The sequence below is a fragment of the Danio rerio genome, chromosome 11, assembly GCF_049306965.1.
Source record: "Danio rerio strain Tuebingen ecotype United States chromosome 11, GRCz12tu, whole genome shotgun sequence".
NCBI classification, from domain to species: domain Eukaryota; kingdom Metazoa; phylum Chordata; class Actinopteri; order Cypriniformes; family Danionidae; genus Danio; species Danio rerio.
The window spans coordinates 7,074,360-7,362,717 of record NC_133186.1 but is presented as its reverse complement, the minus strand read 5'-3'; the positions used below and the strand labels follow the sequence as shown (position 1 = coordinate 7,362,717).

The following is a 288,358-nucleotide window of genomic DNA, read 5'->3' as shown; positions in this document are numbered from 1 at the left end:
AATTTGCAACCATTTCAAAAACTCTTTTTTCACATTGTCATTATGGGGTATTGTGTGTAGAATTATGAGGAAATAAAAGAATTTAATCAATTTTGGAATAAGGCTGTAACATAAAAAAAATGTGGAAAAAGTGAAGCGCTATGAACACGTTTCGGATGCACTGTACATATTAACCGTTGAACTCCAGAACTCCACCTTTGACAAAACACTACGTCTAAAATAGTGCAGATGAAGGTGAATTACCATTCACTCAGTGAGGTCTTTGCAATGAGACTATATAATACTTCTGTTGTCAAAGTTTTGTTTAGGTTTTCACCAATCTCTTGCATGTCGTGTTGTATTCTGTCTTCTTAGATCACTTTGGCCGCCTGTACATCTGTGTGAAAAAAAATAATTGAATAAATGAACAAACTAGCAGGGGATAATGTACATCCAGCAGGTTTACTTTGCAGAATAAAGCAGACAGGTTTATCTGTTGTATAAGACTAAAGGGATTCATTCTGAGAAAACAACCAGCTCAGTGTACATTATCCTGCTTTCATCCCAATTTACTGATTACTTACTACAAAACAAACAATTTTACACAAAACGTTGATCTGAACTGGAAAATTTTACTTATCCCTTCCTTATACAAAGCTTGCAAACGGCTAGCTAAACACAGGCTTCAATGTCCTACTATACTCTGATTTTAATTTTCAGTCACCAGATGGCGCCAAACAGTCATGTCGGCTGAGTGAATGAACGGTCAAGATGATTCGTAGTAGGCTACTTGGATGAACCTGTGTTATTGAAACTGGTGGTGGCTATCGGAGAATACTAGCATAACTCTGAATGTTAGGATTAACAATCATACTCAAAAGTATTCCACAGAACTGTGTAATAATAATAATGAGTAAAACATTCCCACCTCACACACACATACTGAAAACTTACTGTTTAATCAACAGTGGGTTCAGTCTATAGTCAGAGACATGCAGAAATAGAGAGTAATAAGACAAAGGTTAATGTAGATAAATCACAAAAAAAGTGAGGGAAAAAAGTCTTGTCATTGTGTTAAATGTGTGTTTTGTGTGATACATACATGAGCAGAACTGGGCAGGCTTCTGGGTTCAGACTCAGCTGGGCCAACAGTCCGGTTTCTTACCAGAGTGTGAAGGACTGCAAAACACAATGATGGATAAAACAAGCCCAAACTTAAATGATGTTATTCACAACTTGTGAAAACTTACTAAAGGCACAGTATGAAATTTCTGACACTAGAGGGTGCATATTCACAACAAACAAACACATATTTTTTATTAATCTTTTTTGATCAGAAAGAGCTTTATTGCTAGGTATGTTCACGCATTCGAGGAATTTGTTTTAGAGACAGAACATCTACAGTGCAACAGAATTACAGAGACAGGACAAAAACAGATAATGAATATATTTTAAAAATAGAAGTAAGTAGTGATTGCAAATATACAAATTGACAAGGGTATGTACAGGTATATTACTGTATACAACCTTATATGTGCAGATGTCAAGTCCAAACCTACATGTAAAGTGTGTAGTTAAATAAGTGTATTCTTTCTTTGGCTCTTGGCGAAGGCGGTTGCACTGTTTTCCACTCCGTCCAATATCTCTCCTTGCCAACTGAATCACACTAGAGTTCGTTTCCCCTTTTGGTACGGTTCGTTTGGGCAGGTGAGAATGCAACAATCGTACTCGAGTGCGCACCAAAAGCGGACCAAATAAGCTTACCGAGACCTGCTTGAAGAGGTGGTCTCGGTACGCTTTCAAACGAACCCTGGAGCGGTTCGTTTGTGGTGAGAATATGATCCGTACTAAAACAGGTCCAACCGCAAAAAGTACTGCGCGTTTTGGACTAATTCAGCTGCCGTAGACCGATGCGCTGTGCATTATGGCATATGGAGGAAAAATATTTGTTGACAGCGCTTTACCAACAGAGAGAGAGAGGAAAACATTACCTGATGGATCGTTGGAAATATTTCCGCAAGATGACCATGTTGCAGTTTAGCTAAATTAATTCACGTCTCCTCCTGAAGTGACGAGTGATGCATTAAACACTGTTTTCCAGCCGCGGCCGCGCTTCATTTTCTTAACGTATAGTTTGTCTAAAGCAGGGATACAATCAGCCAGCGCAGTCGTTCCTCCAGAGTAAAAGGTTTTGTTTACCTGCAGGAGTTCACTGGCATTTTCACGCACGTGAATTCTGACCAATCAATAAGCAGTTTAGGAAATATGTTCAACAACATCTGGCCAATGAGAGATGTGGATTTTGTCAGATGACTGCATTTTGGTTCATTTCAACTGGTTCGGACCAAAGCCAGCAGTGTGGTGTGAAAACGACCCAAAGACGGCAGAAGATGCAACAATGTATCATTTTTTACCCTTGGTCCAGACCAAATGAAGCGAACTACAGATGTGAAAGCACCCTTATTCTACCTCTGAGGCTCTCCGTGCCCTGCTATCCAAACGAATAAGAAATTATGGATTTGATCAACTGGTCTCTGAATGCGATTGACAACATCTTCTCGACGAGAAGTTTGGGCTCGGGAGAGCCTACTTGTCCTGCAGGCACGTTTAAAGCTGGATACGTGATGGACGGGTGGAAGAAATGGCGCGTCGTGTGCCTGGCTGCTCTGTCTCTGGAAGTTATTGAAGATATTTACCTATTCGGAACTTTGACAACAGGGTTTCTGCTGATGGGCTTATGCAGGACCCTGGGGTATCGACGATTGATGAAAAAGGTTAGTGCTGCTCAAAAGCGACTGAATCGCTGATGGGTAGGCTCGCTAATACTCAGACTATGGTCCTAGACCGCAAATTGGAAAACTTTGGGGTGAAACTAGCGGCTTTGCAACAACATTTGGCCAGATCCGGAGACGAGTGACGAACATTAAATGTGGAATTGGCAGATATTGACCTAAAGTTGAAGTACGTTTCTACTCTTTCGGCTCCCCTGTTTTTTTTTCCTGCTAGACAGCCTCAGCTGGAGAAAAACAACTTCTCCCAGATAGCAAGATAAGGAGACGCTCTGAAATTCCTGCTCCCTGTCAAGGACACCTGTTGAACTCTACAAGCACATACACAGCTACAGATAGACAATCATCACCTATCCCCCATCTCACGCCTTCGTGTGCTTTCACCCACTGGAGGGGGTAGGCAGGTCTGTGACTAGCGCCCCCTGGCCCAGGACATGTCATTCCTTGTCTGTTCATGTGCTTGACTGCTGGGGATTTTTTTCTCCCTGTTCTCACCCTGCCCTAATTCAAGAGCAAGGCGAGAGGGAGATTTTTGTTTGCCTCCCTCTCCTGAAATGTATCTCACTTCCTTTTTCTAAATGCTACCTCCTGTGTCTTCCCCTGAAAATTGTGATGTTTGTGTATGGTCAGGGGGGCTTCTATTTCACTAAACAAAAGTGTATGTGACAAATAAAGGCCTGATTTGATTTAATTTGGTTAATGTGTATAAAAGTGTATAGAAAATAGTGATGTTGGTTCCACAATTATTATTATCAAGTGTTCATGAGATGGATTGCCTGAGGGAAGAAACTGTTTCGGTGTCGGGCTGTTTTGGTGCGCAGTGCTCTGCAACGTCCACCAGAAGGTAAAAGTTCAAAGAGGCAGTGTGCTGGGTGTGAGGGGTCCAGAGTGATTTTTATAACTTTGTGACTGAGGCCGTACTCACACTATGTACAGTTGCCTCAAACCGGGCCAAAGCACGCTTGTCCCCCCTCCCGTTTCCCCCGACGGCCCGCACTCACACCACAATCGGGCCTCAGCACGCTTACATCATCGCTGCTGCGCTGTTTAGTGAGAAGCGCTCTCACTCAGCACAGTGGAGATTTATCTAGTTATATCGTTTCAGTCGTTTGATATGCCGTGACATGCAGACAAATATTTTGCCAAACAGTCCTTAGGGATGCGGTGACAGGCAGTCAGATATTTCGCCGAACAGATCCGCCACTTTTGGCGCTCATAAACAATCATAAAGCCCTCATGCTGCAGGAATGAGGAGGTTTGCTGAAGGTGCGCAGCTGTCGTGCAGTGAGGGGTTTGCGTCTTTAATAAACTACGGCAGTTTGCGTTCATTGAACAGTAAGATTGATTAATAAATCCATATGAAACAGTCCCTTAAAAGTCACGTCTCGCTTTCAGTTTCGGGCTTTGGCGCGTTTTGCACTCCACTACAAACGTGAGCCCAAGTGAACCGCGCTCAGGCCCACCTCTTCCAACCGGGCCAGGGCCGGCCAAGTGAACCGTGCCTGAGCCCGATTCAGCGCACTCACACTTGTCAAACGATCCGGGAAACGGGCCTGGGCACGGTTCGGATAGCATAGTGTGAGTAGGCCCTGAGTGTGGAATCAGGAGATTTAAGAGTTGTCTTCATTAAATCCTATGGGTCTCCTCCTTCCTCGTTCCTAAAGAAGCTGAAGTATTTAAAATTTATTTTAACTGCAGTATCATGTTTTTTGGCCATGTTCAAGCTGAGCATACATAAGTATTATAACAAGGCTGCCTCATTCCCACATAAACAAATAATTAAATTAAGTATTAATATTAGTGGCGCAGTAGGTAGTGCTGTCGCCTCACAGCAAGAAGGTCGCTGGTTCGAGCCTCAGCTGGGTCAGTTGGCGTTTCAGTGTGGAGTTTGCATGATCTCCCCGCGTTCGCGTGGGTTTCCTCCAGGTGCTCCGTTCTCCCCCACAGTTCAAAGAAATGCGGTACAGGGCTAAATTGTCCATAGTATACGAGTGTGAATGAGTGTGTGTGGATGTTTCCCAGAGATGGGTGGCAGCTGGAAGGGCATCTGTTGCATAAAACATATGCTGGATACGTTGGCGGTTCAATCCACTGTAGCGACCCCAGATTATTAAAGAGACTAAGCCGAAAAGAAAATTAATGAATGAATGAATTAATATTAGTTTGTAGCAAATCCAGACAGTTCGATATGGGAGGAACATAGCAAAAAATGTAATCTTGTTGATGTGTAACAAAGAGCTCATGCAGGCTTACAGAGTTGTTTAATGTGTTACACATGAAAAGTTTAAACATGAGACTGCAGGTAAAGCAAGTAGATGCTCAACAATATGAAAGTCCTTTTTCAGGGTGCTTTCACACCTACACTTTTGTTTCGGAACGTGTCTCGTTTGCCCAGTTAGCGCGGTTCGATTGGCATATGTGAACAGGGCAATCGCGCTCTGTTCCGCGCCAAAGTAATCGCTCCGAGATCGCTTGAATGAGGTGGTCTCGGCTCGATTGAAACGAACCCTGGAGCGGTTCGATTGCAGTGAGAAAGCAATCCGATCCGAGCGCGGTTATATCACTGTGTTTTATGGATATGTAATAGGCTTACGGCTATATGAAGAGAGAATTATGAGTAGGGCGGGAAGTTTCGCGAGTCTCCGGATGCCCGCAAACGAGTGATGATCTCCCGGTAATCTCGCGTCTCTCTCCCAGTCCTCAAATAGGCATCGTCGCGCACCCTTCTCACCTCTCCCCACCGTGTCTCTCCTCAGACACGTCACGCGCGCGCACCCTGTCAATCACCACCAAACCACCACCTCTCCTGACAGCTGAGCGGGACGCTGCAAAATAAACCCTGACACACAACAATGTAACAATTTTAATCTCTGTTTCGGAACAACTGAATCGATTCACAGGTGTGAAAGCACCCTAAAATATTTTACAAGTGACCAGTGATTGCTGAATGGTGTTAAAGACTTCACAGTGTGCACTTTTTTATTTTGATCTATTTATTAATTCGTTCTTCTGTTCATTTATTCATTATTTTTATTTTATTTTTTATTTGTTGACATGGGGTGGGTTTTGAACGTGTTCTCTAAATTATAAAAAGCATTTAAAAAAAATGTAAATGTTAATCTAAATATTGCCCTAGCTCACTAAACACAAACCTCCTACAAATAATATCTTTGCTGTCAAGCTGCAAGTTCAGTCTGATAACACTTCTTACATGGACAACTGACCAATCGGATTGTAGTTTGACCAAAAGCCATTTAATAAAAAGAATATCAAGTACCTGTGTAATGCTGCTTACCTTCTCTCGTGACGTTCTCAGCTGCTGACATGGCCTTCACGCTTATATTGCTGACCATCCCGTCTACTGCGGCTTCGTGTTTCAGGAAAAATGGACGAACCACATGCCTATACAGAACCTGAGAACCATTCCAGGAGACCGGAGCCATACACCACAACAGGAACAGGCACTAACACCAGAAAAGACACAAGAAATTGTGAAAAAGAAAAAGGAATGGGGTTAAATATACACTCACTGGTCACTTTATTAGGTACACCTGTCCAACTGCTTGTTTACGCAAATTTCTAATCAGCCAATCACATGGCAGCAACTCAATGCAAAGACATGGTCAAGACGATCTGCTGCAGTTCAAACCGAGCAACAGAATGGGGAAGAAAGGAGATTTAAGTCGCTTTAAACGTTGCATGATTGTTGGTGCCAGATGGGCTGGTCTGAGTATTTCAGAAACTGCTGATATACTGGGATTTTCACACCACAACCATCTATAGGTTTACAGAGAAAGGTCCGAAAAGGAGAAAATATGCAGTTCTGTGAGCGCAAACGCCTTGTTGATGCCAGAGGTCAGAGGAGAATGGTCAGACTGGTTTAAGCTGATAGAAAGGCAACAGTCACTCAAATAAGCACTCGTTACAACCAAGGTAAGCAGAAGAGCATCTCTGAACGCACAACACATCCAACCTTGAGGCGGATGGGCTACAGCAGCAGAAGACCACACCGGGTGCAGCAGCAGAAGATCAGTCACCAGATCTCAATCCAATAGAGCTTCTTTGGGATGTGCAGCTGACAAATCTGCAGCAACTGCGTCATGCTATTATGTCAATATGGACCAAAATCTATATCCGTATCTGAGGAATACGGATAAATCCAATCCGAGGAATATTTCCAGTTCCCTGTTGAATCTATGCCCTGAAGGATTAAGACAGCTCTGAAGGCAAAAGGGGGTCCAACCCGGTACTAGTAAGGTGTACCTAATAAAGTGGCCAGTAAAAAAGATAAATCTAATTAAAAGAAATGAAAAACGGTAATAATATTTGAACCTCCTATATTGTAATTACACTGCGTATAATTTATTTGTTGTAATATAATAGTAATTTATAATTTAATATAAGATTTAGCTTTTGTTACTTATTTTAGTAGGGCCAGACGGAATATTGTTAATATATATTTTGATATTTCTGCACAGAATTTTGAAAAAAAAAAATTTGCAGATTTATATGGAATGATTTTGGGAGTTTAGTAAATAAAAACTAAATAACTTTTACTAAAGGTTTGCAATGTCAATCCAACTAGATCCACCTGTTTGATAAACAAAGCAGGTCTTTTATATACTATATCTACTAAAAAACAATAAAAATATTACTTTGCAGACTTTGAATTGTAAATAAATAATATAAACATTTGCATACTAGTTAAAAATATTACTGAATTGAATATAAAGCTGAATATATATATATATATATATATATATATATATATATATATATATATATATATATATATATATATATATATATATATATTTGCACACATTTAAATAAAATAAATAAATAAATAAATAAATAAATAAATAAATAAATAAGCAGATTCAGTGATGGGCTATAAGTTTGTAATAAACTAAATAGTGATTATAAAAAATTATAAAAACAATGACCAAAATAGTAAAAAATAAATAAATGTCATACTAATTTTGGTTGTAGACAGTTCTTTACTTAAATAAAGAAAAAAGTGTTTAGTTGGTATCTGCATAGATTGGCTGATATCAATATTTGCTGTGCTATACCATACTTATGCTCTGATCTTGACTATTAATATGCACAAACCAGCAGATAACAACCAAACACAAAGCCGTCTTTAGTTAAACAGCTTTCCAAACAACCATTTAACCTCTCATCTTACTTGGGTCATGATGAGTGACAAAGAATGACAGAAGTCTTTGTGCCAATTAGCAGAAAAAAAGCTGGTAATAATTAATCCTCTAATAGCAGATATTACTTCTAATAAGCATCTGGCATTGCTGAACTTACCTTGCATACATAGTAGAATGGAAACCAGTGAAGAAAGATATCCGAGAAGAATTCACCCACGCTGAAGAAGCCGTAGATTACCCAGTACGTGAGCCACTGCGTGTCATCCTCTTTACCAGGACTTTCTATGGCTTTGATACTAAAAAATGTAAATATCTTGTAAATGATATGGCAGTTAAGACAAGTTACAGCAATCAAACTCAACATAATAAAGAACTCACGAGAAATATGCAGGATAAACAAAGCCAATCAGATTACAGATCAGAGAAGCGCCGTATCCTAATAATAAAAATGCTCCAGTCACACCTGCAGCACCTGTTGGGAGTAAAGAAGCAACAAGAACATCCTTCTAAATACAACTAAACAATGTATTAATAGTGTAATCAGGAGAAAAGTAATTAGGCCTACTATATAACTTTGTAATCATAGGGATACTTTTTTAAAACAGTTATGAAACCACAGTAATACATCTGTCTAAAATAGTAGCTACTGTGTGCAATATTCTACGTTCTATTACAAAATTATACTCTTACATGCAGTAAACAGTAGTCAACATTTGAGGTGGATCAAAACCTTTCATCAAAGTCGTTCTGAAACTATTCCATTTTAAAATTGTCCTAAGCAGGGGCGGATTTAACCAATAATCAAGGTAAGTGACTGCTATGCCTGAAATGCCTAAAAGTATAAATTATACCTATAAATTATAAATTATATAAAGCATAGTTTTCTATCATATTTTGTATGGCGAGGGTCTAACAAATACAATTTTATTGTTAATAATTACCTCTATGCAAATGTGTCCCCCATCCCCAATCATAGAGCAATTTAGCATTCAAATCAGGTAGAGATTTAGTTTTAAAAATAACAACATAGAGAGTGCATTAAGATAAAATGTAGAAAAGGAGAGAGAAAAAAACACAAATAGAAATAAATAGAAAAAAAAGTACAAATGGAGCATGTGAAAGTGTATGGGTGTTTCCCTGCACTGGGTTGCAGCTGAAAGGGCATCTGCTGTCTAAAACACATACTGGATAAGTTGGCAGTTCATTCCGCTGTGGTGAACCCGGATGAATAAAGGGACTATAAGCCAGAAAAAAAGGAATGAATGAATGAATGAATGAATGAATGAATGAATGAATGAATGAATTAATTAATTAATTAATTAATTAATTAATTAATGAATGAATGAATGAATGAATGAATGAATGAATGAATGAATGAATGAATGAATTAATTAATTAATTAATTAATTAATTAATTAATTAATTAAACGGTGCAGTTTAGGACTGCTCGAATTGCTTAAGACCCCCAAATCAATAAATCTGTCCCTGGTCCTATAAAAAGGATGAGTGTTGTTGAATAGTTTTTGGACACCTTGGAAGAAATGTTTTGATCCTCTTGAAATGTTGACTACTGTATATATGAAACTTCTAAAAGCAATCTGAATTTTTCTTTCTTTCTCATTTTTTCCTATGTTTTGCTATTTCACTTTCAGGGCAAAGAAAACAATTTATTTATTTTCAATATTCATGTGTACATTTATTTATTTTAAAAACAAATGTCATCAACAAATTTGATCCAAATATTTTTAGCTATGTTGTCCCTGCTTTAGCCGTTTTCATTTATGATTTTTAAAAGAGTGTTTTAACAATACAATCACATTAATAACCATAACACTCAATCAAGTACAATAATAAACAAGGAAAAAAGAAATTAAAGAAAATAAAACATAGTAAAATAAAATATAAAAACAGAGTACAGAAACAATTCAAGTCACAAGGAAAATTCTGCAAATTAGGTAAGGATTAAGAAAATTTGTGAATAAAATATTTACCCAATAAAATAAATAATTTGTCTAAAGTTCATGTTTTATCAATTTATTTAATATTTTCACATCAATTTACAGATCATTTCGCTATACATGTAAACATTCTTTTCTAACCACCCTCCACCACAATCCCACCCTCACAGTCACAAGACAGAACAGCTGATGTATAAAATAAGGGAAATAAACAATTAACAAACAATGAGGACAAATAAAAGATTAAAGCAATGAAGTCATACTTTTCTATAAGTATTTTCAGTCAATGTAACATCCAAGTTATTCATGTATTCAATAAATTTACCTCAAGTCTTTTCAAACATTGATGTTTTTCTTTAAAATATTAATTTTTTTTCAACAGGAACATACGATGAAAGGTAAGTATATATATATTCTGTTATGTTTGTCATGAGAATAGTAAAAAATTATATCACACATGGAAAAAATCAATGTTAAACTTACATTTTGATGTAAACAATTATGATTTTATAAGAATCTGAATTTACATTGCAATGGCGTAACATGGAAACAGAGCCTCGGCTGACCCGTCCACCTGTTGCTTAAAGATACGTTAACTATTGTTTATGACAATGGGTAGACTACCCTACTCTATCACATTTTCTACAAGATATGAACAAGTTTTTACAATAAATTAAGACTTACCGTACGCTAAGTAACGTTTCTTGATACCAGTTTTTTCTTCAATTTTATTGAGACAGTCGGTGACAATATTCTTCTCGTTTAAAAAAGCCTCGACGCGGTCCTTAATCTTTGTAAATATGGCAAACATGATGACTTAAAAGAAACTCGTGTCGTTATACGAAGAACATGAATGGGGTTTAATTAGTTGTCTAGGATAGTTTCGCTGACTGAAGAGACTCAATCCGCTTACTGTCAGACTACAGTGACGTGTCTGTGGGGAGGATCAAGACTCATGACTGACAGCAGAAATACTGTGATTATTCAAGTTGGAAAACCGTATCATCTCTTCTTTAACGCGTAAAAATAATTCAAATAAAACAGCAAATGCTTAAGAAATCGCTTATATATGGTTTTAAGGCTGCAAATGACATTGATACGTTTGAGTAATAAACAGTTGCTACCATTAGGGGTCGCTGCTCAACTTGTATTAACATAGACACACAGGTATGTGAATACCTGGAGCAGACAAGCAATTACACGTCGTTATGGCGAAACTTAGGCGATAACTGCAAAAAACTGCTAACATTAGCTGTGAATTATTTAAAGCTGCTTTTTAGTTTTTAATTTAAGGACAAAGAAATGAAAACCAAAAGGAATAAGAAATCTTTCAGAGCCGTGAAGTACACGTTATTTGTGTGCTGCTACGTATTCTGGGTAAGTTCATTTCTTGTGATCGTTGTAATGAAGAGATTTTATTAATATATTTTATTTAAATGTGAAATATATTCATATGCTAGGACTTTATGTTATGTATGATTTAACGTTGTGCCTTGTGTTGCTAGCAAAAGTCCAAATCCTGAGTCTTTCTGTTTCATACTTCTGGAATGTATCCTGTATGTGTTTGTTTTGAGCAGATTGTTGTTGCTGTTGTGTTTAAGGTGTTCAGTGCTGGTCTAATTGCTGTTGGGATCTATGCAAAAATTGCCAAAGAGTCAGGTATTTCATTATCATATTCATTCATTCAGTTGCTTTAATGAAATTTGAAACAAACACATAGTGAAATCACATTAGCCTACATTATGATTACAATATCAGAAATGATATACACAACAGGTCAAAATTTTGGGGTCAGTGTGATTTTTAAATGTTTTAAAATAAGCTTCTCCTGCTCGCCAAGACTGCATTTATTTAATCACAATACAGTACAAATTGTAAAATGCTTTTGTACTGTTAAATAACTGTTTAAAAGTAGTTTATAATTTAATTTAATCATTTATTCAAGTGCTTTTTAAGATTAATTTTCAGCTTCATTACTCCACTCTTCAGAGTCACATGATCCTTCAGAAATCACTCTAATATGATTTATTATTGTTATTATTATCATTAATATTATTATTATTAATGGTAATTGTAAAAAACAATAATGACTAGAGTAATAATTTAATTTGAAACTATATACAATAAGCAAACAGTTATTTAACATTTTAATCAATGTTTAACTATTTAACTTTATAAATAAATAAATAATTAATTAAATAAGCAGATTCAGTGATGGGCTATAAATTTGTAATAAAACAAATAGTGATTATAAAAACAATGACCAAAATAGTAAAAAATAAATAAATGTCATACTAAATTTGGTTGTAGACAGTTCTTTACTTAAATAAAGAAAAAAGCATTTAGTTGGTATCTGCATAGATTGGCTGATATCAATATTTGCTGTGCTATACCATACTTATGCTCTGATCTTGACTATTAATATGCACAAACCAGCAGATAACAACCAAACACAAAGCCGTCTTTAGTTAAACAGCTTTCCAAACAACCATTTAACCTCTCATCTTACTTGGGTCATGATGAGTGACAAAAAATGTCTTTGTGCCAATTAGCAGAAAAAAAGCTGGTAATAATTGATCCTCTAATAACAGATATTACTTCTAATAAGCATCTGGCATTGCTGAACTTACCTTACATACATAGTAGAATGGAAACCAGTGAAGAAAGATATCCGAGAAGAATTCACCCACGCTGAAGAAGCCGTAGATTACCCAGTACGTGAGCCACTGCGTGTCATCCTCCTTACCAGGACTTTCTATGGCTTTGATACTAAAAAATGTAAATATCATGTAAATGATATGGCAGTTAAGACAACTTACAGCAATCAAACTCAACATAATAAAGAACTCACGAGAAATATGCAGGATAAACAAAGCCAATCAGACTGCATTTATTTAATCAAAATACAGTACAAATTGTAAAATGCTTTTGTACTGTTAAATAACTGTTTAAAAGTAGTTTATAATTTAATTTCATCATTTATTCAAGTGCTTTTTAAGATGAATTTTCAGCTTCATTACTCCACTCTTCAGAGTCACATGATCCTTCAGAAATCACTCTAATATGAATTATTATTGTTATTATTATCATTAATATTATTATTATTATTAATGGTAATAGTAAAAAAACAATAATGACTAGAGTAATAGTTTTAATTTGAAACTATATACAATAAGCAAACAGTTATTTAACATTTTAATCAATGTTTAACAATTGAACTTTTTTATTTAAACAAATGCTGCCTTGATAAACATAATAAATTTCCTAAAAAAACATGAAAAAATAAATAAAACTGACCCCAAACTTTTGACCATTAGTGTGTATTAAAACAAGATTTGATTCACAATTAATTCACTTATACTGTAGTTATTAGGGCTGAACAATATATCATTTGAGCATTGATGTGGCATTGTAGTCACATCAAAGGATTAGATTATTCATTCATTCATTTATTTTTTTCAGCTTTTAGGGTTTGGGTGATCTGCCACTTCAATAATCAAAAATCATGGTTAATTCATTCACTTATTTTCCTTCCAGCTTAGTCCCTTTAATAATCAGGGGTTGCCACAGTGGAATGAACCGCCAACCTATCCAGCATATGTTTTATGCAGCAGATGCCCTTTCAGCTGCAACCCATCACTGGGATAAACCCAAACACTCTCACTCACACACATACACAGACATTTTAGCTTACCCAATTCACCTGTACCGCTTGTCTTGCGTAGGAAACCGGAGCACCCGGAGGAAACCCACATTAACACTGGGAAAACATGCAAACATCACACAGTAATGCCAACAGACCCAGTCGAGGCTCGAACCAGCAACCTTCTTGCTGTGAGGCGACAGCGCTACCCACTGCGCAACCAGTCATAGTTAATGATTTAATAATAGCAAGAATTGTATCTTAAAATAAAGATAGAGAAAGTTACCTTTTCATTAAGACTTGGTAAATGGATGCTTGCTAAATGTAAACATTCACAGTTGGTGTTAACATCTTTATCAATGCTTCACAGATGTAGTGGATACGCTGATGGCAGATCCAGCACTGCTGTTGATTGTTGTGGGTTCTCTCATGTTCACCATCACTTTCCTCGGCTGTTTTGGAGCGCTGCGTAACGCCTCCTTGCTGCTCAACATGGTCTGTTTTGTTGCAATATGTACAGTTGAAGTCAGAATTATTAGCCCACCTGAATTATTAGCCCCCCTGTTTATTTTTTTCCCAATTTCTGTTTAACGGAGAGCAGATTTTGTCAACACTTTTTTCAACGAAATTGATTAATAAATCATTTCTAATTACTGTTTTATTTTATCTATGATGGCACTAAATAATATTTTACTAGATATTTTTCAAGTGACATTTAAAGGCTTAACTAGGTTAATTAAGTTAACTAGGCAGGCTAGGGCAAGTTATTGTACAACGATGGTTTGTTCTGTAGATTATCGAGAAAAAATAAAGCTTAAAGGAGCTAATAATTTTGTCCCTAAAATGGTGTTCAAAAAATTAAAAACTGCTTTTATTCTAGCCTAAATAAGACAAATAAGACTTTCTCCAGTAGAAAAAATATTATCAGAGATACTGTGAAAATTTCCTTGCTCTATTAAACATCATTTGGGAAATATTTAAAAATGAAGAAAATAATTTGAAGGGGGCTAAAAATTCTGACTTCAACTGTAGATCAGTTGTAATATATATGAAAAGATGACCTTATGTGCAATGATTCTTTATAATTCTACACTGTTAGATTTGAACAACTATAGATATATATTTGCAATTAAATAATTCCTGTGCAGTTTGTAGCAATTTTGTTGGTGGTTCTGCTGCTGCAAGTAACAGCTGCTGTGCTGGGTCTTCTGTTTTCTGAAAAGGTAAATATTTTACACGGGTACAAGCACAACTGTATGACGCAAATCCAATTTGGTTAAATTACACCGCACATTATCAACTGACTTAAAAACTTCTTTGTAGGTTCAAGAGAGGACGGAGCAGCTGATGATGAAGGCGATTGTGCGCTATCGTGATGATCAGGACTTGGAAAATGTTATTGATTTTGTACAGAAAAAGGTAAAATAATCATTATTTCTACTCAAATGTTATGCAAAAATCACTTTTTAAAGGGCTTTTAACAGTTGTGTGGCACAGTTATTTTCAGTTTTTCACAGAGATAACGTAAGTCCTGTTTCTAATCTGCAACTATGCTGACACAGCCATTTGTAGCTCCGCCCTCCTCTAAAAAGAGCACAATCTCATTTGAATTTAAAGCGACAGTCACTAAAACAGCACAATTTCAATCAAAGTCTAGATCAAAGAGGCAGTTTAAAAGGGTGTAACACATTGGGCCCTGTCATACCCCCGACGCAATGTGGCGCAAGGCGCAACGCAATTGTTTCAGTTTCAGCTAGGCACAAGAGTCATTTTGACGTTTTGCGCCACCCTGTTTAAATAGCAAATGCATTGCGCTCATATGTGCGCCCATAGGCGTTCTGGTCTAAAAAAGGAGGCGTATTGCTGATACGTTGCTATTTTGAAAAACTATAATAGACTGTTCTATAGACCAGAACAAAGCCGGTCTAAAGTCCAGCGCAGAGCGCGTTAGTTGTGCACCTGGCTTAAACATTACTTAATACAGAAAGGATGTACAGCAATACGCAATTATCTTTACATATGAAAAAGTATTAAAATATTAAGGATATAATAAGGATGTATATAGGATATAAATATAAAGGATTAAAATAATACAAAATATAAATTTTTTTTTAGCCAACATAAATATAAAAACCAAACTTTCATGCCTTCTTCATCTCGGGAGGCTTTTTCAGTTCATTAATGACAATTTGCTTTTGTAGATGTTATTATTATTATTAGCAGTAATATTTATTATATGCATATTTATATTAGTTTTATTAAAAACAAGCTTAGATTTGCCCACCTGTCATGTTTTAACCCATATGGGGCACAGCATGTGTATTAGGATATAACTTTTTTTTTTACACACTTCATATTATTGTTCATTTATTCGTTTGCTGGAAATTAGAACTGAATTTAGAAATAGTTTTGAAACAAATATTTGCGCTTAACATACAAAATTAGTTATTTATAGGCTAATGGATATCTGTACGTACAAGTTTCCCTATCTACGAGAGTGAAAGTGAAAGTAGATTATAAGGAGGCTCATCTCTCATTCTCACGCTGCAGATGCTCTGTTTAACTGTTTTCTTGCTAGTGAAACGCTCAGTTTTTCCACTTACAAAGTCGTCATGTAAATAGCAAATGCGGTATGGCACGACGCAGCTGACTCTTAAAGGGAATGGGAGATGAGACTGTGATTGTTTTATTCTCAAAACACACCTATAACTCATTAAGAAAATAAGCTCAACCCTATTAGACCATGCGCCACGGCGCTAAGCGGATTTTCCCATCCTTAAATTAGCAAAAGTTGATTCTGACACGCCCTAAATGCTTTTGCGCCCTGCGCTTTGCGCTTTGCACTTTGCGTATGGGTCGTCAAAATAGAGCCCATTATTTATGGGGTATATTGAGCTGAAATGTCACACACTCCAGGGACATCAGAGACTTATTTTACATCTTGTGAAAGGGGCATAATAGAGAATGTCCCTTTAAAAGTTAGTATACTGTAAAAAGCTGACATTACTTATAAAAGTGAGTAAACCTTTGCCTTAAAATTATAAATTAATTTGATGTGCACAATTATAAAAAATTGAGTGAATTTAACTGTTCCAAGCTACCATGAGTTTACCAACTTTTTTAAAGTAACTAATTGCTTTTACAGTTTAAGATTATTTTGTCCACAAAGTCTGCATTTATTTGATGAAAAATACAGTGAAACCTGGAATGTTGTGGATTGTTTTATTTATTTTTTGAAAAAGTATCTGATGAGTTTGCTTGCTGGTTTGCCTGTTTGTATACTGACAACAAAATATGATACTGTACATTTTTTAAGTTCCTCTTAACGTTTAATCAACATTTATATTTGAAATAGATAGCCTTTGTAACAGTGTCTTCACTTTCATATTCAAACATATCTGCTGAATAAATATATTCCTTTGTGTAAAAAAAAAAATCACACTGTTGGTGATCTCATCATGTCCTGTAGTTCAAGTGCTGTGGGGTGGATTCCTACTTGGACTGGTCTAAAAACATGTACTTTAACTCGTCTGAGCACAATCCCAGTCTGGAGGCCTATGGAGTGCCTTTCTCCTGCTGTATACGCCAAAAGAATGAGGTAAGTGCTGTCGAATCAAATACTAGGAATTATTATTGTATTATTATTTTTTTAATTATTACTTGGGAGAATTCTAATACTTATTTATTTATTTATTATTTATGAAGCTGCATTTATAAGGTGTTATATGAACATTTTGAGTTGATGACTGTCCAAATGTTTGGTGTTTAAAGTAACACACTTCAGTGCAAAAAGTACTACATTTATTTTGTCTATACAGTACCATGCAAAAGTCCTAAACACTATACCGGCTTTGTATCCTGAGACTTTTGCACAATATATAATCAATCTGTCTCTTTATTAAAAACAAACTGAAAATGTAGGAAATATGTACAAAACAACAACATCACAACATTTCCTCTTCAAGCAAAAGTCTGTTTAATGGGGCTTCCCTTGGCACTAAGCACAGCTTGAACAGTTTTGCTCTAATTCTCCTGACATTATCTGAAATAATGTGCTGTGTTAAATCAGCCTTCTTTTAGCACTTTCCAGAGTTCTCCTTTAGATTTAAAGCTAGGGTCTTAAACAAATAAACCAAAACAAATCAAACTCTAACCAAATTAAACCATACATCATTTGATAAAGATAATTTATTCAATATATGATTCACTTTTTACTATAAAATGCTGTTTATTTGTTTTGATTAGATTTTTTAAATTCATGTGCAGACTGTGTTCAACTCTATGTGTGGCTACGAGACCCAAAAGATGAAGAAAAGTCTGGCCGGTCGCCTCATCTACACCTCTGGTTGTCTAGATGAGATGGTCTGGTGGGGACAACAGAACCTTCTGCTGGTGGGTGGGATGACCCTTGTCCTACTTTGCCTTGAGGTGAGATTTTTTTCACCCGCCAAAAGTCCTTTAAACTTTAAGTCTTGTCTTTTAGTAAATTTGTAATTCCATGCATTAAATAGTATAATAATAAATAATACATTTTTTCTTCTTTATCTTGTTTAGTACAGGCAATCAAATCTAGGCCACCACAATAAACTATTATTAGTAAACAAATACTCTGTGTTAGTTTACCCAAAAATTGTGCTATTACTTATTCAACCACATTTCGTTCCAAACCCCTGAGATCTTCGTTCGTATTCAGAACACAAATGAAGTTATTTTAGATGAATTCAGAGAGCTCCCTCATCTTCCATAAACAGCAAGGTTCCCGAAGTCCTGAAAAAAAATCCCTATAAAAGTATAGGGTGTGCGTTTATACGGTATATCGCTCTTGGCCTCATATTAGCGCAAACAGAGGAAGCTACATGCATATTTAAGTGAACAATGTTGTTCATAAATGTGCGCAATATACTGACACTGAGGGGAAATAACTGTTGAATAAAGTCATTGTTTTTGTTTTATGTGCACACTTTATAATAATCCCAATGGGTGACGCGGTGGCGCAATGGGTAGCACGATCGCCTCACTGCAAGAAGGTCACTGGTTTGAGCCTCGGCTGGGTCAGTTGGCATTTCATTCGCATTGCTTTCCTCTGGGTTTTCCCCGCAGTACAAAGACATGTGGTATAGATAAATTGGGTATGCTAAAATTGTCCGTAGTGTATGTGTGTGAATGAGTGTGTATGGATGTTTCCCAGTGGTTGGTTGCAGCTGGAAGGGCATCCGCTGCGTAAAACATATGCTGGATAAATTGGCAGTTCATTCCTCTGTGGCGACCCCAGATTAATAAAGGGACTAAGCCGAAACGAAAATGAATAAATAAATAATCCCATTGAAGCACTGAAGGCATGTGGTCTGTTTAGAGCAGGGCTTCCCAAATTTTCAGCCCGCGACCCCTAAAATTACAAAGTCTGTGACTCGCGACCCCCATTTTTCAAGGTGGTCTTACTTTAAATATACAAATGTTGCACTCACAACTATAGGCATATATAATATATATAGGCGATGCAGTGGCGCAGTAGGTAGTGCTGTCGCCTCACAGCAAGAAGGTCGCTGGTTCGAACCTCGGCTCAGTTGGCGTTTCTGTGTGGAGTTTTCTCCCTGTTTGTGTGGGTTTCCTCCGGGTGCTTCGATTTCCCCCACAGTCCAAAGACATAAGGTACAGGTGAATTGGGTAGGCTAAATTGTCTGTAGTGTATGAGTGTGAGTGTAGATGTTTCCCAGAGATGGGTTGCGGCTGGAAGGCATAAAAAACGTGCTGGATAAGTTGGCTGTTCATTCCACTGTGGCGACCCCAGATTAATATGTACCTAATAAATTGGCCGGTGAGTGTATATAGGATGGATTTAAACATTAATTAAAATATTTGGTATAATGTAAATACATAAGTCAGCAAACATTCTGGTTCATTCTGCTCTTGTGACCCCTGACAAAAGCAGGGAAAAAGCCGAAAGAAAGTAAGATAATGAGTGACAAATTTCAACAAACCACATGGATAATCTAAATTATTTATTTTTGTACAGCGTGACAAGGGGAAAAATCAATAATCATTATTGGAAATTACATTTAATTAACTGCTATTTTACAACCTTTAATTCCTTCGTACTAAGACATTAAAAAGGAACACACAACTATGCTATTTTCACCTGAGGTATTACTGTACATGTAATGTAAAATTAGATTAAAAAATCCTGTATTTATTGTAAAAATATCTACAAATTTGTCTTTTCAACTAAACAATGCCACTCAATGTACAAACATCACACCGAGCCACAACAGAAGAACATCAGAAACATGATCTCTGACTTCATCAGTCTAGACTACACTTCATGATCTTCATCTGACTTCATGATCTCTGAGCTCATGTGTGGTATTAGATTACTTCATGTGCAAAAAGACAAAACAAATAAGATGCTGATTAATGATTGGTCTGTTCTTCAGATATGTATGATGTCACTGGCTTCAGTTCAGCTCTGTCAAATCAGAAACGTTCAACGGAGGAAGAAGAGGAACCAAAACTGAAGGTCTTGAGAGGTTTTCATACATTCACTTTTCACCACTGAGCTTTTGAAATAATTGAAATAAGCACTGCAGTTACAACAAGTTAAAACATGTTAGACGTGTAAATCCTAAGAATGTGACAGAACTCTTATTAAACTGTGAGTTACTAAACCATAGAGCTGATCTGATTCAGTATGAACATAAAAAACTATAGATTTTCCAGCGCCTGTCTTTGTATTTTCTATATTGTAAATAAAATCTATATATACAACATGCTGACCTTTAGACGCAGTTTTACTCCTTACACAACACTTGAGATATTAATTACATGACTGGATTAATTAGTGAGTTATTTAATTATTGTTAAAGAAGAGGTTTTGTCATTTTACAGTAAACATGGGTCAAGACTAAGGTGTTAATAGGGCTGGGTGATACAAAAAAATATCACGATATCATGTTTCATATCATTCGTTATCAATATATATGTTTTACAATACATTTAAGAATTTTAGATTTTTATTTTAGATTTTAGATTTTTTATTTAATTAACCACTTTATTTAACCACTTTTTAAATTTGACAACATTACTAAGGCAGATTTATTAGATAATAACAAATAAACAAATATATCTGGGGTCCGTGGATTACTCAGTCAGCTGGATTTGGATATTGACGATTTGACACGATCCAGGATCGTTTCGTTCTTCAAAGCTGATCCAAGAGTTGTTGTCATAGCAACAGTTCTGCTAGCTCAAACCTGATCGGGAGCAGGTTCAATTCATATAAACAGGATTAGATCGGCTCAGTTCAAGCAAAGATAATACAGAAAGTATGTACCGAATTCAGATATTTTCTTACAGTAGTAGTTATATACACTTGGGAAATGAGTAAAAAAAAATTTAACTATATATATAAAGTTATAGTTATTAATAAAATAAATAAAGTTACATATTAATAAAACTTATGCTAACTGCACCCTCGAAATGAAAGCACAAAGACTGCCACCTGGTGGTGCAAAGAGAAAACTTATTGATATGAACTTTTTAGATCGCTTTAGTACAAATTGTGTATAATAAACATGCACAATGTGACTTTTTTTTAAGCAATAATACATTTATGTAGTCATGAACATGTTTTGATAGTTATGCCAGTGATTTGATGCTTCACAAAAGTTGCAGACGCCTTTACCAATATCAAAATGCTTTTGTAAACAACCAGTTATTCTTTACACCGATTAAAAAAACGGCTACTATAATAAAGAAAATCTTTTCTAAATGTAGAACTAAATACATTGATATGCATTGAAATACATGATGAATACTCTTGACACATGAAAGTGTAAAGCCTGCAGCTCACAACAAATGTTAAAGGTTATTGCGTGTCATATTTAACAAGCCGTTTGCTGCTAATTTGATGTAATTTTGCTCACATGGATAATTGAATATTAATCAGATGATGTCATTACGGTGCTGTGCCGTCAGCCAATCGTTGCATTGCTGATCATGATTTCGAGGATCGATAGATCTGTCCTTCACAACACACGCAGCGATCTCAGATCAGTTTATCCAGACACAGCAGCGTAATGACATCATCTAATCAATATTCAATTATCAATGATTCAATTCAAATTAAATGACTGCATAAATTATAAACCTCTTTAAAAAAGTTGAATATTGTGCATGCCATGTACACGTTTCTATCTAAACAGTTCATATGAATAAGTTTTCTCTTTGAACCACCAGGTGGCAGTCTTTGTACTTTATATCGGATTGCAGATTGCTTTTTTATATATATATATATATATATATATATATATATATATATATATATATATATATATATATATATATATATATATGTATATGTATATATATATATGTATATATATATATATATGTGTATATATATATATATATATATATATATATATATATATATATATATATATATATGTATATATATATATATATATATATATATATATATATATATATATATATATATATATATATATATGTATATATATATATATATATATATATATATATATATATATATATATATATATATATATATATGTATATATATGTGTGTGTGTGTGTGTGTGTGTATATATATATATATATATATATATATATATATGCTTAAAATATAAATATATATATATATATATATATATATATATATATATATATTTATATTTTAAACATATATATATATATATATATATATATATATATATATATATATGTTTAAAATATAAATATATATATATATATATATATATATATATATATATATATATATATATATATATATATATATATATATATATATATATAGTTTAAAATATAAATTTACTCTTTTCCCAAGTGTATATAACTACTGTAAGAAAATATAAGCATTTGGTACATACTTTCAGTATTATCTTTGCTTGATATATCCTGATCAAATCCTGTTTATATGAATTGAACCTGCTCCCGACCAGGTTTGAGCTACCAGAACTGTTGCTATGACAACAACTCTTAGATGTGTTTTGAAAAACTAAACGATCCTGGATCGTGTCAAATCGTCAATATCCAAATCCAGCTAACCGAGTAATCCACCTACGAAGAACAGACCCCTGTTCTCTTATGTCTTATTATAAAATTAACAAAAGTGTTAAGGCCCAATCTCAATTCTATTTTTGTATCTCTTCCCCTTGGCCCTTGAAATAGAGTGTGAAGAGTTAGGGCTTCAAATTTTACCCCTAAAAAATAGGACATCACTACAACACCCGCACACGACTTTATATGTCGTCGCAATCTCTTGCTTCATATGAGATCAGACGATCGCGACTGCTAGTTATTCCAGTTGTGTTATTTTTTGGTGTTTATCTTCAAGAAAATGACTGAAGGCAACGATATCATGTTATCAAAACGTTTTGATGTGGCAATAAGCTCGTAATTGTACTGTGCATTTACACTGTGGCCATATTCATCTAAGTAAACACACGAAAACAACATTAACATCATAGCTAACACTGTAAAAACATAGACTATTCTAACAGGGTATTTGAGTGTCATCGAGTGACAGAATGTTGTGGGACTGCTATACGGGAGCTATTATATTGGATCATGGATAGCAGAATTTAGCGGTTTTGTTTTTATTTTTTAACCATAATGGTAAAACACGATTGCGGTTATGAATGTATTAAAACGTCTGCTTGTTTGTCATAAAAATTCATAATAATGACAAAAAAAAAAGAGTAATTTGTGCATCTCCTGACTCTCGGGCATCTCCTGACTTGCCATGGCAATGTGGATGGTGTATTCTGGAAAATTTTCTTAGCCCTCGTTTCAAATGTGGTCCTGAAAAATCTTAGGCCCCGTTTACACTAGTGCATTTTAGTTTTAAAACGGCGTTTTAGAATGAAAACGATCCGCGTCCACACTTGCGTTTTACCCAGCGTTTCTGAACTGCTCTCCGTCCACACCAAAATGCTGAAAACGCACATCACGTGACCAAACACACACTCTCGGGCAAGCGCTGCAGCCCATCTACCCAGATGAGAGCTCTGCTAGTCGGACTGCTCATCAAGCATCTCCCGCTGGATCTAATTTCGCTATATTTATTAAACATGACATTTTATTCATCTTTTTGTCTTTATCTAATGACATATTCCCTGACTTTGGTCATTGGAATCTATTACTTGTTCTCAGGTAACGTGTTTTGGCTGAGCGCAAAGATAAGTTAATGATTAATGTAACCACGTAGCCTATTCTGTATATTGACTGATCGCTTGCCTTTATTTCCTATAATGTAAAAACTTATTGTATGTTATACTTTTATAATGGCCATTATCAATGATTAAAACTGATATTCAGCAAAAGAGAGGGTGTGTTTCGTATTTTCACTGAAATTGAAATGAGGCAGTTGTTATCGGCTCCGTTTTGTTATAAATATCCACACAGTGAAGATGACGCTCATATATGCAGCACAACGCCTCAACATTTCTGCTGTCTGTTAAGTTGCTAATATTAAAATGAAAATAGGCAGTTCCTTAAATCATGTTTTAATTTTATTGTTGAGAAAGTGAAATAACGTAGCCAGGGTGATGTGAATGAAGTTATAAAGTACACTGTTCCCTTTGAAGATTTACCCGTGTCCTCGGTAGTCTGTTATCCATATCAAACTGAGGAGGGGGAGACTGCAGCCTTGATCAAACTTGCGAAGTCTAAACTTACAAGGAGAGGATGCAGGACTGAACTGTGTGTGTGGGCTACTTAATATTGAGGAAAAGCCCCAATCAGATAGGCGAATGACGGCAGCCCCGCCTCCGTTTTCAGATGTCTCCGTTTTTGAGACGGAGCTGCAGCAATTTAGAATGAAAACGGCCTCTCCAGCGTTTCCAAAACGCTCCGTTTTCGGCGCTCAAGAACTCCGGGGTAGTGTGGACGGATGGCGTAAACGTAGCAAAACTTATGTGTTTTCAAACTAAAACGCATTAGTGTAAACGGGGCCTTAGTTTCAAGGGGTATCTTCCCCTTAGTTTTACGCCGTCAAGCTTCAAGAGAATTGGGACACCCCTACCTCTTCACGTGAACGTGCAAAACACAGGGTGTAGCTAAGGATTAGAAATGAGATTGGGCCTTAAACTTGATTAATAAAATGTAACAAAGTATGTGCAATGGTAAAGTGTAAACAACCAAAGCAAACTTTAAGGTAGATCAACATCTCTAAGATGTCTAGAATAATTATACAGTAAACCTCAAACTCTGTCAACAAAACTAATTCTAATCAAATCTGAGCTTTTAAGTAAAGGAACCAGCCATCATTATTCAAATACATACTGCAACATTACAAATTGTGAAGTTGAATGACTACATTACCTCTATGCTTAAAAACTCTATCAGATGGGGTGCTAGTGGCTGGGATGCACAAGAAAAGAAACCAAAAAGCCACTCTGGTGACATTCGTACCTCCTTTTTTATTTAAAATCTCGTCACTGCTGCTTGTGACAACACTCATTTTCCTGTGTGTCAGTATTCTGACTTGAGGTGGTGATGGCGGAAAACAACCGTCTAAAAGCATGTGAAAAGCTGCATAGATTCTTCACCATTTTCTATGCGATTTGCGCTCCCGCACTTCTGGCGTCTCTCGTTACTAGGCGAACATTTTCAGAGGATGACAAACGGACAAACCATTGCTTCAGAGCTCCAATACAACCTTTTATTCATGAAGAGAATTAAAAAGCATTGCTGTGTTTAGGTGCTCTGTGTTTGTCTGAGGTAATTAGTCTGCCATTATTACCAAAATGTGTACATTCCATTCAAACTGTGAAGCAGATTGGTTCGTTCTAGTTACATAAAAAGCAGAGCGCTGAAAAGTTCTGAAAAGTTTAGAAGTTTATCAACTAGGTGCGCCTGGAAAATGCAAGCATGTGCAAGTCGCTGCCTATTTAAGCTTGCAAACCATGCGCTTTGATTGGAAATAACCCTAAGCTTATTGGTATTCCTTCCAAGGCACGAGCTCACAGCCACATTTTAGTAAAACTATAGTACCAAACTTTTTTATAATCGTTATTGACAATGGTACACGGTCAATAAATATCTTAACAGCCCAGCCCTAGGTGTTAAAACTAATTTAGCAGCACTTTATTTTACAATTTCTTTCCACATGTACATATAACATCATAATGCATATTCTTGCCCATTACAAGGACACACACTTTAAAATCAAGTACAGTGCACAGGTTGGGTGCTGTATCATAAGCAGGGCCTGACAGACTCTGTGCAGTATTTTGCCAAAAAATAAATAAATAAACAACTAAATAAACAAATATATAAATAAGTAAATAAATAAAATCTGCGGATTTATGCAGAATGAGAGTATTTTAACTATAAACCTAAAACATTTAAGGTTTATAATGCTAATCTAATTAGATCCACTTGTTTGTTTAACAAAGCAAGTCTCGTATGATCTATTAAAAGGCAGAAAATATTACTTTACAAACTGTATTGTAAATAAATCCTATAACATTTGCTTATTACTCAGTAATATCACTTCATAAAAATCAATAAATATATATTTACACACAATTACATACATTTAAAAATGACTTTTGCTACTTATTCAAACTACTGTTTATATTTAGAATGAGTTAAAACAAGATAACAATTTTATTTTTGAGCGGAAAACTTAATTGTTTCATGTTCAATCTACTTCAATTTATTAAACTGATTAAGTTAACTTGATTTGTTGATTTGTGTTAGAATTGTATGGAACTCAGCATTTTTTTTTTTACAGTAAATTGACTCGATGATGGGCGAAAAAGCCTTTAGCTGCGTCTCATATGGCACACTATACACTCATGCACTATGCACTTACACACTCAACAGCATAGTAAATGTATGTAGTGTTGTCCCAAATGGCAAACTCATGTTTCTTATACTAAGCGGAAACTCAAACCATTTCCCCGATAACGTTTGACGGTTGCCAAATCAGTGAAATAAATGATAAAACTATCAAATAATATCTGCTATGAGTATAACCGCATTCACCATCAGGAGGCGCTATAATCACTGTCGTAGAAGAATTTTGCTTTTACAATCCAAAATAAATAAAGTTATCCAATATGTGAGTCTGATAGCTCCGCCCCTTCCGCTATGTGAGTAAAACCTGCGGTCGTTGAGTGTGTGAAGTTTCCATCATAACACACTTCGTCTGTTATTATTTTTAGAGTTTTCAGTGTAAACACACTACTTACACTATTTATACTACAAAATGGCGTAGAATAGTGCATAAGTATGCAATTTGGGACGCAGCTTTAGTAAATCTGCACGCAGATTCAGTGTGGGCTTAGTTATAAGAGGTTTGCGATGTAGAATGTACTTAGAGGAGAACGCACGTATTGGATGGTTTGGATTTGATCAGACCGATGCCAATGAAGTTGAACTGAGCAGGGTTGTAATCTGGCAGCTCATTGATCACGCTGTGTGGAACGTTCAGACTTTTGTCTCGTGAAGTGACTTTGTAATGTACTTGGAAGTTCCGGAGGGGGTTATATCCAGGCTTGAGGCTGTCTGGACAGCGAAAACCTTCCTTGATGAATGAGCCATGCTGGGATACAGCTACAAATCCATCCTTGTGTGGCATCATCCTTATGACCGGAGAGTAGACGTACTGGATATACAGCAAACAACCTGTAATGAAATGACTAAAGTCAAGCAGATGAATCAGAGAAAATGTATTATAAGGAAGGCATATGTTTTTTAAGGGGGGTATCATGATTTTTTTTGCGCATTTTCATATTAATCTTGACTGTCTAAATCAGTGGTCACCAAACTTGTTCCTGTAGGGCCAGTGTCCTGCAGGTTTTAGCTCAAACCCTAATCAAACACACCTGAACAAGCCAATCAAGCTCTTACTAGGTATACTTGAAACACCCAGGCAGGTGTGTTGAGGCAAGTTGGAGCTAAACCCTGCAGGGACACCAGCCCTCCAGGACCGTGATTGGTGACCCCTGGTCTAAAGAGTAGTAGTGCATCTAAGTCAACTTCCCTTTGCAGCCAAAAACACACTTTGGAGTCACTTCCAAAGAGTCATTCTACCGTGAGAAGTGGCCGTATGGTGAGTTCCACTCTTTATGACGTCAGCTAGAGCCATGATAAAACAATGTATGAACCGAGCTCCAACCTGCAAATGCGATTTTTGACAAAAGAAATAAGAAGTCATATGTGCAAATAGTTTATAAGCACTTGGTCTATGATTTGTGGAACAATCCAACTCTTTAACACTTTAAATAACTCTGAATGCAGAAATGTCATGATACCCCACCTTTAAAACCATTTTGTCTTAAACATTTAGCTTTATGCACAAAACTAAACAGTCCTCACCACTCGAAACATCCCAGACTTTGACGGTTTTGTCCAAGGATCCAGTGAACACGTATTTATCATTTATTGAGAAGACAGCACATAGAACTCCTTCAAAATAAAAGCCCTTGAAAATGAAAGAGAAAGCAAATGAAAATGATTGTTGACAAACGTGCGCACGCACACACACACACACATAATATATATATATATATATATATATATATATATATATATATATATATATATATATATATATATACACTCACTGGCCACTTTATTAGGTACACCTAATAAACGCAAATTTCTAATCAGCCAATCACATGTCAGCAACTCGATGCATTTAGGCATGTAGACATGGTCAAGATGATCTGCAGCGGTTCAAACTGAGCATCAGAATGGGAAAGAAAGGTAATTTAAGTGACTTTGAACATGGCATGGTTGTTTGTGCCAGACGGGCTGGTTTAAGTGGAGTGCATGTGCACAGTCGAGAACTGTGAAGGTTTTTTACTTGACGTTCTCGCCGTTGTATTATTGGGCAAAAACACAAGAGGCAACCTCTCGCTGTGCCTCATGAAGCAAATACGAAAGTAACTGAAACTGCAATTCATCGAAATTCTGCTAGTCCTGGCTCAATAATAGAGCAAATTTTTATTGACACCACTGTTAAAATGGCCAACTTTACAGCAGAAAAAAAGTTGTTTATAGCCTGGTACAAAGAATGATTTTGGTTTATATAGCTAATTTTACTCTTCATGACAACTGTGAGGGGGTGGATTTTTTTTTATAACCCATCTGTTTCCTTGTCACTCAAGGGTGTGGCCACTTGAGTGACAGCTAGGTCTCGCTGCTCGCTGTCCCTTCACCTCAGCTGATTCTGGCTGATTAGTCGCTAAACTCAACATATACATTGTATTTTGGTTTTGGTTAATGTTTCTTTACACAGTCAGTTGCCTTTTGGAATTTTTTTCTTACAATTATCAGATGATTTCATGCTGTGTGCACTTTATTGTGCTCACAAACCATTCACGTGGCCTCCATTTCCCAGGCGAGTGAAATTAAATACTCGTATAACATACTTATGCCTGGATTTCATAAACAGCCCTGCATTTACTAACAAAGACTATAATTTAAGTGTTTAGAAGAAATTTGTGTTTTCCTGTAGAAAAACTTCATAAGAGCAATAGTGGCCTAAATGTATAACAACAGTGTTTTGAAAAGTCTAAACATTTTATTGATATCAGGGCTCAACAATAAGGACTGCCCAATGGCCCAGGGCCAGCGTGTGAGATGCTCGGGACAGTTCATAGGATCGTTACTAAACCGATTGGGCCACTGATGCCCTGTCACTACAGTTTAATTTGCCTGTGACTATTTGTCAATTGTGTGCAAAAACAGTCAGAATCGAGAAACCGTTTGTGTTTTTAAGTCTTCAAATGCTACCTTCTCGGTTCCTCTTATTGGATGTTGTGAGCACGTTATTTTTTTTGTAACAACCAGTACAGCCAAGAGACATCAACATGGCGGCAACATCAAGTGATGATGCTAAAGGAAAACATTTGTTTTTAACTTCTTGGAAGCAAACATTTATGAGGGTACGCCACGACTAAAAAAATTAAGTGATGTGTTGTACAGTTTGCCGTCAGTTTTTGGCAGGTCAGCCAACTTTTGTTTTGCTACTTTTGTTTGCAAAACACTTTGAATTTTGCTCATTACACATTTATTAACATTTTTAAATAATTAAATTCTAGATTTACAAACATTTTGACACATTTCTTTTTTAAATTTGTGGCTAAGGAATAACTATTAACTTTTTTTTGGGAGGGCCAGTGAAAATATTGGCAGGGCAAGTAAAAATCTGAACCACTGGTCCGATCGGGCCAGTAGAAAAAAATCCTTAGCGTTGAACCCTGGATATAGTGAACAACCAATCACATGTGGTCAGAACACAAACGAGTCGCAGGTAAGTATTAAGCGTTTCTCCCAAATAAAAGCCTGTCTAAGCAAAATGCTTGCAGGCGGTCTGTAGCTCCGCCTCTTTGACCTTGTTTGGTATCCCCCAGTCGGTGCGAAGACACGCAAACAAAATGGCGACGGTAGGCCACGCCTACTTGTAGCATCTTTTGCATTCTTCAGAAACCTATGAATGACATCACTGATACTCCATCCATATCTTTTACAGTCTGTGCAAAAACACTGGCATTTCTCATTTGTGATTGCCAACTGTGCAGACGAATATTAAATATAGCAAATTAGAAAAGGTTGGTCAGTTAAATTATGCTACTGTAACTAATGTTTACTCAGCAACAACTATCCAGCACTGACAGCAGAACCGTTAATGTCAGAGCTAATCGATACTTCGGTCTTTTATAATTTAGCAACGATACCGATAAAGTACAGAGTTTCGGTACCCATCCCTTGTCTTGCTGCGGACAGTTACAACTCTTTTCACATCCTTGTTGGAACTCACACTGCTAGCGATCGAAGATTTATGTTAATTTGGCAAGCTGAACGCATTCTGTACTGTACAGGGGACACGAAGGAGATTGATTGACAATAGTCTACAGCCAATTAGGGGGCAGCACACAATGTGCTGTCAAAAAAAAGCATGTCAAATTGCACAAAAAAAATTTAGACAGTCCAAGCTGCAGCCCGCAGCTTGATGACGATGTTGACCAGGTCCACTACGTAGTTGGCGATTGGCTACACCTTTCTCAACCATCACAGTACCATGGGCATTACCTTAAGCCTGATTTATACTTCTGCGTCAAGTGACCGGCGTAGGCAACGCGCGCAGCTGTGCATTTATACTTCTGCGCGCTGTCTCTTTTGGTCTGCATTAACACTTCCGAAACGCTAGTTGGCAGTGAGGTGTAAATGTTCCTCTGTGTCGAGTTTCTTCGCTTCTGTTTTGCGTTTCCTGAACACTTCCTGGTTGTACAAGTGACTCAAACTCGCTCATTTTGAGGCAGGAACCGGCGGACGTGCAACCACTTTAACTATGAGGTAAACACAAAACAAAACTTTCCATTCGGAGCTCCTTCACGGGACTCCACACTTGTAAACAATCGCTCGCGCCATTCGCGCTGCTCTCGGTCCCGCCCAGACTCATCAGCGCTACCAAGCCGACCAATCACAGAGCTTGCGCTACGCGTCGTTGCGACGTGTAGTTACAATTTTTGAGAGGTGCACGTCAGCCACGCCGACGGCCACGGCGAAGGGCTATGCGTCAGCGCCGTAGCATACGCCGGCGTTTGACGCAGAAGTATAAATCAGCCTTTAGTGAGCGGTACAAGGTTCACTACGTAGTTGACGATAGCCTCGCCTCCCCCCAACCTCAATCAAACCATCACAGTAGCATATGCGTTACCTTGGTGGGCGGTACAAGGTCCACTACGTAGTTGACGATCGCCTACACCTCCCACTACCCTAAACCCAACCATCACAGTAGCTTGAGCGCTACCTTAGTGGGCGGTACAAAGTCCACTACGTAGTTGATGATAGCCTACGCCTCCCGCTACCCTTAACATGGGCGCTAACTTAGTGGGTGGTACAAGGTCCACTATGTAGTTGACGATCGCCTACACCTCCCCTACCCTAAACCCAACCATCACAGAAGCATGAGCGCTACCTTAGTGGGCGCGGTACAAAGTCCACTACGAAGTTGACGAAAGCCTACACCTCCCCCTACCTTAAAGCCCATGCTACTGTGACGATTGGGGTTACCTTAGTGGTTGGTACAAGGTCCACTATGCAGTTGACGATCGCCTTTGTCATCAAGCTGCAGGCAGCAGTGAGGACATCTTGAAAAAAATCTGCAAAACTGGAGGCCACGAAAGGTGAACGTGTTATAGCAAGGGACCACTGTATACCAACAACAGTCAAATGAAGGTTTGTGTATCACATTACATTGATATTTTGGCCATTGTGTATAACATTTCATACACTGTAAAAAAATTAAGTTTGTGTTGTCCCAAACCAAAGATTTGTGTTTTCTTTAATCGATTAAGTTGAGTAGATTGAACATAAAACTATTAAGTTCTCCTAAAAAATGAAGAATTGCACTGTTTCCAACTCATTTTAAATAAGTAGATTGAACAAGCAGCAGAATGTATTTTGTGCATGTTCACACTTTAAAGCAAAAAAAGTGCTTTGTTTTTCATTTAAAAGGCTTAAGAAATGAAAGCAAACGGTGAACCCTCACCTTGTACTCCATGGTGTGATTCAGTAAGACGGGACTCAAATTCCACAGCTTCTGAACACAGTCCTGAGAGCCAATCAGTGCCTGCGCATCCCAGTTGCTCATGGTGATGCAGGTTATGGCTGCACCGTGGTGATCCAGCTCTGCTGCTGTGGCGCTTTTAAAGTCGTAGATCACCACTTCGCCGCCAAACGTCCCATACAGCAGCCTGCAGTCGGACAACAAAGCCATGGCGGAGATTGAGGAATGTAACAGGTCAAGCGAGTACCTTTCAAATGGTCCATCGACGCAAGGGAAGCTGTCCCTCGCTGTAATCTCAAACAGACAGACGGCATCCTCATATGCGACGGCCATTTTGTCCTCTCGTGGGCTGATGGCCATGCTGCGTACCATTGGTAGGCTTTCCGGAGGCGGTAGGCACAAGGTTTCTGGGATAAAGTCAAGCGGGTAAATAAAGATGGTTCCAGTGTGCAGACCGCAGAAGAGGAGTCGTTTCTGCTGGGCTAATTCCATACAGCACACCTCTGAGGAAACGTCCATGCTGTCTAACTGCAGACCTGGAAGACACGTGGACAATTTAGGCAAGAGGACTTCATAATTTAGACATTTTGCATATGAATCAGGGTTCCCACTCTAAAAAGCTGAATTTCCATTACCTATTATGAACGAAATACAAGCCATTGTTGTGTTTTGCACAATATTTAAATAGATTTAGAGTGACGAAGCGGACAGGTAAGAAGGTCACGTGACATACATTTCGCAACACATAGGACTACTCTGCTGTCTAGTTCACTAGGTTAGGGCAAGTGGTGCTCGCTGCAGAGCCATTTGAGGAGAGCTGAGCTCCAGCGAGGGGGAGCTTAAGCTTGAGCTCCACCTTTTTTGCACTTCTTCTACGAGTGATGTCACTGGGGGTAGGGTTAGGGGTGGGGTTGGTGTACGCATTAAAACAGCTTACAGGAAGAGGAGCGACAGCTCATGCTCCCCCTCGCTGGAGCTCAGCTCTCCTCAAATGGCTCTGCAGCGAGCACCCTCTCGGTTAGGGGCGAGCGCCACTCCTTGTACTTTTTGGATAGATAGAGTAGATAGTTAGGACTCGGAAGATCTTTGTGTGTTAATTATACTGTTTTTCACATAGTTAGTTAGCTAGATGCTTCTGGGAAGTTAGATTTAGTTTTGGTTTTGTTCTTCACATTTCGTTAGCGCCGCCTGCGTCCCTTCTGCCAGCTCTCTTGTTTTTCCCGTCTTTATTTGTTTCAGTGTTGTACATATTGTAAATAGTATATTTTTGCCTTACTTACTTTTTCTTTATTTTTGATTAATTCGTTGTTGTTGTTCACTTTGGGATTGTAAATAAAAGCACACATGTTTTGGCATTACTTTGGTTGTCTTTCCACTCATTCACTCTTTATATAAATATATTTTAATTAAATAAATGTCAAACCCCACAACCCTAGACTAACATCAGGGGTTTGTAACAGTATCATTTCACAGGACTTCAATAGCGACTATGAAAACAGTCATTCATTTTCCTTCGGATTAGTTTACACAGTGGATGCCCTTTCAGCTACAACCCATGACTGGGAAACATTCATTCACACACATACACTATGACCAATTTAGTTTATTCAATTCACCTATGGCGTATGTCTTTAGACTGTGGGGGAAACCGGAGCACTCGGAGACCAGCAAACAATTTTGTGTTTAATAGACGTCTAATAGACATCTAAACGTAGACAGCTTTGCTAAAACAAGTCTAAACCTGTCTGTAAACTAGTCGTCAAATAAACAGATAAGACAGACTTTATGTGTAGTCTTTCAGATGACTAGTCTAGCTTTGGCCAATTCTTAGACGTCTATTAGATTTTCAATGCCAGCCCAAATTTAGCTTTGATTAAGCCAAGATGTTTAGACCATACCTGTCAACCCTCCCATTTTTCCCGTGATTCTCCGGTATTTTACAGTTCTTTCCTGATATCATTCTGTAAAATGTGATTAGTTGACTTAACTTAGAAAAGAGAGTAAACTTGTTGCCTTATAATTATAAAGTATAAAAACTACACTGTAAAAATGTTGGGTTCCACACAAATCAATTAAGTTAACTTAATAGTTTGTATATTGTGTCCAAGCAGCTTAACAGAAGTTCTAGTAAATTGAAACTGTGTCAGTCCAGTTTTCATAGTTCAGTTCAGTGTGGTTTAATTTTCCCTGCTGAAAGTCCAAACACTGAACGACCATTTCTCTTTTGGCCAAACTTCTTATGCAAAGTTGAAGTCTAGGTGCCGCAGGCTGGAGAAGACTGGACGTCCATCGTGGAGAAGCGCAGATGTGAGTAGGTCACCGGTTGGTGATCAGGCTGGCTCACTGGATCAATGGGAAGACTTTTATAAACTTTAAAGTTTTAAAAAACTTTACATTTAGTTTTTCTGTTGTCTGCTTTTTAAACACCATTTGAAGCAAGGGTGTAAGTTTGCTCTTAACATTGGCCAATTTATTTTATTCACCCGTCCCCACCAAAGTGTATGGGTGTTTCAGATTGTTGGGTTTCGGATTGTTGATGGGCATCCACTGCAAAAAAACATGCTGGATAAGTTGGCGGTTCATTCCACTGAGGCGACCCTTGATTAATAAATGGACTAAGCCGAAATGAATGAATGACTACCAGTTGATAGACATCAAATGAAGCTAATAATAGTCTAACCATAAGAACAGCGATACAAAATATTTGATAAATGCAAACTAAAATTGAAAACAACAAACAAAAGCTCCATGAATTGGACAAACAAATATAAAATTCCCCTACTTTCAATGTCTGGAATAGAACTTTTAAAATATCATGTCATTCCATAACCTGTGGGAACCCTGATGAATACTAAAAAGGAAAATAATATCCTTTTATTACATGTTTCACCTTCCGAACAGCTCCAGGTGAAAACCTCGGTTTTATTTCCCTCCTTGACATAGAATACAGTATCACCATCTTTCGACAGGACTGCCAAGGGGCAGTATGCGGGGATGAAACTCTTGTTCCTGTGCGTGGTGTTGTGGTCAAGCTGCCATACTTTAAGCTGGTTGACAATAACAGAGGCGGAAATAATAAAGCGCTGATGTACAGCCAATGAGGACACAGAGGAATCCATCACACCGATCCAGTCCAGCAGGGCTCCTGTGGTTACGCTCCATACCTTCAACAGTACAACAAGGTCAAGTTCCATTCCATAAAATGAGAGGACACTGTACCTTTCTGGGAAGAAGGGGATTAAACTGACCCGTATTATACGATCCTGGGCACTCGTGATGATTTCGCTACCTTCGCTGTTTGACACGGCGCACAGGATAGATGCATCATGTTGAAGATCCAGAACCTTGTGCATTGAAGTCAATGTCACGAGGAACACGCACAATGTTCTGTCACATCCTTCAATGTAAAAAAAATACAGGTACATCAGTGAAGTGTACAAATTAAAAGGCAATGTTTTATTTAAAGGGTTAGTTCACTCAAGATGAAAAAATTCTGCGACATTGTTCGAATCCCCTAAAACCTTATCTAAACCTTACCGGTCATCTTCAGAACACAAATAGGGATATTTTAGATGATATCTGAGAGCTCTCTTATCATACCATAGACAGTAAGGGTGTCACAATTTCGATTTAAAATCGAAATCGATCAAAGTTCATGCTCAATTTCGATTATCGAATCAAAAAAATGGAATCGTCGATGCTGTCACGCTCCCATGTCATGTCAGCTTAACTTGCCAAGCAGAAAAAACCACGCTTGTTAAAGTGCTTGTTGAACTGCAGATGCAGAAGACCCGTCGACAGAACTTAAACCCTCTCCTCTTTCAATGAAGTCGCCGGTGTGGAAGTATTTTGGATTTCCAATGAGTTATGTTGATAACGTTCGTGTTGTCGACAAAACCCCCCCCCAAAAAACACAGTTTGCAAGCTCTGCTATGTACGTATTAGAGTTGGGCCGATAGACGAATGCAGGCATCGCGATCCTTCGCCCCACCCCCGTTGCAAATCCGCTCGCAAAAATTACACACTCAGGCCCTGTTTACAACAATAGGTCGTAGTTTTTAAATGTCATTTTATAACGACTAAGATCCACTGAGCACTGAGCATTACTGAGCAGCCCTCCTTCCTTACTACCGCTGAAGACGCACACACACTGTCATGCGCTCGAGACACAACCTTGTCTGTTTAATAATATATTAATATATATATATATAATTACAGTAAAATATATACAGTTTCAGAGTCGCCTATATTGGGCTAAATAATTTTCTGTTAATGAAAATCCTCATGCGCCCGTCAGTTTCACTTTCATTAATTTAATCCGGTGTGTGAATGAAGCTCTTGATGCATCATTAAGACACAGCACGCAGCCCTCCGGTATCTGCGGACTATTGCAAAACTTACCAGCACAAAGAGAAGAAATCTGCGCGTTGAGGATCTGTCCAATGTATTATTGAGCCTTTTCTAATTTATAATTTCAGGTAGGCCTACTTTGTGTGTGAAGAGCAATATCCCTCTCTACTTCAGAGTTGCGAATTCATTATATTATAATTAATTATATTATAATTAATATAATTGCAGAATTGTAATTAATTATTCAAATATATGCTAATCCAAAATAAAACAGCGAATACACACTGCAAAAAATGGTTTTCTTACTTCTTTTTTTTTCAAGTCCAAACAACAAAGCTGGAAACTTCAGCCTCCATCTTGCCCAGTTTTCATGATCAGCCTTTATATCAAATCCTACCATCTAATCATTTTCTTGTTGGCTTAGTCCCTTTATTAATCCGGGGTCGCCACAGCGGAATGAACCGCCAACTTATCCAGCAAGTTTTTACACAGTGGATGCCCTTCCAGCCGCAACCCATCTCTGGGAATCATCCACACACACACACAATTTACGGACAATTTAGCCAACCCAATTCACCTGTACCGCATGTCTTTGGACTGTGGGGGAAGCCGGAGCACCCGGAGGAAACCCACGCGAACGCAGGGCGAACATGCAAACTCCACACAGAAACGCCAACTGAGCACTACCTACTGCGCCACTGCCTCGCCTACCATCTAATCAATGCTGGCTCAACCAGTAACAAACAGTAATAGATAATTATTGTAAGAATGAGAGATCAAAATTGTGGTGTTATTAGAGCACGCATAAAGGATAATTAATAAATGAGAGAAAAGATCAATGAAATGAGAAAAACTATATCCAGACAATGAGATGAAAATGCACCTGCAAGCAGCAGTTTTTCATCCTCAGATGTTCTGAGAAAGAGAGCTGGAGATGGAAGATCAATCACAGACTCCATTTCATGGCTCCACACCTGCACACACACAAACACAAATCCTTTGAATAACACTGAAATAATACATTTTGCCTGGACTTTTCTGAAAAAAGGTAGCGTACAAACCGAATGTAGACGGCTTTCGCCAAAAGCAATGAGTATTTTGGAGTGTTTGGTGAGTGTGAGACAGCAGGTGATGTTATGGTGTCCGGCAGAGTAGGGCAGGAGGGTCTGGGAAGTCTGAGTGCCGGTGGATATGTCATAAAAGCAGAGTATCGCCTCACTGCATATGCACGCTATTTCATCTTCCACAATGCCAAGAACAGAACCAATCACTGCGGTCAGCTCAAACAGAGGCTCTGCAGTGTCCAAATCCCAAGCTTTAACCTACACATGAAAGGATGGAGAAGGAAATCCCAACATATAAATTGACAACATTCGGGATGTTATCATAGTGAAAAGTCTGCCTGTATTTATTTGATCAAAAGTACTGTAAAACCTAGAATGTTGTGGGCTAGTATTAGTTTTATTTAGTTATTTTTGCTGTGCATGCTACCAAATCGATAACACTTTTCTTAAATAGGTGATATTAAACATTTATAATCGTGACTTGACATGTCATGAATGTGAATGAGATTTTCTGCATGTTTATACCAACTGTCATATTGGGCCCTATCATACACCCGGTGCAATAAGGCACAATTTATTGCTATTTTTAGACTAGTTCAACAGTAATGTTCATGTTTTGCACCACGTTGTTTAAATAGCAAATCCATTTGTGTCACTTTGGACTCGTGAGTGTTCTGGTCTAAAAAAGAGGTGAGTTAAGGTGCGTTGTTGGCATTTTGCTATTTTAAAAATATATTTAGTAATTTCAAAATATATTTCAAAAATGATTATTTTACCACTACCTCCATGCCTTCTCCTCCTCCCGAAATGAAATGATGTACGCATATCGCGGTCATTCTGATTTTACTAAACCTTTTGGTATTAGACATACAGAAAGCGACTCGCGTCTGTCTGCAGAAAAAAAAATGTATTATAAGCGTTCAGAACATCACGCGACGTCTGCAGAAGCTGTTTTTGGAGGAGACAAGCCGACATCATCACTGTGATTGCCCTGGCTCAGTCCCGCTTAACACCAAGGTACAGTACTTGACACACACACACACACAGGAATGAACATTATGTAAATGATAGTTTGTTGTACAGTGTATCTGTGAGCAAAACAAAGGAAAGGGAGGAGCAGCTCAACTAGTGTATTCAGCTTTGATCTCTAATGTGTTATGAATGGAATGTTTATGTTTTTACTGTAATAAGATTATTATAAAATGTTAAAAATGATACTGTGTTAGATGATATAATTTAAACTTTTTCTTGTTTTTTTTTTTTAATGTTACCAAATAAATTGAGAAATTCCCCTAGGCAAATGTATTGTAAAACGTTTGGTATGTATTCGGCCCGCAGCCCTCAATCAAGTTTGGTTTTTGGCCCTTTATAGAAAAATAGTTAGGCCACCCCTGCTTTAAGGAGGAAAAAGTATTGACTTTATTTGTCTCACTTGGCTGCTTGGGTTGGTTATGATGATCTTCCTTTCTTCATTCATATGGATGTGTGTAGGGCTGTGTGTTTGGACAGAAACGGCATCAGTGATGCAGAAAAGCTGCAGTCCACTTATCAGACACCATTTTCTCAGAGTCCCATCGAGCCCAGTAGACAAACAGTTATTGGTTTTGTCCGTCAGCTTCAGGGACAGCACCCCGGCTACAAACAGAACAAGTAATTACAGATCAAGCAAAAAGATAGATGTTCACATACTTGAATAGTGAGCATCCTAGAGCATTTTAGAGAAGTGAAAAGTCCCAATATTGTGACATGCGTTAATGGTGACTGGAATCAACTGCTTTGCATTGTATATAGAATACTTAATTTAATCGATAATTGAATTTAAAATATTGGTTTATTTGAAAAAAAAAAGTTTCCCATAGATTTTGTTTAGAATTTAGATTCAAAAAAGGGCTGTGTCACCCTTAGTTTCTACAGTACCTTTATGTCCAGAAAGAGTGTGAAGAGGCTGCAGATTGTTTAGACTCCAGACTATGATCAGTCCATCCTCTGAACCTGCTAACAGCAGCTTCCTCTTTGAGCACAGAACAACAGCCTTCACCCCTACAAACAGCAAGAAAAAATACATATTGCTATGAAATGACACTAGGCAGATTAGCAAAAGCATGTTTGAAGAGCTTTTTTTTAAAGTAATAACAATAAAATAATTAATACATACAGCTGAAGCCAGAATTATTAGCCCCCCTGAATTATTGGAATTATTATTTTTTTCTGGAGAGATTTTTTTCAACACATTTCTGAACATAATAGTTTTAATAACTCATTTCTAATAACTGAATTATTTTGTCTATGCCATGATGACAGTAAATAATATTTGACTCGATATTTTTCAAGACACTTCTATACAGCTTAAAGTGACATTTAAAGGCTTAACTAGGTTAACTAGGCAGGTTAGGGTAATTAGGCAAGTTATTGTATAATGATGGTTTGTTCTGTAGACTATCGAAAAAAATATAGCTTAAAGGGGCTAATAATTTTGTCTTTAAAATGGTGTTTAAAAAATTATAAACTGCTTTAATTCTAGCCGAAATAAAACAAATGAAACTTTCTCCAGAGGAAAAAATATTATCAGATATACTGTGAAAATTTCCTTGCTTTGTTAAACATTACTTAGGGAATATATAATCTACATACATCATTTGGGAAATATATTTTAAAAAATCCAAAGGGGGCTAATAATTCTGACTTTAGCTGTATATAATGTTATTAATTATTATAATATTATTTTTTATTATAATTACACAAAACAACAGTCCTCACCCCTACAAACAGCAAAAAAAAAAAAAAAACGTATTGCTATGAAATTTCTTTTCACAAATTACCTTAAGATGGTGTTTAAAAAACTAAAAAACTGCTTTTAATCTAACCGAAATAAAACAAACAACACTTTTTCCAGAAGAAAATATATTGTGAAAATTTCCTTGCTCTGTTAAACATTACTTAGGGAATATATAATCTACATACATCATTTGGGAAAGGGGGCTAATAATTCTGACTTTAACTGTATATAATGTTATTAATTATTAAAATATTATTATTTTATTATAATTACACAAAACAACAGTCCTCACCCCAACAAATAGCAATATATATATATATATATATATATATATATATATATATATATATATATATATATATATATATATATATATATATATATATATATATATATATATATATATATATATATATATATATATATATATAATATTCAATGATGATAATAATAATTATATATTATTATTATTATATTATTATTTCATGACACTGAGCTAATTTACAAAAACATGTTTAAACAGTTTCTTTTAACAAAATCAAAATAATATCAATAATAATGAATATATTATAAATAAACACAAATATAAAATGTTCAAAACCAAGATTGAACTCTTTTTAGGGGGTCACCTTTAGTGAATCCTCTGAGGGTGCTCTTTAGTGGGCCACCAGGGGCTTCAAAGAAGCTGCATTTGGGCACAAGTAATGGGTCAGAATAGGATTCAAACCAGTCCATACATTGAGAACACAGTTGACCAATCATGGAGGGGTAATGATCAGCAAGACCCTGTAGCCTGGCAAAGATCTCTGTCACTAACAGCGAGGGATCTATCAGAAAACAGAGGAAGAATTAGTCAAGGGGAAACAAACCTGTAACGTTGTGGCAGATTTGACATGTTTTTATGTTAAATGGCAATAATGTTTGAAGTGGAAGATTTGTTTTTCTGTCAAAAATAGAGAGAAAATATCTGTAAAAAGGTAATATGTAAATCCTTAAAGTATTTAGGAAGAATTTGAAAAGAGAAAGAAAAGGGAGAAATGTTTAAAAATACTATATAAATAACCTGACAAATAAATTGTTTATGATTTATATTTTTATATTTAACTAACAATAAAAAAGTATTTAAATTACAGTAATAATAGCATTTGAGTTGCAGCTGGAAGGGCATCCACTGCGTTAAAAACATATGCAGGATAAGTTGGTGGTTCATTCCGCTGTGGTGACCCCAGATTAATAAAGGGACTAAAGCCAAAAAGAAAATAAATGAATGAATGAATGAATGGATGAATAGCATTTGTTAAACTGGCTTTTTTTCTGAAATGCATTTCGCAGTAGATCACACAGAAACAACCAATCAACATCTGAAGACATTTTAAGATGAAGTGTGAAGTCAGTAAATTTACACACAAATTATGCAGCTAATAGTAGCCCCGGTGGTCAATGCTTACCCACGCGGCCGTCGCTAAAATCCAGCGAGGGTTTAAGAAGCAAAAACGTCTCCTTCAGCAACTGTATCTCAGGGCAGTCAGTGAGGTCAGTGCAAAGGGTCAGGTCCTGAATAACACAGCTCACGCCACACTGCAGAGTCTTACAGCACAACCAGTCCAGACTCCCTGTGAGAACACATGCACACGTTTGTTTCATATATTTCCTTGTAAACTCATTAAGCACTAAACAGAATACAGACAGTTGTCAGCGTGTTATTATAGTAAGTGGGGATGAGATTACCAAGGGTTGCCATATTGTTATGCGGGAGATACATACAGACATGGGTTGAATGTGTTCAACCCAGGCTCACTCTGAAAATGTAGCCTTATATACATTCCTGGAGAGCGCCAAATATATCCCAGGAGATACGTTTCTTTGCAGTTTAAGTTTTCGCGAGTCCACTAGAGGCCGCTGTATACGCTTTTTGAGATCTCAAATTTCTCTTGCGAGTCCCATTCGTGCCTGCTGTTCTCACTTAAATCTACCAGAGGCCACAGTTGACTGAATGACCAAACCCTCTACCCCTCACGTCCTCACCCTCGCCCTCATCCTCCTCGGATTTTAGTCGCACAGAGTGAGTCGGGCTTTAGACATTCATTACTTTAAAGGGTTTACTTTTGTTTATTTGCAAGAATACATTTAAAGGTGCAGTTTGTAAGATTGACAACCAGTGGTGGAACTAGGTATTGCAATCCAAAATCAAAACACTTTTTCACCCGGCCCCAGATTGACAACACCAACACGAGCGAGCATGCCTGACTATTGAACCTACACCATGTCCCAACTACACACGACAAAAGGAATATTTTCCATGTTAAGAGGAGTTTTTGTAAGACCCATCACCAGAAATTGCTATTTTAGGGTGCTTTCACACCTGTGAATCGATTCAGTTGTTCCGAAACAGAGATTACAAATGTTACATTGTTGCTCTTTGCTCTTGGAGCGGTTCACTTTCACATTGCAAAGTTTCTAATCGGACCAAAAGAGCTAAAACAAGTCACGTGCGAGTAAACTGTCCTCACATTGGTCAGAGTGTCAGGGTTTATTTTGCAGCGTCCCGCTCAGCTGTCAGGAGAGGTGGGGGTTTGATGGTGATTGACAAGGTGCGCGCGCGCGATGTGTCTAACGCCTGTTTCACACCGCAAGCGTCAGCGGCGCGTGAGCAGAGCGTGAGCAGCGCGTGTGTTTTCGGCGTCCATGTTAACAGATTAGAGCTTTCATACCGCACGCAGCAGCAGCGCGTCAGAGCGAGGCGTGAGCGTCGCCGAAGCAGCAGTGCAGCGATAGTTTCGGCGCTGGGTCTATTTTTGACGCGCTGCTCACGCTCAATTAAAGTGACAGTGCATTGAGAATGACCAAAACACATTGAATGACAGTAAAAACTAACAATTTTACCCAATAAATAAAATGTCAAATGGTTTATATATAGTCATTCAAATGAACTTACAACGGTTAAAAACGGCAACAAACATTTATTTAGGCCCGAACTACAAAACCAAATGTAAAACTATTTTACTATCAGTTTTGCTTAAGTTGCACACTAGTGTTGTAGGAGAGGGGAAATGGAATATTTACGGGATTTGTAGTCCATAGCGAAGTGTATTGTGGGTAGTGTAGTTCGACACGCATGCTGGATTATGTGAGCTCGCTGTGTTCTGTGCAGCTAGCAGAGCAAGAAAGTTTTAATCGGCTTTGTTTTATATTCACTCGAATTATTCCTACCGGGAGCTGTTTGCACTGTGAATCTGACAACACGAAAATAAGGAAAAGAATGGCATGCATTAATTACTTTTGTCCGTCTCATCATCTGCACGAGCATGAATTAACGAGCTGTTATTCTGCCGCTGGACATCACTGAAGCGGAGAAATTAACACTAGTTTGATCATGTATAAACATCATTATAACTATATTGTATAAATATGATTATAACTAGGTCTACAGCAACCTGATAATCAAAAAACAAATGACATGATATCACAGGCGATTGTCTTCTGACTGTAGACACTTCTCATATAAGTTAGCTTTAGAAGCATACAGTACTATTTGATCTATAAAATTTGTAAAATAAACATTTGCAGGTTAATGAAACAGCATAGGAGGGGCCTTGGTACAGATGAAAAGTTTAAAAAGTGTATTTGTATATAGAGGGGTAACTAGATAGAATAGACAGAGATAGGATGATCTCAGCAGCAGCTGCCGAAGCGCTGTGCGCTGCAAACGCAGCTGGTGTGAAAGGCAAACGCCTGCGTGCTGCTACTGCTCGACATACGCGCTGCTCACGCTCTGCTCACGCGCCGCTGACGCTTGCGGTGTGAAACAGGCGTAAGGAGAGATGCGGTGGGGAGGGGTGAGAAGGGTGCGCGACGTAGCCTATTTGATGACCGGGAGGGAGACGCGAGATTACCGGGAGATCATCACTCGTTTGCGGGCATCCGGAGACTCGCGAAACTTCCCGCCCTACTTATAATTCTCTCTTCATATAGCCGTAAGCCTATTACATATCCATAAAACACTGTGATATAACCGCGCTCAGATCGGATCGCTTTCTCACTGCAATCAAACCGCTCCAGGGTTCGTTTCAATCGAGCCGAGACCACCTCACTCAAGCGATCTCGGAGCGATTACTTTGGCGTGGAACAGAGCGCGATTGCCCTGTTCACATATGCCAATCGAACCGCGCTAACTGGGCAAACGAGATACGTTCCGAAACAAAAGTGTAGGTGTGAAAGCACCCTTAGAAACCAGGGCCCGGAGCCAGCATGAGATATGCTTGAAACAGTAGACAAGATTGTTACTGGCCCGATTGGGCCAGTGTTGCCTTGTCCCTAAAGTTAAATTTACCTACGACTGTTTATCAATTGCATGCAAATATTAAAATTATAAAAATAATAAATATATAAAATATATTAAAATAATGTCTTAAAATCAAGAAACCGTTTGTTTTTAAACCTTTATATGCTACCTTCTCTGTGATGTAACATGATGTAACACGATATTGCTTTTTTGGTTCCTCTTATCTAATTAGATGTTGTCGGCACATTGTTTTTTTTATATATATTATGAGTCTAAAAGAAAACATCTGTTTCTAACGTCTTGGAAGCAGACATTTATGTGGGTACAACATGACCAAAAAATGAAGTGATGTTTTGCACAGTCTACCACCTTTTCTTAAATAATTTAGAACTGCAATATAATATCTACACATTTTCATACTGCTCATTTTGTTTGCATGACACTTTGAATTTAGCTCAGCATACTTATTTCTTAACATTTTTTAAATATTTAAATTATAGATTTAGATTAGATTCAACTTTATTGTCATTACACATGTACAAGTACAATGCAACGAAATGCAGTTTAGGTCTAACCAGCAGTGCAATAGCAGCAAGTGCAGGATACAGGAATAAGTTATAAAGTGCAGTTATAGAAAACTATGGTGATATTTACAGATGGATGTATTATGAACATTATATACAGGTTGGATAAGCTATGAACAGATTTACAATATATGAATATATGTGCAGGTTGCTATTAATAAACAGTAGTGTGCAGATAGATAAACATGATAACAAGTGTATATGTTACAATATATGAATATATGTACAGGGATAGATGAACATGATTACAAGTGTATATGTTACAATATATGAATATATGTACAGGTTGCTATTAATAGTCAGTAGTATGCAGATTTATAAGCATGATTACAAGTGTATATGTATAGTGGGTGTGTACATAATTACAAATGCCCATATGCAGTGGGTACGTACAGTTCAATAAGTAAACAGTTCAATGTGGTGCAGTGAATGTGCAAATTTTAAATGTGCAAATGTTAAACAGTGCAGTTATTGCGAGGAGTTTAAGTTAGAGGAGAGTGGGGGGTGTATTGGGGGGGCAAAAGAGTCAATGTGGGGCAGAGTTCAGGAGGGAGACAGCTCTGGGGAAAAAGCTGTTCCTCAGTCTGCTGGTTTTTGTCCGGGGGAGCCTGAAGCGCCTGCCGGAGGGCAGGAGAGAAAACTGTCTGTGAGCAGGGTGAAAGGTGTCCTTTTACAGACATTATTTCTGACACAATTTAAAATATGAGGCTAAGAAATTTTTGAACAGGGTTTTATTTTTGGTGGGGCCAGTCAATTTTTTTTTTCAGGGAAAGTAAAAATCTGAACCAGTAGAAAAAAATCTGTTGAACTCTGGAAACTATCTACTATGACAATGATCACCTCAGGTACTGATTATGTGCTTTATTCAATGTTAATGCTACCAATGTAAGTTTGAATACCGTTTTAAGTGACACTTATTGCCATACTGAAAGCTGCAGCAGATAGTTTAACTCAGATCTTGAAAGTAAATTAAGCATATTCGAATTGTGACTAAGTCACAACAAATATGGTTTTCGGCCGTGTCACATACATTGATTTAGCATTCCTGACTGAAAAGAAATATGCTGTGTTTTCCACCAAGGCAGCTCGGGTGATGAAATACAACTGGGTAAACTGGCAGTGGGCAGATTATAGAGACCAAAAACAAAGACAGACATAACGACAGGGAATGCACATTTTCAAAAGAAAATATCTAACTTTAGCATTGTTTTTAAGATAAACATGTTCACTTAGCATTTTTCTTCAATTTCTACAAACATATTATGGTATTTCTATGATTTATAGGAGTCAACAACTCAAACAGTACCTACAAGATGTGCGTTCTGATGTCTCAGATTGAACTTCATTGAATTCAGTGCATTACAGAAATAAAAGCGTGCACTACTTCTTGACAGTTATTTGGTTTTGTTATTGTGTTTATTATTTACAGCAGTGGACCTACACTGTCCTCCTTATGACCATGGTGGGATTCGGAGGATTCTGATAAGGAAAACTGCTCACACGGCCGCCATTTTTAAAGCGAAGTCGAGGCTGCAGTGGGAAGAAACCCTGAAGTATCGTTGAGAGTTGCATCAGAACATTGTGTACTTGGCTGTATATCTTATCAGCCAAGATAAAGTGAAACATATGTATTATTCCACCACCTTCCGAGTGACCCAAAGGTCCGATCTGAATATTAGAGCTCAATTTCAGCTAATTTAAGGGAAATGGCACTAGTTAGCTAACGTTTTCTTTCCCAAACATACGTTTTAGATGCCATTTATCAAACTCGAGTTAATGAACTGATTCTTTCACTATATAAGACTTGTCACGATACTGAATTAAAAGAAAAACCATTGATGGCTTTCCTAAAACAGCGCTGATTTGCCATTGTGTTTACGTGCTCCATAGAAATGCTTGTGATTGGCCGAGAAGGTCATCAGTTCACCCACTGCTGTTTACTGAGCACAAACACAGACGAGGCGAGCGACCTGCTTGATGACCCGACATCTTCATACATGTGACTACTGGAACATGTTAATGCGTGCAGCTGTCAATCAATTCGGTGGGCGGGGGGATCACACTCCTACGTAAAGTTGCGGTCGGTCTGAAAACCGCTCTAATTGGTCCACTGTTTTTATGTTGTTAAATTGTAAAAAAAAAGAACTGGGTGTGTTTGTATCACCCCAGTATGATGGTCTATACACTATATATACACATATTTCTGTCCAAATGGCTTGAAAAGTTGATTTTTCAACATAGGCGCCCTTCAAAGCTTAGTACCGGGACAACACTATTACAGACAACACGAGGATGTGCTACAAAGGACTGCAGTGTTTTTTCACTCCCCGGGTTACACAGGCTGAAGCAGGAAAGCATCCCCACAGTGTTTAACTGGTGCCATGAACTGAAGCCTTGGAGTACACCTGAGCATATTACTACCCTGCTGAAAAATCCAGCTTAAACCAGCCTAGGCTGGTTGGCTGGTTTTAGCTGGTCAACCAGGCAGGTTTTAGATGGGTTTTGGCAACTTCCAGGCTGGTTTCCAGCCATTTCCAGCCTGGTCTTAGCTGGTTAGGCTGGGAGATGACCAGCTAAAACCAGCTTGACCAGCCTAGCCAGGCTGGGAGCCCAGTCAAAACCAGCTATGTCCAGCTTAAACCAGGCTGGTCAAGGTGGTTTTAGCTGGTCATTTTCCAGCCTGACCAGTTAAGACCACGCTGGAAATGGCTGGAAACCAGCCTGGAAATGGCCAAAACCCCTCTAAAACCAGCCTGGTCGACCAGCTAAAACCAGCCAAACAGCCTAGGCTGGTTTAAGCTGGATTTTTTAGCAGGGTACTACAGAGATTGTGATGTTGTTTGATGCCTAATTTGCTTTTAACTGTTTAAATTTAACTGAACTGATTGATATTAAAGTGATGGTTACACCATTTCTGCATTTTAAAATCTCTGCAACAGCTGGAGGTTTGTAGTCCACAGCATGTTGCTGCAATGTTTACAGTGTTGGTCCTACACTTCCGGGTTTCTTCCCACCGCAGCCTCGCTTTGGTTCTTTAAAATGGCGGCCGCGTAAAATAAGCGTACAGCTCTTCATTTACTTGAATGTGTGCTTGCATTGGCGGTGTGCAAATTAGCTGTAATCATGTGTGTAATGAAACTCCCGTTTTATGTAATCCTTCCCTCTAAAAATATCCCTTTTACTAGCCTTTTTCAAATCTGGGGTGTGAAAAAACACTGAAAACAGGGTTTATAACACTTTAGGTATGTTAAATGGGATTTGTTTTCCTCCACCACCCTGACAAATGTAACTGTTACTTTCCAAAACTCACCAAGCACTGATTGTCGTAGCTCGTCCCATTTTCCTGCGTGAGCAAGGTGATAAGGAAGTTCATGAATCTTACGCAAATTGGCAAGTTCTTCAGAAAACCACAAGGGCTGGGGTGATACCTTGATTTTATTCAAGAAAAAAGTAAACATGTAAGTTACTTTGCAAGTAAACATATTGGACATAATGCTAATTTAGTGACCGAGTAAACCTTTCTGTCAGCATTGAGAAATGCGCTCAGTGAGGGGAGAAGGATGGGTCTGAGCTGCCCCTTACTCCACTGTCCGGAGAAATACTCGGCGAGGATCGTGTGCATGTCAGCTTTCACATCACGTGACAAATATCTCCTCCTTACCAGTTCTGCAAACTGCCTAGGAGAAGTAAAGACGAGATAGGAACCATGATGAGATGGTGAAGTTGTCATTTCATTGTCATATCCAAGCTACAGACGGGTAGTTACAAATCGGCAGTAAAATGAATTAGCATGTTAGCATGTCTCTAACATAGCATGTTGTCAGTGTGATTCCAATATGATTTTAGCATGTTGTTAGCATGTTTGCAACATGAATTAGCATGATTCCAACATGAATTAGCACTTAGGACATGTATCTTTATTCAGTGCTATTTATTTTGTTTGCAAAATTATGAATATTACTTTTTTCTCCATGATTTGTCAAAACAACAAAACCTAACAATTTTTTAGCTGTACAAAAAGCTAAATATGTCAAAAATGTTAGCATTTAATGAAAAAAATGAGACTAAATGTAACAGGTGGGCTTCAGTCACATGATCTTAAATGAGGCCCTTCAACTGATAAAGGTTTTCTGTGGAATTGCAGATTTAAAGTGTCACTCCAGAGGACAAGGTTTTCAGTGATAAAATGTATCAAATTCCTCTGTTTTTGGAAATATATGTATGAAAATGGTTGCCATTTACTAAAATAGCCACTTGTAAAATTAGGCCTGAGGTATTTATTAATGATTTTATATATATTTTTTTTATTTATAGTTGTAATTTATTGAACCATGCTTGAGACAGTCACACCAAAAGACCAACCCAGGCTCATTCTGAAAACGTACCGCTATATACATTTCTGGAGAGAGCCAAATACGTCCCAGGACTGTTTTATTGCAGTTTTTGTTTTCGTGAATCCACCAAAGGCCGTTGTGTGCACTTTTTCAGATCTCATATTCCTCTGGCAAATGCCATTCGTGCCTGACGTTCTCGTGTAAATCCACCAGAGGCCGCTGTTGACTGACTGAATGGCTGACTGACTGACTGACAGATCAATTGACCCACCCTCCTCCTTCCCTTAACCCAACCAATAGTGTTTTCAAAAGCACCACTTGGCCCGCTCACCCACTTCCCTAAACCCAACCAAGTTTTCAAAAGCAATCCAGAAAAGAAAAGCCCTCGCCTGATTTTTACCACGTTTTCAGATTGTACCACATTCTCACCCTTTTATTTACTTGTTTATGTTTTTTTTACATTTTGTTTTTGTCTTACCCGTTTTCTTACCTGTACATGGCGAGCTAATGGACAAACTGGTAACAGCGGGGAAACCCATCCATATGGAGGCTTATTTTAAAAACGTAGCCTTATATACATTTCTGGAGATGGCGAATTATGTAGTCAGAAGTACGTTTGGCTGCATTTAATTGTTAAAGCAAACGCTACAGGGTGGTATGACGCTGCTCCTTTTCACACTTACCAGCTGACCACTTACCTCCGTATGGATGGCTTTCCCGCTGTTACCAGTTTGTCTAGTTAGCTTGCTATGTACGTCGGTGGACTTGAGGCACGGAGAGGAGTAGACCACGACAACAGGGTTCAAGTCTAGTGAAGAATGGTTCCAGAAAGCAGGTAAGACAAAAACAAAAGCCAAAAAATAAAATAATCAAGTAAATAAGAGGTTGAGAATGTGGTAAAAATCTGAAAACGTGGTAAAAATCAGGCAAGGGCTTTTCTTTTTCTGGATTGCTTTTTAAAACTGACGGTTGGGTTTAGGGAAGTGGGTGGGCGGGTCAATCTGTGCTTTTGAAAACACTATTGGCTGAGTTTAGAGGAGGAGGAGGGTGGGTAATTCGATCAGTCAGATATTCAGTCATTCAAACAGTCAGTCAACAGCGGCCTCTGTGGGATTTACATTGTAACAGCAGGCGCGAATAGCACTAGCGAGAGAAATTTGAGATCTCAAAAAGCATACACAGCGGCTTCTGGTGGAAATCTGCAAAAAAATGTAGCTCCTTAGATCTAGCTCCTTGGTATTTGGCGCTCTACAGAAATGTATATAGAGGTACGTTTTAAGAATGTTTCTGTCTTAATTTTCAGCATTCATGGTCAAGAAAATGTTTCTTCTGGCAAACAGAAAGGTGGAAGCAAACTTTACCTGTAAGTGAAACCCAGCAGAAGAACGCCGCCTTCCCATCTCTCCGTCAGATGAGCACTCAGGTCATGCCTGAGTCTTGACCAATGAAAACGTGGGAAGCGCATGAGCGTATGGCTCGGAGGAAGCCAGCATTTATAGATCTCAGCTAGAACATCATTATCTAATGATAGGACATCCTGTAACTCTGCCTCTGAAAGTCCATATCTGTTTCAAATGTGAAAAGTAAACGATTACATTTAAAGATTCATTTTTTGCCATTATTAACAGGACAGTAGCTAGTAGCAAGTGAAGTGAGAGAGAGAAGTGGACAGGATTGGGAAAGGTCCACACCCTGGGATTCAAACTTGGGATGCATGAAGTGCATTGGCTCTATATGTCAGCACACTAACCACTAGGCTACTGGCCCAGACATTCATTCATTTTATTCATCAGGGGTTGCCACAGTGGAATTCTGCCAACTTATCCAGCATATGTTTTACACATTGAATGCCCTTCCAGATGAAACCCAGAACTGGGCAACATCCATACACACTCATTCACTATAGCCAATTTAGTTTATTCAATTCACCTATAGTGCATGTCTTTGGACTGTGGGGGAAATTGGAGCACCCGGAGGTGCCAACTAATCTACCAATCGCTATCTTCTTGCTGTGAGGCGACAGTGCAATCCACTAAGCGATCATGTTGCCCTTGGCCCAGAAAGTGAATGATTAAAATAACATGACTGACCTTGATAACAGGATGAAGCTCAGAGCATGACTGACTAGCTTCTTCCCATGATTCACCTCAAGTGACTCGACAAAATATGTCATCACTTCCTCCGCCGACTTATCCAGGTGAACACTAGACATGGGGGTGTAGGAGGACCACAGTTTGGCAGCGTCTAGCATGAGTTTCAGATGCAAAGGGTTTCCACTTTGCTCAAAGTAGCGTAAGATTGCGTCTTGCTGTTCTGCCGTCAGCTTGCGTTCAGCTGCACTCATATATGCATCAATGACGTCTCTCCCTTGATCTTTCGTGAGAAGTTCCAATTTAAAGATGTTTTCTTCCGCTGAAACCAAAGATTTACATTTGTCCAAGCACTCATTAGAAGTTGAGAATACGATTTGCACATTGGGTGGAATTATTTTAGGTATCCAGTCTAGTTTATGAAGTTTGTTTGTCTCTAAAAGCTGCTCCAATGAGTCTAGAATGAGTAGAAGAGTGTCTCCTTGTTTTGACACGTCTTCCAGCATGGAATGGAAAAATCGAACTAGCCCTTCATGCGTGTACGCTATATGCGAGTATGGGGACTGCAACCCTAGAGCTCCACACACTTGAAGACAAACACCTCTAAGAACAGAATCGACATCTGAACTGAGCAGAGATGTTCCCAGCAACCTCAGCAGAACAACTCCCCGATTGTCAACAACTGCTCGCATTTCCTTGGCCAGTTTGCAAAGCAGAGCTGTTTTACCAACTCCTGGAGGTCCATGGACTAGAAGAGGTCCATGAGAAACATCATTGGATTCCCACAGGGTGATGGAGATCTTTCCCAGAATGTCGTCTCTCCCTTTAAACACAGCACACTTCTCCTCACTCAGCTTGGCATGATGAAAGATCTCCTGTTTTAGCCAGGACCATACTGGATCTACCGAAGTTCCTGAGGTTTGCAGGGCATTTCTGCTGATCAGTTCCTTCAATTGAGATGTTACCTGTTCACACAGCTTACCCAGGTATTCCTTGTGTTCTTTGCGGCTTGGGTCCATGGCTCCTTTGCTGAGCTCCATACAGAGTGGTTGGAGGCGACCGGTGTTGCAGATGCGTTGCTTCAGGTCAGTCAAGAGCTCCCGGGCTTGTGTGTCCAGCAAGCCGTCGGCTGTGACGTCCAGCAGAAACTTTGCAAAGTTTTTCTTGCAGTCTCTTTTACTAAGTCGAGGCAGTTCGCGGAAAAACAGCACAGCCGATGCATCCCTTTGAGTCTTGAGAAAGCCATGCTCCATCTCATATTCTAAAACTGTAAAACACAAAAAAAAAACAAGGAAGTAAAAAATTTTAAACAAACTATTGTGAAAAAACAATTAGTAATACATTCATTCATTTATTCATTCATTCATTTTCATCTGCTTTTCCAGGACCGGGTCACGGGGGCTGCTGTCTTGGGAGAGAACTACAGACTTTCCCACCAAAGACATAGGCTGTTTCTCAATTCCAAGAACGCAGAGAACGGACTTGCATTCTTGTGGAGACCGGTCTAGCCAGGTGTCCTCGGAAGACCACGAGGGCAGAGAATGCGTCCTTTGAGAAATGGGATGCTGCGTTCTTCCTGATGGTCATGTGACCTTCACGTGTTTTAAATAGAAATTATTTAAACATTACAGCACTTACCTCTTCAATATATATACTTTGCATAAAAACATTTTAAATATACTCTGCACAATATAAATTAAAAAAATTTTAATACGAATTTCAACAAACAAACAACCCTTAATGTGTTTATTCCTTTATTAAGATATTCATGTTAATGTTTACTTTCACCATTTCATTTAGGGAAACTCCTGAGGTAAATAAGTGATATCTCAGCACTTTAATAATAAATCTAAATAAAATGCTCCGCTTCCCACCTCCAGTCGCAATGACTTCTGGGACTTCCAGAGCGAGTTCGGTGCTCAAGTCTGCATCAGTGCGTCCTTGATATCAAGATCACATCCGGGAAGTTTTACGCATCCTCCGTACTTGCAGTCTTGAGTATTGGAACTGAACTTAGGCAGCTGATGATGACGTTGCACGAGAACACGAGGATGCAAGACCGCTGAAGAACGCATATTGAGAAACAGCCATTGTCCCTGGGTCATGCCTGGAACACCTCCCTAGGTAAGCGTTCTGGAGGCATCCGAAACAGATGCCTGAGCCACCTCAACTGATTTCTCTCGATGTGGGGGAGCAGCAGCTGTACTCTGAGCTATATCTATCTGTAAGGGTGCGCCCTGCTCCTTACGACATCTTTTTTGGTCATGCCCAAACCTTTTAGAGCTTTGAAGTGAAATTTTATTCTAAGGCTTCTACTCTAAGGCATATTATTGGGACCTCGCCCCTAATCCAGCAATCGCTGTTTTTGGTTGGTCCCAAGTGTGCCGCAAGCCTGCATTTGAGTGAAGGTCTCGGCCGTTAGATCGCCCCCTGGGGGCTGGCTGCAGTACAAGTCATAAAGCCCGCCTCCTCCGTGTTAATGAAGGAGACTTGAGCCCAAATAAAAAAATTTATTACACTTGCAATAAAATGTCCCGAAAGATGGTTCTGGTCGAATAAGGCACTGGTTATTGTGCTGAAATAGGTGCAGATCTTCATTTTTGTAAACAGTTTGTTTTTTAGCAGTAATTTAATGCTGGGCGTGTCATCGTGATTGACAGTTGTGATTGACAGTTTCTCAAAGCAGCGTGTCTGAGCTTCGGCAGAAGACTGAAGTGTTATTATTCGATTTCTGTGTTATTTTACCATGACAAAATGAGTTCAGCAGTAAACTACAGTTTCTGACATACATGATCCTGGTGGAACACTGTTTATTCACTAAGGTCAGGGCTTTTTTCGGGCTTTATTAGTTTGCTGATACACGCATAACCACCCAGATAGCAAAATACACTCGGGCCAGTTCCGGCTAGATTCTCGCATGCCGGAGACTTACTCCTCAGAGCTCAGACTGACTACCTCTGCTGGACCTACTCCGGATGCCTGGACTCACTGCCCGATTCCAGCCCGAGTCAATCGAGCCAGATGCGGCGGCCGAGCGAGCTGGCGCTGCCGCATGCGAGCCGGAATCAGCCCGCGACTCCGCGAGTAGGTTATGTGCTGCGGCCCGGAGCTGGCGCGATTGAATATATAAAACCCTCATATTTGTTAACGTTATTACATCCATTTGTGTTGATATGACAGCAAACGCATGCTGAGAAGTTCGGGGGCGTGGTTGATTTTACATAAAGCGTTTGGTTGGAAGCTCGACTCCGCTCATTTTTGCGGCTCCTCCTCTGTCTCCATCAGACAGTCCTTCTGCGCATGTCAAGGCTCCAATTTCAGCAGTCTTTTGCAACAGTTTTTGCCCGTCAAGCAGGCGTTTTGCCCTCAAGGCGTTCAATGGGAAAAGGGGCTGTCGCGTCATCCATATTTTTTACAGTCATTGGTTGGTCCCAATTCGTGGAAGTAGTCATCAAATTAAAAAAGCTGTCCAATATGGATTGGTGATAGAAATAATATATAAAAAATATATTCTTTGTCTAAGGTAAAAGGCATTAGTACCACATTTTATATCATGGCTTTCAAAATTTTCTAGCACTTTACATTTAGAGAGACTTAGACACAATCTATCTGATAGCATTGCTGGCTTCGAAGCCACCGAAAACCTGTCAAACGCAAGGATAACAGTTTAAAGGTATAACCCTGTCATCGTCTGCAAGATCACCATATTGCCTGTGCCCATTGGCCTAGATATATATGTGTAACATTGTTGAACCATGTATAGTACTGGAGGAACTGATGTAATAATAGTTTTAAAATCTTTCCTTTTTTTTGTTTATTTTGTTTGCATTTCTTTTCTGTCTTTATAATTGTTGTTGCTTTTTGTATTGTATTGTATTGTATTGTATATATTCAAATAAAGTTGTCCCATTGTAACCTTTGATTTGGCCCAATATGCCAACTGTGAAGAGAAGTGAGTATGAGTTGGGATGAACGCCTTAAACACAGAGATTGTCATTTCTAATTCTGACATAACCTTTTTTGTTTGTTGTATTGCTGAGCTACAGAAAAAGCTAATTGAAGTGAAAGGTTTCAATTAAATGTTGTAAATTATTCAGATTTTTTTTAATACTCTCACTTGACAAATAGAGGATTATGTAAAAGACATTGGCGAGCAAATCAAGGCAAAAACTAATGTAATTCTGTTATACATGAAATTGTTTTGATTTTTTTGTAATAAGTTTATTATTAAATGTAAAAAATCTGTATTAGCTAATATAAAGCAATATTTTCTAGTCATTTCTAAACATTATTAAATAAACTAGGAAATTACCTATGGCAACTATATTTACCTTCAGCCCACTAGCCTCAATCAAGTTTGGTTTTTCAAAAGAAAAAGTTTGGGCACCCCTGATCTAATTGGAACGGAATTCTTCCAAAAATTTACCAGGTTGGAAATAAGAATTTAGGCCCTATTCTGCATATTTATGAAAAATTTAAAAAATGTCTTACCAGATTTGAAAAACTTGTGCTTGCTGTCAGCAGTGAAATCCCCGTCTCTCTCAGCCTGTAGAGCTGCGCTGCGGAGAACCTGCAGCAGCCGTGACTCTGTTAGATTCCAGGATATGACATCATTATCCCGCAACTGTCCATTCTCAGAATCTCTCTCATTGTAATGTGGGTAGTGCACCGTGATTGGCAGGAGGTTATATGTGGGTGGGATTGAGTTACTGTCCTTGTAAAACCATTGGTTAAGGAGCTTTAAACTCTCTGGATCTTTGGAAAGTTTTGATAGTAGCAATTGAAACTCTGCCTCTGGTATGAGGCGCGGGACAAGGCGATGGCCATACTGATTACCGATCAAAGCCTGAAAAAGCAAAAAAAAAAAAAAAAAAAAAACAGAGATACTGTATTCCATTTATGTTTACAGATTGGAAACAAACCTGATGACCTAAATATCACAAATTTAATAAGGCTGCTGGTGACACTTACTATAAAAGTTGGCCCATCTGATATCCTCTGGCAGGTTTCGATTTCTTTAATGCACAGTTCTGTTATTAAATGATCAGATGCAGTGATGTCGCGCATTCCACATTTGAAATCCACTACCTGCGGGCAAAGAAAATGTAAAATAGTTATAAATCAATGGTCTCAAACTCAATTCCAGGAGGGCCACAGCTCTGCACAGTTTAACAACCTTCAACCACATCCAACTCACACCCGTTAATGGCCCATTTCCACTGAGTGGTACGGTACACTTTTATGGCCAAAAAAGCGAACCATACCACACCACTTTTTTGGTACCCTTTGCAAAGGGTACCTAGCACGACAAAACAAGATGTCCTTGCTGCAGACCGCAGCTTGATGACATAGGCATTCATCAACTACATAGCGGACCTTGTACTGCCCACTAATGTAACGCCCACGCTACTGTGACAGTTGGGTTTAGGGTAGGGGGAGGTGTAGGCGATCGTCAACTATGTAGCGGACCTTGTACCGCCCACTAAAGTAATGCCAATGCTACTGTGATGGTTGGGTTTAGGGTAGGGGGAGGTGTAGGTGATTGTCAACTACGTGATGGACCTTGTACCGCCCACTAAGGTACCGCCTATGCTCCTATGACAGTTGGGTTTAGGATAGGGAGAGGTGTAGGCGATCGTCAACTACATAGCGGACTTAGTCAACTACGTCATCAAGCTGCAGGCTGCAGCGAGGACTGTGTCCAAGATTTCCTCGCAGCCTGCAGCTTGAGGTAGGTGATCATCAAATACATAGGGACCTTGTACCCCCCATTAAGGTAAGGCCCATGCGGTTTAGGTTGTAGGCAATTGTCAACTACGTAGCAGACCTTGTATCGCTAACTAAGGTAATGCCCATGCTACTGTGATGGTTGGGTTTAGGGTAGGGGGAGGTGTAGGCACTTTTCAATTACATAGCAGACCTTGTACCACCCACTAAGGTAACTCTCATGCTACTGTGATGGTTGGGTTTAGGGTAAGGGGAGGTGTAGGCAATCGTCAACTACGTAGCAGATCTGGTCAACAATGTCATCAGGCTGCAGTGAGAACTGTCTCTCTAAGATGTCCTCGCTGCAGCCCCCAGCTGGATGACGTAGACTATCGTCAACTACATAGTGGACCTTGTACCACTAAGGTAACACCCATGCTACTGCAATGGTTGGGTTTAGGGTAGGGGGAGGGGAGGTGTAGGTGATCGTCAACTACATAGCAGACCTTGTACCGCCCACTAAGGTAACATATATGCTACTGTGACGGTTGGGTTTGGGTTAGAGGGAGGTGTAGGCGATCATAAACTACGAGCTGTTTCACTTTCTCCAGAGAGCTTGTGATCGTGTTTATATTTGAAATAACGAACTTCTTGAGCTGATAATAATAACGTGAGCATGATTATTGAAGTGCTTCTATCATCCGATCCTTTCAGAAACAGAAAAACGCAAAAGTGAAGCGCAAAAAAACAAAGGAGAAGCCATAAAAAACAAAGGAGGAAATTCTTTTTTTCAGCAATCTAAACCATGAACAAACTGCTGTGTTTAACTATTATCATCACCTTTTGGACTATTACGAATTTGGAATGACTGAATTACGTTCTAACAAAGGTTACATGCACTGGTGAAGATTAAAGACACAGATCAGAGGTTTTCACTGACTGTGGGCTTTATTTTGTGTTGTTTTTGAACCCAAATAAGGACTAAATGTCTGCTGTGTGTAGTTTTTCTTTAATTGGTAACATTTCGGAGACTGTAAGGGTCTGTATGTGTTCATATTTGTTGCATTTATTTATTTTATATAATTGCAGACGTTACAGTAGGCTATTTCACACTGTCATTGATCTGAAGTTACAGTATAATCAAATCATGTTCATAGAAAGGTTAGTAATGAACATACACGATTTATACGTATGATTTATACACGAGTATATATGTGCATAAAGCATCTGCTTTGTGAGAAGTGCTTTTTATGTGATATGTGAATGACCCGTAAAGCTTTACTTTGAGTGAGATTTCCAAGAGCAAGCCATTGGTACATTTTTGGCAGTGGAAATGCAAGCCTGATAAAGTTGACCCGTACCGTACCGCACTGTACCAGTCAGTGGAAACAGTGCATAATAGTCTCTAGTAATCTTGAACGCCTTGATTAGTTGAATCAGCTGTGTTTGATAAGAGTTGGAGCAAAACTGTGCAGAGCTGCGGCCCTTCAGGAATCGAGTTTGAGATCTTTGTTATAAAGTGTTTTCCAGCAAAACTAAATTAGACTGCAACTGTAATTTCAGCACAAACCTCAAAAACAAGACCCAAACTTTGGCAGTGGGTCTGTAGCTCCGAATAGGCCTTCTCCCAGAATGCATTTCTCTCATTTTTCATGTCTGTCAACAATACAATGTCGTTTGTTATCTTGCATTTTACACAGTTGATACAATATTGATATGACTATCATGAAATCAGTAATATATGACAATTCGGCAAACCTGAAAATGTGGAAACATTGCATTTGCATTACTATTATGCATAGATTTTACACACTTTTGTTTAATATTTTCTGTGATTCAAGCATCTAAACAGCTTCTACCCCTCCTCTCAGATGGGATGGCGGGCCAAATCTAAATCGGGCCAAGGTTAGCATGAGTCATCTTTGGCCTGCAGGCCCTACTTTGGACATCTCTGGATTAGAAAATATTTGGGAGAGATAAAACTATTTAAAAAATATGGATTCTGGGGATTTAAAAAATTATAATTTTGATAAATTCACCCTTAAAAGTCTATGAATCCCATTTTTAGCAATGCACATTGATAATCAATAAATTTACTTGTATATATTAACAGAAGGAAATTTAGCATTTTAAGTTTTATTTTTAGCGATTAAGTTTTTTTTTACTTTAACATTTCTATTTTTTTATTTTATTTTTTATTTTATATGTATTTTTATTTTACTTTTATTGTATTTTTAACAGTCTTCGTGGAGCGTGATCTTTACTTGATTTTTGGCATAAAATGTAACTGATCATTGTGACTTAAACAATGTATTTTTGTCAATTCCAACCAATTTTTTTTTTTTTTTACTTAAGACCAAGGTCACAAATATATTTCACACTTTCAGACGATTGCTTTATCTGAAAAATAAACATTTAGGGATTAGCACTGCAAAAAGGTCGCTGGTTTGAACCCTGGCTGGGTCACTTGGCATTACTGTATGGAGTTTGCATGTTCTCCCTGTGTTTGCGTGGGTTTTCTCCGGGTGCTCCCGTTTTCCCAACAGTCCAAATACATCTGGTACAGGTGAATTGAATAAACTAAATTGGCTGTAGTGTATGTTTGTGAATGTGAGAGTGTATGGGTGTTTTCCTGTCCTGGATTCCTGCTGTAAGGACATCTGCTGTGTAAAACATATACTGGATAAGTTGGCGGTTCATTCCGCTGTCGTAACCGCTGATTATTAAAGGGACTAAGCCAAAGGAAAATGAATGAATAAACATTTGTGTTGCATTTTGAAGAGATTGTATTTACCCATAAAAAAGACCACAAACAAAAACAGAAACCATTTAAATTAAAAATTACAAAATAGTTCTAATATAGCTAATGTTTTTCATTAGATGGATCATGGAGCAAAAAAAAAAAGTTTAATAAATAAATTGAGCTAAAATTATCTAAAACAAGAAGTGCAAGTCTTACTTACCTGAGTGAGTGGAGCTGATGAACACCCGCACCATTCTGGAAGTAGGCTGCAGAGAATCAGCGCTCTGTCCCCGCAGAACCTCCAACCCAAGTGCCTCTCTCATCTCCACCACATCCATCCTGACCAACACCTCAGTTAATCCAGAATATTCCAGTCCTATTAAACCACCGACATCCGGGTAGTTCTACGGTGCCACTGTGAGCATCACTGCTAGTTTGAAAAATGAAATTATAATTAAAAAGTAAATTTAAATCAAGCCATTTGACAAATTGTTTAAAGACTTTTGAGCTGTATCCTATTATACAAAACAGCACAAAGCTCTCTGTTGCAGGGCGCTCCAGCTCGGTTGTTTGTTCTCCTCAGCGCCGTCATTTTATCCACTGAGATCAGGAAGGCCGAGGGAGACCCGGTGTTTACGAGCCACCGCCTGCCACAGAGATCAGTCCCTGGAGAGCACGAGCAGCTGCTCTATGTTTAATTAACCTGACGTGTATAAAAGTATAAACTGTTGCTTTAAAGATGAGTCGGACTCGGAGGTCTTTGAACTATTTTGTCTAATCACCCTTAAAAACCTGCGTCTATATGAGACCGATAATACCGAGCGTGTTCCCACAGGAGCAGGTGATCTTATTGCGCTGTTGACAAACCTCGTTGCTTGTTAATTGTTACTCTGTTGTTTGTTTCAAGCCTCTCTAATGTGCTCAGAAGTCTGCGGTCCTGAGAGGGAATAAGCAAAGTCTATTCGCACACTAAGGAACAGGGTGTCATGTTGGTCCTTTGAATCATAATAAAAACTTACCTCACCTCAGGAAAGATTGTGCAACCTTTGTGTAATATTATTTTAAAAGAGATCTAGCAAGATATCCCATCTAGAATCCTATTATACTTGGTCTGTAATAATGGTAAAATTATGATTTTTAGATCTCTGAAGTTTGACAGCAAGAAGGTCACTGGTTCGAGCCCCGGCTGGGTCAGTTGGTATTTCTGTGTGGAGTTTGCATGTTCTCCTCCTGTTGGTGTGGGTTTCCTCTGGGTGCTCCGGTTTCCCCCACAGTCCAAAGGCATGCGCTATAGGTGAATTGAATAAACTAAATTGGCTGTATGTGAGTGAAAGAGTGTGGATGGATGTTTCACAGTATTGTTGCAGCTGAAAGGTTAAAACACATGCTGGATAAGTTGGCGGGTCATTACACTGTGGTGACACCTGGTGAATAAAGGGACTAATCCGAAGGAAAAAAATGAATGAATGAAAGTCTCTATCCATCCATTATCTATACACACACACACACTCACGTTGGTTTTGGTGGTTTATGGCTTATCTCCATAGGCGTATAACCTTGTACTTATACTTATAATGCCGCTCTCCACCACTACCCCTATAAACAACCTTCACATGAGACCTGTGGCAGATTTTGAATGTTAAATGACCCAGTCGAGTATGATTTTTAACAGTTTTGAATTACATGAACACAAGGCATGTCCTCCTAAACCACCACAACATTGTACTTTGATCATTCCAACATCATTATACAAATTTGCATCCTCAAAATTTTCCCCCAATTTCAGTTTTTTTTCCAACACATTTCTGAACATAATAGTTTAAATAACTCATTTCTAAAAACTGATTTATTTTATCTTTGCCATGATAACAGTACATTATATTTGACTAGACATTTTTCAAGTCTCTTGAAAAGCACAACACTCTATACAACTTAAAGTGAAATTAAAGGCTTAACTAGGTTAATTAGGTTAACTAGGCAGGTTAGGGTAATTAGGCAAGTTGTTGTATAACAATAGTTTGTTCTGTAGACTATCGGAAAAATATACAGCCTAAAAGGGGTAATAATTTGGACCTTAAAATGGTGTTTAAAAAATTAAAAACGGCTTTTAATCTAGCCGAAATAAAACAAATAAGACTTTCTCCAGAAGAAAAAATATTATCAGACATACTGTGAAAATGTCCTTGCTCTTTTAAACATAATTTGGGAAATATTTAAAAAGAATTCAAAGGGGGACTAATAATTCAACTGCAACTATGTGTGTGTGTGTATATATATATATATATATATATATATATATATGGTAAATAATAATAAAAAACAATGCACGTTTAAATGTTTTATAAAAAATAAAAACGCACAACAATCTATTTCGTTTGAAGTAATTTTTTATATCTATTGTTTGTAAGACTTTAAACAATGCTTACACATGGCAGCTCTTTCCCACTGTGCCACCTCTAAAATTGAGACTAAGCCGAAGGAAAACGAATAAATGAATGCTTACACAGCATTCATAATATGAGACCATGTTTTTAGCCAAAGACAGAAAAGAAGACAACTAACCTATATTTCAGTTTACAGATATTTGTTAAACAAATTTCCATGACTTTTCCAAAACATTATGGGTTTTTCAGTTTTTCCAAAACTTTTCCAGGCCTGGAAAATATCATGTCAAAATTGAATGACTTTTGCAGGTTTTCCATGACCGTATGAACCCTGTATTTTTTATCTTGGCGTGGAATATGGGCTGCATATTTAATATAATGAAATAAAATTAATTATAAACAAAACACTGTGTCAATGCTTTCCTAATGACCTGTTGTGTACCCCAGATGTGACATCAGCAAATGATGTGTTATGAGTGCAATGAAGCAGTTACTTTTCTAAAGGGAATTCATTATGCTGCATGGAAAACAGTTAAAAAAATGAAACAAATGCATGTTTTGAAGATTCTTTTTCATTTTGGAGACAGATTTCAATACAATTTTCAATTCTAAAACAAGGTTTCATACATCCATAGTGAAAGCTCTTTGCAGAAGTGCGATTCGGGAGAGGTGGTGATGAGTGAATGAGCTTTTTAGGGTTTTTGAGAGGTATCAGTCTGAGGTTTTATCAACTTGGCCTAGCGCTCAGGCGGTCAGCAGGCGCAGGGGGTGCCAGACTCCACATCAGCCGTGAGCCCTTTGCTTAGGAGGAAAGCATCCTGCTTGGGTTCTCTTCCCAGGAACTTCTTCAGCATGTCAGCAGCATCCTCAGAGCCTCCTGGCTTCAGAATGCAATTCCTGTAGTCCAGACCCACCTGTTTAACAAAAAAACAATACGAGTAAACAAATAACTTAAGGTTTACTCAAGCACAAGATTTTTAAAGGATCACGAAACACCAAAACACATGTTGTCGTATATGTGTCCCACACTGCTAAAAACACTATTAGGACACATATTTCACTAAAAAGTGAAAATTGGCTGTTTTTGCGTTATTTCGAGCAAATTCGTACTTCCGGTTTGAAACTAATTTTTGAAGCTGCGTCACAGCCATGAGATCTTAGCGTGTATTCCAGCGTGTAGATTGGACGTCTGTACCTGGGAGTGCCTTATTACGTCCCTGAGTGTGCTGCATTCATTAATGAGAAAGACTTGGTTCAAACCAATTAGCGCGCTCTATTGTGCAACTTCATTAATATGCATGAGAGCTTCAAAGACAAAGTTTTTACCTGTTACAGTGTTCAGACGGCAGAGAGACTCCACGTCATGTTGCCAACACAAGCGTGCAGTGTTGCTTTTATAATTTGCTGCAGTGAAGGTTTTGTTTTTATTTTCCCTCTATGAGAGCGCAGCTGGACTCACGTGTGGATTACAGTGCATGCGATGTTCGACAAAAATACGTCTAAAGAACTTTTTTTTTTTTACCCGAGAGCTTTTCTCATCTTGAAACGGTGAGATCCGGATTTGCCGCTCGTCTCCTTTTGATAAAGACGCGGCTCTAGTTGGTGTTATTTGTCCTGTCTCTACAGATTTGGTAAGTGAGCGTTTAGGGGTCTTTGTTTATTCAGAGGCAAAGTTAGTTCGTATGGTCAGCAGCACTCTTTCAGTGTTTACAGACGGACAGTCAAATGATTTCTAAGTTAATAAAGTGTACAGTATGTTAATATCACTACAATAAATGCTGCTCTCAGAGTGTAAACATGTAAGCACCACAATCAAACCCGTGGAGGATTTTGCCGCATTTTGTGACAGGAATAACAAACGGCTTTTAGACGCTACCTAGTGAGTACATCCAAGTTTTCGAGAAATGCAGAGTTTTTTTTTTCTCATTCGCCGTGCGGTAACAAACATTGCATGAAAAATACACACTTAGAGCAAATCCTCGAATCAAATATCTCAGGGAGTCATGAATGAAATTCCTGAATGAAAGTGATAAACTGCAGTTAAAGTCCACCATTTAATAATTTGGCAAATAATTCCATTACTGATGTCCATGTAAACACAGTTACTGTATTTCTCCTCTGTGTTTGTTTTTCCTCTGTGAAAATCAGCGCGTGCCCAAATCGACACTCCCATTTTTATGCAAATTTTTACAGACCTTCCCTCTTTTGCTCTGCTGACACTCCCCCCTAAACAGAGCTGGACAAACCCACTTTCCTGACTTTTTCCAAAGTAGAGGTGTGAAAACACCCTGCTGAAACAGGGGGGTTCATGGCCCTTTAAAAACAGTAGGGTAAGCTAACCTTAGGGTCCATTACGCCTTCTTGTTTGAAGCGGGCGTAGAACATGTCCATGGAGAACACCTCACTCCACAAGTAGCCATAGTACTGAGCATCATACCCTCCAGCTAGGTGACCAAATGTGGCAGGCATGTTTGTCCCTGTAAGAGCATAAGAGTGAAAAAAAAACAAATAAATTCATTAAAAAAAATAAAAGTTCTTGATGAATGTTAATAATCACAAAAGGCAAATAAAAAAAAAGTAATATTTTTAAACTGGACAATAAAATGAATGCATCAAACATGTTTGTGTTCATTTGAATTACACATCATCTGAAAGCTAAATAAGTGCGTTTTCCACTGATGTACAGTTTGTTAGGAAAATTTGCAACCTAGTGGTTTATAAAAGGGCCACACGGTGGCGCAATGTGTAGCACTGTTGTATAACAGCAAGAAGATAACTGGTTCGAGCCCTGACTGGTCCAGTTCGCATTTCTGTATGTCTCCCTGTGTTTGCGTGGGTTTCCAAACAGCCCAAAGACATGTGCGGTAGCTAAATTGTCTGTAGTGTATGCGTGTATGTCCTGGTTCTCCAGGTTGGGGGTTGAGCGTTGGGCTAAAAACCCACCACATAAAAACTAGATGTTACGAAACAACAATAAGGTGCGGCTAAATATAAACTTTGATATAAATGACCCTGGGAGCAGGTAAGGGTTTATAAAAAAAAACAAAATATTGTGAAAACCACCTTTAAAGGGCACGTATCATGCAAAATCAACTTTTGCAACCTGTTAGGATAGAAATGTGTGTAGTTACAGTGTGTCCACAGTAAAACTGGAGTGATATATACACATCAAGTTTCTATTTAATAATTCCCTGATGTTAAAATAAGATGCGAATCCCAGTGATTTTGAGGGCAAACTGTATTGTGATATAACAGTGTTAACCGCTCAGCGATGTTGATTGACAGGCATGTATTAACATATGCCAGTTTTAATGCATATAAACAAGTCCACAAGACAGGATTTGCAGAGAAACTGGCACTAAAAGATCTATTTGATTTTTCTTTAAGCATTTTGAAATATTTTGAGCCAGATATTTTATAACCACTGGAATAAGCAGTTGCATAGCGTACACAATTATAACAAGGATGCTTCAATCAAATAACAGCAGTCCTGGTTAAATCAGTTTTTATTTTTACAGTAAAGTAGCTATAATAGATCTCTAAAGCAGCATATTAACCCTTCCTCTTTGGTAGAAGTCGTGTCGCATTTGCCGCAAGTAGATGAGCAAAAACAGCACAACGTGTTAACACACAGGTGTGTTTGTATGGGTGTCTGTGCGAGCGCACACTCAGTGAACATTGTAATGGCATTAACTTGTGGCTCATTCATCTTACTGTGATATTTGTGACAGTGGGTCTTGCTTTTTATTGTGTCTGAGTTTCTGTCTCTGATTTTGCTGCGTTTATCGTGACATTAGACCCTGAGCTCACAAGAGTAGGTGGAGAGAACAAGCTTATTTTCATTTAAAGGCACAAAAACATCTACAATCTCCTTTGACGCATTCATCTTCAACAGGAAGTAATAATTGATCTGATAGCTATTTTGACCTGAAACTTCTTGGACACATTCTAGAGACACAATAGACTTATTCTATGTTTAAAGGTGCACTAGGTGATTGTCTTCAGAAACATTTTTTGTTGTGCTGGTTGAAAGTCTCTTCACAGTCCAATAGTAATGATTACAGTAAATTATCTAAATGTGTTTATATGTATTTTTATATTCAGGGTAAAGCATAAAACTAAAAAAATGTTCATCCAATTAAATAGAGTCGGACCGACATCTCCCATAATTCCGATAAGCAGGTCAGACTGTCTGTCAGCAAATGTAAATTCGGACTTCTGCGCATCTGTTCACGCAGATTCGCCATTAGCGCGTGCCCGTCTGCATAAGCGGCCGCGCGGTCACGAGACGGAACGGGAGAAATCAAATGCTGAATTAAAACTTTTAAAAACCTGAATCAATATTGGAGTTACTTTAGCACGCTGGAGGAAGGACGACACCATGGCTGAAGTATTACTGTTAGACAGGTAATGTTCTGTTTTAAAACTATTTTAGTCAGGCTAAGCTTATGTTAGATTGTTTTCTGTTATGAATGACTTATATTTGTTGTTCAGCCACTGAAATACCCGGTGAAAGATTGATGTGATTATTTTCAGTTTCATAAGGTCCTTTTACAGCATCGATAATGATTTATAGATAGATTTATATTTAGTTTAACAACAAGTAAATAGCTCTATTCCGCCTAACCTGCTTTATTGAGCTGAAGTTGCTTTTATATTCACATTGGGTCATTTTTGAACAATGACAGCCTTCCTATACTGTGTACCATGCTACTCTGAACATTCGCTCTGAAATAGCATGCAAGTGTGGCTAAGTAATAAATGTAATTCCTGCACGTCGCTGGCACTAACTGGCGAATGACATGAACTAGTGGGTTTTCTGTCTGCTGTTGTGACGCGGTGCGCGCGTTCGCGATTTCAGGGAGTGTGGCTTTGAATCACAGCATATTATCTTTGGACAGCGGGGAGGGACTAAGCGATTAGCATTTTGGCAGATCACCTACTGCACCTTTAAAGGAAAAAAAATTAAGCTTTTTAAAGTTGCTCAAACTAAGCTCTTAGCAATGCATGCTATCAATCACAACGTTTTGGTATATTTATTGTAAGAAATTTACTAAATGTCTTCATGGAAGATACATTTTTGTAATATTTTAATAATTTTTGGCATAAAAAAATATATATAATTTGAAGTGGATCATCACCTTTCATGAAAGTTGTCAAATTTGATGACAATTCTCAGCTTAGGACAATTTTAAAAACCTTTTTTTGACCCACTTTAAATTTTGACTACTATATAATTTACTCACACACTATATCTGCACAACATAAAAGATTTGTGGTCCAGGGTCACAAATCTCATTTTACCTGGTGAAGAAGGAATTCCCAGGATGTCCAAGCAGAGTCTGGCATATTCTTCAGCTGGGTCAAGTCCAGTCTTTGTGTGCAATGCCTGATCCACCTTAGCCAGAACAATCTGCCTCAAGTTAAACAACCCTGAACAACAGGAAGAAAACTTAAATAGAGTATTTTATATTAAAAAGGACATTATAACAAGGCAGAACATGGCAGCTTTTTCCCTGTAAAGCTACTGAAACTGTACATATTGAACGTATGATAAAAAGTTATATAAAATGAGTGAAAGGGCATGGATATACACATTCAAGGGTACCATGTGACCTAAAATGTATGTTTTTCTCTTTCTTTTTTAATGTTTTTTTTTTTTAAATGACATTTAATACTTGTAATACGTCACAACACTATATAAAGAGATTTTAGAAAGCATCCTTCTCGATTTCTCTGTGATTGTATGAATTAGTAATTGTATTTTGCAGATCAATATAGCGAGCCCTAATTTACAACAGAAAAGATCTTTATTAACATTGTCAGAAGTACAACAAAATTAAAATAAATTGTTAACTAACTTCATTTCTGATTGATTGTGAGAATTAGAAATGATGTTTTGTCAATAAATATTGCATGCATTTAGGAAGTATTAAGCTCTCAATGCATGTTTGTATGGTGTGTTTCAATGATTACCAGTGTTGGCGAGTCTGGACTTAATGAGCTTATCCAGAAGCTCCTCTGGAATTGGGTTTCCTGTTTTGTAGTGCTTGGACATGCGCTGAATGGGCTCCTTCTCCCAGACCCAGTTCTCCAACATCTGAGATGGAGCTTCAACAAAATCCCTTTCTACGTGAGTCCCGCTGAACATTGCAAAATCAGACTGAAAAAAAACACACACACAAGTACACCCATATTTAATCTACACACACTGCAAAACAGTTGCATCCTAAGTGACTTTTGGAATATGTAATTCAGACCTGAGCGCAAAGCTGATGCATCACATGTCCAAACTCATGGAAGTACGTTTCCACTTCATCATGCTGCAGCAGGGATGGTGCATCTGCGGTGGGCTTGCTGAAATTAGCCACCATGGCAGCCACGGCCATCTGCCGGGTCCCATTTGGGAGCAAGCAGCCAGGCTGCAAGCCAAAGCATGCGGCATGGCCGTACTTGCCCTCCCTATAGGGATAATGGAGAATTAGCCATTAATCTAGCTGAGCGGCCAATGAAGCTCTACTTTCAGGGTATAAATGGTTTCTAGGCTTCACCCGAAATACACAGTGGCCTGATTCCAGAGCAGTGGCAAAAAAAAATGTTTTGAGAAATCGATTCTGTGATTTTCAAAATGCATCGATGTTCTCTTGAATCAACCCTGAGCCTTGTTTTTAGCAGCAGAAAGCACTCTAGGCTAGTTTAACCACACATTGAAATGTTCATGAGGAGAAGCACTTGTGTGACGATGTCTATTAAGTCACAAGATTAATATAAACAGTTCACTATGAACACTATTGTAATTCGCTTAAACATTTCCTAACTTTATTATTAATTATTTTAGGTACAAAAGATATTTGTAAAGTAGTGGATGCAAGCAGAGTGTGGCCCTGATCACACCGCACACTTTTTGCTTTGAGGCGCATATTTTGAACGGTTTACTAATGGACATGAACGTTTTGCACACTGCTTATGTGCCCTGCAGGCCTTGCATTAACCGTCTGCTGTGCATCATGTTTATGCCATTGAGTGCTGTCCGCACAGTTTAGAAGAAAAAAATCAACGGAGCAAACAAAGCACGATATGTCTGTCGCGTTATATTCATTCTCCGAAAAAAAAAAAAAAAAAAAAGAGCAGAAGTGGGGTCTCCGTTGAGTTGACAGCAGTGTTGTCAAGACAACCATGGAGATTTTTAAAGATGGATAAGAGACTAGTCACTATTTTGAGTTATCCGGAGCTGTATGACTTTACAAATCTTAAATAATCAGAACATTATTAAATATTACAATTACAATGACAATATAACTAGTACACTCGCGCACAATACGCAGCTGATTCAGCCGTTGCCTAGCAACATAAAGCACAGCACTTTTTTTACTTTTTTAACAGTGCGGTGTACCTAACATTCAGTGCAGTGGGATCGGCCCCTACATCTGTTTGTAAAGCATACAGCAGCCGACTAAGCTCAGAACTGAATCTGGTGTTTCACTACAGCTCTACTCGATTCACAAATCTTAGTTCCCCCAAAATGTTATCAATTACTGACCCTCATGTTTTTCCAAATACAAATGGAATACAAATGGAGATATATTAGGTGAAATCATAGAGCATCCTCCATAGAGAGCTAGGTTCTAGACTAATTTAAAGTCCAGAAAGGTACTAAATCACACCTTGCACAACATACTGACATTGAGGAAAAGAAACTGTTGAATGAAGCTGTTATTTTTGTTTTATGTGTGCACACTTATCTGCAACAAATCTGAACCTTGCTGTCTATGGAGGATGAGGGAGCTCTCGGATTTCGCCTAAAACATCTTCATTTGTGTTCCAAAGACAAACAAAGATATAGTTGTTTAATTTAATGAAGAAATTAATCTTTAAAAATACAACTTGTCTAATAATTCTAATGTACAAAGGATTTTTTTGTATGTGCTTAATGTGGCTGAAAACTAAAAAGAGTATTAGGTTTCTATTTGTCTTGTTTGTTGTTGTTAAAGGATTAACTTGCACCTAAAAATAAAATATGTTATTAATTACTCACCTGTGTAGAGTTGCTTAAGTTTGTCCTGCGCGCTTGCATTTTTTTTTTTAGTTACTTCTTTGGTTTGGTGCGTTAATCTTATCGTTGCTATTATTTGAAAAAAAGGCAATGATTCGCACTCAATTGCTTCGTACGGTTTTTAAGACACGTTTCGGCACAAAGCCTTCCTTAGTTCCTTTGTGCCGAAACGTCTGTCTTTTATCACCCGTAAAATGTAAGAAAAATAAAAAATAAAAACCGTACGAAGCAATTGAGTGCGAATCATTGCCTTTTCCTGATTAATTACTCTCTCACAATCCCCTGAGACCATCTTTGGAACACAATTTAAGATTTCAGATGAGTTTGGCAACTTCTTTTGGCAGCTTTCTTGGACCTTTGTATGATCACAGTTGAACCACTGACATTCAGTGTTATGCAATCAACAAATGTTGTTATAATAGAAGTCAATGGGGTAAAAACAGCCACAAACATAACAAAAGGGGAGTAAATTTGCCCACAGTGTATTTTTGAGTTTCTGAAAAATTCCAAAGCATTTTCCCAAAATATGTTAATAAATATGAGTTGTCAACAAAAACCATTCAATTTGCAGAAACGGAGAAAGTTGTGACAAAATTAAGACTCAAAATAACCCCAGAGTGGATGAAAACAGCCTTGGTCCTCTAGAGTCCAAGCTGAAAAACACTTTCAGATCCCTGAGACTGACATCACTGCTGTCTAAACAGATACGAGTGCTCACCTGGGGAATAGATCCAGATAAAACTGGCCCACCACCAGGCCAGATGAACGGTCTTTAACGCAGTACAGCGACACATCGTCATGCCAGACTGGAGCGCCTTCTACTTGCTCAAAGGTGAGGTTTAGCAGCTCCTGATAGATGTCCAGCAGGCCCTTGGTAACCACCTCCATTGGAAAATACTCCTTCAGCTGGTTCTGATCCACTGCATACTGGGTTTCCTCCACCTGGGTCATGTAGTAGCGCGTGTCCCATGCGTAAAGTTCTCCAGTGAAGGGCAGATTCCTCTTCTGGCACTCCTGTTCCTTCAGCTTCAGGATTACGGCCCTTTCCTTCTCACCTAGGGGCTTTAGCTTATGCGAAAGGTCCTCTAATATGTGAAGAAACATTAGAGAGAGAGATAGAGTTTAGGTCATGAAAAAAAAAAAAAAAACATACATTTTATTAATATCATTTAATATTAGTGATGGGAAGTTCAGATCATTTTACTAACTCTGATCTTTGAGTCTCATTCATAGAGATGAACGAATCTTGGAGTTATTTCGTTCATTTGCCAAAATATTATTAAAATTTTACGAATTGCTTCCAAACACATCTACAACTAGCCTAAAAGGTTGATCACACGACAAATAAGTCTTAAATAGAATACTATAAGAAGGAGAAAATAATTATTTAATGTTTACAAACTCTTTTGTCTATGAAGGTATTGTTGTCTCTTTGCTCAGCTTACCTCTTCAAATGTCAGTGGTTCGTTCATGTTACACTGACAGTCACATATAATCTTAACCAAAGTACACAGTCTGAGCCTATAGGAGCCATGATAATTAGTTCACATTGAGTCTCTGGTACCTTAAGTCGTTCGTTCATCACGTGACAAAATGACTCAAACCCGAGGACTCGAGAGATGAACGGATCAATTCTTTTTCTGGCTCGCAACGCATATGATTGGCTTCTGCCTTTCCGCGATAAACGACTCAGACTTTGAAATGAACGATACCACCAGCACAAATGTGCGCACGCACGGATGAACGAATCACTCCCTGAGAGGACTCGTAGTTCCGGAGTCATATTGAAGATTTGTTCAAAATGAACGAATCGTTTAAGAACGACCCATCACTACTTAATATACTTAATTATAATAAATATATTTAATTATGCTATAAAAAAATTATAATAAGACATTAAGCGCAATACATACAATAATCTAAGATTTACTTGATTAAAATTCTACCATTTTTTGAACACTAACATTTAATTAATAAAATTTACGTTAAAATCTCTCCAGATAAAAATTGTTGTCTGATGACATAAAAAATAGGGCATTTCAAAATTATTAGTCTTACATGTGTCCAAAAAAAGTATTTAGAAGTGTTAAGCACTGATGCCAATCTGCTTGTCATTTGTTTAGAATAAAGCTTTTTACAAAAGTGTGGAAACACATCAGAAAAAAAGGCAACAACTATATTACGCACAAAAACTACATTAATACGTCTAGATATGTACATAAACAAATACATTTTGTTTAAAGAGTATGTTCACCCAAAATTAAATTACTCATGTCGTCATAAGAACAAAAATAAAGGTATTTTAAATTAATTTGGAGAGCTCCCTCATCCTCTATAGACAGCAAATGCCCTGACTTGTTCAAGTCCAGTAAAACAGCGATTCCCAACAGAGGGGTCCCAGCCCACAAGGGGGCCTCAGCAAATTCATGTCATATTTTAAATAAATTTTAGCATTGTACAATTAGGAAAATGATCATGTTGCCTTAGTTAATTTTTTGGCTGACCAAAAAATATACAAATTTGTTTTTCGTCCTCCACAAAAAAGACAAAATCTCACTGATTCGCCTTCAGCAGCTAATACTAATGATCCAAGCATACTGGACCCAGGTGAGGAAGCTCCAAACATTTCGAGTTGCATCACTAGCAATACTGGAAACACAAAATACCAAGATAATTTGCTTCTATATTTTACATTAGGCTATTATTTGTGAATAAACATATCTAGATGTAGTGAAAAAACACACCATTTGTTTGAAAACATCATTTTTTGTCGTCATTACGGCAAACTTAAAGCGATAATATTATTAAATGTTGAGGGGGCCCTTACAATATTTTCAGGGGGAAAAGGGGGTCTCAGGCAAATAAAGGTTGGGAATCAATGCAGTAAAATACACCATATGCCTTCAGCAGTTCAATCGAAATTATTTGTGCGCACAAAACAAAAATAATGATTTTATTCAAGTCAACTTCTTCCTTAGTGTTAATATAGGGTGCATTCACTAGGGCTCTAAATGCGTTCCACACTGCAAGCATATATATCTCAGATCCTACAGCATAGGTGTCAAAGCCAATTCCTGGAGAGCCGCAGCTATACAGTTTTGCTCCAACCCTAATTAAACACAGCTGATCCAAATAATTGAGGTGTTCAAAAGAATCTTGAACATCGATGACTTATTTTTGTATTAAAGTTACAAACTGTAAAAATGTCTATTTAAAACACATGCAAATGATAAACTTTGGCTCTATTAAAGTAAAAATCTTAAGACTCCACAAATCTCGTGTTCTGAACTGTGGCCCCTGGGGTCCGTTCTTCGTACCTCGCTTAAATGATCTAAGATGATTTGACAGATCCTGGATCTTTTAATCTTGATAACTGATCTCTCGCTAATTTGGTTCTTCAAACAAGTTTGCGAATCAGATTAGAATGTCTGGATGAACTGATCTGAGATCGCTGCGTGTGTTGTGAAGGACAGATCTATCGATCCTCGAAATTATGATCAGCATTGCAACGATTGGCTGACGGCACAGCAGCGTAATGACATCATCTGATTAATATTCAATCATCCATGTGAGCAAAATTACATCAAATTAGCAGCAAACGGTTTGTTAAATATGACACGCAATAACCTACCACATTTGTTGTGAGCTGCACGCTTTACACTTTTATGTGTCAAGAGTATTCATCATGTATTTCAATGCTTATTAATGTATTTAGCTCTACATTTAGAAAAGATTTTCTTTATTATAGTAGCCGTTTTTAAATCGGTGTAAAGAATAACTGGTTGTTTACAAAAGCATTTTGATATTGGTAAAGGCGTCTGGAACTTTTGTGAAGCATCAAATCACTGGCATAACTATCAAAACATGTTCATGACTACATAAATGTATTATTGCTTTTAAAAAAAGTCACAAATTGTGCACGTTTATTATACACAGTTTGTACTAAAGCGATCTAAAAAGTTCATATCAATAAGTTTTCTCTTTGCACCACCAGGTGGCAGTCTTTGTACTTTCATTTCGAGGGTGCAGATTGTATACGTTTAATTAATATGTATAACTATTTATTTTATTAATGACTATAACTTATATATATATATATATATATATATATATATATATATATATATATATATATATATATATATATATATATATATATATAGTGTTAAAAAATATGTACCATTTTCTCAAGTGTATATAACTACGATCTAATCCTGTTTATATGAATTGAACCTTCTCCCCATCAGGTTTGAGCTAGCAGAACTGTTGCTATGACAACAACTCTCGGATCAGCTTTGAAGAACGAAACGATCCTGGATCGTCTCAAATCGTCAATATCCAAATCCAGCTAATTGAGTAATCCACGTACGAAGAACGGACCCCAGGTAAAACATAATCCCAATTCAACATGGTAGATCCATAGCAGATGAACACATTGCAATATCGATTCTAAAGCGATGTACTGTGCAGCCCTAAAGTTCAGAATGTTCTTAGTGCTAATATTTTTCACATCTCAGCTCAATTATTGCTTAAGTGAAATTCTTGCATTTTTACATATGCATATTAAGATATCAGTCATTACCGAGAAAAGTGGAAACTTTCTTGGATGACTTGGCCATGTTCATCTCAAGAACAAAGTCAGAATGCGTGCTGAAGCCCAGCAGGCTGCTCTTCTGAGCGCGCAAATTCACAAGCTCCTTCAGGATAGCGGAGTTCTCCTGTCAGGGGAAATTACAACAACATCCAAATGAATACTTTTGGTGCATCAACCAAACAAGTGCTAATGGCTAAGCATTCTTGTGTTTCTGCAATGTCTGACCTCTTTGCAGCGCGAGTTGAAGGCCTCCTCTAATTTCTTCCGTGTCTCGGGGACGAAGCATTTTTTCATGGTGGGGAAATAATGAGGATACTTCAGAGTGAGCTTCAGTTTTCCAGACTCATCCTTCTCCAGAGAGTTAAGGAAATCCTCAGGGAGCCCCCCTATAAAAATCATTAACAAATATGAATCTAAATTACAGGTAAACTAAAAAAAATGGTTTACATGAGCACTGTGTGATGACGAAAAAGAAAACCAGCAATGCTAGTAACTGAGATAATACTGTAGCACCTATAAAATCAGTTTTTCCTGCAACTAACTCTCAACATTGTGACAAAACAATACAATTTATATTTATTAATACAATATATATATATTAGGGGTTGCACCGACTAGTTTTCATCGATTATTTAAAGTAATTTTAATTACTTTAAATAATCAATAAAATAATAATTACCCTTATGTATGTATGTATGTATGTATGTGTATATATATATATATATATATATATATATATATATATATATATATATATATATATATATATATATATATATATATAAAATATATAAAATATATATAAAATATATATATATATATATATATATATATATATATATATATATATATATATATATATATAATATTTATTTTATATATTTTATGTCAGCGTCAAATCTTTGAAGAGATGCCAGTCTCCATGCAAACACCCAACAGCAGTTGCTAGCCAATCACATGTATGCAACCCTGGAAAAGTAATGTGATTGGCTGTTGTCCTCTGTCAAGCATAGACTCTGACATATTTTGTAAATGAACCGTGAAGTACGCAGCCACGGGAGATGTAACAAACTTCACACCATGTGTAAATACCATCTCAGGTGAATGCGGTAAAGATGTGCATTAAGGAGACGTCTAATAACCAAGATGAGCCGTAACTGTAAATAATACCTGACCCGAGCAGGTTTTTGAGCAGCTTTCTAGCGCACACTATCATAGCACTAATATATACATATGAGCAAGTCTCTGGCAGTGTAATAATCCTTAACGTTATAGCCTTTGTCTTTTGTGCGTTATATTGTAAGAAATAACTTCACATGAATATGTGTGCAGATAACATATGCATTTCTTTCGCACTAAAATATATATGTTATTACATTCTTTAGTAGTAGCTGCAGTGATCAATTTATTCACTGCATTTAGCAGAAAAATTTGCCAAAGTGGTAATGTCGCATTAATAACAAAATGAATGACGATGCATTTGTTTTGCACTAAAATTAGTCATTGTTACCGTCGCATTGTTTTTGCAAGGTGTTGTGAGCGGTCAAACAGCATGTGAATATATTTTACATATTGTGGCATGTTGCAAAACATTTGCATCTTGTGTTATATTGATAACGCCACCAAGGACCAATCAACGTTGACTCGACTTTGATAACATAAAAATACATACATAAATTTTATTTTTTTTGTCTATGGATTGCACGGTTTACAAGCTGACCAAGTTGTGACAGATCATATAAAAATGTTTTTTGTTTTCATATGGCATTGGACAAGTTCTCTCAAGACATCAAGAATAAATAAATAGTCAATAAAAGTAAATAATTTCTCTCTATTCTCATGTTATATATTTTTAATGTTTGCTAAGCAAGTAACTGCACCTTATTGATACCATACCCAATTTGTTTACACTCACAGAGCAAGTACAAAGTGACTATATAACTCTTCGTTATATAGAAATGAGTATAATCGTTCTGAGACGCTAAATCAGATCCTCAATGTGAAACCCACCAAGCTCCTCTCGAGAGAAATGCAGGCAAGTTGTATCTTCATTCAGGTGTTTGTTGAAATCGATACACAGGGTGCTCAGTTTCTTCTTGATCTTTTTGATCTCCTGTTACAGGGGGAGGCAAAACTGTTACACTCTAAAAATGAAAGGTTGTGCTACTGTTACACAGCCAACTGAAAGAAACATCTTAATATCTGACCTCCTGTGTCACTTTGGGAAGATGGAGGCCGTTTCTCTTGCCAAGCTTTATAAGTCTTTCCATGTAACGCTTGGCCTCCGGCGACAAACTGCCTTCTGGCAGCTTCTCCTGAATCAAAAATAAAGATATAACAATTAAAAAAACAATTCAATCTATTCCTTCAAAAAAAAAAAAAAAAAAAAAAATTATATATATATATATATATATATATATATATATATATATATATATATATATATATATATATATATATATATATATCAGTATTTAACACACAAAAAAAAAAAAACACAAAGGCAGACATTTTGACCTTTTTAAATTTTGCAATGTAATAACTGTTGAAATAAAACTCGTATACCGCAGTACCCTGACTTTATATAAAGGGATAGTTCACAAGAAAATCATTTACTCAACCTTCACTTGTCCCAAACCTGTTGGAGTTTCTTTCTTATGCTGAACACGAAGGAAGATGTTTTGGAATTTATTTATTTATTTATTTTTAAAGTAGCAGCCATTGGCTTATTTTTTTTGTTCATATTATGGATACCAAGGGTTGCTGGTTCCCAACACTCCTTGTAATACCTTGTTTTGTGCTCAACTAAAGAAAAAAAAAATCATTAAAAGCTTAGAACCATATGAGAGCGAGTAAATGGTGAGGAAATGCACGTTTTTGTGTGAACTGTTCCTTTAAATGTGTGCCTAATTTATTCCAGCATTATTTTATGAAACATTACAAAACACAGACTTCATGTCTTGGCAGCTTACACAAATATCACAAGAAAAGTTTGTGTAATTTATTGACAGACATTCAAAGCTACAATACAAAAAGGATAGTTGCGGTCCTTGATTCTGACTGGATTAGCCATGTTCAAAGCGGTTGTAAATTGCTCTACAAACATACAACTGGTGTTTGCAAATTGCTCTACTATCTGTACCGAGCCAAAGAAATGGTTTAACTTTAACACATATCATAAAAGCAATAAACCCTGTGAAGCTGTGGTTTACAGTAAATTTAACACAGCTAGCAGCAGAGTCTAAAATCCCTTTAGCTGTTATATTTCATTTATTATAAAGCTTCTAAAACCACGACAGAAGCATGTAAATATGACCTGACAAAAGTGACATCAACTACAGTAGGCACTGGTGTTCTAGTATCTTAACTACATATTTAAAGGCTGTATTACCAAAAAGATAATACGGTAATGGTGTCATAAAATATGAAGATTAATTTTTATATCTCAATAGAAGTTTTGAATGTAAATATGACATGACAGGCGATGCAGTGGCGCAGTAGGTAGTGCTGTCACCTCACAGCAAGAAGGTCGTTGGGTCGAACCTCGGCTCGGTGTTTCTGTGTGGAGTTTGCATGTTCTCCCTGCATTCGCGTGGGTTTCCTCCGGGTGCTCCGGTTTCCCCCACAGTCCAAAGACATGCAGTACATGTGAATTGGATAGGCTTAACTGTCCGTAGTGTGAGTGTGTGGATGTTTCCCAGAGATGGGTTGCGGCTGGAAGGGCATCTGCTGCTTAAAAACGTGCTGGATAAGTTGGCGATTCATTCCGCTGTGGCGACCCCGGATTAATAAAGGGACTAAGCCGACAAGAAAATGAATGAATGACGTGACAATATGACGTCTTATACGAGAAAGATCAGAATGACCAGTATGGTAATTCTAATAGTTACAGAATCGTAGTTCCACTGTTATACAGCCTAGTCTTGTGTCTGTGTAAATATACAGAGTGATCGATGCCCATTCTGGCCAATCACAGACATTTCTGTTGAGCTCCTGAGCATGCTGATATTCTCTCATTGGCTGCAGCTCGTCACTACATCTGACCACACGTGGGGTCGAGTCGGCCGACTGCTCTGGATTATTCAGCATGCTAGATATTGAATTTCCGTTAGTGAGGTGTTGGCATTGCGTCAACGAGCTGATGTGTTGTTCAGTAGTTCACACATAAAGACTGCTAAGAGCTGAGTACCCGCAGATTTTTTCTGATCTGTCGCCGAGCCCGTTAACTTCTAAATCGGGCTCAAATCAGGCTTAAAATCTAGTAGTGTCTGATCCAAGTATTGTCAGGCATGGTATGCTTTTTGACTAATCTAAGCATGCACACGCACAAAAGTGAGAAGTAAGAGCAAACACACCCATAGCAAGCATACACCCGGAGCAGTGGGCAGCTATTGCTTCTAGTGCCCGGGGAGCAATTAGGGGTTAGGTGCCTTGCTCAGGGGCACCTCAGCTGGGAATCGAAGATGGAGAGAGTGCGGTTCATTCACTTTCCCCACCTTTAAACTCCTGCGGGGACCGTGAATCGAACCTGCAACCAGTTCAACTCCCTAACCATTCGACCAACACCCCCTAAATGGCTGAAGACAGTCCCTTACGCCCAACTACCCTGGTCTTTTTAGAGATGGTCTGAAATGAAACCAAAGGGAATAGTGTTCCTGTGTGACGCTGTTGTCATGACATCCAATCAGAATATGATATTTGCTGTGATTGGATGACAATCTTCACCCCAGTGAGCAGTTGAATGGGTGAGAATGTGTTGATGAGGAGGTCTTTTCCAACTCCAGACGAGTTGAAGAAGAATTTTATTTTTTAAAGATATTTGGACAAAGAGTTGTGTTCATTTTGCCCCAATCCAGCACGAAATGGTTCTTTTTGATAAGTAATGAGCAGGGCCAGACAGAATCTGCAGACATTTTTTGCCATTTCTGCTCAGAATTTTGTAAAAAAAAAAAAATAATAATAATAATAATAATAATAAAATAAAATAAAAAAATCTGCAGATTTATGCAAAATGATTTTGGGAGTATATATGAAATAAAAACTTATATGTTTTAACTTATTTTATTAAATAAACAGGTTATTGTTTACAATGCAAATTCAATTAGATCCACTTATTTGGTAAACTAAGCAAGTCTTTCATATAAAATCTCTAGTGAAAGACAGAACATAGTACTTTACAGACTCTACTGTAAATAAATCACAACATATTTCATATTAGTTAATAATATTACTGAAATTAATTAAACAACTGAATAAATATGAGTTTACAAAAGTAAAGACTAAATTATTGGCAAAAAATCTGCGGATTTCTGCGCACACAGGTTCCTTGTGGGCATAGTAATGAGCTAGTTTGAGTTGTGAGGAGTGGAAATGTAAAACACCACTATCAAACAAAAGTTTAGGGAGCTGCTGGAATACAGTGCCATTTCTCACATTAAATCGCTCTGTATTTGACCATGTTACTTCTGGTTGTGTTATTCAAAAAATAAATAAAATATACATAAAAATAAAAACACCAAAATGAAAATTCTTGCCTGAAACCGAAAAGAGGAAACTAAGGGTGAAACCGAAATACTGAAATAAATGATGCCAATTATTACACTGCAAAAAAATGCTTCTCTTACTTAGATTTTTTTTGTCTAGTTGAGTCCAAATATCTCACAGTTCTTAAATCAAGAAGAATTTTCTAGACAAGCAAAACATATTTCCTTGTTTTCAGCAATAATATGCCAAAATTAAGTGAGTTTTACTGAAAACAAGCTAAAGAATCTGCCAATGGGGTAAGCAAAACAATCTTGTTTTTCCTTTTGACATGAGATTATTTTGCTAACCCCATTGGCAGATTATTTTGCTTGTTTTAGGTAAAAACTTACTTAATTTTGGCACATTGTTGCTGAAACAAGACAATATGTTTTGCTTGTCTAGAAAATTCTTCTTGATTTAAGAACTGTGAGATATTTGGACTAGAAACAAGACAAAAAATCTAAGTAAGAAAAGCATTTTTTGCAGTGTAGTACTATTGCATTTATGGCTCTGACTGTATATCTTACTAAAACCAAGGCATTACAATAAATTAATATTCAAGTGTCAAAGAATAAATAAATATTTTCATAATTTGTAACTGATTTAGCACATTGCAACAATGGCTTATCACATCTGTGGATGGGGTATTATTACAGTAAAAAGCAGCAATTTTATTTTATTTCAAATTATTTTCAGCTTAAATTTATGATGGAACAATACACTGTGTGACTTATTAGGTAAAGTCAGTTAACAGGTCTCCTCAGCTGTCTCAGAGCACAGTTGGGTCCCTGAGAGATGCTAGTGTTTGGTTCCTGAGAGAGATGTGCTAGTGCTCGCTCCCTGCTCACCTCTAGAGCCACGATTCGCTGATAAACATCTTCTCTCATGCTCATCTCCACATCAAACTCTGACAGCTTCTTATCAGCCTCGGTGCTTGCTGAACGGACGTCCTTACTGGAGGACACGTGTTGAGGAAAATCCAACATGTTCCGCTGGACTGAAAAATAAATAAATAAATCAGTCAGTTTTATTATGTTCTGGGTAGATTTGCAGCGATTACCGATTTGAATTTAACATCTTTAACATGTCAGCTTTAATTATTGCTTTGCTGGAATTAAAATCCAGCTAATTCAACAACTGAACAATGGTGAAGCAGAGCACACGGTCAGTCAGCGTTATGCAGAAAGTGCTGAATGCATGCATACTGATGTTCTGCAAACTCAGACCTTTGTCTTCTTTTGTGAACACCATCAAATAAAAGGACAAAGAAACCCGTCTAATGTCTAATTTCAACACCTCAGCCATTTCGGTGATGTACAGTAGAATTGTGTCAGTGAATTATTACATTAGTTATTTCAGCAAATACTATGTAAAATAAGTCTTACGTCAAATTTAAATAATCATATACAATAGTTTTCACAGCATTAAAAATGTAGCTGTTTAGACTTCAAGTATGCAGATTCAACATTTCTGAGACATGAGCTCAAGGGCTTTAAAGGATATTCAGTGCTCAAGTGCATCACCGATAGGAGCCTTACATTAGGCAATTCTTCTGGAGTTTACCACTGACTCTGATCATGTCTGTACAGTGTTTAAACATAACATGCGATTGATTTTCTAATTTGTTTTTGGTTCTGATGTGATTCAATGCTGTATCAATCACTTTGGCTAAACTTTTAACAACTTAAGCCTGGTTTATACTTCTTTGTCAAGTGATCGGCGTCAATTCATACTTCTTTGCGCTGTTTCTGTTGGTCTGCATTAACACTTCTGAAACGCTAGTTGGCAGTGAGGCGTTTATGTTCCTCTGTGTCGAGTTACTTCGCTAGTGTTTTGCTTTTTCTGAACGCTTAATTAAATGTACAAGTGGTTCAAACTTGCTTATTTTGAGGCAGGAATAGGCGGACGTGCAACAACTTTAACCATGAGATAAACACAAAACAAAACTTTCCATCCGGAGCCCCTTCACGGGACTTTACACTTGTAAACAATCGCTCCATCGGGCTCACGCGACTCTTGGTCCCGCCCACACTCGTCATCGATACCAAGCCGACCAACCACAGAGCTTGCGCTACGAGTCGTTGCGACGTGTAATTACATTTTTTGAGAGGTGCACATCAGCGACGCCCACGGCAAGGGCTATGCATCCACACGTAGGCCGCGCTATAGCATATGCATGCGCTTAACGCAGAAGTACAAATCAGCCTTCATCTGATACCCGTTGCTTGATGCATTAAGAGTTGGTGGAGGAAAACTTTTAAACGGGATTTCTTTCCAAATTTTTCCTTCTTATTTCTTGGAAACAACGGAAGAAACTTGCATATTTCCCTTAAGACAAATCAAGTACAATATAAATTGATATCCAAATTTAAAATCTGCAGAGAGGTCTATTTATTTACTTATGTAAATGTGTCTAAATATACATTTAAGTTTTTATATTTATTTCGGTAAGATTATTGGCTAATATGCAAATGTTTATTTAATTTAAGAACAACACAGTTGGTAAAATAATATTTGCTGTTTTTTAGTAGATATATTATGCAGTGTATGCAACCCATCGAGATTTAGTGTACGTTTCACTCTTCAGCCATTTGCATTCCCCGCGGTCACAAAATCTCCCTCCCTGTCATCTGACAGCGGAAAGTCTTAAGTGATTGACAGCTAATATGAACCAATATAATGGCAGGGAAGACCGATTTTTTAAAAAAAAGCTATATATATATATATATATATATATATATATATATATATATATATATATATATATATATATATATATATATATATATATATATATGACTATAAACTAAACTATAATGAAACTATATACATAAACTATATACATTTTTATGCAGTCGCACAAATGCTCCCAATATATTATGAGGTCGCATAGCTTAAATTTCAAGCGATGTTTAACAGAGCGAGGGAATAATCACAGTGTGTCTGGTAATATTTTTTTCTTATGGAAAAAGTCTTACTTGTTTTATTTCGGCTAGAAAATTTAGCAAAGTTATTAGCCCCCTTTAGCTATATTTTTTTCAATAGTCTACAAAACAAACCATCGTTATACAATAACTTGACTAATTACCCTAACCTGCCTGGTTAACCTAATTAACCTAGTTAAGCATTTAAATGTGATAAAATAAATCAGTTATTAGAAATGAGTTGTTAAAACTATTATGATTAGAAATGTGTTGAAAAATCTGCTCTCCGTTAAACAGAAATTGGGGGAAAAAATAACAGGGGGCTAATAACTCTTTCTAGGGCTAGGCGATAATTCGATATCGATAATTATCACAATATAACATTTTTCGATAAAATGATAATGACAGTTCGATAATTGCTCGATAATATTTATGCACTATGCGTAACGTTGCGGAAGCATTTTTCACCCTGCCCTTCCGACTCCTGCACGCCATACAAGCAGAGTCTCATGTCTCAAACTACAGCCTGAATCATTTAAGGGTATTTGTTAAGACAATAATAAGATCTTTTGATGTCAAGCTTATGTTTTTTTCCACGGAGCGAAGCAGGCGGACACGAACTAAATAAACATATTTTTTTATATATAATTTATATATATATATATATATATATATATATATATATATATATATATATATATATATATATATATATATATATATATATATATATATATATAGAAATATTAGACTCTAATTTAGATGGCTATTTATTATTGCACATTTTATAACACACAATATAATTTCAATTGATTTCTACCTGTGTACTCCACTTCCACATCAGCGAGGGCCTTTAGGGTGTTCTCATAGTTGACACTGTCCAAGTCCAGAGCACCAACGGTGTCATACACCTTTTTAGTCTTAGCAATAAGCTCTTCGGTAAGTTGGTTGATCTGCTCTGGGGTGAGGTCCCAGCGCAAACGGTTGTCGTCACAAACTCGATCCCCAGAGCCAAACACAACTTCACCTGAAAAGTGAAAAGATAGCACTGCTTAGATTGAAGAACACAACAGTATACTACGTTCCACACTGAACCTAAATGTAGATATAGATACATGTCCTATTAGTACTTGTTATGAAAGTAGGGTAAACTAAATTTGAGGTTTATCTCATCAAGCGGCAAATGAAAGTGTATATCTGAACCTCCTTGTATTTACAAAATATTTCCTCTTAGCACTAAAAGTTGATCCAAATAACAGTAAAAGTTTTTCTAATAAATATCTCTTAAATCCCATTCAAAGCCAATGAGATAAACTTTACTAAAGAATGGAGAGAAGTTTTAAAGAGGTTGGTCATCATTTACACACCTATCACTTGATTTGATGAAGATGATTTGAAGCTGGAAACGTTTAACCACTGACTTCTATATTACTTGTTTTTCCTACTATGGAAGTTAAATGGTTTTAGGTTTTCAGCTTTCCTCAAAGTATCTACTTTAGTGTTTTCAACGTACATTTTCATTTTTGGGTGAACTGTCCTTTCAAGCTAAGAGTAAGGGCAGGGTTGACTTTGTTGCTATGGATGATGTCATCACGCTTACTAAATGTGCGCACAGTGATTGGCTGATGGGGAGGAAAGGAGTCTCTGCCAGAGATTTATGTGGAGCGCAATGTTATGTTGCCATATAAAAAAAAAAAAGTTTAAAAATAAAAATTCAAATAAATACATTTATTACTTAAAAGCAGGCTAAAGCAGGTCGCACACCAGAAGCGCCGCTCGGCGCCGCGACACGGCGCGCACATGACAGTTTAAAGTATCACACACCAGACGCGCACATTCGAGGGATATTTAACATGAAACTAATCAGATGGCGCTCTGTGGCGCGTCTGAAAAATGAACTGCGTCCTGAGCCATCGCCGGGCGCCGCCGACAGCTGCCGACTTGCGGTGCCGGTGTGTGTATCCTGATTGAAACCTATGTTTAGAATTCTAAAATACATGGCGCTGCGTGGCGCTGCGCGCCGCTGAGCGGCGCTTCTGGTGTGCGACCTGCTTAATGATCTGGATCTCATGAACCGATCACAAGCTAATTACCCTCACCTGCCTAGTTAACCTGATTAACCTAGTTAAGCCTTAAATTTCACTTAGGGCTGTATAGAAGCGTATTGAAAAATATCTAGTCAAATATTATTGACTGTCCTCAAGGCAAATATAAAGTAAATCAGTTATTATTAGAGATGAGTTTTTAAAACTTATGTTTAGAAATGTGTTGAAATAATCTTCTCTTCGTTAAACAGAAATTGGCGAAAAAAACAAACAGGGCTAATAATTCTGACTTCAACTGTTTAAAAAAAAAAAACCAAAAAAAAAACCACTTTTCTTTTTTAGTTTATTTTATTATACATTTAATATAAACCTCAAACCAAATTCTTATGAAAAAGAATTTCAGGGTCAAGAAAACAGATTGTAAGCGTATGTTATTAAAATATAAAAATATTTCTTTAAAAAAATGCATTTTATCAAAGTTTACAGTAACAGAAACATCTCCAAAACAGCTCTTTTGAAATATTTAGCTTGTTTTAGACATCTCAGACTTCAAGTAAAGATTTTCTTCCAATGTTACGTTATAGTAATTTCTTACAACATAATTAGGACATTTATTTTAATGGATTTAAATACACTAATTAAAAATAAAAGTGCATTGTTTGCCATTTTTCCTAGCAATTTTGTTTTATGTTTTATCTATTTTCTGTAAAGCTGCTTCTGAGCATGATATACTCACACCTAAATAACTATAAGATACATGTTTAAGGGATTATATGCAACATCCTTAATATTATACTATGCATATCCATATGGTAAAATTAAACTATTTTATTTTCTAGTTTATTTTAAATATATGCTGAAATTAAAGATATTTCATTCAAGCCTCAAACCAAACGGTGTCAAAAAAAGTATTTTAGGGTCAAGAAAACAGTGCGTGTATGTTATTTAAAATAAAAAATATGCAATAAAAGAATTGCATTTTAAACCATTCAAAGAAACTTCCATAAACATTTTTATTAGTCAGCTTGCTATAGACATATCATAGATCAAGTAAAGTGTTTCTTTCAATTTTACTTTATTGTATTATCTTACAAAATAAGTAGGCAATTTATTTTAATGGATTTAAATACCTTATTTAAATGAATGAAAAATAAATTTATAAATGTTTTAATTTGTTTTAAAAATATCAAAAATGTCCATAAAGGCATTAATTTATAAAATATGAATTTTAAAATATATACTTCTATAGACATTTACATTTATATACAAAATTTTGCACGTGTGTGTGTGTGTGCGTTTTATATAACAGCAGAACATTCATACCTGAGAGTATGCATAAGCAAAAGAAAACCAAATTAAAAGCATGATCAGCTGTTACTTCTTGCCCTGAGGATGAATGAAAACAAGCATATATTCAAAGAAAAAAATGGATGTGGTAGTTTAAAAGCTAGTTTAACGAACATAAAACGAATGAAATAACTGTTAAATTGACTTACATTCCCGTTTTTCTTTAAATTTGATAAGTTACGTTTTATAGCGAGTTATTAAATCCTGGTCAACGAGCTCGATTCAACGCGACGTCTAAATATGTTGACGCTAAAGCAGATTCATAAATAATAAAAAGCGTCACAATATCAAGACAATGGTTTTCTAAATGCGGACACCGTAATGATTAACGAATCTTTAGCATCATAAAACTTTAGGCCTGGTCGGTGTGAAGACAAACTTAATGGCAAATCTCGTGTTTTCAATGTCAGATTCTGAGTGCGGATGCAGAGCTGAGCTGAGCGGCACCAGCTGACCCGAACATCACAGCTGACCCGCCGTATATTAGCTCAGCACGCTAACGAGACAAAAATACAATGTTAAGAATTTCTCTCAAAAACAAGACTGTTAGGTTTACGTTTTTATATCCTCACGACATAATACAAGCGCTGGAATTAGGTATTTCTTACCTGTAGGTGCCATTTCTCGACTCAATCAGAACACCGCGTGTACCAACGATTCAAAGCACCTATAATAACCGCTCACTCATTCTTCCTGCTCCGGTCACATGACCACCTGGGGAGCTCATTGATTGGTTGGAGGCTTCAGTGAATTTATGAAATGTATAATATAATATAACTTGTGGTTTTACGGTAAGCTCTGCAACCTAAACACATGTATTTCACTAAAGAAAGAGAAGTAAACACGAATTTTAATATATAGGTGAAATATATTAATTTAGCTTATGTAACAACTCTCATTCCAGTAACGTTAGATGACAGCTGTGCAAGCGGGACTTTAGCCTTTTGTAGTTGTACTGTAACCGTATACGGCAGAGTATTGTGGTTTTTATGGTATTAAAGTCTTATTTTACTGTACTCTCTATTAGGGGTGCAATAAAACATTCTTCTCACGGTTTGGTTTTAGGGCACGGTTTCTGTACGGTTCGGTACATTCAGTAAAAAGCACTCTTAAATAAGACTAAAACGGAAGTAAACTCTACAAGCAAAATACAATACAAAAACAGTAGAATATATTTTAAATAACATTTGACTAGATATTTTTCAAGACACTTCTATACTGCTTAAAGTGACATTTAAAGGCTTAACTAGGTTAAGTTAACTTGGCAGGTTAGGATAATTAGGCAAGTTATTGTATAACAATGGTTTATAGACTATCCAAAAAATATAGCTTAAAGGGGCTAACAATTTTGACCTTAAATGGTGTTTAAAATATATTTTATTTAAAAAATTGCTTTTATTCTAGTCAAAATGAATCAATTAAGACTTTCTCCAGAAGAAAAAAAAAATCGACCCAGCGACCTTCTTGCCGAGGCGACAGCACTACCTACTGCGCCACTGCTTTGACCTGTTTAAATTCCGCTCATACAAATTGAATGCAACCACTTATTTTATGATGTTTGATTAAAGATGAAATACATTTTTACAAATTAATGAAGTGCGCAGATACATTTAAAGTAACAAAGTTATTAAGAAAGTTCATTTGTAACACCTAAAAGAGGGTGTACTTGAAAAAAACTGACTTCCATAAATTGCCTCTGACTAGAGTAAAGTATAAACCAATTGAAGACTTATCTACTCCTTAGTCTAAACCAGGGCTGCCCAAACTCAGTCTTGGAGGGCTGGTGTCATGCAGATTTTAGTTCCAAGTTGCCTCAACACACCTGCATCAATTATGATAAGGAGTTTAGTGTTAAAGCTAAACCTGTGCAAAGCTTCGGCCCTCCAGAAACTGAGTTTGACTCCTGTGGTCTAAACAGTCACTGCGTCGTTGAGAAATCTCTTGAAGTCGGGCGCCATCTGCTGGCAGTGTGTGGAAATACAGTATCTGTTTTAGTAAGTTGTGTTATAGTTAGGCCAGAATGCAGGACAAATCGTTCTCCTACAACATTGGCCTGACTTGTATTAACAAATAGATGTCAGTAACTCAAACTGTTTTGTTTTTGTGCTCCGGTTCCCCCCACAGTCCAAAGACATGTACTATAGAGGAATTGAATAAGCTAAATTGGCCATAGTGTATGTGTGTGAATAAGTGTGTATGGATGTTTCCCAGTGATAGGTTGCAGCTGGAAAGGCATCTGCTGCGTAAAACATATGCTGGATAAGTTGCCAGTTCATTTTGCTGTGGCGACCCCTGATGAATAAAGGGATTAAGCCGAAAAGAAAATGAATGAACAAATCTATTAATGTTGTCAGAAAACAAAGAAAACAGAAAATAGTAGGATGGTTGGTTTACGACAACAGGGAGCCTGGATGGCGTGGGTGAAATTAAATGAGTGCAAAGATACTTGGGCTGAAAGGAAGGCTTGAAGGAACGCTTCACACACACACACACACACACACACATATATATACATACATACACACACACACACACACATATATAGTCATGGCCACTTTATTAGGTATACTTCACTAGTACTGGGTTGGACCCGCTTTTGCCTTCAGAACTGCCTTAATCCTTTGTGGCATAGATTCAACAAGGTACTGGACATATTCCTCAGAGATTTTGCTCCATATTGACATGATAGCATCACATGGTCAGCAACAATACTCAGGTAGCAGATGCTATTGCAGGTAGGCTGTGGCGTTGACACAATGCGCGTACTATATAGGCCAAAAGTGTGCCAAGAAAATATCCCCGACACCATTACATGTAGTGTTGTGCGTTCAGAGATGCCTTTTTGTATACCTCGGTTGTAACGAGTGGTTACTTGAGTTACTGTTGCCTTTCTAACAGCTCAAACCAGTCTGGCCATTCTCCTCCGACCTCTGGCTTTAACAAGGCATTTGCGCACACAGAACTGCCGCTCACTGGATATTTAAAAAGAATTTACTTTAAAAGAAAGCCGCATTGATTTGATAAAAATGTAAGTAAAAATTATATTGTATATTTATTCTCAGCATTCAGTGTCCGCAGTTTATTTCACCATATTTAACTGTTTTTGCTGAAAACATTGCTCCAACCAAAAATGAGAAAAATGTGTATATGATTGAGCATAGCGTCAACTTATCTGATATGAAATGAAAACTGCAGAGTCGAGCATTTCTAATTAGGTCGTCACTCCATTCAGCTCCCTTTCAGCCAAAGACGTCTGCAGTTGGCATTAAAAGCAGTGTGGTGTATGGTAAAATTGAGTTTCTATTTTTTTATTTTTGGAAATTCTACTGCACAACTCAATATGTTTGCTATTGCAACTGGTCTTTTTTGCAAACGGGAACAAGTGTGACGTAGGTTGGTAATTCCTCCATACTAATAAATTCTTTAATATGTACCATTAGGAAACACATAAGTACACATTAGGGGTATATAAGGTGCTAAGGCATAGTTTAAAAAGGCACATCAGGCCCGGATTGGCCAATCAGGAGGACCGGGAGAGTTCTCGGTGGGCCGGTCCGTTTTTTTTGGCCGCGAGGGCCGGTGTTTCTAGCTGCTTGCACTCTCAGCCGTCGCACTTTTTTTCGATTATTTATTTATTTGACCATAGCCTCACTCTTTTTATTTATTATTTTGCCGCAGATCCGCCCCATGAACAAAATACAGCCTACAAAGTAATGATGATGTAAAAATCAATCAGGCCACATAAGTGTAACACCACCATTGTGGTCCAGTGGTCAGCACGTTGCGTTACGACGTGTTCGATCCTCACCTGAGTAATTCTTTTTTTTTTTCTTTTTTATTGTTAAGACACATAAAACTGTAAGGTTGTTGAACATTTGAAGTTCTAAAGCAGCTGTTTTCTTCAAAAAGACATGAGTGTAATTAGAAACTGAATTGGAAATGACCTTATTTTAATATAGTCAGTCGTGAACTGAGGTGGGCTGGTCAAATGCTTGAAACTCCAAGGCTGAAAAGGAGTCCCACTCCAGCCCTGAGGCACATTGACGGCTTTGGTGCAGGTGCAACGTATGTTTTTCACACCAACATAGTATATTGTTATGTAATTGGCTTCCCTGTGAGGATTAAATCAAACATTATATTATTAGGTGAACATTTTTAAAACAAATATGCAACGTCAGAACAGTTGGAAGAATTTGCAACAACTTCAGCATTTGGTTGAAAAATTATTTAATTCAGTTTTGGAAAATATATTGTTTTGTTCAATGCAACTAGATGTAAAAAGCAGCAGTGTGCTGTGGAATTTAGGGTCAACCAGCAGTGGACAATTAAGTCTTATTTCTACGGACCCCTTCTTGATTTGTGAACTCAAAAGGATGGAAGCAGATTCTCATCTCGCTGCTTTTCGATCATTCATCTGTTCGTGACGTGTCTGCACATCATCAGATAAACAGGACTTTTGCTGATGGGAAACATTATGAAAAATAAATAAAGACACAGACGCTGGCAAAGAGGGGGAAGCTATTTACAGAGTCCCTACGTGGCATGTCTGTCGTTAAAAAGCACCATTGAAAGAGAAGCTCATTGGTTTAACATCAAATTCCATCCTTTCTGAAGCAGAACTGAGGCGCTCTGCTGTATGACAGATTGGGTTGATGACTGTGTTGTGAATCTACTCTGCTTTCTTTGACTTCCTCTTGCGGGTTCCTTCGCTCAGTTCCTCCTTGTTTTTGGCAGGAGAGAGGGGTGCAGGGGCAGCAGCTGGAGCAGCATGGTGGTGATCATGGGCGTCTTCGGTACCCAGGGGGGAACCGAATAGCACGTGGCACACCCAAGACTCGATGAGGGCGAAGGGCGATCCATGAGAGTGACGAGCTGTCATGAACACCTGTGTAGTGAATAAAACAAAAAGGTTTTAAAGGGCACCTATGATGGAAAATCAACTTGTGGAAGATGTTTGGACAGTACTGTGTGTTGGTATAATGTGTCCACAACAAGGTTGTAATAGTTTCTGATTTTTCAATAGTTTTAAGTTTTATTTTGTTTTGACTTTTTGTTTTCAGATTCAGTCAGTTTTAATTAGTTTTAGAGGTTGATTTACTAGTTTTTATTAGTTTCTATATTTTGAAATTTTTTATTAGTTTCAGTATTTTTTTTGTAAACTAGGATATTAAGTGGAAGAATCAAAATCATTACAATTATTATTGTATAATAAAAACTCAACCAAAGATTAACATTTTTTGACACAAGAACACTACCATCTAAGGGCGTAGATTCGCTCTAGACATTGGTGAGGACATACATCCCTAGAACAGCACAAATTCTGTTTCGCGTTTTAAAAAACATAAACAACGTACATAATAGCTTCAGCCAATCAGATCGCTGTATGCAAATACACCAGATAGACAGTGGCCTATAGCTGACTGAATTTCATTGGCTAACGCTTCTATGACGATCGCTTCAGCCTCAACTTCAGACACGCCTTTAGTCAAGCGTTGACGCTGAAGCCCCGTGTGAATGGGCCGTTAGTAATCAATACAACTGTCAATGAAGCATATGAGGGATAATAGTTCAGTTCACTTATTTACTGTAAATAATATGCTGTACTAAACAGAAACACATATACAACAGCTAAAACAAAAAATTCACATTACACATTCACGAGGAATCTTGCTTCAGAAATAACTCCTCTCCCTCAGTCATTTTTCATCAAGCAAGATTCGCTTGGCCAACCAGAGGCGGCAGTAACGCACCAAAAACTTTGTTGTCGAACCCAGTAAAACAGGAAGAAGAAGAAATCGTCATTCTCGCCATCATATTGGCTACGTCCGAAACCGCATACATCCATACTATATAGTACGCTAAAATCAGTATGCGAGCCGAGTAGTATGTCCGAATCATAGAATTCGAAAATCAGTATGCGAGAAGTACCCGGATGACTTACTACTTCTGGCGAGATTATAATAATGCCCCACGAGAGAATTCATGAATGGAAGTGATGCGACGCAACTGACGCAGGTAGGTCACATGACCATGACAAAATGGCGGATGTAGTAGGTCCGAATTTCATTCATACTTTTCACATTCATACTGTATAGACAGGGGCGCAACTACACATTTACTGAGGGGTATGCGGGTTCAAATTTTGTGTGATCCCTCTTATTTTATATTAATTAATTAATAATAAATTAAGACAAATTTTCAGATTATCTTATAACTTTTGACATTATGTATGATTTGACAGTTTATTTTGATAAAAATAAAAACAAATCTAAACAGTTACATCTACATGACCACTTTCGGCTGTGGGACTGCATGTTATTGTGTTAAATGATTTTGAATTAAACAATAACAATATTATATTCGTTTAAAATGCAAAATAATGTTTTTTAATAAAACATATTTATTTATTTTTATTATTTGAAACTTTTAATAAGGATAATTTTAAAAATAGTTTTGGCACAACGGCGCCCCCCTATGTGTGGCGCCCCTATGCGCCGCATATACTGCATACCCCCTTGTTGCGCCACTGTGTATAGAACGTACTTTTCTAACAGCCGAGCAGTACCTTTAAATTCAATTGCAGTACCTACTGAGTAGTAGGCGGTTTCGGAAGCAGCCATGGATTTACTTTCATTGGCTAGACACCGGGCTCTGAGCTCCGTGAATATTGGTGCCGTCACTTATTGATCCGCTATCAGTTAAAAGTAGCTTGTGTGGACGCTACTGCGCTACTTGACTATTAAAATAGCTTCACCACTGAAGGCTATTTAATTTAGAAAGTAGCGACACTACCGCCACACTACTGACAAATGTAGTGAAGATAGTAGCGTCACTACATGAAGCGACGCTACTGCCCAACACTGATAACCAGGCACGTGCACAAATAAGGCTTAACCTGTGCAGTGCACATGCCCTTTTTAGTCTTGGACAGAAAGTGCCCTTCCAAAATGATCTAAAGTGCCCCCGTGCCCAATCCAATTATGTTAAGCGCATTTAAGCATCACATATTATTTGCACATTTATTGAATGGAAATGTTTCTGATTCACGTATGTAATCTCGTCTTCAGATGGTGCCTTTATAGCAATGTACTTGCAGTCGATCGATAAGATTACATTGGGAAAATAGGCGATCGCTGCAAATTTCGATTTAAAGTTTGGCTGGTAACTGCATGGTATGGAAACCTTACAAACCTGCTAGATATGAGGATGATCCCCCCATACAGCTGCCATTGCACGGCTCAAAAGTACTTTGTAGTGTGCAACTTAACACAATTGCCTCTAGGAGTCGCCAATAGAAACAAAACAAACACACACTAGAAATGCACGAACGCCAGACATGAATTTGGCGTGGACTAACGCACACTCTGACGTCCATTTCATTGTTAGTAAATCCAAACGTGAGCGTGAAACCTGGCGTACCCAAAGTTTTTGTGCATACGCAGCGTTGCTACATGAGGCCCCTGGTGTCCTGCAGAATTTAGCTCCAACTATAACCTGCCTATAGGTTTTCTACTGATCTTGAAAATTCTGATTAGAAGCAAAATTTGCACACAGCCCTCCAGGAACGAGATTGCCCATCCCTGCTCTAAACATTACTGGGTTGTCAAAAAATTAACCCAATGTTGAGTTTTGCCATATATGACCCAATTTTGGGTTACAACAGTCAATAATTTTTTAGAGTGCTGTTGCCTTTGGTTACTTTTCTGCATCACATGTAGGGGTGTCAAAAATAATCGTTTTTTCGGTGCACTGCGATGCAGACATGGACAATTCGATATCGGTTCTGTAATAATCATAACCGGTTATTACTGACGTCATTTACCTCATATGCGCTCTGTCACGAGGGAGGCGATCGCGAGTATTTACAGCGCTTTAACTAGGCTACTTAAAACTCATAAACTGTGCACAATTTCACTGTGTGTGTTTGCTGGATCAGTCTTTCACTGACATTTACAACAATAGCCCTATTTCACTGAGATCCAGAGAATGAAAGTAGCCTACTCCATTTCTCTCTCTCTCTCTCTCTCTCTCTCTCTCTCGCGTGCGCGCTCTGTCTCTGTCTCTCTCTCTCTCTCTCTCTCTCTTTCTCACAAGTGGGCCCATTTGACCTGCTGGCGTGGCCTGCCGCTTATCAGCATCACTCATCTATGAAGAACGCAGCGCGCAAGAGCCAATCGCAACCGTTTTTTTTTTTTTTTTTGAGGGTGTGACCAATCAAAGAGGTGTAAGAGAACTAGACAAGGATCAGAAATTGAGCTGGATATTTATATTTGTTTATATTATTTGCTAAATGCTCGTTTTGTTTAAAGTTACAGTTTATATATCTGACTGTTTGTATTAAATTACAAAATTATATTACAAATAGTATTTAAATATAAATATATTCATACATTTTAATACAAGAAATGCTGCTGTGAAGAAAATATAAAACTGTGTATGGAAAGCACCGTCAATGCACCGTGATGCATCAATTGAACCGAATCGATGGCATGATAATCGTTACCGAACCGAACCGTGAGACTAGTGTAGGTTCACACCTCTAATCACATGCCTTAATAATACATGCAGATTATAAACTTTCATTAATTTGGTCATCTATCCCATCTCAACATTGCAGATCCTGTTATGTGACTATTGCGGACACACCCATTGCAATATCGATGCCGAAACAATATATTGTGCAGCCCTAATTCCCTTCATGATGGAAACCCCACTATATTAAGGTATGAATGGCCAGTTTTCTGTTTTTACATGCCACTGTTACGCTGAGTATTACCTTGGATGAGACCATGAAAAGTGTGAAGAGGCAGATGAGTGTGCTCTTCGACACAGGGAGCACGTGAGCCTCCTGGAGAGTGAATAAAATTGCTCCATACAGACTGGCCTTGGTAGGGCTAAAAAAAAAAGAAGAATCACAGTCTTATTGTTTACAGAAATCATTCATATAAAATATAACAGCTCTTTCATGAAATGCGACTTTAAAAAAAAGAAATGTCATGTGGACTATACCTTTATGCTACTTTTTAATGGAATTTTCTTCTATTTATGAAATTTAACCAGACATAGTCACTATGAGGTGTGACTTTCACACACCTCTCCTAAGAGAAACACTCCACTTCTTTGGAAATAGGTACATTTAACAGGTCATCTACAGTTATACCATTTTTGAATCCATTTAGTCGATCCCTAGGAGCAATTTTAGCTTAGCTTAGCATAAGTCAATTAAATGCATTAGACCATTAGCATCTCGCTCAAAAATGACCAAAGAGTTTAGATCATTTTCCTATTTAACCCTTGTGTGGTGTTCATATTTATGTTACTCTCCTATAATCTCTCTAATAATTTCTGCAGCCCGCTCCATTGCTGGGTTTTTAATTCAACATAATAAAAACATTCATGTTAACATACTCAATAGATGTTTACTTCATCCCAATTTCAAGCAATATAAACATTGTTAATGGTTATTATTTTCCATTTACCTTTGTTAGATCACATATATGAGTTAAAGTGCTACTTGTTTTTGCCCTGTCTTTCCCTTGAACACATTGGCTTTTCATGCCAGCCTGTGCAACACATGAGGAGGAGATTTACTGTGGAACATGTTTACTTTTTGCATTTGATGCATGTATAACCTATTGTGTATAGAGTTCCACTTAGAACCACAGAGTTAAGGTACCCATGACCTACCGTTTTAACACCTTCTTTAGCCACAAGGACCCAAACAGTAATGTAAATGTGTAGGGGGGTCATTGAAAATGTATTCTGATTTCTGTTCTTCATAGAAAATGAGCCAAAGCCAATGAGTCTGAGACTAAAACATAATGACTTGTAATAATTTTATTTTGATAAAAAGTAAAAACCGGTTTCACAGACCCGAACACCATACAAAGGTTAAAGCTTGACTCTTCTGTAGTTACAGTAGCCACATTTCCACTGTCAGGCCAGTGTGAGCAAGAGCTTTTATCAGGCTGACCAGTAGCTTTGTTTTTTCACTTATTTATTTATTAATTAATTTTTTGGCATATGTACTCATGCTTGATTAGAAAACTAGTGTAATGGCGACACACCATCTTTATCAGACTTGGGCAAACTCTGCCTTCTCTTTCATTCCAACCCGAACCCCCAGTTGACCCTCTTTGGCCCTTGCCATACGGCTTGTACAGGCCAGTGGCGCCCCTGAACGCGACTATTGTGCACTTATGCTGCGTTCACACCAGAGGCGGAAGAAGCGTCAATAGCGAGTGATTTACATATTAAGTCAATGCAAAGACGTGAATAGACATCCTGTGGCGCGATACACGCAAATAAGGTGCTGCAAATGACGCGACGCGACGCATTTTGTCCGATTGACGTGGTTGACATGCTTAATGCAAGTTTCTTGCGCATCGCTCAAGTTGGAGAATCTGAACTTTAGTGGACATTCGCGCTGCATTAACAAATCAGGTGCTTGCTCTTGTAGGGGCTTGATTATGATGTAGCACCTGTTGTTGGTGTCCTGGGGAAAAATCCTCCTGCCGACACCGACAACAGTTCATCAAACTGGGCTCAGCTCAACCGGAAACACCGGTGAAAGCCTCCATCATCCAGCTTAAGATTCTGGAGGAGTTTACGAACTGAGAGATGGGGGTGCACCACTGAATGGATCGAGTGGCCATTTAGCAATGAAGCTACAGTCACCAGGCAGACAGAAGCTCTGCCCATGATCTGCATAGAAAAAGACTTTTAGACTTTTACAATAAATAAAATAAATAATAATAATAATAATAATACAAATGAATATTATTAAGTAGAATTTTTTTTTTAAACTTCTTAATAAATTGCCTACTGTGTGTACTTATTCATTCATTCATTCATTCATTTTCTTTTCGGCTTAGTCCCTTTATTATTCTGGGGTCGCCACAGGGGAATGAACCGCCAACCTATCCAGCATATGTTTTACACAGCGGATGTCCTTCCAGCCGCAAGCATGTTTCTAGGGAAACATCCACACACTCTCATTCACACACATACACTACAGACAATTTTATCGTACGCAACGTACTGCATGTCTTTGGACTTGTGGGGGAAGCACCCGGAGGAAACCCACGCGAACACGGGGAGAACATGCAAACTCCACACAAAAAAAGCCAACTTACCCAGCCGAGGCTTGAACCAGCGATCTTTCTGCTGTGAGGTGACAGCACTACCTACTGCGCCACCGCGCCGCCCCATTAGCGATTTATATGATTTATATAAGAGATTAAAATACGTGTTAGCTAGTTTATGTTTTAGAATAGAATATGTAATATTCTAAATATTTTTTGTAAAAGCAGCATAGGCCCTTTATGTGTCGTTTACATATATTTAAATTAATATGCAAAACGAATGTTGGATTGCTTGTGTAAAACAATATAATTTGCTTGAAAAATTATGGGGTTTTTCTCTAAAGAAGTTCCTACTCCACCCTGTTTAGAGCATCAATATGGAAGTTTACATTATAACTAAAGTGGTTCAAACGATTGATCTGTGACAGAGCAACTACAGTTTTGGGAAGCACTCGTCACTACATCGTCCTTTTCCCAAACGATGCATCGTACTATGATAGTTCAGCTGTGTCATGCCATTGTTTAGGAAATGTACTCCAGACCTGGAGATCACATGAATGGATTTAAAAATGGTAAAACTCAACTCCTTAACTCTGGGGCAAATGTAAAATGACCCTATTTCCAAAAAAGGCAAGACTCCCATTAAAGGTTTTCACAGATGAACAGACCACTCACAATGACATGTTCAGGACTTCATTGGTCTCCGGCTTCCAGACTCCTCGCAGCAGCTGCTCGAAATTGGACATGAGAGCAACCCCTGACCCTGTGAATATTAACAGAGACAGCAGAGCACAGATCTCCTGAACAAGGGTTTTTAAAGGGTGTTATCAAAGTGTTACATGACCACCAAAAATAAATCCCTCTGGAGATATAAGATACTTACCCTTGACATAACCAGTGATGACCATGATCAGCCAGCCGTGGTGATACGCATGGTGAGCGTGATGGACTCCGGCTGCGATTTTACGAGTACGGACTACTTCTTTCAAAGCCACCAGCACGAGTTTCACAGGCATGAACGCCACACATTTGTAGAACAGGTTAAGAGGGCAGAAGAAAATCAAGTACCTGAAAAGGAGGGAGGGAGAAAATCGCATTCTAAGAAAACTTAATACACAAAGAGCCCTGTTGTTTACAGTCACATGTTGGTGAAATAAGGTTTAAAAAAGTTTTAAATACAACTGGGCAGTTTGATACCTTGTCAAAGAAGAAATGTGTTAACTGCTTAATGTTCTGCAGAAATGCTTTACATTATTTGCACATGCAGTGTGCAAAACACCATGTAGTGCAGTAAGTGGTGGAAAGAGGACAGAAAAACCATAATCAAGTAAAAGTACAATTGCTTGCTCCAAAAATATAGTGCAAGTAGAATAAAAACATTTGTATGAGTAGTATGGTGTGTATCTTCATGAGTAGTATAGAGTAAAGAGTCTTTCCAAAAGTATTCAAAAGTAATAAGTATTACACTGTGAAACTTATTCCACATTATACCCTTAAAAATGTAGCTTACATCAGTGGCAATTTCTTTTATGTAAGTTAAATTACAGTGCATCTGGAAAGTATTCATGGCGCTTCACTGTTTGCACATTGTTTATGTTACAGCCTTATTCCAAAATGGATTAAATTCATTTATTTTCTCAACAATCTGCACACAATACCCCATTATGACAATGTGAAAAAATTGTCTGTAGAATTGTCTGTAGACCTCAGAGACAGGATTGTCTTGAGGCACAAGGCTGGGGAAGGTTACAGAAAAATTTCTGCTGCTCTGAAAGTTCCAAATGAGCACAGTGGCCCACATCATCTGTAAGTGGAAGATGATTGGAATCACCAGGGGCCTCATGTATCAACGCTGCGTACGAACAAAAACTTTGCGTACGCCAGGTTTCACGCTCAGAATCGCTCACGTTTGGATTTACTAACAATGAACTGAACGTAGGGATGTGCGCAGCTTCACGGCAGCTTTCTGGCAGGCGTACGCACATTTTTTGTGCGTGTCTGTTTTATTTAAATTGTTGACTCCTAGAGGTAGTTGTGTTAAATTGCTCTCTACAAAGTGTCTGAGCCTTGCAATGGCAGCTGTATGAGACAGGTTCATCTAGCATGTATATAAGGTTTCCATACCATACAGTTGACCAGCTAAACATTAAAGCGCAAATTGCAGCGGTCGCCTGTTTTCCCAATGTAATCTGAGCGATCTACTGCACGCACATTGCTATAAAGACACTATCTGAAGATGAATTTGCATGCGTGAATCAGAAACATTTCCATTTAATAAATGTGCAAATAAAATATGATGCACAAACTTATTAATGATTCCTACTTGTCTTTCTCGTGATAAATAGTTGGCAAAATCTGATATGTAGCGGGGAAATATAGAAAAAAGAGTTCATTGGACGCTGGATTCGAACCGAGATCATGCTCGAACGTGTCAAAGCATGTAGACATGCGACTTTTGAGCTGCGCCACCGAAACTAATGTGTGTACTGCAACATTTTACACCTATAAATCACACTCTTTCGGTTTAATTCACTCAGTGCGATGTTCAGACCCAACTGTGTTAACCGCATCAGCTAAACTCTCTATTTTTTCTTTTGTTGTTAATTCCGGAGAACAAACTTGCAAATAACACCGCTTTTCTCTGGTCTACCTCCGAAAGCAGTACCTCCAATTCACATTCTGTTCAAAGTTTCTCTTTTTGCTTGCTTTTGCCATTGCTTTTTCGTTGGGTTTTGCCCGGTTTTGCCATAAGTAGAGTCATTAGCATATTCATACGGGGGAGGAGGCAGGGAGGAGTTTTGTGCTCGTGCATGTTGCGCTCAGTTTCACGTTCATTCGGATGTACAAAAGAATATGCCTGAGATTCGGCGTACGCAGTGTTTCATACATCTGAATTTTTTTCTGCGTACGCACATTTACAGCTTTGTGCGTACGCAATGTTTTAGTATGATTTCCAAGCAAGTCTTCGTACATGAGGCCCCAGGACTCTTCCTAGAGCTGGCCGGCCATCTAAGCTGAGTGATCAGCGAGAAGGGCCTTAGTCAGAGAGGTGATCAATAATCCGATGGTCACTCTGAGCTCCAACATTCTTCTGTGGAGAGAGGAGAACTTTACAAAAGGACAACCATCTGTGCAGCAATCCACCAATCAGGCCTGTATGGTAGAGTGGCCAGACGGAAGACACTCCCTGCCTGGAATTTGCCAAAAGGCATCTAAAGGACTCTCAGACCATAAGAAACTAAATTCTCTGATCTTATGAGACTAAAATTGAACTCTTTGGAGTGAATGCTAGGCGTTTATGTTTGGAGAAAACCAGGCTCCGCTCATCACCAGGCTAATACCATCTCTTCAGTGAAGCATGGTGGTGGCAGCATCATACTGTGGGGATGTTTTTCAGCAGTAGGAACTGGAAGACTAGTCAGGATAGAGGGAAAGATGAATGCAGCAATGTACAGAGACATCCTGAATGAAAACCTGCTTCAGAGTGCTCTTGACCTCAGACTGGGGCAACGGTTTATCTTCCAGCAGGACAATGACCCAAAGCACACCGCCAAAAGATCAATGGAGAGGCATTCACTGATTGCTTACTTCAAACTCGGCTCAAAAACGGCCTCATGATCATGTCTGAAACTAGTAAACGTAGATCTGTTCATTCAAACACTATGCGTGAAGTGAAAGTGAAGGTCTCTCTTTGTGTATTTTTGTGGAGGATCTAGCGAGGCTCAATGGTGTTTCTGCCATTGAATGTAAAATAAACTTGCATATGAGCGTCAGACGTGCTCTGGCGGAGTTCACTGTTTCTGTCAGCGATCTCTCAATAATACCCAGCTGCAAACTCAACCGCCATCAGATTAATGCATTTCAACAGATTTAGGGTGTTTACTGTATATTACATTTGTCTGTATATTTTTGAATAGTAGATATTTAATATTAGATATTCAGTCAGTCCAGCTTGAAGCAGAAGCTGCTCTTTTACAATCTCCCTGTTGACCTGTGGTTCTCTCACATATCTGTAAATAAATAAAGATTTTAATTGAGCCTTTCATATAAACATGTTAGAGAAAATGTCAGACAGGTTTGCCTTCAAAAATTGATCGGAGAAAGAAGTGAGCCCTGAAGTGAAAAAGGTAAAGAACCCCTGCTTTAGATGGTGATTTGCAGGGTAGGACAGGTTTTCAGCGCTATCAGGCTAACGTTAGCATCTGTAACAGATCTCTTTTGCACATTTCATTAAAAAAAAAAAAAAACATTTAAAAGATTCTTACCACACAGCTGAGGCCAGGAGGATGTGACTATTGTTATGGAAATAGTCGATGGGACACACGCCAAGCATGATGTCTGCTAGTATATAGCTCCCGAAGCAGTATAGCATTGCACAGAGCCATGAGGCCACTGGACTCCTGCGGGACACTTCCACAGCACCTGATCAACACAGATCATTACATATAAGAGGAACTCTTTTGATCTTTATAGCTTAATATAATTTCACGTGCACATTTAAACACAGTAAACAAAATGAGATCCCATTCCCCACTAGACATATGGCGATATTCAGTAATTGACTATATCATGACAATGAACATGCATGATACTGATGTTGTGGGCACTTAAAAATACTGTGAATAATTCTATAATCTTTTAGGGCGCTTTACAAGAATATCCACATTAGATTCGCAGTGGTGTTCATACCAGAGCCAAATACTTGAAGACTCAATTGGCTAGCTTAATAGTTCCAACAAGAACATTTTCCCATGTTAATCTGACCTACTACATGCTGAAATATTCTGTGACTATTTACAGTGCTGGGGTGGCACGATGGCCCAGTGGTTAGCACTGTCCCCTCACAGCAGGAAGGTCGCTGGTTCGAGTCCTGACCAGGTCAGTTGGCATTTCTGTGTGGAGTTTACATGTTCTCCCCGTGTTCGCGTGGGTTTTGGACCCACAGTTCAAAGACATGTGGTACATGTGATTTGAATAAACTAGATTGGCTGTAGAGTATGTGAATGAAAGAGTGTATGGGTGTTTCCCAGTACTGGGTTGCAGCTGGAAGGGCATCCGCTGTGTAAAACATATGCTAGATAAGTTGGCGGTTCATTCCGCAGTGGATGAATAAAGGGACTAAGCTGAAGGCAAATGAATGGATAAAGCTAATGTATGTTAACACTGTGCAATAATTAAGGCTCCAAAAGTTTAACGGAAGACATTATTTAACAGAATTAAACTCCCAATGAAAATTACAAAAGGTTTAATTCATCTTAGGTGATGTTCATTTCTCAGCTAAAGCCTAAAAACACATTAGTTCTGTTCTTGCAACACAAAAAGAGAAACTTTTTTATTTTTGTGAACAGACTCAAGCTACATTGCTGGTTATCGATAGTGCTCGAATTGAGGGGGAAGCAGGGGAATGGCATCCCCTTTATGGAAAAAAAATGACAAAAAAAATCCCCTTTGTAAAACCGCCATTCCCCTTACCATGCCTTTTAGATTAATAACAGTGTGTGTAATGTAATACTTGTCATGCAAATAAATAGTAAAATTTTCCATTTATGGTAATTTATGACTTATAAACAACAACGATTGACCAATCAGAAGTCAGTATTGTAATAAGGCGTCACGCACAAGCGCAATACAGTTCATTGCGTCATTTCGTGCGATTTTCAAAACGTCTAGAGAGCAGTTCAGGCGCAACTTTAAAAAGAAGAGAACTGAAGGTATGAGATTGAGTTGTTTAATATTATATACACTCTAAAAGACGGGTTATTTATTTAACCCAATAGTTGAGTTAAAAATATTTGGTGCGTTGTTGGTTTATTTTGAACCTTTATTGGGTTATTTATTAATAACTCAATCAGTTGGGTTAAATGTTTGGTGCTTTGTTTGGTTATCTTTGTTAGGTTATTTATTGGGTTAAAATGTTTGAATTTCAACTGATTTAACTGACAGAACAGCTGTATTAATATGCATACGTAATGTTGTTTTTGCATTATAAAGTTTATTTGAGCTTTAACGCAACATGTTGTTTCTTTTTTATCACATTACCTCGCCGTGTTACGTTTTTTATATCCGTTTTACCAGAACTCTTAATTTGATGATACAAACGCACGCTTCATAGCCTTTAAAGTGCTTTTCTCTACCTTCGTGTTCATTTGTACAGTTTTTTTTTTTTTTTGGAGAAAATTATACACACATTTGAGATATTAGTGGTTAACCCAACAATATTGTTATTTTGTAACCCAAATTGTAGGTTTAACCTTAACAACTCAATGGATTGGGTTAAAATAACCCAACAGCAGGTCGGTGCCAAAACAACTCATCATTGAGTTACCTTTTATTGGGTTATTATTTAACCCACAACTGTTTTAAGTGAGTATGTATGCTGTACCTGCCGTGTATAACTCCATTTCAGAACAGTTTAGGTGGCTTGATGTGGGTGTAAAATAAGCTTTTCTATATTCACTGTAAAACACAGTTAACAGGGTTTGATTTACTTTAGCGATGCAAGTTTCGCCATTATAATCTAAGGTACCGCAGATTCTGGGTTCCCTGTTTCTAAATTGAACCGTTATTTTTATGCCTCAAATCAGAACTCAAGTGATGTGATGAATCACTGTTGTCCAAATGTTGCTCCGTTTTCTCGAAAGTGCTTCCAAACAGCTCAGCTGATGTACATCTCCATACTGCATTTTGTTTATGAATGAATCTTGAGCTATGATTTGAGACAATGGTTCAGTCGTCCATTCAGACAGACATTTGTGAATGAATCAGCTGTTCTTAACACTTTATTAAATAAATCATTCAGTGACAAAAACGCACACATAACTCCATCTTATGACAATTTTAATTTCAAATCTCATGACATTTTTATTATTATTTCATTGCATTCATGCCACCTCCTACGTCTTGTCAATTTATAAATAAACAGTAAATGTATCTAAATGCTAACTTGGCTTTTTTTCTTTGCCATCTTTGTTGTGTCGGGAGGATTTTTGTTGATTTAATCTGATTGTAAAAAAACAGAAATGTGCGCACATCTAGAAAATCTTGAAGGCAGGTGCACGATCAAAAAACAAACATTAGTAGCAAAAGATTCAAAGTAAATCGGCACACTGCCACTTTAGCTCTCAAAAATTGTTTTAATGTCAATATCACAAAATCACAACGTTTCGACTGACATGGTCTTCATCGGTCGAAACGTTGTGATTTTGTGTTATTGACATTAAAAAAAATTTTGAGAGCTAAAGTGGCAGTGTGCCGATTTACTTTGAATCTTTTGCTCTTAATCTGATTGTAAGACATTCTTTCTGATATTATTTCAGTTTATATAAAAAAGCTTATGTAATAAAGTAATTTTATATTAAGTCAATCAAACAGTTGTCAAAGACTTACATTGTCAATTAATTAATTGTCCCTCTTAATTTCATAATTTTCTTTAAAATGACATGCATTTTTTCATCCAGTGACTGGTGTGACTGAATCACCTGACTCAGCCTTCACAGTCACTGAGAAGATTTGTGAATTTTATTATTTTCGTATTATATTTCGCTTTCCAGAGATCGCTGGTTCTCACACGAACACTAAAGACTACACTTCCGCCTTCCCCTGGACTACATATTCATACATGCTCTCCGGTTACACTCAAACATGCTCACTCATCAAGATTGATTACATTCTCACCAGCTGAGCCTTGTCAGAGACTGATTACACACCCTACATAAACCACTCATTTAGTTTGCCGAGTCTTGTTAACTATAAGTGACATTACAACGTGTGTCTCCCTGTCTTGTTTATCCGTGTTTAGATCCTAGCCTTGTATTCCCTGTTATCCTGTTTAGCCGCCTGCCTTACGACCTGTTGCCTGTTATACTGACTACGATTCTGGACTGCCTGAAAATACCTGTTTGCACCTGTTTGATCTTTGCTTGCCTTACGCTGAATAAACCTGCATTGTGGATCTTACCTCCAGTTGTCTCTGTCACTCCCCCCGTAGTTACACTTATTTTGTAGAATATTAATGATTTTAACCTTAGTATCTGTAGTGTTTTACCCTTAAAATGATTTCTAATTGGCATGTCACAACCCAAAATTGAAACTTTGTTTCTAAAAGCTGTACTCAAATATAAAGTTTCATAAAATCTCCTAATAGATCTATTTTAAAAGCTAAACCATTGCAACTAGCAATTAGCATGCACTGTAAAAGAATTTTTGCTGCCTTCATTATTTTAGTTGAATCAAATGAGCTTTGCTTGTCATGTCAACTTACATCAATCACAACGACTAAAATATTAAGTTGATCTTAAAAAGTTCTCCATTTATTTACTGCTGAGGATACTGACTTGACCTTTTATTAATAAATGATCATTTTTTTAGACTTGAAATAGTGGAAATATAGCTATGTTTTGTTCTATGCTTGGATAGAGTTGTAGAGTTTGTGGATGGATATATTTGAAAATAAATCAAATAAATTTTATTCAATCATTTTAATCAGTTTTTGAAAGAGCTAGTAAAAATATTTTACAACTGGGATATTTAAAAAAAATCCTTAGCATTTAGCCTTGTATAAATCTAAAATTTCATTCATAATGGTCTTAAAAAGTCTTGCATTTAACTTGGTGAATCCTGCGGAAACTAGGGGTGTCACGATTTTGATTTTTAATTGAAATCGATCGAAATTTATGCTCAATTTCGAGTATCGAATCAAAAAATAGAATCGTCGATGCTGCCACGCCCCCATGTCACGTCAGCTTGGCTTGCCGAGCGGGAAAAAACAGGCTTGTTGAAGTGCTTGTTAAACTGCAGAAGCAGGAGACCCGTCGATAGAACTTAAACCCTCTCCTCTTTCAATGAAGTCGCCGGTGTTTAAGCATTTTGGATTTCCAGTGAGTTATGTTGACAACATTCGTGTTGTCGACAAAAAAAACACAGTTTTGCAAGCTCTGCTATGTACGTATTACGTATGGTTCGTCTGATAGACAACGATCCTCCGCCCGCCCCCGTTGCAAATCCGCTCGTGAAAAGTACACACTCAGGCCCTGTTTACACTGTCTTTGTTTTAAAATGGCATTTTAGAACGACAACGATTTGACATCCACAGTGGCGTGTAGCATTTCTGAGCAGCTTTCCTTCCTCACTTCCTCTAAAAATACACATCACGTGACCACAAACACAGACGCACTCACAGCCATGCGCTCGAGACAGCAGGTCCAGGCAGTCAGAGGACTGCTTCAATCTTTCACTCACTTGTACTTAGTCATTTTTAGCGAACACCTCAGATACTGTTGGCTGGTTCCTGTTGGTTGTGCGTCTTTTTTACCGACGCCATTATAACGACACAGATCACTGCCTATTCACGAGTCCCGCAGGAAAAGTGATTGACAGGTGGTAATTATGAGTGTATCTTGCCTTTATTCATTTACTGTATGATTTGTTTATGGGTAAAACAAAGACCATGTAGGTCAGGTAGTTTAAACGGTAGGCTGCAAATAATTAATTGGTCATTAATTAATTAATTATTCATAATCGAAAATCGAATCGAATTGTGCCTTCAGAATCGAAAATGTAATCGAATCGAGAATTTGGAGGATCGTGACACCCTTAGCGGAAACCCTGGGTTTAGCTTTTTTACATTATTGTTTACCCTTAAAATGGCCATCATTTCAAAATCCTTTTCGGTTTTCCACACGATTTTGACACCACTATGAGATGTTGTATATATCAAGATCTGGAGATCCACACTACCCCTCTGAAATCTCCTGGGATGAACACATCTTACAAAACAGGTGTAGCTCGGGTAGATACGCACCCAACAGGCATTCTGAATGAAATCGGATCCTCTCAAATGTGGCCTAAAAATAAATAGAAGCTTGAAGCTTTTCATTCGTCTCAGACTGCAGGCCTGTTTTACACCACAACCTCCAAACAGCTGACAGGATGAGTTCACACAACAACTGGCTAATGTTTAGACAAACCAGTGCCAGTATGCTTGATCACTAAATATACTGTCGAATATATATGTATTATATCTAAAGATCTGATGCCATTTAAGAAATAACAATAAAACAGCCTCATCAGAAATATTAATCACACCTAAAAGTATAATGCTGTAAGGCGACATCCCAAACTAAATGAATAAATTAAAGTAATAGTTCACTCAAAACTATAATTATGTCATCATTTACTCTCACGTCACTTGTCACAAACCTGCTTGAGTTTCTTTTTTCTGTTGAACACATAAGAAGTTATTTTGAAGAATTTTTTACTTCTATAGTATTTGTTTTACCAACTACTCACTTAAAGGTTAAAAGTGCCCCAACATGTAACCCAACTATAGTTTATTATAGCACCTTCCCAACCATGGGTTATATTTACACAATGCATTGTTTTGTTTTTTTTATTAAATCAGTGATTCTCAAACCTTTTTTATCAAGTACCATCTCAGAAAATAATAGTCTCTCCAATTACCACCATAATGAGCAGTATTGAAGTACTGTAGCGTAGTAGGCCCAATAAAGCAGCTACAGCTCTGCACAGTTAAAAAATATGGCAGATTAATTCTTATTATTAAGAATATTTATTATTGTCAGCCACTTTAAACATTATAAATAGTCGGAACATTAACACTGCACTGTGTTTATATGTAAAAAATATGTATATAAAAACGTCAACATTTAAATTAAATTGTGCTTTTAAATGTTAAAAATGGTAGGTTACTGTTCTTATAAACTAAAAAAAAAAACTGCTGTACTTAAACACCTGCAAATATTGCCTGGACCTTAGAAATACACGCTATATGTCATCATATTCATATATAAATCATTCATTCATTTATTTTCTTATCGGCTTAGTCCCTTTATTAATCTGGGGTCACCACAGCGGAATGAACCGCCAACTTATCCATCATGTTTTTACGCAGCGGATGCCCTTCCAGCCGCAACCTATCTCTGGGAAAATATATAAATAATTTTTGATAAATTTAGAAATACATGTAGCATGTACATACATGTATGACATAATTGATTCCTCCTGTGCACCACTAGTGGTACACGTACCACTGTTTGAGAACCACTGGAATAAATTTTATTTTTTACAATTATGGTATTACTATTGCTACTATTACTAGTACTACTATTAATTTTGTAATTATGGCTGTGTAAATAAATAACATGCAGTTTTCAGAAATATTGAAAATACTTTATTTTTATTACATTTTAAGTTCCAGGGTTTTTATCGGTTTAATATAGATTGGCTGCGTGCACTCTGTTAAAATAGTAAGGTTAAAAATACCCCAACATAAAACCCAACTATATATATTATATATTATAGCACCTTCTCAACTATGGGTTATTTCAACCCAGTGCATTGAGTTATATAATTTAATTCAATACATTGGGTTATTTTGATTAAATGTTATTTTTTCCATTCTGGTATTACTATCGCTAATAGTAGCTACGACTACTTTTATAATTACGGCTGTGTAAATAAGTAACATACAGTTTTCAAAAATTATTGAAAATGCTTCATTTCTATTACATTTCAGTTAAAATACACTTTTGCTAAAATAAATTAAGAATCACAAACTATGAAGAAACAAAACACAGTAGATAGTTATGTAAGATGGTCCTGGATGGTGAAACGGATGAAAAAACATGACCGGAGAGGTAATTTGATAAAAAAAACAACATATTATTGCGCTATAGCTTAAATAAACTTTATAATCCAAAAATAACATTCAGCGCGCATATTAATACAACTTTTTCTGTCAGTTTAATCAGGTGACTGTTGAAATTCCAATTTTTAACCCAACTGGTTGAGTTATTAAATAAATAAACAAATAAAGGTTACAAATAACCCAACAAAGCACCAAATATGTTTAACTCAACCATTGTCAACCAAGTTTTCAGAGTGCATTTGTATCATCAGTAATTAAGAGTGCTGGTGAAACTAATATAAAACACGACACAGAGAGGTTATTTGCTAAAAAGATATAACAACAACATTATTGCGTTATAGCTAGGGTCAGATGGAATCTGCGGATGTTTTTTTGCAATTTCTGCAGAGAATTTTGGTAAAAATCTACAGATTTTGTGGAATTATTTTAGTAGTATCATAAAACCTTAATATGTAAAATAAAAAATAATATGTTTTTATTATTTAATGTTTAAAATGCAAATCCAATTAGACTCACTGTATTTGGTAAACAAAGCAAGTCTCTCATAGAATATATCTATTAAAAGACAGAAAATATTACAGTACAAACTGCCTTTTACATAAATCAGATGAACATTTTCATATTAGTCAATAATATTACTGTTATTAATTAAAAAACTTACTCAAGTAAATAAACTCAAGTAAATAAACAGAATAAATGTTTGGCTAAAAATCTGCGGAATTCTGCGGAAAATCTGCAGAATTCTGCATGCGCAGATTCCGTATGGGCCTAGTTATAGCTTAAATAAACTTTACACCCCAAAAACAATTACGTACGCATATTAATTCTGATTTTCTGTGTCAGTTAAATCAGTTGACTGTTGAAATTAAAACATTTTTACCCAATAGGCTGAGTTATTAAAAAAATAACCTAATAATAGTTGAAAATAACCCAACAAAGCACCAAATATTTACCCAACTGGTTGGGTTTTTAATAAACAACCCAATAAAGGTTAAAAACAACCAAACAAAGAGCCACATATTTTTTTTTTTACATTTTTAGAGTGTATGAAAGCCAATGGTTACAGGTTTTAAACATTCTTCAAAATGTCTTTTGAGTTTAATAGAAAAGAGAAACACATAAGGGTTTGGAACCACTTGAGGATGAGAAAATAGTGTGTAAATTTTTATTTTTCGTTGAGCTACAGCTTTAAGTAGCTTAAATAAAATACATAGCCTAAAATGATGACTATGTTTTGTTGTTTTGTAATAACATTTCTATAACACATTTACTCTTCCACAAAACCCCAAAACAAGTATCGTTAATGTAATTTAAAAGAACAAACAAACAAACAAAAGGATCAATAAAAGGAAGTCCAGAGTAAAACGTCAAATTCGTTACAGTAATAACAACTTCTGAGAGATTGAGATATATGGTTTGGACATGTTTTGAGGCAAATGAGCTAAACGCTTTGCTTAACAAATTTTACTGTGCTGCATTTCGTCCTGTCCTCTGTCGCTGTCTATTTAGGGCGCTTCTATTTATTGCAGTGAGACTTGCAGGGGAATGTGCACGGACTCTATCGTGTTTCGAAGAGGCTCTTCGAGTGGGACAACTCAATCCCATCCACACACACAAGGGGAAAACCCGCGTGCAAAAACACAAACGTAAAAAAACATAGAATACCCACGAATATGACTGTCCAGTGGTTGGACACACAGTGTTGGAGTAAACAAAACATGAATACAAACTGCACAGCACTTGTTGAAAATGCATGAGAAAAATATTCTTATTTGACGCCGTTTATTAAATGATGCCATAATCAAGTGCATTTTTAACAAATCGCCATTTTCATTTGACCCAAATTATGCTCAAGTACAAAGATCCTGTAAAAACAATTCCACTTACCTGGTTCATATTTGAGGTAGAGTATTGACACGATATAATAAGCAACATCAAAAACTGGAAACATCGCCATTTTCGAGAAATACTGGGCGATTTCGCCCAGATTTAGGACATCTAACACCTCCATGATGTTCTGACCTTACCGCATGAACAGATCTTAAAGAGACTCGCCGTGTGCACGAGTGAAAAAGGCTCCGCTTACACACAGATGCCTATTAATACACAGCTGAGGCTCAGGCGCGCTGCTGAGGAGAGCCACACACGGACGCTTCAGCTGCTGCTCACTGCATGGCCACAACGAGCGCTTGACTAATCGATTGTCAAGCCAGGCTCGATTTGGTAAAGCCTTATTGCCATACCTATTCCGAATTTCATTTTCTGCTAAACTTGAATAAATAGGCTACTATACTAAATAAATACTACATTTGTAAACCATAGCTATAAGCGTATTATACAATACAACACCTTCTTAGGGAACGCTACAGCCTTGGCTGGATTGGGCGTAGCGGTCGTAATGGCTTTTATAGCGGCCGTATTAGCTTTTATATTGTACAAAAACTGTATTTCTATCACACTACACCTAAACCTACCCCTCACAGGAAACTACTGGCTTCTTTGCATTCTTAAAAATGATTCAGTATGATTTATAAACTTGTTTGCCCACCAGGACCTCAATTTAATAAGTAGCCTACTGAGGAAAGGGTCCGAATCATTGGAAATTAAGGACTATATGATAATTTATTTTTTATTTTTTAATACATTTGCAAAACGTGTCAAAGAAGGCTGTGTTTTGTCAATATTGAGTGCTGTGTGTTCATCAATGAGCAAGAAAAAATAAAAAACTTAATTGATTTTTCATAGAAAATGGCTGCAACACTGATTGTTATCTGAACACTTTTAACAAATTTATGTGGATTGAACATAAAAAATTAAGTTGTTCCAAGGAAATCCCAAGGATTTTGTTGTTTCAGCTCATTTTAAATAGTTTGAACAAGTTAAAACATATTTTTTAAGTGTATAGCAAAGTATACATACAGTTGAAGTCAGAATTATTAGCCCCCCGAATTATTAGCCCCCCGTTTATTTTTTCCCTCCAATTTCTGTTTAACGGAGAGCAGATTTTTAAAACACATTTCTAAACATAATAGTTTTAATAACTCATCTCTAATAACTGATTTATTTTATCTTTGCCATGATGACAGTAAATAATATTTGACTAGATATTTTTCCAGACACTTCTATACCGCTTAAAGTGACAGTTAAAGGCTTAACTGGTTTAATTAGGTTGTTTAGGCAGGTTAGGGTAATTAGGCAAGTTATTGTATAACGATGGTTTATTCTGTAGACTATCGAAACAAATATAGCTTAAAGGGGCTAATAATTTTGACCTTAAAACAATTTTTTAAAAATCTAAAACTGCTTTTATTCAAGCCAAAATAAATCAAAGACTTTCTCCAGAAGAAAAAATATTATCAGACATATTGTGGAAATTTCCTTGCTCTATTAAATATCATTCAGGAAATATTAAAAAAGAAAAAAAATCAAAGGGGGGCTAATAATTCTGACACAAACTCGCCATTCTGAGTTCTAGAGTCGTGGACCTGCGTATAACTGGTTTTCTTGTTTTCAAAATGAAAAAACAAAGAAACGGTTTGTTTATACCAAATTTAATCCTTCTCACAAACACTAAAATTTCTCGTTTTCAAGTATTTACGTTTCTTTTCATCACAATTTGTTTTAACTGCCCCAGATTTCTGAATACCCTTTGTTTGACAATCCTCTCAAGGCTGTGATCATCCCTGTCACTTGTGCACATTTTCCGGCCACATTTTCCCTATCTTAACACTCTATTACTTAAATTCTGAACGGCATTTTGTAATTTCCTTTTGGGACTTTTCCTACTTATGTAAAGGCAAGGCATTTTATTCACAGTGGCAATTCAAAGTGCTTTAATGGTCTTAAAAAGTCTTAAATTTGATGATATCTTCACTATGTGTCCTTAAAGGAAGACGACGAACCGAGGGGAAAACAATAAAAATATATCTGTTAAAATATCTGGCTTCAGTTTTTGACAGAATCTGTTTTACTTGGAAGGATTTGGAATTTAATTGTTAGAATTTGTTGTTGGAGGTATGTTTTGGCTCCAAACCGGCTGGTGGCGGTAATGCAGCAAAAGGCGCTGGTCAACCACCAAACAAACTCAACAACTAAGAGGAAGAAGAGGAACTGAGGCGGATATAATCAACCAAAATGATTGGAGATCTTTTAATTTTTGGGTAAATCGAAACGTTTTTATAAAAGCCTAATATATTTTGAGTCTGTAATAAATAATACGTTATTTGTGTTGGTCGTGTGTGTAGTAAAATATTGTTACAGTGTAAATACTGTGTGTTTTCTTTTCCACGTCACAACTTTCAGCACCCTGCTAATGAACGCTGGTGCTGTGCTCAACTTTAAACTGTGAGTATCGGTAAAGATAACTAAATGTTACCTGACAGTTTTAGTTTTAATGATAGCTTGTTTAAACGGTGCTGTTCGCTGTCTTTTGCAGAAAGAAGAGAGAAACACAGTCTCAAGGATTTGGCGATGACTCTGGATCATCCAGCACTGGTAAACAATAACTTTACATCAGCGATTTTTATAATGAATATTGTTTGTAAATGTTTTCACATCGACGTAAAACGCGTTAATAAATGGTAAAATACTTCTTCCAAGCTCAGTATGCAATTTAAATTATTGTATACTGATTCTACAACTCATAATAGAGGTAAAGTTGGTTTTATATTCCTTTGTCTAGAAGTGTCTATATTGTTTACCATGTTACTTTAAATATTCGATCGTAATTAGCATGCAAGTATGACTTCTAAACAACATTAACACTATCTAATTGACTGTAAACAATGCTGTACTTTGATAATCATTCATTCATTTTCTTGTCGGCTTAGTCCCTTTAGTAACGTTAATCCGGGGTCGCCACAGCGGAATGAGCCGCCAACTTATCCAGCAAGTTTTTACGCAGTGGATGCTCTTCCAGCTGCTACCCATCTCTGGGAAAACTTTGATAATCATTGGCTGCTAATATGATTTCCCAATCTAGAATTTGCAAATAATACTTTTCAAATTTTATTATTAAGGGGAAAGTCTGAGTATGCGAATATAAAACCAACTTTACCTCTATCAACTCATACCTGCTCTCTAATTTTCTATATTTGTCACTGTATTAATATTATTATATAATCACTGCTTCCCAAACTCATACCTGCCCTCTAATTTTTTATATAATTTTTGCTTGCTGTTTTATCGCACACTAAAAATACAAATCAGATAGCTATTGTTTAAAACAAGGTTCAAAATGAGTAAACGCTCTTTCAAACCGCTACACTTAATTGATTCGTTTGCCAAAAGGCCCAAAACTATTGAGAAAAATATTGCTCATGAGACCTCTCATCTGTGTCTGTGCCAGGGGAACTCCAGGCCCAGCTCGTGGCTTCGCAGCCTCCTCGTATGATACTGCTACCATTCAAGGTGTTTTAAACAATGGGATCTGACAGACTGGCACAAATAAACAAGAATAATGAATAACATCTGAGGTGAAATGCTTCAAAACCAGTCTCAAACTCTTTTGAAAGGGTGAGAGAACTCAGACACTCATAAGAATGAAGATGTCTGCTTATCTAGTAGAGCCCAACATAAAATATATTCAAACTAAGATACAATGATGTGCTTTCATTTTCTCTGTCTCAGTTGCCCTTCAGTAATGTAGTCTTTGACAGCAAGCATCAGTGTTTTTGAGATGGAAATAAAAACAAGGGATGATGGATAGGGTGGTGCTGGATATGTGCATTTTTTTGAACAAAATCCTGCAGCCGCCCCGGACGGATTCCCCAACCCATACTAATTTTTTATATGTGGCACTGTATTAATATTATTATATACTGACTGATTCTCCTACCCGTACTAATTTTCTATATGAGATACTGTATTAATAATATTATATACTGATTCCCCAACCCATACCTGCCCTTTAAATTTATATATGTGTGTATATATATATATATATATATATATATATATATATTATATATATATTATTATTATTATTATTATCTAATCACTGATTCCCCAACCCATACCTGCCATCTCATTTTCTGTATGTTGCACTGTATTAATATTATATACTGGTTCCCCAACTCATACCTGCCCTTTAATGTTCTATCTGTGGCACTATGTTAGTATTATATTCAGTCTTACGCTGCCTTATTTGTCTTTAGGTGAAAACATCAGGGAGTTTTTGCTGAGTCTGCGGTACTTTCGCATATTCATTGCCCTTTGGAATATTTTCATGATGTTTTGCATGATCGTGTAAGTACTGGCAATAAACCAATATTTTGTTTACTGTTATTGCGGAGAGTAGTTCCAAATATAACGGTGGTATTAAGTATTGTTTTCTTTCTTTTTTAGGTTATTTGGATCATAATATGTGGCTGTTACTTTGAGGTTCTCTGCAGATGCAAACTGTGGTCATACAGCATCATGCAGATTTCTTCTAACAATGCTGTGCAATATACATGTTTTTATCTAAGGTCTTTCTAGACATCTGTATATTTTGTACAAAAACGTGTGAATATTACTTTATGGGGATTAAACGAGGGTGGAACAAATTAAAGTAACTTCAAATAATAAAAAAAGTTTAGCTGTATACAGTTATGAGCTTGAATAGGCTTCTTAATAAGTGATGTGATGTTGTGCATCGAGGCTTTGAAGCATGTATCAAATCTCAATGATCGCAGTGAGCGGGGTACTGGAGCTTGATTCATTTTGCCATAATCACAAGATCAGTGACGTCCGAAGCTTCATTTTCGCCTATACCCACTTGACTTCTTTGAATTTTGATTCAAAAGTTTAAACACCTTTTGGTTAGTAAAGTGTATAGCGAGAGATTAGGTGTTGATTACATACATTTCTGCTGTTTCGAAGTACTGCACCAGTCCCACACACCAGTAATTCAACTGAAATACAATAATAATTCGTAGTAAAAAGCTTTTGGACCATACTAAAGTCTATTATTCTTTAACTTATTTTAAAGAAGGCCACTGCATATTGTAGTAAGTGTAACGGAGGCCAGCTGAGCTGCCGAGTGCAGCCCATAAGCCTCACTCTGATAGCCTCCCATACAGGAACCATCAGTTCACTCCCTATTCAGAACAAGTGGATAGGAGTATGACAGACTGAAATATGAAAAACAAACACTTTTGAATATCTGGGATTTTACTAGTCAACAGTAGTGTTATATAAAGCATGTTATATGTAACAAAACAAAAAAACCTACAATAATTGAGTAATTTGTTTATATTACTGTTGTATGACTACATGAATGAGTTGGTCAGTTGTGAACATTTGACATTTTTGCAACACAGTGCTTTCCCACACTTTAGACAACATGGATCCTTATCGAGCTCTGATTTAAAAAGCTTCAAGAAACAAATCATTTTCCAATACACTTGAATTGGAAAGTTCAGAAAGCTTAATTTCACCATTACCACTACGTAGCACACACACACACACACACACAAAAAAAAAAAAAGATTTTCTACCCTGAATTATTAAGGTGAACCTGATGGGCAATGTTTTCTGCAACTATTGTATAGGTGGTGTAAACTACTTGCCATTTGTGAAATAAAAAAAAAATTCCTTCGGTAATGTGACGTAGGGTGGCTGTTTTTTTTTTTTTGACAATCCAAAAAGGTAATTTATTCAAATAAGTGGCATGTTTTTATGTTCTTTTAAGTGTATTCAAATATTTACTTTGAGTTTAGGACAAATTAAAGTATAATGTGGATATGAGGCAATAATGGGTATTGTTGACTTAAAGAGGGTAGAAAAAAAAAAAGTGTGATTAAACTAACAAACCTTTGTGCAATTACATTAAACTTACTGTAATTGTACCTATTTAGTCCAATGTGACTATTTGATTACAAACTTAATTTGTAGATCACAAAAAAAAAAAAAAAAAAAAGACAGGTTAAAGCTTCAATTGTTTATTGAAAATAAAAATTCCAGCTTGATTATGAACCATTTATAAAAAAATAATAATAATTAAACACACACTTAAGTTCCAGGGTTTATTAATAGAACTAATCTGCAACACCAAGCAGAATTTGTAACATTCCACCCAAATTCTCTTCTCCAGACACTGGACCACCTGCTTCTCTCTGAAGGTGTGGCATTAACATGTTGGGTGGCATGTAAAACTCCCGATCATCTTGAATTGGGTCTTGGCCTTTAGAAGGAGAGAAAAAAAAAGCGTTACAAACTAGAGCACATCTACTTTTTAGGTCCATCAGCTCTGATGGTGCTTCAGATAAATTGGCTTAAATTGATTAAAGGGGTCAACACTATCGATCTGCTGGGGAAAAAAGGTCAGTCATCATGTGCACCAAGTAAATAGCCCCCCCAGAAAAATAAATGTATCCACACCTGCTTCAGAGTATGATGGGGTTATTGAATCCTTCTAAATTCAGGACCATCCATTTGATTGAAGCATGATCTCTGAGGAGAGGAATTGTAACAAGTTAATTGAAACTGAAATTTATACAACCACAGTTTTAGTGCAGCCATCTGGTTGCTCAGATAATTTGGCTTATTTTTCGTGTTACAAGTCAACAGAGTCGATCTGCTGGGGAAAAAAGGTTAGTCATCACGTGCACCAGATAAAATGGCACAAAAGGTCTAAAGAACAGATCCATCTTTACCTGCTTTACAGTATGATGGGGTTCTCAAATCCTTTCAAATGCAGGAATATCCATTTGGTTGGGGAGGGATCTGTGAAGGGAATGGTAAACAATGGTTAGTTGCATTGAAATACTTAAAACCATAGCTCTATTGTAGCGGTCTGGTTGTTCAGATAATTTGGCTTATTTTCGTTTCAAAGGTCAACAGAGTCGATCTGCTGGGGAAAAAAAGGTTAGTCATCACGTGCACCAGATAAAAATGGCACAAAAGGTCTTAAAAAATAGAGCCATCTTTACCTGCTTCAGAGTATGATGGGGTTATTATTACACCATTTTAAACGTGGGGGTCATCTGTTTGGTTGGAGTATGACCTGTGAAGGAAATGTTAACAAATGGTCAATTGCACTGAAATATTTAAAACAATGGCTTTATAATAGCCATTAGGTTGCTCAGATAATTTGGCTTATTTTCGTTTTATAAGTCAACAGAGTCGATCTGCTGGGGAAAAAAGATTAAGTCATCATTGCTACCAGAAGTTAAGCAGAATACGGTGTTAATGATACACTCACCGAGATCTGAGAATGTGCAAGGGCAAAACTCCATGATTTCGAAGTCAACATCCTACATAAAAAGAAAGAAAAAGCTAATTAATACTAATAATAATGGCGTTTAAAAATATTGCCTATAGTGCAGCATTTGTGTAGCAGACCAACGTTTATGTAACGATTACGGTTTAGCCAGATTCATCAAGTAAATGCAACACTTTAACAAAAGTATATATTGTTGCACATTTCCCGCGTGCGCCGAACTTAGCCACGTGTCCAGCGCATATAGTTACATCAAAATTCTGATTTGTTGTTTCATACTTCCGATTTGACCGTAAACACTTCTACAATGCAATTATTCAACGCGTACTTACAATTAAATGTTATGAATAATTACAATATACACACAGCTTACCTCAAAAGCGAGTAGGAAGTGGGAAGGAAGAATGAGCGAACTTAGGTTATATAGTCCCTACGCATGCGCAGTTATTCAAGCCATTACGTCAGCGAGAGCGTTGTTCCAGCATTATAAACTTCAATCATCCACTCTTTTTCTAAAGGATGAATCACAGATTCCTCATGCTATTAAATATATTAAAATGTTTTCAAAAGCTTCAGGCTTGACTCTAAATTTAGATAAATGTGAGCTGCTTGCTATAAAGTCCTGCTCGGCCTCTATTCTTTATAATATCCCTGTCAAATCTCAAGTATGCTACTTAGGTTTAACTATTTGCAAAGATGATAATATTAGAGGTAAATTAAATTTTGACCCAGTAATTGCCAAAACAAAAAAAAAATTTAATTCTTGGCTTCAAAGGGACTTGTCTTTAAGAGGGAGGGCACTCCTTGCCAAAGCTGAGGGTATTTCAAGAGTAACATATCCTGCTCTCTCAGTTTGTGAACAAGTTTTTCTGTGCTGAGGTTGATAGAATGCTTTTTGACTTTCTTTGGAAAAACAAAAGACACTATATCAAAAAATCTGTTATTATAAACAGTTATGATTAAAAAAATGAAAAATAAAATAAAAAATAAACTTCAATCATTAAAAGAAAAAAAAAAACTTCATTCATTCCTTTTCTTTTCTTTTTGCTTAGTCCCTTTAGTAATCTGGAGTCGCCACAGAATGAACCGCCAACTTATTCAGCATATGTTTTACGCAGCGGATGCCCTTCCAGCTGCAACCCATTTCTGGGAAAGCATTATAAACTTAGAAAAGATCAATTTAATTTATTTTCTTTGTCAATTCCATTCCAATTGCAAATTTACTAATACCAAACCATATTTTCCTGTTTTTTTTGTTGCAAGAATTTAGTCATTATTTACATTTAATTTAATTATCTAAAAATAAGAAAGCAAACAGAAGACTTTTATTTTGTAATGACTTTAACTTATGTACTGTAACTGATTCTTAAATATCTTACCCTCAAGTTTATTTCATGTTCTTTATTTTCTTTCTTTCTTTCTTTCTTTCTTTCTTTCTTTCTTTCTTTCTTTCTTTCTTTCTTTCTCTTGTATCTTTTTTCATTGACAATGAAATATTCTGTATTGTAAACAAATATTGCAACAAACTTGTCAACTGTTTTTTTTTTTTTTTGCAATAAATAAATAAATAAATAAATAAATAAAATAAAACAAAATAAAATAAAATAAAATAAAAATTTCATTTTGTAAGTAACAACCCGATTCCCTAGTTCACTTATTTTGGCAATGCAGTTATTCTAGTTTGCTTTAAAGATTTTTCTCTTTTTGTGATTGAGAATGTTGATTAAGACTTTTCTTACCATGGGAAAATGTTTTGTTTGGTTTTGTTAATTATAAAACAGAAGTTTTACATAAAAAGAAAATATATTTTCTTCATTTTCTTATCTTATTAACACGATTGTATATACATAAATGTACATTTTCAAACCAAAAACCTTTTTTAAATATATATATATATATATATATATATATATATATATATATATATATATATATATATATATATATATATATATATATATATATATATATATATTGCTTACTGAAATGCAGTATTACTTTGAAACAATTTCTAACTCGTTTACAAAAAAGGCTTTGAAAACATCTAAGTTTGTAAATTATGCAATCTTCTTCTTTAATGTGTGATGTATATACCCATTCTGTTTGTTTTTGTTTTGTGTTGTTTTTTTCCTAAATATTTTCTTTCCATTTTTTATAATGTACTGTGATTGTATATTCTTACTTTTTTCGCATAATAAATAATAATAATAATAATAATATGATTAATAAATAATCAGTGTTTTCTGAAGCCAACATAACTTTAAAATAGCTTTTATTTAAACTACCATAATTATTTGAAATTATTTTTTTAATAATGAGAGGACAGCTTGTTCCGTTGCTGGTGTACCCGTTACACCGGAATTTCTCCGCTAGGTGGAAGTATAGGCTAAATATTGGGGTAACGTTTATATTTACACATTCGCACTCCCTCCTTAGTAATTTTATCCCAGAAAAGTCTTATTTGAAATTTCTAAATGGTAAAATCATATTAGCAGCCAATGACTATCAAAGTACAACATGACTATCAAAATACACATGTTTATAGTCAAATATATAGTGCTAATATTGTTTTCAAGTCATACTTGCATGTGATTTTAGACTAAATATTCAAAGTACCATGGTAAACAATAGGGAGCTAGCTGTCACGTTGTCACTGAATGTGCGAATATAAAACCAACTTAACCTCAAAAGGCTAAAATATGTTGCTTTATAGCCTAAATTTATCTTTTAATACAAATTGATAGTTTATAAATAAGAATTATGTTGTGGTTGTTGTTTATGCACAATATTTGAGTCATCTCGCCGTGAATGTGTAGACGTAGCTCGCGCGGTCACAATTGGAGACGTACAAATTTGCACGTTTGATGGAAGGCAATTAGCACCTATTTGTGTGATTAAATTAGCACATATCTTTGCTTTTGTAAATAGAATATATAATCTTCTGAATATCTTGTCAGCGAATAAAGGCGGCTCCCCGACCATTGTTTTAACACAAAGAGAGTCAAATCTTGAATTAGCAGGCCTGGGATAATCTCCCATCTACATTGATATTAGCAAGAGCCCTTCCCCCAGGAAAAGGTAAGCCTATGTGGTGCAAAACATCCCCAGTTGCTTTTAGTCTTGCTAGACCACTTCATTTAAACAAAACCTAAAATGAAATAACATGGAAGATTGTTTGAAACCTTTTTTGAATTGAACTATTTATAATATATTTGCAGCTATGTAAGCTAAAGCAATCAAAACATAACGCTAACCTCTGCTCTTTGATGGATACATACTGTCATGGTTGTGATGCACACATTTATGCTGTAAACAATTATATTTTAATTCGTTTACTTTTTAAAGTGGACGCTTACTAGACTGACACAACTCATTTTAACTTAACTGTATGTACTTTTTTATTTTTATCATGCTAACATACAAGTATGAGCTTTTCTGAACATTTATTGTAGATTTCTTGATCATCATTGCATTATTCCATTACATATTTTGCCCTCTGTATTATATAAAGCTTTTGTAATATTTATATTATGCATTTACATATTGCAATATTCAGATATCTTATTAGGAGATACAAGAGCTGAAGCTTAAATGCATAGTTTAATCTTATTAATTTGCATTACAAACTATTAGAATTTGGGCTATTACAATACATACATGTTTCTTTAAATGGATAGTACACCCTAAAATGATAATGTATTCACTATTTGCTCTCCCTCAAGTGGTTTCAAATCTTTATGAGAGACATTTTGAAGAAAGCTGTAACCATTGATCAAATGCAATGGAAGTCAATGGTAACAGGTTTCCAGCTTTCTTCAAAAGATCTTCTTTTGGTCAAATTAACAGTAATAAATGTCAAATTAACTGTATTACCAATTTAGGATTATGGGGATTTCATTTACAGACTAGATATGTGACCATAACCGTTTTTAAGGTATAAAAAAAGTTTTAAAACTGCCAATTTTTTTGCTATACTGTTTCTAAGGTATGTGTAAGATTTATATATATATATATATATATATATATATATATATATATATATATATATATATATATATATATATATATATATATATATATATTTTTTTTTTTTAGGACAACGGTATTCCCAGCAGAAAAGATCTCAAAATATCTGTTTTAAATTGTTCAGAAATCTGTTTTTGAAACAAATGAAGACAGCAGAAGGATTGATTCAATGATTTATTTTAGTTATTTAGCCTGACATCCCAACAGGAACACATCATAAGATGTTAGTATTAGTTTAGATCAGCGGTTCTCAAACTTTTCTCATCACATACCACCTCAGAAAAAAATTGACTCTCCAAGTACCACCAAAATGAGCAGTATTGAAATACAGTCGCGTAGTAAGCCCAGTAAAGCAGCTAGAACTCAGCACAGTTAAAAAACGTGGCAGATTACCTCAGAAATATAGGCTATATGTCATATATGACATATTATATACATCATTTTTGATACATTTTTAAATGTGTGTAGCATGTACATGACATATTTAATTTCTCCGCGTACCACTAGAAGGAAGCCTGCGTACCACTAGTGGTACACGTACCATAGTTTGAGAACCACTGGTTTAGATGAAGGTTGTAACTTCAGGTGACCAAAATTCAATGTCTAGCCAGCGTTTAGGGACAACACTAATTTGACGTCCAATAATGACGTTGATTTTAGGTTGTGTTAGAAAGTGACCAAAGTCCAACGTCGAGGCAACATCGTAAACCGATGTCATATGGATGTCAAATACTGACATTTATTCATCCACCAAAATACAATGTCTGATAGACATCATGGTAATGTCCGCACATTGTCAAGCTGTAACCTCATTAGACGTTGATATTTGGTTGATTTTAGGTTGGACGTTGAGTTCTGACGGCAACCCGATTTTCAATTCCAAACAAATTGCAATGTCCCCCATTTGGATACAACATCAACCTGACGTCATGTTGATGTTCTGTGCCTGCTGGGATGTTTACTGTTAAAAAATATTTTAAAAGTTTCTAAAATAAAATATATTATGTTCAGAGGGGAAAACGTTAGTTTTTTACCCAGACATTTTAAAAGAATATATTTCAGAGCAGTAATAAAAATACTGTGAAACCGTGATATTTTTATTCAAGGTTATCAAACCGTCAGAATCTTAAACCGTCCCCTGCCTATAACAGACCAGCTTCATTAAACTCTCCCTTACAAACTGAATGTTATTTACCATGTAGCAATAGGTGTTGTTGGTGCGCCATTTAATACTCATCACCGTCAACTGTATTCTTTAACGAATTGGCCTTCTCTTCAATCAGGTCGACAAATCGATTGGTTTCTGTTCATTTACAAAACTCTTATTGGGAAAACTCTAATATATTTGCATTTTTATGTTTAGTTTTCAGGCATGTGACGATAACCAGTTTTAAGTTTACCTCAGTTTGGAAAAGTCAATGTTTTAAAATTGCTAAAATGATCTGCTATACCGTTCCCAAGGTTTATGTAAGGTTTGTTTCTGTGTTGTAAAAAATCTGTGGTTTTAATGCTAATGCTAGACAGCAGAAATCATTGATTTATTTTAATTATTTAGCCTGACATGTTTACAGTTCCAAAATATTATAAATCTTTCCTAAAATAAAACATATAGTGTTCAAGTTTTTTTTTTTTTTTTGCTCAGACATTTAAAAAGAATTTATCTTAGTGCAGTAATCACAATACCGTGATATGTTTATCCAGGGTTATCATACCGGCCCATACCTAGTAGTTTTATTAACCTTTGTATATCCAAAGTTTACACTACATTTGGTCACTGCTCCTTTTCAGGTGTCTGCTGCTGATGTTTGTAATCCTCTCCAGCAGACCTGAAAGCTCAACACTTCTATTTGACTATCATCATTCTTTTAAACGTGTCGACAAATTCATTGGTTTCTGTTCATTTACAAACATCTTATTGGGAAAACTCCACTATATTTACATTAATTTCTTAACATTCAGAAAACATGTCGAAGTCTGCACTCTAGTAGATTTTAGGCATGGGATGAAAACTGGTTTCAAGGATTACCGCGGTTTGTAAAAGTCAAGGTTTTAAAACGGCTAAAATGATCTGCTATACAGTTCCTAAGGTATATGTAAGGTTTTTTGTGTTGTAAAGAAGTCTGTGATTTTGAAATGAAGAGAGCAGAAGTCAATGATTTATTTAATTATTTAGTCTGGCACATTGACTGTTCCAAAATATTATAAATCTTTCCTAAAATAAAACATATAGGGCTCTATTTTGACGGTCCATACGCAGAGCGCAAAACGCAGGGCACAAACGCTTTCAGGGCGTGTCAGAACACATTTTTGATAATTTACGGACGGGAAAACCTGCTTTGCGCCAAGGTGCATGGTCTAAAAGGGTTGAGTTTATTTTCTTAATGAGTTATAGGTGTGTTTTGAGAATAAACCAATCAGAGTCTCATTTCTCATTCCCTTTAAGAGTCAGCTGCGTTGCACCAAGAGCGCATTCGCTATTTACAGGACGCAAAGTAAGTCTAAGTGGAAAAAATTAACATTTCACAAGCAAACAGTTAACAGTCAACAGTTTTTTAACAGAAAACTGTTAAATAGAGCATCTACTGCGTGAGAATGAGAGATAATGGATCTACTCTCACATTCGCTCTTGCATAGGGAAACCTTTACGCACAGACATCAATTAGTCTATAAATAAATAATTTTGTTTGTTAAGCGCAAAGATTTGTTTCAAAACTATTTCTAAATTCAGTTCTAATTTCCAGCAAACGAATAAATGAACAATAATGATCAAGTGTGGTCAAAATACTGAGTTATTTCCAAATACACCTGCCATGCCCCATATGGTCTAAAACCTGACAGGTGGACAAATCTAAGCTTGTTTTTAATAAAACAAATATAAATATGGATATAATAAATAATACTGCTAATAATAATAACATTATACAAAAGCAAATTGTTATGAATGAACTGAAAAAAAGCCTCCCGAGATGAAGAAGACATAAAAGCAGTGATTTTTCATATTTATGTAGGCTAGAAAATAATATGTTTTGTAATATTTTAATCCTTTAAATTTATATCCTAAATCTATTCTTATTATATCCTATATATATATATATATATATATATATATATATATATATATATATATATATATATATATACTTAATATTTACATTTTTTTCATATGTAAAGATATTTGCCTATTGCTCTCTTGTGCGTATTAAGCAGTGCGTAAGCGAGGCGAAACTCTGCACCGGAGTTTAGACCGGGTTTGTTTTGGTCTAATGAAAAATCTATTATAGATTCTCAAAATAGCAACGCGTCAGCGGTCGCCTCGAAACGCCTTCCTTTTTAGACCAGAACGCCTATGGGCGCACAAATGAGCACTAATGCATTTGCTATTTGAACAGTGTAGCACAACGCCTCAAAACGACTCTTGCGCCAAGCTGAAACTACCAAAAGACTATTGCGCCGCGCCTTGCACCAAACTGCGCCGGGTGTATGATAGGGCCCCTAGTGTTCAAGTTGTTGTTTTTTGCTCAGACATTTAAAAAGAATTCATCTTAGTGCAATTATCATAATACCGTGATTTGTTTATCCAGGGTTATCATACCGGCCCATACCTAGTAGTTTTATTAACCTTTGTATATCTAAAGTTTACACTACATTTGGTCACTGCTCCTTTTCAGTTTTCTGCTGCTGTTTGTAATTGTCTTCAGCAGACATAAAAGCTCAACACTTCTATTCGACTATCATCATACTTCATATGCGTCAATCAATTCATTGGTTTTTGTTCATTTACAAAACTCTTTACCCTAACCTGCCTAGTTAACCTAATTAACCTAGTTAAGCCTTTAAATGTCACTTTAAGCTGTATAGAAGTGTCTTGAAAAATATCCAGTCAAATATTATTTACTGTCATCATGGCAAAGATAAAATAAATCAGTTATTAGAGATGAGTTATTATGATTAGAAATAAGTTGAAAAAAATAATCTCTCCATTAAACAGAAATGGGGGGGGGGGGTGGGGGGGGGAATGGGGGCTAATAATTCAGGGGGGCTAATAATTCTGACTCTAACATTATATGTACAAATATAATATTTTTAAGCATCTTAAATGAGAGATTTGTGGGGATGTACTCATATATACACTGAGCTGAATGTCTGCCTTAAAATTGGGTGTGTCTTTTTGTTTAAATGGGACTCATGAGTATAGGCTGGCCTTATTGGGCCACTCATCATAGGGGTGTAAGAATTGTTTGGACTACCCCCCTACACCCAACTATCAACCCCCACCCAATGGCAGACCAGATTTACAGGGGAAAAAGTTGTCTGGGAAAGACTAATCGCAGGCCAAAGAAAGTGGCTGGTGAGATCACTGGTGCCTTTCAGCATGGGCAGTATGTATGAGCTAACCAGGGTGTGGGACTAGTTTGACCTTTTGGCTCAGGCTGGCGTGTACACACACATATACACACGCACACTGGAAGCACAGGGTGGTGCTGGCTGCCAGACCTGTCTCCAGGCTGCACTCAAGCCTATGGCGTAGGGTTGAAGGGCCACTATCCACAGCAGGTGGCGAGCAACACGGCAGTTCAGCATGCTGAAGCTGTCATTCTATTGTGTTTTACAGACCTTAACAGGCTCCTGTCATGACTTGTCTGATGTTTGCTCTCTGATCGGACTGAGGCCCCGTTTACACTAATGCGTTTTAGTTTGAAAACGCATAAGTTTTGCTACGGTTACGCCATCCGTCCACACTACGCCGGAGTTCTCGAGCGCCGAAAACGGAGCGTTTCGAAAACGCTGGAGAGGCCGTTTTCATTCTAAAACGCTGCAGCTCCGTCTCAGTGTGGATGGGGAAAGACGGAGACATCTAAAAACGGAGGCGGGGCTGCAGACATTCGCCTCTCTGATTGGGGCTTTTCCTCAATATTAAGTAGCCTAACACACAGTTCAGTCCTGAATCTTCTCCATGTAAGTTCAGACTTCGCAAGTTTGATCAAGGCTGCATCTCTTCTTCTCAGTTTGATATGGAAAACATACCGAGGACACGCGTCAATCTTCACAGGGAACAGTGTACTTTATAACTTCATTCACATCACCTTGGCTACGTTGTTTCACTTTCTCAACAATAAAATGTAAACTTGATATAAGGAACTGCCTATTTTTATTTTAATATTAACAACTAAACAGACAGCAGAAATGTTGAGGCGTCGTGCTGCATGAGCGTCATCTTCACTGTGTGCATATTTATAACAAAACGGAGCCGATAACAACTGCCTCCTTTCAATTTCAGTGAAAATACGAAACACACCCTCTCTTTTGCTGAATATCAGTTTTAATAATCGATAATGGCCATTATAAAAGTATAACATACAATAAGTTTATACATTATAGGAAATAAAGGCAAGCGATCAGTCAATATACAGAATGTAGGCTACGTGCTTACATTAATCATTAACTTATCTTTGCGCTCAGCCAAAACACGTTACCTGAGAACAAGTAATAGATTCCAGTGACCAAAGTCAGGAAATATGTCGTTAGATAAAGACAACAAGATGAATGAAATATCACGTTTAATAAATATAGTGAGATTAGATCCAGCGGGAGATGCTTGATGAGAAGTCCGACTAGCAGAGCTCTCATCTGGGTAGATGGGCTCCAGCGATTGCCAAAGTGTGTGTGTGTGGTCACGTGATGTGCGTTTTCAGCGTTTTGGTGTGGACGGAGAGCAGTTCAGAAACGCTGGGTAAAACGCGAGTGTGGACGCGGATCGTTTTCATTCTAAAACGCCGTTTTAAAACTAATACGCACTAGTGTAAACGGGGCCTGAGATTAAGGCAGATAACGGAGTGCAACATGGTAACGTCAAGGATGTTCTGCCTGTTGGGTGTTTTCATTGATAAGGGTACATTTATTAATGGTATATTTCCCCCAAAAATTAAAATTACCCTATAGTTTTCTCTCCTTCATGTGGTTTTAAACCTTTTCGAGTTTCTTTTTTCCATTAATTACAAATGGGGATATTTTGAGAAATGCTGGTTAATGGTACCCATTGACTTCCATAGCAGGGAATAAGTACTAAGGAGGTCAATGGGTACCATCAAGCAGCATTTTTCATTATTGTAATCAACAGAAGAAATAAACTCAGCTTTTAAACAAGTGAAAGGTCGTGGCATCACATATGTCAATGGAAAAGGTCACGTACATTGTCAAAAAGAAACAAAATGTGCTTGAAGATATCTGGAGACCTTTTAATAACTTCCTGAAGTACAATGTAAATGTTGACAGTCTACTACAACAAGAACAAGCTTAGGAATATGGGAAGTATCATGGTCTAAACAGACTCAGGAAACACTCTCTACCTGATTTAAACGTACCCCTTTTTAATTTTTTTTATGTATTTATTGTTATTATATTTATTCATTTGTTTATTTCTTTTTATTTATATATTTATTTAATTTTTTTTAAGAGAATGGGTTGTTGGGAGGGAGAATGGGGGTAAAAAGTTTGCTGTGAATTCATGATTCTTGTTCTGTAATTGTGTAATTTGTTGTGATATGCAAATTGAAAAAGTAGTAAATATATTGTACAAAAAAAATAAAAAAAATGAGATGAACTGTGGCTTTAACCTCAATGGTATAAAGGGAAATTCGGTTTTGGCACTATACGTATTTGGTTTACTTAACTGTCAAATAAATTTGCAAAATTTGATCGTGATGATTTAACTAAAATAGGCCTAGTTGTCATCTCATCTCATGTCTTAGGGTGCACTCACACTATGCTATCCGAACCGTGCCCAGGTCCGTTTCCAGATCGTTTGAGAAGTGTGAGTGCTCTGAATCGGGCTCAGGCATGGTTCAGTTGGCCAGCCCTGGCTTGGGTTGGATGAGGTGTGCCAGAGCGCGGTTTAATTGGGGTTGAGTTCAAAGCGTGCCTGAGCCCGAAACTGAAGACGAAACGTGACTTTTAAGGGACTGTTTCATATGTGTTTATTAATCGTTCTTATTGTTCAATCAACACAAACTGTCGTAGATCATTAAAGACGCAAACCCCTGACTGCATGACAGCTGCACCTTTAGCAAACCTCCTAATTCCTGCAGCACGAGGACTTTATATTTGTTTATGAGATTCAAAAGTGGCTGATCTGTTTGGTGAAATATTTAACTGCGTGTCACTGCATATTAAACGACTAAACCGATATAACTAAAGACATCTCTGCTATGCTGAGCCAGAGTTCTTAAACTGAACAGCGCATCATCGATGACATAAGCGTGCTCAGGCGCGAATGCAATGTGAGTGCGTGCCGTCAGGGGAGACAGAAGGGGGGACAATCGTGCTTCGGCCCGGTTTAAAGCAATTGACCCTTGGCTAAGCCACACCCAAAAACCGCCACCCACCAATCGTGGCTTAGCAACTGTAGCTACGCGCAGGGGCTCTGTCAAGCTTTCGAGCGAGTGCATATGGATTGTGCAAATCTGTTATGCGGTATCCTTAAAGTTTGGACAGGATGGTGGAATTTTTTTTCCTTTTCAAAACCAAAAACCCAAGAGGAGAAATGCCAGCGTGGATCAAGCTGTGTGAGGGGCGCTAAAGGAGCGGAGCTAAGTTGGTTTTGTTTTGATATTCCTGACACATTCAGTGATAGACCGACAGCTCCCAGACCACTTACCCTAAACAGATCTAAACTGTGTTTCCTACAAAAATACATAGCAGGTTCCTTTGTGTTCAGCAGAAGAAAGAAAAACATAAAGGTTTTTAACCATCCCTGCTGAAAAATCTAGCTTAAACAAGCCTATGATGGTTGGCTGGTTTTAGCTGGTCAACCAGGCTGGTTTTAGGGGGGGTTTGGCCACTTCCAGGCAGGTTTTCAGCCATTTCCATTTCCAGCTTTACCAGCCTAGCCAGGCTGAGAGCCCAGCAAAAACAGCTATGTCCAGCTTAAACCAGGATGGTCAAGCTGGTTTTAAATAGTTTTAATCTGGTCACTTTCCAGCCTGACCAGCTAAGACCAGGCTGGAAATGGCTGGAAACCAGCCTGGACGTGGGCAAACCCCTCTAAAACTAGCCTGGCCAACCAGCTAAAACCAGCCAACCATCCTAGGCTGGTTTAAGCTGGATTTTTCAGCAGCGATTTGAGTTAATTGTGAGTAAATGTAACTTTTTGGCTGAACTATATCTTTACTGTATTTACAAATGAAAATAGGTATCAATCCTAAACGTATAATGTCAAATGATAAGGAATAAAACGTTCCAATTATCAAGCTACCTAACTAATTTCTGCAGTTGTGTATTAAGAGACAGCCCATGTGCGCGCGCGCTCCACCCACGAACTACAGCGGGCTATTTAAAGCGTTTAGACAGTAGAAGCCGAGACCGTCAGTTCAACCTCAGATCATGCTGGATGTTGCTCTGGATTGGATTAATCAACACGTGTATGGCATTTAATACAGACTCAACTTCATGTTATGCTCAAACGAAATAATAACAATACTTCACTAATCGATTGTGGACTTCTGCATAACTCTTGTTATTTTTTTAAAGAATATATGACTCTAAAAATGTTTCCAGTGCATCTTATTTCCACTTTGATAGTGGCTTGTGGTTGCAGTGTGCTCGCAGACGCAATGCAAGCAAACTTCACCATGGATAATGACATTCAGTCTAGCTTCATCCAGCGGCGCCTGAAGAGCCAGGAGCGCAGAGAGATGCAGCGGGAAATCCTCTCTATCCTCGGGCTGCCGCAACGGCCACGTCCGCTCCTGCACGAGAGACACACCGCGGCTCCCATGTACATGCTGGATCTGTATAACGCCATCCTGGAGGACGGAGACAGGCGCGGTGGGCTTGTGTACTCTTATGAACCCGCGTACACGACCCCGGGACCCCCGCTGGTGACCCAGCAGGACAGTCGCTTTCTCAGTGATGCCGACATGGTGATGAGCTTTGCGAATACAGGTGAGCGTCTTATGAAATTCACCGCAAATCATAATTGTTGTAAGGATGAATCAACAGATTGTTTTTGCTCCATTTTTAATAGTTAATAATAATATATAGTGCTCAGATTTGGGCGCATTTGAACAGTTCTATTCATTAAAATAAGAGTGCTGACACCACATCTTTAGGCGAAGACAGATGAAGAGTTCAGATGCAAAAACTCTAAATGCCATCTTTAATATTTGTTTGAATCAACAAGCATCCTCCTGTTTTTGTCAGTTATTTCACACCAACCCTTATGTACTATTTGGGATGTTTTCATCCACTCGGGTGATTTTTGTTTCAGCTATAGCAGAAAGGGCAAATTTACTACCCTTTTGTTATGTTCGGGATGAAAACATCCACTTAATTAAACTGTAGTAAAAATGCATCAGATAAATATTTTTTTCAATTTCTTTTTACATATGTTAATCAACCTCAGTCCTGATTAAAATTTATCAAAAGTTACAGGAAAATTACAGGATTTTAACTATTTAATTGCAAAATTTATAAATGATGTCACTGATTTGGTGAAAAAACACAGTCAAAATGACTTATTTTCAATATTAAAAATAATTGTGGACTGGATTTTTTTTTACCGGTTTTCAAAGTCTTGGACATGTGAACGATTACAACATTGGCTTGGATGCATTTTTGTGCAGATTTTCTTTTCTTTTTTTCTCCCTAATTTGCTGTTGGTGGCCCTATTGACTTTCATTAACCACATGTTTTGATGACAAAAGAATGACACCATATAATCATGCAGTTTTTATTGTTGGTTTTCTCTGTTGGGAAGAGGTAACATTTGTCATTTTTACTGTTGATCATTATTCGGCATCAATAACCCTTTATATAGACCTGTGCAAAAAAAAAAAAAAAAAAATGGTCCCACTTTATATTAAGTGGCTTTAACTAATATGTACTTACACAGGAATTAAGAGTTTGTTACAATGTACTTATTGTGTAAATACATGTATTTACTATGTACTTATGCTTGATTAAATACTTGTATGTAATTACATCTGTAATTAACTTTTGTAATTACATTTGTAAATACACTGTTGACCATCCCTTACACCAGGGGTTCCCAAACTTTTCAGCCCGCGACCCCTAAAATAACAATGCCAGTGGCTCGCGACCCCCAATATCCTCTGAGATGGTTATAAGTACAGAAACTTTGCATGCAATGGCGCACACACACCAATAGACCAAAGTCTATTCTTCGTAGATGTTTTTTTATGTATGTTAGGGCTGTAAATGAGCCAGAAAACTTAACCTGGTCATCAATCTGTTGCATCTTAAGCTATTGCTGTGTATTTAATATAATGTAAATACCCCAGCGATCGCAATCCAATAGAACTACACTGTAAACGATTTCTGTTGTTTTCACAGTATTATACTGCATTTCTCAACAGCTTTTTACTGTATAAGCTGTGCACAGTGTGTTACTGTATATATTGTTGTTTTCACAGTATAATAATGTATTTTCAACTTTTCTATACTGTGAACATGGTTAACAGTATGTTACTGTAGATTTTACAATGAATTTTGGGGAGAAATCAGTTACTGTGCATCTAAATACAGTACTGCAAATGACCAAGAACAACTGCACACACCCTATATATTATGATTATTACGTTTATTTATTTTTAGACAAATTATTTTGTGAAGTAAATAACCTAACCAGTTTCTTCAGACTGTTCAGTGCATTAAACTGTCCCCTGGTTTTTCATTCTTGGGTGCACTGCACCCTCATTTTATAAGGTAACATGGAAATATTAAATAATATTTAATAAACATAACTGTGCTGAACCAAATCGTAAATTGGAACAAAAATAATTGATTCACGTAATCAAAGACTGTTAAACACACAAAATGATTTCAAAGTCAGCTTAAATGTCAGAGTGACCAACCTGCTTTAGACGGATTTAAGAATATTGGCCACCCATATGGCCACCGTAGAGGTCACATATCTCCGCATTTTCAAAACAACATTTTAAAATACGCACTATCTTAATAAATAAACCACAGACTTGAGTTTAAAACAACTACATTCTCGCATGAAAAACGGTTAAAACTTTATTTCATAACACATTTATTATCTAGTCATCGAAGACAGGGGCATGTGTCAATAATGACTAGGCCGATAAAAGCATGAGGTTTGCCGGATACATGAGTGATGGAGCGCCGTCAACCCCTGGAGGTAAGAATCTCCACAATCGGCAAAGCACACTTAAAATTAGACATGATATCTATAAACAAATCACAGATTTGAGTTTGGAAGAACTACATTCTCGCATGAAAAACTGTTAAAACTTCATTTCGTGACATATTAAACGTAATATTTATGATAAGATCTGGCTTCATCCGCTATTATATTTCCTTGTTGGTGTGAAATGAACTCTGGGAGAAAAAAATATTAATTCTCATAACACTTCAAGCGAACCTTATTCTTATTGTTAAAGTCAGATATATGTAATGTTTTTGCTGGTAAAGTGAAAAAAAATATTAACGTTACTATTTTATCAATATCACGTTTGCACTGGTTCGGTTCAGAATTCAAACGACACCGAATCGGATTGAACCGTTTGCTCGGGAATTATTTTATCACACGTGTTCACAAGCACATTCAGCAATATGTGTATAAATGTGTGTGGTCGAGCAGTTTAACGAAATAGTAATGATTCATTGTTGTGTCTTACAATAATATACAAAAAGGAATCGGTTTTAGGCGGATTCGACTCTTTACTGTTCTAAGGAGCCGATTCATAGAACCGAGCCGACTCGATTCGACCTTCACCAGGCAAGCAACGGCTCTTCTAATTTGAAATCAACCTGTCGCCTTTTCTTCCAGTGAATTCATCCTCGGTAAGTGTTTAAAAGTCAAATTCTGTTCGTTAAAGGATTGTTTTGTGTATATTTCCGTGTAGTGTGTGTGTTTAATTTAAAATAATTAACCAAGTTACTTTAGTTGTAGGTAAAGTTACTCATGTCACGTTATTCGACGCCAGACCGTGTTTGTAGTGTTTGCGAGGTATTAGATAACGTACAGTGAGTTTATCTTGAGTGAGTTTTTGACCATAGTAACGTTAACGTTAACGTTACCTGAAAAAAACTTAACTTTTACTTGGGGTTAACTGCATTCATGAATTCTCTATTTCAGCACAACACTGAGATGAAGGCAAAGTCACCATGAAAAGTTAAACGTTAAGGTAAGCTCTGGTCTTCACGTGGTCATTATGACTAAGTTATCATTATGGTTAAATTTGTTAACTGTAAGTTACCTTAGTTATTCAAACTAAACTCACAATGAAACAAGTCTAAACTGTTTTATTAAATTGAGCTGATAATAAAATTCAGTTGATGTATTTTAAGCTAACGTTAATATTAACATAATTCATATTAATTGTCTATTTCTCACTGGTTAATGAGCTTATTGTATAACGTTAGTGTGTCATTAATTGTACATTTTCTTTATGGTGTTCAGGTGCAGGGAATGATTTGTATAACGTTACAAATTTATTTGAACCCCATACAGATTGGTATGGTTGTACCATAGATTTAGATTATTTAATGTTAAGTGTTATTTTACTCTTATTATATTTATCTTTTTTGCAGCTACAGCAATTGATGTTGAAAAACTGATGGTACCAATCTCTCCTCACTTGATTATTCAAGGTAATGTTGATGTCTTCATCATTTTGATTAGATTTTGAAATGTCAAGTTGTTCACAGATTTGTTGTGAGGAGTTTCATGTACAACCTCTTTTTCTTCTTCCAGTAGCAACGCAGTGGCACAGTAGGTAGTGCTGTCGCCTCACAGCAAGAAGGTCGCTGGTTCGAGCCTTGGCTGGGTCAGTTGGCTGAATACAATGGCATAATGATTCTGCTTGCTCACAGGAGGTACTTGATTTAGTTTTCCTCAAGCAATACATCAGTTTTTATGAGTAATGTGTGACACTTCAATTGAAGGGACAGTTCACCCAAAAATGAAAATAATGGCATCTTTGGCATCCTCCACTTGTTTCAAAATAGTTAGATTTTTTTTTTTGTTCTATTGAACACAAACTCGTATATTTTTTTAAAGAAATTTGGTTCAAATATGGATGTCAATAGTTACTGGTTTCTAACATTCTTCAAAATATCTGCTTTAGTGTTCAACAGAAATTTAAATGGATTTAAAACACATGGAGTAATGGTGGCAAAAAAGTAAACTATCCTTTTAAATATTTTATTCTGAGACTTATTTATAGGTGTCTTGTCTTTTGCCATATTGTTTTTCTAGCTCAGATTGTGATGGACCTGGAATGTGACACCAGTTACACTTAAGTCAAGAACCAAATAAAGCACAGATGTGGAGGGATCTACAACTAAACTAACTGGAGGAAAGGAACCTTTAGGTAAAAACACCTGCTTTATGCCAAATAAAAGACTTCAGATCTAAATAGAGTATTATTTTTTTTATTCTTATTCTAATTTTATGTTATGTATATACTGAATATAAGTCATTTAAATTTCACAAATGATTGAATATAAAATATCATCTAGATGTCTTATTTTTCATTGTATTAAATAGGGGTGCTCAACCCTGTTCCTGGAGATCGACCTTTCTGCAGAGTTTAGCTCCAACCCTGATCAAACGCAACTAAACAAACTAAATAGTATCTGAAGGACCACTTGGTAAATAAAGACAGGTGTTCTTGATCAAGGTTGCAGGTGAGCTCTGCGGAAAGGTAGATCTCCAGGAACAGGGTTGAGCACCCCTGATCTAAATGCTCAAAAATGCTGTTTCCGAGGCGAGGTTGGATGTAGTTCAGAAATAGATTCATTAGGGTCAATTCTTAAAGTAAATGTTTACTTCTCTCTGTAGACCAAACATGCTTTATATCTCTCACATTTAAATAAATTATTTATTTTGGTTACTTTTACATCTATATATGGGTAAGCAAGTATTTAATAAATAATATTATTTTAAACCACTTGACTTAACCAAATAACTCTTTTACCCTAGCTGCTGGGAAAAAAACATGTAAAATAACAGATTTTTTTTTTTTTTTAACAGTGTGGGTGAACATACTACCTGGATGTCCAACAAAGACTGCACAAGAGCTCATTTGATGGCACATATTCTGTCCTGTCTACATCTCTGACAACCTGGAAGTGCTTCGACATCAGTGAGTAATAAATCTTCATATCATCATGCAGTCAGGATTTCTGTAAGCCTATCTTTATTGTTAGTTTGTAATCAGCAGTGACTGTTTTAAAAAATTTGGTATTTAAATTATTCTTAAGGTTTTACTGATGCTGTGCACAGTAACGTCATGATGATTTAATTTGAGGAAATGTCACTGGTGAGGTGTATTAATATTTATTTGTCTCACTGACATGCCATCACTGCAAATTGAAATACAGTAATACGAATTGACCGCAGAATATTATCACAAACATTTCATGAAGTAGACTGCTTGACTACTCTTCAGTTGTCTGCTCAACTTTAACACATTTCGTCGTGTCGCTGCGCCTCTCTGCAGATTTTGCCAAAAATGAATGCTTGGTTATTACTTTGTTTTATGCGAACCAAATGTCAGTAACTTATCATTAGCATTATTTTAAAAAAAAAATCACCCATGGCTTTCATGTTCTCTAATGTAATCTTGTCTGTAAGTTAGAAGTAGATTTTCACATGTTAAAAGCTTAAAAGTGCTTGATTAACATTTGTCACGTTAAATTAGATTATTTTTTTCTTTTTTAATATGTAGCCTCTTAAGGTCAGAATTAACTGTGTTCACCCCTCCTAAATTCGTGGAAGCGCTAGTGTGGTCATGGAATCAGATATTCAAGCTATACAAAGTCAGACATTAAGTTAAGGTAAGACTTTATTTTTTACATACCTGTGTGGACACTTGACTAGTGTTGACTTGACTGATCTTTTCCCCATTACCGTTAGTGTAATTGTAAATAGACAACAATCTGTATTTTGCCAACAAAAACGATAAAAAACAGTGTTTTATATATATATATAAAACAGCAGTGCGGTGTTTGGTTTCTGAATGAATGAAATAATTTGAGGCATGATTAGTTTTTACTCCAGTGATTGATTTTGCTTGTCATTTTTGCAGGATCATCAGAAGTGCTGCTGCCCTTTTTCACTATACCTTTTCCGCAACATAATTTGGCCTTCATCATTTCCTGTCTTGTAACAGTATTTTCACCTGCTTTTAAAATTGTAATACTTTTTGATGCATTAATTGTTGACTGGTTTTAATGATCAATTGTTCATTAGTGTTCTGTTGCTTTGTTATATTGAATAATTGCTACTGTTTCAGTAGGGTTTACACAATAAACTTTTATTGTGAAGTTAAAGTTTCAGTTTCTTTATTTTTTCCTGTATTTCTTGAACAGTTAAAATAACATTTGTGCAATTTTTGAACATTTTTGCTCATTATAAAGTAGCACTATTAAATACAATAAAATAACATTTAATAACTGTAAAATACTATACAGTAATAATGAAAGTAACGTTAAAATACCGTAGTTCTGCATGGTAAAAATGTACAGTAAAATACTGTTTTCAGTTTTGCAGTATGTGTATCACTACTGTAATTGGTGTTACAGTAAAAAAAGAAAACAGTAAAATGATGTATTACATTTTACAGTAAATCCAATACTAAAGTTATTAGTATTACAGTAATGTTACTGTTTTATGAAATACAGCAGCTACCGGATAATTGTTGCCAGTAACTTACTGTTAATTTAACAAGAAATCGTTTACAGTGTAGTAACTATAAGCTAATATAGTAACTATATACAGTAGTATATAGTGACTATAAATGACTATTTTTTTCTTTTCAGTAAGTTATGGATAAAATATGGTAATTCTTATGGTTTAATAAAAATAGATAGATTTTTGGAAATCACCAGGCGACCCCCCCTTCATTGTCCCACGACCCCTCGGGGGGTCCTGACCCCCACTTTGAGAACCACTGCCTTACACCTTAACCCACCCTTAAACCTACCCATGCCACCAAACCTGTCCATAACCCAACCTCTATCCCAACTCAAATGCACCACAAGCGTTTTCAAATACATTATAAACACAGTAAGTACATTGTATTTATTTTCTGATGTAAGTACATAGTAGTTAAGGACACTTAATATAAAGTGGGAGCAAAAAACTTGTCCAAGAATGTGATAAAAGGTAAAAAATCCTGTTCACAATTACTTTATAACAAACAGTATTATTTTATTATAACTTTAAAAATATGTCATTTTTTGTGTTTTTTTCACCAAATCAGTGACATCGTTTGTGAACTTGGCAACTAAAGAGGTAAAATCCTGTAATTTTCTAAAAAGTTTTGTAGTTTTGATCAGGACTGAGGTTGATTAACAGATCTATGCAAAATCAAAAAGAAAAAAATACTTAAATGATGCATTTTTTACAGCAGTTTAATTTAGTGTTACTACAAAAGGGGGTAGAAAATTTGAACAGTTCACAAGAATTAAAGACAATGAATATAACCTCTTCATTGCCATATAAATGAAATTACTCAACCTACTCACAAGAGCCTGAGAAAAATGTTCATTTAAGACAAAAATTTTAGACAAAATTTAGAGGATTTTATTTTTTTTTTGCATCTGAACTCTTCAGATAATACATTTAAATTCAGATGAGGTCTTTAAAAAAACAAGCTACAGTTAAATAAATTGAACTTACATGTATTTTTTGCATTTCTCTTGATTTTTCCTCTTTATTAAAATTGTACTTAATATATTATTTTTGGCGGGTGTACAAATGTTTGTATTGTGATCGGAGTTCCAGTTTTGCCTTTGGTACTGACTAATCCAACACTGTAAATTCTAACACTGAAAATCACTAAATGAAATAAGTTATAATTTAAAAAAAAGTTACTTTACATAATGAAAAAGAGTCATGGTAACTCCTAGACTGATTATATTAAGCAGAACTCAAACCTAATGAGTTATAAATTAATTAATTATATATTTTTTGTGTTAACTCTAATGTTAGAAGTAATACCAAACCATTTGAGTAGCTATATAGTTGTTTGGACTTCTAACTGAACTCATACCGATTTGATAACTGAACTTAAGATGTTTAAATCACTACTACTCTAAATATTTAATGATATCAACACAAATAATATAAGTGAATATGTTTCAAGATATATGTAGTTTACACTACTCAAACCATTTTGTGTCAGAATCTAAATGCTTTGCCGTAATCGGTTTCCTCAAACAATTTGAGTTAACTTATCGGGTTTTACAATTAATGTATATAGTTATATTCTTGTAAACTGATTTAAAAGAGAGATCTGTAAGGGGTGTACTATTATAATTATTAAAAAATATATAAATATATTGCTATTTTTTGTATAATATTTATATGTTTCCAAAAAAAAAATGTAAAAAAAAAAAAGTTCCACACAATCGATTTGTGTTGAGATAACACGAAGGAATTAAGTTAACTTGATACTTTGCATTTTAAAAGACTCATTTACGAATGTAAGTGAACTGAACAAGAAACAATTAAGTTGAAGAAAAAAAACCTCAAAAATTGTGTTGTTTCAGCTCATTTTAAATAAGTATGAACAAACATATTTTAATGAAAAAGCGTTATGGTAAGTCATAAACTGATTATATTAAGCAGAACTCAAACCTAACAGGTTAATGAATTAATTAATTTTATTTTTGTTAACCCCATTGCAATACCAAACCATTAGCTATATAGTTGTTTGGACTTTTTGTTCGATTAACTGAACTCGTACCGATTTGATAACTGAACCTAAAATGTTTAAATCACTACTATAAATATTTGAATATTTAATATTGACACAAATAATACGGCCATCAATGGCCATCCCATTGATTATTAATAGCAATCTGCACATATATTCATATATTGTAAATCTAATTTTGATAGTACATCCATCTGTAAATATCACCATAGTTTTCTATAACTGCACTTTATAACTAATTCCTGTATCCTGCACTTGCTGCTATTGCACTGCTGGTTAAACCTAAACTGCATTTCATTGCATTGTACTTGTACATGTGTAATGACAATAAAGTTGAATCTAATCTAATCTAAAAAAATAATAATAATAATATAAGTGTATATGACTCAATATATATGTAGTTTACTGTATTCAAACCATTTTGTGTCAACTCAAATGGTTTGCCGCAATCGTTTTCCTTAACTTATTAGGTTTTACAGTAAATGTATAAAAACACTTGTATAGTAATTCAAAATAAAGCTCTGTTGGGGTGTACTGTTATAAGAACTAAAACATAAATAAATATATATATATATATATATATATATATATATATATATATATATATATATATATATATATATATATATATATATATATATATATAATAAACATTTATATTGCTGTTTTCATTCATTTAAAAAAAAAAAATTTTTAAGAAAACAAATATGTGTTCCATACAATCGATTTGTGTTGAGACAACATGAAAAAATTAAGTTCACTTGATACTTTGCATTTTAATAGACTCATTTGCAAATGTAAGTGGACTGAACAAGAAACAATTAAGTTAAAGAAAAAAACCCTCAAAAATGTTGTTGTTTCAGCTCATTTTAAATAAGTATGAACAAACAGCAAACATAACTTTTAATGAAAAAGAGTTATAGCAACTCAAACTGACTTTGTTAAGCAGAACTCAAACCTAATGAGTTATAAATTGATTAATTATATTTTTGTGTTAACTCTAATGCTAGAAGTAATACCAAACCATTTGAGTAGCTACATAGTTGTTTGGGCACACACACACACACACACACACACACACACACACACATACACGTTTACAGTACTCAAACCATTTTGTGTCAACTTAAATGGTTTGGTGCAAATGTTTTCTTTAATTAGCTTGAAATATCTTTACTTATCGAGTTTTACAATTAATAATTATACATATAATCTTGTATAGTAATTTAAAATAAATCTGTAAGAGGAGTTCTGTTATAAGTGCTCAATAAATAAATATAATGTAATATATAAACATATTGCTATTTTTCTTCAATATATGTGTTTTCTAAAAAAATCCTAAGTTCCACACAATCAATTTGTGTTGGGACAACATGAAGAAATTAAGTTAACTTAACAGTTTGCATTTTAATAGACTCATTTGCAAATGTAAGAGGACTGAACAAGAAACAATTGTCGCCAAAAAAGCACAAAAATCGTGTTGTTTCAGCTCATTTTACCTGACCTTATTTTATTTTGAACAAACAACAAACATGTATTTTTTAAGAGTTTAATAAGCCTTTGAACTTTTTTTAGAAGCGTTTAACCAAAATATAGAAGCATTTTAAGTTTATTTTGTTTTAATTTAAATTAGCTATTCTAGCAAGATTTAGCTTGGAAAATAAAGGGGGCTTGAGAAAAATGTTTTTAATTATCTAATTGGGTTAACTCCATTGCCAGCGACCGTATTTGCACAGAATCCCCGCAAAGGTCTGAGACACAGGGTTTTAATGGGTTTTGTTTCGCATGACTAGGATTTAGGGAAGGATTTTTGAAGAGTGCTGAGGGCAGGATAGACATGGAGGGACATATTCATCACTCAAACACTCTTACTTTCAAGAGTGGGCCTTTTAGCATGCGTGAAGTGTTTATGTGTTTGGATTGAAAAGGACTTTGCTTGTATGCTGAGGTGTGTATGTAATTCCATTTGTGTTTAGCTAATGATAGAAACATTTTGAAAGTGTGTGTGTAAGTGTTTATTGAGCACAGAAGGATTTATGATCCAGTCAGTATACCTTTCTTGAAGTCTTGTCTCTTGGACAAAGGAAAACGTTATTTCAATACACTGGAAATCTCCACACAGCATAAGAGCTTCAGTGCAAATGTCAATGTTTACACTGTAAAAAATGCTGGGTTCCACATAATCGATTTGCGATGGGCCAATATGAGGAGTTAAGTTAACTTATTAGTTTACAAATTTAAATGGATTAAAACTTAAGGGATTAAGTTGTCATCATGAAGTTGTCATTTTAAATAAGTAGTTTGAATACGCAGTAGAAATAGCATGGGAGTGGAAAATAATGCCGGCTGACCTCTTGGGAATTTTGTTCAATGTGTTATATTGCGCATTTTATGAGAGGGCAGGCTTATGATGTGTTTGAGTCATTCAGACTTGGTGACTGGTGTGCCTATTTGAGTGTTTTCTCACTACTACTCAACAACCACATTAGAACCTCAACAATTACCTACTGTAGATACAGCCCTGTAAACACCCTGCAAACACTGAAGTAACCGACTTGCAAACATCCAAGGAAGACTTGAAGTGTTTCTTTAAACCACTGTTAAGTGCCAAGTATATGTAACTTCCAACTCTGCAACCAGCATTTCTTCAATTTTTTTAAAATAACTATGTTTATTTAACCGTTTAACTGTTTATGAGAGAAAAAAACCCTCCGCATTTCTCGGTAACTTAGATGATAGGTAGCGCCGGAAAGCCGTTTGTGTTATTGCTGTCACAAAATGCGGCGAAAATTCTTCAAGACGGTAAGTTTGATTGTGGTGCTTACATTTTTACACTCGGAGAGCAGCATTTATAGCAGATTTTTCAGTCCATGATATTGTAGTGATATTAACGTATGGTAAACTTTATTAACTTAGAAATCATTTGACTAAGGTCCGTCTTTAAACACTGACAGAGTACTGCTGATGATACAAACTAACTTTTTCTCTGAATAAACAAACAAAGACCACTAGTCGCTCACTTACCAAATCTGTAGAGACAGGACAATCAACACCAACTGGAGCCACGTCTTTGTTAAAAGGAGACGAGCGGCAAATCCGAATTTCCCCATTTCCAGATGAGAAAAGCTCTCGGGTAAACAATGTTTCTTAGACAAGTATTTCTGTCGCACGTCGCATGCACTGTAGTCCACACGTGAGTCTAGCTGCGCTCTCATAGAAGGAAAATGAAAACAAAAACTTCACTAATGACGACCAGTACATCCAGGCTGATCTCACGAGAAAACGTAAGTATTTACGTTTTGCCAGTTTAGTGGCTAATTCATACGAATTCGTACGAGTTCAGTCGTACGATATGGTACGATTTTAAAAAGGTGGTGTGGCACCTGACCCCACCCCAAACCCCAACCGTCATTGGGGGATAAGCAAATCGTACTAAATTGTACAAAATAGATTGTACGAATTCATACGAATTAGCCACTAAATGAAAAAGTTACGAATTGCCGTGAGATTGTGTTGGAACATCCAAACATTTCTTGTTCTCCCGCTTGCCAACACAACGTGGCGTCTCTGTCTGCCGTCTGAACATTGTACAGGTACAAACAGTCTTCGAAGCTATCATGCATATTAATGAGGTTGCACCGCTCACACAATAGAGCGCGCTGATTGGTTTGAACCAAGTCGTTCTCATTAATGAATGCAGCACACTCAGAGACGTAATAAGGCACTCCCAGGTACAGACGTCCAGTCTACATGCTGGAATACACACTAAGATCTCATGGCCGTGACGCAGCTTCAAAAATTAGTTTCAAACCGAAAGTACGAATTTGCTTGAAATAACGCAAAAGCAACCAATTTTCACTTTTTAGTGAAATATATGTGTCCTAAAAGTTTTTTTTAGCAGTATGGGACACATATACGACTGTCAACAGCTCAAAACAAGTGTTTTAGTATTTCGTGACCCTTTAAGGCCTGTGACTGTGTGAACATTTGAACATATTAGAGTTTAAAACTTCCGACCACAAGAAATTTGAGTGTTTGCAACCTTAACAAATATTACATTATATACAATAAAGACTATGCAGTGTTGATTGTTCAATATCTGTACCTGAATACTGTTAGACTCCCCAGAACACTGTATTTTATTTATCCATGCTTGTAACTTATTTGTTATATATTATTCAAGATCCAATCCTCTACAAAGTCAACCCCGATCAATCTAAAATGAAGATTTCTTTCCTAATAAAGCTGCACTAGCATCCCAATAAATATCAAAGAAATACAAAATATCACAATGTCAGTTTTTTTAATATCATGAAGCACTATTTTAGATTAAAAGAGCCTATATAATAAATGTCTTAAACTCGATTCCTGGAGGTCCGCAGCTCTTCACAGTTTTGCTCCAACTCTAATCAAACACAACTGATCCAACTAATCAAGGTGTTTAAGACGTCTAGAGACTATTAAGACGGTGTGATTTGGAAGTGGTTTGAGCTAAACTATGCAGAGCTGCGGCCCTCCAGGAATTGAGTTTGAGAGCACTGCTATATAACCTTGATTTGTTTCTCCTTCAAATGAAAAAACATTTTAAACGATGTATTTTTGTTTAAAAATATCATGATCCTTCACAAACTTTCCTTTCATAGTTTTAATTGGAAAACAGATTGTGGTTTTCCAGCAACCTGGCTCTTAAAGAGGCTTATGGTAAAAAAAAAAGACAGATTTTCCCTCATCATGTGTTTCACATAATAGTTGACAGAGGCTCTGATTATTTTTCATCATCTCCTACTAATGGAAAGTGAAAAAAACCCCATCTTAATCACAATCATTTGCTAAAGCTTTCCACTCAGTTGTTCTTGCTAAAATAAACATCATCAATTTAAACCAAGACATCTGCATTAAATTGGTTGACATGAGTCGACCAGTATAGGTGAATTTTAGGATGAACTAAAACTGGCCATAGTGAATGAGTGTGAAAGTGTTTCCCAGTACTGGGTTGCGGCTGGAAGGGCATCCAGTGTTTAAAAGACATGTTGGATAAGTTCTGCTGTGGTGATCCCTGATAAGGGACAATGCAAAAGGAAAATGAATAAAAGAGAAGACGACCATTTAAGTTACATTTAGGTTAAAAGGTTAGTCAAGATGATGCCAAAATAAAATGAACAGCGGTAGCTTGTATGAACTGTTAAGCCAGATTTCCTTCAACTCTAAATTCAATATACATCAAGCAGTGTGCGAGCTCACCTTTTTGTTCATAAGCTGATTTTGTAAAAGACAAGCAAGAACTCGGATTCTTGCCTTTATACCAAAAGCTGATTAGACCCCTAATTATTTTCAGTCCCCTCAGAAAACACTGCTTTTATTATTTGAATTCAGTGGAATAGTGTTTTGGTTGACTTCTAATTTTTTTTGTAAATATAATAAAATGTTTTTCCTGATATTCAGTCATCGTTTAAGGGCTTTCAATGCAAGTATTTATGTAAGTGACTGATTGACTATGCTATTAATCTGATTAAACCATTGATTGATTGGTTGGTTGGCTTTTATGACCACATCCCACAATAAAAAAAGATTTGAACAATGAAATCAGATCTTACCTCAGATTGCCTTTATACCAAAAGCTGATTAGACCCCCAATTATATTCAGTCCTCTCAGAAAACACTGCTTTTATTATCTGAATTCAGTGGAATAGTGTTTTAGTTGACTTCTAATTCTTTTTTTTGTAAATATAATTAAATGTTTTCCTGATATTCAGTCATCATTTAAGGGCTTTCATTGCAAGTATTTATGTAAGTGACTGATTGACTATGCTATTAATCTGATTAAACCATTGATTGATTGATTAATTGATTGGTTGGTTGACCACATCCCACAATAGAAAAAGATTTGAACAATGAAATCAGATCTTACCTCAGACTTTTGCCTCTATACCAAAAGCTAATTAGACCCCCAATTATATTCAGTCCTCTCAGAAAACACTGTTTTTATTATCTGAATTCAGTGGAATAGTGTTTTGGTTGACTTCTAATTTTTTTGTAAATATAATAAAATGTTTTTCCTGATTTTTAGTCATCATTTACGGGCTTTCAATGCAAGTATTTATGTAAGTGACTGATTGACTATGCTATTAATCTGATTAAACCATTGATTGATTGATTGATTGATTGGTTGGTTGACCACATCCCACAATAGAAAAAGATTTGAACAATGAAATCAGATCTTACCTCAGACTCTTACCTCTATTCCAAAAGCTGATTAGACCCCCAATTATTTTCAGTCCTCTCAGAAAACACATCTATCATTGTCTGAATTCAGTGGAATACTGTTCTAGTTGACTTCAAATGCTTTTTTTTTAGATAAATAAATGTTTTCCTGATTTCCAGTCATCATTTAAGGGCTTTCAAATCAAGTATTTAAGTGATTGATTGACTATGATGTAATTAATATTGATTGAAACCATTGATTGATTGGTTGGGTGGTTGGTTGAGCACATCCCACAATAGACCATTTTGAGGGATGTAAACAAAAACAAAGGTCCTAACATATTTCCTGTTTTACATTGTTAATTTCTATAGCTTCCGAGAACCCAAAAAGAGCCACTTATTCATAAGTATTGTCATGAAGCTGTTTTGACATTAAGTTATGACTGAATTCAGGGCTCGCAAAATTTGGTAGCCCTCGGGCAGGCATTTTGTAGTTTTTGGTGGCTAGAATATAAATTTAAGTAGCCCAGATAGAAAATACATAATTTATGAAATGAAAACAAAAACATACATTTACAGAAAAAAAAATATGTAGTGGCATTTGTTATAGGCTATACATTTATTTTTTTAAATGACCAAATATTATTTAACATTTTTATTTAATAGTATTTTTATGTGAACATCATTTCAGGTTATTTTTTGGTAACTATAAAAACTTTCCAGCATGTTACAGGGTAGTTATCTTTAAAATAATAACAATAATAGGCTATACCAATATTCGGAATGTAAACCCATGGTGACACGTCAAACAGACACGGGTGCTCCTGCCAAATTTCCACTAGTTTTTCCTCCATTTCTTTGGTCCAAATAGACAGAAAAGAAGCTCTTTTACTGGGAAAAACGCAATCTTGATAATTATATTCCACATTGAACGATGACGATATATATTTCAATACAAGTTGTTAATGCTTCCAGATTTAAAAGAGTACCCCAACAATGACTGAAGCCACAAAATTTAGAGGGTCCATTAAATGGCGTAACATATTTTTAGCCGATAAATTTTCGGTGGCCAAAAATTCTGTGAATCTCTGATATCAACACAAAGTCCAGAGCTTATCATTGTTATTGACATAAATTCAATTGCGATTCGATATAATATCGTTTATCGCCCCAGCCCTATTTCTCCCCCAACCTCCTGTTGGCCAGCAGATATCCATACTACTGAATGCTGCTCTCTCATTGGCTGTAGGTTATCACAGATGCTATTTTCATTCATTCATTCATTCATTCATTTTCTTGTCGGCTTAGTCCCTTTATTAATCCGGGGTCGCCACAGCGGAATGAACCGCCAACTTATCCAGCAAGTTTTTACGCAGCGGATGCCTTTCCAGCCGCAACCCATCACTGGGAAAATGCTATTTTCAATCAGAACACATTTCACATGGCATGATTTTGAATCGCTGACAGCTCCAGATATTTAGCATGCCAAATATCTCCATGGCGTTGACGACTCATCTGCGATTCACTCAGATTGCGTCTTTGAGAGTTTACACTGTGTGATTGTTACTTACGTGAACGAGTACTAATTTGCCTGTGATTCCAGTCATTTGTCTGCAATTTCTCAAAACTTGTGTACGAGTCAAAATCATGGTTTTAAAATCTGAGTTCATAGCTTTGAGGCGGGTGGAAAGTTGTTAGTCAACGATGACAGATTGGTTAGCGTTGTATAAAAAAAGATGCACAAAACCTCCAGGAAACTTTCTGCTTGTGTCACTTTCAGGCTGGAAATACTGAGGATGAACTTGGCTGGGTCAGGGCTGAGTGGAAACAACCCAGGGTTTAGATCGGTGTCAGCCAAGAATTAATTTTTATTATAATTAAAATTATTCATTCATTTTCTTGTCGGACTAGTCCCTTTTATTAATCCGGGGTCACCACAGCGGAATGAACCACTAACCTATCCAGCAAGTTTTTACGCAGCGGAGGCCCTTCAAGCCGCAACCCATTTCTGGGAAATTATTATTATTATTTAAATGTTTATTCTGATGAAGATGCTTCATTTTTGCCCTCCTTGCTGTGTATGGCTGTGGATTAACAGATTCAGATGCCAAATTCTGGTGAAAGAAAAAATGAGGCCTAGCTACTCTACAGAAAAGGCTAGCTTAGCAGTGAATTTCCATGCTAGTTCAGAAAATTTAAGGTTATGGTGAAATACTGCTGGTCAAACTTTGATTAATCTTTGGCGAAGCTGGTGGTGATCTTACCATCCCCAACCCAACATATGCTGGCGATATGCTCTTTTCAGTAGGATATGGACAACCTTCTCCCAGATGTGGTCGGTTGTGTCTGGAATATTATGGGATATCCCAGATGCTACCCTCTTACTTATCCGGAATTAGGCTAATTTACCACATTTAACAGGTCTCTCAGGTTAGCGTCGCGAGGAGCCCCCTAAAATACAGTCTTGAGTGTGCATGTGTATCCATTACGTACATGTATATGTGGGGCATCGTTGGTTTCCGGCCAGGCCTTCAACAGAGCTTTTCTTGTGGTTGGCCCATGTGTGCAATTGAAGTCTGTAGTGGGTGGGTGCAGGGCCTGTGGTTTCCCCCCCCCCCAAACTTCAGTCCCCAGGGTACCCAGTGCCCAGATCAATCATCAGCGTATGGAAGCAAACATTTCTTTTTTGGACACACTGATGTGGGTGAGGCAATCAAGCATAAGCACTCAGTGTGACTCCACAGCATTTCTAACTAAATGAAGTCTGGATACAGTGACACATGCTGCGGTGTAAGTGTGTGTACTCGTTTGTTGGCAGTGGTACTGTCAAGTTAAATGAGAGAAAGGCCTGAAGCCTGTAGCTTGCTTATATAAAGCATGTATTCTGACTTTTCACATCGAAAACTTCCATCACTTAATAAATAATCTCCTTCTTTCTGCAGTGGATCCAGAAGAAGACCTTCAACTGTATCATCAGCATCGCAGAGAGTTCAGATTTGACCTTTCTCGCATCCCGCCAGGTGAAACTGTGACCGCTGCAGAGTTCCGAATCTACAAAGACTTTGTTCGCGAGCGTTATGAAAACGAGACCTTCCATGTCAGCGTGTTCCAGGTGCTTCAACAGCAGCACAGAAGGTACGTCATTATAGAAATGTATTCGTTTAATGTGTTCACCCCAAAAACATTGCGATGGATAGCATCGTCGTCGTAAGCGGCACTGAATTAATAATTTACGAATAATTAGTTAATACTTAACGAATTAATTATTTGTAGCCTACCGTTTCAACTACCTGACCTGCATGGTCTTTGTTTTACCCATAACATAATCATAAATAAGTAAAGATAAGTTACACACAAATTACCAACTGTCAAGCAGTTTTTTCCACAGGACTCTGGCATGAATAGGCAGAGTGATCTGTGTCGTTATAATGGAGTCGACAAACTTGGTTGGTAAAAAAGGTGCACAACCAACAGCAACCAACCAACAGTATCTGAGGTTTTTGCTAATATTACAAGGTACAAGCATGAAAGCGAAAGATTGAAGCAGTGTATTGATGCTGTGACACGTTACCTGATAGATTCAAAAGATAGAAGCGTCTTTAGATAGACCCAAGATTAATTAAATATCACGTTTAACAACTATTTTCAGACGCAATCCAGCGATACATTCTTGATAAACTGTCCGACGTGCACTGCACTCTGGTGTTTTATGCTCAAAGCACCCTTGGAGCTCAGACGTACGATGCATGAGAGTGTGTGTGTGAACGTGTGTGTGTAGGTTTCCCAGAGATGGGTTGCGGCTGGAAGGGCATCCAAACAAATGTGCTGGATAAGTTGCCGATTCATTTCGCTGTGGCGACCCCAGATTAATAAAGGGATTAAGCCAACAAGAAGATGAATGATGAATGAATTTTGTGTAATTTGATTACAGTTACTAAAGTCAATGTAGTTGCGTTACAAATATAGTTTTTAGAAGAAAAAATGCTTCTTTTAAATCATGTTTTCCACTGCAACATCAGTCAATAAGCATGTGCTTTTAAATTGCTGGAGAACGTGAGCTGAAATGGTTGCTGTCAAGAGTGGTTGCTTCTTCAAGTGGAAATACAGACATTACTTAGATCTCTTTGAGCGTAAAAACAAAAGTATTGCTATGAAATGCACTCTATGTCCAGTCTCTAAAGAACCTTCGACTGCTTATGACCAGAAACTTGTTCAAGCACTTGAATAGAAAGCATTCTACAGTGTTGGGCAGTAGCGTCGCTACAAGTAGTGACGCTATTAGCCTAACTACATATCTCAGTAGTGTGGCGGTAGCGTCGCTACAGCTTTTTTTTTTTTTAGTCAAGTAGCGCAGTAGCGTCAACACAAGCTACATTTACTGATCGCTGATTAATAAGTGTCGACACAGACATTCACAGAGCTGTGAGGCCGTCGTCTAGCCGATAAAAGTAAATCCATGCGATGGCGAGAATGACGATTTCTTCTTCCTGTTTTACCGTGGTCCACAACAAACTTTTTGGTGCATTACTGCCACCTCTCGCTCCAGTCGGTGACATCGCCAATCAGTTAGGCTAACATGAGAAATTTGCTTGATGGAAAGATGACTAAAGGCTGATTTATACTTCTGCGTCAAACACCGGCGTATGCTACGGCGCTGATGCATAGCCCTTCGCCGTGGCCATCGCCGTCACTGACGTGCACCTCTCAAAAAATGTAACTACACATCGCAACGACGCGTAGCGTAAGCTCTGTTATTGGTCGGCTTGGTAGCGCTGACGAGTCTGGGCGGGACCGAGAGCCGTGCAAATGGTGCGACGCCGCGCGAGCGATTGTTTACAAGTGTGGAGTCCCGTGAAGGAGCTCCGGATGGAAAGTTTTGTTTTGTGTTTACCTCATAGTTAAAGTTGTTGCACGTCCGCCGGTTCCTGCCTCAAAATGAGCGAGTTTGAGCCACTTGTACATCCCGGAAGTGTTCAGGAAATGCAAAAAAGTAGCGAAGAAACTCGACACAGAGGAACATTTACACCTCACTGCCAACTAGGGTTTCGGAAGTGTTAATGCAGACCGACAGAGACAGCGCGCAGAAGTATAAATGCACAGCCACGCGCGTTGCCTGCGCCTTGGGTTACGCCGGTCACCTGACGCAGAAGTATAAATCAGGCTTGAGGCTAAACAGGCTAAATTAGATTTTTGTGCAGGACTGGCAGGACTTGCGGGTACATATTGGGAGCGTATATTGCATGCGTTCACATTTTCCAGGCATACACGGTTGAAAACCACACGTCATGTGACAAGAACTGACCGATTTGCTTCATACATTGTATGGAATATACACATTTCGGTGGACTAATTACCTCAGACAAACACACAACACTAAAACGCCGCAGTGCTTTTTCATACTACAGATGTCAGTTCACAAATGGAAAATCTACTATGTAAAAAAAAGTGTATAATTAAGTTCGATGAAGTCTAAATGAGTGATGAGTTTGACCTTGAAATATTATTATTATTTATTCGTAGGTAAATTTGATTATTATTGACTTTTGTATATTCAGAAGTGATTTACTTGATTTATATCTTTATGGTGGGTTAATTTATCACCCGTTGATTGTTTTGTAAATGGTACTTAATAGGTACTGTGCCTGGGCCTGGAAATTTAAGTTTATCTGGTTCATGACGAGTTTAACTAAAATGTGTTGATGTTAAAGCATAGTGTTTTTTTTGTTTTTGTTTTCTCCGTTATTAATATATTGATTTGTTTGTTGAATTGAATATTTGATTTTGGTTTACTTGATTAAACCGTGCATTTGTTAAAGTTTAATTTTTTATTTGATTGAATTATTTGTGAAACTGTAGTGGTTTTTTTTTTAACCCCTGGCGCCCAACCTGCTTTATTAGCCAAACACCGATACACGGTTACTAGCATCCAGTTTCTGAATTTCTTCTTTTGTGTTCTAAAAAAGACAAACAGGTTTGGAACAAGTGAATAATGAGAGAATGATGATGAGAAACGTCTTCTGAAAATGTCAAGCTGCTGTGTTCAACCCACTGTTTCTTAGTGAATATAAAATCACTGAAAGAGCTGCAGTTTATTTGGTATTTTATAGGTATATTTTATATGTTTTAAAAGTAACTTTATTTAAAGTAATCCGATTACTTGTTATTTTGAAGTAATTAGTAATGTAATCAGATTACAATTTTCCAGTAGTATTCAGTAATTTGTAATCTGTCACTTTTAAAAGTAACTTACCCAACACTGTTCCTTGTTTAGCTCCGATTTAATGGTGCCTGTGTGAAATTAATAGCTCCATCAAACTAACTTTACAAATCCTGTCCCCAACCATTCCCTTCCTACCATCTGTTGCGCTGTGGTATATAACGCCCACTTTCATGATCACGTCAGTGGAATATATCATGTCTCATGGTCACACTGAATGTCCTAATCTATTCTAAAACAGTTCAAATTATGCAAGTAAATGAGCATGAGGTTTCATGTTCACTTCAATATGGATGTACATCTGTTTGCCCTAGGCCTTTATGGTTTGGTTATTGTGTTAGCTCTGAGGGATATAATTTTTCAGATATGCAAAAGCTAAATCATGACTTTGGTATGTTCATGTTGGTAGATTTTTAATAGAGCAGTATGTAAAGGCCTCTAGACATTATAAAAAAACACAGGGAAACGTCTGAAATGAAACATATGCCACCACCCACACTTTTTTTTAAGCCTGAAAATGGGAGGGATGGATCCACACACACATTGATTTGTCTGCCCAGTGCTACGTGTCTAATGCCAGGGCTCCCACAGAATTCCTTAATCTGATTTACGGTGTGGCTGCTAACAAGCAGTGAGAGCAGCCGCCATTACAAAACCATTACTGTCAATTATTGAGATACAAAGTCCTCAGTGGAAGGGAGATTCTCCACCTCAGACATCTGGAGGTCTCTGTCTTCATCACTTCATCACATTCCCTCAACCTCGATAACACCTTCTTGCAACGTTTCGATTGCGCCGATAAAAGGGAAATCCTGAAGAAGTCCTCCAGGTGAGACATGCTCAGACAGACGTCTCTCCTTGGTTGCTTGTTCTAAATTACACGCATACTAAAGCATTATCCATCCCCCCCGATGCTCACATTCTCTGAGAAGACCACCCATTGTGAATCATCCTTCCTGCAACTCTCCCATTGTCATGCAGAGACGGTTGATATGCACAGACAGCAAGGCGACTAGACAGGAGGAACATAAAGACCTAGTCTCTCGATGCCTTCGAGGTCTGAAATCCTACCTGTTAGTCAAGCCATTGTTTAGAAGAGCCGTCCAGAAGCCCCCGGGTTTTCATCACCGGAGGACAATCTGATCTCTTTAAAGCAATGACACATTTAATAAGACAGAGCTTTGACGCTGTCTTGGAAACATGTTGTTGCCTGTGCGGTTGTTTTTTCATTTCATGAAATGTATCAGCCAGACCTCAAGTTCTTATCTAATGGAGTAGAGCTTATTCTGAGATATCTTTATCTGAGAGGGACAACAAGTTCTGGCAGGAGATGGCATTTTTTGTTTTATTTCTGCTGTTTGTGTACATGGAAAACCTCATGAAGAAGTAGTCATGAGGATGGGAGCAACTCAAATGCAACTGCATGGTCTAAAACTTTATTGTGAATGTGGTTGAGTTAGTTTTTTCTGTTGAACACAGAAGAAAATACGGTAACACTTTATAATAACTACACACTATAAATCAATTATTAAGCATTAGAAAATAGTGAATTCATTATCCGGTAACTCTATATTAATAAGCGTAAGTAAGCAGTTTATAACTGCAGCTACAAATGCTCTATTTGACTTACAAACATAATTAAAATGTGTTTAATAATTGTACATTCATACTTTGTTAATGATTTATTTTTCATTACTAAATTAAGCATCGCATTATTTACAAACCATTTGTATTTAAGAGTAGTTAAGAGTTTTTAGGATCATTCAGAATGAGTTAGTAGATGATTAATAAACTTTTGAAATCAACGTTTACATGTCTTATTATTCAGGCATATATTGACGGTTACTATGTATGTTAATAAATGCTTTATTAACTCAACTTCATCCAGTTTTGTGACCTAATCTAAAGTGAGGACTATTTATGCTTTTTAAATCCTTTATGTATGACAAATAAAGGCTCAGTTAAATTCTAAACAGAGACATTATTCATTCCTATTCATTTACAGATACACAAATAAAACTGTACTTCAAATGAAAAATAAATCTTTGCAACCTTAGATAAAATCATTGTAGAGTTATAACATTGCATCTTATTATATTGTTAAATAATTATATTGTTGTTGTTGTTTTATCCAGTTTTGTGTCGTATTTTGACACTTATGTTATTTGGCAATGTTTAAACTTTACATTAATTTAACTTTTTAGATAAGATTATAGTTCATTTGATTCTGAGCCTTTATTTGTCATTTATAAAGGATTTATAATAGTCCCCACTTTAGATTAGGTCACAAAACTGCATGAAGTTGAGTGAATAAAGCATTTATTAACATGATAGTTAACTATTAGTAAATGCCTGAATAATAAGACATATAAACGTTGATTTCAATAGTTTATTAATCATTTACTGACTCATTCTGAATAATCCTAAAAACCCTCAACTAATCTTAAATATCTGGTTTGTAAATAATGCAATACTTAATTAAGTAATGAAAAATACATAATGAACAAAGTATGAAAATACAATTATGAAGCACATTAAATAGGTGCTAATAAGTCAAGAATACAGCATTTGTAGCTGCAGTTATAAACTGCTAACTAACGTTTATTAATGTAGAGTTAATGCTTAACAAATAATGAATTCACTAGATGTTAATAGTAAATGATTTATAGTGAATAGTTATTATAAAGTGTTACTGAAAATACTTTTAAGAATGTTGGATACTAGTACACTCTTAGAAATATAGGCGGTACTTTTTTAAAAGGTACACTTTTGTACCTAACAGGTCCACATTGGTACCTTAAGGGCATACTTTTGTATCTTTATGGCATGATAAGGTATAAATTTGCAGGGATGTCCTGATCAGGTTTTTTGCCCTCGAGTACAAGTCATTTGATTTTGAGTATCTACCGATACTATAACCTGATCTGATACTTCCTTAATGTACATAAAAAAATAATAAAGAAGAGTGAAGAAACAGATCCAGGATGGTACTTATGTTTTATTTAATTCCCCTTATTTTAACATTCAGCAACTCTGTTTGTTGTGTTAAAAGTAGCCTTTTCCTTTCCACCTCATGCAATCCCAAGTTTACATATCTCACAGTTTACTATGGCAATGGTGTCATCATCAACTTTATACTGCAGACATACTCAGACATACTCGGTTATTGCCAGATCAGATATGGTTGTGACCAGAAGTTAACGATTATTATTTATAATAATTTCCCATTAATTGTATTTTATTAACGTTTTCTCCAACCCCAACCCTAACCCCAACCATCTCAGCACTGTAAAAACAGTAGTTGTACAGAGTATTATTGATGTTATTTAATAAATTACCCAAATAAATTGTATTTTATTAACGTCTACCCTCATACCAAGCCTAAACCCAACTGTCACAGTAGTCATACTGAGTATTATTTGTTATCTATTGAATTACCAAATAAACTGTATTTTATTAACGTCTACCCCCACCCAAACCCTAGACCCAACCCTCACAGTATTGTACAATCAGTAGTTTTACCGGGTATTATGTTATTTATTAAATTACGCAGTAAATTGTAACGTCAACTCCTTCCCTAACCCTTAACCCAACCGTCACAGTAACCTAAAAACAGTAGTTGTACAGAGTATTATTTATATATTAAATTACCCTTTAAATTGTATTTTATTAACTTCTCCCCCACCCCAACCCCAAACCCAACCATTGCAGTATTGTAAAAACAATCGTCGTACTTTAGTATTACTTGTCATTTATTAAATTTCCCATTAATTGTAATTTATCAACGTTTACCCCCCACCCCAAGCCAACTATCACAGTACTGTAAAAACAGTAGTCGTACCAAGTGTTGTGTTTTTTATTAAATTACATAATACATTTTATTTTAATAATGTCTACCCCAAGCCCAACCCTTAACCCAATCATCACACTAAAGTAAAAACTGTAGTTGTACAGAGTGTTGTTTATTTATTAAATTACCCTTTAAATTGTATTTATTAACTTCTACCCCACCCCAACCCTAAACCCAACCCTTGCAGTATTGTAAAAACAGTCGTCGTAATGAGTATTATTTATGTTATTTATTAAATTACATAATACATTTTATTTTTTAATGTCTACCAACGCCCCAACCCTAAACCCAACCGTCACAATATTAATTATTGTTATACAGTTTCATAAATGCTGCTGAATCGATGTGCATATCGCACTTCCAGCTGGTCGTGTAACATATCTAAACTTTACCGACATTTTTGCACTTTCTGCTTCAAGCTGCTTCCGTGTTCTACTTTGCCGGCATTTAACCAATAGCATCTCTGCAACAAAGTAATGTCATGTTGCATGCGTTGCTGTTTCTGTGCGAAGGCAAGAAATCTATGGCAAGAGGTCTATGTATGTGTGTATATATACACAGTGTATGTATGTGTGTATGTGTGTGTGTGTGTGTGTGTGTATATATATATATATATATATATATATATATATATGTATGTGTATATGTATGTGTGTGTGTTTATATATGTATGTATGTATGTATGTATGTGTATGTGTATATGTATATATATATATATATATATATATATATATATATATATATATATATATATATATATATATATATATATATATATATATATATATATATATGTATGTATGTATGTATGTATGTATGTATGTATGTATGTATGTATGTGTATATATATATATATATATATATATATATATATATATATATATATATGTATATATGTATATATATATATATATATATATATATATATATATATATATATATATATATATATATATATATATATATATATATATATATATATATGTATATATATATATATATATATATGTATATATTCGAGCCCTGATCAGCAGGCATCGTCCGATTCCAATCGCGTCTGAAACTGCGTGATCGGATATGGACATCCCTACACACTCTTACTTCATGGTACTACTTTGTCCTTTTTAAGGTCCAAAGATGGACCTGATAGGTACAGAAGTGTACCTTTTGGATAAAATACTGCCCCAGAGACTTTTCCGAGTATTTCTGAGAGTGTATCTAATCTATTGACAGCCATATTCAGAAACATATACTACGGAAGTCAGTGGCTATCAGTTTTTAACATTCTTCAAAATATCTTCTATTGTGTTCAACAGAAGAAACTCAAACCGTGGAGGATGAGTGAATTATGACAGAAAAAAAAACATTCATTTAAGCCACTCTAAAGCAGATTGTCACTGAGAGATTTAAAGTGCAGCCACTTTTACCATTGTGCAGAATATACTTGTGTTCAGGAATGTGTGTGATTTGGATGTTTTTGTAAGGGCAAAAGATTTCATCACCAAGCAGATAGCAGATTTCACAACAGATTCTGCGCTCTGCAGATTTGCTGTGTCAGCGTGTTATCTGGCTGGTTTGAAAGGGACTTCAGTGTGAGCCATGACTAGGGCCAGACAGAATCTGCGTACATTTTATGCTATTTCTGCGCAGAATTTTGTACAAAAACTGTGGATTGATGTTGAATTATTTTGGGTGTATCGTAACTAAAAACTTAATGTATAAAAATAAAAAAATAACACCTTTGTAGCTTGAATTTAGTGTTTTCAATGCAAGTCCAATTAGATCCACTCATTTGGTAAACAAAGCAAGTTTCATATAATCTACTAAAAGCCACAAAAACTTTACAAACTTTAGTGTAAATAAATCATATTGTCTTTTTCATATTAGTCAGTAATATTACTGAAATTATTTTAAAAATTGAATAAACTTACATTTACACACAATTACACAACTACATATTTCACAGCCATGTCACCCTGCAGCCCAAAACCGGTTACTCATTGAAGCTAAGCAGGGCTGAGCCTGGTCAGTACCTGTATGGGAGACCACATGGGAAAGCTAGGTTGCTGTGGAAGTGATGTTAGAGGTCAGCAGGGGGCGCTCAACCTGTGGTCTGTGTGAGTCCTAATGCCCCAGTAAAGTGAAGGGGAAACTATACTGTCAGAGGGCGCTGTCTTTCAGATGAGATGTTAAACTTTGAGTGCATAGTCATACACAATAAATGCGCTATATAAATACACATTACATTACATAGATAAATAGATCTCAATAATTGGGCTCTAAATCTTTGGATATTTGTCGTCTTCTGCGTGTGCAGATTCCGTTTGGCCCTAGCTATGACTTGTATATTATATTTTTGTACACTAAATACATCAGACGATGTACCCATTTCTCTATTTTACTATAAATACTTGAGAAACTGAACTAAATAAATTAAGCATTTGTAGTTTCAATCGAAACTTTTCAAGTCACATGGTTTGTTGAAGTTATTACTATTACTAAAAAAGTCAATTTTCAATTTGTTACCTACATACAATTAAACAGGTGAGAACCTACATGGAAAGATGGAGCGTATTGCCCTACAAACAGTCAAAAGTGAATTATGATAGGTGATTTTTGTCAACAACAACAAAAGATATAGTGGCCACAATCTGAACCAGTTTACTTTAAACAAGGAAAAAGTTTAAAAAATGGAGAGGGCAGCCATCTTGTTTCCCACCTTCAATTGTAGACTTGGACAACTAAACCTGTAACTCACACAGAATATATTAACATATATACAATTGAAGTCAGAATTATTTACCCTCTTTGAATTTTGTCTTTTTTAAATATTTCCCAAATGATGTTTAACAGATTTTCACAGTACGTCTGATAATATTCTTTCTTCTGGAGAAAGTCTTATTTGTTTTATTCCGGCTAGAATAAAAGCAGTTTTTATAAAAAATAAAATAAAATAAAAACCTTTTAAGGTCAAAATGTTTAGCCACTTTAAGCTATTTTTTGTTTTGATAGTCTACAGATCAAACCATCATTGTACAACAACTTGTCTAATTACCATAACCTGCCTAGTTAACCTAATTCACCTAGTTAAGCCTTTAAATGTCACTTTAAGCTGTATAGAAGTGTCTTGAAATATATCGAGTCAAATATTATTTACTACCATCATGGCAAAGATAATATAATCCAGTTATTAAAGATGTTATTAAAACTAATATGTCTAGAAATGTGTTCAAATTTTTTTTTTCTCTGTTAAACAGAAATTGGGTAAAAAATAAACGGGGGCTAATTATTCAGATTTCAACTGTACATGTCTAACATGGATGAAGGACACTGATTATTTATGCATTTTCTATTATTTCATCATATCCACTTACTAACCTATATACTGTATGACCTCTTCTGACCCTGCACAGGGAGCTGTACCTGCTGGACTCACGAGTGGTATGGGCTGCAGAAGAGGGATGGCTGGTCTTTGACCTCACGGTCACCAGTAACCACTGGGTTATAAACCCAGGTCAGAACTTAGGACTGCAGCTCTTAGTGGAGACCTCACATGGTGAGTAACTTCAGATATCAAGATACCTTTATAACCCATCCTGTCAAACTACCACTCTAAATCATCATTTGGCAGAATTGTGCTTCAAGGGCTTTGAGAAAGTTGGTTTTCTGTCATAATTACCTTACTCTAGTTTCATTTATACATTTTTTGTGGGGGGTTGAGGGTATATGTGAGGTCACTTTATTTTAAGTTACATTTGCATCTACATGTCAACTAATTCTCATTAGATTATAAGTAGACTGTTAGGTTGAGGTTAGGGTTAGTGTAAGTTGACTTGTACTTGCAAAGTTTCTTATAGTCAGTTAAATGTCTGTTGAAGGAGCAGTATCCGCAGATATTTAGCAGTCTACTAATACTCAAATGGACCATCAAAATAAAGTGTTACCATGTGTGAAAACATCAACCTATACTGTTCTATATAGATCAGCTATACTACTAGAATAACAAAATAACATTTCATAAATAGGTTCAAGAGTAAAATATCTTGAAGAGTTAAGGCTGATTTATACTTCTGCGTCAAGCGCACGCGTCTGCAAACAATTTATCTTCTCAATGACATACACAGATGAATTGCTCACCACAAAACTAGCAACGTGAGCTAACAAAATCAGTTTGGTTAGTTTTGATTTCTCTCAACTTTGGCCTGCGGGTCCTACTTTTGGCATCTCTGTTTTAGATGAAACCCAAGTTTTTACTAATCCGCCATAGAGAGCAATGGTCACAACATTTAAAGTCTAGAAAAGGAACCAAAACATTGTCAATACGTTTCATGTGACTTCAGAAGTTCAAATGTAACCAAACAAAGCTCCAAGAACACGGTCCCACTTTATATTAAGTGTCCTTAACTACTATGTACTTACATCAAAAAGTACAAGGGTAGGTTAAGGTGTAAGGGATGGTCAACAGTGTATTTACAAATGTAATTACAAAAGTTATTTACAGATGTAATTACATACATGTATTTCATCAAGCAAAAGTACACAGTAAATACATGTATTTACACAATAAGTACATTGTAACAAACTATTAGTTCCTATGTAAGTACATATTAGTTAAGGCCACTTAATATAAAGTGGGACCCTCCCGTTTTGAATCTGCCACTATGTTAACACATAGACGTTTGTAGCTCCATTCTCTTTCGAAAAGAGCCTAATCTCATTCATTCATTATTTTTTCTTAGGCTTAGTCCCTTATTTATCAGAGGTCACTACAGCAGAATGAACTGCCAACTATTCCAGCATATGTTTTAAGCATTGCATAACCTTCCAGCCTCAACACATTACTGGGAAACACCCATACACTCTAGCATTCAGAAATTAGGTATTTTTAGCTTAAACTTCACTCTAGGGACATCAGAGATTTATTTAAGATCTTGTAAAAAGGGGCATAATAGGACCCCTTTTAAACTTAAAGTCATCATGCAACTCACTGTCGCCCTCTATAGGTGCAAGAATGAACCCAAGAAGAGCTGGCCTGGTGGGCGGCAGTGGAGCTCAGAATAAGCAGCCGTTTATGGTGGCGTTTTTGAAAGCATCAGGAATCCACCTCCGCAGTGTCCGCTCGGCATCAGGAGGCAAACAGAAAGGTCATCACCGCACTAAAAACGCCAAACCTGGCGCTGCACACAGCCAGGTGGCTTTGAAAACAGCTGAAGCCACAGGTGATGCTTCTCACAATTACATGTTATCTTGCGTTATTTCGTTTTTACTTTCAAATATTCTATATTTAATAAACCTTCCACCTGTTGTATGCAGAGGGTGCCAGCATAGATCCCAAACAGGGCTGCAAAAAGCATGAACTCTACGTCAGCTTCAGAGATCTGGGATGGCAGGTGACGGATACGTGTATATACTTTTTTTTTCGTTGTATGCCTTTTGTATGACTTCTAAACCTTCTCATCTGTCTTGTGCTTTCAGGACTGGATCATCGCCCCAGAGGGTTATGCCGCGTACTACTGTGAAGGCGAATGTGTGTTCCCTTTGAACTCTTATATGAACGCCACAAACCATGCTATTGTACAGACACTGGTGAGTTCCACAGACATGTTCTCGACTAAAAGAAGAGTTCTCATATGATCCAACTCATATGATTGTTTTTTTGATAATACGTGGGGTTCAAATTTGACCAAAACAGAGCACAATTAAATTGTTTACTTAGTCTCAAATCTAAAGTTCATTGCATACAGAGTCCAAATTATTCATTTTTGAAGTTTCCGCGCGTAAAATCAATTTATTTAATCTCACGTTGTGTCAATCTCATTTACAAACTTCCTCCGAAACTTTCATCTGGCATAAAGCAATTCACCTCTTAAGTACTCCTAATATCTGTTCAGGATTAATTAGCCGGTAGCTAGCTCTCTGCATCACTCACATGGTTGGTCATGTGAGCCAAGCAGGGCTGTGTCTAGTCAGTACCTGGATGGGAGACCAAATGGGAAAGCTAGGTTGCTGCTGGAAGTAGTGTTTGTGAGATTAGTGTAATGGAGGCCAGCCAGTAGGTGCTTTGCAGGTAAACCTCAATCCTCTGACCTCTAAAGGTGCTCTAGCCACAGATGATAGAGGTCATAGTCTTTAGCCTCCTTGTTAGAGCAACTGACTCCCATGCGGAAGGTCGCCGGTTCGATCCCAGCTCGTGTTGGGTGATGTAGGACCGGCGGGGTTACATTGGTGCCGTGACCTGGATGGGAGTGAGGTTTAGGGGGGGTGAGTGTAACGGAGGCCAGCCAGTAGGTGCTGCGCAGGTAAACCTCACTCCTCTTACCTCTAATGCTGTGTTCACACCAGACGCGGAACGCTCAGATAACTCGCGCTATTCGCGCGTAAATAGTCGCGTGAACATTTGAGGTTACTCGCTTCATTCGCGCGTCAAACCCCGCTTCATTCGCGCGTCAAACCCCGCTTCATTCGCGTGTCAAATTCACTTCAGAACAGACGCGGATTTGAGTGATGGGCAGGGCTTCTGTCTGCCCCGTGACTCTAGCTTCATAGCTAAAGGGCTAACATGGATTTTATGAGGAAAATAACAGTGTTTATGTGCTTTATGAAGGATGATAAACAGCGTTGATACGTTTAGAGCCGTGTCTGAGTCCACTACATCCTTTCAGAGGTGCATCCAGCTCTCCAGTAACTGAACCTGGCTGATGGAGGTTTTCAGCGGTGCTGCTGACTGAGCCCAGCCCAGTTTGATGAACTTCTTGTCGGTGTCTGCGGGGGGATTTCCCCTGGGACACCGACAACAGGCGATACGTCACAATCACGCCCCCACAAGAGCAAGCTCCTGATTGGTTAAAGCGACAATTAAGCGCGTCAAACGCACAAAACTCTCAATTCGTGCCAAGCCATTCGCACCATGCGCACCGCGCAGTTCTCATCATTTGGGCAGTGCCAATCACGCGTATCGCGCCGCAGGATGTCTATTCGCGCGGTTGCATTGACTTAACATGTAAATCACTCACGCTTGACGCGCGTTCCACGTCTGGTGTGAACGCAGCATAAAGGTGCTCTAGCGACAGACGCTAGAGGCTATGGTTTTTAGCCTCCTTGGTAGAGCAACCGACTCCCATGCGGAAGGTTACCAGTTCGATCCCAGCTCGGAGTGGGTTGGGTGGCCCAGCAGGGTTACACTAGCAGTGGGTGCCCAACCTGTGGTCTGTGTGGGTCCTAATGCCCCAGTATAGTGACGGGGACTCTATACTAAGAGCGCCGTCTTTTGGATGAGAAGCTATACCGAGGTCCCGACTCTTTGTGGTTGTTAAAACTCCCCTGGTATCCTTTGAAAAAGAGTAGGGGTTTAACCCAAATTTGCCCACTGGTCTCCATCCATCTCGGCCTCCTAACTATCTCCATATCTTGCTTGGATTTATCACTCTGTCTTCTCTTCCCCATTCAGCTGGTGTGTGGTCTGGCGCAAAATGGCGCATCATGTGGATGCTGCACACTGGTGGTGGATGAGGAGATTCACCTTAATGTGTAAAGCAATTTGAGTGTCAAGAAAAGCGCTATCTAAATGTAAGGAATTGTTCAAATTAGTTTACCGAAATGTACGAAACGAAGTCAAAGAAGCATTTCCTGATTTCTTAAAAAAAAACATTGAATTTTGAGATCATCTCATGCAGGTTTTAATAAGGAAGTGAACTCTCCCTCCTTTTAAAGACTATAGGTATACAAAGACTGTTCACTTGCATTGCAATGAATGGGGAAAAGTGCAATACTCATTATGGCTGCCACAGTGAAGAAAGTCAGTTGTTGCTAAAAGGGATACAGCCCAGCCAGAAGTTAAGGAGAATTAATTATACATTTAATTAAATTATTTATTAATTATATTTTATTAACATTCACCCCTACCCGACCATAAACAAAATTATAGGGGTATAGCAAATATTTTTTTGAAGAAAAAGAAGACGTGAGCCTCCATACTGCCCAGAATAAAGTCAAATGAATGAACTTGCACATGTGCGCCTGGAATTTGTCTTCGTCTTGATAGAAATTTTCAGATGTCACAGAGGTTTTTGCAACTTTGTATTTACTTGTACTCCATGATCATCTTCAAATCATGTGTTGTTGTTTTTTTCCTAGGTTCATTTCATAAACCCTGAAACTGTCCCGAAGCCCTGCTGCGCTCCAACTCAGCTGCACGGAATTTCAGTTTTGTACTTCGATGACAGCTCCAACGTAATATTGAAAAAGTACCGCAACATGGTCGTCAGAGCCTGCGGATGCCACTAATCACTACCTCTACCCTCACCAGAGGGATTCAACAAGGGATTTAAAGACTTGTATTCTTGATTATCAAGAGCGCAGAGAGAATACGAGACTCGCTGCTGGACCCAAACTGGACTTCTTCATATGAAGCGGATAAGACAAAACTCAAAACTCCTAGAACACAGCTGAGTGTGTGTTGTGTCTGGCTTTCATTTCTGCACAGAGAGCCAAGTTTAAAATATCAAAAAGGACATAAGCAGATACAGAGAGAAAATAAAAGAGATTTAACCAGACTGATCAGGGAAGATGCAGTGGATTTAAGCATAATGCTATCGTATTTCATAAACCACTTGACTTGATTTCTGAAAGAATAATACCTTTTAAAAAGTCTGAGACCACTAGTTGAAATGTTTTTGTTTTGGGAAGAAAGCTGCAGGCTTCATGCACTCAAGAACAATGTAGTCCAAGCTCTGTTTATGTACACTCACTGGCCACTTTATTAGGTACACCTTACTAGAACCCGGTTGGACCACCTTTTGCCTTCAGAACTGCCTTAATTTTTTTGGCATAGATTCAATAAGATACTGGAAATATTCTTTAAAGATTTTGCTCCATGTTGACATGATAGCATCACGCAGTTGCTGCTGATTTGTTGGCTGCACATCCATGATGCGAATCTCCCGTTCCACCACACCCCAAAGGTGCTCTATTGGATTGAGCTATGGTGACTGTGGAGGCCATTTGAGTACAGTGAACTCGTTGTCATGTTCAAGGAACCAGTCGGAGATGGTTCACACTTTATGACATGGAGTGTTATCCTGCTGGAAGTAGCCATCAGAAGATGGGTACACTGTGGTCATAAAGAGATGGACATGGTCAGCCACAATACTCGGGTAGGCTCTAGTGTTGTCACAATGCTCAATTGGTACTAATGTGCCCAAAGTGTGCCAAGAAAAAATCCCCCACACCATTACACCACCACCACCAGCCTGAACCATTAATTTAAGGCAGGATGGATCCACGCTTTCATGTTGTTGACGCCAAATTATTTGCTGATGTAGCCCATCCGCTTCAAAGTGTTTTAAGTGTTCAGAGATGCTCTTCTGCATATCTCGGTTGTAATGAGTGGTTATTTGGGTTCAGCTCAAACCAGTCTGGCCATTCTCCTTTGATCTCTGGCATCAACAAGGCATTTGTGCCCAAAGAACTGCCACTCACTGGATATTTTCTCTTTTTCAGACCATTCTCTGTAAACCCTAGAGATGGTTGTGCGTGAAAATCAAAGTAGATCAGCAGTTTCTGAAATACTCCGACCAGCCCGTCTGGCACAAACAACCATGCTACATTCAAAGTCTCTTAAATCCCCTTTTTTCCCCATTCTGATGCTCGGTTTGAACTGCAGCAGATCCTCTTGACCATGTCTACATGCCTAAATGCATTGGACAGGTGTACCTAATAAAGTGGCCGGTGAGTGTATATGACCAAGTTATACATATAAATGTCTTCTATTCTTTAGACTGCACTAGATGCAAGATAAAAACCTTAATTATGGTTGTCCGTTGTGATTGTTTTCAATTTCACTCTTTCTGGACACTCGGCAAATATCCTCACAGATGTTCAGCACTCGATTTAACATTATTGCAGAACATATGAAGCCCAGCTCTGTCCTGGCGTCACTTTGGTTTCATCACACAGTACATGAAAGAACACATGTTTTCTCTCAGCAGTTATCAGTCAATCTAGTCAATAGAAAGATGGCCTTTCAGGGGTTCAGAAGAGTCCAGCTCATTGTTTGGGAGAAGCTTCATTGCTGATGGATTTAGTGTGGAAATGTCAGTCACTAATAACTGATAATTCTGTTCCTATATTATGCAAGATTTCTGTAAATATGTGCATATGTATATACGAATTGCATAAACTTTTATTGATTCACATGGTATGTTTTAATTCATTTACATTTTTGAAATACATCTATAAAAAGCCTTTCTCTCTTCATGTAGAGCACACATTTTCTGATCACGCACACCACCAAATCATACTAAATGAGGAAAAGCATATAGGACTACACCACAATTACCAATTCTGTGAGAAACAGTTAGTAAATCTGTATTGAGAAAGTTACTTTTGAAAGTAAAGCTGCGGTCACTTTAGAGTTTGAGCGTGTGATATTCTGTCATGCGGCGCTATGAAAAGTGGCGGGATTAATCAAGCTTATTAGACATTTAAAAAAGCGAGCGATTGCTCTATATTTTAAACTTCTGTCCAGAGAGGTCATGTTTTGATTCTCGATTGGTCTCATGCAGTCAAGTGATGCGATTTCACAGGTCAGAGTTCACCAAGCTTGAACTTTGCACTGCAGCACCCTGCGAAACTTGACGCATGACCATGCGTTTCCGGTCTGACGCATTGGATGGAAGTCTATAGAAGGAAAAGCCCAGTGTGACCGCAGCTTAATGCTTTACTAAGTTACTCCCCCCAAAAACTTGTGTTACTTTTTATGGTAAGTAACTACAATAGGCTACGTTACTTTAGTGTTATTTCTGTTACCTTTGCTAAGGCTTTAAAGTAACTCAAATACTAATATTCAGTTTTTAGAAGTAATAAGTGGTGTAACGGATCACAAATCTCACAGGTCGGGCCACGTTATAGTTTTTTAGTCACGGATTTGACCATTTTTTTGGATTAGACACTAAGGAGAGGAGACATGTAATTTGCTTTCCGTTTATTACAAAAACAGCACTGCAAGACACTTTTGGATTTAACAAACACAACCTAGAAGCTGTAATTTTATCAAAAATAAAATGAAGAAATAAACAGCTGAATAAAAATAAATTGTAAAATATTCAGTGTTGTGAATAATTCACTGTTACTACTGTTGCTGATAACGCTAAATGTATAAATTTACATCATAATTTATACAATTCATATTTATTTTTAGTCTCATTTTTAATAAATGATTTAGTTCTTCACTCATAAAACATCATGTTCATTGCTAGATGATCTTGTTTTATTATACAGTAGCATATTTAATGACTGGTTAAATTATGTATTGGTTAAATAATGTAATTGCTGCCTACAGTTTTCATTTTTGAGCGTCAAGTTAAATGCATATGATGGTGATTTTAATCTTTATCGTAAACCAGGGCCGGAGTGGGACTCTTTTTCAGCCCTGGAGTTTCAAGCCTTAGACCGACCCACCACTGACTATATTAAAATAAGGTCATTTTCAATTCAGTTTCTAATTACACTATAACGTCTTTTTTTGAGAAAACAGCTGTTTTAGAACTTCAAATGTTCAACAACCCTTACAGTATTATATGTCTTAACAATAAAAATGAAAAAAAAAATTTACCCTCAGACGAGGTCCAAACCCAGGTTGGTGGCGTCATAATTTAACGTGCTAACCACTGTACCACATCAACTGTACGTTGAAAGACTTATCTTATTACGAGAAAATAGATAAAAAGAGCAGAGCTGCGGTAAAATAATGAATAAGAAGGCTGTGGTCGAGTAAATAAATTAATTATTTTTAAAAAGTGTGACTGCTGAGAGCAACAGATTCTGGAGCTAGGAACACCAGCCCTCGCGGCCAAAAAACAGACCGGCCCACCTGGAATTCTCCCGGTCCTCCCGATTAGCCAATCCGGGCCTGTCGTAAACATTCAGATTTAAATGCAGTGATTTGAAGGATTAATAATCGTATGCAAATCACCATCATTTATAATTTGTTGCGTGGGTGTTGAGATCCTGATCTTTCAATGATTAATTGTGCAGCTTACACTGAATGCATTAATGCAGGCTAAATAATTAGTGACAGAAAACACCTTTAATAATCTAAGAAACCCACCACATCCCTTATAACCCACCACAACTTCTTTCTCCGTCATTATATTTTACATGAAAGCCTAAATGCTTTCATACATGCGATTTGAATGACACGAGATTCAAATTTAGGATCAACGTACAAGTAAAAAAAAAAAAAACCTAGAACACCCTAGCAACCGTCTAGCAACCACTCAGAACACCTTAGCAATCAGTCAATACACTCTAGCAAAACCTTAGAGAACTTTTTTTTTTTGAGAACTTTTCACTCATATTATTAGCATTTAACACTGAATAAAGCACATAAGGTGTACCTGAGGTGATCGTTGTCAGTTTTCTATTCGCCAGCTTATAACTAATATATCAATCCGAGGTGTTGGTCATGAGAAAAACTCATTTTAACATGGAAAATATTCCTTCTATCGAGTGCCGTTGCTTTTAAACAAGGTTTAAATCCCTCGCTCATGTCCTCAATCTGGCAACCTGCACTTGCATTTGTTTTGATCCAGGAGTGCAATACCTAGTTCAACCACTGGGTGTCAAGCGTACATACTGCACCTTTAAATTTGATTTGAAGAGACCTGCAGAAACCCTGTGTATATAAACGTAAAAATCAGTGTATTGAGAATGTCCTCATTTAGATCGAGAAGTAAACATGTTTGTGTGTCTGGAAACTCTTCCCGTGGATCAGTGTTATCAATAAGTCCACCTGCAGTATCAGAGTAATCTGAAGCTCATTCTTGTTTGTGAAGAGAAGCCAAGCCAGCAGGTGGGCGGTATCTGGGGAAGGCATTTGGTTGTGATCTGAACATATGAAGTAAATCTAGGGATACAATGAATTGAATCAAACTCTCTGAATAGGAGCAGGTGTGATCGATTTTGGCAGATGAAACTGTGACCCAGGCAGCTGTTCCCAATCACACTGATACTAATACAATACAACAGTGTAGCTGTGTGCGTTACTGAAAGGCTCCAGTGGTGGAAAAGATGACCTTCAACGCCAGATGTTTGGAGAATTATAAACAGTGTTTATGCCATATACTGTCACAAACAGCAAAGAAGAGCAGAGCAGCAGAAGGAATATGGGAATATCCATATAGGAGAAACAAAAGTAGCATAACAGATTCAACAATCAAGTAAAACAACGTGGCAGGAAGTATTCAGCACTGTTAAGCCTGGTTTATACTTCTGCGTCAAGTGACTGGCATAACCATCGGCGCATGCAACGCCCGTAGCTGTGCATTTATACTTCTACCCGCTGTCTCTGTTGGTCTGCATTACACTTCCGGAACGCTAGTTGGCAGCGAGGTGTTAATGTTGCTCTGTGTCGAGTTTCTTTGCTGCTGTTTTGCTTTTCCTGAACACTTCCTGGATGTACAAGTGGCTCAAACTCGCTTATTTTGAGGCTGTAACCGGCCGACGTGCAACAACTTTAACCATGAGGTAAACACAAAACAAAACTTTCCATCCGCAGCTTCTTCACGGGACTCCACACTTGTAAACAATAGCGCCATCTGGCTCGCACGGGTCTCGGTCCCGCCCACACTCGTCAGCAATACCAAGCCGACAAATAACAGAGCTTGCGTTACGCATCGTTGCGACGTGTAGTTACATTTTTTTGAGAGGTGAGCGTCAGTGACGCCGATGGCCACAGCGTAGGGCTATGGGTCAACGGGTAGGCTGCGCCGTAGCATACGCGTGTGCTTGACGCAAAAGTATAAATCAGGCTTAAAACACGTCTCCCACCAGTGCTAATATACAGCCACATCACACTGCTTGCTCATTTATACAACAGTTCAGTCTGGTTCTCTAATCTGATTAGCAATTAGCCGTGCAATATTCTAGTAGTATCAGCACTCGTCCAGAGCCATAGAGAATATATTTATTCCTCATTTGATCATTTAATTTAAAAATGTGATTTAAGCAGAATCTGTTGTTGAACAGAACAATTAAAAATTACTTTTAAATTCTCAAAAACACTTTTGATTCATTTAATACACTCTAGCTTGAAAAAATCTTCACAAATCATTTCACTGACCCCAAATTCTAAAACAGTAACTGATTTATTAACAGTGCAGTTAAATGTACAAACACTAATTTGTGAAAGGATTCAGTTACAATGTACAGCAGTGGTCACCAAACTTGTTCCTGGAGGGCCGGTGTCCTGCAGATTTTAGCTCCAACCCTAATCAAACACACCTGAACTAGCTAATCAAGGTCTTACTAGGTATGCTTGAAACATCCAGGCGGGTGTGTTGAGGCAAGTTGGAGCTAAACCCTGCAGGGACCCTGGCCCTCCAGGACCGAGATTGGTGACCCCTCATGTACAGACTACAGTTTCAATAATAATGACAATAATAACAGTAAACTGACCGCAATTCTCTTAAAAAAAAAAATTCTAGAAAATATCATTCAGTCTTTCATTTTTCAATCAGTAGTGTGGTGTATCTTGGAAATCTCCCTGAGCTCTGGAGCTGTGAAATGTCTTTTTCTTGATGGATCTTTTATCTGCAGCGTAGGCTTGTTTGCAGCATGACTGCTCAGGATCAAGGGATCTTCACCCACCTCATTACGGCTGCGATTGGCCAGCTCAGATGAAGAGGTGGGCATACGTGTCAGTGCCAGGCACAAGTCACCCACCTCGAGCTGCCGGCACTGAAGTTTGCAATTTTGACTTGTGTGCTGAGGGTTACAGGAGGACCAGCCGTGGCCATAAACGAAGAAGGGCATTCCTTCACTCACCTCCAAAGACAACTGCAGAGGGAATGGTAATATTTTAAAGAAATATGTCAACTGTGTATTACTGCCTACACTGGGTTCAACACAATTGATTTGGGTTGAGACAAAATAAAGGAATTAAGTTCACTTAGTATTTGTTTTTATTAATTTAAGTGGATTGAATATAAAACAAATGTTTGCGTTGTGAAAAAATTCAGCGCGTTTTCACAAATTGTTTGTGTTGAGAAAATGCAGTGTTTTATTAAATTGTTTGTGTTGTGAGAAAATGCAGTGCGTTTTCGTAAATTGTTTGCATTGTGAGAAAATGCACTGCATTTCGTTTTTCAAAATAGTTTGCTTTGTAAGAAAATGCAGTGCATTTTCGTAAAGTTTTTGCATTGTGAGAAAATGCAGCGTGCTTTCGTAAATTGTTTGCAGTGTGAGAAAATGCAGCATGCTTTCGTAAACTGTTTGCATTGTTGGAAAATGCAGAGTATTTTTAAAAAACGTGTTTGCGTTGTGAGGATTTGCAGCAAGTGAGCCGTTAAACGGACAAAGATCTTTTTTTTAATTTGCTGGTGTTTTTTGTAATTGCACGATGTTGAAAAAAAATCTGACATTGCAATATTTTATTTTGCTGCGATATGAATATGATTTCGGCAGATTGCTTGAATAACTCTATTTGGAACAAAATCATTAACTTTAATTGGAATATTCTTGTAGAGAAGTGAATCAAAGAAATCGCAAGAATAAATAAGTAAGATTACATAAAAGGGAAATTAGTAGTCAGACATTCAGGTACAGTAATACAATATGATACTTTGCCTCTGATAATGATAGATCATGATATCAGCAATATATCACAAGAAAATTATTCACAATATATCATGATATTTGTAAATGGAGAGGCAAAAATGCATGAAAAAGTAGTTCTTTTTATTAACAGCTCATATATTTCTGAGAATTGCAACATTGATATATGTTCAATCCGCCATTATGAGAAGCGCCACCTCATGCAAATCGCTATTTTGTCCTGCCTCTATTATTGAATGATCAAATGTAATGTAAACACTGTACATTCTTCATTGCTGATTAGCAATAATAGTCCTAACTCCACATTGCATGTCCTGCGATGTGACTATTGCGAATGCACACATTGCCATATTGATGATGAAATTATATATTGTGCATAAATGCTAAGATATACTATAGAATGTAGAAAATCAACTTCCATAGGATGTGTTTTTCCTATTGTGGATAACGTGAATGGTTACCGGGTTCCAACATTCTTCAAAATATCTTCTTTTGTGTTCAACAGAACATCCAAACAAATCAAACTTGTTTAAACAAGTCAACGCTGAGTAAATGATAACAGAATTCCCATATTTGCGTGAACTATTCCTTTAACATGTCTTTACATTGCCTATATCAGATATTTAACTTATTTTTTTATTCAGTATGTGTGTGTGTTTGTGCTTACCTGCGAGTAGTCATGCTCAATCTGCACACGTAAACTAGAGAGCGCAGGTGTGTGTGACGGTATGATCTTCAACACAGTGAAACGCTTCAGCATCAGCTCGGGGTGTAACTGAGCACACAGCTCCAAATCCTCTGTCCTCAAATCCTCCACCCGCTTCAGGCGACCACCCTCCAGCTCCACCAAAGACCCTTCAACAAAGCGACGGAGAACCCACAGCGCCGAAGACGAGGATTTAACGTGTGCGTTTCTGCTGCGTTTTTGTGCATCTCCACTCCAGAGCAGCAGGGGGAGCCCTTCGCTTGTTTTCTTTTCAGCCCCAGCATCATTACTGAAACCAAGCAGGTGGTGCTGGCTGTGCTCTGAGTTGTATTTAAAAAGTTCTTTATTTGGATCAGCATGTAAGAGAGAACCTAAAAGTGGGTTAGTTTTAACATAATATCTCTCACAGTCTCTTTTGGAGCTGACTCTCTGGCTCTGTGGTTCTTGGTAGCAGTGTGAATACCTCAGTCTGTGCTTTTGCATGCCTGTTTGGGTTTCCTCCATTGGAAAATCTCTTCTTAAAACATCCCTGTTAACTCCTCTATAGAAATATGAAGCCGGCAGTGTGTCAGTTTGTGGATTACGCAGCTTTCTAAAGCCTTTGACAAGTCCATATCCTGCTTCTGGAGTGAAATACCTCCAGTATGAAGGTCCTCTTCCAAAATGCAGCATATTTGGATCAGTCACAAGTAATTCTGACGAAGGTGGAAGATATCTACTGTTGGAAGAGTTTAGACTTAGAGAAGAGCGGGTCTGAGCTGCTCCAAAACGAAGGTCCGGACTTACGCGAGAGCCTAAATCACACCTGTAAGTATACAAGTTGTATGCCTCTCTAACAGCATCAGGTGTGTACTCTTGTCTTGGTCTTTTGAATATTATATCCTGATTCCAAAAGGGTGACGGGGTCTTAAAAATGGGTTCTGGTAACTGTTCATTACAGCTTGGTAAAGAGTCCCATTTTTCTAAAATAGAGGAACTCATGTTTTCTTTTTTTAATGAGTACAGCAAATGTCTGCAGTATCCTGTATTGGGTAAAAAAGTAAAATATTACAATTTTAAGCCTATTTTACTATTTAAAAAATTTAAAAATAGCCTAACATATTGGCTACTTACATATTACTTAAAATGTAACAACAGATTTTTTTTAAAGTCACTTAAGATTATAATATGTTACTTGTTTTCTCCAATATTAGCAGGATCACATTTGATTTAAATGTTGTATTGTTCATTTTTCTGTCTTTACATCAACTTAATTATTGATTTTAGAGAAGTGCAATTAGTAAAAGGTTTAAAATGATTTGATATGTTAACAGCGAACATTGTAAAAGGTTTTTTTTTTGAAGCAAAATTAGGAGTGTATAGTTTTGTTTGGGTTGTTGCAATGTAAAAATAGTTTTTTTGGATTCAAAAGAATCTTGACTTGGTGGTTTCCAGTTCCACGATTTTCTGAAAAAGACAAAAAAAAAAAAAAAGAGAGTGAATAAATCATAATAATGTATGATCAGTTGATAGTGAAAGCTACATTTTGGCAGCTACTAGACAACATTATGTTGTGAACTGCAAAAAAAATTTAATAAAATTAAACATGAAGTATTATGTAGGCTAAATTGTCTGTAGTGTATTTGTGTGTGTGTGTGTGTGTGTGTGTGTGTGTGTGTGTGTGTGTGTGTGTGTGTGAATTAGTTTGTGTGGATGTTTCCCAGATGGGCTGGAAGGGCATTCAATTCAATTCAATTCAGCTTTATTTGTATAGCGCTTTTACAATGTAGATTGTGTCAAAGCAGCTTCACATAAATGGTCATAGTAACTGGAACAGTGTGGTTCAGGTTTTAGTGTTTAAGTTCAGTTCAGTTCAGTTTATCTCAGTTCAGTGTGATTTAATCATTACTGAGAGTTCAAACACTGAAGAGCAAATTCATCGATGTGTAGCTCAACCAATCCTGAACCATGCGAGCCAGTGGCGACAGCGGAGAGGGAAAAAAAAACTTCACCTGATGGGAGTGAAGAAAAAAACCTTGAGAGAACCAGACTCAGTTGGGCACGACCATTTTAATTTCTCCGCTGGCCAAAAGTCTTGTGCAGAGCTTCAGTCACCGCGGTGGGCTGGAAGATGGCCTCAGCGGAGACTCGTATGTCCCTGGAGCGTCGCTGGAATCAGTCTCATGTTCTCCACTGCATCTGTTGCATAAAAAAAATGTGCTTGATAAGTTGGCGGTTCATTCCGCTGTGGCGACCCTGGATTAATAAAGGGACTAAGCTGGAAAAAAAAATTAATGTGTAATGTTTTTTGTGTTTAAAATCATTCTTTATATAAAACATTGATTTTAATATTACTTAATCTTTATACTCTTTAAGCAATTCCATGTAAAGTCAACCTTGCCATGAAAAAAAAACTTTCACCAAAATACGGAAACCGTTTCTGCATTTTTTTGTGTAGGCAAGTATTTTACAGTACTTTAAAATACTCAAAAATGTATGTCAATGTTGTCAGACTAATATATTTAATTTAACCAAAGTCACGCAAGTGGCAATTTCACATCGGTCACATCCATCACGACACCTTTTCCTCGTAAATGCAAAAATATTAAATAAAATAAGTCAATTTATGTTTTATAGAGAGACGACTCGTCACCTTTAGATTATCATTACTTCTTTTGTGCAGTTTAGTTCACAGAATGTCTACAAAGTATGTTGCATACTTTTGTGGTCACATCCATAACGCATGTTTATTTCCCTAATTAAAGTACAAAACATGTTTATACACTGATATTTTTCTGGTCCCTTAACTCTGTGTCTAGTTGTTCTGAAAACTATAAACAGATGTTTCAATGTAATGTTAGCATATACTTTCTATGTGAATTAATGTTTTGAGTACTGCAAATGTCACATCCATAGCGCAGAAATTGCTCATATATAGTTTGTTAGAGTTAATTAAGTATAATAGAATTAAAAAAAAGACTTTTTAAGACTAAATTATTAAATTATTTTGTTAACAACTAGAAGTCAAGTTATTATTTGTTGTTCTTAAAACTTGGACAGACGACAAGACTTTTGTCAGGTAGTGAACACTCCGCGAGCTGTCACTGGGGTGGTACCTTTAAAAAAATGCAAATTTGTGCATAAAGGGTCCATGTTAATACCTCAATGGAACATATTAGTACCTAAGAAGTACAAAAGTGTTCCTCTTAAAATTTGTATATATGCTTTTGAGGTACCAGTATGGACCCTTTAAGTACAAATGTGTACCTTTTGAAAAGGTACCACCCCAGTGACAACTTGCGTACCTTCATTTATGAGAGTGTATATTTCTCTAAATAGCATGGTGGTTTGATTTTCCACCACAGAATGAGTGCTTTTTTATTCTTGGAAACATTTCAATTTTCCCAATTCAATGACGGTGGTTTGTTTCTTTTAGTTTTAGTTATGAAAATGTTTTTTTTTTGACCAACCGTTTTAGTCATAGTTTCAATGTTCATTTACTAAAATCAAAGCCTCATGTTTTCTCTCTGAATATCATGTCACACTTACATTACTTCAAAAAATAGCATCTGAATTAGGCATGATATGGGAAAAATCAGACATTGCAACATTCTATTTTGCTGCAATATATATTGCGATACACGTACTCGATCTATACAATTTCACCAAATGATTGAATAGCACTTTTTGGAAAGAATCAGCAGTTTAAGATTCAATTGCTATTAGCAAACCAATAAACATGTCTTTTGCTTCAATAAACTCCTAATTTGCTCCTTATTAATATTATTAATATATAATACTAAGGTAGTTTTGGTATTGAGTTAGGGATGTAGAATAAGATCATGCAGAATATAGTACTAATAAGCAGCCAATATCTCAACAACATGCATACTAACAAGCAACTAATTAATAGGAATAATTGGTCCCTAAATTGTTTTCATATGCATTCAATTTGATAGATTGGGATGGTATAGGGGAGCGAATCATGCATAAAATTTAATCAACAAACTACAAGCATAGATAAATGCAATAAAGCAAAGAGAAAAGCAAGACAAACAGTGCATGCTTTATGGTTTTCTATATGTAAATGTAAAAAATACACTGCAAAGTCAACTCAACATTGCATATCTTGTGATGTGACTTTTGCAGATGCACACATTGCGATATTGATGCTGAAATGAAACAATTATTGTAATTTGATAGATATTACTGTGCAACAGTTATGGTAACACTTTATTTTGATGGTCTATTTGAGTATTAGTAGACTGTCTGCTTAATATCTGTTGATACTGCTTCTTCAACAGACATTTACTGACTATAAGAAACTTGTACATGTCAACTTACACTAACCCTAACCTCAACCTAATAGTCCACTTATAATCTAATGAGAATTAGTTGCAATGTAACTTAAATTCAACAAACGAACCATCAAAATAAAGTGAGACCACAGTTATTTATTTATTTGTGGATATTCATCACAGTTGTAGTTCATTTTATGAGGAACTATACTGTATTAGGCTACTGCTTCATATTCCTTCAATCACTATCAAGGAACTTCCATTATGTGTTATAGTGTTTAACACTCTCTTGATCCTCAAAGAACATCTAGTTTTTTTGTTCAAGTGTATCACAGTGGAAACACTGCTCTATACTTTACAAGAGTCTCTTCTCTTACAATTTGATAGCTTAATAGTACACTAATAACAGCATTCAGCGCCAGACGACCCGTTTCACACCAGCTTTTTAGTCTACAAACTACCGTCTGCCTCCATGTCAGGGCGTTTCCATGGCTACATGTTTGACATAATAACAGTGCATGTTTGATCGCTCCTATAAGGTCAGTACTGAAATGCACTGTAAAACCCAAATAGTTATGGTTACTCAAACTGTTTGAGGAAACCGATCGCAACAAACCATTTAAGTTGAAAAACTAATCCTTTTGAGTACTGTGAACTTACTCCATTTGAGTAAATGAAGTTATTTGAGCACTGTAAAATCCAATAAATGAAGAGAACTCAAACCAGCTGAGTACTGTAAAACCCAATAAGTTAAGGCAACTCAAATCATTGGAAGAAAGCAATTGCATCATATCATTTGAGTTAAAAACTAATTTATACGAGTACTGTGAACTTACTCTATTTAAGTTGAAGTAATGAGGTATTTAATTAACTTTAACACTGAGTTTTAAACTCTTTTCAAATGAATTTAAACAACTTTTAAGTTAATTTTGAGTTGACGACTAAAGGAATGGTTACAAACACACACTGTTTTGGATTGAAATGACTTGAACGTATTAGTTTGATCTCATTGATCCCTTTTGATTTTGCACACACACACACACACACACACACACACACACACACACACACACACACACACACACACACACACACACACACACACAGACACAGACACACACACACACACACACACACACACACACACACACACACACACACACACACACACACACACACATACACACATTTGGAGGTATGAAAGTTTGCACATCCCACGATGACATTAGACTTTTATCACATGATGTATATATGAACTGTGGAAAGAGGTATTTTACCTATGCAAATCGTCCAGCTGTTAATTCAAATGAAATAGCGAATGCCGTCAAACGCAATTCATAGCCCTCAATCTACATGCACTTTATGACATAAAGAGGTCACTTTTCAATAAAACCCTTTCAGGCAATACTATCCTGCCCATCAGCAGCAAAGAACATATTTGAATGAGGGATAGGCAAATTCAAGAATTACTCAATACTGTAAGACAGCTGATATATATTTACATGCAAAAAGAGGTATACAGTGCTCAGCTTAATTGAGTACACCTTATTTGAGAATGAATGTTTGTATCCATTTCTCAGTGAATATAGGCAATGTATTTTGGTGCATTTGAACTAAACAGATTTATTAAACAGATATATTATTAAAGCAATATTTTAGTCACCAAACATATTTAGAAATTGAAAGAAAATACGATTAAATTCAAACAAAATATCGCAAAATAAGACTGCAACCTACTAAATTTCAACTAAATATGTCTTATTTTTGCTTCTCTTGATTTTTTTTTCTTTTTTAAAATTTGTATTTAATATTTTTTTTAACATCAATTTGGATTTACTCGTTTTTGGATCGTTATCGTAAGTTATTTTGTTAGACTAGCTTCAGATTTAGCTTCAGTACTAACTAATCTAATGTATATGCACTTATATATGCTGAGCACTGCATTTGTCAGGGAATTGAAGCTGAAAATGAGTCATCAATCATGAATGAATTCTCAGTTCTCAGTTCATCTACATAATTTTTCGAATGCATCCAGTTCAAGTGAAGAAGTATCTGTGAAATAAATTATTATTGAATGTTTTACATAACCACAACATGCCTTGTATATCATTGTTACAGAAGAGTTACATCACAGCAGTCTCTCTAAATCTACAACGTATAAAAGCAAATCATCTGAACGTTTTGTTTCAACACAACATTACTGCAAATTAAAACAAGTGTTTATGTAGTGCAGTGCTATTTTTGACTATAGTGTGAGAATAAAATCACAAAGTAATGCAAAAGTAAACAGCAACACAAAACACGTAATTAAAAAAAGTGTCTTACCTCTGACGCCCTTTACATAACGCAAGAGTGTGCGCTGATGAAATGCTGGGCACCAGTTGTGGTGCTGACTTGCATATAAACTCTTATTTTCATTCCTCCTACTCTCTCTCAGTCTCTCCCACTCTCCTCTCGACTCTGTCTGATGACTGATGCACTCTCTCTCTCTCTCTCTCTCTCTGTGTATCTCTATACTCTTGCTATCCTCTTTCTGTTCAATATGTATATTCTTGTTTTATATATAATTTTGGTAACATTTTAAGTAACAACTCTGGCGTATTACCTGCCTGTTATTAAGCTATTGGCTGATTGTTGGTACTTATAAAGTACATATTCTGCACGATGGCATTCTACACCCCTAATCTTACATACAGTTATACCTAAACCCAACGACCTGAATAACTATTAATAAGCAGTAAATTGGGAGTTTATTGAGGCAAAAGAATTGTACCTTAAAATAAAGTGTGACACCTTTTTTTACAGTATAATTTACAGTAATGTCACCAAACAGAAATAGATATATTTAAATTTATTATTTATCATTTATTTCTTATCATTTATATGGTATTTATTTGAGAAAAACCCACTGCATCGATATAAAAAAAATTGTTATTAATTACTCAACCTTGTCATTGCAATCCCCTGAGACCTTCATTCAAACCAGACTTATTCTGAAAATGTACCTCTATATACATTTCTGGAGAGCGCCAAATACATCAAAGGAGCTACGTTTTTTTTGCAGTTTTTGTTTTCGTGACGTCATTGTGTGCACTTTTTGAGATCTCAAATTTCTCTCGCGAGTGTTATTTGCACCTGCTGTTCTCACATAAATCCACCAGAGGCCGCTGTCAACTGACTGACTGATCGACTGACCCACCCTCCTCCTCCTCTAAACCCAACCAATGGTGTTTTCTAAAGCACCAATTGGCCAACGCCCACCCACTTCCCTAAACCCAGCCGACAGTGCTTTCAAAAGCACAGATTAACCCGAGTAATTTTCTATCCGACAGAACTGTTCCCCCTAAATTTAGATCTTAATGTCTAAGGTGATGACAAGAAAAATACCAGGAATGAAATACCATCCGTCTACAGAGATTTCCCAGTATTTCTCTGATGCAATCAGGAGATCACAATAATTATCCCTGAAAAAGCCAAAGCAAACACTAGCAGATTACTATGGTATAAACACAGCACTGCAACATACAAGAGAGAGAGAGAGAGATAGTTAGAATGACACTTACCTGTTTCATAATGATTTGATCAGCTGTGGTCGAATTTACACTGTGTTTTTCTCTTCTGAGGCCTAATTATGAGGTCTCTGTTGCCATCTTGTGGTGTAACGTCAACCGTCTTTGCTCTACTCAGTATGACAGGCTGATGGATGCCAAGACACTGTATCTCCAAAACTATACATATTTAAAATAGGCCCTGTCCTTATAAATAAACTGCATGGTTGCAATCTAAACAGCTACATTCTTGCCTTAACAAGTCTGAAAAGTGCATGATGTTGTCCAACAGCTGCAATATTTGTCAAACTAGTGAGTTTGTTGATCTGCTGTCACTCTGTGTGGGTGGAGTAATACAGATGGGTGAGGAGGCTGTACGAGTGCTGATATTGCAGAATATCGCACGTCTATCAGCCAATCAGATTCGAGAACCAGACAGAATTGTTGTATAAAATGACTTATTGGATTTGAGCATGCTTTGAAACGTTTGGCATAATGTACAGACATAAGCCAGCAAAAAAGATGCAGCATCGTTCTACTGATTTTAATGAAAATAAATCTTGCATATGGTGTCTTTTACTCTCATTTTGAAACAAACAGGGAATGTTGTGGGCAGGATGTTAGGCCACTCTGCATTGCAGGTGTTATGAAGACGTTACCACAGAGCTATGTGTTCTTGTGGGTCGTTGCCAGGTCATTGCCATGCAGTTGCTATATGTTTGTTCTTGTTTGGGCTTTGTGGTTGTGGTTTTGTGTCTCTTGCAAGAATGCTATACATTAGAGCTGCATGAATATGCAAATATGCAATATGGTTGATGAGAATTGCAATATCAATATTTCTTACAATAAGCATTTTCATAGAAATATGCGATTTTTATTATTTTTGTTTTAAAATAATTTGTTTATGTATTGATGTGGGCTGAACGGTGGCTCAGTGGGTAGATCTGTCGCCTCATAGCAAGAAGGTTGCTGGTTTGAGCCTCGGCTGGGTCAGTTGGGATTTCTGTGTGTAGTTTGCATGTTATTCCCGTGTTCGCATGGGTTTACTCTGGGTGCTCCGATCTCCCCAACAGTCCAAAGACATGCTGTGTAGGTGAATTGGTAATGGTAACTGATAAATAAAGGGATTAAGCTGAAAATAAAATAAATGTATAATTGTAATGATGTTAAAATAAACCGGTAAAATATATATTGTAAGGGTTTAACGATATGCTTAACCTGCAAAACGAGACGAGACATGAGATTGAGTTCATGAGACAAGACGAGATTTTACACTATTTTTTATGAATCTTCAATGATTAAATAAATCAATGAAAAATAGTCTTTTATGCGGTGGCCGAGAGAGCTTAATTTAAAAAAAAAAAACACCAGCAAACTAAGCAACGATTTTCATTGGTTTCACAGTACATGTGCTGCCAATCGTCACAATACGTACACATTAAAAAAAAACACACTGCATTTTCATACAACGCAAACATTTCACGAAAATGCGCTGCAATTTCTAACAACACATCGAAAATGTTTCAAGGAAATCTTAAAGGGTCACGAAACACCAAACACATTTTTTGAGCTGTTGACAGTCGTATATGTGTCCCACACTGCTAAAAACACTATTAGGACACCTATATTTCACTAAAAAGTGTAAATTGATTGTTTTTGCGTTATTTCAAGCAAATTCGTACTTCCGGTTTGAAACAAATTTTTGAAGCTGCGTCACGGCTATGAGATAATAGCCTGTATTCCAGCGCGCAGACTGGACGTCTGTGCCAGAGTGAGTCTTATTACGTCTTACAATGTGTTGCATTAATGCATGAGTAAGGCTTGGGTTTAAACCAATCAGCGCGCCCTATTGTGCAACTTCATTAATATTCATTACTGTCACAGTGTTTAGACGACAAAGACGCCACGTTGTGTTGGCAAAACAAGCGTGAAGTGTTGCTTTTATAGTTTGCTGCAGTTAAGTTTTGTTTTCATTTTCTCTCTGTGAGAGCTCAGCTGGAGTCACGTGTGGATTAACAGTGTACGCGACGCTCGACAACAATTACTTAACTTACGTGTCTAAGGAGGCACATTGTTTACCTGAGAGCTGTTCTCATCTGCAGACGCTGAGATCCGGATTCGCTTGTAGTCTCCTCTTAATAAAGACGCGACTCTAGTTGCTGGTGATTGCATCTAAGTCTCCGGGAAATGCAGAGTTTTTTTTCTCTCATTCGCCGTGCGGTATCAAACATTGCATGAAAATACACGCTTAGAGCAGTTCCTCGAATCAAATATCTCGTTTGTTGCGAGGGACATGAATGAATTCCCTGAATGAAAGAGCCAAACTGAAGTTAAAGTCCACCATTTAATAATTTGGCAAATAATTCGACTACAGATGTCCATGTAAACAGTCACATTGTCCGCTGTGGGTGTGTATTTTGACTCTGAAACTCGCGCGTGCCTAAATAGACACTCCCACACCATCCCACTTTTCTTCCACCGACACTCCCCCCTAAACAGAGCTGGACACGCCCACTTTTCTGACTTTTTCCAAAGTATAGGTGTGAAAACATCCTGCTGAAACGAGGGGGTTTCATGGCCCTTTAAAATGTGACAGACCCGGCTATTTTAGTTATGGTTATTTAAGCTAATAAATACTAAAGACACAGAAATTAAAAAAAACAAAAAACTCACCTTTCATAGATGACCTACAACTTCTCTGTGCAATGAGGCACGTCCCAAATGGCACACTATACACTTACACACTCAACAGCTTAGTAAATGAATGCAGTGTCATCCCAAATGGAACACTAATGTGCTGCGTCCCTTATACTATGCCCTAAAAGAATGTAATTTTTTTGTGAAGGAAAAATATTTACTTCTTGAGTGAGTTACAGAAGAGTATACAAGCTTTAGGACATACGACTTCCTCGTTAACAGATCATTATGTTGCTTAGTTTTGAGCCCTGTCAATCATCCACACATCATCCACATTTCTGTCAAATTTAATTACCTAATGCAATTAGCATCTCTGAACGCACAACACGTCCACCCTTGAGGTGGATGGGCTACAGCAGCAGAAGACCACACCGGCTGCCACTCCTGTCAGCTAAGAACAGGAATCTGAGGCTACAGTTCACACAGGCTCACCAAAATTGGACAACAGACAATTGGAAAAACTTTGATGAATCTCGATTTCTGCTGCAACATTCGGATGGTAGGGTCAGAATTTGTTGTCAACAACATGAAAGCAAGAATCTATCCTGCCTTGTATCAACGGTTCAGGCTACTGGTGGTAGTGTAATGGTGTGGGGGGTATATTTTGGCACACTTTATGAAGTTTATTTATAAACTAATTTCTAGAGGATCACATTATCACATGTTATAAGTTCCATACAACATACAACATTTTGAAGAATCCCCCCTTCAACCACTACTTCTCCTGCTTTCCTAAATGGGTGGCATGGTGGCCCAGTGGTTAGCACTGTTGCTTCACAGCAAGAAGGTCACTGGTTAGTCCCTACCAAGCCAGCCAACGTTTCTCTGAAGAGTTTACACATTCTCCCCATGCTCCCACCATCCAAAAACATGCAACTTAAGTTAATTGACTAATCCAAATCCAACCCAGGCTCATTGTGGAAACGTAGCCCCGCGGACGTTTCTGCGGACCACGATTTACATCCCGGAGGTACGTATTCGAGCGTTTTTTTTGTTTTTGCGGATCCGCAAGAGGCCGCTGTGCACGATTTTTCGCGTCTCGGGCGGGCACCTCTCGGAAGCGCGCGCCGTTCGCGCCCGCGCCGTTCTTGCGCGAAAAGCCGCCGGATCGAAAAAAAAAAAAAAGAAAAGCAAAAGCCCTCATCTTCAATTTTGACCGCGTTTCCGGATCCCGCCGCGTTCTCGCCCTTATTTTCCAGATTCCGTTTTTCGTCTTACCTGATTTCCGGAACCCGCCGTTCCCCGGACTCGATCCCGGTCGTCGTCCACCGCGGCCGGCTCCGGCTTCTCCTCCTCCTCCTCCTCCTCCTCCTCAGGGGCCTCCACTCCGCCGATGCAAGGCTGACAAACTGATTGCGTCGGGAAAGCCCTCCACTCGGAGGCGAGCCGTCGGCTGGCGAGCGCAAAGAGGAGGGGCGGAGCGGCGCCACACCGCCCCGCAGCGTTTGCTCGAAAAAAAACAAACGCGGCCTTTACGTACCTCCGGCCACGTAAATCGCGGTCTCCAGAAACGTCCGCGGGGTTACGTTTCCAGAATGAGCTTGGGTTGTCCAAATCGGCACCATAAACATGCTCCTAGTAAGTAGTTATCTCTTCATTGCAATAACTTTCTATTCATTAGCTACTACAGCTCAAACTCCCCTCTCGCCTTGCAAACGAGAGGGAGCCCCAGGGTCGAGGATCTTATGAGCTCAGAGCTCTCTCCCAGGACAGCATGCCAAACAAGCTTTATAATTAATCATCAGCTAAGTGTGAACTCTTGAAGGGCCCATTCCTCCCAATTGAGCATCGTGTCAACATCACAGCCTACCTGAGTATTGTTGCTGACCATGTCCATCCCTTTATGATCACAGTGTACCCATCTTCTGATGGCTCCTTCCAGCAGGATAACGCACCATGTTATAAAGCACAAATTGTCTCAGGCTGGTTTCTTGAACATGATAATGAGTACACTGTACTCAAAGGGCCTTCACAGTCCCCAGATCTCAATCCAATAGAGCACCTTTGGGATGTGATGGAACGGGAGATTCGCATCATGGATGTGCAGCCGACATATCTGCGGCAACTGCGTGACGCTATCACGTCAATATGGAGCAAAATCTCTGAGGGATATTTCCAGTACTTTGTTCAATCTAAGCCACAAAGGATTAAGGCAGTTCTGAAGACAAAAGAGGATCCAACCTGGCACTAGTAAGGTGTACCTAATAAAGTGGCCAGTGAGTGCAGTTTACACTCCGTTTGATAGTGTGCCTGACACATGCACTCTAGAAAGATTCATCGTTTGTTGTTGTTGTTGATAGCACTCTGCTATGTGGTTGCTAGGGTTTTATGCGTCGGTGCAAGGATGTTCCTAAGCGTTTCATACAGTGTTGTGACTCCTTGTTATTACGCTGATATGCTGTTGGCTGGTTTCCAGGATTTTGCTATGTGGTTTTGTGAGTGTTCTTAGCAGTTGGTGCTATATTTTTAGGTTAAAGGAAGTTTAGAGATCCAAGGAGGTGAAACATGGTTGCTAGTGTGATACTGTAGGCTGCTAGTTAAAGAGTCAAGGTTTAATTCCCCGGACACATAGTATTTAAATATACACTCACCGGCCACTTTATTAGGTACACCTTACTAGTTCCGGGTTGGACCCCATTTTGTGGCAATTTACCGGCAATATTCTGGAATAGTTGTATGTGTGAACAGGCAATTTTTTGAAATACCGGTAAATTCGTTCTGGCTATTTTCCGGAAAGAGAAGTTGTAACATTATCGGTAATTTGCCGGAATGCTGCGCTGTGTGAATGCAGAAGGAAGATTGCCGGAAAGATCGCGTGCATGTCTAGAACGTGCTGACGTGAGACGTCTACTTTAGCCAATCAGAACGGTCAGACGCATTCACGTCAGTGCGGTTTTTGAAAATAAAAGCCTTTGAATGTTTTTCCAGACACGTTTAGCTGCTTGATGTTAGTCAGATAACATTTATATGTTTCTTCTTAATGCCAACTGTGTAAATAATTATCGATAATATGCTTATGATAAGCCGTTGTTTGTTTACCTTCAAGCGCTGCGTCGCGTGTGCCCGTGAATCAGCTGGTGAGCGCCAGCACACACACACACATCATGAACATCTGGACATGCGAAAGTGTGTCTCCATATGTTTTTATCGAAGTTGTTCACAATGCTGATCCATCCACAGAGTTTGTAATTTAGTGAAATGTTTACAAATGCAAGCACAGCCGTTAAGAGCTCATTTCTGGTTAATGATGTCAGAATTTACCGGTATTTTGGAATGGATGTGTGAACGGTCGTTTTCGGAAAAATTCCGTAACGTCCCCGCCTGTGTGAACAGCACTTTTTTGAATCTACTGGTAAAGTTGTTTCGTAAATTTTTCGGATATTTACTGGTATTACTGTGTGATCAGAAAGGGATGGACATGGTTAGCAACGATACTCAAGTAGACTGTGGCGTTGACACAATGCTCATATGGGACTAATGGGCCCAAAGTGTGCCAAGAAAATATCCCCCACACTATAACACCAGCCTGAACCATTGATAAATGTCAGGATGGATCCATGCTTTCATGTTGTTGGCGTCAAATTCTGACCCTACCATCCGAACGTCGCAGCAGAAATCGAGACTCATCAGTCCCTGCAACGTTTCTCCAATTGGTATTGGTATTGTCCAATTTTTGTGAGCCTTTGTGAAATGTATTATTAAGCAGTTGGACAGGTGTACCTAATAAAGTGGCCAGTGAGTGTATAGTTTGTATACTGAATAAACTAAATCATTTGAGTAAGTGTACGCAAAATGTATAAGGCTTTTGCCAACTGGTTCTGCCAGTGTTGCAGAAGTGACCCAATTCACCTTATTCTTAATCAAGTCTGTGCACATCACATCTCATAAAAGTGGGAAATTTCCACATCATCATGTTTAGTGTGTTTCCAATAACCGGGTTTACATTTTTAGCTCATTTTCCTTTCTACCAAAATGGACCCAGACAACAGAAATGTCAAGTAAATCAGCGTAATCTGTCTGCACTTTTGCATTATTCTGTTTGCACTCGAAACGTTAGTGACATGCTGCGGCTGCCGGCCACAAACACTGAATTGAAGCCCACACACAGTCGCAAGGATTCTCTGTCTGAGTCACACAAGAGCTCTGTAACTCCACACACCCCTCCAAAAGCACACACACTTGCATGCATGTCAGTCTGGATTGTAAAGATAGGTGTGTGTCTGACATTTAGAGCGAACTAATGCTGATACAATCATGTTTTCCACACATCCCACACACTCTCTACAGCTGTGGTAAACTAATCTTGAGACTCAACAGAAGCTCAGCTGCACTTTTGAGGCCGTATATCTTCTGAGGACAGTTGAGGCAGTTTCAGTACCAACACAGAGAAACACTAACCTCAATTCTGATCCTCTCAACCTCCCATGCACAATGCCACTGCGGGTGAGTGAATGTATACAGATTACAAACACTTCAGTTCATAAAATAGTTCAGTTCAATGTTTTAGGTTGTAACTTTCTGTTTGAATTATCTGTTAAGTGGGTTTGTTACATGTATACTTCATTTATACATATCTGTGTGGGTGTTCTTCAGCACATTTACACGACCGTTTTTGAAGATAAACCGCAGTAACAACTGTCACAGTAGCCTATTTCATGTTACATTTCACATATACACGCTACAAGTGTATTTAACGCACGGTTTTATAAGTTAGTTAATAATAATATAATACACGTTCATCGGTATTTTGTTTAATGGCCACCAGATGGCGCTAGGATGTATTTTACAGTTTTTCCTCAACTGCTTAGGCGCCTTTTTCAAAAACAGACTTAACTTTATCTTAAACAGAGATGCCGACAGGGGGCCAAAGCTGGCCCATGGTAATTAGAAGTACCTTAAGGTTTGCAATGACTTATTATATAAAGCAAGGGTTCCCAATCTTTTCAGCCTGCGACCCCAAAAATGACAATGCCAGTGACTCGTGACCCCCAATATCCTCTGAGGTGATTATAAATACAGAAACCTTGCATGCAATGGCGCACACACTCCAATAGACCAATGTCTGTCAGTGCTGTAAATGGGCCAGAAAGTTTAACCTGGTGCCATAAAATCTGCTGTGTCTTTAATATTATGTAATTACCCCAGGGGTCGCAATCCAATAGAACTAGTAACTATAAGCTACAACAATTTTTTTCCCTTCAGTAAAAAATGGTAATTCTAGTGGTTAATTGAAAATAAATAGATTTTTGGAAATCACCAGGCGACCCCTCTTTATTATACCGCGACCCCTAGGGGGGGTCCCGACCCCCACTTTGGGAACCACTGATTTAAAGGGCAAATAATTAGTGCGTACATTTTTATTTTTGAGTGAACTGTTCCTTTAACGGGACACAGACTGCACAGAGGTGTTTTGTATCTGAAAGTCAGTTCGTGTGTTTTGTAAAAAGTGGATCTGCTGGTATCGTGTGATGAAGTAGCCTATCCATAACTGACTGATCACGATCGATATGGAAAAACCTACCTTCAAAAACATTATTGTCCATTCGACTAAAGACAAGACGTAGGTAAATAATCAGGTAATGTTTACTCGAGAGATTTAACATGATGATTTTAATGTTGTCACCATCCGTGAACGAAATGCTGCAATGTTACTCGCATTCTTTTTAGCTTAGTCCCTTTATTAATTTAGTGTCGTCACATCAGAATGAACCTCTAACTTTGCACTAAATTTTCGGCTACCGAAAATTGATCGGCCTAAAATATGCTACGGCTTTTAATGGACCCTCAAAATGTGGCTTCAGTCTTTTTTGGGGGACTCTTTTAAATCTGGAAGCATTAACAACCTATATCGAAATATATATCGTTATTTTATCCTTATATATTATCGAGATTGCATTTTTGCCATATCGCCCAGTCCTGTATGAGGTTTTGACAGTATGATAACCTTGGATAAAAATATCATGGTTTGACGGATTGTGATTACTAATATACACTCGTTTTAAATGTCTATGTTTAAACTTTTCCCCCCTTTAAACACAAAATTTGAATTGTTAGAAACATTTAAAGCATTTTGGAGCAGTAAACAAGTCTGAGAGCTGAATAATTCAATAAATCATTGACTGCTGCTGTCTTTATTAGTCTTAGAAACACTGACTTATTTACAATTTAAAATGGCATTTTTGGATATCTTTTCTGCTAAAGATACTGCTGTCCTAAAAACTATATAAATATAAATAATAAAAAATCTGACATATACCATAGAAACGGTATAGCAAAAAATGTTTGGCAGTTTTAAAAACTTGACTTTTCCAAACCAGTTTACACTCAAAGTCAGAATTATTAGCATATTATTAGAATTATTAACTTTTTTATTTTTTAAATATTTCCAAAATTATGTTTAACAGAGCAAGGAAATTTTCACAGTATGTCTGATAATATTTTTTCTTCTGGATAAAGTCTTATTTGTTTTAATTCGGCTAGAATAAAAGCAGTTATTAATTTTTTAAAAAGAATTTTAAGGTCAAAATTATTAGCCCCTTTAAGCTATATATTTTTTCAACAATCTACAAAACAAACCATCGTTATACAATAACTTGCCTAATTACCCTAACCTGCCTAGTTAACCTAATTAACCCAGTTAAGCCTTTAAACATCTCTCTAAGCTGTATAGAAGTGTCTTGAAAAATATCTAGTAAAATAGGATGTACTGTCATCATGGCAAACATAAAATAAATCAGTGATAAGAAATGAGTTATTAAAAATATTATGTTTAGAAATGTGTTGAAAAAAAATCAGTTAAACAGGGGGGGGGGGGGGGGGGTTGGATGGGCGTGCGATGGGCTAAAAACTCTGACTTTAACTGTATATATAATGAATAGTAACTATCCAAACACACAACGAATAATGAATATAATTAGCATATACCAACATAACATTAAAGATCATATTTAATTAACTGTTGATTTGTGCTCAGTCCAATTCATTCAGTGTTAAATAAATATTGTTCTTCTTTCAGTGAATGACTAGTATACTAAGACAAAGAGAGTTTGAGAGACAGATTTAGTTTTCTTAGTAGTTCCTCTCTTGTTACATAACCACTCCTTCCTTCGTCTGTCTGATCCTCTGTAAATTCTACTCCCCCCGCCCTTAAGGGTGGACTTGGTATTATCCACTTGCCCCAGACCTGCGGTTGAGCGGAGAGACACGGCCAGTGGCAGCGCAGCAGAGGAACTGTACAACTGAATAGTCTGAGAGAGAGAGACAGGGAGAAATAGGGAGAGAGGGATAGAAAGAGATTAGCTGTGTCCAGTCTTGTTCAGGGACGTCAAACCAAATGAAGCTGCTGGTCCAGCACTGATTCTTACGGGTGTTTATCTCTGTCACTGGAGTCATGAGCTCAAAGGGGACGAACCTCCACAACAAACGACTGCCATGTGAGTACTTTTTTAACTGAATTATTTTGCTCATAAAGATACGATTCATTATAAACTCAGACCCTAAAAACAAGCATGACATTAATCAACAAAAGAATTGTTGTGCTGTTAAAGAACATGTGTAAGAGAGAGAGAGAGCCTGGGGGCTTAGCTTTTACTATCGCCTCATTCACAGACAATAAAAAATGATTAGATACAAACCATGAGAGTATCCATGTATATTTCTAGAAAATGTAACTTTCAGACTGCTTTTTTAATAGCAAAACAGCTACAAATACAAAATAGTTTATGAAAAAGTCGATGTAAAACATAATGCTTATACTAAATGCTGTACTTGATGATAAAATTACAACATAAAACAATTGTGACAACTTAAACTGACCTTAGTAATGAAAAATATCCTTTTTCTGCGAACTTCCATCATATAGTTTACCTTTGCATAAAATGATGAGTGTTTTTGTTTGTTCATTTGCTGATATTTCTGTAATACTCCATAAGTATACTTAATTATGCTTGATAAGTCTACTTAAATTTCAAACATATGAATTCAAGGTTTGAAAAGTACTTAAAAACAGACATAGGTCCATTATTTCAACAATAGTGCAAGGGCTGCACACTATATAGTTTCAGCATTGATATTGCAATGTACGCACCCGCAATATTCACATCACAAGATAAGCAATGTTGAGTCTGAATTATAGTTGAACAGGAGCCACAGAATTGTATTTAATAACTGTATTTATACGGTACATATACCATTTATAAAAAAAAAAAAAGCTTTTCTTTCTTATTTTGTCGTTTGTCTTCTTATTTTTGTTTTGTTTTCTTATGTACATCTTTTGTATAGCTGCTTTGAAACAATAATTATTGTGAAAAATGCTATATTGAAGTTCAAATGAACTTGAACTGAAAATTAATTGAATAGTCCATAGGTCTGTCATGATATCTATTGTTTGTTGTACGATATATTGCACTAAAATATTTTGCGATAAACTATATTATTGCCATTTTAAGACCATTTTATGCCACTCATTATGCAGTATAACGCCAGAATGACAATATCTTCACAAGTACACAAACACAGTATTTTATTCTTAAGAATATTTAACTTATTTATTTAACTATTTAATATTTAGGCGTTGGAATCAAAATGTGAAACGTATATCATAAACAAATAAATAATAATGTTAACCATTAAAGTGCAAGGTAAAAATGAACAGAGGCTGCGATATCTGCTACCAGATCTATTTTCAATTGTCTGACACCCACATGAAAATATACTAAAGTAATTTATAGTAAATACTATAGTGTTTTAACCATATTGACACTGACACCTCAAATAGAGATAGAGAGGTAGCACAATCAGCTAAAATGTTGCTAATTGTTTTATTATGTATATTGCTTCTCCAAATATGATTGAGGTCACCGCCATGTATCCATATATTGATTATTGTGACAGGCCTAATAGTCCGAATATCTACAATCTTCAAAGCAGAAGATTGTTTTACTTATCCCACTGGCAGGTAATTTTGCTAATTAAGGGTGCTTTCACACCTGCACTTTTGTTTCGGAACGTATCTCGTTTGCCCAGTTAGCGCGGTTCATTTGGCATATGTGAACAGGGCAATCGCGCTCTGTTCCGCGCCAAAGTAATCGCTCCGGGAACGCTTGAATGAGGTGGTCTCGGCTCGATTGAAACGAACCCTGGAGCGGTTCAATTGCAGTGAGAAAGCGATCCGATCCGAACGCGGTTATATCACAGTGTTTTATGGATATGTAATAGGCTTATGGCTATATGAAGAGAGAATTATGAGTAGGGCGGGAAGTTTCGCGAGTCTCCGGATGCCCGCAAACAAGTGATGATCTCCCGGTAATCTCGCGTCTCCCTCCCGGTCCTCAAATAGGCATCGTCGCGCACCCTTCTCACCCCTCCCCACCGTGTCTTTCCTCAGACACGTCACGCGCGTGCACCCTGTCAATCACCACCAAACCACCACCTCTCCTGACAGCTGAGCGGGACGCTGAAAAATAAACCCTGACACTCTGACTAATGTAAGGAGAGTTTACTCTCACGTGACTTGTTTTAGCTCTTTTGGTCCGATTAGAAACTTTGCCTGTAAGACTTGATCTAAGACGTTTTAGATATTTGGACTAGACACGAGACAAAGCAAACTTATTTACAGCATTTTGATTTTTCAATTTCTGTACCTAAATACTGTTAGACCTTCCAGAAAACCATCAAATAGTGCTATTCAAACTAGTAAAATCTATCATCTAGTGAAACTGTGTTCATATCGCAATATGTATTGCAGAAAAATAAAATATCGCAATATCTGATTTTTCCAATATCGTCACCCTAAATTGTCAAAATCAGGATGAAAAGAGAAATGAAACTAATTTCTTTGAACATAACTGTTTTAAACAATCTAATGACACATTTAGAACATCATCATTACTGCTATTTTTATGTAAATATAAGTGTTAGTAAATGTTAAGTACAGTAAGGAACATGGTGCCACATATGCTGATGGGGTGAATTACGAAGGTGCTTGATTTTAAATTAATTGTGCTTTAAAAAGTCTTTGGATCATCTGTTTATGAAAGAGTGGTAATCCCATATATATGAAGAGTGGAGAAGTCTCTACTAAAATGAGCATTTATCTCTGCCTCCTATGCTAATGTTCAGTTATTTCACTTTAAAGGGCACCTATGATGAAAATCGTCTTTTTAAAGCTGTTTGGACAGAACTGAGGGTAGGTATAGCAGTGTTTCCTCTAGGATTTTTTCCAGCTGTGGCGGCAGACCTTTTTTTACACAGATCTACCAACTATCTGGGGCGTTATTTCCATGTCGTGAGCGCACTATTAGAAGGCAATAACGCATTTATGTAATAGCCTACAACAAGCAGATCTCTTTGCTTGCGCGCCGATTTCCTCTGCTCGTGCACAAAACTTATTGCACGCCCCCTCAAATATAAGCCACTTCAAAAGCATGCAGATCTTCTTGTGCGCTCTCAAATAAACACTGCTGAAGTGCGATTTAGTGCGTTTATGTAACAAGTATGTCTCCAGCATTTATTAGATTTGACAGGAATATTTATGAATGTCTATAATAGACCTACAGAGCGATATTAATGCGTCCTGAAGTAAAGTGAAACGGCTATACATCGTGTTTGCTGGCCTCACGCATTACGCACCTGTAAGTCAGTCAGTCAGTCAGTCAGTCAGCACGTAATATATATAATGTGTCCACAGTCATATTGGGGTAAAATAAACACAGTAAGTCTCTATTTTAAAATTTCCTGACGTTAAAATAGGATCCAAGTCCCTCCTATTTTGAGGCCCATTAGTTTCCCCGCCCACCGAATTGAATGACAGCCGAGTATTAACATGCGTCTGTAGTAACACGTATAATCCTATCAACAAGACAGTACGCGCGCAAAGCAACCTAGATTAAAATACCTGTTCAGCACTCTGTGATCATCAAATGTGATCAAGAATGAGTTTTACAAGTTTAAAACTTTTTTAAAATACGTTTGTAAAAAATTACAGCAATTTAACTGTTTTTTTCACCACAACTGCAAGTCAGCCCAATTTTAAAAGAAGATGCTTCATTCCCGGTTTGTGTACGATAAATCAGGTTTATTTTGTACACTGACATAAAGGATATTCATACAGCAGTGGATATTAATGTTTATCCTGTCACATTTGCGTGCAAAAACTGTGTGTAAGTAAACTTTGTAAAGACATCGTTGTGAATCCTCATTGCAGAAAGACTTGACACAACAAATACATCAAATAATCATTGGGAAAGTTTTTATTGTAGTATTTCTCAAAAGCGTTACGTGAGATCTGCTTCCTTCATGTCTGTCACTGTGCTGTTTGTCTGACGCAGCCAAGGAGGAGATTAAGGCACACTCTGATAGGCACGTGTGAACGCTGGGCTGGAAGAACTAGCATACACTGCTACACTGCGTTCAAAGCAGAAAATTCCAATATTCCGAAAGGTAAAATAAATATACTGATGGGTGTTTTGAGATAGAACTTAACAGACACATTCTGGAGTCACAAAAGACTTCTCTTAAATATTTAAAAAGGGGTAAAATAGGTGCACTTTAAAGGCAATGAAAATAACATATTCATCAGCATAAAAGTAAAATCATAAAAACAAGAGGCTGAGAAAACTCACTTTAGAAGAGAAATTCAGACAGCTCTTGAGGATTTTGCATATGAACTAAATAGAAAAGGGAACAACTATAACCCTAATTTCATCAACAGTATGTTAAATTTTTGAGTAAATCCATCACATATATTATTTTTGTGGCGCGTCTACATTTTAAAAGTGCCTTCCTTATTTGGACACACTACTTCCATGGCAGAATAGGGAAAGATTTTCTAAAAAGGCCTGAGCCGTGGCTCAGTTTTATCTCAGTTTGTCATAAAGTGTTGGACGTTTATTTATAACCTCAATGTGAAAAGGTTTTTTCTGTTATGTGGAATTTTTCATTTCTCCAGTCATTGTTTGAATCAAACATTTAAAGGGCATTTAAACATTTAAGAGTGGATCCTGACATATGGCTTAAAGAGCAAAGAAATGCTTAATTCTAGATTTGTTTTGTGTATAACCTGACTGAAATCTCTCTAAATGGGATTGTTTTCTGCCATTTTTTGGCAGATGGACTCTGGGTGCAATCCAAGTTCTCACACTTATTAGTTCCACACACACATGCGCACGCTTGGAGGTTGTGACTGGAAATTAAGTTGGCCACGGGAGAATTCGTCACACTATTCTTCAATTTTCCTCAAATTATGTGTAAAATGCCTGTGTCTGTCAAAGGGATTTGCACCCCAGTTGTTTGGTGCTGTCATGTAGGTTCAGTAGAGTGACTTTTTCTATACTCCAGCAGACTCAAGTTTATGGTAAAGTTTCTGCTTTGCGTTAAGATAAAATTAGATTTGTGTAACAAAATTGAATAAATTTTATTGTTTTAGCGTCGATATCACAGTGTGATCATTCATAGTAGTCACATCGCAAGTATATGTTGATTCTGGATTATAATTAATCATTTCTCAAGTGTTTTTTGAGGACTGTAGCTGTGTGAGGATTTTAAAAGCATACAGGCATAAGAAACTGTACCGTTTGTATCTTTGACAAATGAACAATGATTAATTTAATTTAATTGTTTATAAAACGAAGACTATACAGTATTATTTTCCATTTGATTATTTAATTACTGTATTTTTTTTAATACAGTTTGACCTCTTAGAAAAAAATAAAACACTGTATATTTTAGGGATGTCCTGATCAGGTTTTTGTGCTCTAGAGTCTGAGTCATTTGATTTTGAGTATCTACCGTTACCGAAACTTAATCTGATACTTCTGCAATACATACAAAAACATAAAGAAGAGCGAAGAAACAGATTCAGGATGATCCTCACTTTTTATTTATTCATCTTATTTTAACATTTAACAACTCTGTTAATAATCAGAGCACTTCTGTGAGCTTAAACAATCAAGTAATAAATAACATAAATTTTTCACTTAGCCCCCCTGAATTATTAAGCCCCCCTGTTTATTTTTTCCCCCTGTTTTCTGTTTAACGGAGGCAAATTCTCTTCAACACATTTCTAAACATAATATTTTTAATAACTCATCTCTAATAACTGATTTATTTTATCTTTGCCATGATGACAGTATAAATGTTCTTTCAAGACACTTCTATACAGCTTAAAGTGACACTTAAAGGCTTAACTAGGTTAATTAGGTTAACTAGGCAGGTTAGAGTAATTAGGCAAGTCATTGTATAACGATGATTTGTTCTGTAGACTATCGAAAACAATATAGCTTAAATGGGCTAGTAATTTTGACCTTAAAATGTTTTTTAAAAAAAACAAAAAAATTTTATTCTAGCTGAATTAAAACATAAAACTTTCTCCAAAAGAAAAAATATTATCAAACATACTGTGAAAATGTCATTGCTCTGTTAAACATCATTTGGGAATATTAAAAAAAAGGAAAGAAAAAAAAAACTTTTTTCAAAGCGGGGCTAATAATTCTGACTTTTAATAATTGAACCGATTTCCAATCACATGATCAGAACTGGACATCCCTAGTATATTTAATTGGTATTTTCTTCTTTATTGAGATTATCTATGCTTGTAGATTATTTCATATATTTTATCCACTCCCCTACATAATCATCCCAATCAATCTAAAATGATCAATTCTTTCCAAACAGTAATTTAACTCATCAAGTGGAATTGTAAACATTTCGCATTGGGTATCGCAGAAAAGAATAGAATTTTCATCTAGATTTGCATTGAAATCCACTGTTTACTATGGTTTCATCTGATATATTTGTCATGAAATTACAAAGAATCTAAAATGTAAGATCAATTATGAAAATATGCTAAATATTTTTTAAAACAACAACCCACTTTTCGTTTATTTACTATCTAAAAATACAAGCGGTAACTCATAAATATTTTTACATTTCAATCCAAAATCTACAGAAAACCATGACATTTCTGGATTGTTGTTAACTTTATGGCTGAAATTTAATTTGTTTTATACTTATATTGCATAATTTTCTTACTTGTAGTTTTTGACTTGTTTCTAGTTCAAATATTGAAAAAATCAAGAAACAAGTGAATTTTTCCTTAAAACACGCTAAAATAATCTGCCCATGCATGGGGTAAGCAAAATTGTCTTGTTTTAGCTTTGAATAAGATTATTTTGCTCACCCCATTGGCAGATTTTGATGCTAGTAGGCATGGGACGATAACTGTTTTCATGGTTTACCGCGGTTTGAAAAAGTCAAAGTTTTAAAACTGCCAAGATTTTCTGCTATACCGTTTCTACGGTGTATGTTTTTTTTTTAACGATTTGTTTAAAGTTTTTTAGGACAACAGTATTTCCTGCAGAAAAGATTTCCAAAGATGCCAGTTTAAATTGTAATTAAATCTGTGTTTTGAAACTAATGAAGACAGCAGAAGTCAATGATTAATTCAAATTATTTAGCCTAACATGTTTACTGCTCGAAAATATTTTAAAAGTTTATTCATTCATTCATTTTCTTCTCGGCTTAGTCCCTTTATTAATCCGTGGTCGCCACAGCAGAATGAACTTTCAACTTATTTAGCACGTTTTACACAGCAGATGCACTTCCAGCTGCAGTCCATCTCTGGGAAACATCCATACACACTCATTCACACTCATACACTACAGACAATTTAGCCTAGCCAATTCACCTGTACCACATACCTTTGGACTGTGGGGGAAACCGGTGCACCCTGAGGAAACCCACGTGAAAACGCCCATGCCTAGTTGCTAGTTACGAAATATACTTTTTTATTCATATTTTAGAAGCTTGTTTAATGTGTGGGCAATAATGAAAACATCTGATATAAAAGAAATAAAATTCCAGACCTTTTGTCTGACAGCACTTGCTATATCTCTACTCCCTCCTTCATACTTTCCTTATGAATCATCAAATCACACATCTTGTGGAATAACTAAAAATTCCTCTCATATCATTTACTCCCATTACTGTCTGGTACTTTCCAGTGAATCGAAGTCTCTCTAATAATAGAACAGCTGAAATAAAAGCAGTAAAGAGGAAATTAAATACGAGGTTAGTTTTTTAACAATGACTTCAGTATCAGATAACTTCTGGGTTGTCAGGGTTTCCTCATTTTTAAAACAAGGATACTGAAACATTCAACAAACGCAAACAAAATCAGATCAACTCTCACTATTGGGAGTTTCTTTTGAAAAACACTTATTTGTGTGTACATTCTGCAAAGGACAGACATATTTGTAGGTGCTGGATGTAGATATTCTGATTTGAAAATGTGCCAGAACGCATGTCTTTGTGTGGTTTATTTATAAACTAATTTCGAGAGGATCACGTGCTTATGATCAACACGGCTGGCACCTCATTAGCTCTGCAATCTGCTCCATTAGATGATTATGAAAGCATTATAAATAATCAAGTTTTTCACTCCAGTTATCTTCGTCTTGAAGTGCCCCCCCCCCCCCCCCCTTCCACCCCTAAGTCCCACCATTTTTTCCGATAGGGCAACACAGTGGCCCAGTGGCTAGCACTGTTGCCTCACAGCAAGAACACCGCTGGTCCAACCTCCTATCGGGAATGTTGGCGTTTTTGTGCGGAGTTTCTATGTTCTCCCCGTATTTGCGTAATATTCCCCCGGGTTCCCCAGTTTCCTCCCACCATCCAAAAACATACACCATAGCCAATCGACTAAGCCAAATTATCTCCTAAAACAACCTTAGTTTACACTTATCACACGGCGACAAGCAGGGGAGTTTTCGAGACCTACCTGAGCTCGAACTCCCCTCTCGCCCTTCTAACGGGAGGGTGCCCCGGGCTCGAGGATATTACGAGCTCAGGGCTCTCTCCAGTGACAGCATGCCAATTACGCTTTATTAATTATAAACTAAATGTGAACACTTGAAGTTTTGGTCCTTTTAACCCACCCACTGCCAGTTTAGCCAATTACATTTCAGCACAAGGGGTTGCCTTTGTGGAAAACCACGTATTTGATTCATTCAGTCATGAGGGCTCTCAAAGTGTGCATCTATGATCAAAATGCGACCTGCAGTGCACAGTAGCAGACTCCGAAATGAGACACAGATTCAGAGTTCCACGTGAGGTGCTTAATTATAACAACTGACATAAATATTATGAATGTAAACATTAGGTGAGTAACCCTGTGACCTAACAACACTCTACAAGATATGCATTGATAAGCAATTTAGTTGTTTGCACCAGACGAAACACAACAGAAATTTAAATACAGCCATTCAGAAGCACAGAATAGTGCACTTCAACGAAACGATAAGGTTTATAATCTAATTAATACATATTAAACCTCTTTAAAAATATTAAATGTACATGCTGAATCACTGATATGTGTTGGCTTGCCTGAGTAACAGTTCTTTTTATTTAAATTTTATTTTCAAGATCTGCTGCTGCTTTCAGTATGGCAATTTGTGATCATTGTCATAGTTTTCTGTTGTTCAGCTGCAAGAAATAGAAGCCGTTTCTAAAAGGTGTTGGTTAGAACAAAACTCCTTTAAATATGGAAAATATTCCTTCTATCCCATGCCGAGTCAGGCTCAATCCTGAGTTGGCGTTTGTGTCGTCAATCTGGCAACCTGCACTTGCGTTTGTTTTGAACCAGGCATCAGCAAGACATTTGCGCCCACAGAACTGCCGCTAACTGAATATTTTCTTACTGTAAACTAAGGGTGTCACGATCCTCCAAATCCTCGATTCGATTACATTTTCGATTCTAAAGGCACGATTCGATTCGATTTTCGATTATGAATAATTAATTAATTAATGACCAATTAATTATTCGTAGCCTACCGTTTAAACTACCTGACCTACATGGTCTTTGTTTTACCCATAAACAAATCATACAGTAAATGAATAAAGGCAAGATACACACATAGTTACCACCTGTCAATCACTTTTTCTGCGGGACTCGTGAATAGGCAGTGATCTGTGTCGTTATAATGGCGTCGGTAAAAAAGAGGCACAACCAACAGGAACCAGCCAACAGTATCTGAGGTGTTCGCTAAAAATGACTAAGTACAAGTGAGTGAAAGATTGAAGCAGTCCTCTGACTGCCTGGACCTGCTGTCTCGAGCGCAAGGCTGTATGTGCGTTTGTGTCTGTGGTCACGTGATGTGCATTTTCAGAGTTAGAGAGGAAGGAGGGCTGCTCAGAAATGCTACACGCCACTGTGGATGTCAAATCGTTGTCGTTCTAAAATGCCATTTAAAAACAAAGACAGTGTAAACAGGGCCTGAGTGTGTACTTTTCACGAGCGGATTTGCAACAGGGGCGGGCGGAGGATCGCGATGCCGGTGTTGTCTATCGGACGAACCGTACGTAATACGTACATAGCAGAGCTTGCAATAGTGTGTTTTTTTGTCGACAACACGAACGTTGTCAACATAACTCACTGGAAATCCAAAATGCTTAAACACCGGCGACTTCATTGGAAGAGGAGGGGGTTTAAGTTTTGTCGACGGGTCTCCTGCTTCTGCAGTTTTACAAGCACTTCAACAAGCCTGTTTTTTCCCGCTCGGCAAGCCAAGCTGATGTGACATGGGGGCGTGGCAGCATCGACGATTCTATTTTTTGATTCGATAATCGAAGTTGAGCATAAATTTCGATCGATTTCGATTAAAAATCGAAATCGTGACACCCCTACTGTAAACCCTATAGATGGCTGTGCGTGAAAATCCCAGTAGATCCTCAGCAGTTTCTGAAACACTCAGCCCGTCTGGCACCAACAACCAGGCCACATTCAAAGTCAGTTAAATCACCTTTCTTCCCCATTCTGATGCTCGGTTTGAGCTGCAGCAGATCATCTTGACCATGTCTAAATGCATTGAGTTGCTGCCATGTGACTGGCTGATTATAAATTTGCGTTAACAAGCAGTTTATGTATGAGTGTATATTGCTCATTCATATAAACCAATTCTAGCCACATTTTAGATGACGCACAATCTCTATTGGAGGTGTCAGTGTCAGTGTGGTTACAAACACTATAGTATTGACTATTAGTTATTACTTTACTTTAGTTATTACTTTAGTATATTTTCATTTGGGTGTCTGACAATCTTTGAGAGAACAGCCATTGTTAGTGGTGTCCGAAACCATAGCGGACTCAATCAATCCCACAATGCACCACAATATCGAGTGTACAACCAATGCTACAAAAATACCAAATAAAGTTCCAATATCCTCTCAAAATTAAAATAAATTCTCTCAGTAATTTAACATAATACATATTTTGATTGTTTTCTCAATACGTTGATTAAATCACACCATATTTTAATCTCTTATAGTTTCTTTATAAAATGACTTCTTGCTGCTTCATATTTCTGACAATGCATCATGACATGTTTTACTGTTTCTTCTTGCCCACAATGACAACAATTATGACCAAACCAAAGCCTCAGGATTATTACTTTGTCCCTTCTATTTCTTCCAGTAAACCTCATTTCTCCCACTTTCCTTTGGCTTTTATGAAACCATTGACCCTTTCTAGTTTCTTCCTATTGTCTTTGGCATTTTCTTTTAGTCTCTTTTTAATGATCCAAACAAAACTCAGCATTGTGTGCAGCTGAAATATACCTGTGGGTAACTGGTTAGTTCATAATCAGTTCCTAGGGTGTTATGGGAAATGGAGTCTGGTAGACCTCACAGCCTTTGTTACTTTTTACCTGGATTTTTATGGTTTACATTTAATATTATTTATTTAGGATATGCATTTTCACATGCTGATTCCAATACCTAATTATTAAACTGTTAAAATGACTATAATTATATGAAATATTCTTAAAAATAAAATTTTATGAGTCCTTTGGAAGAGTGCACTTGCATTATGACGCTGTTTTATTGTCATTCTAGCCTTAAATTGCCTTAATGTCAATAATATTGTTTATCGCAATATATTTTGGTGCAATATGTTGTACAACAAAAAATAGATACCATAACAGGGCTATGCATGAGAGAGACTTAAGATTTAAGAGTCTTTAAAATGTAATTAGGAACTACAACAGCACCTATAGGGGCAAGTGACGCCAGATAAAGCAAACACAACGTGGCATGCTAATGTCAGTGGCGTACTGTGCAGTTTGTTAGATGACATTGTGAAAGCACAGCAGGTCAGAGATCAGCAAAGCTGGAATACACTAATGAACATCAGCAGTTGCAAATGACCTGACAAATCATGACATTGGTATGGCATGACATCTTTTATAACAGACCTGTGACATCATCACACTGTGCTCGAGACTGAATGTTACATAAACACGATGACCCAAGGAGTACACAATATTATAACAGATAATTTAACAATTTGGAGGCTACATTTTAACCTTGAGGGAAATATGTTGGAAGCATTATAGTAGTCCTTATAGTTGACTTGTACAGCAGAATGCAGAAGGAAGAAATGTTGGTGTCTTATAATGTTTATCATTCTATGGGATATTTTTGTGAAAGGAAAAAGGTCATTCTTTAAAAAAAAAAAAAAATTATCCATGCTATCGCTACGTTTACCTACTTATATACGATTTACCTTTTTTAAAGGCTTAATATGTATGCTATAGGTTATCCTATATTGTGAGTGTGGATGTAGAATACAAATTATATGTTTCACAAAAACATGATTGATTTATTCATTTTTGGTAAGTAAATACACTCACCGGCCACTTTATTAGGTACACCTTCTTAGTACCAGGTTGGCAGGGCTGGCACATCTATTGAGGCGACCTAGGCGGCTGCCTAGTGCGGCGTCCTAGACATCCTGCGCAGTCCCCATTTTCATCCAAGACCGCCCCACCTGCCACCCTACGCCCCCCACCCCCTGGTCTTCACTTTCGTCCTCGACTTTCAACCCCTTGACATGATCCTGCTGGAAGTAGCCATCAGAAGATGGGTACACTCGTCATAAAGGGATGGACATGGACAGCAACAATACTCAGGTAGGCTGTGGCGTTGACACGATGCTCAATTGGTTCTAATGGGCCCAAAATGTGCCAAGAAAATATCCCCCACACCATTACATCACCATCACCAGCCTAAATCATTGATACAAGGCACAGTGGATCCATGCTTTCATGTTGTTTATATCAAATTCTGACCCTGCCATCTGAATGTTGCAGCAGAAATCGAGACTTATCAGACCAGGCAACGTTTTTCCAATCTTCTATTGTCCAATTTTGGTGAGCCTGTGCAATTTGTAGCCTCAGTTTCCTGTTCTTAGCTGACAGGAGTGACACCCGGTGTGGTCTTCTGCTGCTGTAGCCCATCCGCCTCAACGTTGGATGTGTTGTGTGTTCAGAGATGCTCTTCTGCTTACCTCAGTTGTAACGAGTGCTTATTTAAGTGACTGTTGCCTTTCTATCAGCTCAAACCAGTTTGGCCATTCTCCTCTGACCTCTGGCATCAACAAGACATTTGGGCCCACAGACCCAATTATTATGTTAATTTAACCTTAGTTTGCCCATTAAAATGCTGTCATCATTTACTCTTGTTTCAAATTTATTCTGTTGAACACAAAAAAAAAAAACATTGTAAAAAAAGCTGGACACCAGTAAACGTATTTGTTTTTCTTACTATGGAAGTCAATGGTTACTTTCTCCGAAATATTCTCTTTCAGGTGTAAAGAAACTCAATAATGATTTGGAATTAGTAAATAGTGTTTACATTTTTATTTTTGGTCTTTTTAAGAGCTTGTGTATCTTGAACAGCTGAATACAATTATGCAGTGTCTTCATTAAATCAGGTCCAATAATGCCAAACTTGTGTTTCTGTAATAAAATGTTTTTATATTTTATTTTTGAAGTTATAGTTTCTTAGTAAATCATGCCTGTCACTGTCTAGTCCCTACGGTTTAACACAAGAACTTTTAACTCACTCATCTGGAAAGTTCATTTCCCATGTCCTATTTTCCAACTGTCCTCAGAGGGATGTGGTCAACAAGTTCTAGGTTATACTTGGGGCTGTAATGCTTCTGAAAGTCACCTCCTGAAAAAAAAAAAAAGAAAAGTATGTGGGAGAGATGACTAAAAGGGGTTGATGTGTGGTCAAAGCATTCCTGCTGTGGTTGTAATTATGCAAACCTATGACTATTTATACAAACTGAAGACTTCCTGTAAATGAGAAGCCAATGCCGATTAAAATCAAGACCCACAGTTGAAATCAGAATTATTAGCCGTCCTGAATTATTAACCCCCTGTATATTTTTTTCCCCCAATTTCTGTTTAATGGAGAGTTTTTTTCAACACATTTTTAGTTTAACTCTGTATTATTGATGTATATTAGTCAGAGAGTTACAGTATTGAATACAAAGACTTCCGACTTTAACTATATATATATATATATATATATATATATATATATATATATATATATATATATATATATATACAGGGCTCAATACTGGGTCTTGTTATGTTTTCCCTTTACTTCCGATAGGAAAAATTTTTGAAAAGCATGGCATAAATTACCATCTATATGCTGATGACTCTCAAATCTACTTCCCTATAAAATCTTGGGATCAATCCTCCCTTCAGACTTTGTTTAATTGTTTGGCTGATGTGAAGTGTTCTCCAACTGAATGAAGATGTAAGCTGAGAAAATATGATATACTTTTCCTTCTATGCTAATGAAGGACTACTGAGACATTCCAAGCATGGGATGGGTCCTCCTGGTGAGGCAGAGTTCCTCACAGCTCCGATACACATCTCTGCCATTTGCTTAGTAACCATGTGCTCTTCACCATACACAATTCATCTGCTTGTGTTCTTCTTTCAGATAACTTTGTCATGTTTGGTGCCATTTTACAGTTTATGACTTCAGTGTTGTAGTGATGAAAGCAACAGAGACATCGATTAATTGTATTTCAATCTACAATATATTTGCTGAGTCATGACCTGAGGAGAGTATGTTAATGTTCTTCTCCCCCACTTTATCTCCTCAACTTTGCTCTCACGTTCAGCTGGTTTTGGGGGTTGGTTTTCACTCATGTTTGACAAGGCTTTGCTCAGGGTATAATAGGGAAAGGTAACTGTTGATTTGGGAGAATGGCTTTTACTCTGCATCTCCCGCACACCGGTGCGTAGCCTCATATGCTAACAAAGGCAGTTTCACTGTCTTTGTTGCTCAGCAGTGCATATGTTACAGCTAATTTCTTTATACAGTATGCTAGTTTGTTTCATTCTACTGTCTGTATATTTAAACATGTAACTTAATAAACAACTTTGCCTGCTTTAAGACGTAGAGATTCTTTCTCTTTATTAATGATGATAACAACTTTAATGGAGTCAGATTAATTACAATGGAGTCAGATAAATAATGGATTTAAACACGCCATCCTTCAACTGCTTTCTGTTTCCGACTATTGGTTCAGAATAGCAGCGTAAGTTTCAAGCCTTTCAAAGACAAGTGCGAACTCATTTTTTTTGGCCAAAAAGGTTCGGATTCTAATGGCAATCTGTCATTGCTTCCTGGGAAAATACATTCCTCTGTAAAGAGTCTTGGTGTCATCTTTGAGTCTGAGCTAAAATTTGATCGGCAAATTAATGCGGTTGTCAAAAATAGTTTTTTCTATTTTAGATATATTGCCAAGCTGAAGTCAGTCCTCTCTTTCAGTGATGTGGAGAAGGTTGTTCATGCTTTCATCTCCTCTCGTCTGGACTATTGCAACGCATTGTATCCGGGTGTGAGTCAGGCCTCTCTCTCGCGACTGCAGCTAGTCCAGAACTCTTAACAGGCACAAAAAAAAACGAGAACACATTCCACCTGTACTTGTTTCTCTACACCGGCTGCCAATCCAGTTTAGAATTCAGTACAAAGTTCTGTTGTATGTTTATAAATCCATCCATGGCCTGGCCCCTGAGTATATTTCTGAGCTAATTATTATGCACCAACCTGTGAGATCTCTGTATTTGCAAGTTCCTAGATCACGCTTAAAATGTCGAGGTGATAGAGCTTTCTCAGTAGCGGCTCCAAGACTTTGAAACAATCTTCCACTCTCTTTAAGAACAGCTCAAACTTCTGAGTCTTTTAAGATGGTCACTGAAAACACACTTATTTTCTTTAGCTTTTGATCATGTGATGTGAGTTTATGTATTTTGGTTTTGTGTATATTTGCATGCGCTTTATGTGTTTTATGTACAGCACTTTGGTAATGATTGTGGTTTGTGAAAGTGCTATAGAAATAAAGTGAGTTGAGTTGATATATACATACACACACAGATAGTTGAAATCAGAATTATGAGCTTCTGTTTATTTTTTCTCAAATTTCTGTTTAACAGAAAGAAGATTTTAACACGTTTCTAAAACATAATAGTTTTATTAACTCATTTCTAATAACTAACTTATTTCATCTTTGCCATGATGACTGTAAATAATATTTTACTAGATATTTTTCAAGACACTTCTAAACAGCTTAAAGTGACATTTAAAGGCTTAACTAGGTTAATTAGGTTAACAAGGCAGGTTAGGGTCATTAGGCAAGTCATTGTATAGCAATGGTTTGTTCTGTAGATTATTGGAAAAAATATATAGCTTAAAGGGGCTAATAATATTGACCTTAAAATAGTTTTTAAATTTTTTTTTAAAAATTCTATTCGAGCCAAAATAAAACAAATAAGACTTTCTCCAGAAGAAAAAATATTAAGGGAAATACTGTGAAAAATTCCTTGCTCTGTTAAACATCATTTGGGAAATATTTGAAAAAAAAAATAAATTCACAGGCCGGCGAATAAGTTTGACTTCAACTGTACATAAAGTCTTTTTATATTGTTTTGATTGGTGACTCTGCAAGGGCCAGGGAATGCGGCGTAATGTTCTTCTGGACCATAATCCCCAGAAAGCTTTAGTGTACAGCCCAGTGTGACAGAGAAAGCTGGGGATGAGGCAGGGAGGAAACAGAGCTTTGCCTTGTATGGAGAGGCTGACAATTCAGACGATACACACAATCCGCCTTTGATCCAAAAAGTCTTGCTCACCCGTCCCGGCATACAGCTGTATGAATGGACAACACAGTGTGCGGAAAAATAGGGGATGAATGAGAGAAAGAGAAGAAACTCTGGAGAGGAAGAGAAAAATGGAGTGATCTCATCTTCATGTGGTTGTTTACTCGTCCTATAAATGATCTTATTGGATGATTTTAGGCACAACCAAAAGGACTCGTGATGTAGTCATTCAGTCCAAATCAATCACTTAGGCTGATTTTAAAAACACTGTCTGATCAGTTTTAAAACATACTACTCTACAGCAAATCACTGTTCCTGTAAGCTCCATAAACTATCTTTATTGAATGTTGGTTAGGGTTTTTAAAGGAGCCATGCATTGATACAATAATGCAAAAATATTCCAGATGGTTTTACAGATCCATTTCCTCGCCAAGGAATGGGGTATATGCGCCTGGACTTTTAATTTTCAGTCAGCCAGCCCAAGTGCCCGCTTAACTGTTGTGCCATTACAAAATCGTCACGTTTAAAGGGCCATGAAACCCCCTCATTTCAGCTGGGTGTTTTCACACCTCTACTTTGGAAAAAGTCAGAAAAGTGGGCGTGTCCAGCTCTGTTTAGGGGGGAGTGTCGTAGAAAGAAAAGAGGTATGGTGTGGGAGTGTCTATTTGGGCACGCTGACTTTCAGAGTCAAAACAAACAAACACCCACACACACACACCACACACACACACAGGGGATAAAGGGACTGTGTTTACATGGACATCTGTAGTCGAATTATTTACCAAATTATTAAATGGTGGACTTTAACTGCAGTTTGGCTCTTTCATTCAGGGAATTCATTCATGTCTCTTGCGACAAATGAGATATTTGATTTGAGGAACTGCTCTAATATTTGATACCGCACGGTGAATGAGAGAAAAAAAAAACCTCAGCATATCCCGGAAACTTAGATGCACACGGCAGGTAGCGTCAGAAAGCCGCGTGTGTTATTCCGGTCACAAAATGCGGTGAAAATCCTACACGGGGTTAAAGTTTGGTTGTGGTGCTAACATGTTTACACTCGTTGCAATAGTTTGTTCGATACGAACAAACTGAATGAACAAAGAGCACTGGTCGCTCATTTACCAAATCTATAGAGACAGGACAATCACCAGCAACTAGAACCGCGTCTTTATTAAGAGAAGACTACAAGCGGATCTCAGCGTTTGCTGATGAGAACAGCTCTCAGGTAAACAATGTGCCCCCTTACTAGACACATAACGTTAAGTAATTGTTGTCGAGCGTCGCGTACACTGTTAATCCACACGTGACTCCAGCTGAGCTCTCACAGAGAGAAAATGAAAACAAAACTTAACTGCAGCAAACTATAAAAGCAACACTTCACGCTTGTTTTGCCAACACAACGTGGTGTGTCTGTCGTCTAAACGAGGGGTTCCCAATCTTTTCAGCTTGCGACCCCAAAAATGACAATGCCAGTGACTCGTGACCCCCAATATCCTCAGAGGTGGTTATAAATACAGAAACCTTGCATGCAATGGCGCACACACTCCAATAGACCCAATTCTATTCTTAATAGAATAACAGGTTAACCTGGTGCCATAAAATCAATCTGCTGCATCTGACGCTATTGCTGTGTCTTTAATATTATGTAATTACCCCAGGGGTCGCAATCCAATAGAACTAGTAACTATAAGTTACCATAGTAACAATATTGCATGCAACTATAAACAACTATTTTTTTCCCTTCAGTAAAAAATGCTAATTCTAGTGGTTAATTGAAAATAAATAGATTTTTGGAAATCACCAGGCGACCCCTCTTCATTATACCGCGACTCCTAGGGGGGTCCCGACCCCCCACTTTGGGAACCACTGGTCTAAACACTGTGACAGTAATGAATATTAATGAAGTTGCACAATAGAGCGCACTGATTGGTTTGAACCAAGCCTTACTCTTGCATTAATGCATCACACTGTAAGACGTAATAAGACACACTCTGGCACAGACGTCCAGTCTGCACGCTGGAATACAGACTATTATCTCATAGCCGTGACGCAGCTTCAAAAATTCGTTTCAAACCGGAAGTGCGAATTTACTTGAAATAATGCAAAAACCACCAATTTACACTTTTTAGTGAAATATAGGTGTCCTAATGGTGTTTTTAGCAGTGTGGGACACATATACGACTGTCAACAGCTCAAAAAATGTGTTTTGGTGTTTCGTGACCCTTTAAAGCGTCCCTATTATGGGTTTTTGAAAACAAGCTTCCATGCAGTGTGTAACGAAGTACTAAGTGAATGAAAACATTCAGCTGTGGTTTAAATCCTAAAGTGCACTGTGTTTAAAACAATTGGTTCCTTAACGAAATAGTCGACTCAGAGTCGAATAAATGAATTGAGTTGGGTTTGGATCTTTTGCTTGAACGCGTTGACGTCTATACAGTACATCACCAAATATGTAGTTCCAGATCTGGTTGAATGTGAACGCAATTTCCCTTCAGACACTAGCGGAGCGCAGGCCCGCGGGGAATCATGGGACTGATCATGACGTAAAGATGACGATCACTGGCAGATGAAGAATCGGCTGCGGGTCAGTGCTGTTGATTTGAGACCCAGCGGTCAGAAACGCTGGTGAGCTCTGCAACTCTCGCCAGCTGACATAAATAAACATCATGCCCACTGCAATGGTATGTCACTAAGTGCAGCAGTGGGCAGCAAAATTTAGTTTTCTAAGGACAATAGCTCAGTCAAATCCCATTTTCCCTGACTTGCTCCTTTCTCGATCATGTCAAAGAAAATGCGATTTGACTGGAAGGGAATGCCAGAGAATAAAACAAACACTGCAGCTGCACCCCTGAGCAAAGCACTTAACCCTGTGTTATTTCAGAAGCACCAAGTCATCCTAGTTTTTTTTTTTCCACACACACATGCATCCCTAGAAATACACACACAGCAGATGTTAAGGACTGAGTCGCACCACACTGGTTATGCAATCTCCTTTCAAGGTATGTCTGCTGAGTTTTAAGTGCCTCAACCTTTCCTATAAACACCGGTGTATGTTGTTAAATATTGAACTCGGATACGGTCATGGAAAAACCGTAGAGGAGGAGATCCCTGTAGTGTTTCAGGTGGTGTGTTTAAAGATAGATGTTGAACGGTTTCACATTTGGATACTAGAATGCCTCTGAAGGTGCTTAGTTTATTTCAGTCCCCTGTTCTGGCGGGATTAAAGGACAGTTCACTCAAAACAATGTACATTTCCTCATCATTTTCACTCAAAAGAGCAGCTATTACCATACCATCCAGCATTCTTCAGGTTTTCTTCTTTGGTGTTCATGAGAAGAAACTCAAACAAGTAGAATATGAGTAAAAGATGGCTGAATTTAAATTTTTTAACTTTGACTTTAAGAATGTCTTTTGTTTAATGCTAGACATTCAAGTAGACGTTTGCTAAACATATATCATTAACCGTAATTGAGAACATTTAATTAACGTACTTGTTTGTTTTTTTTTTATTTGTTTTGATCTCCAATTTTTAATTAAAATGTCTTAATATCGTTCCCCTATTTTGCATACACATACACTCACTGGCCACTTTATTAGGTACACCTTACTATTCAATTCAATTCAGCTTTATTTGTATAGCGCTTTTACAATGTAGATTGTGTCCAAGCAAGGCAAGGCAAGGCAAGTTTATTTATATAGCACATTTCATACACAGTGGCAATTCAAAGTGCTTTACATAAACAGGAATAAAAAAGACAAGTTTAGGACATAAAATGCAGACAATAAAAATTATTAAAAACAGATAAAAACAATTTAAAATGTGTTAAAATAGGTTATAAAAGAATGAAAAAGAAAACGAAAAAACATGACAGTGCAATCTGTCAGACGTAGCACAGTGCTCATACAGTAAAGGCACAGCTAAACAGATGTGTTTTTAGTCTTGATTTGAACATGCCTAATGTTGGAGCACATCTGATCATTTCTGGAAGCTGATTCCAGCAGCGAGGGGGGTAGTGGCTGAAGGCAGATTCACCCTGATTTGACTGAACTCTTGGAATTTCTAGTTTATATGATCCTAAAGATCTGAGTGATCTGTTGGGTTTGTATTCAGTGAGCATATCTGTAATGTATTGAGGTCCTAGGCCATTTAGTGATTTATTGACCAGTAATAATACTTTAAAATCTATTCTGAATGTAACTGGGAGCCAGTGTAGAGACCTGAGGGCAGGTGTGATGTGCTCTGATTTCCTGGTTCTAGTCAAAATTCTGGCTGCAGCATTCTGGATGAGCTGCAACTGTCTAACTGTCTTTTTGGGAAGGCCAGTGAGGAGACCATTACAGTAATCCACCCTGCTGCTGATAAAAGCATGAACAAGTTTCTCTAAGTCTTCACTGGAAACGAAGCATCTGATTCTTGCAATGTTTTTGAGATGATAGTATGCTGATTTACTGACTGCTTTGACATGACTGTTGAAACTCAGATCTGACTCAAGAGTCACACCAAGATTCTTGACCTTATTTTTTGTTGTTTGACCCTTAAAGCCAAGGTACGCATTCACCTTGAGAACCTCATCTCTGTTCCCAAACGCAATGACTTCAGTTTTCTCTTTGTTTAACTGAAGAAAATTTTGGCACATCCAATTGTTAATTTCATCAATGCATTGGCAGAGGGTGTCAATGGGGCTGTAGTCATTAGGCAGTAAGGCTAGGTAGATCTGAGTGTCATCAGCATAGCTGTGGTAGGAGATTTGGTTCTTTCTCATTATTTGGCTCAGGTGGAGCATGTAAAGGTTGAACAAGCAGCTTCACATAAATGGTCATAGTAGCTGGATCAGGGTAGTTCAGTTTTTAGTGTTTAAGTTCAGTTCAGTTTAGCTCAGTTCAGTGTGGTTTGAAGTCATTATTGAGAGTCCACACTTAAGAGCAAATTTATAGATGAGTAGCTTTTCATATCCTGAACCATGCAAGCCAGTGGCGACTAGTACCGGGTTGGACCCCCTTTTGCCTTCAGAACTGCCTTAATCTTCTGTGACAAAGACTCAACAAGGTACTGGAAATATTCCTCAGAGAACTTGCTCCATATTGACATGAAAGCGTCACGCAGTTGCTGCAGATTTGTCGGCTGCACATGCATGATGCAAATCTCCTTTTCCACCACATTCCAAAGGTGCTCTACTGGATTGAGATCTGGTGACTGTGAAGGCCATTTATGAGTTGTATGAGTACATAAAACACATACAGTGATAAAGGCTAGGTCAATTAGCATTGCTTTTATAAATATGCGTTATGCTTTTTGAATGCCCAGGATTGTTTTTCAGATAAACATCTATTGGATTCATGTTAGATTTGTTTTGTTTGTTTCTATTATCTTTATCGTCTTTGCTCTGCAGCCGCGATAGCAGATTAGCAGATAGCAGTCTTTTATTCAGTAATCTACAGTATATATGGAGTTTATGCTTCTAAATAGACCCTATAAAATAAATATTAAATTATATTATATTAATTACATCAAAGGCTAAATCATATTAAAAATCCAGTGTTGCTTGCACAGAGCTACACAGTACTGTCAGATGGAAACACAAGTGGCACATTCAGCTTCCCCTTTGCCCTTTGTGGCTGTGGTGGTCAGCTAGTGCTGATCTGATTAGTTAATCAGAGTGACAGCTCTGTGGCCCCTGGATACCTCCCTTCGTCCTCACTGCTGCCACCAGGCAAGAGAGAATGACCCCGTCCAAACCTTACACAACTGCCTACTGTGGTGGATTGCCTGTCAGATGTGATGACTCGTGGATTCTTTAGATGTAAATAAAAAGGAAATGGGGCGACGTCATAGTGCAGTGTGTAGCACGTTCGCCTCACTGCAAGAGGGTGGCTGGTTCGAGCTTCGGCTGGGTCAGTTGGCATTTCTGTGTGGAGGTTGCATGTTCTCCTCGTGTTGGCGTGGGTTTCTTCCGGGTGTATGCTAAAATTTAACTTAGTGTACTGTATGAGTGTGTGAGGACACTTAACATGTGGGATGCACGTATGCAAATTGTGTTTGTGTATAGAGCCAAAAATGTTAGAATTGTGTGGATGTCTAAGTATATAATTATGGACCTAACTGTATATATAAATAATATATTCCTGAAAAAAAATATACACACATAAATACATTTATTTATTTATATATATATATATATATATATATATATATATATATATATATATATATATATATATATATATATATATATATATACACACAACAGTTCTGTCTGGTTCTCAAATCTGGTTGATAGCCATGAGATATTCTGCAATATCAGAACTCCTACAGCCTCTTTACCCTTTGTGTATTACTCCGCCCACATACAGCCAGCAAAAAGCAGACATTTCAGATCTAAAGTTTAAAAGATGCACGCTCAACTGTTTAACTGTCAGCTCATGATTTGAATCTGGAAGAAAGTAGTTCCTCATACAAAAGGGTTTCTGAGACTTGTCAAACTGTTGTATAAACGCAATATCACACTCGTAGCAGTGCGATATGGCTGTATATCGGCACTGGTGGGGGCACAACGCATGCCTCCCACCAGTACAGCCATATCGCACTGCTACGAGTGTGATATTGCTCATATATATATATATATATATATATATATATATATATATATATATATATATATATATATATATATATATACCTAAAAACTTGGATAATTCATCAGCATGAATTAGGATTAGGATACAAAAAGCTATTACAAAGGTTTTTAAGTCTGTATAGAAAATATAGTAAGAAAATGGAAGGCCACAGGAACAGTTCTTGTGAAGGAAAGATGTGGTAGACCAAAAAAAATATCTGAAAAGCAAAGACGAAGAATGGTTAGAATTGTCACAGACAGACCACATACCACCTCCAAAGAGCTCCAGGAACATCTTGCTGCTGATAATGTCATAAAATTAAAAACTTAAAGTAGTTTGGAACAAGCCAAGGATGAGTAAATGATGGCAGATTTTTCCTTTTTGGTTGAAGTATCCCTTTAAAGTCCCTAAGAATTGTAAGTTGTGATCATTATTTTTTTTTCCGTATCGTGACGCAGTTCCTAGAGAAACGAAATTTTAAATGAGCAAAAAGTGGGTGTGGCTTGTTTTTGTACTACGAGCTGATTGGATGTAGTAAAATAGGTATTTCATTCAAAAATATTGAGAAAAAAACATTGTAGAAGAGCTATTACAATCTAACAGACACCTCCTGCCTTTCTGTCTGTTGTCAAAACTGACAGTTGCTGCAGCGTGGTTAAGTATTTTAAGCCATTACCTTAAAATCATAATATGATAATATAACTAAAAACAAACAGGAAATGCGTTTTCAGATTTCAATGAAAGATTAGAAGGGCAAACAAATTTGTTTTCTTAATGACATGCACAGGTGAATCGTTCACCACCATACTAGCAACGTGAGCTTACAAAAGCATATGCTTAGTTTTGATTCTGCCTCTTTGCTTTTTTCAGTGATGGCTTAACTCAAGTCAGAGAGCATAGAGAAAGAGTCATTCAGAGCACTGCACCATTTAGTATACTTGTTTTGTTTTATCAGACTGGTGCCACTTCTGGAAGGTTCATGTATGTAACCCAGTTCTCTGAGTAGAAAATGAAATGCTTTGTCACGTTGCACCCTGTTATGGCCTTTCAGTGACACCCCTGTTCAGCATGTCTGAACTCAACTGAACGTGATCAGTTCTCCCAGCACACACCAGATAATCTTCACGTTATTCCTATTTTAGATCAGGTTTAAAAGGCATATCCAATTATTTCAGGCTCAGCTTGTGCCTTCTAATTATGGAGGAGTTGCGGGACGCTGTATCTGTGTAAGCTGCATGACTTGTTAAAGCAGAAGAATGCCATTCTCTTTGGAGCCCCTTTGGTGCAAGGTTTAGGGCTGTTGTTTCAGCTCAGCTGTGTCACTTTTTCAAGGACACTGAAACACAAATGTCAGGGTGAACATGTCTTACGGACAGCCCACTATTAGTCCGACGATTAGTTGGTTGTGTGTCATGTAAAGAGATTTGAATGCTTTGAAAAATATGTAATGAATGTCTATGAACAGACTGCTGATGTTAGTGATATTTATTGATTATATTTGATATTATTTTCACCAAAACTAAAGGAAGTCTGTCAGCATTGCTTAACTGTGAACTGGTATTTGCGTTTTAAATGGCTGGGGTCAGGGTGGCAGATGACTCATATTGTCTATTTAGGGATGCTTCTGCGTGTCTTGCCACACATTGAGAGAACTCTGTTTATATGTAGAACAGTGACTAACATCTCTGTTTCAGATTAAAGGTCAGTGCTCTTGTCAAGGCAATGTTACTTCTACATGTTGCTGTCAAACTTACACTTGTTTTACCCGTTTAGAATTTTGGTAAAAATTTATATAATTGTTAAATATTCTATTGACTACCAGCCTAGGCTGGTTTAAGCTGGTCGACCAGGCTGGTTTTAGAGGGGTTTTGGCCATTTCCAGGTTGGTTTCCACCCATTTCCAGCCTGGTCTTAGCCGGTCAGGCTGGAAGATGACCAGCTTAAATCAGCTTGACCAGCCCAGCCAAAACCAGCTATGTCCAGCTTAAACCAGGCTGGTTAAGCTGGTTTTGGCTGGATTTAGCTGGTCATTTTTAAGCCTGACCAGGTAAGATCAGGCTGAAAATGGCTGGAAACCAGCTGAGAAATGGCCAAAACCCCTCTAAAATTAGGCTAGTCAACCAGCTAAAACCAGCTGACCAGCCTAGGCTGGTTTAAGCTGGATTTTTCAGTAGGGACAATACCATTTGTTAAAGGGGTGGTCCACTACGATATCACATTTTAAACTTTAGTTGATGTGTAATGTAGCTATATGAACATAAACAGCATCTCTGAATGTAATATGCTCAATACAAAGGGAGACATTGGCTTTTACAAAGTTAGCTTAGCAAAGTCTTTAGCGAACAAAGTTTGGGGACTACAAGAAAATACATCCAGGTTAGAGGGATCACAAGGGCTTCAGGTTACACGCATTCACCAGGCGCTCTCAAGGCTCCTACACACCGGGACGCTTTTTGTTTGCGTTTATCGTCAGCTTTTTACGAGACGTTATTCCGCATTCAAACCCAATTGATTTTCACTGCCGTCAAGCAGAAGAGTATGCAAAATCACTCTTTGAGGTAGATGGCGCTACACAACTTTAAGCTTCCGACACCCGCTTGTAACACAGAAGAAGAGGAAGAGAGGAAATTCACACCCTTGTTAAAGTTACTGGTTACTCGAACAAGCATAGATTATTCAAGTAGCAGCTCCAGCTCTTGTGATGAAGAAATGATTATTGTTCACCAGTGCAATAAGCAGCTAAGCGTTTATATCGCCTCTGTGCATCTTCTTCAGTGTGCGCTTTTATTGACAGTTTTGCACTTGAGCGCCTCTAAGTGCTGTTTACTGTAACTTCAGCCGCTCCGTGCACGTGAGCAAAAGTGCTTATCTGATTGGTGGAGAAGGTTTTAACGCGGCACGTCAAATAAAAAAGAACAAGCATGAGGCGTTTTTTATTTAATGATGCTTTTGGGCCTGGCGTTTTGCGCGTTAGTGTGCACGATCACATTGACAGCCTTTATTTTGTCTGGAGGCGTTAAACAAGGACGGAAAACGTGAGCAAAAAACGTCTGGGTGTGCACGGGCCTTCACCCTGCGCAGTGAAGGGGCGAGGCCAGAGGCGATAAAATGTTATAGCAGAGAAAGCTAAAATACCGTCCAAACGCTGCTATTTCCACAGAGCTTGTTTTGTTTCTGTATTTGGGCTTTCAAAGGACACAAAGTGAGAAGTGCTTACAGTTTAATTTTAGTTATGTTCCAGAGAATTATAAAAATATATAGCTAGCATTTGACAAAGGACAGCTTCCGGAATCTCTCCCAGTTCAGAGCTGGATTCGGCTTAAACTCCTCCAACCAACATTTCTGTTGCGATGACAACAAACCCTTTAAATTCAAAAACTAATCCTAATGAGTACTAAATTTGAGTAAATGAAGCAATTTAAGCACAGTAAAACCCAATAAATGAAGAGAACTCAAACCAACTGCAAAACCCAATATGTTAAGGCAACTCAAATCATTTGAGGAAACCGATTGCTAGAAACCCTTTAGTTAAAGAACTAATCTATATGAGTACTGTGAACTTACTCCATTTAAGGTAAAGTAATGAGGTATTTAATGAACTCATTACCTTCAACACAAAACTCTTTTCAAATGAGTAGAATTAACTTTTAGTAAATTGAGTTAACTACAATCAATTTATTTAATAAAGTTAACTGTTGGATTTTACAGTGTAGTGAGGACATAAGCAAGCATGTAAACAAGAGGAAATGCTGTTTGGCGCCGCTAATAATTTAGCTAGAAAATTCATATCTATTAGTCAAACCGCTATAACCGCACAGTCTTCAGCAGCGCTGCAGTGTCTGTCTATGGAGCAGCTTTCCCTGCGTTGAACATCTCAAATAACAAACTCGCAAAAGATATGAAAACGTTTCATACAACTTACACATGTTTATAATCAAAACATATATGAAAGACATGTGTCAGATTTTATTTAAGAGAGCAGGCATGACGTTCAGCTGTGTGTTTTTTTTCTGTCTGATTCAAGCAGCTAATGCTGCTAACAGCTGCTCTGATGGACAGTATTTACACAGCGCAAAAGGGGTGTGACCTGTTGATGTGTAGCCAATCCGCGAATCACAGCACATTAAGTTACTGTAGCTGATTAATTACACTCTTGAGGGCGGGCCTTTCAGAGGAACCAGGAAATATGACAGATGTTTTCATGTTAGCTGATTAGCAGTATATAATCACAGGATATATGATGTGATTTTCTACAAATGAAGCATGAGCACACATTAATTTGCATCTAATAAACACAACCAAGCCTTAAAAATACATTCTAGACCACCCCTTTAAATGTTTTAGTATATTGATTTAGTTGTTGTTGAGTATTTAGATGGCAATATTTATTACAATATAATTATTAAAAAAACAACACGATTTTATCAGCAATTTTAAAAAGTGTTTTATTTATATTATGATCATACAAAAAAGAGGTCATATATATATTTTTAAATAATATTTAAAAAAATATTTTAATTAAATAATAATAATAAAAAATTAGAGTTTAAAAAACCAAAAAACCTAGATTTTAAAAACTTAAAATCTAGGTAAAAAGGGTGTAATTTTTTGCTGCTGGCAGTTCCTGATGCTGATTGGCATCTCATTTGTCTAAAGAAGTTTTTGAATTTTGCCGGCATCGCTCATTATCTTTTGGAATGCGGCCTCGCTGTTTCTTAGTCATTTAACTTTTGCACTGTACTTGACTGGTAAACAGACCCACATTTATTTCCAGCTTTTAAAAAGAGGCTTAAATAAAGAATGTTTGTCATCCTCCTTACTCATCAAATATACTAACAGACACAATGTAATAATTATTATATATTGATAATTCATTTATGATTCATATACATTTTGCAAATGTTTATTTTTGCTAGCACGTTGTTTTCTTTAAGTCCTTTTTTCATCCACACGCATAGTAGGGATATTTTCATTCTTATTGATTATTAACAGACAGGGAGCGCCCCCTACTGTTTGTAGAGTTTAGCACTTGACCAATCTGTTGTATAAAAGAGTACAGATATAATTTGAGTAAATATTATTCACTACTCATTTTGGTGTTTATATCAATTGTGCCTGAACTGACTGTTCTTGTTGTCGTTGGTAGCGGAGTCGGAACATGCACAGAGAGTCCCGGACACAGAACCAAGCCAACAAATGAGGCTGAGAGAGAGACAACGATTCTTCGAGGAAGTGTTTCAACATGATGTAGATGTCTACCTTTCCTCTGCACACCTGCAGATAGATTATAAAAGACGTGAGTTTGATTTTTATTATTATATTTTGTTATCTCTATTATAAATTTTATCATCTTATTTCTTATCTTTTATTATTCATCTACTTTTATGTGTATAATGAAACTACTGTAAAATATTGAGGATTAATTATCAAATGTTTATGGAAATCAATTTAGTTATGGAAAAAAGAATATTTATTAGGTACACCTGTCTATCTGCTTGTTAACCCAAATTTCTAATCAGCCAGTCACATGTCAGCAACTCAATGCATTTAGGCATGTAGACATGTTCAAGAGGATCTGCTGCAGCTCACACTGCAAAAAATGCTTTTCTTACTTAGATTTTTTGTCTTGTTTCTAGTCCAAATATCTAAAAGTTCTTAAATCAAGAAGCATTTTCTAGACAAGCAAAACATATCGTCTTGTTTTGAGAAATAATCTGCCATTATTAAGCGAGTTTTTCCTTAAAACAAGCAAAATAATCTGCCAATGGGGTCAGCAAATTAATCTTGTTTTTTTCTTTTGACGTAAGATTATTTTGCTTTCCCCATTGGCAGATTATTGTGCTTGTTTTAAGGAAAAACTCACTTAATATTGACATATTATTTCTCAAAACAAGACAAGATGTTTTGCCTGTCTAGAAAATGCTTCTTGATTTAAGAATTTGTAGATATTTGGACTAAAAACGAGATAAAAAATCTAAGTAAGAAAAGCATTTTTTTGCAGTGCAAACCGAGCATCAGAATGATGAAAAAAGGGGATTTAAGAGACTTTGAATGTAGCATAGTTGTTGGTGCCAGACGGGCTGGTCGGAGTATTTCAGAAACTGCTGATCTACTTTAATTTTCACGCAAAACCATCTCTAGGGTTTACAGAGAATGGTCTGAAAAAAAGAAAATATCCAGTGAGTGGCAGTTCTGTGGGCGCAAATGCCTTGTTGATGCCAGAGGTCAGAGGAGAATGGCCAGAATGGTTCGAGCTGATAGAAAGGCAACAGTAACTCAAATAAGCACTCGTTACAACCGAGGTCTGCAGAAGAGCATCTCTGAACACACAACACGTTCAACTTTGAGGCAGATGAGCTACAGCAGCAGAAGACCACACCGGGTGCCACTCCTGTAAGCCAAGAACAGAAAACTGAGGCATCCATCCTGCCTTGTATCAACGGTTCAGGCTGCTGGTGGTGGTGTAATGGTGTGGGGGATATTTTCTTGGCACACTTTAGTACCAATTGAGCATTGTGTTAAGTCCACAGCCTACCTGAGTATTGTTGCTGACCATGTCCATCCGTTTATGACCACAGTGTACCCATCTTCTGATGGCTACTTCCAGCAGGATAATGTGCCATGCCACAAATAATCTCAGACTGGTTTCTTGAACATGACAATGAGTTCACTGCACTCAAATGGCTTCTACAGTCACCAGATATCAATCCAATAGAGCACCTTAGGGATGTGGTGGAACGGGAGATTCACATAATGGATGTGCAAATCTGCAGCAACTGCGTGATGCTATCATGTCAATATGGACAATCTTTTAGGAATATTTCCAGTACCTTGTTGAATCTACGCCACAAAGGATTAAGGCAGTTCTGAAGGCAAACCCCGAACCAGTAAGGTGTACCTAATAAAGTGGCCGGTGAATGTATTTTAGAGAGAGGAAGAAAAAACATTTAAAGAGGTGAATATACTGCATGTCTGCTATATAGCTAGTGTATTAGATTGAAGGTCAGAAATGTATTTAATTTAAACAGTTTAATATAAATTTGAGTTCAGTTTTTGTGTTGGCTTCAAAAAGTAATGCAATCAACATCTCAAGCTAAATTCAGTTTGAATCCAACTTTGAAATATACCATGAAATTTGGTCAGCTTCAGACATGGGAATACTTTATTTTGATGGTTTGTATTGCATATTTTGTTGACTAAAAGTTGCTTTATAACTGCATGCCAGTTACTTCTTATTTAAGTATTAGTATTTAAGTATTAGTATTTAAGTATTAGTATTTAAGTATTAGTCTGCTTAACATCTGCTGATATTAATACAGACATTTAACTGACTATAAGAAACTTGTCAACTCAACCCAAACCCTAAGCTAAAAGTCTACTTGTAATCTAATGAGAATTAGTTGGCATGTAGATGCAATGTAACTTAAATTCAACACAATGCTTTAAAGGGACCATCAAAATAAAGTGATACCATGAACTATTGTCACCAATATATAGGGTACCCTTTCAAAAAATACACTTTTGTACTTTGAATGTACATGTTAGTACCTAAAAGGTACATAAAGTTCTTCAGGTGAAGGTTACCACCTCAGTGATAGCATTTGTACTTTATTTCTGAGAGTGTATATTTCAGAAGTTTACCTTTTGTCGATTATATGTAGCCAAAAATGCCATATTCTCCTGGAGTTGCTTTCTTTTTATCTCAAAAGCTGTGTGTTGTTGCAGCGCCCTTAGGAAGCATCTCATCAATGGAGGTGAACGTTGATATGCTGGAACAGATGGACCTGATGGACATATCTGATCAGGAGGCCTTGGACGTCTTCTTCGCTGCCAGTGGAGAAGAAGGATCACTGACATCCCCTCTACCAGGTGAACATTTCACATCTGCCTAACAGTTTCCATTGCAAGTAAGCTCTTTTGTGATGTACTTTAACACTTCAGATTCATTTGTATGTTGTTACAAACTGTCTGGCTGTAGACAGCCTGCAACATGAACAAGAGCCCACAGCCACACACAAGAGTTCTTAGTGAGGTAATATGTGGTGATTATCAGCTTTATCAGGTGTCACTGAAAAATCCACAAGAGGGCGCTGTCTACAATTTTTTTACAACGATTTTAAGATGGGATAGTTTTTTTTTAACTCAGTGCCACAAGAACAAGAGGTATTATATTTCACATAGTTTCTGAAAGAGAAAAAAACTAATATTTATATAAAAAAAATGTAATAAAATTACATTTACATGAAATTAAATGTTTTCAGAGCATTACATGTTTTTAGTGGATGGGTTAGTAGTTCATTCATCCATTTTACTTTGGCTTAGTCGCTGGTTTGAGTCACAGCTGGGTCAGTTGCCATTTCTGTGTGGAGTTTGCATGTTTCCCCGTATTTGTGTCGGTTTCCTCCGGGTGCTCCGGTTTCCCCTTCAGTCCAAAGGCGTGAGCTATAGGTGAACTAAATCAATAAAGTGTTAATGAGTGTGTATAGGTATTTTCCAGGACTGGGTTGCGGCTGTAAGGACATCCACACCGTAAAACACATTCTGGAACAGTTGGCGGTTCATTCCCCTGTGAGGGCCTTATAAAATAGTGACTAAGCAGTAGGAAAAATGAATGAATGTCAAAACTATTAGTGCAGTGGTTCTCAAAGTGGGGGTCGGGACCCCCTAGGGGGTCGCGGGACAATGACAAGGGGTCGCTTGGTGATATCCAAAACTCAAATAAATTTTATTAAACTATTAGAATTACCCTATTTTATTCATAATCGACAGAATATAGTTAATAGTTGCATTAAAGAAACAACAACATAAAAATAACAATCAGTCATCAGCCTTTAATTTTAAAAGCAAAATGTAATTAAATCCATAAATGACTTTAAAAAACATTATATGGCTAATAGACTTGCATTTTTGTGTTGTCAATAAGCTCATGTTTATATTTGCCTATAGTTGTGTCTGCAACATTTACATATTTACAGTACAACCACCTTGAAAAATGGGGGTCGCGAGCCACGGATATGATTATTTTTGGGGTCGCGGGCTGAAATGTTTGGGAACCCCTGTATTAGTGTGATAGGAAAGTAAAGTTGTTGACATCATAGTGTCATTCTATCTAGAAACTGCAGTCAAACCTGTGTTGAAGTTCATTTTGCTAAAGCACATATTTTCTATGGGCCTGCGTGGCAACTGGCAGGACTGTCTGCATTCCCATAAGGTATTTACGTAAAGCAGAACTCTATTGAACTTAATTGCACCTCCCACAGTTCATGTTGCTCATACCTGAAACTGACAACTACTTCTCACTTTATTGCTGGTGTAAAGGTGGTCACTGAGATCAGGTAATCAGTCATTAATGACTGTTCCAATGTCCAAAAAAAAATTGAAAGGCGAAATTTGCTGTGGTGTAGGGCCAGAATTGTGGAATGGTCTTTTCCTGTACATTCGAGAGTCTTTAGAGGATTTTAGGTCACAGTTAAAGACACATTCGTCCAGTTTAGCATTTGAAGTACTGTTAAGAAATGCTTGTTGTGGAATTTTTTAATTTAATGTTTGTATTTTGTTGTCCATGTCATTGGTAGATTCTACATTTCTACAGCATATACTATACTTACATATTTACTTTACATAGACTTGTGTATTACTTTGGGCAATTCAACTTGCAGTTAAATGTGCTATATAAATATAGAGGGTGAAGTTTGTTTTGAATAGTTGAATTGCTAATTGGTAACTTGAGCATTTAGAAGACAGTTTGATTGGTGAAGAAAAAAAGCTTAAAGGCACCTCGCAGTACTTTGAAATTTGTATTTTTTATTTTAATGTTTGAAGTAATCTCAGCTGAAACCTAAAGACAGGACGGGACATAATAATAATTATTCCTTACATTTATATAGCGCTTTTCTAGACACTCAAAGCGCTTTACACATTGGAGGGAATCTCCTTATCCACCACCAATGTGTAGCATCCACCTGGATGATGCGACAGCAGCCATTTTGCACCAGACCGCGCATCAGCTAATTGGTGAAGAGGAGACAGAATGATGAAGCCAATTATGATATAGGGATGGTTAGGAGGCCATGATGGACAGAGGCCAGTGGGCAAATTTGGCCAGGATGCCGGAGTTAAACCCCTACTCTTTTTCGAAGGACAAACTCAAATTTTTTTGCAACCACAGAGAGTCAGGACCTCAGTTTAACGTTTCATCCAAAAGACGACACTCACTGAGCAGTATAGAGTCCCCTTCACTATACTGGGGTGTTAGGACCCACACAGGCCGCAGGTTGAGCGCCCCCTGCTGGCCTCATTAATACCACTTCCGGTAGCAACCCAGCTTTCCCATGTGGTCTCTCATCCAGGTACTAACCAGGTGCAGCCATGCTTAGCTTCAGTGTGCGACCATGTGATAGTTGCAGAGAGCTTTCTGTCGGCTAACATATAGAAGCTCCACCACTTAACAAAAAAACCAGCAACTCTAAGTTTGCCCAGCAAGAGTTTTTTTGTGTTTCAAAGACACCTAATAAACATCTAAAGATAGATGTCTTGGCTAAAACAAGGCTAAAATTGCCCAGCAATCTTTTGTATGTATTGAATAGACGCCTATTAGACATCTAAACATGGATATCTTGACTAAAACGAGGCTAAATTTGCCCAACAAGCATTTTTTATGTTAAAAAGACACCTTCCTGACTAAAACAAGGCTACATTTGCCCAACAAGCATTTTTTTGTGTTAAAAAGACGCCTAATAGACATCTAAATATAGATGTCTTGGCTAAAGAAAGGCTGAATTTGCCCAGCAAAGATTTTTTGGTGCTTCAAAAGGCATCTAATAGACATCTAAACATGGATGTCTTGACTATAACAAGGCATTGATTTAGCAAGGTCATGTTTAGATGTCTATTAGGCCTCTTTTTTTAAACACAAAAAGGATAGCTGGGTAACTTCTACTGTAAAAACACTTTGATAGACTCTTTTCACAGTAATTGAGTGAAGTATGTGCATTTTTTTATGTTTGACATAACCTCAGCTGAAACCTAAAGACAGGATGGGACATATAGCAGCTCCTCCCCTTTAAAATAACAGCCAATAGCTTTTTGTTTTTTGATCACGGCTCTGCCAGTAAGAGTGGTTGAGTTAAAGTGCATCAAATGAAAAGCAAATAAGAAGCATCTTAAAAGGGGTGGGGCATGTCAGATAGTACAGAGCATTTGATTGGTCGGAAGATTTGATGAAAAACTGAAGTATGAGGTGTTGCCAAAAAAATCATTGATCCTTTTAGGCCAATGACAAGCTTTGAATGTTTATATCTTCTTAATGCAAATGTTGTCACTGCTTTGTTGTGCACTAGCTTATAGATACCTGTAAGCATTCTAATATAACATCTATAAAACTTCATTTGAATTTCACTGAATCTTTAATGCAGGTACTGGACGTGACCAAATGAAAACTGCATAATTGATTGTACTGCATGCTGTAGGTCAGGCTTCATTGTAAAAAAGGAAACACTACTGGTGTATTTGGACCCACTAACATTCCTTTCACAGGTCATTTAAATGAAATACTGAAATGTTATGCAAAAAAATGTGTTTCATAGACATGCCTGGGGTCTAAAGTCAAATATTTTTGTGTAACTGCTGCCTGCTTCACTTCAGCAGTGTCAGATGATTCACATTGAGGATGATTCAAATCATTATCTTCTACTTCCAGCATTCTTCAACCAAAGAAATGCTTGAAACGAGTGAGTGCAGATTGTTTGTAACAGACATGGGCAGTAATTGAAACAGGTTAAAATTGGCCAAGAGTTTGCACATAATCGGCGTGAAAAAGAAAAAATAACACTGTCAGCACAAACAAGAACAAGGCTTAAGGCTTTTACTGAGACAGGTTTGAACACTGATTTTCAGTGTCTTGTTAAAATATGTCAGGTTGTAAAAACAGCGTCTATGAGCCGTTACAGTTAACAGCACTTAACAAACAACTGAGTGCAAAGAATCATATGAAATAATTCATCATTTTATGTTGAAACATGTTATTTCAGGTTTTCTGTTCCCCTCCAATCATTTTTTGTGTGTTTTAAGATGCATAAAATAAATCTTAACATGGATATCTTGAGTGAAACTCGGCTAAATTGGCCCAACAAGCATTTTTTGTGTGCTTAAAGTTGCCTTATAGACATTCATTTTCTTGTCGGCTTAGTCTCTTTATTAATCCGGGGTCGCCACAGCGGAATGAACCGCCAACTTATCCAGCAAGTTTTTACGCAGCGGATACCCTTCCAGCCGCAACCCATCTCTGGGAAACATCCACACACACACTAATACACTACGGACAATTTAACCTACCCAATTCACCTGCACCGCATGTCTTTGTACTGTGGGGTAGACCGGAGCACCTGGAGGAAACCCACACAAAGGCAGGGAGAACATGCAAACTCCACACAGAAACGCCAACTGAGCCGAGGTTCGAACCAGCAACCTCCTTGCTGTGAGGCAACAGCACTGCCCACTGCGCCACTGCCTCGCCGCCTTATAGACATCTAAGTATAAATGTTTTGGATACAACAAGGCTAGATTTACCCAACAAGCATTTTTTGTTTGTTTACAAGATACCTAATAGACATCTAAACATGTATCTAAGCACGAAAAAGCTTGTTGGTTTAATTTTATCTTGTTTTAGTCAAGAGATCCATGTCTAGATGTCTATTAGGGGTCTTTTAAACAAAAAAAGCTCGTTGGGTCAATTTAACCTTGTTTTAAAGACACCTAATAGACATCTAAACATGGATATCTTGGGTAAAACAAGGCTAAATTTGCACAGCAAAGATTTTTTTGTGTTTCAAAAGACCCCTAACAGACATCTAAACAAGGATGTCTTGAGTAAAACAAGGCTAAATTTAACAAACAAGTATTTGTGTGTTTAAAGATGCCTAATAGACATCTAAATGTTGATGTTTTGGCTAAAACAAGACTAGATTTACCCAACAAGTATTTTTTTTTTTTGTTTGTTTAAAAAATACCTAATAGACATCTAAACATGTATCTAAACACGAAAAAGCTTGTTGGGTCAATTTAACCTTGTTTTAAAGACACCTAATAGACATCTAAACATGGATATCTTGAGTAAAACAAGGCTAAATTTAACAAACAAGTATTTTTTGTGTGTTTAAAGACACCTAATAGACATCAAAACAAGGATGTCTTAAGTAAAACTTCGTCTTGCTGGACTTGTCAGCTGCTTTTGACACTGTCAACCACCAGATCCTGCTATTTACGCTCGAGTCACTGGGCGTTGCGGGCACTGTTATACAATGGTTCAGATCTTACCTCTCCAACAGGTCATTCAGGGTGTCTTGGAGGGGAGAGGCGTCCAACCTACACCATCTAAACACTGGGGTACCTCAAGGCTCTGTTCTTGGGCCGCTTCTCTTCTCCATCTACACGTCATCTCTAGGACCAGTCATCCAGAAACATGGATTCTCCTACCACTGCTATGCTGATGATACCCAGCTATACCTCTCTTTTCATCCTGATAATCCCTCTGTTCCAGCTCGCATCTCAGCCTGACTGTTGGATATTTCACACTGGATGAAAGATCATCATCTTCAGCTGAACCTCGCAAAAACGGAAATGCTTGTAGTTTCTGCCAACCCGACTCTACACCATAACTTTTCAATCCAGATGGATGGGGCAACCATTACTGCATCCAAAATGGTGAAAAGCCTTGGAGTAACGATTGATGACCAACTAAACTTCTCTGACCACATTTCTAGAACTGCTCGATCGTGCAGATTCGCACTCTATAACATCAGAAAGATCCGACCCCTCTTATCTGAACATGCAGCTCAACTCCTTGTTCAAGCTCTTGTTCTCTCCAGACTGGATTACTGCAACTCTCTACTAGCCGGGCTTCCAGCTAACTCTATCAAGCCTCTTCAACTGCTCCAGAATGCAGCAGCACGAGTGGTCTTTAATGAACCTAAACGAGCACATGTCACTCCGCTGCTATTCCGTTTGCACTGGCTGCCAGTTGCTGCTCGCATCAAATTCAAAGCTCTGATGTTTGCCTACAAAGCGATTTCTGGCTTTGCTCCTTCTTATCTGCTCTCACTTCTGCAGATCTGTGTGCCCTCCAGAAACTTGCGTTCTGTGAATGAACGTCGCCTCGTGGTTCCATCTCAAAGAGGGAAGAAATCACTTTTGCGAACGCTCACGCTCAATCTGCCCAGTTGGTGGAATGAACTCCCTAACTGCATCAGAACAGCAGAGTCACTCGCTATTTTCAAGAAACGACTAAAAACTCAATAGTCTCCACTTCACTTCCTAATCTGCAATTGCCTCTCTGGATATCACACTAACTTAACCCCCCCCCCCCCCCCCCCCAAAAAAAAAAGTACTATTACTTTCCTTCTTAGACTTTACAGACCTGAAACTTGCCTACAGCACTTATTCATCGTTGCTCTTATAGTTGTGTAAGTTGCTTCCTTGTCCTCATTTGTAAGTCGCTTTGGATAAAAGCTTCTGCTAAATGACTAAATGTAAATGTAAAACAAGGCTAGATTTACCCAACAAGTATTTTTTTTTTGTTTAAAAGACGCCTAATAGACATCTAAACATGAATGTCTTGCTAAAACAAGGTTAAATTTACCCAACAAGCATTTTTGTGTTTTTAAAGATGCCTAATAGAAATCTAATTATAGATGTCTTGACTAAAACAAGGATAAATTGGCCCAGCAAAGGACACCAGATAGACAGCTAAACATAGATGTCTTGACTAAAACAAGGCTAAATTTGGGCTGTCAGAGAAAATCTAAAAGGCTTACAACAGTAGTCCAAAAATAGACTAGTCATCAAATAAACAGTAAGGAATGGCTGCAAGTGAAGTCTGTCTGATCTGTCTATTTGGTGACTAGTCTATATTTAGACTGCTGTTAGAGGTCTTTTAGATTTTCACTGACAGCCCAAATTTAGCCATTTGTTTCATGTTTAGATGTCTATTATGGCTCTTTTAAACAGAAAAAAACACTGTCTGGATAACCTCTTCTGATTTATTTTATCTTTGCAATAAAGACGGGAATCAGGGAATAATGATGGTTTTTTCTGTTGACAATCGGAAAAAAACATAGCTTAAAGGGGCTATTAATTTTGGCCTTAAAATGGTTCATAAAAAATTAAAAACTGCTTTTATTCTAGCCTAAATAAAACAAATAAGACTTTCTCCAGAAGAAAAAATATTATCAGACATACTGTGAAAATTTCCTTGCTCTGTTAAACATAATTTATGAAATATTAAAAAAATAAGAAAAAAAAACCTCAAAGGGGGCTAATAATTCTGACTTCACCTGCAAGTAGCATTTTAATTTGCTCAAATAACCAAATAAACTTTCAGTATTGATATTGTTTGATATATTGTTCAATATATAATCAATATTATTATCATGATATTACCATGATGATAGGTAAAGGAAAAAAGTGTAACACCACATCTTAACAACATTCAACATGGCATAGGAACATGCGATTAAAAACGTTTCATTTTTTTCATGTTTAAAGGAGTTTTGTCCTAAGTACCTGCGACAGCGATGTGCAAAATTTCTGTATTAAAAATGCTTTCTATTTCTGCGATGTCACAGCAGAACAACAGCATAAACTACGTTGACAATGATCACCTCAGGTACTGATTATGTGCTTTATTCAGTGTTAAATGCTCCCAATGTGAGTTGAAATACCATTTTACTTGACATTTATTGACATACTACTGAAAGCAGCAGCTGTTCACCTCAGGTCTTAAAAATAAAATAACTAGCAGACGGTTTGAAAACGAAAGTCAGAACTGTGATGCTGTGTTCACACCAGATGCGGAACGTGCGTCAAGCGCGAATGATTTACATGTTAAGTCAATGCAAATGCGCGAATAGACATCCTGTGGCGCTATAAGCGCGAATGGCGCGGCGCGAATGACGCAAATTATGCGAATGGCGCTGGGTGAATTAATTGTTTTGCACGTTTGACGCGCTTAACGAGCGTTTCGCGCGAATCTCTCGAGTTCTAAAATCTGAACTTCAGCATACATTCGCGCCGCGTTAACCAATCAGAAGCTTGCTCTTGTGGGGGCGTGATTGTGACGTAGAACCTGTTGTCGGTGTTCCGAGGGAAATCCTCCAGCCTTCCCCGACAACAGTTCATCAAACTCGGCTTGGCTCAGTCAGAAGCACCGCTGAAAACCTCCATCATCCAGGTTAAGTTTCTAGAGGAGTTTATGAGCTCACAGAGCTGGATGCACCTCTGAAAGAATGTAGTGGACTCAGACACGACCCTAAACGTATTGACGCTGTTTTTCAGTCTTCATAAAGCACATAAACACTGTTATTTTCTTCATAAAATCCATGTTAGCCATTTAGCAATGAAGCTAGAGTCTTCGGGCAGACAGAAGCCCTACCCATCATGCGAATCCACGTCTGTTCTGAAGTGAATTTGACACGCGAATGAAGCGGGGTTTGACGCGCGAATGAAGCGAGTAAACTCGAATGTTCACGTGGCTATTTACGCACGAATATCACGATTTATCCGCGCGTTCCGCGTCTGGTGTGAACACAGCATTACATATTGCAAACCAACATTAGTCACACAGTGGACGATATTAATAATAATAAGAGGTTTAATATGTATTAATTAGATTAAAAGCCTTTACCATTTGGTTGGGAGTGCAATTGCTGGTATTTAAATGTTTCTGTTACGTCACTTTTGGTTCAGACAACCAAATTGCTTATGGCTGGAATGTTGTCACATGAGTTTAGGACACAGTATCAGAATGATAACGGCAGCCAGAAGGGAGAACCATGTCCCGTACATAGACATTGCATTATAAACGCCTCTATTAAGCTAATTTTTGTTGTAATTTGATGCAAAGATGATATAAGTTTTATAAATGTTTTGTTTTAAAAAACTTTTGAGGATTTACATCATCGTCTTGTGAAAAAGGTCTAAAAATGATAATGGCGAACAATGTTGTACAATTAAATTCTTCTTCTTCTTCTCCAGATTTTGGCCACGCTGACTTGGAAGAGAATGGACTACAGAGAAGCGATTTGCCCTTGAGAATTCCTGATCCCCGTGAGATCAAGTCACGTATGTTATCTACTTCCTCCAACTCTACCTGTGACAGTCAGCCCTCCAATGAGGATGGATCAAACACTCCTGTTGTCCAATCAGATGACGAAGACGTGCATGAAGAGGACATGTTGCGAACAGTGTCCACAGCCAACCACACTGCAACAGAGGAGTCTGTCCTCCCATTATAAACCTGCCTTTTCATTTTTCTGGAGGTGTAACATGACTGTTTAAGGGGTGGGTTGAGTGGGCTAGCCATAAATCAGTCTATTACACACTTCATGAACACTTGTGGAATTCAAGGTTCTGATTACGCCACACTGGGAGTGTCACGCTCTGAAAGACCTGCATTAATTTTGCACTGTCGCTTATGTTTAAACATTTTACTACCACAGGTACCTCCAGGTATTGTAACACCACCTACACACTGCCAACATTTTTCAGTTCTCTTTACAAAGGATGTTTCTTTTCTGTAGAAAAACAAAATACATTACTGTTTTGAATTAAAGGGGGAGTTTATCTAAGACAAATGAAGATTTACTCACTGTTTACTCACATGTTTTCAACCCTTTATGAGTTGTTAAACTCAAAATAAGTTCAAGAGTTCACACTTAGCTGATGATTGATAATAAAGCTAGTTTGGCGTGCTGTCACGGGAGATAGCCCTGAGCTTATAAGATCCTCGAGTCCTGGGTTCCCTCCCGTTGCAAGGCGAGAGGGGAGTTTGAGCTCAGGTAGATCTCGATGACTCCCCCTCCTGCTTATTGTAGCTAAGTATCAGATATGGATGCTGAAAGGTGTACTCAGAGTTTGGCTCAAATATTTTGGATTAATTGTTTAGAGTGCTTGTTTTTGAACTGTGGGAGGAAACCGGAGGACCCGGGGAAAACCCACAGGGAAAACGAGCAAAACTCTGCACAGAAATGTTGCATGGTTTGGAAGGGAATTAAATCAGGGGCATTCTTGCTGTGAGGCAACAGCGCTAATCGCTGGCCACCGTGACGCCCGTTTGAAAGGAGGGAAAGTAGGGTTGGGTCGGGGGGTTTCTTAAAGACGAAGATATTGAGATGAGAAAAGTCTGGTTATTTATAGTGAGTTAAGGATCGTCTTATAGGATAATCAGTCATTAGCTAAAGTTGGAACAGCTGTGAACAATCATAAGCACGTGATCCTCTCGAAATTTGTTTAGAAATGAACTTCACGTATTTTGAAGAAAGCTGAAAGCCATATATCATGGTAGCAAATCCAAATAACATGGAAGTCAATGGTTACATGTTTCCAGCTTTCTTCAAAATATCTTCCTTAGTGTTTGACAGAAGAAAGACACTCATAAAGGGGAACTTTTTAGCTGAATTATCCCTTTAAATCAGTTGAGGTAAGCGTGTGAGTTTCACTTCTAATTGAAAAATGAAACTAAACATGTTTTTTTTTTTTAGATAAAGAAGAAGCTGTTTGTGTACACCATCAAAAATGACAATAACTCACCTTTATGTCTTCTAAATGCTTTTATTTCTGTCTTCCATTGGAAATTCACACAACCCAAAACATTTAATATCATTTAAAGATCATAAATGCAAGTAATCTACATTAAGGCTGTGCGATTTGGGGAAAATATCTAATTGTGATATTTTAAAATTAATTTCTTTATGTTTTTGACTGATATTGTGATTTCGATTTGCGTATGTTGGAAGCAATATTGTTAGACCTCCCGCTCCTGTCCAAAAACACACCTGTTACCGACCGCTACCGCGCTTTATTCGGAAATTTATTCCCGTGCCGAAAGAAATCTGCTTGGGCCCTGCAGACCCAACACAATCTCACAGCAATTCGTAACTTTTTGTTTTAGTGGCTAATTAGTATGAATTCGATGACGGTTGGGTTGAGGGGTGGGGTTAGGTGCAACACCTCCTTTTTAAAATCGTACAATTTCGTACGACTGAACTCGTTTAAATTCGTTCGAATTAGTCACTAAACTGGCAAAACGTAAAATACTTACGTTTTCTCGTGAGATCAGGCTGGCAGACCTCTAACCCCTTCCCCTTGGCCCTTACAACCGAGGGTTAAGAGGAAGGGCTTCAAAATTTACCCCTAAGAATTGGGACAGCACTACAGCACCTGCACACGTCATCATATGTCATGTGTTTTTTAAAAAGCAAGACGGCAAAACACGTATGCGGTTATAATTATATTAAAACATGTGTTTGTTTGTTGTAAAAATTCATAATAATGACAAAAATACTAATTTGTGGATCTCCTTACCTCTTTGTGCAGCTGTGGCTGGTGTATTCTGGGAAACTTTTTTACCCCTTTGTTTTGAGTGTGGTCCTGAAAAATCTTCCCCTTCCCCTTAGCCCTACGCCTTCAAGCTAAAGAGAATTGGGACACCCCTACCCCTTGGCGTGAACAAGCAAAACGAGGGGTAGGGGTAAGGGAAAGGGCTAAGGGGTAGAATTGGGATTGGGCCTAAGACTTCCACATACAGACGTCATGCACACATTTGGTCTGGGTGGAGAAAATCAAATATTACATATACCATTTCACAGCCTCTTGCGATTAGCTAATTGTAACGTTTTAAATCGTGATTGCGATTAGATTTCGATTCATCGCACAGCCCTAATCTGAATGATTAATTAAGTGGTCGAGTCAAGGTTTTGTGCTGTGATGTGTGTTATATCATTAAATAATTTTATTTAGGGGTTTATTTACCTTGATTTCAAAACGACATTGAATTGGTATCAAGCATGACGCCAAACAATTATCTCAAAATGTAAATCGATTTTGATGTCAAAACCTTGACGTCCATTTTACATCCACACATTTATGCCATTTTGACCATCAGAATAACAACTTAAAAGTTTATAATACAGGTAAAACTTTATTTGCCTGAAAGCTTCAAGTACAAATTTAAACTGAATTTTGTATCCCTAAAATACATGTAAACTACCAACCCAGGCTTATTCTGAAAAAGTAGCCCTATATACATTTCTGGAGACCACCAAATATGTCCCAGGAGGTATGTTTTTTGACGCTTTTGTTTTCACGAATCCCCCAGATTTATGTGAGAAGAGCAGGCTTGAATGGCAATCACAAGAGAAATTTGAGATCTCAAAAAGCGTACACAGCGGCCTCTGGTGGATTTGTGAAAACAAAAACTTCAGCAAAAAATGTACCTCCTGGGATGTTTGGTGCTCTCTAGAAATGTATACAGGGCTACGCTTTCAAAATGAGCCTGTCTCTTTAAAGCAGCCTAGAGGTTTTGTTGTAATGTTTCTTAAAATTATGTTTAATATTTAATAAAGTATTAAAGTTGTTAAATCACGTGGTTGCAGTAACAAATAAAATGTTCAAATGTCTTATTTGTCTTGCATTAGTTATTGATTAGCTTCACATCAATAATATATTTTTGGGAGCTATTTCTGTTTGCAGATGCGGTTTTACAAAGTTGAACTTAAAGGGCACATATTTTACCTCTTTTACAAGATGTGAGATACGACTTTGGTGTCTCCAGAATGTGTCTGTAAAGGTTCAGCTCAGTATACCTATCAGATTATTTATTATATAATGTAGAATCTCCCTCTGTTTTTGTCTGAGGATAACGTAGCTGTTTTTGTAGCCTGTGGCTCTAAATGCAAATGAGTTGCTTCTCTCCATCCACCGCTCCCACATCCATGTCTGCTTCTAATGCGCTACGTCAGATAAACAGCAGTCAGTGGTAGAGAAACACAGATAAAGCTAAAATACAGCTCATAGTTAAAAATACCAAGCCGCCTAGTTACTACTCAGAACACCTTAGCAATTGCTTAGCAACAGCTTAGCGACCACCTAGCAACGCCTTTGTAACCACCTAGCAACCACTCAGAACACCCTAACAAAGCCTTAGCTATGACCTAGAACACTTTAGCAACCTCATAGCAATGCCAGAGCAACCAATCAGAACACCCTAGCAACTACCTTAGCAACGGCCTAAAACATCTTAGCAATCACCTAGCAACAACCTAGCAACGCCTTAGCAACCACCCAGCAACCAATCAGAACATCCTATCAATCACCTAGCAACAACCTAGCAAAACCTTAGGGACTGCCTAGCAACACCTTAGCAACCACCTAGCAATACCTTAGCTGTGACCTAGAACATCTTAGCAACCGCCTAGCAATGCTATAGCAACCAATCAGAACACCCTAGCAACTACCTAGCAACACCTTAGCAACGACCTAAAATATCTTAGCAATCACAGCGGCATCTTTGCAACCACCTAGCAACCAATCAGAACACCCTACCAACCACCTAGCAACACCTTAGCAACAACTTAGCAAAACCTTAGCTATGATCTAGAACACCTTAGCAACTGCCTAGCAACGCCATAGCAACCAATCAGAACACCCTAGCAACCACCTAGCAACACCTTAGCAATAACCTAAAACATCTTAGCAACAATGCCTAGCAACAACCTAGCAATACCTTAGCAACCAATCAGAACACCTTACCAACCACCTGGCAACAACCTAGCAAAACCTTAGGGACCGCCTAGCAACCCCTTAGCAACCACCTAGCAACATCTTAGCAACCACCTAGAAATGCCATAGCAACCACCTAGCAATGCCTTTGCAACTACTCAGAACACTCTAGCAACCACATAAAACACCCTAGCAATGCCTTAGCAACTACTCGGAACACCCTAGCAACCGCAGAGCAACACCCTCAGTTCAAACTGCAGCAGATCGTCTTGTCCATGTTCGCATGCCTAAATGCATTGAGTTGCTGCCATGTGATTGGCTGATTAGAAATTTGAGTCAACGAGCAGTTGGACAGGTGTACCTAATAAAGCGGCCGGCGAGTGCACTTCTCTTCAGCAGTGCTCAGACATCATCTTGTCTGTGGAATTTGGTTCACAGGAACAGAAGAATGCCACACATTTTCGTTAAAACATAGTCAGAACTGCTCATTTGAACCTGCACAAACAGCAGGTGTGCTTGTAAAAAGTGACAGTGTGTTCATCAACAGTCAACTGTGATTGGCTTTGTGGTCGTAAGCAAGCGCTTCATGTGGTTAAAGGAATGTGGTGGGGCATCTGGGAAACGTTAATGAAAGACGCAACAGAGATGTCAAAATGGCATTTTGACATGATATAGTTGACTTAATTAGGGTTGGGCTAGCATTTGTGATTACATCAAAGCTTTTCTTGTCAATCATAGATAGTTTAAGGAGTGCCACACGTCCCAAGGATCCAATAATTTGGTGTACATATGATCTAACAGTTGTGGAGTTGGGGGAATAATAAACCTAAAATTGGCAATTATTGAATTGTAAAACCAAATATCATATTGTTAAAACATTGTAGTATAATAGTATTAATACTCGCTCTTTAAAAATAAACAATCATTCATTTAGAAAAAGATTATTTAGTTTAAAAAAACTTCCCAACAAACACACAACGTTGCCTCAACGTAACGACCTTCCTATAACGTTGTACCAATTTTGTAGACAGATTGAGGATCTGTGTGTTGCTGAAGGTTGTCACAATGTTGTCATTTAAACGGCCGTTACTTTAGGTTGTGCCAAAGAGCATAGAATCACCAAGAGGCCACTCTCTAGTGTGATTTGGGAAACAGCCACTAGATGGCGCGGCGGCCATTTTGGAATGAAAACTCCAACAGAACAACAGCCTGATATAAGTCTGTAAGATAAACTATTGAAAGTGCTGATGATTGTGATAGTAAGTGTTGTATTGTCGTCTTTCAGGTTGTATCTCAGCTTTAATGCGCTTTTTAAATGAAGAAATAAAAAACAAAGCAGCTGCTTGCCATTACGACAGCATTAAGATTCAGTGGACAGCCGATAGCTTTCAGTTCAAAATGGCCGAATCCTTGGCTGTTGCTGTTTGCAATGGAACGTTCTATTGAGTGTCGCCTTTTGGTCATTCTAAGCTCTTTGGTTGTGCTTAGGCAGCATGGACGACCACTGTACATAATTTACTCGTCATCAGTGAATCATTTTAATTTTAACAGACCGTTCAGCGTCTCATTCAACAACGACAGAGGAGATGTGAGTATTGTTTGTGTTCTATACAATAAAACAGACATGAGCTGAACTAGAACTGCCTTTATTGCATGGTAGTCTCCCGCCACCACAGCCTAGCATCCCGCAGGACAGCGTCCCCACCGGATACAGGTCAATGTATGCTATTACACTGTGTAACAAGTATCGCTTTTTTTCCTCTTGCTAAATACGTTATCAGTGATTATTTGTGTAGTACTTCCTGCTGAAAAATCCATCCTAAACCAGCCTAAGCTGGTTGGCTGGTTTTAGCTAGTTGACCAGCCTGGTCTTAGCTGGTCAGGCTGAAAAATGACCAGCTAAAACCAGCTTGACCAGCCTGGTTCAAGCTGGACACAGCTGGTTTAGGCTGGGCTCTCAGCCGGTTTAGACCAGGCTGGAAATAGCTGGAAACCAGCCTGGAAATGGCCAAAACCCATCTAAAACCAGGCTGGTCAACCAGCTAAAACCAGCCAACTAGCCTATCCTGGTTAAAGCTGTTGTTTTTAAGCAGGGCTGTTGTGTCCAGCTCTGATCTGTCTTCTTGTTCACTGGCTATTTTGACTTGTGGCTGCTGTGGATCCATCTCTGAACTGGATTCTCTGTTGGATTTCTTTCTCTGACTGCTTTCTCCTTACCAACAACTACATCTGGTCCTTGGTTGTACTCCGCGGTCGGCTGTATTCTCCTGTCCAGAGCTTCAATGTAGTATCTGCATTTTAATGAATGAATGAATGAATTGATTGATTGATGAATTGATTAATATTTTAATGCTTTCTTGTTTAATTCTCTTGTTTGTTTACATATGTTTGTTATAAGCAGACAGACAGACAGACAGACAGACAGACAGACAGACAGACAGACAGACAGACAGACAGACAGACAGACAGACAGACAAAAAGATAGATAGATAGATAGATAGATAGATAGATAGATAGATAGATAGATAGATAGATAGATAGATAGATAGATAGATAGATAGATAGATAGATAGATAGATAGATAGATAGATAGATAGATATTTCAGCAATATGGTGCAAAATGTCCTTTCATTGAGCTGGTGCTTTTTTTTTAACTTGAATTTTTCACTATAAGGCAATAAGCACTGGCTAGTATGTAGAACTTGCTGGACTGATCATAACACGTAGGTGTGGCCTGTGAATGGGCAATTAAATGACACCTGGTTTGGCTTCAGGGCCAGATTAACATAAGGGCTAGAGGTTAGAGAATGGGCCCTGAGGCTTCAGCCCCACACAGAGGCTCTGGGTCCACTGAAGGAGGGGTCCCTGATTGGCCGGACAATTTATTAATTCACACCATGATGCTAGGAAAAGTCTATTTATGCTGTCTCGTGTCAATAATGTGAAGTATTCTTTTCAGCTTGATAGTTTCAAAACAGAGGGCACTATACCTGGGAGTGACTATAACCCAGAGTTTTAAACAGCAATAATTTTACCCTCAACAGCAACCAAAAACGCGCCTCTTAATACATTTCTAGATAGCACCAAAAAATTTTTTTTCTGTAGTTTTGATTTCATGAATCCACCAGAGTACGCTTTAACAGATCTCAAATTTCTGTCGCTAGTGCCATTTGTGCCTGCTGTTCTCAGATAAATCCACCAGAGGCCGCTGTTGACTGACTGACCGATTACCCCACCCACCCCCTTCCGTAAACCCAACCAAAAGTGCTTGCAAAAGCACCACCTGACCAGCACCCACCAACTTCCCTAATCCCAACTGACAGTTTTCAAAAGCAATCCAGAAAAAGAAAAGCCTGTCAGATTTTTAACACGTTTTCAGATTTTACCACATTCTCACCCTGTTATTTACTTGTTTATTTATTTTTTTGGCTTCTGTTTTTGTCTTACCTGCTTTCTGGAACCGTTCTTTGCTAGATTCAAACCCCAATGTCAAGGTCAGCTCCTCTCTCTGTGCCTCAAGATGTACATGGCGAGCCATTGAACAAACTGGTAACAGTGGAAATGCCCATATGGAGGTAAGCGGTCAGCTGTTAGTGTGAAAAAGAAACAACATCATATCGCCTCATAGTGTTTGTTTTAAAGATGAAATGCAGCCATATGTACTTCTGGCTACACAATTCACCATCTCCAGAAATGTATATCGGGCTACTGTTTCAGAATGAGCCTATGTTGCCCAATAGGGTGACGTGTATGTGTCTGTCTTATTTGTATTTGTGCTATTTGTTCCAGAACAGTCATGTATTTCGGGTCTTTTATAACCATGAGGAACACATAATGAAAGGTAGACAAACAAGTTCGTCAAGAACAAAAATGATCATTCAAACACTGTGAACTTGCAGTAAAAGAAGCCTGAATAGGTGGAAGCGCTCCCTCAGACGTGCACCCGCCCAATCCTTCCCTCAGGTATAATTGAGACAGTGTTTGGCTGTGGCTTTAAGTCTAATTGAGCCAGTTAAAAAGTTTTAAAGAACATTTTTATGAATGGTTTTTATCATTTATAAAGTTTTTATCTTGGCTACAAGAGTAATGATGAATTATTTGTCTGAAATCAGACAATATCTGATGCTAAATAATTGATGCTAGCATGCTATAATTGAAGGCTCTTTTGAAATTAGAAGCATGTGTTTAGAAGTACTCATTTAAAGGTTCAGGACACCCTGGAGAACTTTATTTTTTTATTATTAACAGATATGTGTGTGTGTTGAGCATCAGTTAAGACAATGTTAGCTGTCAGCTTTAATTGTGGGGAAAACAGGCTAATTTTGAGCTTTTGTCAGCTAATTTCAGCTTCCGGGTTTGAAATGATTTTTGGGGAGGGATCAAAATCGTTGACGTAGCGCAGTACTGCAAGTGCAATGATGACTCGTCGGTTTCTCATTATTATTCATAGCGGAGTTATCCTATGAGAAGAGCCGCATGCTTAATTATTCATGAAAGCACGTGCTTACCGAAGGCAAGGCATGCCAGTTTCAAGCAAGCTGAGAGACACGGATCCACGGCACGCAGTAGCCGTTCATGAAGGCTCGTATGTGTTTGTTTCCATGATCCACGGGGTGTGTTGCATGTTTTCCCCGCAATCTTGTCAGCGCTGATCATACAGCAAAGCTGTGTGTGTGCTGCAAGCATTTTTGTTGGGAGAGCAGCACGTGAATTAGAGAATGGCGGACGTTGACTTTTATCAGGAGTTCGTTTACATTCAGTCACATCGTCGTGCTGCTGTGTTTGCCTAAATCCTCTATATTACCAGCAGAGCTAATGGTTAAAATAGACAGGTCAGGAGACCTGCTGCACTGAGTCTGCATTCAGATCTATAATTTAGACATGGGGATTGAGGAAGAAGTCCTCATTTATAGTGTTTACATGAACACACTTATCTTTATAATGATATAAATTGTGGTTATGTGTAAATGAAATTACGAATAACAAATGTAGCAGGGCATTAAATCACTGTTCATTTCTTTGCATTTTAACTTTGTGAACTATAAACTCATGCGTCTCCTCACGGTTTGTGTCTCAGTTTGTGAGCTAACTGTCCTCCCCTGCTGGCCACGCCCACTCCTGCCCTATGCTCATGGAGCTCCACGCCCATTAATCATGCATCTTTTGAAAAAATTCTGAAGTAGACTTTAACCGAAAGTGGGGGGTGTCATGGCCCTTTAAGAAATATTGCATTATGTTTGAAGTTCATTATGTGATTAATGTGTGGTGTAACATTTATTATTATTATCACTAAAACATTGATTTACATAAAGCTTCCCTTTCTTACTATAAGCGTCATATAATAAGAAACATATGCCTTCCTTAAGATGATAAAAAAAAAACAAATATTACTAGAAGGGTCATTCAGAAGGTGATCATCTGCTTTTAAACATACAGTCAGAATTATTAGCCCCCTTTTAATTTAATTTTCTTTTTTATATATTTTCCAAATGATGTTTAACAGATCAAGGAAATTTTTACAATGTGTCTGATAATATTTTTTATCATGAAGAAAAATTTATTTTATTTTGGCTAGAACAAAAAGCAGTTTTTAATAAAAAAAAATTACGGTCAAAATTATTAGCCCCTTTTAGGTATATTTTTTAGATAGTCTACAGAAGAAACCATCAATAAACAATGATTTGCCTAATTACCTTAATCTGCCTAGTTAATCTAATTAACCAAGTTAAGCCTTTAAATGTCACTATAGGCCCTATCATACACTCGGCGCAATGTGGCGCAGGGCGCGACGCAATTGTTGTTTGCTAGTTTCAGCTTGACGCAAGAGTCGTTTTGATGTTTTGCGCCACCCTGTTTAAATAGCAAATGCATTTGCGATCATATGTGCACCCATAGGCGTTCTGGTTAAAAAGGAAGGCGTTCTGAGGAGCACTGCTGGCGCGTTGCTATTTTGAGAAACTATAATAGATTTTTCAATAGACCAGAACTGGTCTATTGTCCAGCACAGAGCGTGTTAGTTGGGCGCCTCACTTACACACTGCTTAATACACACAAAATGTACACTCTCAGAAACAAAGGTACACGAGCTGTCACTGGAGTGTTACCTTTTGAAAAGGTACAAATCTCTACCTAAAAGGTCCATATTAATAACTCAAGCGTACATATTCATTTCTAAAAAGTACAAACGTGTTCTTCTTTAAATTTAAAGGTACTCTAATATACTTTTGAGGTACCAATATGAATCCTTCAAGAACTAATGTGTACCTATTCCAAAGGTACCACCCCAGTGACAGCTTGTGTACCTTTATTTCTGAGAGTGCATAGCAATACGCAATTATCTTATAATGAAAAAGAACTAAAATATTGATTGTATATAAAGGATATAATAAGGATATATATAGGATATAAATATAAAGAATTAAAATATTACAAAACATATTATTTTCTAGCCTACATAAATATAAAAACCAAACTTTCTTGCCTTTTTCCTCTCGAGGGGCTTTTTCAGTTCATTCATAACAATTTGCTTTTGTATAATGTTATTATTATTAGCAGTATTATTTATTATATCCATATTTATATTTGTCTTATTAAAAACAAGCTTAGATTTGCCCACCTGTCAGGTTTCAGACCATATGGGGCACAGCATGTGTATTTGGATATGACGCAGCTTTTTGACCACACTTCATATTATTATTCATTTATTCGTTTGCTGGAAATTAGAACTGAATTTAGAAATAGTTTTGAAACAAATCTTTGCGCTTAACAAATGAAATTAATTATTTATAGACTAATTGATGTCTGTGCGTACAAGATTTCGCTATCCACGAGAGTGAAAGAAAGAGTAGATATTGAGGAGGATTATCTCTCATTCTCACGCTGCAGATGCTCTGTTTAATTGTTTTCTTGCTAGTGAAACGCTCAGTTTTTCCACTTACAAAGTCGTCATGTAAATAGCAAATGCACTGTGGCGCGATGCAACTGGCTCTTAAAGGGAATGGGAGATGAGACTCTGATTGGTTTATTCTCAAAACACACCTATAACTCATTAAGGGGGGTGCTAATAATTCAACTGTATGCATTCAAGCGTAAATCCTGGCTCTGAAATCTAATGCTCTAAAGCAGTGGTTCTCAAACTGTGGTACATGGACCACTAGTGGTACGCAGGCTTCCTTCTAGTGGTACGCGGAGGAATGAAATATGTCATGTACATGCTATACACAATTCAAAATTCATCAAAAATGATGTATATAATATGCCATATATGACATATAGCTTATATTTCTGAGGTAACCTGCTACGTTTTTTAACGGCAGAGTTGTAGCTGCTTTACTGGGCCTACTACACTACTGTATTTCAATACTGCTCATTTTGGTGGTACTTGGAGAGACATTTTCTTTCTGAGGTGGTACTTGATGAAAAAAAGTTTGAGAACCACTGCTCTAAAGAGATCTGGGTGTCAACTGAAGAGGAAGGGCTTCAACTTTTACCCCTAATAAATGGGATAGCACTACAACACCTCCACACGTCATCATATGTCATCGCCATCTCTTACTTCATATGAGATTATACCGAATATTATTTGGTATTTATCCTCAGGAAATCACAGAAGGCAACGATATTATGTTATCATAACAATGTATTGTGGCTATAAGACCATAACTGAACTGTGCATTTTCACCATGGCCATATTCATCTATGGAAACACACGAAAACAACATTACCATTATAGCAGGTGATGTAAAAAGGTCATTCAGCCCCTAGACTTTTCTGACAGGGGATTTGAGTGTCATCGAGTGTCAGATGTGAAAGTATTTTGTGGTAGTGCTGTACAGGCGTTATTATTATGGATTATAGATTCTGCCAAATTTAGCAGTTTTTATTTAATTGGTGACGATAAACATGAACGTCGTTATGAATGTATTAAAACTTGTTTGTTTGTTGTAAAAATTCGTAACAATGACAACAAATTTTAATTTGTGGATCTCCTTACTTCCGTGTGCAGCCATGCTGTCGTTATTGCTAGTGTATTCTGGGAAATACCCCTTGGTTCCGGGTGTGGTCCTGGAAAATCTCAGTTTCAAGGGCTGTCTAGCCTTTCCCTTAGCTCTACACCTTCAAGTTAAAGAGAATAGTGACACCTCTACTCCTTCACGTGAATGCGGAAATAAGTGGTAGAGGTAAGAAGGAAAGGGCTACGGGGTAGAATTGGGATTGGACCTTTGTCTCTTGATCAGTCTCTCTATTTGAAATTGCCACGACAAATTTGTTACATTTTTTTTTTTTTGCATGTGTAGGACTTTATCCAATAAAAAACAAAATATATATATATATATTAATAAAATATTCTACAAATCATAGACAATTCTTGTAACACGGGGAGTGACGCTAACAACTGAAGTAGGATCCACGTGCAGGTTTATTCAGTGTAGTCAGGCAAGCAATGGTCAACACAGGTGCAAACAGATGTATAGAGGCAGTCCAGAATTGTAGTTAAATAATAGACGAGAGGACGTAAGGCAGGCGGCAGACTAAAACAAAAAGGCTAACAAGGCTAAGGTCAAAAAACAGAGAAACAAGACTATAGGAAACACGTTGTAATGTCACTATACAGATGAACAAGACTCGGCAATGGGAGTGAGTGTGTGTGCTGCTTAAATAGTGTGTGTAATCAGTCTTTGACAATCCTCAGGTGGTGCCAGTGTAATCAGTCTAAATGAGGAAGCATGTGTGTGTGGGCCAAGTGCATGTATGAAGTTGTAGTCCATTTACAAGCAGATTTGTAGTTCCATGAGTGTGAATGTTGTCCAGCAACCTCTGGTGGTTAGAGGTCGCTGGTGATTGTGACAATTCTATTCGATTGGAAAATTTGATAACGTTAATTAGCAAATAAGAATAATTAATATTAATATTATTACACTGTAAAAGCCAAAAAGTTAAGGTAACTCAAACAATTTGAGCAAACCGACTGCAACAAACCATTAAAGTTCAAAAACGAATACTAATGAGTGAACTTACTTCTTTTAAGCTGAAGTAATGAGGTATTGAATTAACCCATTACCGTCAACACTGAGTACAAAACTCTTTTCAAATGAGTAGAATTAACTTTCAGTGCATTTTGAGTTAACTGCACTCATTTCATTTGATAAAGTTGACTGCTGGGTTTTACAGTGTATTCCCCAGGGCCCAATTTGTTCTTAATCTGGTCCTGTTTTCTTTTTTGCAGTTACTTTATTATAGTTATGGATTTGGATGGCAGTCAAAGGATAAATACTCTACAAAAATCTCAAAACGTTTCAACAAAAAACTAAAAAAACTTAATAGTTTTCACAAAATGAGTTTTGCTTTGCTGTTAGGAGAATATTTCAAGGGCTTTATGCTCAAAAATGTTTCCGTTTACTAGAAAATCCGCTGTAAAACTGTTTTGAAGTTTGTTCTGCGACAACTTATTAAACTACACATTCTCTCTGCCCCTATAGAATGTGTAATGTCTGTCCCTATAATGCCTACGTGTGTACAAAGCATACTATCTAACACAGCCCCAGGGTGTAGTTACCTGTACTTCTGCACTACACAGGTATGACTGTGCTCTCAGTCTAAAGCAGAAGCATGTCTGAGCAATACAGTTCATGGGACTCCATTGCCATTTAACTTTACTTTGGATTCTACACTGATTGGGGAACTGAGGATTTGGACCACAACCATGTTGACCTATCTGGTGCTTGTGGTGAGTGCAGATCGTGTCACAGTTATCTGTTTTAATTCAAGATTAGTACGATCTTAAAATGTTGATTTATTATTGTCTGGTATTTTTTTTTATTATTATTAAAGAAATTATGTTATTTACACATTAAAATGACTTCTGTTAGTTGATTCAGTCATTTTTATATCTAATTTAAAAACTAAATAGATGGAGTCAAAATTATTTGTCTTACGCTCTTATAATAATACGAGAGCAGGGGCGATTACTTCTCCAAAGATACACATTTGGATTTATATAGGTATACCTCAAAGAAGCGTGTTGGTACCTTTGAGATAACAATATTGACACTTTTTTTTAAAAGTTACCGCCCTAATGACAGCTCTAGTACATTTCTTTACCACATTAAAACTTTTTTCTTCTTATACTTTGATGTTTGGTGTCTGGATCTACAATCTGTGCTGGTGAAATCCAGCTGTTAAGTATTTTATGTAAACCTGTATTCCTGTAACATGAATCCCTATCTGGGAGATTTATTTTTGGGGTCAGTTGAGATATAAACCAGCAACAAAGGACAGCCAAGGCTTTCCCAAACCTGTTTCACAACTTTGAATTCTCTTAGGTAAACATATAAAGCCCAATCTATCTCAAAACAGACTCAAAAAGGTGTCCCTTTGACCCTGCATTTCTGAGAAAATTGACCCAAAAGGTACTTCTTTATTTGAACAATTCCATTTTGTGTTTGGGTCTAAGTGATTGACGACGTAATCTCAATAAACAACGTTACACTTTGTTTCACAAAAATGACTTTTAACACACCTGTTGTCTTAGAAAAATGATCCATGACCATAGGCTCATTCTGAAAATAGACATTTATATATATTTATATACATATATATGACATTATATATATATATATATATATATATATATATATATATATATATATATATATATATATATATATATATATATATATATATATATATATATATATATATATATATATATATATATRTATGTATRTATATATATATATATATATATATATRTATGTATRTATATATATATATATATATATRTATGTATRTATATATATATATATATATATATATATATATATATATATGTATATATATATATATATGTATATATATATATATATGTATATATATATGTATGTATATATATATATATATATATATATATGTATATATATATATATATATGTATATATATATATATATATGTATATATATATGTATGTATATATATATATATATATATATATATATATATATATATATATATATGTATATATATATGTATATATATATATATATATATATGTATATATATATATATATATATATATATATATATATATATATATATATATATATATATATATATATATATATGTATATATATATATATATATATATATATATATATATATATATATATATATATATATATATATATATATATAATATATTTAACAGTGTTATATATAATTTAGCTATATTACTATATGCAATGTTATATGTGCAGCTGTTATGTGTAAATTTTCATGTAAAGTGTGTTGTTAAATATATGTATGTGTAAAAAAGTGTATGGCAAGTGGTGATGTTGGTTCCACAATTATTATTATCAAGTGTTCATGAGATGAATTGCCTGAGGGAAGAAACTTCTGTGTCGGGCTGTTCTGGTGCGCAGTGCTCTGTAACGTCAACCAGAAGGTAAAAGTTCAAAGAGGCAGTGTGCTGGGTGTGAGGGGTCCAGAGTGATTCTGCCAGCCCTTCTGCTCGCTCTGGATAAGTACAGTTCTTGGGGTCGGCGCCAGTGGTGTAGTGGTTAGTGCGTCGGCACATGTACTCAGGTGCTCACGGCGACCCGAGTTCGATTCCGCCTTGTGGTCCTATGCCGATCCTTCCCCTCTCTCTGCTCCCCATGCTTTCCTGTCAATTCTCTCTACTGTTCTATCTAATAAAGGTGAACCCCCCCCCAAAAAAAATAATTATAATATAAGTACAGTTCGGGAGTATGGAGGGTTGTACCAGTGATTCTCTCAGCAGTCCAAACTATTCGACATAGGCTGCGTCCGAAACCGCATACTTCCATACTATATAGTACGCTAAAATCAGTATGCGAGCCGAGTACTATGCCTGAATTCGTAGAATTCGAAAATCAGTATGCAAGAAGTACCCGGATGACTTACTACTTCCGGCAAGATTCTGGAGTGCGCATCCCATGCACGCTGTGCTATATCATGATGCCCCGTGAGAGAATTCATGAATGGGAGTGAATCGACGCAACTGACGCAGGTAGGTCACGTGACCATGACAAAATGGCGGATGTAGTACGTCCGAATTCCATTCATACTTTTCACGTTCATACTGTACAGAACGTACTTTTCTTACGACCAAGTAGTACGTTTAAATTCAAATGCAGTACCTACTGAGTGGTAGGCGGTTTCGGATGCAGCCAAAGACTTTGGAGGCCGGATTTGGTAGCTGAGCTAAACCAGACAGTTATTGATGTGCAGATGAAAGATTCAATTACGGAGGGTGGGTTGTGGTGCGTCTCAAAATGGGAGAGATTTGCATTCTATTTTAACGTCAGGAAACTTTCATAAAGAGACTTATTGTGTTTCTATCACTCCAATATTACAGCGTACACACTATACCTGCACACAGTTCTGTCCAAACAGCTTACAAAAGTTGATTTCTATCATAGGTGCCCTTCGAAAACAACCCAACTATTAAGGATTAAATAAAACTAAAATAATACGATTTATTTTGTAATGGTGTAATATTGGGGCGATGAAGTGGCGCAGTAGTTAGTGCCGTCGCCTCACAGCAAGTAGGTTGCTGGTTTGAACCTTGGGTCAGTTGGCGTTTCTGTGTGGAGTTTGCATATTCTCCTTGCCCTCGCGTGGGTTTCCTCCGGGTGCTCCGGTTTCCCCCACAGTCCAAGGACATGCGGTACAGGGAAATGGAGTAGGCTAAATTGTCCGTAGTGTACGAGTGTGTGTGTATGTTTCCCAGAGATGGGTTGCGGCTGGAAGGGCATCTGCTGTGTAAAAACGTGCTGGATAAATTAGCGGTTCATTCCGCTGTGGCGGCCCCGGATTAATAAAGGGACTAAGCCGAAAAGAAAATGAATGAATAGTTCATCCGCTGTGTAAAACATATGCTGGATAAGTTGGCGGTTCATTCTGCTGTGACAACCTCAGATTAATAAAGGGACTAAGCTGACAAGAAAATGAATGAATGAATGAATGAATGAATGGTCTACTATTTTTATATTTTCCATCATGTCAATAAATGTAATGTTTAAAGCCATAACCAATTGTTTTTTTTTTTGAAAGGGACTAATAAGTCTGTGCAGCACGGAGCCTCTCAGACGCAATAGAAGATCCTGGATTATAGACTCATTTGACATTGTGGAAGAACACCCAGGACCTTTTCCTTATGAACTGGGGCAGGCAAGTAAAATTTCTATTCGTTTATCACACAACCTGCCATAATGTATTTTTAAAAATAACATCCCTCAAATAATCTAGATCAAGCTGGATCGTAAATATTTAGTGGAGTTCGGGCTAAAGGGCAAAGGCGTGGATGAAAACCCAAAGGGTGTCCTGTCTATTGATTCCAAGACAGGAGTCATCATGGTCCACCGTAAAGTTGACTATGAGCAGTTCAGCATTCTGATGGTAAGAGGAATCTGATGTTTCCTCAGATGTTTATCTGTTGGTATAGGTTTAAAGCTTACGCCTTTATCCCTTCAAAGCTGACCTTTCAAGCGAGAAACAAGTCCAACTCGGCTATTGACACACAACTAGGCATGGAGGTCAACATATTGGACATCAACGACAACCCGCCGGTCTTCCAGAGAAAACTCTATGATGTTACTGTAAATGAAGCAGCAAAGCAGGGTCAGTATAATTGCTTGTATTTTTATCAGATATAATCAGATGTATTTTAGATTTCATAAATTAATTTGGTTTATTTTCTGCTTAGTCCCTTTATTAATCTGGGGTCACCACAGTGTATGTTTTACGCAGCGGATGCCCTTCCAGCTGCAACCCATCACTGGGAAACACCCATACACTCTCATTCACACACATACACTACGGACAATTTACATAATCCAATTTACCTATGTCTTTGGACTTGTGCGGGAAACTGGAGCACCTGGAGAAAACCCACACCATCACGGGGAGAACATGCAAACTCCACACAGTAATGCTCAAACCTGCCACCTTCTTGCGGTAAGGCGATTGTGCTAGTCACTGAGTCACCCTGCTGCCCAGCCAGTTCTCCCAGTGTTGGCATGAGTTTCCTCCGGGTGCTCCAATTCCCCCACAGCCCAAAGACATGTGGTATAGGTAAATTGAATGAGCTAAATTGGCCGTAGGTCGATGCAGTGGCGCTGTAGGTAGGGATGTCGCCTCACAGCAAGAAGGTCGCTGTTTCGAGCCTCGGCTGGGTCAGTTGGCATTTCTGTGTGGAGTTTGCATGTTCTCCCTGCGTTCGCGTGGGCTTCCACCGGGTGCTCCGGTTTCCCCCAAAGTCCAAAGACATGCGGTACAGGTGAATTAGGCAGGCTAAATTGTCTGTAGTGTATGAGTGTGTATGGGTGTTTCCCAGAGATGGGTTGCGGCTACAAGGGCATCCACTGCGTACAAACATATGCTGGATAAGTTGGCAGTTCATTCCGCTGTGGCGACCCCTGATTATTAAAGGGACTAATCCGAAAATGAATGAATGAATGAAATTGCCACAGTGTACGAGTGTGTGTGAATGAGAGTGTATGAGTGTTTCCCAACACTGGATTGCGGCTGGAAGGGCTTCGCCATGTAAAACATATGTCGGAATAATTTGTGGTTCATTCTGCTGTGGCGACCTCTGATAATCAGAGACTAAGCTGAAGGAAAATGAATGAACAAGTTATTTAGAATTTTAGGAGTGTCAAACAATGCAGTGGCGCCGTAGGTAGTGCTGTTGCCTCACAGCAAGAAGGTCGCTGAGTCGCTGGTTCGAGCCTCGGCTGGATCCGTTGGCATTTCTCCCTGGGTTTGCGAGGGTTTTCTTCGGGTGCCCCCACAGTCCAAAGACATGTGGTACAGGTGAATTGGTTAGGCTAAATTGTCCGTTGTGTGTGTGTGTGTGTGTGTGTGAATGAGTGTGTGTGGATGTTTCCCAAAGATGGGTTGCGGCTGGAAGGGCATCTGCTGCATCAAAACGTGCTGGATAAGTTGGCGGTTCATTCCGCTGTGGCAACCCGGATTATTAAAGGGACTAAGCCAAAAAAAAATGAATGAATGAAGTTGTATACTTCCATACTATATAGCATGCTAAAATCAATATGCGAGCCGAGTAGTATGTCCGAATTCATAGAATTCGAAAATCAGTATGCGAGAAGTACCCGGATGACTTACTACATCCGGCGAGATTCTGAAGTGCGAGAGAATACATGAATGGGAGTAAAGCGACGCAACTGACGCAGGTAGGTTACGTGATTGTGAAAAAATGTCGGATGTAGTACGTCCGATTTCCATTCAGACTTCTCACATTCATACTATATAGAATGTACTTTTCTAATGGACGAGTAGTACGTTTAAATTCAAATGCAGTACCTACTGAGTAGTAGACGATTTCAGACGCAGCCTATAGAATATACAATGCAGAAGCCAATCAGTGATCGGTATATGACGAATAATCACTATGGAATGACAATTCTCCTGGGGAGGGGCTCGCACTAGACATGAGCTTCTGCAGGTTTTGTGTTATACGAACATTTAGAAATTAAAGCGACAGTTGTTTAATTTTATTGGTTATTCGTTATATGAAATGTAATCGTAAGCTTGGCAAGTAGTTTTGGAGAATTTGATGTCTTCCCATTCAGACAGAATGCCCGAGCATGTACTGGAAAAAACGTTAGAGTGTAAAACATGTGCTGGATAAGTTGGTGGTTCATTCCGCTGCGGCGACCCCTGATTAATAAAGGGACCAAGCCGAAAAAAAAAGAATGAACGAAAAATCGCAGCAAAATAAAAGATCGCAATGTCAGATTTTTTCCAATAATGCTCAGCCCTCCATAATATTATATTGTACATGTTTATTCCTAAATTGTGCATTTGGTAAATGTTTTATATTTTAAAACTTAAGCTGTAATCAAAGAAAATGTTTTCAAATAATCAAACCCTTGATGCTTTACCGTTTTAGCCACAGAAATCAAACTGAAATAATGTCACTTTTGAAGTGTCATCAGTTCCTATTTATTGTAATTACAGAAAGGAATGGCTGAGTGCAGTGTTTAGATTGTTTAGGCTTTCTTTGAATTAAATAACTGAGTATGCAGGCAGATGTGTAAATAACAGAAGAGTAATTTTCTCTATATTATCTGGTTCTAGGTGACTTTATTGTTGGTGTTTTAGCCATTGATAAGGATGCAGCAGGAACTCCGAATTCCACCATTGATTATAAAATCATTTCTGTGGTGCCGACTACTAAAAATGTGGAATTCTACATCCAAGACAATGGAGCAATATCCTTTAAAGGATGCTTTGATTATGAGGTACTTATGCAGACATTATTCAAAAGTGATGAGATATACAGTTGAAGTCAGAATTATTAGCCCCCTGTATATTTTTCCCCCAATTTCTGTTTAATGGAAAGAAGAATTTTTTTTAACACATTTATAAACATAACAGATTCAATGAATACATTTTAGTAACTGTTTTCTTTTATCTTTGCCAGGAAGAAATTACATAAAAATTTTGCAGCAAAGTACAGTGCATTTAGAAAGTATTCATAGAGCTTCACTTTTTCATTCACTTTTTTATGTTACAGCCTTCTTCCCAAAATGGATTAAATTCATTTATTTCCTCAAAATTCTACACACAATACCCCATAATGACAATGTGAAAAAAGAGTTTTTGAAATTGTTGCAAATTTAATTAAAATAAAAAAATCTGAAAAATCACATGTACAGAAGTATTGCTCAAGACTTTGTTGATGCACCTTTGGCAGCGGTTACAGCCTCAAGTCTTTTTGAATATGATGCCACAAGCTTGGCACACCTGTCTTTGGGAATTTTTGCCCATTCCTCTTTGCAGTACCTCTCAAGCTCTGTCAGGTTAGATGGGAAGCGATGACATAAAGCTATTTTCAGATATCTCCATAGATGTTCAATAGGATTTAGATCTGGGCTTTGGCTGCACTCAAGAACATTAACTGAGTTGTTGTGAAGCCACTCCATTGATATTTTGGCGGTGTGCTTTGGGTCATTGTCCTGCTGGAAGATGAATCGTCGCCCCAGTCTGAGGTCAAGAGCACTCTGAAGCAGGTTTTCATTCAGGATGTCTCTGTACATTGCTGCATTCATCTTTCCCTCTATCCTGACTAGTCTTCCAGTTCCTGCTGCTGAAAAACATCCCCACAACATGATGCTGCCACCACCATGCTTCACTGTAGGGATGGTATTACCTTGGTGATGAGCGGAGCCTGGTGTTCTCCAAAAATTAATGCCTGGCATTTACTCCAAAGAGTTCAATTTAGTCTCATCAGACCAAAGAATTGTGTTTCTTATGGTCTGAGAGTCCTTCAGATGCCTTTTGGAAAATTCCAGGCGGGGAGTGTCTTCCGTCTGGCCACTCTACCATACAGGCCTGATTGGTGGATTGCTGCACAGATGGTTGTCCTTCTGTAAGGTTCTCCTTACAGAAGAACGCTGGAGCTCAGACAGAGTGACCATCGGGTTATTGATCACCTCCCTGACTAAGGCCCTTCTCTCCGATCACTCAGCTTAGATGGCCGGCCAGCTCTAGGAAGAGTCCTGGTGGTTCCAAACATCTTCAACTTACAGATAATGGAGGCCACTGTGCTCGCTGAAACTTTCAGAGCAGCAGAAATTGTTCTGTAACCTTCCCCAGCCTTGTGCCTTGAGACAATCCTTTCTCAGAGGTCTACAGACGATTCCTTTGTCTTCATGCTTGGTTTGTGGTTTGACATGCAGTGTCAACCCTTGGACCTTATATAGACAGGTGTGTGCCTTTTCAAATCATGTCTAATCAACTGGATTTACCACAGGTGAACTCCAATTAAGCTGCTGAAACATCTGAAGAATGGTCAGTGGAAACAAAATGTACCTGAGCTCAATTTAGAGCCTCACTGCAAAGTCTGTAAATACTTCTGTACATGTGATTTTTTTCAGGTTTTTATTTGAATAAATTTGTAATAATTTCAAAAAATTATTTTGCACCTTGTCATTATGGGGTTTTATTTGTAGAATGTTGAGGAAATAAATTAATTGAATTCATTTTGGAATAAGGCTTTAACAAAAATAATGTTAAAAAAGTGAGGCGCTGTGAATACTTTCCAGATGCACTGTATTTGAAAGAGAAAAATGGATTAATAATTTTGACTTCAACTGTATATAGGTTGTTCTTACAAACCCAGTTCATTCAGACCATAGCATACTACGCCTTAGCCTATGCATGCCAGTAAAATCTGTGTGTCATGCTTTAGCATTGGAATATTGCAGTAACTAGACATGAGCCATCATGTTAGTGCCCTAGAGAACAACAGACATCACAGTCCAGTCTCAGTGTTAAAGTAACAAGCAAAAACCTGCCTTTACAATATCTTGACATTTTTTCGGATGATTTAAGGTTAACGTGCACATTTTATTACAGCATGTATGTGGGAGTCTAACTGGTTTTCTTTCTCAGGTGGCTAGTAAATACACTATAATGGTTGAGGCAAAGGACCGTGGAGAGGTTGTAAAGTTGTCCAGCACAGCAACTGTAGTAATCAACCTTCAGGATGGAAACAACCACATACCGGTCATCACAGGGCAAACGGTTAGTGTTTGTCTGTTGAAAATATTGGAGATTTAATTGAAATATTTGTTTATATTATAAGTGTGTGAATGAGTGTGTATGGATGTTTACCAGTGATGGGTTGCAGCTGGAAGGGCATTCGCTTGATAAGTTGGTGGTTCATTTCAGTGTGGCGACCCCAGATTAATAAAGGGCTGAAAAGAAAATGAATGAATATCAAGGAGGAGGCTTAGGACAAAATATGGTGACGTTTCTATTTCCTCCTCACTTTTTTAGGGTTCAGGTAATGTGGTGGAAGGGACAAATGGTTCCTCCCCCCTCAAAATACACACAACCGATGCTGATACACGTCCTACTGCTGCATGGAGGGTCAGATACTCCATAGAGGGGGATAAAGGTGGTCACTTTTCCATTCGTACTGATCCAGACAACAACGATGGCATACTTACAGTGGTTAAGGTATGTTTACACATCGTAATGTTCTCATATTCACTATCTCATCATCAGAAAAAATAAAACAATATAAAATCAGGTAAATCAAATAATTTGGGTGTAATTAGTAGGGTAGAAAATATAAGAAGAAACACATGCAGTTAAATGTGTGATTAAATGTCTGTGTCATAAGATATTTTTGTTGAATAACATTTTTTAGACCATATTGATAAAGATATTGGTCTAGCAAGATTTTTCTCTGTTGAATTAGTTTTACTGAACATTGATCGAATCCATTTAACTGTCAGCTTTCAACAATAATAAAGAAAAACCGTAAGAAATTACAATATGGCAATCTTTAAAGGTGACTTTTTCCTGATCGTCAGTATTTGTTTTAGCAATAGCAACTTTTACTGGACATATACTGTAATAAATTGACATTTATTTTTCAATTTTAAGGAATAAAGCCAATTCTGTTGCTATGTATAAACAATACATTTTGCTGCTTCAGAAAAATACTGACTTTTAGAAATTTTAGTTGGTTTCTTTTATGGACCAAGAAAATTTGGCCCAAACTAACCAATGGTTTTGTGTCAGAGTAAGAGCATGGTGCACACCAAGCTGCTTTCCTGACACACATTTTTTTAGATTATACTTTGTTTTTTCGATCGATTGTTCGAAAGATGTGCATCTCAGTTGCTTTATGTAATTAATAAACCATTGATACCAGCCTTTTTATTGTTATTGCTGATTTGCTGATAGCTTTAAAAAATCCAATATCAGTCAACAAATATGCCTAATATTTACCAGGATTAATCTTTTTACATATCTGTCACTGGTTATTCAATTATTCATCAAAAGTTTCAAACAATGAATGAATAAACAAATGAATTAATGAATGAATGAATGAACGAACGAAAAAACAAACTAACCAGCAAACAAACCAAGCAATGAACAAAGCAACCAAAGATTTGAATGAACCAACAAACCAACCAACCAATGAACCAACCAATTATCCAACCAACCAACAAACCAAGCAACAAACCAACCAACAATTCAACAAACCAACAATTCAACAAACCAACCAAACAATAAACCTAGGATCCAACCAACCATCCAACAATCCAATCAACCAATTAACCAACCAACAAGCCTATTAATGAATGATGCAACCAGCCAACAAATAAACTAACCAATGAACCAATGATAACCAATGAATGATCCAACCATCAAACCAATGAACTAATGTTCCAGCCAACCAGCCAATCAACGAATGAACCAAACAACAAACCAACCAGCCAATCAATGAACTAACCAACCAACCAACCAACCAACCAACCAACCAATCAATCAACCAACCCATTAATGAACCAACCAATGAACCAATGATCCAACCAACCAACCAACTAATAAATGAACCAACCAACTCACGAATGAACCAACCAATAATCCAACCAACCAGCCAATTAATGAATGAACCAACCAACAAACCAATCAACTAACCAACCAGCCAATTAATGAACTAACCAACCAAACAACCAATGAATGAACCAACCAATGTTCCAACCAACCAACAAACCAACAGATGGACTAATGATCCAACTAACCAACCAACCAACCAACCATCAATGAATGAACCAAGTGACAAACTAACCAACCAACTAACCAACCCACGAATGAACCAACCAATGAACCTATGATCTACACAACCATCCAACAAATCAACCAACTAACCATCTAACCAGACAATCAAGGAATAAACCAACCAATGAACTAATGATTCAACCAACCAACCAACCAACCAACCAACAAATGAACAAACCAAACAATAAACAAGAAATAAATTCAATTATGAATAGTTTGAATAACATGCATTTTTCTAATCACATTTATTAGTTATTTTTGTGTAACAAATTCACTTTAAAATAATACTATTTTTATATATTTGAGAAACAAATGCACTGGAACTGATTATTTTTATATTGATTATTTTATTGTAGTTATTTTTGCATGAAAACATTTATTATATTGTAATCTTGATAAACCTTGTCATTAAGACACATGTGTTTGTTTGTTTTATTATTTGTTTACTTATTTCTTTTCTCACCATGCAGCCTCTGGACTTTGAAAAACAAACAGAACATAAACTCAGCATCTCCGTAGAGAACGAAGAGCCGTACTTCTCTTGTGTGGTAAAGGAGAGATCTCCAAGTGGCCTCTGGACTGTCATCTCAAATCCATCAAAACCATCCTCTAAGAATATTACCATCACAGTGGAGGATGCAAATGACCCTCCATATTTTACAGATCCTCAACGGAAAGTCGTTTTGGAAGAAAATGGTCCTATTGGAGCCTTTGTGGACCGAGTAAAAGCATTAGATCCTGACACTGGACGTCCCCATAAACTAGAGTAGGTTTCTTATGTATTTGATTGATCGAACGAATTATTTTTATAACTGGACACTAAAATGACAGTTAAAATGTCTAGATCCATACACTACCTGGGTTGCAACTGGAAGGGCATTCGCTGTGTAAAACATATGCCGGATAAGTTGGCGGTTAAACTGCCCAGAAGTGTCTAAATACATTTTGGTTGGGGGATTCAGTGTATTTCTTAATAGAATGTTTCCTCTATTATAGGTATTCCATTGAACACGACCCTGCTGGCTGGTTCAGAGTGGACAAAACAACTGGAGAAATCTTTGTAAAAGAGACAGTGGACAGAGAATCCAGTTATGTGACCAACGGGACTTACACAATTTTTGTCCTTGTGACAGAAAAAGGTAATAAAAATATCCATCTATTTCTCAGTGTGCTTGTCCTGCATTTTAGGAATGCTGGAGTAATTGTTGGAATATTTAATCAATTCCATGCATGTTCAATAAAAAAGGTCAAGAGAGGGTTTTCTTCAATGTCAAAGGTTTTAGTAATTTACTGGATACAAATGAATAATTCCATTCACAGAATTCTGGTAATCCCCAATGCAATACATGAATTACTCTTAGGAGGTGCGCAAAACTTTTCATTTCCTGACTCCAGATTTTATACGCAGCTGATATTAACAGATGGAGTTTAGTGTAATTCGTCACTTGTCAATCGTTCTCCAGTCCTCTGTTGCCCGCACCCATACATACTCTTTTTCTACGAATTCTCTGCTCAACGTTTAAAGCATAAGTCTTCTTATAACGAGGAGACTGACACGGAGGGATCCATTATGCAGTATTTATTAGTCACAGTCAAACACAAACATCCAATACGCACTAAGTGCGAACACACATCAACAGTATTCAATAATGGTCTAGGGGCTGGTGGCTGACAGACACAGAGTGATTTACTAGGCATAGATCAGAGGCAGGCGGCATGGTTCAGAATCCGTTAAACAGGCTTAGGTCAAGGGCAGGCAGCGTGGTTCAGAGTCCGTGTTTCAGGCTGGGGTCGTGGGCAGGCAGAAGGCAAATCAGAGTCAGAAACAGTCCGGGGTAATACACAGAAGATCAGGCAGGAAAGAACGCTCAGTAATGCTGGCCGGGGCTAAACAAGACTTCGCAATGCACTGGAGTTTGAGTGTGGCTTATATAGGGAGCGTGGGTCGTTAACGGGATTCAGTTCAGGTGTGCACGATCAGTGTAGATGGATGATGTAATGCTTAAAAGTCCGGGGATGGTGACCTCTGCTGGCCAGCGAGGGGAATGACTGGGACCGAGTCGGTGACACTTCTCAACTGCAAATGTTCTGTTCATTCATTTTCAACCCATCTCTGCTCACAGCAAGTTTAGCTGCAGAGCTCAAGTTACTTTTAGACAATCAGGGGCCTCATGTACGAAGAGTTGCGTTGAAATCAAACTAAAGCATTGCGTACGCACAAAGCTGTAAGTGTGCGTACGCAGTAAAAAATTCAGATGTATGAAACACTGCGTACGCGGAATCCCACGCATATTCTCTTTGTACATCCGAATTAACGTGAAACTGAGTGCACGTGCACGAGCGCAAAACCCCTCCCCGCCTCCTCCCCCTAATAAATATGGTAATCACTCTACTTTGGCAAAACCAAATTAAAAAGCAATGGCAAAAGCAAGCAAAAAGAGAAACTTTGAGCAGAATGTGAATTGGAAGTGATCCTATCGGAGGTAGACCAGAGAAAAACAATGTTATTAGCAAGTTTGTCCTCTGGAATTAATAACAAAAGAAAAGAAATAGATTGGGAGAGTTTAGCTGATGCGATTAACGCAGTGGGGTCTCGTTGAACACCTCGTTGGAATGAGCTAGTTGAGTGATTTCCACCCGTTTGATCGACAGGGACAACAAAACTAAAGAGAGCAAATATCAGTGGTGTGAGTGGCGTAGCTCGTAAAGCACGGCAACATGTTTTGACACTATCATTTATGAACACGGTTCGAATCAAGCACCTAATGAACAAATTTTTCTATTTTCCCCTACTACATATCAGATTTTGCCTACTCTTCATCACGAGGAAGACAAGTAGAAATCATTTATAACTGTGTGTATTATGTTAAGTGCACTTGAGCATCACATTTTATTTGCACATTTATTAAATGGAAATGTTTCCGATTCACATAGCCCAGGGGTTTTCAAAGTCTAAGACAGTGGGCCTCCCTTTTGACACAACTTATCCATTGGCGCCCCCCTCCTCCCAAACACGCACACACACACATACATACATACACACACACATACATATATATATATATATATATATATATATATATATATATATATATATATATATATATATATATATATACACACACATATACAGTATATATAAAGACACAGACAGATGTCAGACTGTTAACTCACTTTTATCATCATTTGCATGAAAGTGCAATTATTTACAGAGTAATAACAAGTATTTTAATATAACGTTTTTAAAACTAGGATGATGGTTAATATGAATAGAACATATCCAAGAACTGTCCATCCCAGTCAAAACAGTCGAAGTTTAGCATGTCTCATGCTGTCATTAGCCAAAATATCTTGACAAACCACACTTAAAGGTCGTGGTTCATCAGCTGGTCCTGTCCACGTAAATCCTAAACTCAAATACTGATCGTCATATCGTCGTCTTTTGGGTTTAAGCCCTGAACTTGAAGGCTTTGAATCGGGGGGTCTCAGAAACCGATCCATTGCAGGCACGTGCACACATAGGGCTCAACCTGTGCAGTGCACATACCCTTTTTAGTCCTGGATAGAAAGTGCCCTTCCAAAATGATCAAAAGTGCCCCCGCGACGCGGCACACCCTTGGTCCCGCCCTTCAGTAGGCGCGCGACAACACCGCTCTTGAGCGTGCGCGCGACAACACAGCTGATCAGAACGCGCGCGACAGACTTGCCAAACAGAAGAGAATTCACAGCTATGGCCTTCTGGGTAAAAAAGGTTTTCTTATTTTTGACGTATTTTTTTTTTTAGCTTTGTTTAATTAAAACGTTTAAATATAGTAAAAAATACATATAATAATTAAACTTAATAATTATATTTTTATTCTATATTTTTCCAGCGCCTCCCCTGACATGCTCTGGCGCCCCCCAGGGGAGGCGCGCCTCACACTTTGAAAACCCCTGACGTAGCCTATGCAAATTCGTCTTCAGATGGCACCTTTATAGCAATATGCGTGCAGTAGATCGCTCCGACTACATTGGTAAAACAAGCAATCGCTGCAAGTTGCGCTTTAATGTTTGGCTGGTCAACTTCATGGTATGGAAATCTTATATACCTGCTAGACATGCGCATGATCCCGTCCCATACAGCTGCCATTGCACGGCTCAAAGATACTTTGTAGTGTGCAGTTTAACACAATTGCCTCTAGGAGTCTCCAATGGAAATAAAACAAACACACACAGGAAATGCACGAACGCCAGACGTGAAGTTGGTGTGGACCGACGCACATTCTCACATTCATTTCATCATTAGTTAATCCAAATGTGAGCGTGAAACCTGGCGCAAGCAAAAGTTTTAGTTCGAACGTATCGTTGATACATAAGGCCGCAGGTCTTTGCATTTCTATCAGCTTCATCTACTTCTGCAAAACTGATTCATTAGTATGCAAGACATATGAAAATCAAGAGAAGAAGTTTGGTTAATATCACCTTAAGCAATGCAAATACAATTGTTTAATAAAAAGATAAAGAGACAAACATAATATAATAATAGTCCTTTTTCCAACACTATCCCAGCATTTTATGCCTTAACCAGTCTGTATAGTCTGCATTACAACTTCTTTTCTCTGTTGAAATTTTGATTTTCCACACCAGATGACCATCCTCCAATGACAAGCACTGCCACGATTCAGCTCTATGTGGAAGACAAGAATGATAACGTCCCCTTGCTAAAGGAAAACAGAGTGTCTGTCTGTCAGTCTGACCAAGCGTCAAGTGCAGAGGTCTCAGCGCAGGACCTTGATGGAGATCCATACAGTGGGCCGTTCAGTTTTGAAATTATAGGAGACCATAAGGAAGGATGGAGTTTTGACCCGAGCTATGGTAAATAATAATATTATTTCTTGGTCACACTTTATTTTGATGGTCTGTTTGTTGAATTAAGTTACATTGCATCTACATGCCAACTAATTCTCATTAGAATATAGATAGCCTGTTAGGTTGGGATTAGGGTTGGGGTTAGGGTTAAAGTTGACATTTACTTGCAAAGTTTCTTATAGTCAGTTAAATGTCTGTTGAATGTCTGTATCAGCAGATATTAAGTAGACAGTCTACTCATTATCAAATGGACCGTCAAAATAAAGTGTTACCTATTTCTTAAGCTTGTATCACACTATGTGATTGTAGCATGTCAGATTGCATGAACATGATCCCTCTGTCACACTGTAAGATGTCAGCCATAATGTCAGACTGAATAACAGCAAAATGCGCCAAACATACGGACACGCAAGAAAAGTTAGACATCTTCCATCTGAGACACATTATTTCACATTCAGATATGACACCTCACTGCAAAATGAAACAAAATGTAGCACTAATTTGCTCACAGCATGCCTCAATGGATCTTTTTCATACTTCTTTGTTTCTCAGTAGTGTAAGTCGTCATAGTTGTGTAAATTTAGAGCGTAGTAAAGGGGAGAGTCCAACAACATTTTTTTTTACAATCCTATTTGCTCAAATAATAAGTTAAAAAGTCCACAATGGTGTTGTCAAGACATTCAGAAAAAGGAAAAACAATTATGTGACAGCCGGAAGAGGAAACAATGTCAAATTTACTGTCCCACTCATAGACACTGCATTAGAAACATCTCACAAAGATAGTAATTAGCTTTTTTTCATTTGATGCAAAAATGATGTAATACATACATAAATACGTATAAAAGTACATAATTTTTTTAAAATCAAAATAATATTAAAACTTTCAGGTCTTTTTAAGATCAAACTCCCTATAAGGCAACCCAGGTAGCAAAGAATTCTGGCCTAGATTTGGCCGAAAGCTGGCACAGCAGGCATTCGTCCGGCACTGGCATACAGCATGTGGGCCAGCAGAGGCAGCACCGTCTTTAAGGCAGCACACAAGACTTGGGCCAGATATCAAATGTAGTATTTGGCCCAGATGTTAAAAATGTATATGTGGGCCACGTAAGTTTGACCTGTCTTGACCCACATTCAAAATACATTAAAATTATAATTGAGTAAAGAAGAAATTCTACCGATCAGGTCACTTCGAGAAAAAGCACGGCGAAATGCTTAATGGGTTTATCAAATTCTTCGCAGTCGTGACACACCAATATATCTGGCCCAGTTCAGGCCCAGTTATGGGTTATTAACTTAGCTGAGACTTGGTCCATGTTTGGTTCTTGTAAGGAAGCCAGACTTGGTCCTATCATGTATCGTAATGCACAGCGGCATGTGGGCCAAGCAAAAGCTGATTGTGTGGGCCAGATCTGGGCCAGAGAAATATTGCTATTTGGGAAGTCATTTCACATGGCGCCAGGGCTTAGTTTGTGATGGAACAAGCCAGGTTCGAATCTGGCACCTAATCCAGATCCTGAAATCTGATTCGGCACCTTATTTTACCGATTCCCCTCCTCACACCCGCACACACGCACCACCGCCCACCCACACTCTTCACCTTCTTCCATGTCACCCCAACCCTCTTCATTTTCATATGCAACACCGCCACAACCACCCTTCCCCTCTTCACTTTCCTCCACGGCAACCCCACCCACCCGCTATTCACTTTTGTACGCGACAACCACCCACCGCTCCCCGACCTCTTCACCCTTTCATACGTGACAATCCCTAAACCTACCCCCCCACACTTCACTTTCATCCGCGAACCTCCCCCGCCACACCTCTTCACCCTTTGGTTTGTGCAACAATCCCCAATCTCCCCTTTCACTTTAGCCTACGACAAACCACCAATCAATCCCCCACCTGCTATTCCCGTTAGTCTGCGACACCTCTCCCTCCTCGCAATTTACAATTTAAGGAGTGCTCGGCGGCCATCTTTAAAACGCCTCTCGGGCGGTATGCTCTGGCATTCTGTCTGAATGAGGAAACATCAAATTTTTCAGAACTGTTTCCCAAGCTTACCAAAACATTATGTATTTAGAATCACCAATAAAATTAAAGAACAACGTAGGGAACCGTAAGTTTTATTCACAATGTTCATTCATTCATTCATTTTCTTGTCGGCTTAGTCCCTTTATTAATCCGGGGTCGCCACAGCGGAATGAACCGCTAACCTATCCAGCAAGTTTTTACGCAGCGGATGCCCTTCCAGCCGCAACCCATCTCTGGGAAACATCCACGCACACACTCATACATTACGGACAATTTAGCTTACCCAATTCACCTGTACCGCATGTCTTTGGACTGTGGGGGAAACCGGAGCACCCGGAGGAAACCCATGCGAAGGCAGTGAGAACATGCAAACTCCACACAGAAACGCCAACTGAGCCGAGGTTCGAACCAGCGGCCTTCTTGCTGTGAGGCGACAGCACTACCTACTGCACCACTGCCTCGCCTCACAATGTTCAAATCAAACAAAATCATATTTTCAGGTTGCTCGAGTTAATGTGAAAGGAACGAGATCACGACACCAACCTAATTTATGGCTGTTCTACACATTATCATCCTCTGGATAGTGCTTCTTCAGGTCGCGCTGGTCTTCTGATGTAATTCACAACTTGGTCTTGATGGTGAATCTCCTCCAGGAATGACAGTGACTCTTTGTTTACAAGTCTGTTGGCGTTTGAGTAGTTGCTGTCATGCTGTCACCTTACTTTCATTTCATACAGATTACAAAGCCAAAAATAAGTGTTGTTTCCAGGTGTAAGTGGTTCATGTAAAAGTACAGATTTCAAGCTTTATGTGGATATATTTTTTGTCTTTGAAGCAAGTGTTCGCTGAGATTCCAGTGTGTTTGTTGACCACTAAACTGTCACAAAAGCACACGCCTGGTCTGAACTTCTCCCCATATAGCATTCGGTGATTGGCTCCTGTACTAATAGGCGGGACTTAACTATACGAGTGACACATCTTGCGTATTCTATTGTCTTTGTCAAGATGCTGATGAGCGTTTAATGTGTCATAACAGTCTTGTAAAAAGGGTCCATAATAAAACCAGAAAAAAGTTTTGTAGTCTGACCATGGTTTGAAATTGTTGTGCTGAGAGCGTCATCAGATTCAGTGCTCCTTCTGGTTTGTGGTCTGAGCTAAAGTCACACTGCAGGGAAGGGCCTGAAATCTTCACTGCAGAACTTTATCGGAGGGAAAATTTGATGGTAATGGCTAATAATTCTTGTAGGATTTCTCAAATTTATCTCAGATGACCAAATCTTGGCTGAAATCGCACAGTGTGAATAGAGCTCTAGTCAACCCTAGAGTCTAATTACCACTGTCAGAATCTCGAATGATTATAATCACAGGCTGCATCTGAAATCATGTACTTCTATACTATATAGTACGCTAAAAACAATATGCGAGCTGAGTAGTATGACAGAATTCATAGAATTTGAAAAAACAGTATGCAAGAAGTACCTGAATGACCTACTACTGGCTGCCAGGTTTTATAGTGCACATCCAATGGACGCTACACTATCTTATGATGCACTGCGAGAGAATCCATGAATTGAACTGAAGCGACACAACTGGCACGGGTAGGTCACGTGATAATGACTAATGGCAGATGCAGTCTGAGCTCTATTCATACTACTCACTTTCATACTTTTTTTCTTATGGTCATATAGTAAATTCAAATTAAAATGTAGTACTTACTGAGTTGTAAGTGATTTTGGACGCAGCCTAAGTGTTCTCAACATTTGGCTGGTTTTTTGATTGAAAGCCCATAGTTTAACATACAGTAGGCTCATTCTGAAATCGTAGCCCTATATAAATTTCTGGAGATCGCGAATTATGTAGCAAGAGGTAGGTATGGCTGCATTTCGTCTTTAAAATGATTGCTATGGGTCGGTATGATGCCGTTCCTTTTCGGAAAATGGTTCCAGAAGGCAGGTAAGAGAAAAATGGATACCAAATATTGCTTTCCAAAACTGTTGGTTGGGTTAAGGGAGGTGGGTGAGCGGGTCAATCAGTGCTTTTGAAAACACTTTTGGTTGGGTTTAGGGAAGGAGGAGCGTGGGTCAGTTGATCGGTCAGTCAGTCAGTCAGTTGAAAGCATCCTCTGGTGGATTTTCTGCGAGAACAGCAGGCGCGAATAGCACTCGCAAGAGAAATTTGAGATCTGAAAAACCATACACAGCGCCCTCTGGTGGATTTGTAAAAACAAAAACTGCAAAAAAACCAAAAAACGTAGCTCCTGGGACGTATTTGGCGCTCTCCAGAAATGTACATAGCAGTACATTTTCAGAATGAGCCTGGGCTGCATAGTCCATCACCTTTCTTCAATCTTTTCTGACTTTGTCTTTTAGGTTACACCGTGCGTTTGGTGAAGGATAAAAGAGTTCATGCGAGCCTGTACACACTGAGTGTGAAAATCTCTGATAAGCAGGGCAGGTTTGTGCACCAGAACCTGACTGTCGCTGCATGTGATTGTGACGTCTCACCAAACTGCCTGCTCCAGCGCAACACACAGCAAAAAGTGGGAAATGGTCTGTTAGGAATTACCATTTTTGCCACTCTCATGGTTTTGGGTGAGCAGTTGATTATTCTTCCCTTTAATTACCTATAAATAAAGCATAATGAATGGCTTGTTGTGTGTTAAGTGAAGTTTCACAAACTAATTTCGAGAGAAGCATGTGATATGATTGATCGTGGCTGGTCTCTCATCAGTAATCAATAATAATCCAATCAAATTATTCCAAACTCATAATGAATAGCCTGTCTAGCACTACTCCCTTATCTTCATTTTTAAAGAATCCCCCCTGTCCACCCCATCTCCCCCTTTTCCTCGTTTACCAGAGGGATCTCTCGAGAACTACCTAATCTCTTATCCCCTTTACATGCTCATTGACCAAGCGGGAGCCCTGGGCTCAACTATCTCTGAGCTCAGGGTTCTCTCCCAGGGACAGCATGCCCATCTAAGTGTGAACTCTTGAAAGTATTTTAAATGCAAAACGTGGAAGTGAAGAACAGCCCGATGCAAATCGAAGGGCAGTTGCCTCCACAAAGTGCATTTAAACTCCTTTAACACACAACAAGCCGTTGATTATCCCACTTATTCTATGGTCGACGTCAAGTTATATGCAAGCTAAACTTTGTTTTGCTGATTTTGGCCAATATTTGACAACATTTTGACTGTAATCAAAACTGACTTGAACTATGTTTTAATGAAAATAATGCACACTCTTCAGCCTGGGGGTGCTTAAGCCTGTTCCTGGAGCTCTACCTTCCTGTAGAGTTCTGCTCCAACAATGATCAAGCACACCTTAACCAATTAATTAAGACTTTAGCAAAACTTGATAAGTACAGGCAGGTGTGTTTGATATGGATTGCAACTGAAATCTGCAGGAAGGTAGATCTCCAGGAACAGGGTTGGTCACCTCCTGTTCCAGCTAATTAAAATCAAGAACAGGCATTTCAACAGACCATGGAATATTAGCATGATTCAAATATATTGTCCCGCTATTGGACAGGACATGTTGACTTCTTAAAACAAACAAAATATGGTATATACTAGTGTGTGCATGCATGATTATATGATGTTAAAAAGTAAAAAGCACCTTGAATCTGAAGGTTTTTTTTCCTGATAGCTTTTCTGCTGCTGTCCCTCACTTGCTCTTGCGGAAGTGTGAAGTCTCTGGTACAAGTAGACAATGTCTTAGAAGATGCCCTTCTGTCATCAAATATTGAGAAACCAGGCACAGATTGTATGGTAATATCTATCTATCTATCTATCTATCTATCTATCTATCTATCTATCTATCTATCTATCTATCTATCTATCTATCTATCTATCTATCTATCTATCTGTCTATCTGTCTATCTGTCTGTCTGTCTGTCTGTCTGTCTGTCTGTCTGTCTGTCTGTCTGTGGTGTTTAACTCTATCTACAGTATCTATTTGTCTGTCTGTCTGTCTGTCTGTCTGTCTGTCTGTCTGTCTGTCTGTCCATCTATATATATCTATATTCTTCCTATCCATCGATCTATCCGTCCGTCTGTCCTTCTGTCCATCCATCCATCCATCCATCCATCTAACTATCTAACTATCTATCTATCTCTATCTATCTGTCTGTCTGTATGTCTGTCTGTCTGTCTGTTTGTCGGTCTGTCTATCTATCTATCTATCTATCTATCTATCTATCTATCTATCTATCTATCTATCTATCTATCTATCTATCTATCTATCTATCTATCTATCTATCTATCTATCTATCTATCTATCTATCTATCTATCTGTCTGTCTGTCTGTCTGTCTGTCTGTCTGTCTGTCTGTCTGTCTGTCTATCCATCCATCTATTTACCTACCTACCTACCTATCTATTTATTTGTCATGTGAATAAGTTAGGACAACCTATTGAATTTAATGACCTTTCATGATCTTACAATTTGTAAAAGAAAACCTTTTATGATCAACAACATGACATATTGCACCATGCCATTACAGTTTTTCTCAGTCGCTTTGGTGCGTTTCTCACAACACTAGTGCATTTTTGCACAACAGTTAATGCATTTCTCAAAACAATTAGTACAAACTGCAAAACCTAGCTGATAACCTGCAAAAGCGCGTCACATGCTCAAAATGGATAGTTCATTCCTCAAAAGCAAGTATTCATGTCAAGCAAAGTGTCAGTGTCATCAAAATGAAAAGTCCTGACACCATTGTTTATGAACAGGATAGTCAAATGGCTTAGTCATGTTTTCATTATGAGTTTACTCTGGACATTTTTTTCAATGCAAAAAGTCAGATTTTGGTGACACTTCCTGAAAATGCTCAAGACAGCACTATATACTATTTGCACAGCCTTTTGAAAACTACAGTAAAGTTAGACATCACTGCATTTAGTGAGGTGTCTGAGTACAAGACACTGAATATGTATGTTGCACATTTTTACTGCATTTGCTCTTTACAGTCCTAATTTACGTATTCACAGCATTGTGCAAAACAATAAACACACCCTTATTTACAACAAACAGAAACTCCCTTTGGATAGAGCTGAGCACAACTGTAAACAATATTGCAGTACATACTGGACCTGAGTCTACAACACACACAGGTCTGTAAATCATCAAATTGTTCATTTTAGAAGACATTTTCAGGAAAATAAAGATTTAAATTTGTTTTATAAAATTGGCTTGACAGATTTTGACAACTAGTTCAAAATTTTTGTATGTAAAGACTCAATTAATGAAATGAGGACTGTTAGTTTTATATAGAATGACTATTCAGCATTTACAAGTTTAGTTCATTTTGACTGACATGACATAAGCAAATGATAATGATATAAACAGCAGAGAGTTGTATCAAAGCAATTGATGCATGTCCAAAAGCATTTGCAATTTGTTGGAAAGAATGAGAAACTGCTACTAGGATGTGCACAAATGACTAATTGTTTTGAGAAATGCATTACCTGTTGTGCAAATGTAAATAGTGTTGTGAGAAATGCACCAAAGTGACTGAGAAAAACTAATTATACAACAAAAAAGCTCAAAATCGAAAAGCAATGAATGACAAATGTAGGACACTCTTACTGTTAAAGGGACAGTTCACCCAAAAATAAAAATTAATTTCATGTGATCCTGTTCATCTAAGGGTTTGTTTTCCAAGTTTTATGACCTGCCAATATGTTGTTTTTTTATTTGTATAGCACCTTTCACAGAAATAATTGTTCCAAAGCAGTTTTACAAAAGGTGGACATTATCACATTATAATACTCAAAATCAGAAAGTTAAGCAGTTGTGTATTGGGCGGGATAGTATATATACATAGTTATCCTGCAGTTATGCAATATATTGTGTCAGTTTCAAAGAGGTCATATCTATGTGTATAATATTCATTCATTTTCCTTCAGCTCAGTCCCTTAAGGGGTCACCACAGTGAAATTACCCGCCAATTTATCCAGCATATGTTTTACACAGCAGATACCCTTTCAACCCAGTACTGGGAAACATCCAAACACACTCATTTACACACACTACGGCCAATTTAGTTTATTCAATTCACCTATAACACATGTCTTTGGACTGTGGGGGAAACCAGAGCACTCAGAGAAAACCCACGCAAATACAGGGAGAATACATTTTCAATTAGGTGTATTAGTTATATTAACTAATATAACTAATAACTAATATTATATAACTAATATTGTGCTGTCCTGGAAGTTCTCATCGGTATCATCTCTTCAAGTCCTTTTAATATGCCCTGACAGAAAAAAACATGGAATTTAGAAAGATGGCCTAACTTTTTTCACATGGCTGTATTTATAATCTATTTGTTAATATATACACTGCTTGACAAAATCTTGTCGTCGATCCCAGTTGTAAGAGCAACAAATAATAACTTGACTTCTAGTTGATCATTTGGAAAGTGGCAGAGAATCTTGGGTCTATGTGGGTTCCAATACTGCAGAAGACCTACTGGAACCCACCTAGACCCAAGATTCTCAGAGAAATCAGTCAAGTTTGGTAAAGGAAAAATTATGGTTTGGGGTTACATTCAGTATGGGGGCTTGCGAGAGATCTGCAGAGTGGATGGCAACATCAACAGCCTGAGGTATCAAGACATTTGTGCTGCCTATTACATTACAAACCACAGGAGAGGGCAAACTTTAGCAGGATAGCGCTCCTTCTTATACTTCAGCCTCCACATCAAAGTTCCTGAATGCAAAGAAGGTCAAGGTGCTCCAGGATTGGCCAGCCCAGTCACCAGACATAAACATTATTGAGCATGTTGAGGGTAAGATGGAAAAGGAGGCATTGAAGATGAATCTAAAGAATCTTGATGAACTCTGGGAGTCCTGCAAAAACGCTTTCTTTGCCATTCCAGATGACCTTATAAATAAGTGATTTAAGACATTGCAGAGATGTATGGATGCAGTCCTCCAAGCTCATGGGAGTCATACACAATATTAACTCTTTCTCCAATGCACCATAACTTTATATTCTATTCTGTACATTATTTCTGTTAAGTGACAAGACTTTTGTCTGAGAGAAGTCAGACCTCACTGTCCTAATTAAATTATTAAAAATCAAGGCATGATCATATTTTATTTTAAGATAATAAGCATAATCTTGAGGCCTTTGCCTTTCATATAAGCCCCTTCTGATACAAAAAGAGCAACTAGATATCAAGTTATTATTTGTTGTTCCTAAAACTTGGATAGGCGACAAGACTTTTGTCAGTTACTGTATATCTTTAAATTTTTTAAAACTAAAACAAGACAAATAACAATTGTTCTCTCATTTTTTAATTATCAAAGGTCCCGACAACTCTTCTGAGGAAAGCATCTGTCTGTCAGTCAGTCAAGGAAACAACTATTGTCAATGACTGGGCTCAAAAGAAAGCTGATGTTCAGCAGGTATAGAAAACATTCCTGTACTGAGGTCTTGTGGAAACATTACAAAACTGATACCAAAATAATAAGAATTAGATTTTTATTTGTTGATCACAGGTATCTAGCAAAAATGTGACTTCTGCTGGAAGGGAGTCTTGGTCTAGAGACAGATCACAGTACTTTTCCCGTGAGGTAATAGAGTGATTACTCATCTAAATATGAAGAGTTCAAATCTGCTAAGTATATAGCATCTGAAATCTTCTTCTATAATGAGCATTTTTCTCCTATGTCTAAGTGTAAGTTTAACATTTACTCTTCTGCTCTTAAGAATCAGTCATGGATGCGGAAACAGTACCAAATCGACAACTACTACCAGGTAAATCTTAATCATGTTAACACGTCTAAACTTGTTACTCTTCAGTAAAACTGTGCTCTTGCAAAATCCTAAAATCAGTAATATATAGGATTTTCTTTACTCTCCTTAGGGCTCCACATTTAGCAGAAGGGGCTCGCAAAGAAGAGCGAAAACCTATTTCATCAACCAATCCACTTTACAAAGCTTGCTAACTCAGGTATACTTCAAGCAGTAAATTCATCTGTAGCACTTTACATTACCTATATATGAACAATGATGCAATAATGTGTAAACTAAACATTATGATGAGTTAATGATGAGGTAATGCGTGCGCTAATCATGAACTAACTTTATAACATGAGTCACAAGAGTTCATGCGTTAATAACGGCTACCTTAATTACTTGCTAGTACATGTTGTTAATTAATTTATTGATTAACATTTACGTTTTAGTTGAATGGAACCAACATGAACTAATGAGCTGTTATTGTAGCATGACATTACTTGGAGGGGTACAAATTTCTCTCGCGAGTGCAACTCGTGCCTGCTGTTCTTGCGTAAATCCACCAGAGGCCGCTGTTGACTGAATGACTGACCAACCGTCTGATCCCCCCACCCACTTATACCTGCCAACACTTCTGTTTCTCCCAGAAAAGTCCTGTAATTTCACCCCACTCTTGTCCTCAACTTTTTGGTACAATCTGTAACATCCCCGGATCACCAGCTTTGGTATAGTACTTATCCGATCGCAGCAGTCCATAGTAGAGTTACTAACACCACAGTAGTTACTAACCGGTTCTCAACTGTGTTATTCAGACAAATGCATACTGCCACACCCCCAACACACCGGTCTTACGGAATTTTGGAGACAAATGTTGGCAGGTAAACCCACCCCCTTTTCAAAACCCAACCGATAATGTTTTAAAAAGCACCGATTGACCAGCGTCCACCGACTTCCCTAAACCCAACCTACAGTGTTTTGAAAAGCCATTTACTGTTATGACATGACTTTACTTGAAGGGGCACATCACCATTAACTCATCCTTAACTGATGGAACTTCAGTGTTTAAACTGATCATGTTGATGTTGACAGAACACTTTTCTATTGTTGTTCAGTGTAAACGCACTAGACTGACGTGCATAAGGAGTTTTGAGTAGTTAAGAATGGGTTTATGATGATGTGTCCCTTCAAGTAAAGTCATATAATTATACTTGACAATATAATATAATAACAATAAGAATGACAATATAATTATACATTATTGTCATGATGGTTAAACTGGGCATAAAATTATGTGGTAATTAATACAGTAATTGCATGTACTAACAAGTTATTAAGATAGCTGTTATTCAAACTTGAACTCATGTGGCTCATGTTTTTGTTGAAGTTAGTTCATGATTAGCGCACACAATAACTCATCATTAGTCCAAACAGATAGAGTAATGTTTAGTTTACATATTAATACATGATTATTCATGTTCTGTTATTGTAAAGTGTTACCAATTCATCTTCCACTTACCAACAGATAAATTCAGAGTTAATTAACTTCTTTGATTTTCAGAAATTACATTTAATGCAATCTCAAGAAAATGAGTTGCTGGATTATGAGCCTCATCTTTACGCCTTTGAGGACAACACGGACAAGCTTGCAGATCTGGACCCCATAGACCTGCCCAGTAATGAGTTTAATCCTGATCTGCTTTCTGACCTTGGACCTGCATTTAAGAAACTGGCTTCTATCTGTAATCCAGGGTCAAAACAGAATTGATGATTGTCTAGTGATCAGTTACTGATCAGTCAGGGTCCAGTTAATTGTTACAAAGGGGGAAAAAAACAAAAGATTTTAGTCTTAATGTCTTTAAATGTCTTTTTATGTGTCATAATTGCACTGGTCAATTTGATTCGGAATGTTATTTGTTTTTTTTTTGTTGTTTTTTTTGCTTAAATTTTTTTCAACCCAGGCCCATTCTGAAAACCTAGCCCATACATTTCTGGAGTGCGCCAAATAGGAGGTATGTTTTTTTTTTTTTGCAATTTTTGTTTTTGAAAATCCACCAGAGGCTGCGCTTTTTTTCTCACGTAAATCCACCAGAGGTCACTGTGTACGCTTTTTCATATCTCAAATTTCTCCTGTGAGTGCCATTCGCACCTGCTGTTCTCATGTAAATCCACCAGAGGTCACTGTGTACGCTTTTTCATATCTCAAATTTCTCCTGTGAGTGCCATTCGCACCTGCTGTTCTCATGTAAATCCACCAGAGGTCGCTGTGTACGCTTTTTTAGATCTCAAATTTCTCCTGCGAGTGCCATTCGCACCTGCTGTTCTCGTGTAAATCCACCAGAGGTCGCTGTGTACGCTTTTTCAGATCTCAAATTTCTCCTGCGAGTGCTATCCGCACCTGCTGTTCTCGCGTAAATCCACCAGAGGCCGTGGTCGACTGACCAACTATTCGATTCCCCCACCCACTCATAACTGCCAACACTTTGGTTTTTCCTGGGAGTCTCCTATATTTCACACCATGTCCCCCCACCCTCCCATTTTGTTATTTCTCTCAGAAAACTTACGTAATTTCGATCTGCCTCGATCCTCAGCTTTTTAGTACAGTCTGTAACACCCCTGGGTTGCCAACTGTGGCATAGTACTTATCCAATCGTATCGGCCGCCCGAAACCCAGTCCATAGTACAGTTACTAACATCAGAGTACACTTACTAACCCGGTTCTCAACCGCTATTCAGGCAAACACATACCGCCATACCCCCAACAAACTGCTCTCACAGAATTTTGGAGACAAATTTTGGCAGGTAAATACCCACCCCCTAAGCCCAACCGATAGTGTTTTAAAAAGCACAGATTGACTAGCGCCCACCAACGTCCCTAAACCCAACCGACAGTGTTTTGAAAAGTGATCCAGAAAAGAAATGCCCCCTGATTTTTACCACATTCTCACTCTGTTATTTACTTGTTTATTTTACTTTTTGGATTTTGTTTTTGACTTGCCTGCTTTCTCAAATCATTCTTTGCTGGACTCAAACTCTGTCAACTCCTATCTGTGTCGCAAATTCTTGGACGTATGCAACGAGCCACTGGACAAACTAGTAACTGCAGAAAGCCGTCCATACAGAGGTAAGCGGTCAGCTGGTAAAGAAACGGCATCAAACCGTCTTGTATGGTTTGTTTTAAAGATTAAATGCAGCGATATGTACTTATGGCTACATAATTCTCAATCTCTAGAAATGTATAAAGGGCTATGTTTTCAGAATGAGCCTATGTTGATTTTTTTTTTGTCTTAAATGGGATAAGTTCTATTTTTTATTTTTGGTGAAAAACTATGCTGCCATGTTAAATGTATATTTTACAACCAAAACTTTTCAGTTTTTCACTTATAAAAAAAGTTTACAATTTCCTAAGGGTGGAAAAGAGCTACACATACAGTTAGGTCCATAAACATTTGAACATTGACACAATTCTAACATTTTTGGTTCTATACATAGTGACATAAACATAATAAATTTTAAATAAAACTAAGATGTGCAAGATGTACTTTAACTGCATACTGCCAGCTTTAATTTGAGACTATTTACATCCAAATCAGGTGAAGGCTGTAGGAATTACAACAGTTTGCATATGTGCCTCCCACTTGTTAAGGGTCCAAAAGTAATTATATATATTAATATAATAAATATATAAAGGTGAATTTAAAAAATTTAATTTTTACAAGTTGATTCTGGTCTCATCTGTCTATGGGATGCTGTTCCAGCAATGTGAAGGTTTTTTTAGAACTCTAATGTGGCCTTTCTGTTTTTGAGGCTCACCAATGGTGTACATCTTGTGGTGGACCCCTCTGTATTCACTCTGGTGAAGTCTTCTCTTGATTGTTGACTCTGACACACATACACCTAGCTGGAGAGTGTTCTTGATCTGGCCAACTATTTTCTTCACCAGAGAAAGAATTCTTCAGTCGTTGAAGATTGCAATTAATGAGGGAATAACACACACCTGGCCATGGAACAGCTTAGATGTCAATTGCCTCATTACTTTTGGACCCTTTACAAGTGAGAAGCACATATGCAAACTGTTGTAATTCCTATAGCGTTCACCTGATTTGGATGTAAATGCCCTCAAATCAAAGCTCCAGTTAAAGCACATCTTGTTTGTTTCATTTTAAATCCATTTTATTGGTGTATAGAGAAAAATGTTGGATTTGTGTTGATGTCTAAATATTTATGGACCTATATGTATATCCATTCACTTTTTCCACAAACCTTTGGGTCACAAGTCCAACTCTCTAACCATTAGGCCATAGCTGCCCCTGTGTGCTTTGCACCTGCAAAAACAGGCCATTACTACCTCAGAGAACTTTCATTAACCTGTACTTCATTCTTAGTGTGATCATTTAAACCACAGGTGTCAAACTGTGTTCCTGGAGGGCCACAGCTCTGCACAGTTTAGCTCCAACCCTAATTAAAAACATCTGATCAAATTAATTGAGTGCTTTAGGCTTGTTTGATGCCTAGGAGCATTGAAGCAGGGCTGGAACTAAACTCTTCAGAGCCGCGGCCCTCCAGGAATCAGAAATTGACTTTGACGCCTCTGGTTTAAACAAATGAAACAATATGCTTTAAAATATTGTACTCAGGGTTATAAATATGTACATAGAAATCTTTAATAGTGTGATTTTTAAGATGATGTTTGTATGCATTTTAAAAATGTTACTTTCCTTGCATATTTAAGATGCAGAACAAACAAAAAAACTACAAAATGTTGCTGAAATTATGGGTTACTCAAAGATAATAAATGAACGTCAATACTTTGTTACCTTTGAAGTGGTAATTGATATTTCTCAATGTTTGTTTTATTGGACACACTTTATTTTGATGGACTGTTTATTGAATTTAAGTTACATTGCATCTACATGCCAAATAATTCTCATTAGATTATAAGTAGACTGTTAGCTTGGGGTTAGGGTTTTGGTTAGTTTGAGTTGACATGTACTTGCATAGTTTCTTATAGTCAGTTAAATGTCTGTTGAAGGAGCTGTAGATATTAAGCAGACAGTCTACTAATACTCAAATGGACCATCAAAATAAAGTGTTATCGTTTTATTTTCAGAGCACTAAAGAAATTGTAATTGATTGCTCAGCATAAATTCTTATATTTTCTGGAAATAAAGGCGACTGTTAATAAACATAGAATAATTTAAGTGTGCATTTTGAAAAGACATATACTGTATGTCCTATAAAAGACTTAATTGATTAATTAAAACATATTATTACTTTTAATACTTTTAATATTACATCGCTTTGGTACATTTCTCAGATCAGAATTAAAATTTGCAAAACAGGAAGTGCACTTCTCAAAACATCATGCACAAATAGCAAAACACCATGGATTACCTGCAAAAGCAAGTCACTTCAACAGAAATAGCCACTACATAAACTTCATACTGTATGTTTTGTGAAAGAAATGCCAACATGTAAGACTTCAACGCCCAAAAAAGTCTCCTAAATCTAAATCTAGAAAAATAAACAAAGATTTTGAAACAGATAGCTACTCTGTGTTGTGATTGTTTTATACAGCAATGATAGTCTTGTCCATTCATCCAAAAATCCATCAGCACCATCAACTCTGTCAGAGGAATATTTTGATAATTGATTTAGCTATTTTACATGTTTACCAATTGTTCGTTAGTAGGCTAATTGTCCCAATCGTCTGCTAAAATTAAAATGTGAGATTTGCTATGTCTGATTGTGTTGATACAGTGATGGCAAAGTCAGGTTCCATTATTTTTCTGTTATTTTTAAGAGAAAGGTTGCATTGTAGCTTTGTACAAGATTAACAAATGTATAATTTCTCTCGGTAATTGTTTATTTATTCACTTCCGACTACAGCTCAGGAGATGGCGGTATATGCACCTCAAAAGCGATTCACCAATAAACACGAGAAGAAGAAGAAAGCAGCGTCAGAAAAAGGATTAGAAAAAGTTGTAGCAACTTGCAAGAGGCTTAAAACGCTGTCATTTCTAACAACAATAACTTAACCACGATGGCATTGGGCTCTTTTTATTCACTTTTGGTGAGCCGCATGATGGCAGTAGCCGACGAAATATTCGACTCTGTAAAAGAGAGCATAATTGATTATGAGCAGGAGATTGAACGACTGAGGCAGGAGAACTGCTGTCTGAGGAGCAGAAGATGCAGGTGTGTGGAAACATGCAATGGTCAGTATCGTATAATTATTGTTCCTAAATGATCTTATCATGCTTTTATGTTATAGACAGGGACCAGTGTAAACAATTGTAGTGGAACTGTTCTGTTTATTGAGGTAAACTTGGGGTTTATTTATATTCGCATATACGTACAGTGACAACTCGTGACATGCTCTCATATTGTTTAGCATAGTACTTTAGTACTTTGAATATTGGGTCTGACATCACATGCGAGTAAGGTTTTAAAACAGCATTACCACTAGTTATTTGACTGAACAGTCTTGTACTTTGATATTCATTGGCTGCTAAAATGATTTCTCTATTTAGAATTTAAAAAGAATACTCTTCTGAAATTATATTATTGATGAGAAAGTCTAATTGTGTGAATATAAAGCCAACTTTACCTCTGTGTTTTGTTTGGAGTACCTTATAAACTAACTTTAGTTCTAACTAGCTTTACTATTAAGGATTCCACTTAACAATAATATATCATGTATATATAAGCTGGCTATGCTGTATATATTTTTTTATGAACACCAGCATTTTTATGTGGTTTTAAAAGGTTTAGATAATTGATGTGTTTAAAATTGAACATGATAATTTCAGTATTAAGGGTAAAGCTGGTTTTATATTCATTCATTTTTGAACAGTGACAATTTCTGATATGCTACTTTCAATATTCTGTCTGAAATCGCGTGCAAGTGTGATTTAAAAACAACAGTAGCATGATTTAATTTAGTGGTTGTCAACCACGTTCCTGGAGGACCACTAGCTCTACATTTTTAGATCCTTTCAGTCACGCCCGTTACAGGTTATTGGCCCCGTTTACACTACTACGTTTTAGTTTTAAAACGCATAACTTTTGCTATGGATACCCCTTTTGTCCACACTACCCCTGAGTTTTTGAGCCCCAAAAACGGAGCGTTTTGGAAACACTGAAGGGGCCATTTTGGTTTTAAAATGCTGCTGCTCTATGTCAGTGTGGATGTGGGGAAATTGAGACATCTGAAAATGGAACATCTGATTGGGACACATCAACATCAACGCTGCGTACGCACAAAAACTTTGCGTACGCCAGGTTTCACGCTCAGAATCGCTCACGTTTGGATTTACTAACGATGAACTGAACGTGGGAATGTGCGCAGCTCCACGCCAACTTTCTGGCTGGCGTACGCACATTTTTTGTGCGTGTCTGTTTTATTTCCATTGGCGACTCCTAGAGGCAGTTGTGTTAAATTCTTCTCTACAAAGTGTCTTTGAGCCGTGCAATGGCAGCTGTATGAGACAGGTTCATCTAGCATGTATATAAGGTTTCCATACCATACAGTTGACCAGCTAAACATTAAAGCGCAATTTGCAGCGGTCGCCTGTTTTCCCAATGTAATCTGAGCAATCTACTGCACGCACATTGCTATAAAGACACTATCTGAAGATGAATTTGCATGCGTGAATCAGAAACATTTCCATTCAATAAATGTGCAAATAAAATATGATGCACAGACTTATTAATGATTCCTACTTGTCTTTCTCGTTATAAATAGTAGGCAAAATCTGATATGTAGTGGGGGAAAAAAGAAAAATGAGTTCATCAGACGCTGGATTTGAACCGAGTTCATGCTCGAACGTGTCAAAACATGTTAACATGCGTTTAACAAGCTGCGCCACTGAGACTGTAAAGAGTTCTGCAACATTTTACACCTATAAACCACACTATTTCTTTTTTAATTCATTCAGTGTGATGTTCAGACCCAACTGTGTTAACCGCATCAGCTAAACTCTCCCACTCAATTTTTTTCTTTTGTTGTTAATTCCGGAGGACAAACTTGCAAATAACACTGCTTTTCTCCGGTCTACCTCCGAAAGGAGCACCTCCAATTCTCACATTCTGTTTAAAGTTTCTCTTCTTGCTCGCTTTTGCCATTGCTTTTTTAATGGGTTTTGCCAAAGTAGAGTCATTAGCATATTCATACGGGGGAGGAGGCAGGGAGGGGTTTTGCGCTCGTGCATGTTGCGCTCAGTTTCACGTTCATTCGGATGTACAAAAGAATATGCGTGTAATTCAGCGTACGCAGTGTTTCATACATCTGAATTTTTTTCTGCGTACGCACCAGTGGTGTAGCGGACGGGCCCGCAGGGCACGCGCCGCGGGGGGGCCCCGCGTGATTAGGGGGCCCCGCGTCGTCGTGATTTTCAATAATTAAAAATCCACCGGCGAACGCAATAATCAAACTCTTGGGAACAACTGTGGTCGGAGCCAAAGTTCACACGTCTGTGTTCTCTGAACACCTCTAAAGCGGTGGACTACTTCATTCTCATTGCTTGCCGCCAATGTTGCCAACTTAGCGACTTTGTCACTAGATTTAGCGACTTTTCAGACCCCCTTAGCGACAAATCTAGCACTTTTTTGTGTGTGTTATTGGAGATTTTTTTAGACTGTCATTCGTCCATACTGTACCGTCCCTACTCTTCTCAACGAGCTGCGTGTGATGCCGCCGGCCCCTCCCCCGCCTCACAGCACTGACAGGCGGCCCAGTCAGTCCTCGTACAGCAGCCTCTCCCACCTGCAGCCCGAGAGCAGATCACCCCTCTGCGTACCGACGACAAATGATTTAGCACAGGCAGTGTGAAGGTATTTCCCTTGTACAGTCAAACCCATCTACTTCTCCTTTATTTTAACAGTTTAATTGGACCGTTTATTCTTTTCTTGTTCACAATCACAGATATTAGTGACAGTTTCTGAACTTGTCTGAGTTTATTACATATGAGAGATTACTGCACATTCACTACATATCTATAATGACATACTGTATTCAAACAGCAATAAATTTAGTTAAATAAACATGCTTATATAAAGTGTAGTGCAATTATAAATACCCCTTTATTAACCATAGGCTGTTAAACAAACAGAAACGGTAGAACGTGATGACGCCAGTGATATGCAAATTGACGTATGACGTACCCCCCCCCCCTCCCTTCATCAGGGGGCCCCGTCAGCGATCCCTGCAGGGGGGCCTCTGCATTTTGCGGTACGCCACTGGTACGCACATTTACAGCTCTGTGTGTACGCAATGTTTTAGTATGATTTCCACGCAAGTCTTCGTACATGAGGCCCCTGGTGTTCCTCCAGGAACGTGGTTGAGAAACACTTATTTAATTGACTGTGAACAATGTTGTACTTTGATAGCCATTGGCGTATTTTAAAGACTGTTGAGAAGAAGTCTGAATGTGTAAATATAGAACCAAGTTTACCTCTATAATTTAAGCGTTGGTCAAGCAAATTTTTTTACTTTTTTTTTTTTTTTTTTTTTGGCCCACATCTTGGATTGAATAATATACTGACACAACTCTGATAAATATTATGATAACCTATGAAATGTAGAAGAATGACAATAAAACTCGACTTGACTTGATAATATGGATAATAAGTCAACCAGGTGCTCATTATGCCTGTTAAAGGGTTAAATTGAAAAAAAAAAAAAACATTTTAATAGATTCTGAAGTTCTTTGGCTTTTTAAATTTCACTTTTAAAGATTTAATAAAACACAGCTTTTTTACATTATTGTTGATATTTTTGTGACATTGCTATCGTTTTGTAATTTTAAATGAATCTTGCGGCTCATGTTTCACAGATACTTCAAGTTCGAGAGATGAAGTACTGCAGGGTCAGAGCGGTTCACAACTCTCAGAAATTCGAATGAAATTGGAGGTTGCCACTGTGATGTCCCCTGATCCTTCTGGTCAAGCTGTTTCCATTGTTTCTTCCCTTTCTGAAGACGTCACTGAGCAGGAACCAGATCAGTGCCTCCAGATTCTGCCAAAGGAAATGGTGAAGAGTGAAGATAGTGGCGGTACAGATGCATTGATCACAGTTAAGTCTGAGCTGTTTGATCATCAAACCAGTGAAATGAATTCATTTGCAGCGCTGCCTGACCGCATCTATCAAGTTGACTATCTGATAAGTGAACAAGACGTTCAAACTGACCTCGAAACCTTTAACAAGAAGATCCGGAAGGGTCGGCAAAAACAGAAGAGTGTGATATGCAAGATTTGCGGAAAGTCTTTCAAGAGCAAAGAACATTTGCAGAGTCACGTAATATTGCATCAGAACGAGAGGCCTTTCTCCTGTGCTTCATGCGGGATTCGTTTTAAGACGAAATTCAACTTGAAAGAACACGAGCGAATCCATTCAGGGGACTATCGATACAGCTGCCCGAGGTGTGGAAGAGGCTTTTCCCGATCGAATCATGTCAGAAACCATCTCAAATCTGCGCGCTGTTTTCTGATTGAGTCTCTAAACCACTAACAAGTACTACATTTTAGTACTTAATTGGATATAAGACACTAAAACAAAAGAGAGATTTTGATTGAAAACAAGTTACTTGATATTGGTCGCTCTTGGTCTGACTTGTTTGGTTGTTGGATTTGAGAAATGATCATCGTTAAAGCTCTGGAATATGTCTTTTATAATTTCGATGTCATTTTCTGGTCAAATTGTTTCTGTATCAAATAATATTCCACCTTACATGTTTACCTTAGTTTATACTGTAGTGAAATGTTCAAAATATTTGAGATGACAATCGGGGTGATTCTGTTATATGGAATTATAAAAGTTCTGGAAAAATAAACTAAAGTTCTGAAAAAGTCTTGAAAATTTGTTTACTAAATGTCTGTATACTTGAATATGTTTTGCTTGGTAATATTGGCAGGGTTCGACTTGCCACGGAACGTTTAATTTCTGGAATATCATGGAATTTTAGATGGTCTATTGAAGTAAGACATGGAATTTTGAAATTATTTTAAGTCATGGAATGTTAGGGATTTTTACCAACGTACACTACCTGACAAAAGTCACTTATTCAAGTTTTAGGAACAACAAATAATAACTTGACTTCCAGATTATAATAAAAATACTTTTATGATACAAAAATGGTTTCTCCTGTGTTTCTCATCTAAATTTCGCCGAAATTTTCCAATAATTGGGAGGAAGAAGTCTGCTGACACTGTGCTGAAAACTTCGGAAGCATGCCATGGTTAACCCTGCTCTGAAAAAAGTGTTGCATGCAGAACTGTTGCAAACAATTTATTTGTGTTGAATATAAACAAACAAATTAAGTTTATTAATGTTCAACTTAATTTGTTCGTTTAAATTCAACACTAATAAATTGTTTACAACCACCTTACGTAAAAAAAATTGAGTAAATCCAAGGAGTCATCTCTGAATATTTTTTTTCAGTGTGAGCAAATACCTTAAAACTCTGTTACATTGATTCATTCATTCATTTGCTTGTTGGCTTAGTCCCTTTATTAATCTGGGGTCGCCACAGTGGAATGAACCGCCAATTTATCCAGCACATTTTTACGCAGCGGATGCCCTTCCCATCTCTGGGAAACATCCACACACACACTTATACACTACGGACAATTTTGTGTTACATTTAACCCCGCGTAACTTTGTGCCCTGCACTCCCTTATGTTTTTACATTTTTGAGCTAGATGCTGATTTTCAAAAAGGTGGAGTGTTCATTTTAGTAGAGTAGATCAGATTATTTTAAGACCAAAGAGCAGACATACAATACTCAATTCTGTTGTTTATTTGAAAGGAAACAGGGTTGTGTGAAATACGTCAACAGCTGAGCTTGCTGTTATAGAAAGCAAATTTCAGAACATATATATGTGGCACACTTTAAACAAAGGAAGAGTCTGGTAAAAAAAACAAAATTAGTTTTAAACTTCATAAAGTGTAGAGGACTCGGAAATGGGAAGTAAACAGACTGAAATCGTTTCCCACTCCAGTACATGAGATGGCGGTATGCAGCTAAAAATTTGGCGCAACCCGCTAATAAACACAAGGAAGAAGAAAAGGTGAGGAAGAAGAAAGGACGCTGTGAGGATACGGAAGAAGAACGAGTTTGTTACAAAAGCAACCAAAATGGGACTTGTGTCTATTCATTCTTTCTTATTGAAGCGCATGACTGCAGTAGCCGAAGAGATATTCGACGCTGTCAAAGGCAGCATAACTGAATACGAGCAGGAGATCGAGCGTCTGAAGCAGGAGAACTGCTGTCTCAGGAACACGCTGAGTCAAAGCAGAGTCTGCAGCCGTGCAGAAGCACACCATGGTTAGTCTTGTGATTTGCTTAATATTCCCTTTATTTCTTACTTATAAAATTTTCAATAAAAGTCGCATACTTATTAAGCGTTAGCTGTCGAACTACTGTAATTATTTTACGTATTTTTTTTTTTACCACGTAACCATTGTAGTAAAGTTATCTGTCAGTCTGTTTACATGGTATCAGCTGTTGGTACTTAAAATATATCAGATTAAATTACTGAACCTCGATATTATTTAAAGTGCTATATTAATAGTTGTTAAAATATTTAAAATAAGATTTATAACACTATAATTTAACTCGTATAGAATGCAAGAGCTGTCACATTTTCTGTTTATGTTATATGAATTAATTTCAGATCTTTTAATTAAACCTTTAAATGTTTTTGATTGTCAATTAGTTTATTTTAAGGATGAACCGATATGGTTTTTTGGGCCGACATCGATAACCGATAACTCTTAAGATTTGGAGGCTGATAACCAATATATTATAGATATAAATATTTACAACACAACTGATTTTATTTTAAAAACTTAATCAATCCTGATTTGTTGGTAAATGGGTTGCTGATCCATTCCTTGGCAGTTTGCGGATTCTTTTCTGGATCTTTCCCCTTGGCAAAGAATCTTTCTAAAAACATCTGTTTCTTACACATTTTGCTGCTTGTGGGTAAAATTTTGACGCTCAAGTGACCGAAATGTAAGCGAGAGAATACCGTAATTTTTCAAAATAATAGATTTCAGACTTTCAGATTTCAAAGATCGTTCAGACTCAGATAATAAATAAAACAGAAAAAGTTAATGTTTTCTTGTGCGACCTAGTACCAATTTATTCCACGGACCGGTAACGGTCTGCGGCCTGGTTTTTGAGGACCACTGCTCTTAAATATCATAGGAACAAAACCTTTGTGGTGTGTTTTAGACTTTATCAAAGAGAAATGAGTTTTCAATGTAATATTGAATTAAACTGAATATTATTTATGCTTCATGTCACACAGATACTCCAATGCCCGAAGGTGAAGTCACGCAAGCTCCCTTGGCTTCAGACATCTCAGAAATACGAGTAAAGATGGAGGTTGCTGCTGTACCAATGAGCAATGCTTCGACCAGCACTTCTCCCATTTCTGAAGAGTATAAATGGTGTGAACCCCATCACTACCAGTCAAATCTGCCAAACGTGCTGTTGAGGAATGAAGAGAATCTTGGGATAGATACTCAATCATCAGTCACAGTTAAGTCAGAGCAGTCTGATAATCAAGATAATCATTCATACTCTGCTGCAGTGGAGGTTTGCATCGATTCCCAAACTGAATATCCAGCACCTCAACAAGATCCAACGCCTTTTCCACTTTACACTGAGACTTCTAATGAGACGAGACCAAAGGCTGGTGGTCAGCGTCAACAGAATATATTATTTTGCAGGTTTTGCAGAAGGCTCTTCCGCACCAGAGGACGCTTGCAGAAACACCTGTTAGTGCACAAGAATGATGTATATTTATGGAACAGTGCCCCATCTGGGAGTCGATTCAAATCCAAAATCCATTTGAAGCCACAGGAGAGGCTGAACACAGGTGATTATTGGTTCAGCTGCCTTGAGTGTGTAAAAAAAAAAAAAAAAAAACAAGTGTTTATTTTTGCAACTTATACAAACATTTAAATTAAAAAGTATTTGATTCTAGATTTATCGTTGTTTATATATATATATATATATATATATATATATATATATATATATATATATATATATATATATATATATATATATATATATATAGAGGTCTCGATGGAGAGGGTTGTAAAAATTCCGTCATAACCTATTATTGACCGTCAATTAATTTGCATATTTTCTAATTGCTTTTTTCATTCATATTTCAATAATGAACTTGCACGACGAGCATATAGGCTAAATTATTCATTTATTTATTTGACAAATGAACAATAACTCATCTGCCTTACCTCATATCTTCCTCCTGTGTCGACCTGAACTGGGTGCTTGCCTGTGTGTAATCAAGCGCATCAAGAGAAACTGATGCAGAGTCAATTGTCATAAAATGATGTGTCTTTGCCTTGGAAAGTCGACTTCTCGTGACAGTTTTAAATATGTTCTGGAGGCTGAAGCCACGTTCTGCTGCCACACTGGAGAGTTCTTGCCTGAAGTGGCCTGACTCTACAGACAGACTCAGGCCAGATATGGTTAACAGGAAGCGGGCCAGTGCTTTACAGCCGCATCACAAACCCATGTGCGGGTGCGAGCTGCAGGCCATACTCGGACTGGATTACACTTGCCTATGCCAAGTCGGAGCCGGAGGCGCCGAAGGGCAGCCGAGCTCAGGTCGATTACTACCTGCTATCTGGAGTAGCGCCACTTCAGCCAGCGTTTTGTAGTTAGGAAACATTTCTCCGAATGAAGTGATCAGAAGTTTGGTGGATTTTCTGAATGTGGGATTTCCCGGTCTTGCAAACACTCGTTTCACCGGGATAAAATACTGCAGCACGCGCTTCTTCAGCACCAGGGGTGCGGCTTCACTCCTCTGCGTTCGTTAGTGCATGGTGCTCACAACGCACTCCAAACCACCTGACCTCTTTGTTGCCGCTTGGTTGGCCTGTAACAACAGCTGGCGGCGACTGATGATTTGTGTCTGTTTGTTCTTCATCGTTCACTGCATCACTTCCTCTTTTTTTCACCTTTATTATTAATATCACAACTATTTGGCCGTTTAAAGAACCTTTTCACACTCAGCTGCTGTGAGATTTTTGCAACTGTATGCAGCGGTGACAAAGAGGAGACAAAACAAGGGCAATCGCCATCAGCTGGACAGGAGTGGGAATTACAGTTAGCTATAAATTACAATAGATCACCCTCAGCATAATCCGTCAAAATGACGGGTCACCTTCAGATTTTTCCGTCACTGCTGAAAAAAATCTGTCAATGACGGAAAATATTCAGTTAACGCGACCTCTGAGATATATGTATGTATATATATATATATATATTTATATATATATATATATATATATATATATATATATATATATATACACACACACACATATACACATAATAAATTACAAGCATATATACATTAATAGAACAGAGTAAAAGACAGAAGATCCGAACTTAATGATCACACTTGTTTATCAAACGTGTGTTTACATTGAAAAACAATACACTGTAAAAAAATGCTGGGTTCTACAAGCGATTGGTGTTGGGACTACATAAATGGATTAACTTAGGGTGCTTTCACACCTACACTTTTGTTTCGGAACGTATCTCGTTTGCCCAGTTAGCGCGGTTTGTTTGGCATATGTGAACAGGGCAATCGCGCTCTGTTCCGCGCCAAAGTAATCGCTCCAAGATCGCTTGAATGAGGTGGTCTCGGCTCGATTGAAACGAACCCTGGAGTGGTTTGATTGCAGTGAGAAAGCGATCCAATCCGAGCGCTGTAATATCACAGTGTTTTATGGATATGTAATAGGCTTACGGCTATATGAAGAGAGAATTATGAGTAGGGCGGGAAGTTTTGCGAGTTTTCCGGATGCCCGCAAACGAGTAATGATCTCCCGGTAATCTTGCGTTTCCCTCCCGGTCCTCAAATAGGCATCTCGAGCACCCTTCTCACCCCTCCCCACCGCATCTCTCCTCAGACACGTCGCGCGCGCACCCTGTCAATCACCACCAAACCACCACCTCTCCTGACAGCTTAGCGGGACTCTGCAAAATAAACCCTTAAACTCTGACCAATGTAAGGAGTTTACTCGCACGTGACTTGTTTTAGCTCATTTGGTCCGATTAGAAACTTTGCAGTGTGAAAGCGAACCGCTCCAAGAGCAAAGAGCAACAATGTAACAAATGTAATCTCTGTTTTGGAACAACTGAATCGATTCACAGGTGTAAAAGCACCCTTATATATATTTTTTTTCAAATTTAAGTGGATTAAACATAAAACGAGTTGTTATTTCATCATATTATTATAAGTAGTGAATAATGAGTGTAGAAAGGTAGCGCATTGTAGAGGAAAAACGTGCCTAACAGTACATTTATTTATCTACAGAAAGACAAGCAGAGACAAATTGGACTGGAGAACTGGCAGGCTCGCAGCGCTCCCATCATGTGGAAACAAACCAACGCAACTCTGACAAATTAAGTTCATCCGATCAACAACACGGGAATTATCCTTTCTACTGCAAGGTATGCGACAGACCTTTCAGACGTCAAAAGAGCATGCAAAACCACATGCTTTTGCACCAGGATGAGCGAAACTACGCTTGTCAGTTCTGCGGGAGGAAATTCCATAAGAGCTGGCATCTGGCAGAACATTTGCGGATTCACACCGGAGAAAAACCATTTGGATGCAGTGAATGCGGAAAGAGGTTTGTTCAGTGGAATCAGGCAAGATCACACATAATCAAGCACCACGAAGGAAACATGTCTCTGTTGACAAAGGCATGATCCTGTAACCTGCTTTTTGCTATTATCTCTTGTTCATCTTGAAAATTCAGTCAGTCATAATTTAGAATTTTAAACGTTGGGTCACATTTGTGCCATGGATTTTGTAGATATATACATTCCTCGTTCCCAATGTCTGTTATTTGCAAAATAATGATAACTTTATTATTATGTTCATGTAATATGACTAATATTTATTGTTTCAAAGCATCTTTACAGTAAAAATATATACACTCCAGTACTAATTTGGGAAATTTCATAGGTCTTTATTGTGTGGTTCTTTTGAATGTTTCATTAAACATTAGGCTTCAGTATGTTTGTCTTTATTTGCCAAGCAAGCAAACCAAAGGCAACTCTTATAATATAAACAGCTTCAGAAATCTGGTTGTTTCAGAGTGGTCTCAATGGTTAATTATAAATCGTATATAAATTATATATAAAGGCTATCCGAATCATGCCCAGGCGCATCTCCTGGTTTGTTTGTTGAGGATGAGTGCTCTGAATTGTGCCTGTGCATT

The 288,358-nt window shown here is 37.5% G+C and overlaps 11 protein-coding genes, 2 long non-coding RNA genes and 4 other non-coding genes across 37 annotated transcripts in view; 7 read left to right on the top strand and 10 right to left on the bottom strand.

Moving 5' to 3' along the window:
* Nucleotides 1-10,824, bottom strand: part of reep6 (receptor accessory protein 6) — a 12,888-nt gene extending 2,064 nt beyond the window's left edge. Inside the window, 7 exon segments of one of the 3 annotated variants that reach the window (NM_001004656.2) lie at nucleotides 1-376; nucleotides 934-957; nucleotides 1,082-1,158; nucleotides 6,064-6,232; nucleotides 8,088-8,226; nucleotides 8,309-8,402; nucleotides 10,573-10,777. The exon segment at nucleotides 1-376 is cut by the window's left edge and continues 2 nt beyond it. In NM_001004656.2, coding sequence (NP_001004656.1) covers nucleotides 937-957; nucleotides 1,082-1,158; nucleotides 6,064-6,232; nucleotides 8,088-8,226; nucleotides 8,309-8,402; nucleotides 10,573-10,699 — 627 coding nt within the window. In that variant the 5' untranslated portion in view covers nucleotides 10,700-10,777 and the 3' untranslated portion in view covers nucleotides 1-376; nucleotides 934-936. 3 annotated transcript variants of the gene reach the window in all.
* A 221-nt stretch (nucleotides 10,825-11,045) lies between these two features.
* zgc:113223 lies at nucleotides 11,046-20,291 on the top strand. The gene is given in 8 exon segments (NM_001013551.1): nucleotides 11,046-11,265; nucleotides 11,490-11,547; nucleotides 13,902-14,026; nucleotides 14,680-14,754; nucleotides 14,855-14,950; nucleotides 17,001-17,129; nucleotides 17,798-17,959; nucleotides 19,963-20,291. Coding segments are annotated over 8 exon segments (801 nt in total). The 5' UTR covers nucleotides 11,046-11,190; the 3' UTR covers nucleotides 20,044-20,291.
* A 4,679-nt stretch (nucleotides 20,292-24,970) lies between these two features.
* nwd1 (NACHT and WD repeat domain containing 1) lies at nucleotides 24,971-61,102 on the bottom strand. Of its 5 annotated transcripts, none has more exons than XM_073916294.1 (20): nucleotides 60,563-61,050; nucleotides 60,249-60,455; nucleotides 58,856-58,941; nucleotides 56,551-56,667; nucleotides 56,071-56,425; nucleotides 51,580-52,846; nucleotides 50,851-51,054; nucleotides 48,673-48,832; nucleotides 48,466-48,583; nucleotides 41,738-41,902; nucleotides 40,919-41,116; nucleotides 39,431-39,553; nucleotides 38,946-39,148; nucleotides 37,511-37,771; nucleotides 37,333-37,423; nucleotides 35,348-35,496; nucleotides 34,990-35,263; nucleotides 32,082-32,635; nucleotides 27,899-28,004; nucleotides 24,971-27,205 (listed from the first exon to the last, which is right to left on the bottom strand). In XM_073916294.1, the coding sequence occupies exons 2-20, from the start codon at nucleotides 60,364-60,366 to the stop codon at nucleotides 26,895-26,897; spliced, it is 4,860 nt and encodes a 1,619-aa protein (XP_073772395.1). In that variant the 5' UTR covers nucleotides 60,367-60,455; nucleotides 60,563-61,050; the 3' UTR covers nucleotides 24,971-26,894. The 5 variants fall into 5 exon arrangements, with proteins under 5 accessions (XP_073772395.1, XP_073772398.1, XP_002663751.4 ...); XM_073916297.1 differs by having other exon boundaries at nucleotides 48,673-48,828; nucleotides 60,563-60,885; XM_002663705.8 differs by having other exon boundaries at nucleotides 60,249-61,032.
* Nucleotides 61,103-62,969: 1,867 nt separating this feature from the next.
* thop1 (thimet oligopeptidase 1) lies at nucleotides 62,970-87,580 on the bottom strand. Of its 4 annotated transcripts, XM_073915758.1 has the most exons (14): nucleotides 87,507-87,580; nucleotides 86,875-86,937; nucleotides 84,327-84,533; nucleotides 81,431-81,579; nucleotides 77,267-77,374; nucleotides 77,070-77,172; nucleotides 75,285-75,445; nucleotides 75,048-75,183; nucleotides 71,184-71,550; nucleotides 68,673-68,874; nucleotides 68,389-68,575; nucleotides 67,717-67,845; nucleotides 64,753-64,889; nucleotides 62,981-63,326 (listed from the first exon to the last, which is right to left on the bottom strand). In XM_073915758.1, exons 1-14 carry the CDS (start codon nucleotides 87,517-87,519, stop codon nucleotides 63,165-63,167), a joined length of 2,124 nt encoding a protein of 707 aa, XP_073771859.1. In that variant the 5' UTR covers nucleotides 87,520-87,580; the 3' UTR covers nucleotides 62,981-63,164.
* Nucleotides 87,581-91,108: 3,528 nt separating this feature from the next.
* Nucleotides 91,109-111,706, bottom strand: tmem38a (transmembrane protein 38A). Its single transcript, NM_200900.1, is given in 6 exon segments — nucleotides 91,109-91,783; nucleotides 95,675-95,792; nucleotides 98,658-98,745; nucleotides 98,866-99,050; nucleotides 102,248-102,404; nucleotides 111,535-111,706. Coding segments are annotated over 6 exon segments (888 nt in total). The 5' UTR covers nucleotides 111,659-111,706; the 3' UTR covers nucleotides 91,109-91,567.
* Nucleotides 111,707-113,702: 1,996 nt separating this feature from the next.
* smim7 (small integral membrane protein 7) lies at nucleotides 113,703-116,838 on the top strand. Its single transcript, NM_001198743.1, is given in 5 exon segments — nucleotides 113,703-113,807; nucleotides 113,950-113,991; nucleotides 114,083-114,141; nucleotides 115,803-115,893; nucleotides 115,993-116,838. Coding segments are annotated over 5 exon segments (234 nt in total). The 5' UTR covers nucleotides 113,703-113,781; the 3' UTR covers nucleotides 116,009-116,838.
* Nucleotides 116,839-117,553: 715 nt separating this feature from the next.
* Nucleotides 117,554-119,265, bottom strand: si:zfos-1451h6.1. Its single transcript, XR_012386979.1, has 6 exons — nucleotides 119,223-119,265; nucleotides 118,832-118,883; nucleotides 118,560-118,633; nucleotides 118,284-118,353; nucleotides 118,009-118,080; nucleotides 117,554-117,811 (listed from the first exon to the last, which is right to left on the bottom strand). It is a non-coding gene; the product is annotated as a si:zfos-1451h6.1 (long non-coding RNA).
* Nucleotides 117,880-117,972, bottom strand: LOC137496757 (small nucleolar SNORD12/SNORD106). The gene has a single exon (XR_011017313.2). It is a non-coding gene; the product is annotated as a small nucleolar SNORD12/SNORD106 (small nucleolar RNA).
* Nucleotides 118,149-118,242, bottom strand: LOC137496758 (small nucleolar SNORD12/SNORD106). Its single transcript, XR_011017314.1, has one exon. It is a non-coding gene; the product is annotated as a small nucleolar SNORD12/SNORD106 (small nucleolar RNA).
* LOC137496756 (small nucleolar SNORD12/SNORD106) lies at nucleotides 118,423-118,516 on the bottom strand. The gene has a single exon (XR_011017312.2). It is a non-coding gene; the product is annotated as a small nucleolar SNORD12/SNORD106 (small nucleolar RNA).
* LOC137496759 (small nucleolar SNORD12/SNORD106) lies at nucleotides 118,703-118,796 on the bottom strand. The gene has a single exon (XR_011017315.2). It is a non-coding gene; the product is annotated as a small nucleolar SNORD12/SNORD106 (small nucleolar RNA).
* An 11,964-nt stretch (nucleotides 119,266-131,229) lies between the features above and the next one.
* On the top strand, nucleotides 131,230-167,045 carry bmp7a (bone morphogenetic protein 7a). Of its 6 annotated transcripts, none has more exons than XM_073915497.1 (13): nucleotides 134,615-134,701; nucleotides 134,997-135,045; nucleotides 135,321-135,375; nucleotides 135,452-135,511; nucleotides 135,618-135,736; nucleotides 136,119-136,233; nucleotides 136,896-137,007; nucleotides 149,730-149,922; nucleotides 160,268-160,410; nucleotides 161,858-162,073; nucleotides 162,168-162,244; nucleotides 162,330-162,440; nucleotides 164,988-167,045. In XM_073915497.1, coding segments are annotated over exons 7-13 (891 nt in total). In that variant the 5' UTR covers nucleotides 134,615-134,701; nucleotides 134,997-135,045; nucleotides 135,321-135,375; nucleotides 135,452-135,511; nucleotides 135,618-135,736; nucleotides 136,119-136,233; nucleotides 136,896-137,006; the 3' UTR covers nucleotides 165,138-167,045.
* Nucleotides 167,046-170,979: 3,934 nt separating this feature from the next.
* Nucleotides 170,980-180,262, bottom strand: LOC101886356 (uncharacterized). Of its 2 annotated transcripts, XR_012386975.1 has the most exons (4): nucleotides 179,775-180,262; nucleotides 175,164-175,350; nucleotides 173,134-174,618; nucleotides 170,980-171,689 (listed from the first exon to the last, which is right to left on the bottom strand). It is a non-coding gene; the product is annotated as an uncharacterized lncRNA (long non-coding RNA). The 2 variants fall into 2 exon arrangements; XR_011017172.2 differs by lacking the exon at nucleotides 175,164-175,350 and having other exon boundaries at nucleotides 179,775-179,915.
* A 10,606-nt stretch (nucleotides 180,263-190,868) lies between these two features.
* On the top strand, nucleotides 190,869-234,722 carry si:ch211-253b8.5. Of its 4 annotated transcripts, none has more exons than XM_073916291.1 (5): nucleotides 190,869-191,127; nucleotides 203,406-203,655; nucleotides 219,419-219,568; nucleotides 221,998-222,141; nucleotides 231,301-234,722. In XM_073916291.1, the coding sequence occupies exons 3-5, from the start codon at nucleotides 219,469-219,471 to the stop codon at nucleotides 231,558-231,560; spliced, it is 504 nt and encodes a 167-aa protein (XP_073772392.1). In that variant the 5' UTR covers nucleotides 190,869-191,127; nucleotides 203,406-203,655; nucleotides 219,419-219,468; the 3' UTR covers nucleotides 231,561-234,722. The 4 variants fall into 4 exon arrangements, with proteins under 4 accessions (XP_073772392.1, XP_068080371.1, XP_001336048.1 ...); XM_068224270.2 differs by having other exon boundaries at nucleotides 203,392-203,655; XM_001336012.8 differs by lacking the exon at nucleotides 203,406-203,655.
* Nucleotides 234,723-245,417: 10,695 nt separating this feature from the next.
* cdh27 (cadherin 27) lies at nucleotides 245,418-274,738 on the top strand. The gene is made up of 17 exons (XM_017358274.4): nucleotides 245,418-245,551; nucleotides 248,898-249,014; nucleotides 249,093-249,242; nucleotides 249,320-249,464; nucleotides 251,946-252,109; nucleotides 254,265-254,396; nucleotides 254,652-254,834; nucleotides 256,922-257,217; nucleotides 257,448-257,590; nucleotides 261,078-261,305; nucleotides 265,700-265,921; nucleotides 266,981-267,102; nucleotides 270,648-270,746; nucleotides 270,840-270,914; nucleotides 271,051-271,098; nucleotides 271,208-271,294; nucleotides 272,639-274,738. Exons 1-17 carry the CDS (start codon nucleotides 245,528-245,530, stop codon nucleotides 272,843-272,845), a joined length of 2,442 nt encoding a protein of 813 aa, XP_017213763.3. The 5' UTR covers nucleotides 245,418-245,527; the 3' UTR covers nucleotides 272,846-274,738.
* Nucleotides 274,739-277,018: 2,280 nt separating this feature from the next.
* On the top strand, nucleotides 277,019-281,925 carry zgc:173548. Its single transcript, NM_001105705.2, is given in 2 exon segments — nucleotides 277,019-277,295; nucleotides 280,914-281,925. Coding segments are annotated over 2 exon segments (849 nt in total). The 5' UTR covers nucleotides 277,019-277,120; the 3' UTR covers nucleotides 281,588-281,925.
* A 1,152-nt stretch (nucleotides 281,926-283,077) lies between these two features.
* The window catches only part of si:ch211-253b8.2, a 12,512-nt gene continuing 7,231 nt past the window's right edge, over nucleotides 283,078-288,358 (top strand). Inside the window, 3 exon segments of one of the 3 annotated variants that reach the window (NM_001201560.1) lie at nucleotides 283,078-283,403; nucleotides 284,392-284,964; nucleotides 287,446-288,151. In NM_001201560.1, the coding sequence (NP_001188489.1) occupies nucleotides 283,214-283,403; nucleotides 284,392-284,964; nucleotides 287,446-287,843 (1,161 nt within the window). In that variant the 5' untranslated portion in view covers nucleotides 283,078-283,213 and the 3' untranslated portion in view covers nucleotides 287,844-288,151. 3 annotated transcript variants of the gene reach the window in all.

Bases quoted from the DNA above. Each gene is read 5' to 3' on its own strand.
- bmp7a (XM_073915493.1), top strand. The intron at 149,923-160,267 runs GTACGTCATTAT...GACCCTGCACAG, and splicing joins CTTCAACAGCAGCACAGAAG to GGAGCTGTACCTGCTGGACT. The intron at 160,411-161,857 runs GTGAGTAACTTC...CGCCCTCTATAG, and splicing joins CTTAGTGGAGACCTCACATG to GTGCAAGAATGAACCCAAGA.
- nwd1 (XM_073916294.1), bottom strand. From the start codon at position 60,366: ATGGATGTGGTGGAGATGAGAGAGGCACTTGGGTTGGAGGTTCTGCGG. The intron at 58,942-60,248 runs GTAAGTAAGACT...TATTGTTGACAG, and splicing joins CATCAGCTCCACTCACTCAG to ACATGAAAAATGAGAGAAAT. The intron at 48,833-50,850 runs GTAAAGTTTGCT...TACTTCTCCTAG, and splicing joins CTGCTGGGTTTCACTTACAG to GCAGTTTGCAGAACTGGTAA.
- si:ch211-253b8.5 (XM_001336012.8), top strand. From the start codon at position 191,085: ATGAGCTCAAAGGGGACGAACCTCCACAACAAACGACTGCCAT. The intron at 191,128-219,418 runs GTGAGTACTTTT...TGTCGTTGGTAG, and splicing joins CCACAACAAACGACTGCCAT to CGGAGTCGGAACATGCACAG. The intron at 219,569-221,997 runs GTGAGTTTGATT...GTGTTGTTGCAG, and splicing joins GCAGATAGATTATAAAAGAC to CGCCCTTAGGAAGCATCTCA.
- thop1 (XM_073915758.1), bottom strand. The intron at 81,580-84,326 runs GTAGAAATCAAT...TTTATTTTTCAG, and splicing joins TGTGGAAGTGGAGTACACAG to TCCAGCGGAACATGTTGGAT. The intron at 68,875-71,183 runs GTGAGCACTCGT...TTATCCCTATAG, and splicing joins TATCTGGATCTATTCCCCAG to GGAGGGCAAGTACGGCCATG.
- cdh27 (XM_017358274.4), top strand. From the start codon at position 245,528: ATGTTGACCTATCTGGTGCTTGTG. The intron at 254,397-254,651 runs GTTAGTGTTTGT...TCACTTTTTTAG, and splicing joins CGGTCATCACAGGGCAAACG to GGTTCAGGTAATGTGGTGGA. The intron at 254,835-256,921 runs GTATGTTTACAC...CTCACCATGCAG, and splicing joins GCATACTTACAGTGGTTAAG to CCTCTGGACTTTGAAAAACA.